At 38.8% G+C, this 288,358-nt stretch overlaps 9 protein-coding genes and 3 non-coding genes across 31 annotated transcripts; 7 read left to right on the top strand and 5 right to left on the bottom strand.

Moving 5' to 3' along the window:
- The first annotated feature begins 59,700 nt into the window (after positions 1–59,700).
- anapc4 (anaphase promoting complex subunit 4) lies at positions 59,701–80,347 on the top strand. Of its 2 annotated transcripts, none has more exons than XM_066676946.1 (29): positions 59,701–59,827; positions 62,192–62,321; positions 63,183–63,288; positions 63,398–63,530; positions 63,625–63,696; positions 64,557–64,583; positions 64,694–64,738; positions 64,824–64,908; positions 65,474–65,581; positions 66,012–66,095; positions 66,444–66,530; positions 66,761–66,825; positions 70,025–70,067; positions 70,215–70,291; positions 70,582–70,682; positions 70,780–70,831; positions 70,944–70,999; positions 71,099–71,145; positions 72,548–72,604; positions 72,690–72,746; positions 73,443–73,536; positions 74,403–74,500; positions 75,332–75,393; positions 75,499–75,537; positions 75,811–75,912; positions 77,098–77,184; positions 77,372–77,539; positions 78,812–78,935; positions 79,966–80,347. In XM_066676946.1, exons 2-29 carry the CDS (start codon positions 62,214–62,216, stop codon positions 80,200–80,202), a joined length of 2,421 nt encoding a protein of 806 aa, XP_066533043.1. In that variant the 5' UTR covers positions 59,701–59,827; positions 62,192–62,213; the 3' UTR covers positions 80,203–80,347. The 2 variants fall into 2 exon arrangements, with proteins under 2 accessions (XP_066533043.1, XP_066533041.1); XM_066676944.1 differs by lacking the exon at positions 59,701–59,827 and adding an exon at positions 59,930–60,104.
- A 1,358-nt stretch (positions 80,348–81,705) lies between these two features.
- On the top strand, positions 81,706–107,748 carry slain2 (SLAIN motif family, member 2). Of its 4 annotated transcripts, none has more exons than XM_066677982.1 (9): positions 81,706–82,435; positions 86,413–86,555; positions 95,878–96,048; positions 96,206–96,376; positions 97,677–98,027; positions 98,704–98,841; positions 103,936–103,974; positions 104,645–104,852; positions 105,787–107,748. In XM_066677982.1, exons 1-9 carry the CDS (start codon positions 81,966–81,968, stop codon positions 105,851–105,853), a joined length of 1,758 nt encoding a protein of 585 aa, XP_066534079.1. In that variant the 5' UTR covers positions 81,706–81,965; the 3' UTR covers positions 105,854–107,748. The 4 variants fall into 4 exon arrangements, with proteins under 4 accessions (XP_066534079.1, XP_066534078.1, XP_066534077.1 ...); XM_066677981.1 differs by lacking the exon at positions 103,936–103,974 and adding an exon at positions 100,685–100,765; XM_066677980.1 differs by lacking the exon at positions 103,936–103,974 and adding an exon at positions 100,682–100,765.
- Positions 107,749–111,073: 3,325 nt separating this feature from the next.
- si:dkey-90m5.4 (leucine-rich alpha-2-glycoprotein) lies at positions 111,074–116,699 on the bottom strand. Of its 2 annotated transcripts, none has more exons than XM_066677597.1 (3): positions 116,442–116,699; positions 112,283–112,626; positions 111,074–111,959 (listed from the first exon to the last, which is right to left on the bottom strand). In XM_066677597.1, the coding sequence occupies exons 2-3, from the start codon at positions 112,614–112,616 to the stop codon at positions 111,310–111,312; spliced, it is 984 nt and encodes a 327-aa protein (XP_066533694.1). In that variant the 5' UTR covers positions 112,617–112,626; positions 116,442–116,699; the 3' UTR covers positions 111,074–111,309. The 2 variants fall into 2 exon arrangements, with proteins under 2 accessions (XP_066533694.1, XP_066533693.1); XM_066677596.1 differs by having other exon boundaries at positions 111,075–111,959; positions 112,283–112,629; positions 116,442–116,698.
- Positions 116,700–120,159: 3,460 nt separating this feature from the next.
- Positions 120,160–129,233, top strand: slc10a4 (solute carrier family 10 member 4). Its single transcript, XM_066677537.1, has 3 exons — positions 120,160–120,559; positions 122,675–122,885; positions 126,229–129,233. The coding sequence occupies exons 1-3, from the start codon at positions 120,318–120,320 to the stop codon at positions 126,766–126,768; spliced, it is 993 nt and encodes a 330-aa protein (XP_066533634.1). The 5' UTR covers positions 120,160–120,317; the 3' UTR covers positions 126,769–129,233.
- A 974-nt stretch (positions 129,234–130,207) lies between these two features.
- zar1 (zygote arrest 1) lies at positions 130,208–132,018 on the top strand. Its single transcript, XM_066677415.1, has 4 exons — positions 130,208–130,993; positions 131,358–131,450; positions 131,514–131,588; positions 131,670–132,018. The coding sequence occupies exons 1-4, from the start codon at positions 130,247–130,249 to the stop codon at positions 131,811–131,813; spliced, it is 1,059 nt and encodes a 352-aa protein (XP_066533512.1). The 5' UTR covers positions 130,208–130,246; the 3' UTR covers positions 131,814–132,018.
- A 779-nt stretch (positions 132,019–132,797) lies between these two features.
- Positions 132,798–241,707, bottom strand: fryl (furry homolog, like). 8 transcript variants are annotated; one of them, XM_066677605.1, is made up of 63 exons: positions 241,689–241,707; positions 226,546–226,616; positions 192,570–192,784; positions 191,820–191,873; positions 187,556–187,695; positions 187,373–187,469; positions 187,002–187,081; positions 185,470–185,550; positions 182,717–182,885; positions 181,262–181,354; positions 179,069–179,167; positions 178,777–178,878; positions 176,010–176,054; positions 174,047–174,150; positions 173,708–173,816; positions 173,472–173,558; positions 173,033–173,204; positions 172,220–172,352; positions 171,718–171,825; positions 170,975–171,212; positions 169,462–169,638; positions 169,274–169,360; positions 168,837–169,105; positions 168,131–168,335; positions 167,655–167,779; positions 167,395–167,452; positions 167,139–167,230; positions 166,642–166,814; positions 166,311–166,471; positions 166,108–166,218; positions 165,385–165,539; positions 165,195–165,294; positions 164,453–164,621; positions 163,916–164,169; positions 163,234–163,374; positions 162,921–163,086; positions 162,735–162,819; positions 162,467–162,579; positions 162,085–162,235; positions 161,876–161,979; positions 161,453–161,635; positions 160,199–160,394; positions 159,467–159,588; positions 159,125–159,312; positions 158,826–158,920; positions 158,072–158,721; positions 157,294–157,562; positions 156,817–156,957; positions 156,167–156,367; positions 155,189–155,350; positions 153,714–153,788; positions 153,443–153,619; positions 151,083–151,283; positions 149,870–150,052; positions 146,282–146,610; positions 142,242–142,449; positions 141,819–141,968; positions 141,308–141,406; positions 139,128–139,190; positions 138,419–138,436; positions 136,838–136,948; positions 135,281–135,474; positions 132,798–134,872 (listed from the first exon to the last, which is right to left on the bottom strand). In XM_066677605.1, exons 3-63 carry the CDS (start codon positions 192,687–192,689, stop codon positions 134,587–134,589), a joined length of 9,228 nt encoding a protein of 3,075 aa, XP_066533702.1. In that variant the 5' UTR covers positions 192,690–192,784; positions 226,546–226,616; positions 241,689–241,707; the 3' UTR covers positions 132,798–134,586. The 8 variants fall into 8 exon arrangements, with proteins under 8 accessions (XP_066533702.1, XP_066533701.1, XP_066533695.1 ...); XM_066677604.1 differs by having other exon boundaries at positions 241,450–241,704; XM_066677598.1 differs by lacking the exons at positions 226,546–226,616; positions 241,689–241,707 and adding an exon at positions 218,802–218,938.
- Positions 241,708–242,633: 926 nt separating this feature from the next.
- On the top strand, positions 242,634–248,767 carry ociad1 (OCIA domain containing 1). Of its 4 annotated transcripts, none has more exons than XM_066676839.1 (9): positions 242,634–242,694; positions 242,800–242,896; positions 243,658–243,742; positions 243,862–243,915; positions 244,057–244,104; positions 244,621–244,753; positions 245,243–245,457; positions 245,832–245,987; positions 248,003–248,765. In XM_066676839.1, exons 2-9 carry the CDS (start codon positions 242,849–242,851, stop codon positions 248,038–248,040), a joined length of 777 nt encoding a protein of 258 aa, XP_066532936.1. In that variant the 5' UTR covers positions 242,634–242,694; positions 242,800–242,848; the 3' UTR covers positions 248,041–248,765. The 4 variants fall into 4 exon arrangements, with proteins under 4 accessions (XP_066532936.1, XP_066532937.1, XP_066532938.1 ...); XM_066676840.1 differs by having other exon boundaries at positions 242,692–242,710; positions 248,003–248,766; XM_066676841.1 differs by having other exon boundaries at positions 242,694–242,896; positions 245,243–245,352; positions 248,003–248,767.
- Positions 248,768–250,700: 1,933 nt separating this feature from the next.
- Positions 250,701–250,816, bottom strand: LOC136702864 (U5 spliceosomal RNA). Its single transcript, XR_010803969.1, has one exon. It is a non-coding gene; the product is annotated as a U5 spliceosomal RNA (small nuclear RNA).
- Positions 250,817–251,191: 375 nt separating this feature from the next.
- On the bottom strand, positions 251,192–251,307 carry LOC136702862 (U5 spliceosomal RNA). Its single transcript, XR_010803967.1, has one exon. It is a non-coding gene; the product is annotated as a U5 spliceosomal RNA (small nuclear RNA).
- Positions 251,308–254,852: 3,545 nt separating this feature from the next.
- Positions 254,853–254,968, bottom strand: LOC136702863 (U5 spliceosomal RNA). Its single transcript, XR_010803968.1, has one exon. It is a non-coding gene; the product is annotated as a U5 spliceosomal RNA (small nuclear RNA).
- A 2,236-nt stretch (positions 254,969–257,204) lies between these two features.
- On the top strand, positions 257,205–261,519 carry ociad2 (OCIA domain containing 2). Its single transcript, XM_066677744.1, has 6 exons — positions 257,205–257,342; positions 258,479–258,563; positions 259,157–259,210; positions 259,972–260,019; positions 260,683–260,824; positions 261,150–261,519. Exons 1-6 carry the CDS (start codon positions 257,277–257,279, stop codon positions 261,229–261,231), a joined length of 477 nt encoding a protein of 158 aa, XP_066533841.1. The 5' UTR covers positions 257,205–257,276; the 3' UTR covers positions 261,232–261,519.
- A 3,066-nt stretch (positions 261,520–264,585) lies between these two features.
- On the top strand, positions 264,586–286,586 carry dcun1d4 (DCN1, defective in cullin neddylation 1, domain containing 4 (S. cerevisiae)). Of its 5 annotated transcripts, none has more exons than XM_066677019.1 (11): positions 264,586–264,634; positions 267,589–267,659; positions 269,993–270,032; positions 270,149–270,236; positions 271,675–271,763; positions 277,755–277,825; positions 278,346–278,437; positions 279,350–279,458; positions 280,873–280,977; positions 281,908–282,010; positions 282,169–286,586. In XM_066677019.1, the coding sequence occupies exons 1-11, from the start codon at positions 264,616–264,618 to the stop codon at positions 282,222–282,224; spliced, it is 843 nt and encodes a 280-aa protein (XP_066533116.1). In that variant the 5' UTR covers positions 264,586–264,615; the 3' UTR covers positions 282,225–286,586. The 5 variants fall into 5 exon arrangements, with proteins under 5 accessions (XP_066533116.1, XP_066533119.1, XP_066533118.1 ...); XM_066677022.1 differs by lacking the exon at positions 264,586–264,634 and adding an exon at positions 264,837–264,879; XM_066677021.1 differs by lacking the exon at positions 264,586–264,634 and adding an exon at positions 265,009–265,086.
- The last annotated feature ends 1,772 nt before the right edge of the window (positions 286,587–288,358 follow it).

Below are 288,358 nucleotides of genomic sequence, written 5' to 3'. Positions count from 1 at the left end.
CTCACTAATGTTCTCATGGCTGAAATCCATCAATCCATATTGTTCCAACATCTAGTCAAAAGTCTTCCCAGAAGAGAAGATGTTATTGCAGCGAAAGGAAACAAACAACCCTTAATGCTTAGCATTTCAGATGTTTCAACTTTTGGCAGTGTCGTGTAAGCATTTGAAATCATATATATAAGGGTTATGATGAGTTATGTCATCAGGGTATTAAATAAAGTAACAAAACTTCTGTGTTTAAATTTGCAAGACAAAATGTGTATTGTAAATCAAAGAACAAGGTAAATCGCAAACCCTCCTGAGAAATGCAGACAACAGTAAACATTATTCCGTATTCAGTTTAATAACAGAAAAGTTATAGAAAGCGTGGAAAATAGGCTGCTGTGATTATGGTACTGGGTGCAGTTCAAGTCCATCATGCATAATAGAATACAGTCTCGGTTAATATGAAACAGGACTTGCTGTGGAGTTAACATGGACCCTTGGAAGTAGTCAAATCAGAAACACATCTATCACCTATGATATTTGTTTGTGAGCGTTAATGCTGTATAGTCTGCAGGTCAGCGATTGTTAGAGATCCAGTTTTGTCTGGACAATATTCCGGGCCTTTCTCTATTCAGCCTCAGTTTATTGAACACAGAGCCAACCCAGCGAATCCAGTCCCTCTCTGACGCTGCTGTTCTATGTCTCTCGACAGTGTGCCAACCCAGGTCATAGTCCACTGAACTCCTTACAAAGACTTAGCCAGACTCAACCCGCACACAAACACACATTTGTTTTGATACAATATCTGGACAGGAGCCATACATACCGGACATATGGGATTAGTACAAAACCATAGTCAAATATGTTCAAAAGTGTTGTGACCTTGAGGCTGAAGGTCTAAGACAGTACATTATTTATATCTTTTTATACTCATTAAACTTTTCAATATCAATCAATCATGAAAATATTCTGCCATGTATTGTATGTGAGTTTTTGCATATGCTAGGGAAGCACCGAAATGAAAATGTTTGGCCAAATCCAAAATCGTACAAAAATTAAATATTTGACCACAGGCAGATTACCGAACATGGTTTTTCACAGTATTTCATTCACTTTTGCCACTTATTCACCACTGCATGAATAAAACATACTAAATGTATTTTTGTCTTTGTTTTCAAAGAAAACTAAAATGACATCTTCTTCTTTTCCACTTCTCCATTTCAGGGTCGTGGTGACTAAACTGCTAGTTAAAAATATTTATTGAAAACTGAACTCCAAAGGTTGAAAAGCATGAATCAAAATGATGATATTGCACCTATTCTGGCTCCATATGTGAGTAATATTGACTTATTTTTGCTGTTTCTGATCACTTCAGGTGGAAATATCTCCAAACTTGGGAGATGCCTAACTGCATTACTGAAAGTGCCTCAAAACTAAACAACTCAAGTTACAAATGAATCTCTGTGGTTATTAAACTTTAGCCACATGCAAACAACACTCATTTTCTCAACAAACACACCATTCCACTTTAAAACAAATGGAGCTTCTGAATATAAACAATCAGAGAGAACTGCATTTCGCCACATTCCCCTTAAATAAATTAGTAAAACCAAAAATATATTATGACTATATTACTTAACATAAATAAATGAGGAAAAAGGAAAGTAACATACATCTGTGTATACCAAAAACAAAAAAGCCACATGTGTGCTGAGAAACTGTGTTTCTTGTCGTAATGCTTGTAAATACAACAGCTCTGTTCTATTCTTTGCTTTTTCTGGAGTTAGATTTGCCTCAATTGCTTGAAACTTACCCTGGAGCAGTTGCAACTAGCCCTGAAGCTAAGGAGTAAAGCTCCACTCCCATCTATGGTCAGGAACTAGAAAAATGTAACAGTGTTATTAAAATTATCATTATTCTGTAAAGATTATTCTGTCTTTTATAAGGAGTGTGTACAAACATGTGTATATATAAAGGATATGCTAGGGATGCACTGAATATTTCATTCATTCATTATCTGTAACCACTTATCCAGTTCAGGGTTGCGGTGGGTCCAGAGCCTACCTGGAATCATTGGGCACAAGGTGGGAATACACCCTGGAGGGGGTGCCAGTCCTTCGCAAGGCAACACAGACAAACATTCACTCACACCTACGGACACTTTTTGAGTCACCAATCCACCTACCAACATGTGTTTTTGGACTGTGGGAGGAAACCGGAGCACCCGGAGGAAACCCACGCGGACACAGGAAGAACACACCAACTCCTCACAGACAGTCACCCGGAGCGTGAATCGAACCCACAACCTCCAGGTCCCTGGAGCTGTGTGACTGCGACACTACCTATTATAATGTGTCCAAAAAAAAAAAAAAAAAAACAGCAGCTGTCGAGGTAACCCATGCAGACACTGAGAGAACACACCAGACAGGATTAAACACAGGAAACCAGGAACCTGGAATTGTGTAAGGCAGTGACACTAAATGTCGTGCCACCATGAAGCTTATATTGTATTATCACAATACAAAATCTTGAGAAGAAAAGGGATGCACTGGAGCAGCTGCACATGAACTGGATGTCATCATGCCCAGTGTCAAAGTTAGGATAAGTGTATAAGTGAGTATAAATCCCCCAGAGCAGTGAAACTACTTTCTACAGAGTAAGACCATCCAATACCTTTTGTTTGGATAGTTTAGTAATATTTAGTCTATAGCATTTCCACAATATTGAAAGTTTTTACTAATTCTCTTTGTTTAAGAAGAAATGTTGAATAAGTTGCTGTCCACAAAACTTTGGCTGTTGAAGTATGTTTTACAAAAGCTCTCCACAAACACACACCATCTGTAAATTGTGGCCGGAATTAGCTCCTCTGCAGTGGGTTAAAATATCCTTTGGGATGGAGGCTAAAAGAGGAGCAGAAGCACCTGGTCATTTTCAGACAGATGGCCAACACCATGCTTAATTATTGCCACAACTAGCAGAGTGTATCCCATTTAGTTTACAAACTGCATTAACACTAGTGTTCATATCTAGGTCTGTCAAAAGTTACATTATAGACATGCCATATAATAAATGGACCTTACCTCAATGATTTGCCCAGTTTGTTTATTGACGTGTTTGTATATAACAAAGAACATCACCAATATTTTAGCCGCTTTTGGGGCCGTTTTATTTTATTTATTTAGGTTGTGGGTTTGAGTCCCGCTCCGGGTGACTGTCTATGAGGAGTTTAGTGTGTTCTCCCCGTGTCTGTGTGGGTTTCCTCCAGGTGCTCCGTTTTCCTCCCACAGTCCAAAAACACACTTTGGTAGGTGGATTGGTGACTCAAAATTGTGTGTGTGTGTGTGTGTGTGTGTGCGTGTGTTGCCCTGTGAAGGACTAGCGCCCCCTCCAGGGTGTGTTCCAGCCTTGCGCCCAATGATTCTGGGTAAGCTCTGGACCCACTGCGACCCTGAACTGGATAAGTGGTTACAGACAATGATTGAATGTATATTTAGGATATTTGAACAATTCTAATGTCTAATGTATATTCTAATGAATATTCTTAATAACTAAGCTTAATATTATAGTATCATGTATTCAGTTATTTCTGTGACTGTGTCTACCATGTAAAAGCGCTATTGTAACAGGCCTTTTCATTAACCTGCATGAACAGCCTTACCTAAACATACAGTAGTAATCACCCTGACAGCGAGCAGAGATCAAGGGAGAGCTAGTTAATGTGAAGAACTGGATCGTCAATGACTAATGATTAGCTTTGGATTTTAAACTTCACTCCAACTAATGTAATAAATAATGCACCATCACTCCAGAGAACACAGTTCCCCAGCACAGGTTTGGGGGGGGATTTAATATCCTCTAGCTAATGCTTGGCAGGGCGGCACGGTGGCGCAGCAGGTAGTGTCACAGTCAGTGGGTTCGATTCCCGCTCCGGGTGTGTTCTCCCTGTGTCTGTGTAGGTTTCCTCCGGGTGCTCCGGTTTCCTCCCACAGTCCAGAAACACACGTTGGTAGGTGGATTGGCGACTCAAAAGTGTCCGTAGGTGTGAGTGAGTGTTGCCCTGTGAAGGACTGGCGCCCCCTCCAGGGTGTATTCCCACCTTCGCCCAATGATTCCAGGTAGGCTCTGGACCCACCGCGACCCTGAATTGGTTACAGATAATGAATGAATAATGCTTGGCATTGGCATGGTGACTTTAAGCTCATGTGCATCCAATTCGTTTCAGTCTTTTCTGTAAAGATTATACAAACTGAACATCTGCCCAAATAAGTAGCTGAATTTATTCCTCATGTATTGTATTTGTTCATGTGAAATTGTTTTCACATTCAAATGATGTAAATGCAAAGCATTTCTTATGCTGCATCTGTGTACTCTCACCTTCATACCAAAGGTAGGGGCTATGGGCAGGGCACATACACAAACACACACAAGCTCTCAATCAAGCTCAGTGTTCTCACAAACTACTGCCTATTAATGACCACTGTTTCTGAACTGCTTTATGCATGCATGCATGCCCATGAAACCCCATCACACACACACACACCCTCACACACCTCAACAGTGCTCTTACTGTGTTTATTTATGTGACCAATTATGTGCTCCTGTTCCACAGCCATTCCATCAGAGCATGGCAATAAAGACAGCTGCCTCACAAACACACACAGTGTCTGAATCTCGCTGTGTCCTTTAGGAAGTCTCACTAGGGCTTCCACAAGCTTGTGTTTCGACTTTTAATGTGCAATTGCATAATAAATTATAATATATACACCAGAAAATGAATTAGGCGCACTTACCTTGTTGATACCAATGACTGTATACATTCACTGGTTTCTACACTCATTGTCCATTTTACCAGCTCCACTGACCATACAGGAGTACTTTGTATTTCTACAATTACACCCTGTGGTCCAGCTGTTCCTCTGCAAACTCTGTTTTCCCTCTTTCACCCTGCACTGCAAATCTGAATATGTTAGCAGGACCCAGAAAATGAAGGCAATCTGACAATCACAGGGCACCATACACTCACACCAATGGAGTCTTTTCCATAGCCAGTCCGCCTACCAGTTTTTGGACTCCTAACAAACTCCTCAAGCCAGTAACCCGATGTGAGTCTCGATCCCAAAAACCCAGGAGTCTGGAGCTGTGCAACAGTGATGCGACACCACCCCTCCCACATGAAATTCACTAAAAGCAGTGAACACTAGACCATCCACCATCTTGGCTGAAATCACTGCGTACTGGTTCTACGTTGGTGACTTCAGATGTCTTGCAGAAGTCATAACATTTAATACTTATAACAAACTAATTTAAGTTTAAGTTCAACTTTTCAAAATGTTTTAGATTAGAATCACTCAGTCCAGTTAATTACTTTGAACTTTAGGGTTTACAGTGTGTACTTCAATGGTCAGAACCACTGCAGGGACACTACAAAGCTCAAGCAGCACTGATGTTTCTGATTCATTCATACAGTGCATCACACACCAACACACTTCCATTACCACATTACCAGCTGTGTGGTGGGTCTGTGAGGGCTTTGACCATTGAAGAGTAGCTCCATTTTCCCTGTAAGTAAACTTTTGTAGTCTACAATCACAGAATACAGTGCATTTGTTGCTCTGAATACTTTATCAATCTAGTTTCACCTTGTCCTTCCATGGTCAAGATCCCCACAGGACAATGACAGCACAGATATGATTTGGGTGGTGGATGATTTTCAGTGCTGCAATGACACTGACCTGGTGGTGGTGTGTTAGTGTTTCTTAAGATGGTACAAGTGGATCAGACACAGCAGTGCTGTTTGAGTTTTAAAACCCTTGGTGTCACTGCTGGATTGAGAACGGTCCAACCAGAAAGATCCAGACATCCTGTTGGCAGCGTCCTGTGTCCACTGATGAAGGATTAGAGGATGAGCAACACAAACAGCGTAGCAACAGATGAGCTACTGTCTCTGACTTTACATCTACAAGGTGGACCAATGAGGTTGGTGTATCTAACAGAGTGGACTGTGAGTGGACACAGTGTTCCAAACTCCACTCCATATTTTGAACAACAGATGGGCTACAGTTTGTAAATGTAGAACTACAACATGTACATATATGATCAGTGGAGCAGTACAAACAAGAAGGTTACCAGGTTCAAATGCATTTTCACAATTTTTTTTTCATGTGGTAGAAAGTGCTGTGAAACAAAACAAACAACAATAATTTTTGTCAAATTTTAATAAAATCTTCCCTTTCAACTTGCAAACAAAAATGTGGTGTTAATTAAAACGAGCATGTGGAAGCACAGACAGAAAAAAAAACACCAAGAAGAAGAAAGACTGAATAAAATATGTTTAAAAACACACACACACACACACACACACACACACACAGAGAGAGAGAGAGAGCTCCCAGTCATGGACAGATGTTGGGTGTACTCAACCACATCCTTTCTTATCCTCAATTACATCCTTGCCAGTAGCGTAATCATACACACACACACAAACACATACACGCACCCACATGTCTCTTTGGTTATTTCCCTCTCCTGTGCACCATCGTCATATTTCATTCACTCCTAGCCCTAAAGTGTCCATCCTCCACTCCAAAGTTCATCTCCTCAGCCTTCCCCAATGCTTTTGCCATCGTCATGGCAACCACTGTACCTCCCAAGGAAACCAACCCACACAAACAAAACAAGCAACGACAGGCAACTCCAGATATGTCCAATACAGCCCTAAAAAGCATCAATTACATAAACAAATCCCAAGCGGTACACTCATTCCTTCAGTACAATACATACCAGCAGTAAGTTCAACATTAAATACGCTGTTCATCACAGAGAGAGACTATGATGAAACTCCAATGAAAGAGTATGAGTATGAAAGGCTATTTGTGTGTTGACATGCTGTAGTTTTGGTTTTGTGTGTTTTCTAGCATTGACCTCAATTCTCCTTTCAACACAAAAATTAACCCTTAATTTATCTTCTGTACATGTGTGTGTTTGTGTGTTTGTGTGTGTGTGTTGAAACATTGTGAACAAATCAAATCGAACAAAAGCTACAGGATTCATTCTTTAAAACAAGAACAGGGAAAAGCTCTTTTTGGTTGCTAAGTGAAAACTATGTATCAAATCTCATACATTATAGCATCATGTCTGGGTGAGGAGTAAAATATTCTTATTGCATTCTGGTAGATGCAATCTTCTGTTTATTAGAATATTCAATGCTTTTGTCTGACAGCAACCACTTGTATCTAATCACACACACATTTACAATGCCAATCTACATGCCAACACTGTATCTGGGAATTAACCAGAGCACCCGGAGGAAACCCACACAGACACGGGGCGAACACACCAAACTCCTGATTGTGGATTGAACCCACAACCCCAGAACCCTCTAGATACGTGACAGCAACACTTGCAAACTGTGCAACACTCTGTAAACTGTAAGTACATTTTAAAACTTTGTGTATTAACATTATTATCCATTTTTAATGGGCTTTTATAAATATAAAATTAGGTGTCAAAGTTAATGCATAAAGTTCATTCATTCATTCATTATCTATAACTGCTTATCCAGTTCAGGGATGTTGTGGGTCCAGAGCCTACCCAGAATCATTGGGCGCAAGTCAGGAACACACCCTGGAGGGGGCTAATGCATAAAGTTAATGCATAAAAATGAATGCATAAAGTTTTAAAGGCCAGTAATGTTTTTAACAGCATTAACACAATTACATAATTTGAACCTGTTACATTGATAGATGCGAACTGATACCTTTGACTGCTTTCTGAAGCCCAGCTGCTACTAGTCACTACCAGAAACCTCAGACGAGGAGAGAGAGCAGTCCTTTGTGATTAACAACAAACCAGAGTGTATGTAAACAAACACGTATTCAACAATTTTTATTTTTACAGAACTTTGTTCTGCCAGAATGTAATAAGCTTTTGTAATAAAGAAACGAGCGACAACAGTGACAACATCCTTATAGCATATCTTAACACAAAAATAACGTGTAACAATAAAGTAAACTTTACTGGCACACTCCTATATACTGTTGTGTAAAATAACTGGTAATGATTATGTCAGTCTTTTTACACACAGACTTTAACTTTAGTCCATATTAGTGGACTGTGACCACCTTATGACCACTTCCTTGTTTCTACACACACTGTCCATTCTCAGCTCCACTGAGCACTGTGTAGTAGACTGTAGCCCAACTCTTGCTATGCATACTTTGTTTTCCCCCTTTCGCCTTGTTAGTCAATATTCAGAACCCCCACAGAGCAGATTTGGTGGTGGATCATTCTCAGCGCTGCAGTAACATTGACATTGTGGTTGTCATGTGTTAGTGTGTGTTGTGTTCGTATGAGCGGACCAGACACAGCAGTGCTGCTAGAGTTTTTAAACACTGTGTCCACACTCTGTCCGGTCTGTTAGACACACCTCCCTTTTTGATCAGTCTAGTTGGTGTAAAGTCTGCACAAAGAAGCTGCAGTTTCTGTTGGTCGTCCTTTAGTCCTTCATCGGTGGTCACTGGGCGCTGGCAACAGGACTTCAGCAGCACTGATGTGTCTAAGATTAGTACTAAGATTGATAAAATCTGAATTAGGGCATCTTTTAATTGCTCTAAATGGATCTGATCCAATCAAAATTGGAATAACAGTAATATATAACAATTTTCTGAACTAAAAATGTCACCGTTTCAGAGACATGAGTCAGAACTGAGGCAGCTACAATATACAGTGCATATAATACATATGGGCTCAATCTCAGACCACTTGTCTTGAAATGGTATATAAACAAATGTGTGTGCTTGTGTTTATCTTATTGCGTGTATGTATACTGTGTGTATGTGTGAGTTCTTTCCTCTTCTTGGCTCTGTTCACTACATGTGAGTGTGTCCTCTTTATGGCTCCACATATTGTCTATATCTTGTTTGCAGAGGCTTGAAAATATTTGTAAACTAAATGCTCCAGAGAAGCAATGCAACAAAATCTATAGCAGTGACCATGTCATAAGCAGAAACATCTGCCTACCACACAAGCACACACACATAAAAAAGGATCATTAATTAATACTTTAACTTTAACTTAAGCTTTAAATTATGTGTGTGGAGTATACAAACCCCATGTTAATGAAACACCATGCTTCTCCTGGGGAATAGTGTTGAAGGTGATGGACAAATCAACAATTGCAAAAGAAGTAAAATGTTATTTTAATCTGACCAGAGGAACTTCTTCAAAGTGTTTGAAGTGTATTTAGTTAAAGTCGTCCTCGGGTCAGATTCTCCCATCTCTGCTGTGGATCAGTGAATCTCCTTTATTGTTATCTTTGGTGTCTTTGTTGAATCTCTGATTTATGCCTTCTGTGACAGGTCTGTTTATTCTGGTCATGTCTGTGGTGCTGCATTCTTTCCATTTTGTTCAAATGAATCCAATGGTGCTGTGTGGTATGTTCAAAGTTTGGGATATTTGTAGAACTCTGATATTTCTCCACAACTTTGGCTCTGACCTGTTTGAGGAGCTCCTTGGTTTTCGTGTTGCTTGTGTAGTTCTGCTGCAGGGGCGTTTTTCCAAACAGCAATATTTATACAGACATGTCACAGATCATGGGACACTGACTGCATAGAGGCGGACCTTAATCAACTGATTATGTGATTGGAACAAAGCTTATTTAGGGGTTTCATAGCAAGGAAGGTTAATACATATACACTCATTTCAGCAGTAAACTTTGTTTCAGCATGAATATATTCATTTAAAAATTTTGACTAGGGATACACCGATATGGGAATTCTGGGCAGATCTCTGATATTATGCAAGTACATATCTGCCAGTGCTAATACAGATGGCAATATACAACGTTTTACAATAGAGAAATGTAAGATACTGTTGATTAACATTTTAGACAAATGTAATATTTATTTGTACTACATTTAAGATTTCAAAAACCTGTGTGCCAACAATAAAACAAAGTTGTTAGTCATTTACCTTTGGTTAACTGGTCTTTACATAGACAGATCACAGGCTTTATGAAATGAATAACATAATTTTATGAAATTATAAAGTCGCCCAGTCTTCTTCTGACATAAAATTTAGGTTTGAAACATCTGCAGAATTAAAGCATTGGAGCCATGCCGATAATCTTTAGAAACAATGATCTCAATTATAATTACGATATCACTGTGTATCACTAATTTTGTATGTTTTCTTTAGTCCATTATGTAAAATCCTAATAGAAATTACTTTACAGGAACCAGGAAACACAGAAATAAGTGAACACTTCCCCATCTATCATTTATTCTAAAATGAAGGTCACTAAGAGTGTTTGCCTTAACTCTACTGGTTCGCAAACGTTTTCTTCTTAGATGAGATTACTTTGACACACATGTACAGGTCTTTTTCTGGTGGTGAGGGATTTATACCCCTCTAGCTGATGCTTGGCATTGAGCATGGTTACCTCATTTGAAGTGAACCCTAAACCTAAACATAATTCTTAATCTTAATGACTTAGAAAAGTTTATGCCTTTTCAACTTGATACAACCCCTTAAACAAAACAATCACAATCTGTCTCTCTCAGTGTAAGATGGTTTGCAGACATATGGGCCATATGAGGTCTTCTCCCCACACACAGAGATCCACATGTCGCCAGACTCTTCACTTTAACAGCATTCTACCAAAGCACAGAACATAGTCAAGCCGACCAGAGATCCACCAGCTGCTGTTAAACTAATCCATAAAACATCCCCCACTACATACACATACACATACACACACACACACACCTCTGACATCATCCCCCAGGGTCTAAAGATGATTTCTGCCTGAGCAGAGAGTCTCTTTTGGCTGCCAGTCTCAACTATCTGTTAAACATAATTCACAATTGTGTGCTCTACAGAAAGTTCATGCTGGCCTCTTACAGAGGTGCTATGTTTGCAATAAGAAGGTTCTTAGGATGAGTCTATAAATATGTTTGAAAAATCTCTCAGGCTCTACTATTGCACAGTATTATACTCTCACATTGTTAAGAACTTGACCTGGAAGCCTGGGTTCACTCTGTGCTGAACTGGAGTCTAAATCTTTTACTAGAGAGTAAAACGATCATAATTGCAGCCTGCTGCTCCAACACATCCCTCAGAAACTTCTGACCACATCTCTTGGTAAATCCTGCTCTCATAAACTCCATATTTTCAAGAAGAGAGCTACAAACAGATATTCTAATGACAGTTACAAAATAAGGGGTTGGTGAAGCATAGGGCAGTAGTTTTCAACCTGTGGCGTGTGTCTCTCTGCTGGCACAAGTACTGGTGTGGTGGGAGGGGAATGGTATTATGTGATTTTATACATGTCCCTGTCCTGATGGACCTTAGTAAGGCATTTTTCACCCACTGTCAACTGGTGCAATAGAATCGACAATTAAAATCTAGTGTCTGTTTAGAATTAGAATCACTTTATTGGCCACTGTGCTTGCACACAGAGGAATATGTTCTCCACATTTAATCCAATCCATGCAGTAAAACACACATTTACCCACACATTAATGAACACTAGGGGGCAGAGAGTTCATATGCCCGGCGTGGTGGGCAGCCCTAGTCAAGGTGCCCGGGGAGCCGTTGGGGGTTAGGTGCCTTGCTCAAGGGCACTTCAGTCATGACCTGCCGGCTCTGGGGATCGAACCGACAACCTTCCAGTTACACGCCCAGTTCCCTAACCAGCAGGCCAAATGATTGACATGTACCTCACACACTGGCCCCTCCCACTGGTGCTCCAGCCTGCAGCATATATAACTATGCACATGGTTATCCAGCTCACAGTTTAAAAAATGAACCAGTGGCTCACAGAATTTAAAATAGAGCTAAAAGTGAAGATAAACTGGTTGAAGCGAATGGCAAAAATGACAGCAGAGGAATCCACAAGCACATTAAATTTGTTACTCAAACATAGGGCATGTTAAAGCAGACACAGTGAAGGTGGAGCATATCCAAAACGTACAGTTGGTACACCACTGACTTTAATGCAGGAGACCAAGATTCTATTACCTGCCAGGGTTAACACACCATGCCATAACAGTGAATCCGTTAGCAAAATAACTACAGTTTCTGAGCTCATTTGAGCTGAGTTTTGAGAATGGCCTTTAAATATTAATTGTGATGATTTGGTGGAATAATCCAAACACTTTAATACAATAGCAGGGGATAAGTCAAGACACATTTGGCATCTTTCCATTGGAACATGAAAGTTAATACAGTCAAGAGAAAGTTGATTAAGTTAAGTAAATGTATGTATACCTTTTGATTAAGTTAAGTAAATGTATATAAAGTTGACTAAGTTGATTGTAAAGTTGATTAAGTTAAGTAAATGTATGTATACCTTTTTAGCACTGAAAGTACAATCACCAATTGTATTGGCTATGCAGATATAAAGCCCCCAAGCACTGGGTTGTTGAGCACTGGAATGGCATTTGGGGTCAAGCCTGGGTTACTGAGCTCCATCCAATCATCCAGTACCAGTACCTGACCCCATTACTGTCGTCAAATCCTTACAGCCTTTCAAAGAATTTCACAAAGCACAGAAGCTGATATTGCAGCAAAGCAAACAAACACAATGTCAGGGCACTGTTCCACTGCATAGTACCTACTCGACACGACTCGGCTCTACTAAGTGCAGATTGGCAGATAAAATACAGACATCCAGAACAAACCAGGCCTAAATTTCAGGGGGAACCATTGTGGAAAACCAATCACTTACCAAGGACCAAAATTGAGTAGAATCAAGTAAGTAAAATGCAGTGGAAAAGCACATTATTGTCCTTCATTTCAGAAAAAAAATATTTTTATGATCCAGTGTTCAGATTTTCACCAAAGTTCATTGTAGATATGCTGATACATACAGCATGTGTAAAATGTTCATGATACTGTATCTTTTATGAAAGCCTACATTTTAGTTCTAGTTGTAGCTCAAGCTGTTAGAACTACACTCATTCTAAATTGTTCTTCCTTGGCTTTGCTTTTCTAACACTAGTGTCCTCTGTTTGAATCGGCTGGATTTTTTTTTCTCCTGATGTTGCGAGAGAGAGCAGTACAGCAGTGAGTCACTGAGGATGTGACCACACTGACCCCTGCATGAGCCATACTCCCTCCACTCTGACATTTATTGGGATTAATGGGGGGAAGTGTTTGGAGGGGTCAGTGTAATGGGCGCCATTTGAGACCAAAAGTTGGTGCAGTCAGACACAATTCCCCACAGCTCAGTGAGAGGGGGCGGGGGGCAAGAGGTAGAACAGTGAGAAAACAAGAGTGCAGAAGAGTGAAGGAGAGAGAATAAAGAAGGGTAGGGGAGATGGGAAGACAAAGAACAGAGATGGAAAACAGAGATGGAAAAGACTGAGAAGTACTAAGAGAGTGGAACGGAGAGAACAAGAGTGTCAAGAAGAGAGGGCTTGTGAGAAGGGAAATAGTGAGGCTGACGGAAAAGGAAAGCAAGTTAGAGAGGGAGAGAGACAACAGGAGAGAGAGAGAGGGAGAGAGACAACAGGAGAGAGAGAGAGGGAGAGTGAGAAAGACAAATAGGCAGAAAGATGGAAAGCCCTTAAAGATGAATGAAAACGATAAAGAAGTATATCAGCAGAGCAATGAATGCAGATGTGATGGAAAGACGCATTAACAGATGTTGAATAAACGTGAACCAGAGAGAGAGAGAGAGAGAGAGAGAGAGAGTAATGTGCAGATGTTAGAGTAGATAGATGGAGTAATCAATCTAGATTGCATGTGTGACAGTTTAATGGTCAGACAGTGAGAGATTCTGACTGCTGTTAAAGTGAGAGAGACATACACACACAATCCACACCCTCATGTCTTCACACACCTTCTTGCACCCAATTGTGAGAGCCACGGCAGTAATTACAGAACAGCTCCATCTGACCGTGCTAGCAGTATCTGAGCTATGTGCGGTAACTAGAGAGCTTAATCTTCAAAGGCTGTCTGTTGGCACAGAAACAAGAATTTGACCGAGAGACAAATGCACCTAGCTGCCACATCAAACGCTGGATTAGGCCAACCTGAATCAATCATCTGTGCATGCCTCACCAACCGTATGTATGTGTGTGTGTGTGAGTGTGCATTATTCTGTGAGAAAACATTAGACATCTTTGCTCCATACATGGCCATGTAATTGCTGTTGTCATCTCCAATAAGAGAGGTGGCTGACACACAATACTATGCAACTTCAGAGACCACCCTTCATCTATTTATTTCCCAGTCAAACAACCATTACAGGAACACTAGGTAGTATTTCTACCTTAAAACTACAGCTTTAAAGTCATTGTGATACTTTACTGAACTGTAATAGGGAGAAAAGGGCCTTGGTTGTTGCTATGGGCTTAGCACTGTAGAAAATGCACTAGGTAACATTTGAAGGAATTTAAGAAAATAACCTCCCACCACCACCACCCTCTCCTGGATTTCAGTGCTGTAAACTGTAGGGGGAGCCCAGGAGCAAAAAAAAAAATAATAATAATAATAATAAAAATAACCTCAGTGGTTACTTTAAATTATTATTTTTTTACTGTCAGGAAAAAAGCACCCTTCACCAAAAATGAACCCTTCATAATCATTGACATAACCCCTTCATATCAACTGAAGGGTTTATGTCAGTGGTTATCTCAGTGGCAATGAAGGGGTTAATGTCTTAACCGTTTCTCTTCATTACAACCTCTGATTAAATCAAATCAAAATTATTTTTTATAGCACTTTTTAAAACTTTTTTTAAATTGTCGTTGCAAAGCAGCTTTACGGAATTAGTATCAGAAGAGATAAAAATACCTCATGTGAGCAGGTGACAGGGGCAAGGAAAAACTCCCTCGAGACTAGAGGAAGAAACCTTGGGAGCAACCAAGGGAGACCCATCCTCCTCTAATCAAACTACAGAGAAAAAATTGCATCAGTCTTTGAACTTTCATTTTTTCAATTTCCATCTTTCATTTTACTTTCATTTAAGGTTATTTTTCCACACCCCTAAAGTTCAGTCTTAGAAGTTTTATTTTCTCGAGATCCAACTTATCCCAGAAACATTAAGTCTGAGCATAGGGAGAGCCATCCTAGAGAACATAAAATTGGAAAAAAAAAAACATTTTGTTACACTTATTTCAGCCAAAACATTTCTGACTGTGCTACACTTCTATTCAAACCCCAAGTGCTATGACGTACTGAAGATTGGAACTGAACCAGTCTAAGCATTAGCCCTATCATCAGACGTCTGCAGGTTCAATCCCTGATCATCCCTCTACCGTGAAAAAGCCAGAAGCTCTAGAGAGCACAACTGGCCTCGTTCTCTGGATGGGTATGATTCACCCTTCTCTGTTCATGATGCTAGCTACAATGGGTGTTTGTCTGCTGAGTTTTTGTATCTGTTACTTTAGTGGATTACCGTCTGTCAAATACGCATTGAAATATCTCTTGTACTTATTGTGTTTTACTAAAAAGCATTAATAAATAAATGAAGGGTGATCTCTGAATTTTGCAGTTTGTGTGTGTATTACAGCTTTGTGTGTGTGTGTGCGTGCGCATGTATGTGAGGTGTCTGTTCACTAGAGTAACCACTTTTCCTGTTAGCTTGTCTGTTGTGTTCCGGATGAGTGTGTATCTACGTCAGAACGAGCAGTTAACATGAATATGTTCTATGTTTGTGTTTGTACTTGCCATAAGAAATTGAGTTTATAGCCTGCACACAATCTCTCTCTCTCTCTCTCTCTCTCTCTCTCTCACACACACACACACACACACCCCTTTTCAGCAGTATACCTGTCAAACAGACACACGTCACCACTGCTTCACACAGTTCTGTGATGTGCTCAACCCTCATGGTCATCATGACCTCTGGACTTCTCTCACCTTCCTCCGGAGACCGACCCTGCATTCTGTCATTTCACTTCTATTTCAAAAATTTCCACCAGTGTAGATCCTCAATGATTTACCTCCTTGTAACTTTAATCAAGAATTGAGAAAGAAAGTCCACTGCTGGTGATCATTCATATGGGCTGATACATACAACTTCTGAGGAGTAAATCTATAGTTTATTTTAGTTATATTTTAACAACTATTCAAGCATGCACTAACTTTCTTGAAGAACTTCACTACATTTCAATTCAAATATCTTACTTTTTTTTTAGTCGCATGCATGCATAAATTTCAAAAGGAAAGAAGATGCGTAGGCTCTTGACCTGAACTGGATAAGCGGTTACAGATAATGAATGAAGATGCGTAATCGCATCAGGTTACATGTCAGGAGTGAGGGGCGGATTGAGGGAGGCGGACGCATTCGCTAAAACACGGGAATTTAATATAAACAAAACAACGATACTAAAACAGGAAATAAACAAACAAGGAGCCAAACAAGCTAAATAAAACAAAGGAAACTGGACAGGGAAAACAGGACAGACGGACGAAAAACGACACGACGAAAAAGGAGAAGAAACGGGGAAACTCTAGAGACAGACGGACAGACTAAATACCGTGACCAACAAAACACAAGATAAAGGGGAAATGTACGACAAACGGATGAGAGACAAGAGGGCTTAAATACTCACACAAACGAGACGCACCTGAGACAGATAACGAGAAGGACGGGTTAACAGATGACACGGACGAGGAGGCGGAGACCAGGACATAAACAAAACAGAGCCATGTGCAAATAAAGCACATGGCGGGGACAACAGACTGACAGGACGAAGGCGTGACAGATGCCCCCCCCAAGAACGCGCAACTCCCGGGCGCGTACTCCTAAACCCCCCAGGAGCTGGCACTGGAGAGGGCACGGAAAACAAGACAGGACAACAAACCAACGGGTAACAGGACTCAGGACAGGACGGGAACAGACACAGGAGCTGGGGACACGACAGGACCGAATATACGAGACGGGACATGGGACATGACAGGAGACTGACAAAGGGGGGCAGCAAGAGACGAGAACGGACTGGACAGGACAGGAGTGGACACATGGGACTTGACAGGGTTTTTGACATTGGACATGACAGAAGACGGGACAGGTGACAGAACTTGGTGCTGGGACTGGACGGGAGCAGAGACTGGTGACAAGACACTGGACAGGATAGGAACGTTAGACTGGACAGGGGTACGTGACTGGACAGAAGACAGGACAGGTGACATGGCACTAGACTGGAACGGAGACGGGACTGGAGACTGGACAGGGGATTGGAAGGGAAACTGGACCTGAGACAAGACAGGTGACTGGACATTGGACGGATACGGGAACTGAACGTGAGACAAGACAGAGGGTTGAAACAGGGACTGGACAGGACTGACAGGGGACTGGACAGGAGACAAGACAGAGGGTTGAAACAGAGACAAGACGGGTGACTGGACATTGGACGGATACGAAGACTGGACATGACTAACAGAGGACTGAACCGGGGGTTGAAACATAGACTGAACAGGGCTGACAGGGGACTGGACAGGACTCACGGGAGACGGGACTTGAGACAAGACAGGGGGTTGAAACGGAGATTGGATTGGAGAGAAGACAGGGGACTGAACGCTGGACGGATATGGAGACTGGACGTGACTAACAGGGGACTGAACATGAGACAAGATAGGGGGTTGAAACATAGACTGGACAGGGCTGACAGGGGACTGGACAGGACTCACAGGAGACTGGACTGGACTTGGTAGGGGAACAGGGACCAAGACGTTTACGGGGACAGACATGAATACAGTAACAGGTACAGGGACAGAGACAAAGGCTGACACGGGTACTGGGACAAGGACAGAGACGGGAACCATGACAGGGACAGACAAGGGAACCAAAATAACAGGGGGGTGCCCAGGACTGGCTAATGTCTGTGGGGCAGTCTGAGGAACCAGCCTGGGCACAGTTCTGGGGATCGGCCCTGAAGTCCTTCGGGCCGACCTACGGACATGGACAGGAGAGGCCGTAGCCACAGTCACGGGGACAGGAGAGGCCGTAGCCACAGTCACGGGGACAGGAGAGGCCGTAGCCACAGTCACGGGGACAGGAGCGGCGGGTGCCGCCGCAGTCACGGGGACAGGAGCGGCGGGTGCCGCCGCAGTCACGGGGACAGGAGCGGCGGGTGCCGCCGCAGTCACGGGGACAGGAGCGGCGGGTGCCGCCGCAGTCACGGGGACAGGAGCGGCGGGTGCCGCCATCACGGGCACTGGAGCGGCGGGTGCCGCCATCACGGGCACTGGAGCGGCGGGTGCCGCCATCACGGGGACTGGAGCGGCGGGTGCCGCCATCACGGGGACTGGAGCGGCGGGTGCCGCCATCACGGGGACTGGAGCGGCGGGTGCCGCCATCACCGACACTGGAGCGGCGGGTGCCGCCATCACCGACACTGGAAGCCCCGCAGCAACGTCCACGGGGGCAGGGGAACCTGCGACGTCGTCCACGGGGGCAGGGGAACCTGCGACGTCGTCCACGGGGGCAGGGGAACCTGCGACGTCGTCCACGGGGGCAGGGGAACCTGCGACGTCGTCCACGGGGGCAGGGGAACCTGCGACGTCGTCCACGGGGGCAGGGGAACCTGCGACGTCGTCCACGGGGGCAGGGGAACCTGCGACGTCGTCCACGGGGGCAGGGGAACCTGCGACGTCGTCCACGGGGGCAGGGGAACCTGCGACGACGTCCACGGGGGCAGGGGAACCTGCGACGACGTCCAAGGGGGCAGGGGAACCTGCGACGACGTCCAAGGGGGCAGGGGGACCTGCGACGACGTCCAAGGGGGCAGGGGGACCTGCGACGACGTCCAAGGGGGCAGGGGGACCTGCGACGACGTCCAAGGGGGCAGGGGGACCTGCGACAACGTCCAAGGGGGCAGGGGGACCTGCGACGACGTCCATGAAGACAGGAGAGCCACGCGCCGCGCTCTCGAGGACAGGAGAGGCGCGTGCCGCGCTCTCGAGGACAGGGGTTTGTGCTGCTCGCCGGGCTCGCGCTGGAGCTGTAAAGGGTTTAGGGGGTTTCACAGGCGCACCCATTAGATCACCTCGAGGTGCGCCCCTGTTAGCCTCAGACCTCAGAGGTACGGAGGTGAGGCTAACAGCCCCTACCCTTAACGCCCCCCCAAAAATTTCCCCGGACCTGAGGGGGTAATCCTCCAGCGAGGGGGGAACTCCAGCACGGTTCTTCCGCCGACTCTTTCGACTCCCGCTGGCGCAACTACTTGATTCCCGAGTCGACTCCTCCGCTATAGGATCCGGAACAGCGCCAGGCAGGAGCTGGAGCCGGCGACTCCATTCCGAGGCCGCTTTCAAAGCCTCCCCCACAGGATCTTTGGGGCCTGTGCGGAATGGAGTCCGGCGAACGGCACACCCCTTGAGGTAGTAATCCGCGCTAGCTGCGTCCTTGTGGTCGTACATTCTGTCAGGAGTGAGGGGCGGATTGAGGGAGGCGGACGCATTCGCTAAAACACGGGAATTTAATATAAACAAAACAACGATACTAAAACAGGAAATAAACAAACAAGGAGCCAAACAAGCTAAATAAAACAAAGGAAACTGGACAGGGAAAACAGGACAGACGGACGAAAAACGACACGACGAAAAAGGAGAAGAAACGGGGAAACTCTAGAGACAGACGGACAGACTAAATACCGTGACCAACAAAACACAAGATAAAGGGGAAATGTACGACAAACGGATGAGAGACAAGAGGGCTTAAATACTCACACAAACGAGACGCACCTGAGACAGATAACGAGAAGGACGGGTTAACAGATGACACGGACGAGGAGGCAGAGACCAGGACATAAACAAAACAGAGCCATGTGCAAATAAAGCACATGGCGGGGACAACAGACTGACGGGACGAAGGCGTGACATTACAACACGCACTTTGTTAAAGTGGGTCCACCCAGACCGTGCTCTCCAGTTCAGTGTCAGTGCTTTTTTTTTTAATAAATAATTTAAAATAATGACATTGAATTGAAATACTGCTGAACCAATAGTGACTCTGAAACATTTTTGCCTAAAATTAATTGATTAATCGAGAGCCTTGTTAGACAAATGACAATAGGACGTTAAAGCTGTAATACATCATAACACTTTTACTTTTGATACTTAAGTATCAAGTTTTAAGTATTAACAGAGGACTTTTACTTTCACTGAAGCAATATTTTACTTTGGGTATATGTTCTTTAACTGAAGTACATCATTTGTGAACACTGCAAACATATGAACTCGAGTGACATTCATTCATTGGCTGTAACCAGTTTATCCAGTTCAGGGTTGCAGTGGGTCCGGAGCCTACCCAAAATCATTGGGCGCAAGGCAGGAAAACACCCTGGTGGGGGCACCACTCCTTCACAAGGCGACACATTCACTCACACCTATGGACACTATGAGTTGCCAATCCACCTACCAATGTGTGTTTTTGGACCGTGGGAGGAAACCGGAGCACCCGGAGGAAACCCACAAGTACACAGGGAGAACACACCTAACTCCTCACAGTCACCCAGAACGGGACTTGAACCCACAACCTCCAGGTCTCTGGAGCTGTGTGACTGCGACACTACCAGCTGCAACACCGTGTCGCCCCAGCCTGAGTTCAACTGGACTGAGGTCAGGACTCTATGCAGGGCAATCAAGGTCTTACTAACCAAACTCACTCATCATTTATGGACCTTGCTTTGTGCACTGGTGCGCAGTAATGTTAGAACAGGAAGGGGCATGAAATTGTCCAAAATCTCATGGTATGCTGAAGCAGTGTTTCAGTGAAAGGGACTTTCCAGTGTAGAGGACTTTAAGCCAGCTAGATAATTCTTTATAACCTTGCAGTTATAAGTTGTGAAAAGCAGGCTTGTTTGTTTTCTTACTTGTTTTAGATATAAGACACCTAATGGAACTGACCTGTAACTTACTCATTCAAACACATAATCAATCACACACATTTACAAACTGCACCACAACGTGAGCTGTTGCTCGTATACTCATGTTTAGGAGCTGCTCCAGCATCTTGCATACATCACAACTACACTGGATCCATTATTAGAAATAAATCTGAGACCGTTTTAAAAACAATTCTCAAAAGACAGCAGATATAGGGAAATTGGCAATTAACTGTAATTTACTTTTTGTATTTTGTCTGCCAGATAAACTGAAATAGACCAGTTACCAGCAAAAGCTGCATATGCTGGCCAGCAGCTAGAGAAGCTAGTATGCTAATCACCATCAAACACCAGAACTAGTTGTATTGCTGGTATGCTGGTCAATCAGCATGAGGTGCCCCATGTAAACTACAACAGACCAGAATTCAGCAGCATAAATCATGGTGGAATTTGTGCTGGTCTATGCTGGATTTTATTTTATTTTATTTATTTGTTTTCAAAAGGGATATTCACTTTCACTTTGTTATTCAGAAACAAATTATATATATATATATATATATATATATAATTTGTTTCTGAATCATCGCCATCATCATCATCATTATCATCACTGTAATCATTTTTCATTATCATCATCTTCTCTCCTGAGTTTTCTCAACCTTCTTGATGGCAACATCTCCACACTCTGACTAAGGCCTGTCAAAAGTATCTTCAACAAAAGTGATAGCCCTCTGACAGTCTGATCTTCTGACCATCATTGTTCTTGTAGATGGAAGTGTGTATGAGTGTGTGGGAGGTTGAATGAATGAGTTTCTTCTTAATTTGCTGCAATAGGTTTGAAATGTACATGATTGTCCACTTATCCCCAACACAGTTAGGACATGTTTAAAGTCTGAGGCTTGCTATCTTAATTTCGCAGTGGAGCTATGAGGTTACTATAGGTAACAGATAATGCAAGCCTATGCACAGCAATAATCGTTGTGCAAGTTGCATGCCTCCTATTGTGCTCTATTGCACCCTTTGTACCATATAACAATTACTTATATAGGTTTTATATTAGGTTTTATGCATTACATATGTTAAGTTACCTAAATTAGTTAAAGTATAGGTAAATATGTGTGTATGTTATATGCAATTCTACACATTTTTAAATAAGCACTGGGGGTCTTAGCTCCAATCTCTGATGGATACTAAAGGTAGACAATATAAACCATTGAACATATGCTGTACTTTGATATAATGCTTTCAAGTTGTGATTAGGGCATGGTTTAAAGGTAATCTGCAGTAGGAGATGCTAATGGAAAGAGTGTGTCCTCTGCCCTTGTGCAGATCAGCTGTGATCAGCCTAGAGGCTATAAAACAAACGGAGATGATAACGAGGATGAGCACAGAGCAACACCTGCACAAAGGTAAAACAGTGACAGCATACACGTATCAGCAGCTCTTGAAGTTCAAGAAGTACAGTGAATTCAATCTTTATGAAATTATTTCTCAAAATTCAAATTCACTCACTTTTCCCCACTTACCCCAGATACGGTGACTGAGCCAAAACATGCTCTATATCCAAATGTTTTCATTTTAACATTGGAGGTACAAAACTAATAAACCATTGAACTCAGTCACACTAATCTTTTTTGCAATGGCATTTTCAAACTTCCTTCAACTTGCTCAAAGCATATTCACATCTTCATTGAGGTTTTGCAGATGCGTCGCTGGGTTTAGTACACATTTTGTAATCATGTCCAAAGCTTACAGTTCTTTTACTTTAGAGTAGGTGTAGTTTATGCTTTCTGTCACTAGAGGAACTATTGAGTTTTATTAACCAGACATTGATTTAAAGAAGCAGAAACCCCATGTGCGGGATTATCCCCGACAACTGTTTCTCACTATGAAGTCTTTTTTCTCACTCCTAGTTGTTCCGTTCCCAGTAACATCTGCTGAGGCTGAAACAGAGACTTTCAACTTTTGGACAATTTAATTGTTTGTTTGTTGTTATTGTTTAATGTGTATAAACATTTTTTGCACTCCAATAAATGGTGGATACCTCTCTGTAAAGTCTAGACTGCAAAGCCCCAAACCTATTTAAAAAATACAGATCTGGGAGGCTGTTGACTTTCGGTTAGTAACATTAAGATTGTTGGTCATGTCTTGGCTAAAGGCTATATCTAGTGTAACTGCAAAAGTGTGAAGATTGACCTTGATTTTTTTTTTTTTTTCATCTCCAAATTTCCTTTCATCTTCCAAATCTTTTTCTTGTTTAAGTGACAAATAGAAAAAATAAAACAATGCAGTGTTCCAAAATCTTAAACTGGTGAATTAAGATAGCCAGGGTGTCTGATATCATAAACCTAAGGAAACAATCCCATCAACTTGCAAGATGGGGCTTTCGAGATGAAAACTAGCAGTAAATAGAGACAGTGGTGGTGCATACTCAGAGATCTGCACAAACTGAATGAAAGTGAAAGTGTGGTGTTACATTGAGTCAATTTCCAGGCAATCTTAAGGGGATTTCATTCATTCATTCATTCATGGTCTGTATCTGTTTATCCAGTTCAGGGTTGCTATGGGTCAGGAGTCCACCCTGAATCACTGGGCGCAAGGCGGAAACACACCCTGGAGGGGGCTTAAGGGGATTTGATCATTGGAAATAATATATTTCTAAATATATCATTCTGATGAACAGAGATGAGTTATTTAGTCAGTGACAGGGGAGGAATTAAACTTTACAGGCTTAAGGCTTAAAAACTTTGTGCTCATATCTGTTAATATTGCTGATGTGCTTAATCTCATGAGCTGAGTTTAACAGTAAACTGCGTGGCTAATATGTCTCAGCATGTTTATGGCATTGCTTTGCTTACTGTACTGACTGCTATTTTTGACTCTACTGTCAGACAGTTTTATGAGGAAAGAAGGAGAAACTACTAATGTACCATTTTACTGGCACAATATTTTGTTTTAACTGTATTTATTGGTTCTGTTTCATTAATGTGATGGAGGGAATACTGTGGCTCTTAATGTGTTGTCAGTCATTCATCAGCACCACAGATCCACTAACAGAGGACATGGTACTGGCCAAAGTCTGCCAAGGAGATAAAGCAAACAAACCACACATACACACTTATGAACAGCCAAAGCCACAACTGTTATTAAACTGCTGCTTATGACATGACATCATCATTACAAGCCACTGCTAACCAAACAAGAGCAGGTATGAAAACAGAGGCAGCTCTCTTTTCCCAGAAACTTCAGAAACACGGCCATTAGCGATGCTTCCAAAACCATCCTCTACGGGAAGCTTTGAGTTATGCTGTGTTCAGTATGACATCATAGCTTTGCAAGAAAGAAGGAAAGTGTGTGTGTGTTTGTGTGCGTGAGAGAGAAATGCATGCATGTGTAAGCTTACTTGACTAAATAACAGTTAAGAAAGTAGTGCAGGGAACATCATTAACTAAGAAATTCATTTAATTACTTAACTGAAGTACACTAAGGCCAAATGTTTTTAAGTCACATGCTCTACATTACATATTGGAAAACTGCTGTGAGGTTTTGACTGCATTCAGCCAGGAGGACATTAATGAGGTCCAGTACCAATGTTGGAAAACTAGTTTCAAATCACAAATTCCTCTCCACACTCATCACAAGGTATTGAATGGTGCTCCATCACTCCAGAGAAGACAGTTCCATTGTTCCACTGCCCAAACTTTGGGGGCATATACTTATCTGGCCAGCATTTGACATTGGATATGGTGACCTTAGGCTTTTGTATTGCAGCTCCAGAGTGTGCCATTGTAATGGTCCATGCATTTTTATAGAGATTAAATTATACAAGCTGCAATGGAACCCCAGTGGCAGCATTAGGTGCACCTTAAAGTGGACTATCACTAATTAGAAATAGTGTTTTATTTTTACACTGGCTACTGGTGCTTGCCATGTCTGGGTGTGTAATTTTTAGTCTCGTTATTCCCTGTGCAAATCACCACACCCCCTTACCCATACACACATATAGAAGGAAGCATCCTCGCATAAACTTACCTCTTCAGCTCTCTCCCTCCCTCATTCTGTCCCTCTCTTAAATTCCAGTGCCTGTTGGAAAAAGCTTTATTTGCATGACAAGCACTCGTGTGGTTGGCTCAAGGAATGTTGGCACGGAAAAAAAACATTCCCCATTCACCCTCATTTCAGGCTTGTAGTTTTTCACTTCGCCCTTACCCCACCACCCAGTGAATAGCCGCCTCTCTATCTCTCTTTCTCTCTCTCTCTCTCTCTCCCATTCCTTCACTCAAGTCCACTTCATTTCAGGTATTTGCTGTGAAGGAAAAGCAGCAATGCTGCCTTTTGAGGGAACATTCCAACTGCTGCTGCTTTACACACATGTACACACATACACAATAAAACAAAGAAGCATCCCTGTTCTGTCGTCTTTCCACTTTGAAGGAGCTATAAGCAAAAACAAAAAAGATGGAATACCAGGTTTTTGTGGCTGAAGACCAACAATTTGACCTGGCCCAAGTCAAATATTAACCATTTTTACAACTTAAGTTTAGCAGAGACAGGGAGGCTAAGTGCCTGTCATAAAGGGAAGATACCATATGTTGACTAACTTAGCAATTATTAGGACATGGTTGTGTGATAACAGATTCCTGAGCATCTGACTATCATTGTACATCACCATTCACCATTTGAAACCTTCAGAAGCTACGTCAACTGTTTTACACCACAGGAATGACACAAGTGTGCATAGAAAATAAAGCATAATAAGTATAATAAAACACCTCTATATTCAACATAATCACCATCAGCTTCAACAAATTTATAAGAGATAAATGTGTGGATTAAGCCACGCAGAGAAAAGCTGCTATTTGTTTGTGTGTGTGTGTGTGTGTGTGTGGGCGCGTACGGAACGGAGGGGGGGGGGTGATTTAATCCATATTTCAGCATAAAAATATATGTAATTTACATTCTGAACTCAACAGTAACGACGCTGTGTCGTCTAATAGAACCACTAACACCGCTACTGGCCAGCTCTGTAAAATTACGGGAGCAAGCGATGGACAAATTTTGAGAAATTATTCATTTGCCTTAGAAAAATAACGCATCAAAGCTTCCAGATTACCAGATTAATAACATACATTAACACTGACAGCACAAAAAAGCCTCTTCACTGCAGGGACGACATACAAATGACTATATTTAGCGTATTCAGACGCCTATAGCGACTAGCAACTTTTTCTGGTGTTAATGGAGGCTTTCGGGGACTCGGGACTAGTTTGTGAACGAAACGCTTCTCGAGGTTCTATGTAAGCTCTAGAAAAACAAAATCCCGGACGTTTGTGAAATTCCGCCCGGACATTACTTTAAGTCTAAAAAGAGGACATGTACGGGTAAAAGAGGACGTCTGGTCACGCTATTCACTGCGCGTCCAAACTGCAGATGGATCACGCATGTCCAAAGCCGCCAATGATCCCGCTCTGTAAACCAGGGCCCCCCCAATGTAAACGTAAACGTTTCTTCAGCGTACTATCACTGCATGTCACTCACAGTCTCAGAAAGATTACCTACGCTTTCTGTGAGTCAGCACAGCGTATTTATCGCTACATTAGGTTTGGACCAAATTTAGGGGGGAAAAATAAATTTAAATATATTTGAAAATAAATAAGTAATAATAAATGTAAAGTAATTCAGCCAAATTGTTCCTTTTAATGTCATTTTAAGGTCCCAAGCTAGCAATTCCACCCCACATAACTCTTTTGATTAAATCTGATATTCTAACATAGCAATACAGGACAAAACTGATTTATGTAATGTGGGTCTATACAAAGCATTAAAGTCATTAAGTTATTTTGAGGAGTGATGGCCCATTTCAATGACAGATATATATATATATATATATATATATATATATATATATATATATATATCACAGCTCCAGGGACCTGGAGGTTGTGGGTTCGATTCCTGCTCCGGGTGACTGTCTGTGAGGAGTTGGTGTGTTCTCCCCGTGTCCGCGTGGGTTTCCTCCGGGTGCTCCGGTTTCCTCCCACAGTCCAAAAACACACGTTGGTAGGTGAATTGGCGACTCAAAAGTGTCCGTAGGTGTGAGTGTGTGAGTGAATGTGTGCGTGTGTCTGTGTTGCCCTGTGAAGGACTGGCGCCCCCTCCAGGGTGTATTCCCGCCTTGCGCCCAATGATTCCAGGTAGGCTCTGGACCCACCGCGACCCTGAACTGGATAAATGGTTACAGATAATGAATGAATGAATGAATATATATATATATATATATATATAAACAAGAATCAACAGAAGAAAGTTAATTTGTAGTTCTAAACATATTTAGTGTGGTTTATTTTTGTTGTTGTTTCTTTACTCATTTTTTGTCTCTCCCATGACATTCTATTCTACAGCATCAATTACAACTGGACAATTATGCTAATTATGAGATGATTGATGACTATACTTGACTTTTACTACAGCCAATGGTAACCATTCCAGTGTCTTTTTCATTCGGCACAGAAAGCTTACAACCCATGCTAAGCCCGGTTACTCAGGGGATCCCTCAGGGGACACTCAGGGATACTTCTTTATACTATATTCTTGTTTTCGCTCAGTACTTTTATTTCTCCATCTCCATTGTTTGTTTTGCTCAATTTAACCTTCTCTCTGTCAGTAATTTACATAAGTGCCTTTGTTATGGAGTAAGATAATCATCACTTACCACATGAAAATGAAATAAAACATGGGTCTCTAATATCTAAAGACACTTCAACCCAGGTAAAGACCATACAATCATAAAATAACTTATATCGGCCATAAGGGGACACCATAAGCTTTCATTTTATACCTCTGCCACCAGTTCAAAACAAGGCGCAGCAGACCACGCATGCGCACTATATCGAATCTATTGGTCGTCTGCTCTATGCATTTTGCCTGAGTCCTGTGATGTATTTTTGACAGTGTTTTCTCACTTTTCAACTTGTGTTCATAATCTAGAAGTCGTACCCGTAATAATTCAATTTGTATACGTGAATCTTTATAATTGTCACGCCTTCGTCCTGTCAAGTCTGTTGTCCCCGGTCATGTGCTCCTTTTAGCACACGGCTATGTTTTGTTTATGTCCTTGTCTCCGCCCTCGTCCCGCGTTTGTTCCGCCTCCTCGTCCGTGTCATGTGTTAACCCGTCCTCCTCGTTATCTGTCCAGGTGTGTCTCGTTTGTGTCAGCATTTAAGCCCTCTTGTCTCACGTCCTGTTTGTCGTTCATTTCACTTCACTTTGTATTGTTAGTTTCATAGTCAAGTCGTGTTTCTACTATGTTCCGTGTCCTGTCGTGGTGTCTCTTTCCCTCTCCTAGTCTAGTCCTAGTCTAGTCGTGTTGTTTCCTTCCTTCCCTGTCTCAAGTTGTTTATAATCCCCGTCTTTTTGTTTTCGTTATAGCTTGTCTTTGTTTTGTTATATCTGTTGTTATATTAAAAACTCTCCGTGTTCTAGCAAGTGCGTCCGCCTCTGTCAGTCCGCCCCGTGATCCGTGACAGAATGAACGACCCCAAGGACGCAGCTAACTCGGACACTCTCCCAGAAAGGAACATAAGGATGGCAGAGGATATATTGGCTGTAAGGGTTGGTGATCAACCTCTCGTTCTACAGTCTTTTCTGGGAATTCCAGCGGAATATGAAGGAGGTCCAAACTGGAAAGGATTCATATTCCAATGTCGAAACTATTTCGAATATTTAACTTGTCCTCTTCCTCCAGCGTTAGTCCAAGTCATGTTCATGAAATCTCTCCTTAGAGGAGAGGCGTTACGGTGGGCTGAAGCCGTAATCAAGGAGAGATCTCATGATATAGATGTAGAGACATTTTTTTAACTTTTTACGGAGAGATTCTCCCGTTCACCAGTCTCTGTTCCGGTCTTCGTGAGCGCGGCGCGCGCCTCTCCTGTCTTCGTGAGCGCGGCGCCTCCTGCCGCGCCTGTCTTCGTGAGCGCGGCGCGCACCTCTCCTGTCTTCGTGAGCGCGACGCCCGCCTCTCATGTCTCCGTGAACGACGTCGCAGATTCCTCTGCCTCCGTGGACGTCGTCGCAGTTTCTCCTGCCTCCGTGGACGACGGCGCAGATTCCTCTGCCTCCCTGGACGTCGTCGCAGTTTCTCCTGTCTCCGTGGACGACGTCGCAGATTCCTCTGCCTCCGTGGACGACGTCGCAGATTCCTCTGCCTCCGTGGACGACGTCGCAGATTCCTCTGCCTCCGTGGACGTCGTCGCAGTTTCTCCTGTCTCCGTGGACGACGTCGCAGATTCGTCTGCCTCCGTGGACGTCGTCGCAGTTTCTCATGTCTCCGTGGACGACGTCGCAGATTCCTCTGCTTCCGTGGACGTCGTCGCAGTTTCTCCTGTCTCCATGGACGACGTCGCAGATTCATCTGCCTCCGTGGACGTCGTTGCAGTTTCTCATGTCTCCGTGGACGTCGTCCCAGGTCCCCCTGTCTCCGTGGACGTCGTCGCAGGTCCCCCTGTCTCCGTGGACGTCGTCGCAGGTCCCCCTGTCTCCGTGGACGTCGTCGCAGGTCCCCCTGTCTCCGTGGACGTCGTCGCAGGTCCCCCTGTCTCCGTGGACGTCGTCGCAGGTCCCCCTGTCTCCGTGGACATCGTCGCAGGTTCTCCTGCCTCCGTGGACGTCGTCGCAGGTCCCCCTGCTTCCGAGGACGTCATCGCAGTAAGGCTTACCGCTGTTGCTCCAATGGGCGCAGCGCCTCCCATCACTCCTGTCTTCATGAAAGCGGTGCCAACGGCCGCTCCTGTCTTCGTGAACACGGCGCCTACGGCCGCTACTGTCTCCGTTAGCACGGCGCCCGCCTCTCCAGTCTCCGTGAGTGCGGCGCCCGCCTCTCCAGTCTCCGTGAGCGCGGCGCCCGCCTCTCCAGTCCTCGTGAGCGCGGCTCCCTCAGCCGCTCCAGTCTTCGTGAGCGCGACGCCCGCCTCTCATGTCTCCGTGGACGACGTCGCAGATTCCTCTGCCTCCGTGGACGTCGTCGCAGTTTCTCCTGTCTCCGTGGACGACGTCGCAGATTCCTCTGCCTCCGTGGACGTCGTCGCAGTTTCTCCTGCCTCCATGGACGACGGCGCAGATTCCTCTGCCTCCCTGGACGTCGTCGCAGTTTCTCCTGTCTCCGTGGACGACGTCGCAGATTCCTCTGCCTCCGTGGACGTCGTCGCAGTTTCTCCTGTCTCCGTGGACGACGTCGCAGATTCGTCTGCCTCCGTGGACGTCGTCGCAGTTTCTCCTGTCTCCATGGACGACGTCGCAGATTCATCTGCCTCCGTGGACGTCGTCCCAGGTCCCCCTGTCTCCGTGGACGTCGTCCCAGGTCCCCCTGTCTCCGTGGACGTCGTCCCAGGTCCCCCTGTCTCCGTGGACGTCGTCCCAGGTCCCCCTGTCTCCGTGGACGTCGTCCCAGGTCCCCCTGTCTCCGTGGACGTCGTCCCAGGTCCCCCTGTCTCCGTGGACGTCGTCCCAGGTCCCCCTGTCTCCGTGGACGTCGTCGCAGGTCCCCCTGTCTCCGTGGACGTCGTCGCAGGTCCCCCTGTCTCCGTGGACGTCGTCGCAGGTCCCCCTGTCTCCGTGGACGTCGTCGCAGGTCCCCCTGTCTCCGTGGACGTCGTCGCAGGTCCCCCTGTCTCCGTGGACGTCGTCGCAGGTTCTCCTGCCTCCGTGGACGTCGTCGCAGGTCCCCCTGCTTCCGAGGACGTCATCGCAGTAAGGCTTACCGCTGTTGCTCCAATGGGCGCAGCGCCTCCCATCACTCCTGTCTTCATGAAAGCGGTGCCAACGGCCGCTCCTGTCTTCGTGAACACGGCGCCTACTGCCGCTACTGTCTCCGTTAGCACGGCGCCCGCCTCTCCAGTCTCCGTGAGCGCGGCGCCCGCCTCTCCAGTCTCCGTGAGCGCGGCGCCCGCCTCTCCAGTCTCCGTGAGCGCGGCGCCCGCCTCTCCAGTCTCCGTGAGCGCGGCGCCCGCCTCTCCAGTCCTCGTGAGCGCGGCTCCCTCAGCCGCTCCTGTCTTCGTGAGCGCGACGCCCGCCTCTCATGTCTCCGTGAACGACGTCGCAGATTCCTCTGCCTCCGTGGACGTCGTCGCAGTTTCTCCTGCCTCCGTGGACGACGGCGCAGATTCCTCTGCCTCCCTGGACGTCGTCGCAGTTTCTCCTGTCTCCATGGACGACGTCACAGATTCCTCTGCCTCCGTGGACGTCGTCGCAGTTTCTCCTGTCTCCGTGGACGACGTCGCAGATTCCTCTGCTTCCGTGGACGTCGTCGCAGTTTCTCCTGTCTCCGTGGACGACGTCGCAGATTCATCTGCCTCCGTGGACGTCGTCGCAGTTTCTCATGTCTCCGTGGACGTCGTCCCAGGTCCCCCTGTCTCCGTGGACGTCGTCCCAGGTCCCCCTGTCTCCGTGGACGTCGTCCCAGGTCCCCCTGTCTCCGTGGACGTCGTCCCAGGTCCCCCTGTCTCCGTGGACGTCGTCGCAGGTCCCCCTGTCTCCGTGGACGTCGTCGCAGGTCCCCCTGTCTCCGTGGACGTTGTCGCAGGTCCCCCTGTCTCCGTGGACGTTGTCGCAGGTCCCCCTGTCTCCGTGGACGTTGTCGCAGGTCCCCCTGTCTCCGTGGACGTCGTCGCAGGTCCCCCTGTCTCCGTGGACGTCGTCGCAGGTCCCCCTGTCTCCGTGGACGTCGTCGCAGGTCCCCCTGTCTCCGTGGACGTCGTCGCAGGTTCTCCTGCCTCCGTGGACGTCGTCGCAGGTCCCCCTGCCTCCGTGGACGTCGTCGCAGGTCCCCCTGCTTCCGAGGACGTCATCGCAGTAAGGCTTACCGCTGTTGCTCCAATGGGCGCAGCGCCTCCCATCACTCCTGTCTTCATGAAAGCGGTGCCAACGGCCGCTCCTGTCTTCGTGAACACGGCGCCTACGGCCGCTACTGTCTCCGTTAGCACGGCGCCCGCCTCTCCAGACTCCGTGAGCGCGGCGCCCGCCTCTCCAGTCTCCGTGAGCGCGGCGCCCGCCTCTCCAGTCTCCGTGAGCGCGGCGCCCGCCTCTCCAGTCTCCGTGAGCGCGGCGCCCGCCTCTCCAGTCCTCGTGAGCGTGGCTCCCTCAGCCGCTCCTGTCTCCGTGAATGCAGCACCTACGGCCGCTACTGTCTCCGTTAGCGCGGCGCCCGCTTCTCCTGTCTCTGTGGACAACGTCGCAGGTTCCCCTGCCTCTGTGGACGACGTCACAGGTTCCCCTGCCTCCGTGGACGACGTCGCAGATTCCCCTGCCTCCGTGGACGACGTCGCAGGTTCCCCTGTCTCCATGATGGCGGCACCCGCCGCTCCTGTCTCCGTGAGCGCGGCTCCCTCGGCCGCTCCTGTCTCCGTGAGCGCGGCTCCCTCGGCCGCTCCTGTCTCCGTGAGCGCGGCTCCCTCGGCCGCTCCTGTCTCCGTGAGCGCGGCTCCCTCGGCCGCTCCTGTCTCCGTGAGCGCGGCTCCCTCGGCCGCTCCTGTCTCCGTGAGCGCGGCCGTCCTGTCCAGTCTCTGTTTCAAACCCCTGTCCAGTCTCCAGTCCAGTCCCTGTTTCAACCCTCTGTCCCGTCTCCAGTCCAGTCCCCGTTGCAGTCTAGTGTCATGTCACCTGTCCTGTCTTCTGTCCAGTCACAGACCCCTTTCCAGTCTAACGTTTCTGTCCGGTCCAGTGTCTTGTCCCCTGTCTCGTCACCAGTCTCTGCTCCCGTCCATTCCCAGCACCCAGTCCTGTCCCTGTATCAGTCCCATGTCCTGTCACCTGTCCATGTCCAGTCTTCTGTCCCCAAACCTGTTCAGTCCCCTGTCTTGTCACAGTTCATGTCTAATGTGCAACCCCAGTCTACCGTCAAGTTTCATGTATCCACTCCCGTCCTGTCCAGTCCGTTCTCGTCTCTTTATCAGTCTCTTGTTGCCCCCCTTTGTTAGTCTCCTGTCATGTCCCATGTCCCATCTCATTTATCCGGTCCTGTCGTGTCCCCAGTTCCTGTGTCTGTTCCTGTCTAGTTTTGAGTCTTGTTTTCCGTGCCCTCTCCTGTGCCAACTCCTGGGAGGTTTAGGAGTACGCGCCCCGGGAGTTGCGCGTTCATGGGGGGGGCATCTGTCACGCCTTCGTCCTGTCAAGTCTGTTGTCCCCGGTCATGTGCTCCTTTTAGCACATGGCTATGTTTTGTTTATGTCCTTGTCTCCGCCCTCGTCCCGCCTCCTCGTCCGTGTCATGTGTTAACCCGTCCTCCTCGTTATCTGTCCAGGTGTGTCTCGTTTGTGTCAGCATTTAAGCCCTCTTGTCTCACGTCATGTTTGTCGTTCATTTCACTTTACTTTGTATTGTTAGTTTCATAGGCAATGTCATAGTCATGTGTTTCTACTATGTTCCGTGTCCTGTCGTGGTGTCTCTTTCCCTCTCCTAATCTAGTCATTTCATTTCCCAGTCATGTCGTGTTGTTTCCTTCCTTCCCTGTCTCAAGTTGTTTATAATTCCCGTCTTTTTGTTTTCGTTATAGCTTGTCTTTGTTTTGTTATATCTGTTGTTATATTAAAAACTCTCCATGTTTTAGCAAGTGTGTCTGCCTCTGTCAGTCCGCCCCGTGATCCGTGACAATAATCATGTTTTAAAGTTGTACAAAACACAAATACAGCAGACTTTTGTGTACAACTTAAATATTTGTGTACGAATGTATGCACACGTCAATTTTTCGGCAGTAATCTTACTCCATACTTTGTCCTGTTTTTTCTTTTGTATGCAGCAGGGAGAATAAGAAGAGGCTGCAAATTGGTTGGGAAAACGGGCAAATAGTACTGAAGAATGAATATTTGAGTCCTGTAGTTCTGCCACAGGGCTCACAATGCTAAAAAGCTGCCATAAGCTGATCCTCTAAGGGAGTCTGTTATTATTCTACCACATCATTTACTGTAACTCCCCATGCACAACCAAAAACCAACAAGAGGACAATCATGCTGTAGTGGACACAAGAATTATTTCCTGCTGTTCAGCCCCATAGCGACAAATCTGACCCACACTTACCAATATTGATGTGACCATATCCCATACTCTCTTCACAGACTCCAAAACCTTCATAACTTATAATTAGAAGTTATTCAAATGACACAAATTATAGATAACAGATATTTAACTTTAAAACATGATTGGCCTACCCATGTTTGAAGTCACTGTAAAGTTCATTATACACACATCAGTGACATTCTGCTTAATGCCCCAGGTTAATAAAACTGCTGTGGCAGTTAAATGTTGCTGGGCAACCACAGCATAACACTGAGGAACACTGACAAATGGTTTTACAAGTGAATAAGTATATTTTGTGTAGTATTTCTAGTATTCTTTCAAATGTATTAATTACCAGCCCTGAGTGCAAGTCTCTGATATATAGCACTAAAAACTTTCTTTTAAAGGGCATATATTATGAAAGAAGTCACTTTTTGAATGCATTAGCTCCTACCAAACCACAAACTGTGAAACTGAACTGACTGCCTGACACCTAATGTTAAAACGTGCGTGTAAGAGTAGGAACTGTTAATTCAGTCGTATTCCACAGAGAAAACTTAATGTGGCGCCACTACAGCTTCTGTTCTTAGTTCAGCCATATTTCACATTCCAGTTTGCGAACTTCGAAAACTAGGCTTGCCACTTCTCTTTGCTTTCGTTTTTATATAAGTATGGAAACTATGGGATAAACCTAGTCATTCTGATATTGTGCTGCATTTTACATAGATAGCAGTCTCGTCTGAGTCTCTCTGATCACAGTGTATTTATATGAGAGCACAAAGACTAGGTTAAACTAAGCAAATATAGTGCAGATAAATTTGTACTGATTGAATATGGCAAAAAATAGGAACAGAGTATTGAACTAAAAGAAAATTGCCAAACAACAAAACAAGGAGTTTCTGCTCCTTGCTCCTCAGTCCTGTGCATCTCGTGTTGAATCCAGCTGTGGTCCAACAGTTGCTGAAACAAGTTACTCTAAACAGGGATGTTTAGATGAGGACAAAGGTGCTGTATAGTTTGATCCTTGTGATATTTTGCCCAAAGCATGTCTTTTCAGACTGGTTTTATAATAAACAGGACAGTTTAACATGTTTGAAGGACTTATCATCAACATGTGCCACTGTTAAATGCACATAGTGACACAACTACCAGTATTTAACTGGGCTTGCCTGATGAACATCAGCATCATTGCAGGGTGCATGATGTACTGCTGAGCTGGTTTGCATTACTATGAAAGGCTTTAACAGAAACAGCAATGCCCTGTGTGTGTGTGTGTGTGTGTTTGTGTTGGGATGAAAGAATGTTGGCACAGCAACCCCAGCTTGTTACTGTGAGCAACTGCGAGGAACATTTTTAGAAGCGAGAGGGGGATCTCCCGCTAAGACCTGGCAACCCCATCAAAGGGTTTGCCCAAGGGAAATGAGCGATAAAATGGGGAGGAACTATTAAGAGGAAAGTAATGAAGACATATCATATACACAGACACACTCACACAAACACGCACAAACATGGGCATACACACACACACAAAGGAAATTCAGAGGATTCTTCAAAGGCGAATACGTAACTTCCTCCTCACTTTCTTTCCAATTAGTTTTATAATAATGGGAAACTTTCCCTCCTGTTGTGAGTGTGCCTTTATGCATCTGAAGGTGTTACTTGCTTTTGTGTGAGCGTGTGAGCCCATGTGAGTGTGTGAGCCCATGTTGACATCAAGTAAAACTCGTTAAAAGATATAAACACCACCAGCTCCTTATTTATAGCTTGCCATTACAGATTAGCTCGCAACAATAAAAAACAGGACTAAATTACTGTACCAAAGTATGTGTATTCAAACATTTATGTAATTTCTATATGTAAAACATATTACATATCATCAGCTGCTGTCCTTCACATTGTGTGAAAATTTCTTGTTGAATTGACCAAGATAAATGCCCCAAACTTACTTGGAATAAAATGTTTTTACAATGTCGTCTATTAAAAGTAATTCAGTTTTTTTGCTTCTCCTGTAAAGTTACTATTTTAGAGATACACATTTTTCATTGGACAGTGACGAATGTTGTTTTTACATGTCTGAAGTTTAAATTGTATATTTTAATTCACTGAATTACCACAAAAACTCTCATTTGTAACTCGAGTTGTTTAATTTTGTATCATTTTCTATCTGTGTTTACTTTCATGCAGTTAGCTCTCTCTTGAATTTAGAGTCAGTTCCATACAGCAAACATAAGTATGTAAAAATATTACCCACATATGGTTCATGCATTTCAATGCTTGGAGGTCTCTTTGTTGTTTAAAAGACTCCAGATCCTGTTTCAGTGCATTGAGCAGAGAGAGAGATATAGCCTAGTATAATGGAGTGAGACCCTTTGTTTTTTAACCCATTTACAGACACTTGGGATTCATAAACACATTTGACCAGTTTCCAGCCCAAACACACTGAAGAGCAGCAAATGGCGAGGAAACATCAGAACTCAAAATTTATATATATATATAAAGTGATTTTTTTTATTATCCTGCCATATTTTCAGTAAAACCAAAGCAGCAGTCCTTCAGAATGACATTGTTCCACTTACCACACTTCATGATTGTCTCAACCACAGACAATCAAAAAGTATATAGCCATGCTGTGATTAATGCAAATTCCTCTGTGTTCAACTTAAAATTCAGCTGGTTCCAGATGCCCTGCAGAACTAGTACCACAGTTCTCAAAGCAATGGAATGTGTTGTTGCATGTTAACCTCAAGCCATTAGAGGTAAATCATTCTCAGTGGGTTCATATGTTCATTTGCAATTTCTTTTCAGTTAAATAAATTAGCGGCTGAGTTTGCAGTGCCCTTCACAATGGCATTTTTTCCTGTGTGTTTGGTCGAGTGTGTGCGTGTTTGTGCAGTTGTTGCCCAGATGCCTGGGTCAGTTTCCAGCCCACTAGATGAGATGAATGGCTTTAGTGTATAACAGTAATAAATTACTATAGTGATTAGGTTTCATTAAAGGGGAATTCTCTTATGACTGTATAACTCAACTGCACTGCCTGAGGGACCACAATGCTGAGGAACAGATGTGAAGTACAGTAGATATAATGCAGGCACACACACACACACACACACGAAGAAAATACAGACATTTGCAAAAGCAAGAATGGGTATGGCAGTACTACTATTTACCATCATCTTATACTGACTGATTGTATTCACTAGAAATGTTCACAAGTCATGTCTCAAGTTATAAGGAATGCAACTGCAAGTCCAATATTGTGTTGTGTCACTAGGGTGTGTCAGAGTCAGCGTAGAGTCACTATGGCTTTGTTTTGTAGGACATTCGCCCTGTGTTTCCTTTCATGCAGTTAACAGTCTCATGAGTTTAGAATGGGTTCCTAGGTAATTAGTCTGAAACCACAAAAATAACATTATTACCCACCTATGGAGCAGGAATAAAGAATATCCTCATCTCTTTGATGATTTTCAAAGATTGGAAGTCTCTTTGCCATGTCTTTTCCATGAGCAGGGAGTGTTACAGGAAGCTTAGCATGTCTGACTGAACCATTTACTGACATTAGGGTTTGTAAACCTATTAAACCAGTTTCCAGCATGCAAACAGATTGGAAACCTAGCAAATAGTGAGGAAATTTCTCCTGAATTTTATAAAAGTTTTTTTTATTACAATCATGAATGTCGGGCGTCATGGGGGCGCAGCAGGTAGTGTCGCTGTCACACAGCTCGATGGTCCTGGGGTTGTGGGTTCACTCCGGGTCTGTAAGGAGCTGGTGTGTTCTACTCATGTTCGCATGGGTTTCCTCCCACGGTCCAAAAACACATGTTGGTAGGTGAATTTGTGACTCAAAATTGTTTATTGTAGTGAGTGAGTGTGGAAACCCATGCAGACAAGGGGAGAACACATCAAACTCCTCACAGACAGTCACCCGGAGCCAGACTTGAACCCACAACCTCCAGGTCCCTGGAGCTGTGTGACTGCGACACTACTGTACCACTCAAATGTCACCTTTATATGTTTTATTTATCATGGATGAAATTTCATATATATGGTAAGTCTCAAGTATGGGTCAAGTCACACATCTACGCCCAAAGAAACATAGTTTATCATATAATATTTCTAGGAATCAGCTCCTGACATCCAAAAATATATTAGTGACACAAGCCTTCACACACACTCAGGCTGAAACCTCCCCAGACTCCAGTGTGCATACCACACTACTATTAATCTATAGCAGCACCTCCATAAGCCCACAAATCCACAATGCAATTTAGCCCTCCACCCCTATGCAAAGCCAAAAGCTTACATAACCCCACATCTCTCCACACCTGCAAATGACTGGGCCCAGTGCAGTGCTTCAAACGGTGCTACAAGTTCATCTATCCTAATACTCTTCTTTTATATGGGCCCATATATGCAACAGCTCAACCTAACAGCTTCTAATGAAATAACTGTAGAGTTACAGTTTCTCTCTCTCTCTCTCACACACACACACACACGCACATACACAATTACAGCACTAGCCCCCTTATGTTACCCCAATGGATTAGGCTTTTCAGGTATGCTGCTGGTTGATTGAGGAAAGACATTAAAGTAAAACAGGACCCTAGCTCCAAATTATATTTCTTGGACTTATCCAAAGAATATGAACAACATGGGCCATTAAAAACTTCATTAAAAATCTCATTCATGTCTATTCAAAGCTCCCAAAGAAAGCTCCTATTCACTGGAAACAGGAAAACAGAAATGCAGGGAACGTTCTCTCATAGTTAATAATGACACTAAGGGTCTGTGGTGGGTGACTTTATGTTTTTGGACGTGTTGCACTGCAGGATGCACTGGTGGCTTTTTAATGTTTACCAGTTGTACTGGAGGACTGAGGCTGAGAACACTAACTTCCAGAAATCAGCAAAATATTATGGAGTCGGATGTAGAATATGGAGTAAGGCTTAATTAAGTCCAAGTGTCTTGTCAATGCATCTGTTATTATCATAACAGTCTAAAAACCTCTCTCAATCATGTAATTATGCAGAAATTATGGTATGCTGGTAACACTGGGGCTGTGTTTGGCGCGACACCACATGCGTGAGCCAGAGCCTCGGCTCTGCGATGGTTAGTTCACAAGTTCCGCAGGATGGCTTGTAACACGGCAACATTTACACACGTATTATATGTCACAGAGAAAGGAGGACTGCTGTTTTTGTCTTATTTTGTGCGAGTGTGTGACTTTGCCTGAAATATTGTAAAGGGAAATGGTGGGGAGACATTTTATGGTGTTAGTGTGTTTATAAAACTCTATATAGCTCCTCCGTGCCGCCGTATGTTAATCAGATTTAGAATAAAACTACTATAAAAAAATACTATATATAAAAATCAATACCTGAGCTTTGTTTGTTCATCACCAAAGTCCCAGTCAAAAATCACATGCAATTATTAGGAACCTTTAACTGGTGCAGATACAAAAGTGACCATAATGGGATTTCCTGACCAAATCAAAATTTTCTGTTAGGCTGTTCACACTATTTTTGTGATCTGACCTATATCTGATATTTGTGTGAACAGATTACACTACTGAACTAACCCACATGCTCAAAATAGCAATGCTTCTGGCTTTGGCCAGAGAGATATATCTGTACATTCCATCCAAAGCACTTGTTTTGAACAGAAGGAAAAAGAAACAGACTGGTGATTTACTGTGCAGCACTGTTTGTTTTAAATAATAAAGTTGTTGTTAATGATTATTACCAATAGGACATGTTCCCCATGTTCTCCCGGTATTTTTCCTCCGGGCCCACCCGTTTTACTCCAATCCAAAAACACACATTGGTGTGAATGTTTGATGCACTATGATGGAATGGTGCTTCATCCAGAGTGTGTTCCTGCCTTGCACCCAGTGATCCTGGGTAAGCTCTGGACCCAATGCCCATGCTGAACTGGATAAGTGGTTACAGACAATGAATGAATCAATTAATGATTTGGATGGACATAGATGGAGCATTTCTGATTGTCGTTGTCCATCTTTCCCTCCCAGCAGCATGAAATTATACAGAGCATACAGACAGACTGACATAAATGAGGTCTGAATTCTGACCTGACCATTCAGACAGAGTCGCACTGCTACAAATCGAATATGGATTGGATTTCAGTAACACATATTAAAGTGGCCCAAATGAAAACAGAGAATTTCAGATTCAATGTGTTATTTGCTTTTCACACTGCCACACAGTGTCATATATGAAAAAAACTCACACTGGATGGACCACTTTGCCTGCTGTGTGAACATAAAATATGTGTGGACTTCTGCAACTCAGCAATGGAAGCATGAAAATTCTGAAAGTTCTTTGTCATAATTCAATTACCCCGCAAGACTTTGGTGAGGTTTTTGGCTTTGTATTATGCAGCAAAAGGCCTGCTTGCTAAAGTTGTCTTAGCATGGTTTGGAGGTCAGGTTTGTGTTCATTATGGGTCAGCAGAGTGCCAATACACAACATGCCCACCAATAAAGCAATCAATTGGTGATACCAGTTGTGACACCAGCACACTGGTAATAGAGATTTTAATGGAAAGTCTACGATTGTGGAGAAATGCAGCACTAAGCTCCATGTATTTTAAGGTAGTTTTTTCATTCATTTACAGACACTAGTGCTTCATAAACACATTAGACTGGTTTTGAGCACATAAGCAAACTTGAGAGCGAGCAAATGTTGAAGAACCATATTTTGAATTTTATAAAAAGTATTTTTTTTAATTATCATCAAGAACTATGTCTTTAAGGGCCTTTCCTTCTCAGAGAAAGATTATTATTATAATCATACACAGGATAAGATGTAAAATATCCTATGCCAATCCATTAGAGCTTCACATATGGCCCACCACACTCTCTTCCTACCTGCAGCCACAAAATGTCTGTTGAATCCCACACCTCAAGACTAAGGTTGCTGTGGACGTTTATCTAACAACATCTAACAACACTTACCCACTTAAATTTAATTAAACTTAATATCTAAAAAAATCTTATAAAGCCAGTGGGAGCTTCTGTACTGAATATCCTTTAGTCTGGCTTAAGCCTTTAATTAAATATAAATTTCAACTACAGTCAGTATGTTGTTCTCCGAGCCTCATATTATGAGGCAATTAAAAGCCTGTATAATATCTGCTGTCACTTTTTACTCATTTGATCTTCACTGTACCCCTGTACTTTTGCACGTACTGTAGGTTGACACTTCTTAAGGACTTCAGAATAATTGGAGGAGAGAGAGAGAAAGAGAGAGATGTTAAGTGAAGGGAAAGAACACTATGTTCATCAGCATGTTTATCTGAGCCACCTCATGCTGTTTAAAATGGAGAGTAGGAGGCATGCTGTGTTTACTCCATCACTTTCCATTTTTACTCATTGTCTTCACAGCCCTGAGATCAGAGTTGCACCTTTGCTTAGATCATGCAGAGCTCTAAAATGGTCTCAAGATCTTAGCTTTCTATGGTCCAGTAAACATAGCAGAAAAGTATAATCAGGTGCCAAATAATATCAATCAGTTCTAATCCTAGGACACACAATGGGAAATTCTGTCAATACACAAAATTGAACGTCAAATGACTACTATATCTCTAGTTGTCTATACCCCAACACATAATATGGATTATTATGTATATGAATAATATCTGAATTACTCTGATTAAACTGGTAACTGGTTTCACTTTATTACCTGTAGGGCCCTCAAATGGAAATGTAGCTTTAAATCAATAGAAACCTTTTCAAAAGGATAGATTTTTCTCATTATTTCACTGCAAGGTTAAGCTGAAAAACAAATGTGGTAACACTTTAGAATAAGACATGAACAATAAGACACTTATAAACGTTTATAAATAGTTTAAAATCTGTTTATTAATGGTTATTATATATGTTGTTAATGCATTAAAACTCTTAACTAACCAGTTATAAAACATTGACAGAAAGGACAACGGTGACCTCTTGTTTGCCAAATAGTGAACCCACATCCATCTACACAGTTAAACCTCAGATATTGCCAGATACTGACTTTACTTTGTCTTCTCCATCAATCAACATTAAGCCAGTCAGCTTTATCTCATTATTGTTAATATGTTTAACCACCAACAGAGTGTCTTTTTTATACATTAATGATAATGTGGTTTACATTAAAATGTGAAATGACTAAACTCACATTCTTAGTTTATTCTTTACTTTGACATTTTCTGTAAGTTATCTGACACTTTCAGTATTAGAACAAGAAAGAGGTCACTGTTGCACTTCCTGTCTCTATTATTAATCATGTTTAAGGTTTACACAACCTAATTAATAAACATGGAATAAACAGGTTTTATGCCAGTCTTAGTCTTATTTTAAGGTGGTACTACAATGCATTTTTTCTATGCCATTTTTACTTTATATTCATCTTTACTAAGAGTGCAAATCATTTTTAAGCAACAAAACTTAAAAAAAAAACATATGATGTGATACAAGTCATGCTACAGATGGCAAACAGGCACAGGTCTCGTTTTCTATGACTAATCTACAAGGGAAGTCTGTCTGGTACGACAATTTAGGGGTTATTTGGCAAGTTTTGTTGCTAATGCAAAGCACCAATCACAAACATGTAATTGTAATGGTGTTATGGTGAGTGGACGGGTATATTAAAGTACTCAATTTCCTCCTCCAAAATCACATCATAAGAGCAGTCGCAGCACTCACCTAGTTGTAAGTTTGGTGCACTGAATCCACTTGTACAGTATTAGTATCCAAGAAAGGATGGTTCGCAGTCTTCAGAGTAAACAGTCAATCTTTAATTATTATTATTATTATTAGTTACACTCCCAACCAATCACGCCAATCTTTATACAGTCATTCTGTCCATTTAACTCCAGGAAAAAATAATTTGGCAATATCGATTTTCCAAAAATGTACACCCCAGGGCAAAAATACAGTTCAAACTTTACATTAAAAGAGCTCTTTTAATGTGCAGTTTGTCTGATTGTTTGTACGTATCTCTGAACTAAACTCGGGTTAGAACCTGAGCTGCTGGAAAAATAGTTAGGGCTTAATATTTACATTTGGAATGCAACAGTGCCCTCTAGAGTCTGATGACTGTATACTGAGGAACTGCGTCTGTAGGAATCCTGGGCTGTTAGTGGCCTGCTTCATTTAAATATGTCCTTTCCAACAATAGCAATGACTTTATTTTTAGGTAAAGCAGCTCCCTGCAAAACCAAGCTACTTCTGCACTGAGATCAGAAAGTTTACAAACTGAAACTCCATTGCTTAGGTCTGTAAAATTTATTCAAAAACAGAACTTCTGCAATGTTTCTACAATCACAATACAGTTAAATGTTTTTTTTTTCAGGAAAATAGGAACCTTCCTTTTTTCTTTCCTCTCCTGTCTGTTTTCACCACTCACTACTGCACAAGGAGTTACAGAAAGGTGGAGATGACAGGACCGTATGGAAAAAGCCAAGTCATGGCATGGCAGACATTCCAGTGGATGGCTCCTCTTAGCTGGTCAGAGTCTATTTATACTGACAGAAAGACACTTGGTTGCAGAGGTGTGGAGAAATATATCTTACCTCTAATCTACCATGATATTCAGTCATGCCTTCCTCACCTATCATTACACAACTATCAATATTATCATAAGTTCATCATCAGGCCCCTTGTTTTCACGAGCGATATGTTGCTATAGTGACCACATTTCCAGTGGAGTCAAATTAGATATGTTTAATTAATATACAACCCCATCACCAAAACTTTGGGATGTTGCGCAAATGTACATTAAAATTGCTTATATCTTTACAAATCCTATATATATATATATTATCGAGAAACATACATGAGCAATATATCCAATTTAAAAATAAAAACATACTGATATTGAATTTAATGCCAGATAAATATTTATTAAGAAATCTGGGGAAAAAATCATGATTACCACTTTTACATCACAACAACTCTCTGTAATTATTTGGGAACTGAGGAGACCAGTTGCTGTAGTTCTGAAAGTGAAATGTTTTCCCAGTTATGCCTGCATAGGATTTCAGCTCCGTTCAGCTCAGTTCAGGGTCTCCTTTGTTGTATTTCCCATTTCATATTGCACACGAATTTTCACTGTGTGATAGGTCTGGACTGTCGACAGGCCAGTTTAGTACCCATACTCTTTTAGGACAGCCATGCTGCTGTAATACATGCAGAATGTTGTTTGGCTTGAATATTTTTTAGATTTCTGAAACACAAACATGTCTGTTTTTAATCCAATGCGGTGGTGCCAAGATCATTGTTTCCAGCCAATTTTATATTATGTGCTGTAGATGATGAAATGTTATTTACAATGCTATGTTGAAGAAAATTCAGAAGATTATTCAAAGATTATTCTTAAATTGTTATCTTTCAGATGGTGAAGAAGTCTCCATCTTTACATGTGAAGAGCGTAAAAAGGCCATCGTGGGATGACCTTCTTAATAAGCAGTCGTTACTCACCTGTCAGTTAACATAATTAGTTGTTAGCAATGATCCACCCCAGGTTTATTTTATTAATTTATTTATTTTAGCTTTACACAGCTGTACCCATCTTTTGTCATTGTTGTCCCACATTTTTAAAAATTCAATATATTTTTTGAAAATCAATATATTTTTCAACATCTGATATGCTGTCTTTGTTTTATTTTAAATTAAATAGAGGGTTTAAATGATTTGCACATCCTTGCATTCTGTTATTATTTTACATTTTGCACAATGTCCCAAATATTTTTAGAAATTTATTTCCCTGTAACTGTCAGATAAATAAAGACACTTGTAGCTTTATGTTAGTGGTATTATTGACTCTTTTAATATATTAAAATTACTCTAACGTAGTAATGCACAAATATGAACATGTATGGCCAAATCTGACATGAAGGTATCAATTGATAAAAGTATAAATAAATAAATAAATTTGGACAAACGGACACAAATTTTCCGGCACGTTAGCTTCATAGTAGAACTGTCCATTCCAGCAGCGTTCATTCTCATACCTTGGCTTATTTTTCCAGTTTTCCATTTCAGCCTACATGGTGCAATAATAACATTTCAAATATTTGAAGCATGATCTACTGAATCGTTTATGGCAGCAAAAGGCACAGATGCTTTTTGCATTTTTTTCACAGCTCCCTATCCACTGAGACATCAGGTACTTGGAAAAACATCAAGCCACTCACTGGAACTGTAGCACTCATGATTACTACTGATGATAACTGTTCTACTAACCTTGCTATAATGGCCATAAAGTACTGCATGCATTCCACACCCCTGCCATGGACCCCCTGTCCTCTGCATATTTGTACTTTTCCTGCTGGGATACATCACAGTTTATGAAGGGCAAAAATAATGAGACACACTGAGTCAAGTATTATGTTTGGGAAACCAGAAAAGTGTTGAGCATGTTCTCCCCTTGACAGACAAATGGAATCACTGCTGAATTCTTAGTAGATTGATGAATTGATACCAACAAGTCATCACAGATAGTCCACTACCATTTTTTCTGTGTTGTAATATGCCCAAAGCCAACAATTTGCAGAGAAAGAAATTACACAGGTAATAGATACATTGCTCATTTAAAAGTGTGCACAATCAATGTGAGGCCGAAAACTTGACCTACAATGCTTTTCTTTAAGCTCACACACACACACACACATTTGAAACACTCATCCCTGACCAAAGAGGAGGCAGTATTTATAGTGGGCTCTACCACTGAACTCTAAACGGGGGGCATGTCCACACTACAGGAACTCAGTGACCAGCATCTGAAATGTCACCACACAATCCTCATTGAGATCTAATTGGTTTCCATGATCACAGTGCGTGGAGCATTCCTTCACAAGTAGCAGCTGTATCAAACCTTTTTTTGGCACTCACAGATACACATAAATATCTGCAGCCATTCCACCCATAGTAGATTAGCCTTATCTCCAACTCATAGGGCTGCGTAATGTCACTGACACATCTGAGGGTTTCCAGGAGGCACGTGGGCCTGATTAATAGAAGTAGGTTAACAGTTCAGCAAGAAAGTTAATGCCCTGCAGCAAAAAATAAAGGAAGTCGAAAGTGTCATTACTTGTGGCATGGTAGTGCAGCAGGTAGTGATGAAGCTTCATAGCTCCAGGGACCTGGAGGTTGTGGGTTCATGTCCTGCTCCAGGTGACTGTCAATGAGGAGTTTAGTGTGTTCTCCCTGTGTCCACGTGGGTTTCCTCCGGGTGCTCCGGTTTCCTCCCACGGTCCAAAAACACACGTTGGTAGATGGATTGGCGACTCAAAATTGTCCATAGATGTGAGTGTGTGAGTGTGTGTCACCCTGTGAAGGACTGGTGCCCCCTCCAGGGAGTGTTCCCAACTTGTGGATTCCGGATGGGCTCCAGAACCACCGCGACCCTGAACTGCATAAGTGGTTTCAGACAATGAATGAATGAAGTGTCATTATTATGTTGTTATTACTCAAAATATTTCGAAATCTATTTCCTCTGACAAGAGTAAACTCAGATAGAGCACATTCTTGTCCTCACCTTTCCAGTGTTGGTGGCAAAACATGCAGTTTTTATATATTTCAAAATAATAAATTTACAGGAGAAAGAAAAAAAAACATTTTAACTTTCAATGAAAGTCAAGGTGAAAAAAAGTTATTTGGGATCATTTCTATTGGTCCATTCCTCATTATTTTCATAGCTGTGTTCATGATGTAGTAAACAAATAAAATCGACAAAAATTGAGAATCATGTTTTTACTTTGGACAACGACTACCCACACAGTGTCACTGACTCAAAGCATCAACCCTATTCCCTGTGGTGATTCCCAGAGCTTGAATTTATCATCAGTCTAGTCAAACCCATGAAGTGCTTCCTATTTAAATATCAGATCTATGGAAGGTTTAATGTTCACTAATTTGGTTCCTTGTACCCAGATAAGTAAACAAATCCTGTAACACTCTGAAAAACCCATAAAGGAATGCCTTGAAAATACAAATATTGCATACAAACATTAAATATGACATGTAATATAATAACTGAAATGAGCAAACTCCACAATTAATGCGAGCCACACTGACAGGTTTGAGCAAATGTTTTTAATCATACCACGTTACAACCATAATGAAATTCTTTATCACTCAGGAGTCCCTTCCTTCAAGGGGAACGCTTTTGGCGCAGCACCAACAGAAGGTTCAACTGCCTTACAACGATCCCTCTATAAATAGCTGACTGACGCCAAACCTTCCAGTGTTACCAGAAGAAAACGCCAAAGTTCTGCTCTCAAACCACTGAGCTACAGTAATTTTGTCACATCTTCTAGCCAAAAAGGACATCACTGGCACAGTCAATGACATATCAGTGTGCTGCTGAATAGCAAGCAAGGTTTTTATGGATTGGATGTTTACTAGTTACACCAGTAATACTTTCCATTAGATGGACAGACCACGCTGTCCATAATAATCAAGAACTAATACACACACAAAAAATAGCATGCTGCTGGCAATCGCTACAGTGATGACAGCCATATTTGAACACATAAGCATCTGAGTTTCATGTGCCTCATATAGGTTTCTTTTCAGCAACCATCAGCAACATGGTAAGCTAGATTTTGAACAGCAAGATAGGTTGACAACTGACTTACCTTACTAGAGGCTGGGGGTTACCAGTCACCCTGCATTCCAGGCGAATAGGGCTCCCCTCTGCCACTTCCTGGCTCTTCAGCTTCTGGGTGAACCTTGGAGGAGCCATTGGCCCATCCACACTAACCCCACCAGCTTGAATCTCGCTTCCATTTATTCCAGCTTCCATTCCTTCCCTGCTTCTGAGATTTGTCTCCTGCTGGAGCCCTGATGATAAGGATGAGGATGAGGGTGTGGAAGAAGATTGAGCTTGCTGTGCTGCCAAACGATGGCTCCTTGGGGACAGGTAGCCACTGTCAGGTGAAGAGGAATCCTCTTCCCCTTGGCGTTCCAAACGAGCAGAGCCTTTGAAAATGGAGGAGAGCTCTTCAATAAAGGTGGCAGCCCGGCTACAGAACTCTGTGGTGGAAGCCGCCCTCTCGTTGTGCTCCAGACCTCCATGGACAAGTCGGGGGCGCTCTTGCTTATACATTGGGGTTATGGACTTGTGGCAGACAAACTTATCAGGCGAGGCTGGAGATCCAGGGACAGCAAAAGCCTGAGTGGGCCTGCTAAGCTGGACACTCTGGCTAGATGTGACTTTAATGGATGCCATGTCCGATGAACCTGATGTCTGCATGGAGACTGAATCTGAAAGGACTGTACCTTTGGTCTCTGGGTGGGCAGGCTGATGATCTATTGTGGTTGGAGGCTGAGGAGCTTCATTATGGGAAGACGAAGGGAAACATGGACCTTGCTCATTAGCTCTGGGGAGGGTGGGAGGGACTGGGGGTTCAGAGGGGTCACAGGGGTCACTTGTATCACTCATAGCCTCTCGAGCCAGGTCCAAACTGCGGTTAATCTCATCCTGACTTAAAAAGGCAGAGAGTTCCGGAAAGTCCCCATCCCCTACCTCACACTCCACCAGGGAGTCCAGGTAAATGTCGCCATCTGAAGAGGCCTCCGAAAACACTCTTCCATCTCCCTCCAGAGACACAGCCCCTGGGGGGTGGCCCTCTTTTAGTAGCACAGAGAGGGGGAGTGCGTCATTCCAGCTCCCGTCTTGCATCCTGCAACAGACAGCCACAGTTACACAAACAACTGTTATGAGAAGCATTTTTTGCTTGATAAGTGTTGAATGTAAATTTAAATATTTAAATAAATGCGCATTATACACTTTTAGTTCATATGTAAGAACAGTTAATATTTCTGAAAATGAAAAATTCTAACCATAACGTTCATAACGTTAACAATCAAAATTGAATTCATACAAAGCAATATGAGTAAACCTACAAAGACGGACGATGCAATTGTTGTAGGATGACTCAGAGATTCTTTGGGCACAGCTGATGGGCATTAACCAGAGAGCTGTATCAACCTAAGAGGGCATGACTGGCATTCAAAACAATCCCTCACCTTTCTCTGCAGTCATTGCCCTCAGCCACCCACACATTGACTATTTTGTTTCTTTACTCTCTACTTTTGCAGGCAATGCCCCCACTGGACAAACTCCCCAGTGTGTGTCATGGAAAGTAGCTTGCTTACACCAACATTTACCATTTGGAATCACTGATCATATTGAAAACTTATTATTATATTCTTTCTGGAAAATGTTCAATGTTTTGTAAAATGCAATAAAAACAACAATCAGTGATTTGTTCACCCTTTATTTAATTGACAAATGAAAAAAGAAATGACTTTTAAAGTTTTGGCTGATAAACTAGTGTGTTTTTTTATATATATAGAAATGTAGACTTTGCAACAAACTCCACAAAATGTTGTGAGAGGTGAAAAATAAGAGTGAAAAGCCTATAGAGTGTTTAAGTCACGGTTCTGAAACATTGCAGTATGGGTAGGAAATATGGATTTTTTTTTTAATTGAAGAACCATCTTAAGTTCCTAAAAACAATATATTAAGTGTCAGATAAAGTAAGTATTTATGATTACTTAAGTAATCATGCATAATTTCTGTTTTGCACATTATCTGAAACATACATTAGTGTATGATAATGTAACAAAACAAAATTGTAAGTAAATGTGGACCGTCAAATTGTCATCATATATTTTCAAAATCCGTAATAAATAAAACAAATAAATCAAAAATAAATGTATTGTTCTACAGCAAAACTGTCTTTACATTTCTGTTAGTTTACATTTCTTATCAATATCTCCGCATAACTGCATCAGTAATTGTACATAATTTGTATATGGATAACTATATACAAATACATTTCAATAATATATTTATTTCTACTATTTATTATACTATTTTTGTTCTACAAAGCACAAGATCCCAATAACATTCCATTTTGTTCATTCATTCATTGTCTGTAACCGCTTATCCAGTTCAGGATTGGGTCTGGTTGGGTGGGTCCGGAGCCTACTTGGTATCACAGGGTGCAAGTCAGGAACACACCCTGGATGGAGCGCTAGTCATTTGCAGGGTGACACACACTCACCCATTTGCTCACACACTCACACCTATGGATACATTGGTGTAGCCAATCCACCTACCAACATGTGTTTTTGGATGCTGGGAGGAAACTGAAGCACCAAGGAGGGAGAACACACCAAACTCATCACAGACAGTCACCCAGAGCAGACTCTCTTGACATTTCATGCTTTTTATCCATGTCTTTTATCTAATCTCAATAATATCTCTGGAAAAACTGAGAACATGTACTTTATGGCAGATTTTAAAAGGAAATTTTGAAGTGTGTCTGACTTTTGCATGGACGTTTCTACCATGTCACACCTGTAAAGCAAATCCAGGCAAACATAATGAAAAACTTCAACACATTTCAAATCTTCTCCAGGTCAGGGTTTATTCAAATTTCTCTCAGTTTACGAGAGTGCATAACCAAGCATTAAATACACAGACAGTGATAGATTTTCTCACATTCCTAATCAATCATGCATGGGGAAGTACCTTCATCTTGGCCAGGTTAGCGTGTTTGGTTGGACATACCACATGCTGGTGAAACTTTAGTATGACACTGAAACAGCGCTTGAAAGGTAACTGTCTCTCTCCCAAACATATCATGTCTCTGAGAGAATACATATTAGGTGTAGACGCAATCTCTCTAGAAGGAGGTGTGGGTGGTGCCACTTTAGTGAGTTATGTGTTTGAGTTTACTTGCAGCTGAAATATGTTCCTTGCTCTATTTGATCTATATGATGCCAAAGATGTCAGACTTTTAAGTCATTCTCCAGTGTACACATTTATGAATCATAATGTTTATTCGGTCAGACAAGGAAACCTTTCATCTGGAAGTAACCCTAACATTAGGAGGAGCATTTGTATTTTGAAAAGTCACATATATTTGAAAACTGTTAGTTCCTCCCTAGTTTTGAAAGAAAGATGTAGTGCACAATCCGTACACTCCATACATGGAAGTAAGCTGCAAAACAATGTGCTTTTTCAAATGAGCTGTTTTTTTTTTTTTTGATGTATACATTTACATCTGTTAGTTTATCCAGTCAAAAATAGTTTAATCCTGTCCATTTGCGCAGATGTTATACGGTGTATTTCAGCCTGGGCTGCTTTTTAATACAGGACAGCCATTCAGAGAATAGCTTCAGTTTCTAAGGGGTAAAGAGAAGCTGGAAAATTACTGTCTGGAACTCAAAACTGCATACACATGGACCTCAGTGAAAGAATTAAAACATGGAGACTTTAGAAGAAAGAAAATATTGGCCTTTTTTCATTTGCACTCCTTAATTACTTAAACAACAATGGTTCTTTAAAAATAAAATACTTAAAAAATATTCTATTAGAAACTAGAGAAACCAGCATTTTTGACAACTTTCTTTATTGTGCTAAGATAGTTCTACTGTTCTTTAAGACAGATACGTTACTTCAAGACAGGTCTGAATTTATGCTTTGACTTTATGTATTCAGTTACTTGCTCACTTTAAATATACACAGTACTGTGAAAGTGTTATTTCCTGAAAAAAGCAGAAAACACATATTTAACAAACAAATACAAAGAAGAGTTAAGACTAAATGTAATGCTTAATATAAAGAGAATCATGTCCACCCTGTATTGCAGTTTTTTTTTTTCTTGCTTTTAAATATTTTTCCACAAATTCAGTCATAAATTCTGTGTTTTTTTGTTTGTTTTTGTTTTGCTTTTTGAAGGCCCACGGTATTGAGTTGTTTTCTCAAACCAGGGACAGAAACATTTGACAATATTTTTTAAAGCAAGAATGGTGCTTGATTTTCTCCTGTTTGTCAAAGTTTAAATGCTTCAAGTACCCTTTATCTGAAAGGACGAATTCTGGAGGTATATGAGGTTTTGCATGTGTGTTAGGAGTCCCATTTTCTCCAAATGTTTTAATAAAAGCTTGAACTTCAGTGTAAGAAATGTCTTACTTTTCCATTAATCAGACAAATGGGTTATCTTAAGTCAAATCAAAAAAATAATTCAAATTCAAATTTATTTTTTAGAATATGGATACTATTGATCAGTAACCATAATATATGCAGCATTTGTCTGCCAGAAAACCTGATTGCTAAATTTTATATCCTCTCTATTTACTGAAGCTGTAAATAAATGTAAGGAAGATAAAAACTAGACCAGCATAAATATTTGATACAATCCCAGGTATTAAAAGTAACGGTAAAGTATGTGGAGAGAGATGCGATGGTGTGACATTCTCTCTGTCATGGCGACCTGAAGGCCAGCTGTTATTTTTAATCCCTAAGGGCTACGTCTAATATCTTCACAGTCCTCCCCACACAAGAGAAAAACACATACATCTACACACATTTTAAACTCTAGCTACATTATTCATGTGGAAATAAACACATCTGTCCTGTAGTACTGAATAATATATAGTGGAGTGGTGGAAAATTTGATTGACAGCTCAACAGTTGCAAAACTAAATTAAAAAATCCTCATTAATGCTCAGCATATTTTAGAATAAACTGCATTTTAAATATCTACCACATTCCCAGAAAAATATTATATACTTTACTGCAAAACTATAAACCATCGACCAAATGAATTAAACATTATAAACTCCTAATAACTTTCAGGCATTTCACATTTTCAACTATAATCATAAAGCTGATTATAATTACCTTACACAATAAAAAGAGAAAACTTTTTTAACTTATTAAAAATATATCTTTGTAGGACCTTTAAACTGCTGACCTAAAAACAGAAAATAGCCTGGTCATACCTCTACTAGTTTTTCCACAAACTTCTGTCCCAGTTTAAAGAGTCCAGCTTTTCTGAAGTTGTGTGTCTGGGAGGCAAAACTGAGGCGTCTCCTTCCAATACAAAAGTGTAGCTCTCTCCTTTCCTTCTTTCTTTCACTTTGTCTGTATTTCTTCCGCAGTTTGGCTGGAGTGCTCTACAGAGAGCTGGTCAGGGTGCTGTGCAGTAGCTGCAGAGTGGCCTGCTGTCCCATCTGTCCTGCGCCCTGACTACTCATCCGGCGCCGCTAAATTTGGACCCTTGGCTCAAGTTTCACACAGAAAAAGAGAGAGAGAGTGAGAGAGGCCTCCAGGGTGTGCTGCATCTCACTCACAAACATCACAAAAACATGCATGCATCACTCTACTGGCCACAGAGGAAAGTAATGTGTTTTGCAGGCATGCACATAAAATATGCCAACAATAACACATGGAAACCCTGTTGCTTTTACATATGTGTGGCATTCATCATAGTATTGGAAATGCCACAATCTATATCGCAAATGTATATGCATTTCCATCAAAAATTCATGTATGTACATGGCAAATACATAACCATGAGCTGCATGCAATCAAATAAACTATTGCAAGGGGGCGTGCAATAGGGCTAATGAATAAATATATTATGACTTGTAATAGTTCGACTGTAAAAATGTTATGTCACTTTATTGAACTGTTCCATAAGTTGAAGTTTTGTATGAAATACAGTTTTTAAAATATATTTCAGTGAGGTTTGGGGAAAAAAAATACCTGTACGTAGTTATATGTTGGATTGTGTGTGTGTGTGTGTGTGTGTGTGTGTGCGTGTGTGTGTGTTGGGGGGGAGCTCAAAGACATTTATCTACAAAAGTAGAGAAAAAGCAGAGAGAAAAAGCAGTTTGGGAACCACTGCATTAACGCATGAAAAATTGGGTTGTATGTCGTCTACACTCTTTTGAGATGAAAGCATGAAAAGTGAAGCACTTTAGACCTTTGTTTTAATTGGTTAATTAAATGAATGTATGTGAGGAAACCTCAAAATGAAACAAAATGTGTTCCAGTACCCTTACATGAGAGCTTAAGTTTAAATAACTCAGTTATTTTGTTTGATTACTTTAACACTCCTGAAAAGGCTGTGACAGGGGTAAGTTTACCACTAGGTGGACACTTTTTCGTTTATTAGTATAAGGTGGACAAATAAATTTAAAGGGTCTTTGAGTAATGTATATTTTGAATTTAAAAGTTAAGGATTCTCCTGCTCATTTTGAGGTAACTGTTTCCTAGAATTAAAAATGATAATTGTCATTTATTCAACAAAAATAATCTAAAAATTAAGTCATTTGAAAATGGCAAGCATAGAGTATTTATTCTTCGTTGCACAAGAATGTGTATTAGTGTTTTCTGTTCTTGGAAATAATAATGTATCCAAAAATACATTAAAAAAAGTGTTGGCTTAAAGATTTCAGTGTTATTGATACTATGCAACCATTACTATAAAATGACAAAAGAATGATAGATTATTTGAATTTTGAAAAAAAATTATTTAAACATTAATTAAAACATTTAAAATTTAACACCTAATATTTTTAATAATTTGGGAATTAATATTCTAATGTTTGCAGTTTTACAATTGGTATTTTTGCAAATATTTGCTGTATACAAGACTAGAGTTCCTCAAAAGTCTGTTGTCAATGCTGATTCATACTCCATGTCATGATGTGCCATACATTTTCAACAGGAGACAGATCTGAACTGCAGGAAGGCCAGTCTGGCTGCTATAATTTGTGAGGAATGAGGCCTGACATTGTCCTACTGAAAGTTCCTGGGGAAAAGACATCATCTTGACAACAGTAAATGTCTCTCCTAAATACTAGTATATGTCTCTGCACGAATGGTACAGTTACATATATGCATATCACACATGCTGTGAACAATGATGCAACCCAGTTCTATCGCAGATGCTTTTTTGCTCCTTTTATTAGAAACAGTCTGGAGGGGGTTTTTTTTCGTCTATTTTTGGCATATATAATTAGATGTCTGTTTTCCCCAAAAAATAAGGTTAAACAGAACATATTTCCACAGTTTTTTTTGTCCATCTCAGATGACTTGGGGCTTAAGAACTTTTCTGCAAAAATTATTAATATATAGTTCCTCTTTGTATTATAGTTTTAGGTTAGGGATGGGCTGTGATGTACTATTTTACAGTCATATGTCTCTAAATATTAACACAGTATGGTATTACGGGGAGGGGAGGGGGTGTTGTTACATTTAAATCCATCGTTCAATAAATGTCAGTCTGACAACAGCTCAGTGCAGCTTCTATTCTGACCGAATGCTGAGATACAGACATGTGCTGATGATAAAATCTGTGAGTGAGTCTAAGAGAGCAACTTGTGCTGGATTAACAGAAACAAAGATATGAAACGGGTTCTGCAGTGTTTGGAACTGTAGGCAGCCAGCTAGGTTTAGATATGTGAGCTAACAAACACCAAAGCACAGACCATGTTCCAGCAAACTAAGCCTCTGAACACATAAGTTTTTGTGGAAAGAAAGAAGTATATGTTTCTGTGAACATTGGCTTTAATACCAGAAATATGTTTTTTTTTTATTATTATTATTATTCAAATTCTTCAGAAATCACAAAAAAGACACACTGTTAAAACACATTCCTTGTTTGAAGCTACTGTGCTAAATTCAGCAAGCTTTACTAGCGAACACTGTATTTAACCTAGTAAATACTAGGCCACTGATGTTAAATTTATCTTGTGGTTTGATACTCATCTCACACAGAGGACGGTTTCAAAACCGTGTCATTTCCAATCCTATATAACAACGTAAGGCAAATAAGAAAAGAGATGACTCAGTCAAACTTTGTGTGGCAGAAAGTGTAACAAAATAGGAAGGGATTACACTACCCAAAAGTTTGTGAGACAGCAGCCCATCCAGTGATTTTCTGAAATGAAAGACATATAAACCCCATTTCCATAAATGTTGGGAAATTTTCTAAGAATAAAAAAAATTAGTAATTTGTTCAGTTAAGAGTAAGAATTAAATTAAGAGTTAAATTAAGAATAAAAATAAGAATATATTTCTTTTACCATGTACAGTTCATAATATCATTAAAAGATTCAGGAACTCAGTGGAAAGCTGTGTGTAAAGGCCAAGGTCAGAAACTGCTGCTGAATGTGCACAACTATCAGGCAGTGACCATCAGCCACCATGATGTATATCTCACATAGGCTCAGGAAAACTTTGGAAAATTCATTGTAACTTAACACAGTGCATCAAGAAATGTGACCTGTAATAGGGACAATAGAGCCGCTGTTGTTGCTACTCCAGGCTCAGCGCTGCAGAAACTGCACTTTGTAACTTTTGGAGAAGTGTAATTATCTTTCAGTGTTATTCTGTATATGTCAGATCTGACTTTTGTTGGAATGACCTTAAGCATTTGTTAAACTTAGAAAGGGAAACGGGAGCCTGTCTGCTGGTTTATGATGACTGACTGCAGAGGTGTTTGAAAGTGAGTGGAGCCAGGACCCTGGGTGTGCTGGGTGCTGCAAGGCTCTATTTAAGGCCCTTATCACATTCACTACCAGGGATCTGACAGCACTGAGCTATTCCCGTTTCTGAACAATCCACTGATTACGGCTAAGCCAGGGTGACTGAATCCACAGGAACATCCACTGAGACAGGCCCACCGCTGCAAAAGAACACAGTCTAACATTGTGCATTAGAGTCATTGTGCAGTACATATGTGACATAGTAACTGTAGAAAATACAGTAATGATAAAATTTAGAAAGAAAATTCTTAATGTTAAATATACTGCCAAAACTGTAATAACCGGAAAAGGATAAGAAAGTGACAAGGAGGAGGAATTAGCCAAAAACTGACAAATAAATTGAACGATCTTGTAACTCAGATAATTCTTGATAGACATTCTAGCAAGAGGCCAATTTTGTGTTTCTGATAAATTAATAGTTAAATTCTGCAGATTGTAAACAGACTGGGTGTTTCACACTACACGACCATGTTTTGTGGTGATTTTTATGGAGACTGGAAACATGTTAAGCACACACTACACTGACCTCAAACTCCCGAACTAAACATGCGACTTGCGTTTCCTAGGAAACATATAATCATGGCGTACAACTCAAAGAGTGGCTCTGGTTCACGCTGCTATTTGTGTAGATCCACAAAGAAAAAACACGTTAAAATGTTTTTGGGTTGTGGATGTGAAGACTTGGTCAGTGCGTATGGAAGCAAATCTGTCTCATCAGACTTTGAACGAAATTCAGATACCAAAATACAAGTTACAAAAAATTCAGAGATTGAATGAACATCTGCTCCGGTTTCCTCCCACAGTCCAAAAACACATGTTGGTAGGTTGATTGGCGACTCAAAAGTGTCCGTAGGTGTGAGTGAATGTGTGAGTGTGTGTGTGTGTTGCCCTGTGAAGGACTGGCGTCCCCTCCAGGGTGTATTCCTGCCTTGCACACAATGATTCCAGGTCCCAAAATAAATGACTTGTATAAAACGATTGTATTATCGATTGGTCACCACTTAACTAACTTATTAAGATGGAATTTGGATGTTCAATGACGTTTAAAATATGTCCTTGACCCACGTGGACAACACACCAACTCCTCACAGACAGTCACCTGGAGCGGGAATCGAACCCACAACCTCCAGGCCCCTGGAGCTGTGTGACTGCGACACTACCTGCTGCGCCACCGTGCCACCCCATTACAAAACATTTCCACTGTAAAATTTCTTCATCTTCAGCATGTCAATGGTCTTTTGTGTCTTTAGTGAGCCTTTCAGATTTTTGAGACACTTTGAAAATAAAGAGATAATATCCGCGGAATGAAGCTAAACGTGTAGTTTATCCACGGTATGGAAGTTGTGTTCGTATTTCGAACCCTCTAGCGGCGACAGAATGCAACTACTGCAGCATTTAAGGTGAAAGTGAAAATCCAAATGAATTGATTGCTCATCCTTGGTGTCCCGGATGTGTATCTGAATTTTTTGTAACTTGTATTTTGGTATCTGAATTTCGTCTACCGAATTTGAGCAACTTCGAAATATATTGTTTGAATTTTTTTGAGCTTCAATTTTTTTTATCTGAATTTATTAACCTTGAATAATAACAGTGAAAACGTGTTCTTGAAAATTCAGAAGTTCTATTCAAAAGCAATTATATTCAGATGCATAATTTCAGTGCAAAAAAAAAAAATTCAGTTCTACAAATTCAAAGGTAGTAATATTTCAAAGTCTAATGAGACTTGCTTCCAAGTTCTACACACAGTGCTGCGTAATTTTAGGTGGAATGGAAAATTAGTACGGAATAAAGGTTGTAACGGTGTGGCTCACTGTGTTCTCCTACAGGTAATACTCATTATCTGGGGACATAGCATATAGCATGTGCATTTTGTCGTAGTTTTACCGTTTATTCCGCCCTACAGTGCTCCAAGCTCCACTGCACGCGCCTGTGTTTACTTTCTGTGCTCTGTTTTCATTGGCTGTTGAAGGGACAGCATTGAGTTGGTGAAAAGTTTACACGCGACTAAAAAGTGGGGTGGAAGGCTGCTGCACTAGAGTCTGCAGACTAGAGCCAACCAGCACAGACTAGAAATCTGGGTTAAAATCGGGCTAAAAGTCGTGTAGTGTAACCCCATCTTAAGGTTTCTGAACAGAGTTTCTATGTGTTGAACTATTTTCAGGACAAAATGTTTCAGATCACTCTGCACATGCCAACACATGATGTTTAAGATATTTAATCTTCCCTGGTAAAAATACAATTTGTAAATAACTGAATTATTAAAAGTGCCGTTTCTTGGTTTTGTTTATTTTCATGTAAAGAATACAATTTTGAGCTACTGGTGGTTCTAAGGAGGTTAATTATTTCTAAGAGTAAATGTAATATTTTTGTACAATTCTATGTAAATTGTTATGAAGGAGTATTGATTGGCAATATTTCAAGCGCCACACACTCACACATTCTCTCACACCTATGTACACTTTTGAGTAGCCAATCCACCTACCAACATGTGTTTTTGGACCGTGAGAGGATACCAGTGCTGGATGTAGAAATTGGCCGTTTGAAATATCCTTAGATACTGTTATCAATTACTCATTTTTAAATTGATAAGATCAGAAACTGTCTGTTATTGTTATTCTATCTGTAAAATAAAAAGTACCTATTGGTTAATTAAACTTAAATTAATTTGTGGACACCTGCTTGTTCAATATTTCTTCTTTAATTAAGGGTTTTTTGGGTAATGATAGTTTCTACTCTTGTGGGACGTCTATAGAATACATGTGTGAACATATCTGTTCCACAAGAACATCCAAAACATATGGAGCTGAGATTCAGAGCACCAATTTGTACTTTTCTATGGAGATAGTGTGTGCACAGTGAATGCAGAATTAAGATGCAGTAGTTGGTTTTATTTTATATTCTAATGAGTACAAATGGACTGGGATTTAAAACAAAGTATTTTAGCAGGCCTATCTGCATGCCAGTGCAATTGTCTAGTGCAGCTTAAATGTGTTTTTGATTACCCTTAGTCAAAGGTTCTTAACCTGGGGTTGCGACCCCCAAGGGGGTCCTGACAAAATCCAGAGGGGGTCGAGTGCCATTTTCACATATGCACTTCCAGAACTACTTTTAAACAAAGCACTTTTTAGAAGGTGGCAGTGGAAGCAGGGAGGCAAGAGGTAGCTAATGTATAAAAACGATCTCCAGAAACTACAGAAAAGTCTCAAAAGAAAACAAAAATGAAATAAATGAGAAAATATGATGAAAAGTACTTGAAGTATGGTTTTATGCAGATGAGTGATGATGCAGGCCCAGCCATCACATTAAGTGAGTAAACTTAATTATATAATTATTATTGTATTATCTGAAAGCAGTACCTTTTTATCATATGTGTGTTGAGGGCGGGGGTTGAATAGGGGTGGGGGTCGTGAAATATCGCACTGTGAAAAAAGTTAAGAACATTTGGACAGCATCTCAACTGGCTTCCTCTGTATAATACTCCAGTCAAAATAAATCATGGATCTATGGATTTAACGGTCAAAATGAGCACCGTTTACCTTAGTCCTGCAACCCATGGCTAAAAAAAACTGAAAAAAAAAACTCGTGGGGCACTACAAACGGAAGAGTATGTTGTTTGAGAGTTATTACTGTGCGTTGCCTGACAGTTCGGACAGTTCAGCGTTTTCGTATTTGTAGTTTGTCTCTCTTGGCCTTCCGTTGCCGAAATTTCAATGGCGGGATAGAGAGGAGGAATGTCTCTAGTAGCAACTGGTTTTACATCATTTTTAAAAAATAAATCCAATTTTTGAACATGAGACAAAGTTCATTTAAAGCTGTTAATCGTTAATCAGCAAAGTGAGTCAAGAGTTCACTGAAATACGGGTCCAACGCTGCTGAAAACCGTAAGCTGTGTCTTTTTTAACATTAGACTATTGACTATTCGGATTTAGCCTCTACTATCTGTATGGTTAACGGTACAACAGCGAGCTCGTTTCTGTTGTGGTATTGTAACTATCCTGCTTTTTTAAAATCTAGATGTTTTTACCTTTTTCTGAGGCGAGAGCAGTACTATGTACACAGCACAAAATTTGTAACAGACTCGCTGTCCATTTCATTAACTCCACTGACCAAACAGGAGCAAAGTTACACGACGCTGAAGTTGGCTTCTTATTCGCCAGGTTTTTATTAGGATTTTCTGTTCCACATTCTGTCTGAAAAGCACTGTTTTTTTTTCTTAAAGGCCCTGTGAACAGCATGTGACATAATAGTGTGTAAGTGGAAATTGCAATTTGGCGTTATTCCTAGGAAATAAAAAATATGGACATTTCCTAATGAAAACCAAATTTTCTTATAAATGCGTAATTCTAACCAAAATAATAAATATAATACAGTTATTACATGTGGCTGTATTTGGATTTGTTTAAATTGATCTGAAAACCCAAAGTAAAACTTCTTCATTTACTGGATTTTGATAGTCTTATTTTTTTTCTTCAATGAGCCTTTCAGATTTTTGAGACATGTTGAAAATATGGAGATCGTGTCATATGCTATATTTTAGGGCCATTAAAAAACCCTAAAATTTCTCCATCTTCAGGATTTTTGGTAGTCTGTTATATTGTATCTTTAATTAGATTTTCAGATTTATGTCACAGTTTGACAATGAGTAGATAGTATCAAATATGCAATTCCCCCAAACATTCTCCTATGTCACATACTGTGTTTATGGGGCCATTTTAAAAATGTCCACTGTAAAATACTTTAATCGTCAGGATTTTGTTGAGACATGTTGACAATGAAGAGATAAAGACGTAGGGATTAAGCCAAATGTATAAAATGTTTTTTTTTCCACGGTATGGAAGTTATGTACATATGTTACCCTCTGGTGGCGACAGCATGCAATTATTGCACCATTTGGTGCAATACAAGATAGCAAGGTGGAACAGAATAATAATAAAAATACCACTGGCCATTACGTTGGCAGTGTTTTATACAACTTACAACACCTGAAAACAAGTCCTTCTCTGTGGGGGCTTTGAGGGGGATTCTTGCCACTGAAGAATGGAGTGAAAGTAGACAAAAATATGCAGAGCAACAGATGGACTACAGTCTTTACAGACTACAGACTGCTTATAATGACAGAGTACTGCGCCCTTGAAATGGAATAAGTGGAGATTATGATAATTACAGAGTGTTCCTCTTTGGTCAGTGGACAGTAGCTGATAAAATGAATATAAAACATTAGTATGTGACTCCTTTTTTTGGCCAAGCTGTGTGTGTTCAAAAGTTTGGGTGATAAAGCCCACAAGCACTAGTCTGTGGAGCAGTGGAACTGTTTCCTTTGGAGTCACTGAGTAGCATTCAATAACGATGGGCTGAATTAATGCTGCATGTGTGCTAAATGTAATAAAGAAATATTTCAGTTTATACAAAAAGACAACAAATACATTTTAAACTTAGGTGTTAAAGGGTCTATATTCTGTATTTTTCTTCAATATTATCTTTCCCTCCAGGGTCTGCTTTGTACCCTTTGTTTTGTTGTGTATAACAAAAATAGATGTCAACTGTATTAACACTACTGATATCCATCACTTTATCTCTCAGTAAAAATATGGAAGTTGCAAATACATACATTTTAATGACAATAATTTTAAAACAACACAGTTGTACATGTGTATTATCGGTGAAAAGTAAGTCTAACCTCTAACAATGTTTAAATTCTATGTCACTTTTATCTGAAAAAGACGATAACATAAAAAGAGCATAATTTCCATTGATTCGGGCCATTTAAATCTACATTAGATCTCACATTTAGGGCAAAGGTAGTCATTACATCTATTTGTCAGCGGGGATGAAGTGTGAGATGTAATTTATTATGACAAGTTGTCAGAACTGTGTGATCTTGTCTAGTAAGTTGTAGACAACATTCCATGTAGTCAAGCATTGGTTAATGTGCACTGTTTCAGTCTAATCATTGTCTCTTTTCTCAAAGGTAATCCAGCCAAACCTTCACAATGCCTGCTTTCCGACAAGTAGGAGAGAAACAGCTGCCAAACCCAATCCTGTTCATGGCTTGGTCTCCAAAGAGAGACCTCATTGCTCTAGCCAACACTGCTGGTGAGGTAAGGAAACTAAAAATGTAGACCTTTTTTTGCATTTACATTCAGGTAAAATTTCTTTTCTTTAACTTTAATATCAATGTTTCTGAACCTGGACGTTTTTAGTTGCTCACACTTACATTCAAAATAGTCAAGTTAAAAAATCAGATTATAATCTTACGGCAGTTATTTAGCTCAATACAAAAAGAAAGAAAAAAGAATATTTTTGCACCAGCCCCACAAAGAATTGGAGTTAAGGAGTGTTTGCAAACAACTGCTATAAAGCATTTTTGCTCTTTTATTTAAACTGATCAGCCACATAATTAAAATTACATGCCAACATTCTCAGCGCTGCAGTGACACTGATGTGGTGTTGATGTGTTAGTGTGTGTTGTGCTGTTACAAATGGATCAGACATGGCAGTGCTGCTGGAGTTTTTAAACACAGAGTCCACGCTGCACAATGTCTGTGCAATGTTACAATGTTGGTCCACCTCAGAGACAGTAGCTCACCAGTTGCTGCACATCAGTGGTATTTGACGAAGCGCACTTTTCTTTGTGCAGCTGTGACAGTTTAAGAACTCCAGCCACAAAGCTGTGTCTGATCCACTTGTACCAACTCACCACCACCACATCAGTGTTACTGCAGTACTGAATCATTCACTAGCCAAATCATACCTGCTCTATGCTCTTGGCAACAGTCTGAATTGTGAAACCACTGATTGCTTCTTTATGGTCAGTGTACCTGACAACATGGACAGTGAGTGTAAAAACAGGGAGGTCATTTTCATATTATGGCTGATTAGTAAATAAAGCAATATTAGCTTAAAAATATATTGTAACTGAGTTTAATTTTTAATGTTTTGCATTAAATCTGAAATTTTAGCTCCTGCTGCACCGCCTTGCCAACTTCCAGCGTGTATGGAGTTTATCACCAAATGAAAACACAGGGAAACAGATCACTTCTTTGGCCTGGAGGCCTGATGGCAAAAGTAAATCATGTCATCCCATTTTCTTGAATGTCTACTGTCAGCGTCATATTTACTACATTTATTTCAGGCACTAATAAAATAAGTAATAAACAGATGTTTGTTGTTACAGTCTTAGCATTCAGTGTGGGGGACACCAAGCAGGTTGTCCTGTGTGATGCTGAGAAGGCAGAGATCCTCCACCTGTTTCCTGTAGATTATCCCGTGTCTTGCATGCACTGGATGGAAGTACAGAGTGACAGCAGGTTTGTGTGTGTTGTCTCATTACAATTTAAGGAAGATTGGCTTTTGTTTTATTAGTTTTTTTTTCTTTGATTAATTTTTTATCTTCTTTCAAAGCTTATCATCATTTAGTGACTCTGAGGACGAGTCTAATCGTTTCCTTCCCAAGCTGCCAACATTACCAAAGAGGTCAGTTTCTGTCTATTTCCTGCCTTCTATACAGATGTGCCATAGGCTGTGTGTGTTGTTTTGTTTTCTATATAAACAGTATATGTCCATAATCACTAACATACGTTTTATTGACTCATTTACACACAAATTATATAGTCCAAAGAAAGGGACTGCCAATAGAATGAGACGTTCTTGAGTGGTCCCACATTGGCATAATATAACCTTGTTTAATGCCAAGGCTTGGCCATAGAATAGGCCCTATACAGTCATAAACATTTAGCTGATTATTTGTCATAAGATTAATTGATATTTTAATATATTTTTTATTGGGTGCAGTGAGAAATGCACAAGCCTTACAAAAGTAAGTCTTGTTTGTTAACTACAGTGCAATCTCAAAGCTTCTTCTGGAAAATGTTACATTACGAGTCAGGATTTCGGGTGTTTGGTGATATTGTAAGACCCATGATGTGTCTCAAAAATACTTTTATCCTTTCTTTTATTTACATATTTTCATCTCAGCCCAGTTGATGAAAATTCACTATAATCATTTTCTGTATTGTAATTAAAACATATCAATTTGAAACCTAATAACAGTATTAAATAATTGTGGTATATTCAAAAAACCTGCTTTAGCGGTATAAAGTCTACCAGCACTAGGCTTTAGAGCAGTGGAATAGTTGGGGCAGAAAGCGGTCAAATCCTCACAGCAAAACGTTTGTGGCAAAATAAGTAAACCTCTCTATACTCCTGATGTCAGTGCAGTAAATAACAAATGACTACACGTTGTGGAATTATGGTGTGTATTAAAGAGTTGTGTTTCAGACCATATGCAAAGTGTTTGGGTGGACATATAATTGTTGAGTGTTGTTTGTTTTCAGCTACAGCTCCACATCGAAGATATTCAGGTAAGTGTGTCTTATGTTGATGCATTGTATTTGTGTGTGTTGTTTTATAATTTCCTTTAAGCCTGTAACCTATCCAGCGTGTCTGTTTGAATTGTGTGTTTGTGTTGCAGTGAGGAAAAATCAGATGAAGTCACCAGCCTCTTGGGGGAAGTGAGGTAAGTGCCATGAGAATGATCTGTATCTAATAAACCTGAATCTTATCCTTAGCATGTTTTGACCAGTGTGTCATATTCACCACAGACTGAATATCCTGGTTGTAGGCGGGCCATCTGGCTTTGTGGAGCTCTATGCGTATGGCCTGTACAAGATAGCAACATTAAACGAGGTAGGACTTTATCTCTCTTTTAAGGGAAAGCAAACATTTAACATCTTAAACCAATCCAGGATGTTTCAAAAATAATATTCATATTTTTATATAAATTGCAGCTTGTTATCAAACCACAAAACTGAATATTAAAATATTAAAAATGTTACAGTATTTTGAAAAGACTTTAACAAATGATCACATGTATCACAGTTATTATTATTATTATTAAATTATTTAATTTACATTGATAATTTATTATTATACTTGGAAATATTTTAACACTGACCTGAAAACAGAACAATCTGTAAACATCATTTTTTGTGTCTGTACAGCTTCCATGCAGTTGCTATACACTGGTTGCTTTGTTGTTGATGGCCTCACAATAATTGTCTAAATATTGTATATACCATTGTCCAGTGAAGAAGTAGTGACTGTACCCACTATACACCCAGAAAACATTCTGTGACCATATATTACATATCGTCGGCTCATTTATTCATTTCTTTGTGTCTTTGATTCTCAAAGCTTTATTTGCTCATATCACTTGTCTGTCAAAAATATGACGTGTCTTTTTCTTTTATAGATTACAGGGACTTGTCGTAGTCTCTGTCTTTCCAGTGACCTCAAGTCACTCTCTGTTGTCACAGAAGTAAAATCCTCACACGATAACGCAGAGATCCACTACATTCAGGTATTTATTATTGATTTGAAAACTACCAGTGCAAGACAAAGTCCCTTTCTTACTAATTCAAAAATCTGATTGGACTGTTTCATGATGCTGTCAAAGCTCTTCTCGAGTTGAAGGAAGATCTCTTTACAACATCTCTGTCAGCATCTTGCTCTGCTCCCTAGCTTAACCATTTGTATTCTGATTACTGATTTCAATGCATTCAGAATTTATTTGGCTGCAGTTTTGGGGTGATAACATTTTTCAAACTGAAGCTTTGTCTGTGTATCACCAGACCAAAATGTATTTTATATAGGAATTTATGCTAAATATTTTAAGTGCTTTTCTTTTTCTGTATCTTGAAGCGAACGATGATGGAGTCAATCTGATTAATATTATGATGTATTATGAAAGTTGCATTAAGGCTGTCTAATGCACACTCTTTCTCTCCAAGCTGGACACAGGACTGCTCTCTTCTTGTCTCCCAGAGTTAACGAGGATGGCTCGAAAATTTACACACATCTCCACCCTTATTCAGGTTATTATGACAAGAGTTCCTGCTCATAAGTTTAATAACCTAAAAACAGATTAATACTAATTTTAACTCAAAAATATAAATCTGTTTCTATATATACTTTCAGAGACCTATTTATCTGTCTATATTTATTTATTTGTGTCTGTCTATATATATTTATTTGTGTTTGCAAGATCAAAAGATAGTTTGGCTTTCTCTAAAATAAACCCTTTCATATTATAACAATGAAACTGAACCTTGAGAACACAAATACAAATAACTTATCACACTGAACTGCTACGAGTAAATAAAATATGCAAATCAATGGCTCTTCAGGGCTTCTGTAGTTGCTGAAGTGTGTATGTTTTGTAGTACCTGCGCCTCTCTCTCACCTGTATGTGTGAAGCCTGGGAGGATATCCTCATGCAGATGGATCTCCGCCTCACCAAATTTGTCCAGGTCAGCAGTCATTTTAACCAGCCATGCACCATCAAAAATACACTGTATCTCATGTAATATATTTTTAAATCATATTTGATAACTAATTAGATGGTCAGATGTAAAGGCTTTGTCTACTAAGTAGCCGTTATTTTGGCTTGTGCTCTTTTCATTTATTGATTGCATTTTCATGAATGTGCATACATACTGTATTCTGCATTTGTGCATGTATGTTGTATTGAATATTTTAGGAGAAGAATACCAGCACTCAGGTTCAGGATGAGTTCTTGGAGTTGCTGCTATGGGGACATGCCAGGTACTCACTATAAAGGTCCCTCACTTATTTAAAGCCATAAGTTTCCAATTTCCGTTTTTATCTTGCATTGACTTCATGTTTCCAATAGGGGGCTCTATACAACAAGTAATTTTCTATGGATTTGCCACGTCTATCTTCTCTCGCCAATTGTTACTGTTGTTAAGATTGATTTGTTGATTTTTTCCCTTTAAATGTTAATGATGTGATAGTAATACTTATTTAATGTGAACTTTGGTTTAAGAAACAATTAATTAATTAAATATTTTCTGGTAAACAAATTGACTTAGATTTATTTATGAATATTTGTGTTTTATGTTGGCTGATAAACTTTTAAATTGCATGTTGAACATATGGTAAAGAAGTTAAATATAACATTGGGATTTTACTTGAGGAATAGTTCTTGTTTTACACAACAGGCAAGGAAAAATAGTCAAAGCTATTTATAGCGCAAAAAATAAGGAAATTTGTGTTTGGTAGATTATTTCTTTGTTATAACAATGCTTCTTGGCAATAAATCTTATACTGTTTGAAAGCCTGTTAATTTCCCTCTCTGCCAATGCCAAACAGCTTATTCTGTCATTGACTTGTGTGGTGTTTGATGGACTGGATTATTGAAGTTTGAAGAAACAAGACATATTGGCAGTTTAACAATTTATTCATTTAACAAACAGGAGCCTCAGTAGCGCGTGAAAGAACAATACACAGCCACAACAGCCTGGAACCTCCTCCTCATGCTGGTCACCAGCCTGGTCTCACTTTGCTGTGGGATGGCATACCATTCTTCAACCAGAATTGGTCATAAGTCAACGTGGTTGTGTTGGTCACTCTGGCATGAACAGCACACTTAAGCTGATCCCACAAGTGTTCAGGTCCTAAGGTCAGGAGCTTGCAGGCCATTCCATCCTCTCCACTCCCAAATTCTGGAGGTAATCTCTGATAAACCCCGCTCTGTGGGGGCGAGCGTTGTCATATTGGAGGATAGAGTTCGGTCACAGACTGTGAAGATATGGGATTGCCACTGGTTGCAGAATTTCATCTCGATGTCTCTGCATTGAGATTGCCTCCAATGGTGACAAGCTTTGTTTTTCCATTGATGGAGATGCCACCCCACACCATCACACTTCCTCCACCAAAAGATGTTACTCTCTTGGTGCAGCAATTACCATAGCATGTTACCAACACCAGCAAACGGGCCTGACGATGAAGGGCAGTCATGGCAGGCCTCCTGGCAGCCTGATGAGCCTGGAGATTGGCTGTGTGCAGTCTGTTTTTTTGGCCATATCGTCCTGCAAACCTTGACTGCAAATCAAGTGCTGACAAGGTGAGGAAACAATCTTCTTGGGGTGTCACAGCCTGTCTCTGACATCACCTGTTATATGGAACTTGGCCTTCAATTTGGAGATGGTACTAAGGCTCACTCCAAATAATGCCGCAACTTGGTTTTGTGGAACACCAGCTTGAAGTTGCCCTATCACATGGGGCCTATCCAGATCAGACAAATGTGGCATGCCGATTTTTGGAGCAGACACATACTGACCTCTGTAGCAGGGCCTGTGCTCACAGGTGCTGCCAATCAGGTGCCTAATCAGGAGTCCACCTGGGGGTACCAGACGCTCAAAACAAGTGTCAATAGCAACAGCAAAATAAGATGTTTGAGAATGGCAGAGAAAATTTGGCAAATTGTTCATGAATATTTGTGGCGCAACCCACATATCCAGCTCTACTTCTTATCTACATTCTTTCCAATGGTATAAGATTAATTGCCAATAAGCATTGTTATAACATAGAAATAATTTCCTTATTTTTTGTGCTAAGTTTAGATATGTTCCAAAGACAATACTTTATTTACTGGATTTACTGTTTTTTGAATCTGTATTGAGCTTTACACCGATCAACCATAACATTATGACCATCTGCTTGACTCATTCATGGTTCACTTTCTCAGCTCCACTGATCAGACAGGTGAATTTTGTAGTTATACAATTACAGTCTATCTGTTGCTCTGTATACTTCACTCTATTTCACTCTGTTCTTCAATGACCAGGACCCCCACAGAGCAGCTATGATTTGGGTGGTTGATCACTGCAGTGACACTGACATGGTGATGGTGGTGTGTTAGTGTGTGTTGCACTGATATGATGGGATAAGACACAGCAGGGCTGCTTGAGTTTTAAACTCCTTAGTGTCACTGCTAAACTGAGAATAGTACACCAACCAAAAATATCTAGCCATCAGCGTCCTGTGTCCACTGAAGAAGGACTAGAGGACAACCAACACAAACAACAAACGTGCAGCAGAAATGAGCTACTGTCTCTTGACTTAACATCTAGGAGGTGGACCAGTGAAGTATGTGTCTCTAACGGAATGGACACAGTGTTTACAAAGTACAGTATCACTGCAGTGTCTGATCCACTCGTACTAGCACAACCCACACAAGCACACCACCACTTAAGTGTCACTGCAGCACTGAGAATGATCCACCACCCAAATCATACCTGCTCTGTGGTGGTCCTGACCATTAAAAAAAAGGGTGAAAGGGAGCAAGCAAAGTATGGAGAGCAATTAGAGATGGACTACATTTTAATTGTAGAACTACAAAATTCCCTTATATGGTCAGTGAAGCTGAGAGAATGGACCGTGAGTGTAGAAACGAGGTGGTCATAATGTTATGTTTGGTCAGTGTGTAACTCATGCCAGTTATTTAACTCATCACTATAAACTTTATAAAATGCCTGGTTGGGTCCCACTTTCAATACAATGTTAAATACATTTGGTTGTTTTTGTGCACAAAGCAGTTACTGGTCAGTGTCTTTCATATTGTCTTACTTTTTAGCAGTAAACAGGTGTCTGTATAAATTACATTCAGTTAGTTGTATATCATTGGACATTTCAACAGTTCAGATGAAATTTGGAAAGTCAGTTTTTAGTTACAGTGCGTCTTTGACATGGAATGATGTTCAGAAACTTTTGAATTGTATCAGAGTATTTCTTTGAATTTTTATATATGTTTGTTCTTGTTAATGTGTACCTGTATGAATGTTTATCTTATTTGCTGTTGTTTTGGGTGCAATATTAGTGTTTATGAGCTGCTCTCTTAATTGAGATTTGTGATCTCAGTGAGACTACTGGTGAAATAAAGGTTAAAAAAAAACAACAAACAAAAGAAGGAATAACTCATTATTGCTATTGTGTTTTTCAGCCCTGAACTGCAAGCTCTGCTTATGAATCAGCTGACAGTAAAAGTAAGTCAGGAGCATTCTCACTTCCTCTAGACTAAGACAAACACTAGGAAATGCTATATTAAGCTGGCTCAGAGTTGCCAAAGACCATATTCAAAATATTAGTTACACAATTTATTTTTGTTTACTTGTTTGTTTTTGTACATAAAGGGTTTAAAGATGTTGGGACAATCCATTGAGTCATCCTACTCAAGCATCCAGAAACTAGTAATAAGTCACTTGCAGAGGTAAGATGAGATTGCCTTATAGGAGGAGCACTTAAAGTGCAAAGCAAAAAATATGTTAAGGCTTAAGTGAATATAAAAGCATAGCACTCCAGGATACTTGATGGCTGGAAAAATATTTCAAGTACTTCAAGTGTGTGTGTTTGTGTGTGTCCTAATTTGCAATTAAAGTGCTTCCACTTTTTCCATTTTTTAATAATAAACTATTTATTTGTTATCTTGTATGCTTGCACTTAACATGATTTTTTTTTTGTCTCTCTCTTTGTTTCACACACTCGTACACACACACTCAGCGGTTCAGAAGCTCTGCTGTACCATTTGAGTGAGGTGAAAGGAATGGCTTTGTGGAAGCAGAAATTTCAGCCCCTGGGTCTGGACCCTTCAGCCATAGAAGGTAAATGAGCCTAACTTGGTCATTAAAGGGAAAATGGAATAAATGGAAATGCTTTTGTGGAAAAAAAAAATGCTTAAATTATGGGTTTCTTTTGTAGATGCCATCACAGCAGTTGGCTCCTTCACACTAAAAGCTAGTGAACTCTTACAGTGAGTCTAAATATATGACCACCACATTATCATCTGTTAAACATGACGTCCTATAAAATGTAGCTTCTAAACTTGAATGTTGATCTCTGTATTATGTTCATCTCCTCTTCAGAGTAATTGATAAAAGTATGAAGAATTTTAAGGCCTTTTTCCGATGGCTCTATGTTGGTAAGACTGGATTTCTTGTTTGAGTAGAGCTTAAAAGAAGTTTAATGACATCACTGTGCATTTTTATTTATTTATTTATTTATTTTTGTCTTTTCTAAGCCATGCTTCGCATGTCTGATGACCATGTTCCACCAGAGTTGAACAAGGTGAGAAAAGTTACAGAGTAAACTGTGCAGAAAGAAAATGAGCTTGTCTAAACTTACTTTTTGGTGCGCAGATGTGTAATTTTAAAAGGCACTGTTAATGCTCTTACCTGATGAGTACTAATGGACTTTAATTTTAAACCATCCATCCATCCATCCATTATCTGTAACCGCTTATCCAACTTAGGGTCGCGGGGGGTCCAGAGCCTACCTGGAATCATCGGGCGCAAGGCGGGAATACACCCTGGAGGGGACGCCAGTCCTTCACAGGGCAACACAGACACACACACACACATTCACACCTACGGACACTTTCGAGTCGCCAATCCACCTGCAACGTGTGTTTTTGGACTGTGGGAGGAAACCGGAGCACCCGGAGGAAACCCACGCGGACACGGGGAGAACACACCAACTCCTCACAGACAGTCACCCGGAGCTGGAATCGAACCCACAACCTCCAGGCCCCTGGAGCTGTGTGACTGCGACACTACCTGCTGCGCCACCGTGCCGCCCAATTTTAAACCAACTGAAGATATTTTTTATTATAAAAATAATTCACTGTTTTGGATTTTTTCACCCTATCGAAGCTTACACATCTCAACATTCAGTGATTTCTATGGTGAATTATATTAGTAAACATAATCAATGATTAATGGCTCAGTCATAGGTGAATAATAATAGGAATTTGGGGTGGGCAATATGGCCTTATATTGCGATATATTGGGATATTGTTGTGAAAACAATATACATTCACAATATATTTATATACAAAAAACCTCTTAAAATATAACTTAATTTTTTTTTTTAAAGTTTTTCCAACAGACAGTCCTGAAATCGGTGATACAAATTAGGGCTGGGTCATATGACCAAAAAACAAATCTTGATATGCCTAAAATGAATGGCCAGATACAATACGCTATTATGAAAACCATAGCAAAATATAATGTTGAAGTATTAGTGTTTATTTTTAACACCAAAAAGAATGCAGCATAATCTAACTGTAATCATCAACTGTACGTCTAAGAAATAGTGACGTTCTGATCTGAGCAGTGATTTGAGCAGTGTTTTAAATGTAATCAGATGGAAACCTGCGTGTCCTCTGCATACTCGATGTAACGAATATGGTCATTTTCTAAATCATGTAGAAAATAATATGGAATGTATGCATATTTGCGATATATCCCCCAGCTGTAGCTTGTCATGTTAACGCATCTGCGTTAGAAGCTCGCACTTACGTTACAATATTGCGATATGGCAAACCTCTTATCGAATATAAAAAACATACCAGTATTATCGTGAATGATATTATATCGCCCACACCTAATAGGAAGCTGAACTTTTGTCTTGATGTGTATTTGTTTTTAAGTTTATTTTACCTTAAGACAATGGTGATTTATATCCCCAGATGACGCAGAAGGACCTGGCCTTTGTTGCTGATTTCCTATCAGAGCATTTCAGTGCTGTGAGTGATTATAATGTTATCGAACGTTAAACAATATTGCAAAAATAATTTTAACATATGTGGACATTCTCGCTGGTCTTGACAGAATGAGGAGCTGTTTGACCGGAAAGGGAAGTACTTCAATGTGGAACGAGTGGGACAGGTGAGGAGTGTGTGCATGTTTGTTTGGGTTTAGGTCTGTTGTAGAAACTAAAGCACATTTTGGAATGGATTCGTTTAACATGAGGGTTTTGGGTAATGTATTGATTTTCAGTGTATTTATAGTTCCATCCTAATCAGTTATGTTTTTTGTTGTTGTTGTTTTTTATTATTATTATTATTGTTGTTGTTGTTGTTGTTGTTATATTAACTGAATGCACACTCCCATGTTAGTAGACCCCAGATTATATTAATCCTATCATGAAAGTAAGAGATCCACCATATCCAGGAGAAAGTGTTTTTTTTTGTTAGATTTTTGCAGAATGGAGACATTCAAATATACTTTTTTCTTGCATTCTCTGCTAAACAAATTGATCTAGTATAGTTTATTATATGGCCCATTAAATCTCAGTAAAATATTGTGCATATATGTACATATCTGTGACATTGCTGAAACCACATTGCCCTTAATAAGACTGCTTTAGTGTTCATAAAAATACAATTAACTAAACATTTGTGCATGTTTTTTTACACGTCAGCAGCTGAATGTATTAGGTATGGAAATGTGGTTCTGGTATGGAAGTTACACCCTTCTGAGTAATTTCTTATCTAATGTGACTCAGTCATAGCCATTAACTTATATTAAATTAGCCTCACAACGTGTACCTAGTGTGTGAAGCTTCTGCTTTGTTCCCTGCAGTATCTGAAAGATGAGGATGAAGATCTGGTGTCTCCACCTAACATGGAGGGCAATCACTGGGTGACGTTTGTCCAGCAGAATACACACATTAAAGGCAAAGTGCACTTTCATCCACAGTTACCATTTATATATGTAATGAGAATCATAATTGTTATTATGAAATTTGTGGTATTATAATTTGACACAGACATGTTGTCACTACCTAGCGATAGAAAGGAATCACCATGCAAAATCTGCTGAGCAGATGTTTGGGTAGTAAATTGACTCTCAAAATAGAGATGACATTTGATATGGTAGAGTTTTTGGCACTGTATTACTGTATTATTATATGGCACTGTATTACTGCTGTGGTGAGAACAATCTGCCAGGTAAATGGAAAAAGGGCTCCATCACTAACTGTAGATGTGTCTTGGTGCTGGGCGATATGAGCGCAAATCAATGATTTATTGTACAATTTACCACGATTACGATAGTTTTTGTATTTTTGACAATCATAGTTCAGTGACAAGGCTTGTACTGTTAATATGCTCCAGTATTAAAGCTGGCAGATAGGGGCAGAGTCACATGACCACAGCTTGTCAGTGTCATTTTAAAAGGGACAGTACATGAACACACAGTGGGGATATAAAATAAAACAGAATACAAATAATTGATATAAATAAAATTATGTCGATTAGAAGTTCTGAATGTCGATTTTGATTAATTGCCCAGCCCTAACATGTCTAATAGATTTGTCACAAACTAACAGTGCTTAAAAACATGAGCAGCCCTGCTGTGCTTAAAAATAATCGCAATCTGATGAGGGAGTTGAGGGGAGGCTCTTTCATTGTTGGATAGTTGGAGGGTTTGTGCATTTCCCTCAAGGCTACAGCTATTAATTGTAGTTAAACTTATGATAAAATTGCAAGTAAATGTAGACTGCAAAGATCGATTTATATTTCCTTGTGTTTTGTGATGTAGAGAGCTCACTTCTATTCCCCACCTTCCCGCAAAAGTCTCTGCACTTCGTTAAGAGGATGATGGAAGGCACCATCGACCTCTGTCTGCAGAAACCAGCTGTGAGTTTGTGGTACATATATACAAGAATGCTTTCTAACTTACGTTATGTCTCTCTCCCTCTCCCTTCCTCACTCTCTTTGGCTCTCTTTCATGTATAACTTTTGGGATGGTTAAAACCACATTTAATGACGAGTTCATCATTCTAAACATTACACGTTTTTAGATGTAAATTCCAGACAGACTCTGTCTCCAGTTTCGGTATTAAAGTTTGGCTTGGTCTTTTTTTGCTGAGTCAGGTGTGTGTGTGTGTTTGTGTGTGTGGGCGTGTATGTGTTTGCATGTCTTGGATTCCAGTGAAAGGAACGGCTGTAAATCTGGGTCGATGTGGTGTAGGATCTTGACAGTACTTATTATTACCCCCTCCCCCTTAAAAACACACTGACTAACATATACATCCTTCTCTCTCATTCATTTTGAAACGTTAGTTTTTCCTCTGCCTTAGATGGGTGCATGTGCCCATATCCATACATTCATGTGTTTAAGCAACAGAACAAGATGAGATATCGTTAGCGTTATCGTGAATAATGTCAGGGCTGTGATTCAGGTTCTGGTACAGACAGGATGTCATTCTTGTCAAATGTGACAAAATTGTGCCATTTATGTGCAGCTCCTTTTGTCAAAAAGTAGTGCAATGGGTGTCTCACCATCTCTCAAAATACCCAAGCAATTTAAAATGATAGAGGACACTTGCATCTGTAGCACTTAGTTTCTGCCTGTAGTTGTTCCTGTGGTCAGTAATGAGGCTGAATATTGATTTTGTAACTTTATGTAAGTGTATCTGTGCGTTCATGTATGTTTTTGTGAATCTGTATTCTGTTGACATTTTCCAGGAGGTAATTGGGTGTTCAGTGAAGCAGGCTGTGTGTTTGCCCCTATATTCCCCGACTGAGAGGTAACCTGCACCACTCAAGATGATAGACATTATAGTGCTGAATAAATGTTTATGCTGTATTGCTCAGTTGTTGAGTTGAGTTGTTGATGCGTTTGGTTTTGGCAGATTGGAGGACACGCCTCAGCTTTTTGAGCTCCCATCACTGTAAGTTAACCTCTAAACCAAACTCTGTAGAAACATTTTCAGTCAGTATTAATCAACATTGTTTTTTAAGTGAAACTGTAAGACTTGGAAGAAACAAATTCAGTTCAGTTTCAGTTAAGATCAGAATTAATTTAACAAAATGTATACATTATTTAATAGATATTATGTATATATGTATGTAGGTGTTAATTGAATTAATGACCTCAATAAATGAGAAGTGAGTAAAAACTAATAAAACAATAACATTGGTAGTATTTTTTTTTCTTCCTGCAGTTGGAATGATAAAAATGCTGGTATGCTCTATGTAGTGTTCTGTATGCCAGAGATTTCACCTTCCAAAATCTATATCCTGAGAAGAGCAACAGATCCAAACAGGTGCTTTTCATATTTTGTATTTAATAGAATCAAAGATGGGGGATGAAGTGTGAAGAAATTTTGCTATGCTGGAAAATGTTGTATTTTTTTCATATATGAAACTGTACTTGGTTTAATAATTGAAAATGTATATAAAGTACGTTTAAAAAAAGAAGGCTATATTGGTTTACAGATTTAATTACTGAAGTAAAGAGCTACATCAAATGTTTAATACAAAATACTAAAATAATTAGATAAATAATGAAAGTAATAACCATGTAGTTATTAATTAAAGCAAGTAAAAGAAGAGAAATCATTAAAAAAAAAACAAAAAAAAAAAAAAAAAACAAGGAATTTAAAATATCTTTCGCTGTTGTTTAGAATTTTGTACCATTACTTTCTTTGTGTGTGCATAAAACCAAAATGGTTCTTCCCCTGTTCTCCTCTTAATAAATTCATGTACCTTAAGCAAACTTGCAGTGCTGAACATCAAAGAACAATTTAGACACACAGAAAGACATTCCATAATGTGTGATGGTGCCAATCCATTTAATGCATTAAAAAAAGATTAGCTGTACATTAAAATCTATCCTGCAAAACACAATATGAGGAATAATAATATTGGGAAGTGCAGTCATCTATAGTGGCAGTATATTTCATGCCTGTTAAATAAGAATAAAACCATTTGGAAAATTTTCCCGATAATCCAACACATTTGTCAAACTTTTCCAACAGCATGGTTCACATCATTTTATCATTAACTACATTCAATAATGATGTTTCTGTGGCATGATTTAATTAGTGAAATTATTCAGAAGCATTGTGGATGAGAAAAACATTTTAGCTACTCAAGTATTTTTTTTTTTTTTTTTTTGCCTAGGAAACGTATCTTGGAGATTTGTTCAAAAATGACCCAAAACAGAAGGATTGGTTAGAAGATCTAATGTTGAATATAAAATAATAAATAAATAAATAAATAAAAAGTGTTTTTCACAATCTTGTTTCTACAGTAGAACATGTTGAGAAATCAAATAAATGCAACACTTGAAAACATTCCAGAGCCTTAGAATAATTATGATTATCAATATGAAAATTTAAATCTCCAATTATTAGAATAGTCAACACAGATTGATGAAAAAAAAATTAAATACATTTAATATTGTTTTATATAATATCTTACGTATTTGTATGTGCATATCTATTTAGATCCATATTTAATAGTTTGGTGGCCATACACCTGACCACTCCGTTGAACACCAATATTGATGATGAAGCAGCTTTAGCAGAGTCTGTGTAAGTTTCTGTAATATTTCTTAGTTATAACATTATCAATTAACCAACTAGTAATTAATTATTAATTATATGTTATTTTGTAGTATTTAGAATAATGTAATGAAACTGAATTAATTTTTTTTTTAAAAATTAACTGAATTAATTAACTGAATTAATTAATTAATTCATCTATATAATTTTATCATAGTGATCGTGTCTACAGTTGTCTTGATGCCCGTCTCTATGACGATGAGACTCTGACAGTAGTGTTACAGGGCCAGGACGAGGATGAGAACAGAAGCCGTCTACTTGCCCAGCTTCCCCTCTGCTCTGCCCTCAGATATGAGGACGTGTTTACATGGGACCCCACTCTAAGGTACAATCCATCTAGTGTAGCAACTACTAGCTACTTATGGCTCAAGCAGTGTCATTAGAATTGTTGGACTTAACTTGGTGCTGTGCAGACTGATTGCCGCGTGCCTGTTACTTTATTTTTTTTTTTCTGTATGAGAAAAAAATTTATTTTATGACTAGCATGTGTTCAAAACAAAAACATTTATTTCATTATAATAAAAATAACATTTTATTTATGGAGCACTTTTTAAAATAAAGGTTAAATCAATAAATAATTATTAAACAGGTTTTAGTTAAACACTGCTGTTGGTAAAGGCTATATTTCTAAGTAAAAGCATTTAGTGTTTAACAAAATATTTAAATCCATAAATCATGTGCCTTTACACTGTTAAATGCTTACTCTATAATTGAACACTTGTTGGAAAGGGCTTTTAGAAGTGGTAAAACCAAAAAGAGTTTAAATTATTTTATTGTTACTTAGGAAACAACCTTTTCTGTACAATAACCTTTTTTGCTAAATTTGTTGAAATAGACCGTTAAGTTGAGGTCCATTTAACAAGTCAACAATAAAGCTTAATACATGAATCTTTAACTGTTATGATAGAAGGAACATTAACAAGGATATACTATTGACATGAAAGGTGTGGTTAGTTTTGTTTGTTTGTTTTTGAAAATGCCCTTGATATATACTGTCTGTTAAATATTAGGGTATTAGGGTATATTAGGAATAATTTGAAGTACAAAATACTCAAACAAACCATTTTAAATCCTTGTTTTAATCTCAGCACTCATCAGAGAGAGAGTGAGTGTTTCACTGCACGGATTGGGTTAAATGCAGAAAACAAATTCTTCTGTGTGCAAAGCACAGTGGACAATAAAGTAATTCTTATTCTGTGTATTTCTAATTCTAATTCTCTTTCATTGTCTAATTCTAATTCTTCATGTCATTATTTACTCTTTATATGAAGCAGAGATGGGATTTTCAAGGGTGAGTGCTGCAAAACACAATTATTACTAGATTTGTAACATCCACAAGTCCTTTATAAAGTCTTAATTAAAAGTGAAAACTAAACATGCATTTATTTGTAAAATGAAATGTGTCTTCTGCATTTAACCCTTCTGTGGCAGTGAACACACACTAGTGTACTTTGGGCAAAGAGCTAGAAATGAACAGCTGTCAATGTGTCTCCAAATTTAAAACAGTGTAACACACTGTTTCATTTATTTTTCCTCAGGAGTAAAAATGCATTTTTATGACAGGCTCACTAAATGTTAGTTGTGTTTTGTGGGCTAGGCTAGACCAGCAGACTGGAGGGATTCCTGTGCAAGAGCTGACCTGGGGGAACCAGAGCCGAGATCTTGAGAACATGAAGGCTCAGTATGTGGCTGTGAATGGAATTCGTAAAGTATCCTGTGTGGTAAGAACTTCTGTTTTTCTTTTCTTTTTTTTATTATTTTATTTTGCAATTAATTTTAGCATAGTTTACTTATTGTATTTAATTAAATTATTTAATTTAGCTTTTGCTTAAATGGCCAAATCATCCAACAGTGATTATAATGAAATGAGATCAAACTGCTTTGAGTCATTTCAAGAAAAGCGTAAACATTGACAAAATTATTTCCATTAAGATAAAATCAAATAATTTATGAAATACACCTGAAAATTACATACAGCTCAAAGAGATACCCAAAAATAAAAACTGATATTAATTTAAAAACAAAAAATTTATACACATTCATATGCAACCAGTTTGTTCTTTGGCCAAAATCGGCTACATCTACCATCTGGCTTTCACTCATTCGCCTATTTGGGACAGTCTTTTGAACATTGTTGTTGTTTCAAAGCTGAAAGGCTCTGCCATGGCATTAATTGCTTAGTTCCCTCATGATATGATTTTTAACAAATAAAGAAAACACAGCTCATACATTTTAAAAAGTTAAACACTTGATTTTTATGCTGCGCCCTTAAGACACCTGCCTATGTGTGGAGAATAGAGATTACTGATTGATTTGGTATAAATTTCTGTTGGGATGAAACAAAGAAAGAAACATTGGCCTTTTTTGTTTGGATCCTTATATTTATTTGACATGAAATGGAATTAGAGATTAAGATCATTGAAACATTGCTGCTAGTTGTTATGCCTGTTCAAGCCTATTAACATAATCTCTTTGTTAATCATATTGAAAAGATTAGTTGAGAACAAAGAAATTCAGTAAATCTTATCACAAATAGTACTAGAATGAGCTTAGAAAGAAATCGCTTCTCATTTGGTTTGTTTCATGATTTTCTGAAGCTCTTTCATTAACATTTTCACTTTGCAAATGCATTTCATTTATGTGTGTTTGTGTGTGTGGGCATAAAGTGAGCATATTTATGTAAATACAGTTTCTGCTACTGTATAATTAATATATTCAACAAGTCCTTTGCATTTGCACTTTTTCACACAGTTGAGCTCTAACCTGCGTCACATACGTGTGTTTGAGATGGACGTGGAAGATGAGGAGGATGAAGAGCGGGCAGATGAGTCGCAGGACATCAGCACTGACCAGGAGAGACTGGAGAGTTCAGCCAATCTGGGAACAACAGGAGCAGATGGAGATGAGGCAGAAGCAGAGACTTGTGAGGAAATGGGGGAGGCATCTGGAGACACCCTGGAACAGACGTCAGAGTCTGATACGCTGTGATCTTTGGCCCTCATGTCAAGGCCAATTTCTTCCTGCACTGGACTTAAAACATCTTATAAAACAATGACCAGTTTAAATTATTGTTTTTGTATTAATTGTACAGCTGATTTAACTATAGTATTCTCCTTTGAGAATAAAGTGTTTTGAAGACATTTGGTTTGGTTTCATGTGGTTTTTGCTTTTAGTAAATTAATTGAATGTTTTATTTCTTCAGCAGAATCAAGCTGAAGGGTTGTTACAGTTGACTAGCTCCTGCTCAAACACTGTTTCTTTCAACAAAGTTATTAAGCCCTTTAAGATTAATTTCACACCTGACTTACACTTAGTTAAGTGAGATTCGTTTAACCTCAAAGACAACAGAAAAATAACAAATTATATCTAAGAGTCATATACATATTAGTGGAAGGATTAAACTGATTCTACCATCTACATAGTACTAGTGCCAGGTCTGTTGAAGTGGTTAAAACTAAACTGGACAATAAAAGGACCTGTTACACCTCTGCAGGTGCTAAAAATGACATTGCCCAATGTAGCCAGAAGCCTAAACTGGTTATTGTCCAATACAAATGTCCCAAACCCCTTTTTGCTATTGGGCAGGCCTGTGTTTGGGCTTAGGTTATCTGAATAAACTGAAAAGACCTGCTTTTTGGAACAGCCCCTAGATTCAGGTTGACCTGTTCTAAAGGTACTCCAATCAACCTACCCCCCAATGCCCCTCCACCCTGTGGAAGAACAATTGTTTAAATTGTGTTTTCTTTTTAATTTACTAAATCATTTTATTAGTAGTGTAGTGGAATTTACCAAAACTCATTTAAAACCACAGCCCCCCTAACTTTAGGCACCCCTAGTGTAGACTGGAATATGACTGAACATAACTTTTTAGGTTTCCCCAGATCAGGATTAAGTCTGAAACTTGAATCCACTTTCAATGCAGAATCCCAGTTCCAAGTACTATGTAGTCCGAATCCTTACACTAGTTTGTTTTCGAAATAGCACAGAGAACAAGGTGGCAGTGCCACAAAACGATTTTTCCCAGAGAGCCCAGTGTTGGTGGCTACTCAATAGGAATGTCCCTCAGCTCTTGTGCTATTAGACGGATTTGACAAATTTATCTGACTACTCTGAGGACCCCTGCTTTGCTGAAGAGCGCGGATTAAAGTTTATGTTAGGAAATGTATATAAACAACTCTAATTCAACGTATCACGTAACACAGTAGTTTACATTCGAAGCCTGTCGTTAAGAACTGTTTAAATGTTTACATAAAGAAATTTCTGAAGCTCGTTTATTCAACGGCATTGGCGAAGTTTCAACAGTTAACTCTATCTCATTTGTGCTGACTTTCGTAAAATCAGAAACCGAAATCTGTCGATATTTACAGAATTCGCGTTCCCGACAACAGTCGCTCCCAAAGACGCGCTCGTGCCCGGCGCGATGACGTGATGACGTAGAACCACTTGCCTTGCTCAGTGGTGTTCGGTTAAACATGGCGCCGGAGCCGCCCGTGTGTGCGCGAGCTCGGCAGAGATGACGAAGACGAGCCGAACCAAAGAAGAAGAGAAAGAGAAAGACAGTCAGAAAGAGAGTGGAGAGAGGGCGAAGACAGAAGGGAGGAAAGATTATAATGAAAAAGGGACACCGTCGCTGAGATCCTGAACCCGGAGAAAGAAGTTCAAGGAGCCCGTGCGCTCGGAGGAGTCGGTGAGAACCGGCGGACTGTGTTTATCACCCCGTTTTCCCGAGAACGAGCGGCTGTGTTTCGGAAATGGAGGACATCAACTCGAATATCAACGCGGACTTGGAGGTCCGGAAGCTGCAGGACCTTGTAAAGCGGCTCGAGCAGCAGAACGAGCAGCTCCGGAGCCGCTCGGCGCTACTATCTTGCTCCGGGGCTCCTGCTCCGCCCGCTACCGGGAGACCCCTCAGCGCCGCCTGCGACTCTCAGACCGCGGGCTCCGCGGGGTTCTGCGGGCCGCGGAGCTTCGGCTACGGCTACGGGTCCCTGATCGAGAATTCGCGCTGCTTCAGTCCGCGGCGCTCCTACCACGGCTCGTATGGAGCTTTCGAAACTGAGCCCACCGCCGTTCACGTCTCCTTGGGCGGAGGAATGACTGCGAGACACCGCGACTCCGTGACGGAGCTCATGAGCGAGGACGGGGAGAGCTCGGTTCTGGACGAGGTAGAGCTCCTGGAGCTGGAGGATATGGACTGTTTGAACGAGGACGAGGACAGCTGGTGAGTGGAGAGAGACAGAAACTACTAGAGGAGGAAGGCGAGGCCGAGTGGGACAAACCGGGGATCTGAAGTTTGACAGTTCTGAGACAGGGCGGAAATGTGGCCTGAGCAATGAGGGGGATCAGTGTCAGGGGCTTTCAGAATAGTTCCCAGCGCGAGTGAATGGAACCAGACATCGGGGGAGTTAGTAGTCGCAAAACCTTTTTCGCAGACAGTTATTAAATTACATATTCATTCATGTATTGATTTAAAAATTAGTGATAAACTTTTGGCCGTAAACATTAGTTATTAATGTATGGCGGGGAGGTACAAGCAGGACGTTGTGAGACAAAATAGTCCCAAAATCAAGCATTATATCAGATTTTCCAGTTTTATCAGTATCATCAATGTAAAACTTGGAGAACGGACGTTGGGTTGCAGTGAATTTATTACCCCTAAGTGTAAAGTTGTCAAGTGTCTGTACAAAGAACAAATGCACAATGTTAAGAGAGAACCACTGTGTTTAGCTCTTAACAACTGAATAATACAGAATACAGGGGAAGTTATCCTCAAGCTGACTGCACCGCATTTAACAACACCACATTATCTGTTTTCAGACGTGTGCTTGTTGGACAGCCTGTGTCTCTTGGCTTGTTCCCAATTGTGTGTACATGTTCCCTAGAAGTTTTTGTGTTAGAGTTGACAGTAGCACCTGTTTATATGGAGCAGGCGAAACTGCTTTGGACAGCCTTCCTAAACATTTGTTGTGTTGACAGCACCTGTGACAGTCCTGTCCTGAAGGAGGCCATGACTCAGAGTGTCCTGCCACAAAGGGCAGGGACAGGTTATGAGCACAGCGGGTGGGGGCTCTTTGTTGTCACCAGGTCCACCATGTGATATTTCAGAGATGACTCTGCAGTTTGGGGTTGGCTGTTGTGTGAGTAGTTTACAGTCCCTGTTGCAGGCAACATGTTTATAGCAAGTCTGTTTTACTGACCTTTCATGGGTGGGTTCAGTTCAGAGTGGTGGACTGGAGTCTCATGATATAGACTCTAGAGAGCCACCTATTTCGAAACAGCAGAAATTCAGTCTGGGCATGTGTGCTGAGAATGGCCTTCTGACCCATTTCAGACATCCCATATTTGTGTTTTTGATGAACAGCAAAAGGAAATTAGTTTGAAATCAATATGCTGCAACACCCCATTTTTATCAGTACTATACCGTGCTTTTATATTTATACCCTACAGCCCTAGTCTGCATTAGTTGGTGTTTTCCATTGGCTGTATTTGTAGGGCTATGAGGTTTAACGCAGTTTACTCAGATTTTCCCCTAGAATTCAGTAATCCTGAAACTTGAGCTTGTCTGGGTGAATTTGGACAGTATATGCGTGACACATTGAGGAGCTCTGGGGAATCCCTGCAGCAGCTGCACAGCTGTGGTCAGGGCCAATGGTGAGGACTCGGCGATGAGATCAGTGAAGAAATTTAAAACCTTAGATCTACTATCCATGTGTTGATTTCACTAACAGGACTGCTGGACAATTGGTGATCTTATCAAACATGTCAGTCCAAAATCAGTTATCACTGGGTTATCTGATGTAATCAGCTTCTTGCAGTTGACAGCAATAGTGTTTACACTGATTACATGTGATGTGATGTCGTCTTCTATGGATTTAAGTGGGTTAAGCCCACAGTCTTTCAGTAATCAGTCCTTCAGATCACCTTTTTTGACCTAATGGGTGGCTAACATAATTTAGCCTAGTAGCTGACTTGGGTCTTGGGTGATGTGATCATAAGGGGTGTAAAAACACATAACCATTTACACATGGCTTTTTGAATAGGTGTCAAGGGGACATTTGTGATCATATTTCTTACGCAGTTCCTGCTGAAGGAAGTGCTGCTCACATACTTCACGTTTTGATTGCTGGTTTGCTAGGCCAACTTATGAATGAACGGGAGAGGAGACACCAAAAGGTCCCAGGCTTATATGTGCAGTAATTTGTTACTACTGATGTCATGTAGACTGATGCGTGCTTAGCTAGATCTAAATCTGGTTTAAATGTCTGGATTATAAGGCCTCTCCATCCATTTTATCGTGTTTATATCACAAAACCCCTTCTCTAAAGGGAACTGTAGGCTTTGGAAACACCAACAAAGACAGTGGTAATGTTAAGCATTGTTTTATCCTTGTGTTTTTGGTGCTGTTGTTGTTGTATGGTACTGAGCACAGCTCCACACCTTAGTTCAGATATATGAGTGGAGTTTTTCCTCTTCCTTGTTGTTTCGTCCAGCTCTTGCCACCAATCCAAGGAGCATTTGAAACTCTTCAAAAGACCACAGTGTACTTTTATGAGCTGCTGTTGTGAGTTGGGTAAAAACAATGTGATAAGTGGAAGAACACAAAAACTTAATTGGAAACAGATAATCATTAACGTTAATTTAGGATAACAATTCTACAACTTCCTTCGGGATCAGTAGAGTCTTATAAATAAAACAAAATACAAATGCTATGTGGCAAGACATGCTAGCTTTAGTATTTGCCCCAAGTGTGTCCAATTGGGGAGGAAAAAAATAAATCTGGTTTGTTGTGAAATTGAGTATAATTGAGTGATTGTGTTAGCCCTGCATGTTAACATGTTTTCTCTCTCTCTCTCTGGATTCTCTCACACATGGCTTCTCAGAGTAGGGGGATTACACTAAGTGCCCATCTCTGTCACTCTGAGTCCCGGCGTAATCCTGAATTACCACCAGGCCGGATTAACAGGCAGTTGGCCGCTGTCCTGAAGCCAAAAAAGCTCCTGTAATCAAAAGTGTTTCAGTTGGCCTGTTTCACCCTCATTCCTAAATACCTCTTTAGACCCTTAATTCATGTTGTCAGATGGCACTGCAGTGAGCTTTGTCGCGCTGCTCTTTGGCTAATGAGACGTTGCGGTGATGATATCAAGCAGGCTTTTGTAGATAAATGCACCACTTAACAGTAGAACTGGGTTTTTATTTGAAGCAAATTTTGAGGAAGTGTCATTGGTAAAGAGACTTGAAATATCCAAGAGGGCTTCCCTTTTTGTTTTTTGTTTTGATTTTTTTTCCCCTTTAAACGGTCATACTACTTGTTTGATTTTCTGGACCTGTTCTAGCAGCTGTGTATATCAAGTGTCATTGTAGCTTCTTATTTTACACATAAAGTCAGACCCTGGTATTGTTTTTTGCCGAAGATGGAAACTTGTCTGTCTCTGGTTCTCTCTCACAAACCATATTTTTTTCTGTTTTATTTCACCCCTGCTTCATTGTTCCTGACTCAGGTTTTTGTTCTTAACTGTTGTTGTTCTCAATACTCTCTTCCCCAGGCATTTGTAGACTTCACTTTGTCATACTTATTGATATACTCTTTGTGTAACATTTAGCTTCTTATACCTGAAAAGTGAGTTTAGACCTGAAGTGTTGAACTGGATTGCAGTAGGTAGCATCTCTGCAGGTTTTAGTCATCATTCAACAATTCCTAAACTGAACTCATGAAGGTCATCTTAATTAGCTAATGAGTTGAATTATATGTTTAACAGGTCCAAACACTGTACCACTTTAATTAGGCAGAATGCTATTGGCCAGAAAGGGTCTAGTCTGACACTGCTGTGTCAAAGCCAGCAACTTCTCTCTTCTCCCTGCAGCAAATTGGCCTAATATTCTCTACCTGGGAAAGCACACCATGCTACAACAAGTAGTTCTTTGGTAAAGAATTTGGTAAATTCACCATATTCACCGTTTTTTTTCCTGTGAAGTGGATGTTCTGCATACAATTTGCTTTTTTCAATGAAGGGGGTATGTTTAGCAGAGCTTAATTCTGGATACACTTATATAATGAATGGCCCCCATATTACTTTTGTCCAGAAAAGGGATATCTGATGGCTGCTTAGTAATAAAAAGCTGTGGCAATGTCCTAAATCTACATCCTGTGACATCTGTATAAGTTGACTTTTTAAATATTGTGCCTGTGTATGTTTACAGGTTATATGAAGCAAAGCTGAACAGTCCTCTGCAGAAAGCCCTCAGCCCCATTGTGTGGTGCAGGCAGGCCCTGGATAACCCCAGCCCTGACATGGAGTCGGCCAAACGCTCCCTCCTCCACAGACTCGACCTCACCATGTCCGGTATCACAGATTTGTGCATATATATACACACACACACACACACACACACAAAGCCTTCTTTCATAATCTTACATGCTTTTGTAGTACCTTTAGTTGTCCTTTTTCTGTAACTTATTTTTTCTTTTGTTTTCTCCTTAGCTTCCTTCCCACATTCCTCCATTGAATATAGTTCTTTTTCTCTATATTCTCTCCAGTCTGGCTTTATTCTACTCCATCCACCTTTTTTTTTCTCACTGTTATCTGGCTGTCACTGGGCTTGTGTATGTATTCAGCATGTGGGCTGGCAGCTCCATGGTCCCTGTCTTTGACTTTAAGAGCTTCAACATCCTGGGGTGGGTGTGTGTGTGCGCGCACATGCACAATTTCACACTAATTATAGGGAAAGCTTTCTGGGAGGGCTCATATCAGTCGGGTTCTTACAGAGAGGGGTCAGTGCCATTTTTGCTCAGGTATGCTCATATGACTTTTGCTTCAGATTGAGCAACACTGTGAAAGGGTACTGATGGTGTACAGTTACCATTGAGCCACATGCTTCCGTGCATCTGAGCCTTTAAATGCATGTCTGTCAAACACAATAAGAGTATGTATGAGCAAATGCAGGCTTTGACGTTCACTCACCGCCAGTTTACATACTTTAATAAATCAGTAACTGCATGAGCCCAATAAATCTCCTGACCCAACCACCCCCTCCACAAACTCATTCACCCCAAAAAAAAAGTCTGATTGAAGGTTTGCATCTTTTCCAAGTTCCTGTTAAATCATTGTAACAGTGTCTGATTATAAAATTGGTGAAACCATACTTTCTTCTTGACCACACCTACAGAAAATATGAGCTCATTCATAAAATCATAACAATGAGCAGTTGTTTCATTCGTATTTACAGTAACTGTATCTGACTTGCATTACTGTGTAATTTGGGTACTAATGGTAGAGGGTATTGTTAAAAAGTTAGAAGATTTTCATGTACTTATTCATCCCACATTATTTCTTTTTTTTCCCCCTCAATCCAGCAATTATTTATCTATGCTGTCTACTAGTAGACTGAAGGAGAGTTGTTTAAAAAGATGGATGTGGCTGGTTGAACTGTTTTCTTTCTGCTGTCCACAAAGCCTAGTGCAGGCATTGTGCCTGTTCTCTGGTCTGAGGATTCCTAGACCGATTCATCACCTTGACCGACATTGGAACAGTTCCAAATGACTCACACTGTGGCACAGGCACCTTTTTTGTGTGCTATGTGGATTTGAGATATAATATCTAATCAGAAGTATTCCATTTTTGGGAATCATCCATATACAAATCAAGAATCTGGAGAGACTTGTCTGTAATGAAAGTGATGAAATCATATTTTAGGTGTGTCTAGTACATTTGTCAATAGGCTTGAAATATTTCCACTTTCGTATCGTCAAGAGATGAGGTGATGTAAAGATGACTTGTGTTTGTTTCCATGCATTTGCACCACTTTCATTTATTTCTAAATGTATGTGCGAGGTAAAAGGATTTTAGGGCACGATGATGATGTACTGTAATCTCCATTACTTGATGCTGAAGCACTTAACCAGGCCCCTTATTGATTTAGCAATGAGGAACATATCACAAACTGACTGTGTACCAGTAAAGTCAGCTTAATACTGGACTGCTGTCTAGTCTTGTTGTGATGGGTCTTTTGGGAGTCCTGCTTAATTGCAGGTTACTTGACTCACACTGAGTCTCTGGAGGGAGTCAAGTGTGTGCTCAACGTGTGGGCATTGTGTTCTATCTTGTGTCCTTTGGGACACACCATTTTAAGGGAGGCCTTTTGATTTTTTGCCTCTTCTCTATTCCTTGATTCATGCTTTTGAAATGTGAATAGAGCAGGATTTCATTGGAGACGATGTGCATGCGTGAGAGGAATAGAAGAGCGTGTTTGCACAGATGAAGGAAAACTGGATGATGTGTCCTTCTGCTGCCCTTTGCAGAAATCACCCATATGCTCTTTATTCTGACTTAGCTTATCTTGTGCATTTCATTTCACAACACAATTGTAGTGTTTTGACAGCAAGGGCCCAAAGTGTTATCATAGATATCATAACTGAACAATAAGAACCTAACAGGAACAGATCCACTGAGCCGAACTGAATGGATGTGCTGTAAACCTTCCTGCACCCTTGAGTCTTACAGAGGAGTATTTGCTCTCCTTGTAAACTGTCAAAAGAGAAGGAGCCGAGTTTGTATGGTGCTGTCTGCCCATGGTAACCGATCCCTTCTCTTTACACTTCTGTCTGAAATGTAAACAATAGCTCAGTGCTGTTAAAAGCTCCATGGTTGCATAACACACTGGAGAGGGACAGGAAGAAAAAAAGAGAAAAGATGAAGAAACCCTGTGCTCAAGCTTAATATCAAGGTTTTTAATTAATGTGTGGTTTTAACTTTGAGCTTAATATGAATAATTCATTATTTGTTTACACTAATCATTACATGAAATTTGCTCCAAATGCTTTCTTTAGTGAGGACTGTTGCAGAAAAACAGAACAGCTTTGCTTACCTCACCTCATCCAATGACTTCATCGTCATCATCTTTGTCATCCAATGACTTGATTTATGTACACATTTTTTAATTTAATTTAATTTGATTGGTCTTGAATCAGTATCCAAGAGGTAGAACAGATGGAATCAGTGTGGCCTTTGTAGACTGACTCGGTTCAGTAAGGAGGAGTCTTCATAGGACACCTCATCCTATCTCTTATCTAATGTTTGAGAGTGGCTTAGCTGTGATTTTGTGTGACCTAGTGGGTGGAATTTGCAATAAATAAACTAGTATTAATTAACTTTAAAAATGCAAAGAAATGCATCCTTTCAATTTTCAATGTTATATTTTCTGATTTATGGTATGCTATGATAAATTACCAAACTCACCTGCTCCTATAGATCAGTCAAACTTAATCGGTCCATAAACTGTAAATCTTACCCCACTCAGATAGACAGAGTTCTCCCTTGTGAGACTCTAAATTTACATATATTTAATTTTACATAGTGATGCTGTTGCAATTATATTCTCTATTATCAGATATTAGCTTTAACTTGTATAAAAGATACATTGTTGTATTTCACATTTTAATTATTGGACTCCAGATTATTTAGATGTTTCTCTTTTAAATGATCTGAATTATAATTAATTGAGCTGCATTAGTAATTCTGTCTAAATAATTATACATCTGTGTAATGATAGGCCTGGTGTATCTATTGAGTACGAAAATTGTGAATAATATGAAAACCTTTGCCTCTTAAAATTACATTTAATTTGGAAGGGAAGAATCAAATAAACATGAAGCTGGTAAATGTAGGATAAACAATGGTAGTTGGTTCACCTTTTGCCTTTTGTTATCGTAGGTATATGTTTTAGTGAAGTGGTGTAAATTTTTCGGAGAAAATGGGTTGGAAATTCTTTCCATTTCTGAAAGTGAAGTGCAGTACTCATTTTAAACACTTGCTTTGAGTATTATAGACTGGTCATTTAAGAACAAATAACTTGAACTAGCCTAGTAAACAGAAACATGTTAAAGCAGACATCAAATATACTTTGTGTCTGAGGAACGATGTTTTGAGATCTGTAGGGTGGTCAAAGACTCTTCAGTGTAAGGGCTTTAGAAACTCTCTCTCTCTCTCTCTCTCTCTCTCTCTCTCTCTGACTCTGTCTCCTCGATCACTCCATGCACATATATGTTTTCCTGCTTTCCTGTCCCTATTTTCTATCTACAATGAGCTACACCCCAACTTCCCAATATTTTCTACTCCTCAACTGCTTTGTTTAATGTCCTCTTTATTTCTGCTCTCTCTTTTTTTCCCCTCACAATCTGCCCCCTCTCTCCTCATGTGAACTGCTCTCAGCTTTGTTTTTTGCTTGTGGGTCTTTTTGCTCTTTGCAGTCACTGTCAGATTTCCCCCAAATAAACTCATTGTACTTCCACAGCACAACCTATTATAGAGCCCCAATGACTTCTGTGTTTCTGCAGCAGCCTTAATTGTGAGTCTAAATCTAAAAGGAATATAATGCCAGGCTTGTTGGATTTTTAGTCTGCCATAAGTTATTAGGTAGTGGTTTATTGGTGGGACAGACTGACGGTTAGTCGAGGAAGGCCAGGCTCTTTATCCTCCTAATGGGCTCTGCAGACTTATTAGCCTACTTTTTTTGCAGTATTCAAGCTAACCAGGGAGAAGTTTCTGTTTGTTGACATAGGTGATTCTATTCATGTGTGTATGTATGAAATACATACATGCAAACACAAATGTAATCACCCACATATGTAACCAACCTTTTATATATGTACCTCCTTGTTTCTAGACTCAGTGATCATATGAAGCCCTGTATAATTCTACAATTACAGATTGTGGTCCATTTATTGCTATGCATACTTTGTTAGAATGGAACCAACATCAATTATGCCCCTCCACATATCTGAGGCAGGGCTTGGAATGGACAGTATCCTCTTGCTCTAGTGTACATCCAGCCAGACTCACAATATATAATACACAGAATGTTACTTTTCCTTCTCTGATTGTGATGAGTGTTATATTTTAAGGTATTTATATGAGGATCCATAGTAATGTTGTTCAGTACAAACGTTGGCCAATAATTGTCTTATTTTTTCATTATGTTTCATATTTTAACCTGAAAGTTATGTCATCTGCATTTCTTGCAGAAATGTACATGTAAAATATTTGGTTAGGAACATTAGTTCTTAAATTGATGTAGCCCTTTTTGAAACAAACTGCACATATGCTAGATGAGTGATTTTCAGTCAGAATTTGCATTTCTGCACAAGAAGGGCATTTGAAAGTAGAAAAGATATATGCATGCACAAAAGCATTATATTTGCAGTGGCATGTAATTTATTTTTTAACCCGTTTAGGTAAATTTAACATGCTATTTTTTCAACCTCCATAATATTAGCATGTGCTATTAGAAAATGTTGAGCTCTAGTGTTGTTTTTCTGTAAAAACAACTAACTAAGAAGCTAAAACTTCCCAAGTGATGTATGCCATCACGTATTGCTGATACTTGCTATTAAAACAGATAACGTTAATGAATATTTTAGTTTACTAGCCTGTCAGATAATGCTCCCACCAAAACCATGACAGATCAGGACTTCTCTTATTTGGAGGTGACAGTGTGTAAGATTTTGGGAGCTATTTTAGTCCACATTTAGTACACTATACAACACCTTGTTTTTGTTAATGTGCAATCACTGTGTACCTTACGTGAAGCCTTCTTATCTATATAGTGAGCATGATGTCTTCCAGCAGAGGCCGCCATGTTCCTACTAGGCCCAGAGCAAATCAACCAAATCCCCTGCCACAAAAGTGTAGCTATGGATGATAGAGGGGTATTGAGTTAGTTACATTCTGTTGCATTTGGTGTATTGAATGTAAACAAAATCCCACAGAATGTAACTCACCATCATTCATTCGGATCCTACTAAATCCTTCAGGTTTTTATAGGGAAGGATTTATAGACAAATAATTCGTCATCTGTACATTTCTTTGAAATACAACTAATCAGTTTAGTTCCCATCTGCCTGGATCAGAAAATGAATGCGAGCTCTGTCTTTGATACACATACACCTGTGTGTGTGTGTGCACGCCAAAGGGATTTTCCTGTTATATATCTATAGATTTCAGCTAATATCTTTTGACCTGTTCTCTTATGTAACACATTGCTGCTCTTTTGTCAGTCCTAATTTCTGTCAGTGTCTGACTGAATCAGGACAGACGTTCCTTCTGGCTTTTCTAAAAACGCACACACTCCCACTTGTCAATCTGATGGTTAGCGGTCATGTCCCAAAATGCTTTAAAATAAATCATTTTAGACTGACATGTGGCACTCCTGTAGTATCAAGGAAATGGCACCTGGCTTATTATAATGTACAAGCTAAGGAACAGTTAAAGGGGACATCTATGATTGTAGGGAAATGCTTAAGTTGAAATTGTAAGTTTTTATTGACTGATTGAATTACCTCAGAAACTCATTTGTAACTTGAGTTTTGTGGCACTTTCTGTAATGCAGTTAACTGTTTCCTGAACTTGGAGACATTTCCAACTTAAGAAATCCAAAACAGGAAAATAAATCAATATTACTGACCTTTACAGCTGGAATAGAGCAATATCTTCATCTTAGTTTGTGCTTTTCAATGTTTGGAGTTCTCTCCATTGTTTAAAATACCCCAGATGCCAGACAGAGAGAGACTAGCTTACTGGACTGAGACAATATTTGTTTTTTTAAATGTTTTTTTTTTTTTGTTTTTTTTTTTTTTGTTTTTTTTTTTTACACACAGATTGCATGCTTGAAACTAATCTAATTTGTTAATGAAGCCCCAGACTGGAGAACAGCAAATATCCTCAGGATTTTATATCAGTATCAATTCAGTATTCACAAATTCAGCTGCTGGTGCTAACCAACAAGATACAGTGCAAATGAACAGAGGACATGGCTTTTTAAATATCAACTACAAAATTAAAGATAATTTTTCAGTATTTTTTGACAGTAAATAGAGGGTGAGTAATGATGTTAGAGTGGTTAAAATCTGCATAATACAAAGTCACATGTTCATCCACATGGGCTTTAACATCTACTACACTCTGATTTTTCTGTAGCTTTGTACAGCCCTGTCTACTTTATGTCTTGATACCACAGCTAGCGTGCAATCCAGTGTTAAACCTATTAATATCACGCCTGAAGTGCAAGAGTCTTAAAAATTGTGTCAAATTCTCTGGTGAGGCACACCAAAAAGTAAAAAATGTACTTTTCTTTCTTATATTTAAAAAAAAATTCAGAATTATCAAACTGATTCACGTATCTGGATTCTGTCAGTCAATGCTGACCTAGAATCAGCTGCTTTCTCCCATATATTTATTTATTTTTAAATTTGACACAAAATTATCTTAGGATCTTGATCACCTCTGTGAACGTGTCAGCCTTGACTCTATTGCTGGACATTAATAACTGTAATTCTTACAGTTAATCCGAAGTGCTGACCACTATAAATAACTCTATTATGTGGACAAGCCATTCCTGTCATTCAACCGAGCTGGTCATGCAGGGGATTTGAGGAAGTGTGCTTCTCCGTGTGAACATGGGTTAATGTGTTGTTGACATTGCACTTTTATGAGTTTCTAAAGAAGCCAGTGGGGAAGCCATTTTTTGCTAAATAATGCAGACAGAGAATGAGAGGGTTAATAGCAGTCCAGAAGAAGTATGAGTGTGAAGGATTGAGAGGAAAGGAGAGTAAATGTCAGGGCCAGTGGACTCTAATGGCCTCTTGAAAGTCCAGCTGTGAGTGAATGTAAGCATGTGTACACACACACACACACACACACACACGCTCCCTCCCTCCCTCACACGCACATAAACAGGATGATCATGTGAGTGTCTGTCTGCAGGGAGCTTGTTCCATTATCCTCTCAGTGCTCTTGTAAGATAGAATGCTGCTCTGGTTATCAGCCTGGTTCCCATGAACAGATATTCATCTTTAGAGAGGTCAGGTTTTCCAAATCTGCTATATGCCCAATAGCCAAAATACCATACATATTCAGGAAATACACATTTCCTAATCCAACAAAACTCACAGCTCCCAGTAATGATTCCAAACCTGACAGCCATCAAGCAAAGACTGAACTCCACATTCTTTTTTGCAGAACGTTAGCTTATAGCAATGCTCATCATTCATTCACTCATTTTATGTATTGCTTTATCCTGTGCAAGGGAAGAACACACCCAGGACAGGGCACCAGTCCATCACAAGGATCACTCAATGACATATTCACTCACACCTATGGACACTTTTGCACAGCCAATGCACCTACCAGCATGTATTTGTGGACTGCATAAGGAAATCAGAGCACCTGGAGAAAACCCACGCAGTCACACGAGGAACACACCAAACTTCTCACAAACAGTGCCCTGAGGTGGATTTTGAACATACATCCCCAGGATTCTGGAGCTGTGTGACAGTTACACTACCTGTTGTGCAACTGTGTTGCCCGTAACTGTCGTCAGTTTATCTAAAATATACCAAGATAGAATTTCTGAGCTGAAACAGCACCTAAAATAAAAAGTTAATTGTAGTAAATAGTAGTTATACATTAATTAATTGTCTGTAAACCTTATCAAGTTCAGGGTCGGGGTGGGTCCAGAGCCTACCCGGAATCACTGGGCACAAGGCAGGATCACACCCTGGAGGGGGCACCAGTATTTCACACGACGACATAGATACTCGCACCTAAGGACACTTATGAGTCACCAATCCACCTACCAGTATGTGTTTTTGGACCGCGGGAGGAAACCGGACACCTGGAGGAAACCCACATGGATACAGGGAGAACACACCAACTCCTCACAGACAGTCACCCGGAGCGGGTCTTAAACCCACAATCTCCAGGTCCCTGGAGCTGTGTGACTGTGACACTACCTGCTGCACCACTGTGCCACCCAGTAGTTAAACACACATCTGTTGGTCAGTTTTAATTTATGCATTTTACATTTTTTCCTCCCCATTTCATTCATTGCTAATTCTATTCCATAGCTAATGCTCCTTCAGTCACACTGCATATCAGATATATCTTGGGGTTGCACTTAGTAATACAGCTAAATTAATTAAGCGGAGATTTGTAGTTTAACAGAAATGTAAAAACATTAATGTGTTCTATGTATAAAGTGTTGTTTTCATCCTGGCCTTGTTTGATCAACAAGAATTAGTCCCACATGCTAGATTAAAAATGAGCTTAACAAATAGTTTGAGAGAAAAAATCATAAATATTCACAAAATATCCTATCCATTCAGATCGCAGAGTGATTATTAGGTTAAATCAAGTTCAGACCAATATTGCAAATGAGCTGCGACATCCCAACATTAAAGGCCACCAGTGGCCTTTCACAACAAGAGCTGCACTACTGGACTGCAGCGTAAATAACCAAGTCTTCATGGTGCATTATTTCTTACTGAATGGCTGTATTGAGGTAGACACTGGACTCTGTGTATGTACTACTGAGTTACTGGTAAACAAGAAATGTGTTTGTGTGACAGAGAGAGAGAGAGGATGTATTGTGCTCATAGGAACTAGAATAGATTGTACAATAGATTGTATTGTTAACACTGTGCAGACCAAGAAATGCTTTCTGTATGTGATTTGCTGCTGCCATATGCTGTAATGGACTTGGTAAAATGATTGGCATTCCAAATTGCCTTTATATTTGCATGTCCTTAGAAAGATTGTGTGGTATAATTTCACATCTCTTTCATTGCATATTCCTTATAAATGCTAACCTCTTGTTCATTTTATCTGTCTACAGCAAATAAGAGGCGCAGTCTGTACGGCAATACTTACAGCCCTCAGGTGAGCTATGGAAGCCAGTACAGTCCAAATGCAGTCAACAGTCCCTACAGCAGTGGCTTCAACTCCCCCTCCTCCACTCCATCCAGAGTGCCTATTGTCAAGCAGCTAGTACTGCCTGGCAGCACAGGTATATACTTACCTCAACAATAAGTTAATGGTAGCAATAAATCATTTGCAGAACGTTAGAAGAGTCCTTTTAGACTTGTAAAGTAGTGTGATTAATGTATGTATCTATATTTCCATCATCATTTAGAAATCTTATTATAGAAATATTTTGTTTTCAGGCCATCAGCGGGGATCAACAGACAGAAATCCCCCAGCAGTAAGCCCCCAGTCGTCTGTAGACAGTGAGCTAAGCACATCAGAAATGGATGAAGACTCTGTGGGTTCCTCCACCACTTACAAGCTCAATGACGTCACAGACGTGCAGATCCTCGCTCGCATGCAGGAAGAGAGTGAGTAGCTCTGTTGGCCAATTTTTAACATGAGTGTATTTAGCTTTCTGCCCTTGGATTAAAGAGGTCTGGCTTTAGTGCTACATCATGTCATGCGGTATTAACCTGGTACCTCCTGATTTGTTTATTCCTTATTCCAGTTTGTATTTAAATAGGTATTGAAGGTAGGTCCGTCTTTTGAGCTGCCAGTAATTTCAAAATGCTGCAGTAAAATTACCTGAAATAAAGTCACATTTAATTATAGAGCATATTTATAAAAACAGATGTTAACCAATGTGCTGTACAGTCCAGTAAAAGAGAAACTAAATTAAAAAAAAAAATACAAAAAGTATATTTTAAACAATTCTGTCATGCTGTGAATGCAATATTAAATAGCTCAAAATATTAAAGGTGGAACGTGTATTCATATTAATTATGTGGTGCAACAAAGTGCTTACCAGATGTATTTGATGGTATTAACAACTATGTTGTAACTGTGAATGAATGAATGAATATTACAGTGTAATTAGTATGATTTTAATTTTGTTTTGCTGTACATGAAATTAACGACCAATTATTATGGTACTGTGTTTTGTCTAGTTTTTATGCAAGCAAAGGCATTTACATAACTTTAATCAGTAATATTTGCATTTCAGTTTGCCATGTGTTGTATTCCTGTGCTCGACAGCTTTATGTCACTTTTACAGTAATGAGCTTACCCATAAAGAAAGGTTTGAAATTAGTGAATAGATAACAGTGAAGTTATTTATCTATACACTAAAGTACGCCTTGATCTGTTTTAGGGCAGTCTTATAGTTAACTTGGTTTTCTGTAGTACCTTGTCTTACAGATTTCTTCTATATTAATATGCAAATATCCATTGTCTCACTCGTTTGTTTCTGTTTCTTAATGTCTGCTGTGCTTGTGGCTTTGCAGGTCTCTCTCTTGTGGACAGCTCAAATGGACCATTTGATTTATTCCTCTGTGGTCTTTTAAGGTCTTACAAAGGTTTTATGTAAAATATCTCTATCTCTAGGAGAATTCAGGGTTTGAAAACAGTATCACAAAGAAATTATAGTGTTTGCATTTAAACAAAAACTTTGGCAGGTCGGACAGAACTAATTAAGTCAAAACCAAGGGTATTTTTTTTTTATTCAATTAATTAATTAATTAATTTTATTTATTTATTTTTTTCTCCCACTTCTCTTTCTCTCTCTTTCCAGTCTTTGGGACTTGCAGATAAAAAGTTGCTTTGTTACAAGTCACTCTACCTATATATTATACAGTGGTTTATAGTAACCCTAGTCTTGTCCATCTCCAGGCCTGCGACAGGATTATGCTGCCACTGCATCGCGACGTAGCTCAGGATCCTCCTGTCAATCCCTGCGGCGTGGAACACTCAGTGACCAGGAACTGGATGCACAAAGCCTGGAAGATGAGGAGGAAGCGCTTCACCCAGCACTGCACCATCCTCCAGTGGCCCGTTTCAGTCCGTCTCCTCGGCCTTCACCCCGAGTCTCACCACGCCACTCGCCACGCTCGCGCTCTCCTGCACGCTCGCTCGAGTACACCCGGGCCTCGCCTCAGCCTATGATCAGCCGCCTTCAGCAGCCCCGCCTTTCCCTGCAGGGCCATGCCCCTGAGCCCCACACCAACGCCATTAAAAACGAAGGTAGGATTGATCTTGGAATATGTGCAGTTGTAATCCAAGCAGAATGGGAATTGGTCTTGTCTTACTGAATAAACTTGGCCTTCCCTGAAAAAGACATTATTTGGATGGCAGCATGTTTCTCCAAAATTTTTATGTATTGTTCATCATTAACAGTGCTGTCACAGATGTGCCAGTCTCTGAGGCCATGTGCACTAATCAATCCAGTCAAACGTTCTGCCTTCACAGGTGCTGTTGAGCCGTTTTATCACTTGCAATGTGCACCCGTTTACACACACACACCCGGGATTCGCATTTTTTGCTTTTTTATATATGTGTCTTTCAACACTTCACCTGCTGCTCAAAATTTAAAGATTGTGATTGAGGATTATTTTGCAATTGGGAATTGATAATTTGTTTATATTGAAATTGTTCCAGCGTGAATCAGCCACTAACCGATAGCCTGTAATTTTCTTTTCAAGAGATTGTTGTAATTCTTACCAGACTTTATTGAACGTATCATAGAGGCAATTGGAGGCTTAATCAAGTAATTAATTTGGAATGATGACTACAAGTAATGTTTGTTCATAAACATAATAGCATTGATTTTACTTGTGTTAAAATGATTGTTGGACAAGTATAATTTAGGAGCTCTGTTTTAATGTTTCTAAATTGTCTGCATACCTATGTGCATGTGTAGAGAAAATGCGGCGCAGTCTTCCCAACCTGACTCGCTCTAGCTCTGGCCCTACTGCTGAACCTGTGAAAAACAGCCGCAGCTGCGAGTCCAACCTGCAAGTGCCAAATGGATCCCCCCGACACCAGAACCAGTCAACTAGTGAGTAGACAGACACACGTATACATACATACACACACACACACACACACACATTGTGTAGACAGGCCAGTTTTACTTTATTTTGTTACTGGACAGAAGCATTTACTTCAGAAAGCTAGCGGATGTGGACATCTGCAATATTTTTGTGACTATAACTGAATGTTCTCACTCCTACAGATATGTGCATTTATATACATAGAAAACTTACATAATATCTGTAGTATATGTTGTCTTATATAAATATCTAATGGAAATGTCTAATTTCAAGAAAAGTGTTTAAGTATTCTTCTATCTTTACACATGTACTTACTGCATTCTCAGTGCATTGGCTGTGGTGGAATGGGATCTTATCTTTTGTCTGGATTACTCATTCTTAGCATTCACTTTAATTTCATGCAAAGTATCTTTCTGGTGAGAATTTTGGAAGTTATTTGAACAATTAGCAAAAATATGGCATTCATTTTTACTTGTTTTGAGCATTTTAATAATGAACCATAATCTATTAAGAATAACAATATGATACTATGTAAAAAGAATTTTGTTCTACAGGGTGTGCCATTTATATGGATACACCTTAATAAAATGGGAATGGTTGGTGATATTAACTTCCTGTTTGTGGCACATTAGTATATGCGAAACTTTTCAAGATGGGGGGGGGGGGGTTGTTGGGGGGATGGACCATGGCTGCCATTTTGAAGTCGGACATTTTGGATCCAACTTTTGTTTTTTCAATGGGAAGAGGGTCATGTGACACATCAAACTTATTGGGAATTTCACAAGAAAAACAATGGTGTGCTTTTAACGTAACTTTATTCCTTCATGAGTTATTTACAAGTTTATGACCACTTATAAAATGTGTTCAAAGTGCTGCCCGTTGTGTTGGATTGTCAATGCAATTCACACACTGATAGCAACACCGCAGGAGAAATGCTAGCACAGGCTTTCAGTATCTGTAGTTTCAGGTGCTGCACATCTTGATGGTATGGTGTGATATATGGGGTCAGAAACTTGTAAATAACTCATGAAAGAATAAAGTTATGTTAAAACCATAACTTTGGTTTTAACAAGAATGTTTTTCTTGTGAAATTCCCAATATGTTTGATGTGTCACATGACCCTCTTCCCATTGAAAAAACAAAAGTTGGATCCAAAATGGCCACCATGGTCACCACCCATCTTGAAAAGTTTCCCCCCCCTCCCATACAATAATGTGCCACAAACAGGAAGTTAATATCACCAACAATTCCCATTTTATTAAGGTGTATCCATATAAATGGCCCACACTGTACAATGTAAGTATTCAGAGACTGAATCTGTTGACTGAAAGTTATAAATAGATGTGAATGAGCATGCCTGATATATTCTGCAATGTCAGTACATAGCGTGTTGCCTCACTGGCACTGGGAAGTAACTTCATGTTTCTGTCACTATTGCATCTCATTTTACTTCTGTTCTATTGCATGCCGATGCTTTCTCTATCCAAACCCCTTCCACTCTCTTGGCTGAAGTGATGATAGTTTGGCTTTAAGATTGGTGATGATGGTCTTGGCTTGGTGCTGTCTTTCTAGGTCAAATCATTCCCTTTTCTGTGGCCCCCTCTAGTGGCTGGTTGTCCCTTGGCTGGGTAACAGTGCCCTCCCTCTCTATTTGAGGCATGGCTGGCTTCCACATCGAGCTTTACTTTATCGGAAAGGCCCACCCTGGTTGTCCATCTTTTGGCTGTCCTTTTTTTTAACATTACTGATCCTTGATCAGTGTTTTATAGATGATTGCTAAAGGCCTGTGTAGACACTGTCCTCAGGCCAGTCTTAATCAGACAGTATCGTCTGCTTACTTCTCAGCAGCGCAGCACCAAAGGCTCTCCGGGCCAGCTCGCGCCTCTCCCAAACCCAAAGAGCGGCTTCAGAGCCCCACATCTCTACGAGGTAAAGTACACCAGACAGCCCCAACCTGACCTAACTGCTGTACACGAAAACTTTAATTTTCAGAACCATGCCCACCATTTACCCCTAAAAGCTGCCCTTGTTTATTGCCATCACTCTGCTGTACAAAACGAAGTAATTATATATTAAACTAGATAGACAATTTTAATGATTTAATTTTCAGTTCCATTCTATATACATTCTGCATTGCTATTTCTTTCTTCTGTATAAATTTTTTTTAATATTTGGGAAAGTATGCAAAATTCTAATTAAATAACAAAGAAGAGATTACTTCATCGCCTTTAATTATTACATTTTTTTTATAAGCGCTCATTCCAAATCTGGAACGTGCAATACATTGCAAAAAATGTTAAATATAGGACATTTTCTGACTACAATTAGGGCATGTTCTCTTAAGTAGATAATGCTTACGCATAAATGGGCCACCCAAGAAAGGAATTTATGACCAGATAAATTAGTACTTTATTAAGAATATTCCTTAATGACTGGTTTTATGGACTGTAGGGTTTTCAGACTGCAATATCATGAAACAATTCAACAAATATGAAAAAAGTCCCAAAGCTAAGAAGCAAAACTATGATCTTTGACCCACCAAAAGCCATAGTATTAAAAAGGATCATGTCGACGAATGCTTTGATAAAATGTTTCCAGTAAACACTATTGTTCCTGTCTACAAACACTGTTAAGCCCTGCAGAAGCCATGTTAACAGTCTCCAGGAAAGCTGCCAACTTCCCTGTGCTCAAGGGAAACTAAATAGATGTACAGTGGAAATGTGTGTGTCAAGTCAGCTTTTCAGATTGTCTATGAAAATTATGAACAAAGGAAAAAAAGAACCATGCAATTGGTTACTTGGTTGAAGTTGAAAAAAAAAATGTTTTGAATGAACATTCAGACATAATATTTTGGCCAGCTCTTTGTTTTTGAACTCACTGTTCATTCTTACAGCTCTACTGACCATAGAGATGCACTTTGTGCTTCAGGTTCAGACTGCCCTTTCAGCCTGTTCTTCTAAGGTCAGGACCATCATAGGGAAGGTATGATTTGAGCGATGGAACATTTTCAGTGCTGCAGTGACACTGACGTTGTGGTAGTGTGTTGTCACCTTTTCACACTAGCAGCCTCCAGGTGACTGTATTTTGTGGTTGTGTTTGAGGCCTCTCAAGTTGTCGCGTTTGGACAAATACAAGGTACCATTGTCCATGTATGTGCAAAGATGTAACATGGGAAAATAAGAAACAGGAGTTATGAGTCTCTCTTGCACATTTACAACCTCTGTCGATAATAGGAATGAAAAGGTAGGAAAAGAAAGTCCAGAGAGCATAAGCTGGGGAATTTAGACGGATGCAACTTTGATTGGGCCTAGGGATTTGTTGCAGCCAGTCTTTGGAAAATGTTGCTTCACCATGTCATAACTCGTTTGCATAAAGTTGAGAAAAACTCAACATTATATGTTGCTTTGTGTCCATGAATGAATGCTGCAGCTTTTGGCTGAGAAGATGTATGGGGTTATGATCCTGTTCCCACCACCACTGAGATGACTCGTGTTTGTTTGCTCGACAGTGTGAAACACATTAGTTGTTTTCAGTCCATGTATTCAAAAAGCCAGCAGTGTTTCCAGGTGTGGCACTGTCGTCTATTTTTACTCCTATCACATCCGTTAAACTTTTCATCCTGCTTTGTAACATGCTGTTACCAATGACTGTAAACATGACCAGAAAATCTTCTCTCAAACATAAAAATCAGTACAGGTCTAATGCCTCTACTGGCTGGTGGCAGAATGATGTGTCTCTGCCCTCCACCATATGTTTTCTGTGACAAAGTAGCCCAATTTGAATCTAATTTTTCCAGTCCACTCTCTAGTTCCATCAGTTAGTTTGCCCCATGCTAATATGGCACACTTTATATACCCCCCCCCCCCCCCCACCCCACAAAGCAATGTTTAAAACGTTATTTTCTATATGATAAGAGACTGGAGTTACACATGGGGATGCTGCCTTTTCATAGACCTGTCCATTAAACAGAGTGGATTAGTTGTAGTGGAGCTGTCAAACATCTCATATGTAGATGTTTTGACATTCATGTTGTGTTTTGCTCTTGGCTGCACCATGCTCATGCACATCTCTGCTTCAGACAATGTAAGTGAAGTTAACAGTTAGCAGTTACTGGCGTTTATCAACTTTTCATTCCAAATTAAAAAGGGTAGCAATGAGTTTCTGGTGTCTACAGAAGTTTCCTCCCCACTTCAAATGGAGCAGAAAGTGGCCCCGGCAGAGTTAGCCATTCCAACATAAAGGCCACCTAAGTTCTGTTACCTACAAAATTTTCATTCCACCTTAAAAGGGGCAGTGGTTATGTCCCTGGTAGAATTTTCCATTTCACCTTGCTGCACCTTTTCTTTTTTGGAATGTAAAATTCTCACACAGAGCATATGAAAAAGGATTGAGCAATGAGAATTTTAGGTTGTTGGCAGCTTGTAAAAATTCTCTCTGTTCCTGTGCGTCTGAGATGGCGGTCTGTGAGAAGGTGGCAGATCTACCCAAATTAGGCCGTGTGTCTCTCAGCCACTGCTGTCTATTGCCCAGACTCTGGTAACAAATTTGACAACTTCCATGTTTTATGCAGTTGTTGGCGGTTACACACTGTGGTATTTTTAGTGGCTCAACACATTTGCGTAATACGTACTGAAGATCACGCTGACTTTACTGGTATAATATATTTCCACCATTTTCCAGTATTTGTTGTTATAATTGTCATAAATGACAGGTAAGTGCACTCACACTTTGAAGAAATGCTGCTACACCCATAGCAAAAACTGTAGCAAATGTGAAAAGCACTTTATAATTTTCTTGGTGAATAGAGTTATTTACATGGACGTTTTATTTGTTCACTGAACCCAGGCAATGTGATTTTGGTTTAAAAAAGCTGCAACAAAATTGGTAAAAAAAAAAAAATGCCATCACCCAGTTTAGTTGTAGAGGAATTTGAATCAGCTGTAAAAGCATATGATTGCATCTCTAGAAATATATATATGGTGCAGTCTGTTCCATTTGGTAAACATTGTAGGAATGCACACTACTGCCTCAAAATGAGGGCTTATAAAGATTGTCTATGAATGAATGTGAACCCAAGAATCTCCTGTTTCTATCTGTAGTTCATCTCTCGTGTTGCTTTGGAGAGGAGGGAGATTTCAGTGAGTATTCACTGAGGATCCAGCTCATACTGTGATATTATGTGTTTATATTTGTGAGTGTGTGTGTTGATGTGTGATTATGCTTGTGTTGTGCTATGAATATTACTTTCCATTTTGCCACTAGAGGGAGTAGGAGATTCATGCTCCACTGTGTGAAGATATTGGGAATCGTATGCTAGCATATTCCTCAGAATGAGATAATTTTGTCCCATCTAGTCACATTATCATTTATTTTTATTGCTTTTTAGAATAATATGCTTGAGAAAATTGATGTGGTGCGTGTAAGTCTGTGAAAGTGAACTGTTCATGCACATGGAGTTATGTTCCACTGTGGTGATGGAGAACGTGATTCCTGTGGTTTGTGTGATTTCAGTATTCATGTCCATCAAGTGTCCATCATTTTGGCCTAAGGTCATACATGATAAATCTTTGTTATTTATTTTTAATCCATTTGCTGATTGATTGGTTTCATACAGTGCTTGAGTGCTGGGTGACTGATTTTTATTTATTTATATTTTTTATTCTATTCAGAATCAGCGTTGCTGTTTATCCCTTTCTGTTTTTGGACTTGTTTCCTCTTTTTTCTTTTTGCATGAATTATTTTGATGAATTCTTATTATTAATTTTCAGTTCCACATCTTAATCTGTTTTGTTTGTGTCTTCTCTACAGTCCCCTCCAGTAGTAAAATGCGGACCCCTGCAGCACCCTCGCCTCTGGCCCTTCGGCAGCCTGTAAAGGTTGTGTCTAATCCTGGTTCAGGCACGGCCACACCCACACGCTCTCTAGCCCCGCCCCGCAGTGCTCTGCCCCGCCCAAGCGTCTCTGCTGCTGGGGCTTTACCTGTGCCTCGCAGCAAACTGGTCCAACCTGTGCGCAGGTACACACACACACACACACACACACACACAATGTCAGATTATCTTTTTTTTACTAGATCTTTTTATATGAAAAACAGTCTGTAATAGACAAAAATCTCTATTTCCTTTAAATTGTGGAACAGCTGGCGTACATGCACTGGCTTTGAGTGGCGATGTTAATCAGTTGCTGACTGTAGGAGGAGATTTCATGCCACTCCACATTTTCTCACTTTTTAATCTTAGTTTTCATTGTGATGGCATGGCACTTCTTAGTAGTAGTAGTAGTACTTAGCTCCTTTACCACTGCTCTTGTGCTTTACACTCAGCTACACTCAACTCAACTAGAGTAATGAAGTTCAAATTAATCATACTATCCTTGAACAAATAGTAGCTACAGTACCTTGATTGAAAAGCCCTTACATATGGCATAGCATTGGGGCCAAAACCAAACAGAACCATGTTGTATTGTCCTTATAAGAATATATTGTGTCTTATAAACTGTGTAGATGACAAAAGTTAATGCGTATGTACTTACAAAATAAGACATTTCATTACGTGTCCAGGTGAACGATTCTGGGTGCTTTCACACACAACTTGTTTGGTCCCAGCTCTTCTGACTTTTCTGTTTGTTCTGAACCAAAATAGCATGTGTGAAAGGTATCATGGACTGGTCTCAACGACCAATTTTTTTGTCTGACCAAAAGGAGTGACCTCACTTAGGATCAGGCTGAACTATGGTTTGGTTTGTGTGTAGTGTGAAAACATATCTTGGACCAAATACAGGAAATTGAGGCAGTATAAATGTCAGATGAATTTGACCAGACGAATTACTCAATACCTCAATTCCAAAAAGAGTAAAAAAAAAAAAAAAAAAACATGTGTAAAAACATTTGTTCCTATAACCATGCCATTAAGTTGCCTTATGATCAATGTGTGTATGTTTCTGTCTTACAGGTCTCTACAAGCTCCCCGCACATACAGTGGCATGAGAGACGAGAGCTGGAGAGAAGGCTGTTACTGAGCATGCTCATAAGCCTGCAGCACAAAGGTGGACCACCAAACCTGGCACTTTACCAACCATCATTTTCAGATGAAAGAGAAAAGCGCAAGAGACACACAGCATCCCCATACAATCAGCATTGTGAGGAGGTTCTCATATCTGGGAATGGATGGAGATCAGAGAATGCCAAAGAAAACAGCTGCCACCAGGGGGCACTCTCAACTAAACAGAGCCTACACAGAATATACGTCAAACCCAGTGCTCTTTGCCTCAATGCCTACTCTCTCTTTTTACACTCTCTCTCTCTCGACACACTCTCTCTCCACTTCACTATTTCTCTCTGCTTCTGCACCTGAAAAGGAGACCCTTGACTATCGTTACTTGCATTTTCTCTGTAACGGGCCTGTTGCAATCCTGTGAGCGTGGAATAGTCTTTTAAAATTATGTAATGGATGTCCTTGATGCTTGCAGGACACCTTTAAAAAAGTGGCTATTTGAACTGAACCCATAATAGTGTCCTTCTCCCAGAATGTCTTGTCATATCTATGTGACAATTATTTATTTAGAAATCATTATTTAAAAAGATTTTTTTTTCCAAAGTATATTCATACTCAGTATTTGTTTTCTTTTTTAAGTTCCGAATGTTTAAACCTCAAATCTAAAGCTAAGTTTCCAAAGCATTTTTTAGTGGTTTCACAACAAAGCGGCTGGATATGTTCAGAGCCTGAGAGAACATTTCATTTTATCACCATGTTTCAGTCTGGAACAGTGAGATACAAACCCAGATGGATTTTTTTTTAATAAATATAAGTTTCAGGTGTTAAATTGTTGTAGAATCATGAAATATTCTACTGATTCCAGGAGGATAATGGGTAGTGCTTGGTGAAATCAACCATATTTCAGATGATGTGTCTTGTATCCCTGTTTGGCAGTGGAATTATGGTAAATCATTAAATGTTGAACATTCGTTGTTAAATTTGGTGAAACAAAATGTTTTTTGTGCATATTATAAACATGATGGATGGTCAGTCCATCAGTCTGTTTCTGGCTCAGGGGAAGGGGTCATAAGATGACATTGTTTTGTGTAGCGTGGTCGTAACTAAAGAACCTGAAAATATCTCAAGAAAAGCTGATCATGGACTTTTCTCTTTTTTTGGTTGCTCCCATCATCAGGTTTTTTATGATGTATTTGAATTAAAACCTAATCTTTTGCCAGTTTAAAATAACCTATGTAAAACTAGATGACCCTTTTGATGCTGAAATACATGGCAAAAGCACAGGAATCAATGCCTTAAAGGCAAAGCTTCCACTATCTTTCCTTAGGTTGAAGGAGCTACACCATTTTCCAGTGAGAATCACAGATGAGGTGTTAAACAGAACAGTGCCGGTGTGGACTGGCTGTGCCACTTCAGATGCACGGTGGGGTCCTCACCGTCAACGTGTGATATTAAGACTGCAAGTGCTTTTTTTTTTTTTTTTTTTTTTTTTTTTCAAAACATGAGTGCCTATAATTTATCAAACCTTATTGCTTTCATGACACATCTTTTTTTTTTCTTTTTCAGAACTTTATTTGGTGCCAATTGCATTATTTTGCCAATATCATTTGCTTCAGGGGTCTCTGCATTTCTTGCTTGATATTTTTTTTGGCTAATGTATTTGGTTTTGTAATTGCTTTGATAACATTTATATTTGCTTTTTGGAACAAAACGTTATAATCGCCTTGATATTTATGACTAAATACTCTGATAAGAGGCTTATTTATTAAACAGAGATGCCTCTGCACGGTGTGAGGCAGCATAAGTGGGACTCCTGAGGACAACCATACCACACTATTTTGTGGACTGTTTTGTTAAAGATTTTATATCTCCACAGACATGATGCTCAGTTTCCCCTGTGTTATTTCACATTTCAAATAAAAAGTCAAAAAATGCCATCTGTTCCTGTCTGATGAATCCAGAAGCCTTCACATGTTTAATATTCCATTCGGTGATCCATTACATCAGGGGTTCTCAAACCAGCCCTCAGGGACTCTCAGACGCTTTGTGTTTACTCTCCCCACATATCTGAACTAAGCAATAAAGAATGCTGAATCACTGGTAAAACTCAAGTGTTCATAGGTGTGAGTGTGTGTTGCCCTGTGAAGGACTGGCACCCCCTCCAGGGTGTGTTCCTGCCTTGCGCCCTGTGATACCAGGTAGGCTCCGGACCCACCGTGCCCCTGAACTGGATAAGTGGTTACAGACAATGAATGATTGTGTACTGGCTGGGGTGCTTAATCCTTATCCTTATGTCTCCAGGACCAGGATTTATCAGCAGCACATTTTATAGTTTGTCTAGTATCATTCAAACAGGCAAGTTACATTTCTGTTGGGAGTTTAAGAACACATTCATTTTAAATAAAATATTATTCTTGGTATTGTATTTAAGGGAACATCTACAAGTGTGAGTAAACCCAGTTCTCTCTGGTTGTTTACATTCAGAAGCTAAGCATCTTTTAAGGTGGAACAGCGTGTTTAAGGGGACTGTTGTTTGAATAAAAACTTACAGAAAAGATAAACTTCATCCACGTACACTGTTTGAATTACCACAGAAACGTATTGTAACTCTGGTTGTTTAGTTTTGTAGCACTTTAGTACCTTAAGTGATACGAAACAGAACAAACAAGTCAATATTACCCACCTATTGAGTAGAAATAAAGCAATCATTTTTCAATGTTTGGAGTTCTCGCCGTTGTCAAAAAATACTCCATTTGCCTCTGCCTTCAGTAGAGAGAGAAAACCTTGCAGACTGGACTGCGAGAGTTTGTTATTTTACTCATTTATAGACACAGAGGCTTCGTAAAAAGAGAGGAGAGCTAGTAAATGGTGGGGAATCTTATGAATTTTATAAAAAGTGTTTTTTAATTACAAGCGTAACTAAGCTCAAGAGTTCAACAAGGCTTTTGAGCGGCATATTTGTATGTTGAACATACTCCATTACAGGAATTAAACTGTATACATTTTGCAATGTGACCCCAACTGCATTCTACAACATAGAAATATGAAACAGGGAACTTCTGAATAGGAATATTCTGAATAGGTGGATTGTACTTGACTAAGTGTTCTGATATTGGATTGGATCTTTCAGCACAGACATAACTTTGTGTGTTAACACTGGTGTCTGTGTGAGACTACAACCCCAACCAAACCATGACCTCAATCAATGAGAGTCCCAACAACAAACTTGAAGCCAGATTAGGACAAAGAGCAACTTCCACAAGCAAAACTAGACAAATATTTGCAGAACCATGTCAAATATAACTGAGCAGCCAGTGATTAGCTGGTGCAGTCCACATTGCATTAGCCTTCCATTTACCAAATCATCCATATGAATTAAAAAACTGACATTCAGAAATATTATAGGGCCAAAGGTTCATAGACACCTGCTCATCCAGCATTTCTTCTGAAATCAATAGTATAATGCCAAAAATGATAATAAGGAACCCATATTATATATTAAAGAGCAATTACAAACTAAGGCCAGTTTGATTTAAAGCACGATTTAAGGTGGAATGGAACATCAGACTAAGAACCTGGGAAATAAGGAGCTTATTCAGATTCGTTACCGGCTCGCTGCAGCTTGTCCTGATAGAGCTAATCCCAAAGTGCTGGGAAACTAAAGTGTGGCTGTGGAACTACACAATCGAACAGAGTTTATAGCTCTTTTACTGCTATTGGTGCTGAATGTTGTCTAACAAAGCTCACTATAAAGAACTTAGTCACTAAAGTCAATGTTTTACACTGAATATTGCATATAACATGAGTGTTCAGTGATATTTTTCAGAGTTAACAGTGAGGAAGGTCCTACGCCTTCATTGCTATGCTGTCAGTCATTATACCACGCCCCTCTCCACTAATGTCCAGCCTCCCACGCGAGAAAAGGGTCAGAAGTCTGAAACTGAAAAACTAGGATCCGAAAGTGGAAAAAAAGGATCTGAAATGAACAAATGAACAAAACTTTTGACCCTACTATAGCTTCATACTCTCTCCCTCGCTCACTCGACAGGCTCTCGCACACACACTACTTATCTCTCTCTCACAAACACACACCTCCCTCCTCGCTCTCTCTCTCTCACACACACACACACACACAAAGTACACAAATAGCGGACGGCTCTCGGGGCTCCGGCTGATGTTGAGTCAGGGGAATGTGTGTAATCGAATAAAATAATGTTGACTACATGATAAAAATCCATATATCGCTCATAACACACACTGGACGATGTTATTACAACTATAAAGTGTATTTGTGGTGGTAAAGCACCAGAATAAATGTCCAATGCTATAAACTGAGCTAATCCGGCTAAAGTAAGCAGGTGCTAGCACTCGCCCTTGTTCTTCAGTAACTCCCAAAACGCTACAGTGCGCTAATTTATGTCCAGCTTAGGGGTCACAGTTTCTTACAGCTGCCGTCAGAATTTGTAAATAAATGTACTTAAACCTAAACGTTTATAAGGTTTATATGCAGACTCAGTGGGGTCACAAATTCTGACGGCAGCCATCAGACATGGTGACCCCCTATGCCAAAGCTATGAAGTAGCTAGATTCTTCTTGTAGCTAGGCAACCATCCACCTGTGGTCTATGTGCCGATAAGTGTTACCCATTTTTTGTGAGAGTCCTCCTCTCAGTGATTAAGAAGTTTCTTAATGCAGTAAACCAGAAGAGGACCCGGTGAAGCCGCAACAGAGGCTCTATTCTCCCTTTCACAGCTCCGTGGAACATTACAATCATTTAGAAGCTGTAACTTTAAGGTAGAAATACTACATAGTGTTCCTTTAAAATCACTTTGCAAATCAGTCAAACAAATTTAACACCTGTGCTATGTTCATAAAATAAATATTATTCAATATTTTATTAAAAAATATTATTTTATTATTTTTATTAATATAAAATATTTTAGATATATGCTATTTCTTGGTATTGTATTTATCTCCCGTTGTCTACACATGAGCAGAAGAGATCTACAAGGCTGCTTTTGAGCATCATACTTGTAATTTTATCATATTCATATTAAATACTTTTATTAATATAAAATATTATCTCTGCTAAAGACATATAGAGTCCAGTAGTAAGATGACCTGTCACATTCTGCAAATCAGGAAAACTATTTTAACACCTGACCCACGCTCATAAATATGAGAAGCATATAATTCTATATTATTGCGGTAGTTAATGTTTATATACTTCAGATCAAGAAACAGCAGTTTATAGTTATGTATTTTATTGAATCAATGAATCCCATTTATTTGATATTACAAGAAATGTAATATGTGGTCTGCTCTGTCTTGCTTGATTTGCTTTTCTCCTTTCTCTGGCTGTTATGATTTTTCTTCATTAGAAAGCTGTCCTTTTTCCTCTTCTGCATTTTCTTCTTTATCTCTTCCATGCTGCCAACTCCTCTCCTTTCCCTTTATCCCCCTTCTCCATCCTTCCTTCCTTCAGTCTGCTAGGCCCAGCTCTTTGCGTGTGAGTGTGGAGATGGCTCTGTCCTTCAGTCCTTCAGGTGAAGCACATGTTGGCTCCGATTGCACTGACTGTTTATTCAGTCTTATCCAGAGGCCCTCCATCTTAGCGTCGCAGTGCCAGGGGTTCTGGTTCAGCTCTACCCAGCTGATCCCAAAGCCGAGGGTGCCTGGAGTCAAGAACTGCAGTCTGTTTTCACTCAGGTCTACGTACTGCAGATGCTTGAGCCCTTGGAAAACCGTAGCGGGGAGACTCTCCAGCTTGTTCTTTGTCAGGAACAAGTGGGAAAGTTTAGTGTTGTGGATGAAAGCCTTAGCATCAAGCGACTGGAGTTTATTCTCGTCCAGGTAGAGCCTCTCGAGGGCAGGGAGAGACTGAAAGCTGTCAGCTGGGATCTCCTCCAGGAGGTTCTCAGAGAGATGCAGAGTTTCCAGGCGACCCAGTTTCTGAAGGAGGGCAAAGGGGACTTTCCTGAGCTGGTTTCCTGACAGGTCAAGCCAAGTAAGGTTGCTGTTGTCTGGCAGCCAGTCTGCACTGACATTGCTGAGCCGGTTGTCTTTGAGCACGAGGTTGAGCAGAGGGGAATGATAGAACACCTGAGGAGGCAGATCATGTAGACTGTTTCCTGGAAAAAAGAGGAGAAAAATAATTCACATGTGTTTGTGTTTGTGTGTGTGTGTGAATCAGTTTGAGTGATCTTACCACCTACTCACCCAATAATTCTTCTGAAATGAATGCAGTTCATAAGGAATTTTTTTTAAGATTTTATGGCATTCAGCCACTCAAGCATTAACATGGTTAGGCAGTGTTGGGAAGGTTTGTCTTTCCAATTTTAATTCCCATTTAAACCAATCAATGGATACCACTGAACATCTGATGTTCAGTATTGTATGCTCACAGTAAAGGTTAGACCGTGGTCTATGGTTACACACATGCACTTACACACACCTGTGAGATCTACAGTGTGGAGGTGAGGAAGGGCTCTAAGTATTTCAGAGGGTAAACTACTCAGTCTGTTTCCCGGTAGGTGTAGCTCCTGCAGGAGGGGTGTGGCTCTCAGCTCCTGGGTGGTGAGGTTGCCTAAGTTGGTGTACTGGATGGTCAGGGAGGTGGTGTTACTTGGAAGACTCTCACCAGGGAAATGAGTTAGAGAGGCATCAGGACACACCACCTCAGTGGTCTTACTGCCAAAGTGGCAGGTGCACCGTTGTGGACATGAGAAGGCACCATGACAGATGGAGGAGACTATTATAGAGATCACAAGCTGGAACCAGGAATCCATCTTCACAAGACTGCTGTAAATAAGAAGACAGATTTCTCAAGAATTATCTGGAAAGAGTACTGCATTCTGCAAAACATGGCAATCAGTGCCTCATTTAATAGAAAGATCTACTTTGTATTTTCAGACACTGACTACTCTCATTAGGTCCATTGTATACAGTGCTGTGAAGTATTTCACATCTAACTAATTTAAATGTAACATAAAGACACAAGAAAACACCAAACGCAGCCTTTAAATGATCACTCCATTAATTGAAGATAAAGATGTATTCAAAACCTGTATCACTCATGTGAAAAAGTGAAAAAGGTTGCCTCAACCTAGGCAATAACTGCAGTCAAACGCTTCAGATAACTTCCAAGGGGTCTTTTACATCATTGTGGAGGAATTTTGACCCACTCTTCTTATCAGAATTATTTTAATTTGGCTCCATTTGAAGGTTTTTGAGCATGAACTGCCTATTTAAGGTCTTGCCACAGCATTGGTATTCAAGTCAGGACTTGGCAACTCCAAAACCATTATTTCATTTCTTCAGAGTCATTCAGAGGTGGACTTGCTTGTGCGCTTTTGCTGCACAATCCAACTATGCTCAAACTTTAGAGCACAAACTGAAGAGTTATTGTCCTTCAGAGGTTTTTGATAAAGAGAAGAATTCATGGTTCCATCAACTATAGCAAGTCCTGCAGATCTTGCAGAAACAAAGCAGCTCCAGACTATCCTTCTATCACAAACATGTCTGACTGTTGATATGATATGCTTGTTCTGGGATGTGGTTTTAGCATTATGCCAAACATAACAGGACCCATGTCTTCCAAATATTTCCACTTTTGATGCAATAGTTCACTAAAATGTTCCCCAAAGTCTTGTATGTCTTGTAATTTTTTTTTATTTTGTGTTCTTTTTGGTTTGTGCCTTTTAGCTTGCTTTATGTTGCCAGACAGGTTCTATTTAAGTAATGTTTAGATTCAATGGGTCTGACAGTAATGCCTGTGTGTGATTACTGAAATTGAACCAATTTATCAAGTGCATGAACTGAATTGAGGTTCACTTAAAACCTAACTGGGCAATTAATATTTTAATATTAATATTAATATGTGCTGAGGACACAAACACAACTCAAACTCTGAGAGTACAAGGACCGTACGGCTCGCCAGAGCGACCCTGTCACCCCGTACTCACAAAGCACCTCCTAGAGAATCTCTCGGGGAACACAGTCATATACCTTCTCCAAATCCACAAAGCATGTGTAGAGTGGAGTAGCAAATTCCCACTTCCCCTCAATCACCTATGAAAAAGTAAAAAGTTGGTCTATTGTTCCACGGCCAGAACGAAATCCACATTGTTCCTCCAAAATCCTAGGTTCGACTTTCAGACGAATTCTCCTTTCCAGCACCTTGGCATAGACTTTCCCAGGGAGGCTGAGAAGTGTGATGCCATGATATTTATATTAACATTCCTTTGACATGGCCACTGCAAAGCTTTTTTACCACCTCAGTGACTTCAGCCCAGGAAATGGAATACGACACCCCAGACACGTCTGGTCCTAACTCCTGCTAAGGAGGCATGTCTCTTGGGTTAAGGATTTCCTCAAAGTGCTCCTTCCAATGCCTAAAAATATGCTCAGTCAAGTTCAGAGTTTCATCATTTTTACTGAGCACAGCTTGGACAGTGTCCCCCCAGAACCTCTTTGAGGCTGCCCCAAAGTTATTTTTCATGGCCTCTCCAAACTGCTCCCATGCTCTGGATTTTGCTTCAGCAACTGCCACAGCTGCAGCCTTTTTTCGCTTGCCGGTACCCATCTGCAGAATCAGAAGTTCCCAGAGCCAGCCAAGCCTTAAAAGCCCCCTTCTTCTGCTGGACAGCTTCCCTCACCCCCGGTGTCCACCAACGGGTTCTTGGGTTGCCACTGTAACAGGCACCGACAAGCTTTTGACCATAGCTATATGCAGCCACTTCCACAATGGAAGTCTGGAACAGGGTCCATTCCCCCTACCTCCTCCAGAACATGTGAGAAGTCCTCTCTGAGGTGAAGTTGAAATCCATCCGGACAGTTATCTGCCAGCTTTTCCCAGCACACCCTCACTATACGTTTGGGCTTACCAGGTCTGTCCAGCAGCTTTCCCCGGCTGATCGGTTGACAGCTCAGCCCCTCTCTTTACCTGAGTGTCCAAAACATACGGCGTCAGATCAAAAGATGCGAGCACATCAAAAGTCGATCATTGACCTTTGGCCCAGAGTGCTGTGGTACTAAATACACTTATGAGCAACCTTATGTTCAAACATGGTGTTCGTTATGGACAAACCATGACTAGCACAGAAGTCCAATAATATCACACCACTCAGGTTCAGATCAGGCAGTCCGTTCCTCCCAATCACTCCTCTCCAGGTTTCCCAGTCATTGCCAACGTGAGCACTGAAGTCCCCCAGCAAATCAATAGAGTCAGTATGTGGAATCCTCTCTAGCACTCCACTCACTACCTCCAAGAAGTTCCATGATGCCAGGAGCACCTTCGCCCACGCTCTGTGCCCAATGGGCATCGCACCGCACCCCTACTCTGGATCTTGCAGGTGGTGAGCCCACATGAGCCTCCCACACTGCCATTTCGGGCTGAGCCTGGCCGGGGTTACGTGGGCTGCCCAGCTACCAGGTGCTCGCCGTCGGACACTACCCCGAGGCCTGACTCCAGGGCAGACCTCTCCCAGGCAGGGTACACTTTAATCCTTTTAAGATGTTCATAGAGGTGTTTCTTGGGTTGTGTTTGTCTGGATCTTCACTCCAAACCCCTTCGCCATGGGAAAACCTACTGGGAGCTAACAGCTCCAGACGACATAGCCCTGGAGGTCATGAGATCACACCAGCCCTTCTGCCACGAACAGGCCCTGAACCAGGAAGGGCAGACCCAGACCTGCCCAACTTTACTGTTCTAGTGTTTGGATGCTATGAAGAAAGAGGAAGTGGGGCCAGCCCCAGAGAAAGCCAGGCCTTCTGTGTTCTCTTGGTCTCCTGGCCACAGATGAATAAAGCATCTCCGGGGTTTGAAGTGCATATCCCCCAATGGTTGCTGCAAAACTTGGGAGAACCACCATCAATTTTTTAAAGTTCAGTTTAGATATATATATATCAAGACATATTCTTCATTGTCCTCAAACAGGACATTAGAAAATTACATACATACAATTAATTGGAAATAGACACAAGCACAAACAGACATGAAAAAAAAAAAACTCAGAGGCTAACATATCTGTTATTCCATTGAGAATGGGCTATAGAGCATCTTTTTAAAAGTTGGTTTCTGCTTCTTAGAATCCTAAACACATACATTGCTCTGAGAATAACAGCAGGTACTGTTTGATTTGCAAATTTTCTATATATTGCTTTTTCTGAGTCTTGGTGTGTACACATCCTTTCAGACCCATAGTGTTGTCTAAAGTACTGTTTATCTGGTAATGACAGTTTATCTACCTGTTTGCACGGCTGTTAAGAGTCCTTGTTTTATTATTTATTTATTTATTTTTTTTTTTTACTCCAGTACTATGGACTTTTGTTTTCTGGCTGTTATAACAGGAGATTAAATAAAGATTGGTGGTCTCTGATTTGTAAAAAGAGATTTGTTTTACTGAATTACCTAAACTGAACTTTCCTTACCTTTCTCTAAGAATAATTGTAATGCTTAACAAAAACTGAACTGGACATAACACTATACAACTACTATCCCATAGAACACATATTTTACATAATAATCTTTTAAAAAATGTTTTCAACACAATATTATCTTGATTATACTCAATGACATTACAATGAAATGGAGCAGGGAAATCTGAACTTACCTCTCAGATATTTTAAGCTCTCTCAAATTCAGCCACTCCAGTCCCTGATTCTCTCCACTTTTGAGTTTTTCAGCAGGCTTTGCTGGAATAACGGTTAGGGGAAAATCTGTCACTGAGTAAATAATGCAGCTCTTCAAGTCCTTTAGTCACCACTGAGGGGAAAGCTAAATCAAGTAAATAACAATTAATCTACTGACACATTACACATAACTGACCCAAACTAACCAAAAAAAAGAAAGAAAAAAAATTTTATGCACTATAAACAGGTAACTTCTGATCTTTAATGGTTATGTGAAATCTGACCAGATCAATAACAGTGAATCATTCACACAGATGTTTGTGTCATCACATATTACACAATGCTGCACCTTCCAGGTCTTTATCTTCATATTTGTGTCCCACAACACACTAAACATTCCCACATTATACTTTACAAAGGAAAGAGAGCTAACTAAGAGCATAATCCCAAATTACATTCAGTCCCTCTTCCATGAGAACTTGGTGTGTGTGTGTGTTAAATTACTATAATTACAATACACACAGTCTACACATAAGGTCATCTTCACTTTGTAATTCACAATCACAGTCATTTTTAAGCAAAAGCCTGTGAAAATGTTATGGCACGTTTTGTGTTTCGATAATCTATTGCAAATTGAAATATGGGTCTGATTCCATTTTATTACACAATGGGACCTTCATTTTGCTTTCAGGAGGAAAGTCTCCCGCTCATTTCATTAAATAAAATTCCAACAAACCTCTGTTCATGAGAATGACAGGTTTAAAAGTCACTTCCAAGAAACAAATCCCCTAATTCTTTTAAAGGGTCTGGGATGTAACTCTAAACCTGCACCTTCATTCAGTGCAGATCTGTAAATATGCAATTAGTCTGCACCACTGGCCTGCAGCACAAAAGCCCTGCCCTGCAAGTTCATGGGACTGGCTACTTAAGTTTATGACCTAAGAAATGACATAAGGCTAACATTACCTGCTAAATCTAATAATGATTGAAAGAGAGCATGTCTTATCTAATGTTCAAAGACGATTTCAAGGGTGTTTATCATTTTTTTTAAATGTTGTTCCCATAAATGTAAATTATAACTAATATATTAAGAATTATTAAAATGTATTCATATTCTACAATTTTTAAATCTGTACACATCTTTCTTTTCTTAGTACTCATGGCTGTGGAGAATGCAGCTACCCTATTCATTCATTCATTCATTCAATGTCTGTAACCGCTTATCCAGTTCAGGGTGGTGATGGGTCCGGAGCCTACCTGAAATCATGAGGTGCCTAGAGGCGGGGCCAGTTCTTCACAGGGTGACTCACACACTCACTCAGATATTCACGCCTATGGACAATTTTGAGTCGCCAATCCATCTACCACCATGTATTTTTGGACTGTGGAAGGAAACCGAAACACCCGGAGGAAACCCACGTGTACACAGGGAGAACACACCAAACTCATCACAGACAGTCACCCGGAGTGGAACTCAAACTCACAACCTCCAGGTCCCTGAAGCTGTGTGATTGTGACACTACCTGCTGCACCACAGTGCCGCCCATTTATTCTCTTTTTCCTGTATATTTTTTACCACCTTATGTGAACTTTAACTGTGCTATGTTTGTATTTTTGCTATCGACTGCTACATTTCCTTCAGGATTAATCTATCAGATCGATCAATACAGACAGACAGACCAACCAGCAGAATCAGTCAGGCAGTCTGTCTATCTTTCTATCTATCATTATCTGTGATATTCAGTGGCTGTTTTGAGGATGTCATCACTGACACATTACATGAGAACAAATGAAGAACATTTAGGAAGAACATTCTGGAATCCACACTAACTCTTCCCGCTAAAAACAATAACAGAGCGTGTGCAGAGATGATCTCTGAACATTTGGGAGGGAGCCAAGTGACTTCAGCAAATACACAGAAATGTTGTGCCAGAAAATCTCACCCCAGTTCCTCACTGACTCCATGTGTATTCTAAGACATTTTCTCACCCTTAAAGAGGCATCTTATTTAAAAAAAAAAAAAAACTTTTTTGAGTGCATTAGCACATTAATTTGGAGGTCTCATCTGCCTATCCACCCATGTACTGTGGAATAAGATAACCATGTCAGTTTTCTTTGATTTGCCACAGTCTGAAAACATGAGACGAAACTATGTAGAGGGGGGGCTGCCCCACCATCACAGTGCTGGACCTGCATTTAGGAGCACGTGGTGAGACAAAATTCAACGGCACAAAAAAAACAAAATTAAACAAACAAAATATATGTCTGTCTCAAAAGTTAAAATCTAGTTAGCTGTCCACATAGAGAGCATTTTACGTCACAGTGTGCGCACTCCTGACACGTAGGCTGTCCCACTTCCTAGACACCTCATTATACGGCCTCTGCCTAATGAGATAACTTAATCTGGCTGAATTCTAAGGCAGCACCGAACCCTTCCCCAGCCACAAAGACAATTCCATGATGCAACGCAAGAACAACTCTGGTCTATTTCACTCTTCTCCCAGAGCAAAATTTATGGCGTCAAAATAGACTCTAAAGTAAACCAAAAAAACTGCATCCATAACCAATAAAAGTCATTTTATAATTGAGAAAACTGTCATTAATATTGAGAGTTATAAAAACAGGTTTGTAAACAGAACATTTCCTTGAAGAATCCGATTTTGCTTTCATTCCACCTTTTCTCTGCGCTTCTCTCAGTCTCGCTTTCGCCTCCAGAAGTTTCTCTCTTTTGACGGTGTTGGGATCTAGACAGTCATTGGCTGCTAAAGTTAAGCCCAGCACATTCTACACACCCTAACCCTGATTGCAAAATAACTCTAAGCCTCTATGACGAACTGTGCATTACTAAAAGACATAATCATTAAAAATATTGGATATGGCTTACCTGTGTTTGCCGGTCAGTCTTTTTCCAATCAGGGTAAGATTGCCACTCTCTTGCTGATGTAGCGGGGTGTGCAGAATCTGCTGGGTGGGCAGGGCTTGTCAATTACATTAATGACAGTTTTTTCAATTACAAAATAACATTTATGATTCTGTGTTTTGGTTCTCAGGACTTTAGAACCTATTTTGATTCCATACATTGGAGTCAGCTGTGGTCTTGGGGTTAGAAAAGAGGCAAGAAAAAAATTATCCATGGCTGAAGTGGCCTTGAGTAAGACACTTAACCCCCACACTGATCCCCGGGCACCAAGGTGGTTGGAAGCATGTTGCTTCATGTGTATTCACTATAGTGAGTGTCCATAATTGTGTGTTCAAAACCAGGGATGGGGTCAACTTCTTCTCAGTCCTGTGCTCTTGCTTTATGTTAAACAATCATTTAAAGGAGCATGTGCTGAAGCCAGTTCTGGACAGGCCATAGAGAGGAGAATGGTGCTGCGTTGTTTGGTATTTGTGGTATTTTGATCAAAGTATGTAACGTGTTTCATTAAGACCCCAGAAATGTGTTAATTTGTGAAGAAGGGGTGAAATATGTCTCCTTTAAAATCAACAGGACAGACTGTGTGCTCCGATTACTTTGAACTCCTAATGCTACTGTCCTTACTGAAGTCAAAGACGTTGCGTTGCTCAGTGATTCCTTTTTTGCCACTAACCCCACGCCAGAGGAGGAGGAGGACGTGGAGGAGGGGGATGTGGAGGAGGGGCAGAAGGCGCGGAGAGTGCGAGACCCTCCTGAATGCGCATCAGTCGCGATGGAGAGCTCGAGTGCCTCGCTGTTGAGCACCGCGCTGCTGAACTCCAGCGCGCTCGCACGGGCGCAGGGGCGCGTGCAGGATCCCCTGCAGGACCCTGCGCTGCTGCAGGACTCTGCGCTCAGCCGTGGGATCAGCGCGTTTGTGGTGCTCACGCTGGGATTCACCATGCTGGGGCTGGGCTGCACGGCGGAGCTGCGCGAGCTGCGCGAACACGCGCGGCGCCCCGTGAGCGTGCTGCTGGCCGCGCTGTGCCAATTTGCGCTCATGCCGCTGCTTGCCTTCGCGCTCGCGCTCTGCTTCTCTCTGGACGACGGGGCCGCGGTGGCCGTGCTGCTGTGCGGCTGCTGCCCCGGGGGCAACCTCTCCAACTTCATGACCCTGCTGGTCAACGGGGACATGAACCTCAGGTACCACACACACACACAGCTGTAACTTTGGAAGAGTACACACGCGCAAACAGATATAATACTGGGGCTATACGTTGTTTAAAAGGTACTTTTCTCATGCAATATTTTCGGCATCGTTCCAGGGGACGCTCTGTCCTGCCCAGTGCAGAAGACCTGAAACTGGGGTCTTGACGCCCGGGGAGATAAACCCCACTCAATAATGCCATAACACTATACATCAAGTCAAATTTATTTGTATATCGTTTTTCTAACAACATGATGGCGTCACAAAGTTAAATTAACCACCATTCCCAGGTGAGCAAGCCGTACGTGACAGTGGTAAAGAAAAATTCCCCTCAAACCTGGAGGAAGAAACATTGGAAGGAACCAAGACCCACAAGGGACCCTCCTCTCAAATGATAAACAATAGTTTTAATTTACTGAGTGTAGCAGATACTGGGAATGGAGGGCAGAATATCTCCCTCTCTCTACTTGACTAAACATAAAAAAATGGAGAGAGAGATAGAGAGACTGAAGCCCAGGAGTATATAAAATATTATATTAATTTAAAGTTTAATTCACTAATGTTAGTTAACGGCACTTATTATTTCACTATAATAATAATAATAATAATAGTAAAATGCTACTAACCTGTAATATATTTAATGGTTTATTATTATTATTATTATTATTATTATTAATAATAATAACAATAATAATAATAATAATCAAGCTCATTAATCCCCATCAGAATTCTAAAAATCAGAGTGAAGGGTTTTTAAATAATGAAATGTATTTTAAATCCAGGATAATAAACATCCATTCATTCATGGTCTGTAACCGCTTACCCAGTGGAGGGTCGCGATGGGTCCAGAGCCTACCCGGAATTACTCGGCAGAAGGCGGGAACACACTCTGGAGGGGGCAGGATAAGAAATAGATTGATATTAATGCAGCTGGAGTTAAACCATGTTTTTCAGTTTACATAAAACTTGAAAACGTCAGCTGCCCTTTACACTGCATCAAATTGAACGGACCAATCAAAATGCTTTAAAAATGTTTGAAAAAAAAAAAAGTTCTGTTCAGAGTTAGGATTTTCTTCTCTGTCATGAAAAGTCACATTTTTGGAAATATTATATTATTAATAATATTGCTTAAAAAAAACAGACAAAAACCAACATTTATACATTTATTCTTGTTTGAAAATGCTGAAGATGGTGAAAGTGCATAGTGAAATTTAATGTATGCCATCAATATTATTAAATATGTTATTGAATGACTGTACTCTGCCTGTAGTCTTTACTTCACCTACTCCTTACTATATTTGTAGTCTGTACTGTCTTTACATTGTACTCTGTCTATGCACTGTACACTGTGAAAGTTCATTTTTTCTCTGTAGTCTGCCCTCTACTTGTGCCCTGTACTCCAGCAGTGTGCTGTGCTCTCTCTGTACTTTTAATGTGTCTGTCCTTCATCTATAATCTGTCTGTTCTCTGTCTGTACTTGGTTCTCTGTCCAGTCTTGACTCTGTATTTACTCAGTCCATACTGCAGTCTGTATTCCTGTCTATACTCAGTACTTTCTTATATCTGTATTTCATCCACTCATTACCCTGACTTTATACCTTGTGTCTGTGTTTGTACACCATCCGTACTCTGTACCGTCTGTACTCTGTTCATTTTTAATGAAGTCCATTGGTATTTTGTCTGTACTGTCTGTAATCAGTTCATAAACTGTCTGTATTCTGTCTGCTTGGTCACTCAGACCACACTGCACTTGCCTCAAGTAAATGTAATATAATGTATGTAATATATGTCCGTTTGAAAGCTGTAAGTGGTGATTGATTGTAGGAAAATATTCCACATTCCAGAAATGCAAAGAACATCAGCAAACCCCTCCACGTTTAGACTTCATAAAGTCTTTATTTATGTAGGTCCACATAGTTCAGTTAGAAGGAATAGCTTAGCCTTTATTTACCAAACCTCCCATAACAACTCAGTACAGACACTATTTTCCCTGTAATCTACATCTGCCTCTTTCTGGACTTCCACTTCAACTTGTTAATGGGCTGATAATTGAATAAAGTGTGAACATTTGCAACACATAGTGTCTAACCTGCGCATGTTCTTCTCCACAGTGTGATCATGACCATCTCCTCTACGCTGCTCGCCCTGCTCTTCACGCCACTCTGTCTTTGGCTCTACAGTCGCGCATGGATCAGCACACCTGTTGTGCAGCTGCTGCCTATGGGTGCAATCATGCTCACACTCTGTAGCACGCTTGTGCCCATTGGCCTCGGGATCGCAATCCGACACAAATATCCACACATTGCTGACAAAGTGCTCAAGGTAAGATAAAATGGAACAAGAGAGGTGTTTTTTTAATATAACTCCATAAATCTATCATAGAAAAGCTTTATCAATGGAATGGGGAAAGCTGCATATGAATCGCATATAATGCCAAGTGTCAGCTAGAGGGGTATACAGCCCCACCAGCACTGGGCTATGGAGCAGTGGAACTGTGTACTTTGGAGTAATGGAGCTCTGTACAATGCTGTTTGAATGAGATAAAGTGGTATTTGTAGAGTTTTACCTGCATGTACTGGCATATCCAACATTTTTATGAAATGAAGGGTTTTTAATTGGAGTTTGTCTGTCTGCAATCTTCTGAGAAGTCACCTCCTATGTGTTAGAACATTTCTGTGAAGATCTGTTGCCATTTATCCATAAGAGCAGTAGTGGGATCTGGTAGATAGACTCAGATCTGAAGTAAATTGTAATTTGTGTTCGAGAAATCAAAAAATGAAAGAAAAGAAAAGGAAAAAAATGTAAACAAAGGTACTGTTTAGCAGGTGATAAAAAACACATTTGTACAATTTAAAAAAGCTTTTCATTAATTTATGGGATAAAATTTCTTTCTTTTTTTCTTACTTTGCTGTTTTAAACACTGTGGCTTTTCTTTAAAATGATTATTCTAAAGACAGTGATGAATCATTCTGAAGAAGTAATACATAGTGTAATAGACCTTCTCGCTTGGAGCAACAAGAAGTAACTAAACCCTGTCTGGTGTCACACCCTAAGCCTTCCATCTCTAAAAGCTAATCAGAAATACTGCGTGTGCCACTATTTGTGTAACGGTAATGTCCACAATCTGCCTGTTATAGAGAGACAGAAGCCTTAGGGCCTAAATGATGTCACATGTGCACTTAAAAGTCCTCCTTTCAGTTAGGCTTATCTAAGACCAGCCTGAGACAGGCTGGATGGTGAATGAGATAGAGAGATCGAGAGGGGGAAAGGAGGGAGGGGGAGAGTGATAAAGAAATGGAGGGAATGAAGATGTGTGTGTGTGTCATTGTGAGTGTGTTTTACAGAGTGATGTGATGGGGGAGGAGAGTGGTACACATTAAGGCAAGTGGATAAAAGCAGGCTGCACTGTCACTTTGGTGGCTTTGCTCTTTTCTCCTTTGATAAATGGTGCACAGTCTAGGCTTCTCTATTACAGCCCTTGTTAATTTTCAAGTGTCAGTTTGCAAATAAATCTGTCATGCAAGTTCTTTGGAACAGGTCTATTCTTCTGATCCAAATCTGCATTTCAGCCCTGCCTTGAATACAAGACAATACCCGACTGCAGTTTGCAGTCATCTCCACACAGTAAAACCCATGTGTTCAAAAGCTACAGTGTTGAATGAACCCCTGCAATACTGAAAACTCTTCATGCTGTTTCTTAGATTTACTCTTATTTTGCTGGATACACTGAGTGTCACACTTAGCTTTATAAGGGATTGAATAACTTAGTATTGAATTAACTTCTACAGAACTGTAATTACTCCAGAGATGGATTACTGACCAGGGGTTTCATTTATTAATCATAGTCTATTGTAAAAGTGTGAGTTTTCACACACACACAAAATGTGTTTATTACACATGCTGTTTCATCTTCATATATCACAATCTTATTATAAATGTGCACAGCTGAACAAACCTCATGTTCCCTCTTCTTACCATCCACACTTACCTACAAATGGTACATTCAAATCACCTTAAACAACGCAAATATGTGTTGCCTCATCCAGTGGTGAATGGGATAGTAGTGACAAATCAAAACAAAATGAAAACAAAACAAAAAAAACAGACATTTTGGAGAATGCGAGACTCTGGTTTTGGAGGTGGAGGCATATGTCTTAGTGACCTAAAATTATGCCTTAGAGGCAGTTGCCAAACATTGGAACAAGGTGTTTGGAGCATTAAATATTCATTCATTCATTCATTTATTATCTGTAACCACTTATCCAGTTCAGGGTCGCGGTGGGTCCAGAGCCTACCTGGAATCATTGGGCGCAAGGCAGCATTAAATATCAATAAATAAAATCAGACTAATGGACTGCCATACACCAATAAATAAATAAAGTAAAAAACAAAAAAACATAGGCTTAGATATGAATAATTTTCATGACTTAGTGAGTGATTATGGAATTGATTTTGCATGTACTAGTAAGCGTAAAATTGTTTGTGCATTTAGTTGCAATTCTCTGTTTTACCACAGGGTGCCTATCCCTTCTCTCTCTAAAATATATTTTTAAAGCTCTGTGCATAGGTCAAACCTTCTGCCAATTTACTCCATTTTTACCTACAAGCTGTAAATATATTAATCCCGTCTGAACTGAAATGTAGGGGTATATCCCAGGGCAAGAGAGTTTTGGGAATGGAGGAGGTGTTTAGTGATGTTATATATGGTTCAAACACAAGGATAATCTCAGCTGCTGAACGACTCGCCACATTTAAACAACCTAAAGGATCACTCAGTGGATTCTCTGGTAGCTGCAGGTAGGTTTTGTGCCCAATTGTGCCCTTCATATGTGTTATGAATGTGTGTCCTACTCATTATGTTACTAAACAATCTACAATGTCAGTTAACTGTGTGAAGGATTAGGCCACACCAGCCCTTTGTGTATATGATTGGTGACCCATGGTCCAAATACTCTAGTAGCCCTTCTCTGTATGAGCCACTCTATGTGACGACAATGCATAAATCAAGTAGCCACACCCATCTCTGTTATTTTCACCAAGATTTCTTACTTATCCAGTGCGAATCCACCATAAACATTACTGACGTCTTGTGGAAAAATGACATTAAAAAACTAATCCCATCAAAATAGGGAATTTAGAATCTGACAGTACTAAAGTTCTGTGCCGTATTGCAGTGTTTATTGTGAAACTTATGACAGCTCTGGGAGTTTAACTGTGTGCTGATATTACGCCACTACATAAGTTTTCATGTCAAAAAAACATGGGGTTCATGAGTTCACAAATTATATCAATTCTGGAATTGGAAGTGTTGAAATATAGTCTACGTATGTCCTTAAACACAAACATATAAAGCAAAGAACAATTTCCACAAATGGCATTAATTCAGCTAAGGTCACTGTCTTGTTTCTCCCTGTGAATTGTCATGGTAGACCAGCAGCTGGATGGGCCTCTTGCAGAGTTAGCTTGCTCATATAAATATATTTTTGCTACATTATCATGTTTGAATTCCAATCAAACAACAATTGAAAATGCCTGGCAGGAAACTGTGTGAAATAGTCAAGAAAGCATGGAAAAATAAACATATAAATGAATGCTGTGCATGCTTTTGGGAAAACAGGCCAATCAGCCACCACTAACCTGCTTGACTCTGCTATCTGTCTTCCAGGTGTCACTGTGCCTACTGTTCATCACACTTGTGATGCTCTTCATCATGACTGGCATCATGCTGGGTCCTGAGCTGCTGGCTACAATCCCCCCCTCTGTGTACGTTGTGGCTGTGCTGATGCCCCTGACCGGTTATGCGGCTGGTTATGGCCTGGCCATGCTCTTTGCCCTGCCTCCCAACAGCTGCCGAACCGTTTCCCTAGAGACGGGCTGCCAGAACGTACAGCTGTGCACGGCCATCCTCAAGCTGACCTTTCCTCCCGAGCTGATGGGCGGCATGTACATGTTCCCGCTGTTCTATGCTCTTTTCCAGTCAGCTGAGGCTGGTGTCTTCATCCTGGGCTACAGAGTTTACCGCAGGGAAGTGCTGCGTAAACAGGACCTGGAGCAGGAGGGTGATGACGACACCAACATCAGCTACAAGACGCTGAAAGAGGAGGATGGTCCGTTCGATTCAGCGTACGGCTCAGTGACTGTGAGCGACCCGAACACCATTGCACTGGAGTCTCGGGAAGGGCTGGGGAGCCCCACACCTGTATAGGGCCTCACTGAAGTTAAAAAAACACTACAGGGGGAAAAAAAAGAGAAAGAATTATACAGCAAGGGTCTAAAGACTGAGACAAGTCTCTATAAAAAGCCATTCCAACCATTGCCTCATGTTGATCAATGTTTTTGTATTGATACTGTGTTTGTAAAGATTGGGAGCCAAAGATGGAACCAAGTAAAGATTTGGTTACTGGGGATTTCCCAGAAATGGTGGAATGTATAGAAGGTCAGCAAGCATACAGACAGAATCCATATCGTAGCTTTGGGTTTTTACTGCATGGAAGCGGCAAAACGCTTCAGAAATATCATGAAAACATTACATGTAATTGTGCATGGAGGTTGCCATTTGTCTTTTTTGTATGAGCTTCTGCTCTGGCCTAATGCATCACAAGCAACTTAAATGCCTCAGAGAGGGGTGGGACGCCCCATGCAATATATTTTATTGTGAGCTCTTAGGGAGTTTTTCGAGCTACAATGACTGCCCTACACTTTCGGGCTAACTCCTTTGACATGTTGTGGAAAAAGGAAAGCTAGCCAAACCCCACTTGTTTCCAATTTTTTATTTTTTTTTGTCAGGCCACTCTCAGCACTTTCTCTCTCTCGCTGATGAGCGTAGAAATTTGATCAGCATTGGCCTGGGGGGCTATTCGTCAGCTGGTTGCGGTGGTTGTCTCTCCATTTCAAACTCTGAAATCCATTTTGAACTCCAAACTAATGCCCAAGCTCTCAGGCAGGCCACTTAATCATTCCACCAATTTCAAGGTGTTCTTTCAACATGCATGTTATTTCACTGACTCCTGATCCTCACCGCGATTCCACAGGGTTTTTATATGTTTGTTGTATTGTTCACCGTCACTCGTCTGCTGTGCAGTAACACCCTCTGTATTAGATAAACAGCCCTCAGTTTCTTCCTGTCTTTCTTGCTCTGTTTTTTTTTTTTAATTTGGACATGGTTTCTTGTATTATTGATACATCATCAGCCAAGCCACAATTTCAAGCAGACGGCCCATGTTTGAATCTTGACTCGCTTATTTTTGTGATGAGGTGTCATTTCCAGACACACTTTGCCTCTTGACTATACGATTAGCTGAGGCTGCCTTAAAATATGTTGACGATGAATTAGACATTGTGTAAACTCATTGAACTGCATTGAATAATTGAAATATGCTCACAATTTGTTATTTCACCAGGGACATACATTTGTTGTGAAGTTGTGAATAGATCGGCTTGAATGAGCAAAATTTATTGGTGGGTCTTCAGAGCTGCACTGCCATCTTCCTCTTTTAGAATTCACTCCAGACAGAACATGAGACACACTGAAACACTGAACAAAGCCTTATTTACCATGACCTTAATAACAAGAAGCCTAGATCAGAACTCTACCTTCATGTATATGGACCCTGACCGTGTTATGGGGTTTAAAATTGATGTGTTTTAATCTGAATTTCATATATTTTAATTAAGTTCACGTCATGATTAATATATTTTTTTAGTATGTTTTTTCATTAATTCAGATTGTAACAATACTTTTGTGCTGGAGATGATATCAAATGTTTCAGTTAAAAGTTACCATCATCAGATTTTGAAAAAATTCAGGGCCATGAATACAAACCTCTCAAATTCAAATTCAAATTCAGATTTCATGCCAGTGGCCAAACGTGTTGCGCCTGGACTACTCAGAAACTTTAATTGCTGCTAGAGAAGCCAAACTCAGCAGTCACACTGAGGACAGTGCAGTTCTTTAGATAAGTTATATAAGCTTATCATTTTGATTCATTTGTTAATTTTCTCTCACAAATGCCATTGAACTCCACAGCCCAATGGCTGTCATTCAACACGAGAACATTGACAGGTTTGACCAACAATGGCAAACATTCAGTGAACCACTCCCTTTCAATCCTAGCTTTGATTTTCCTGGAGAATTTTGAGAAATACATTATATTGCCAAAATAATTCACCCACCGATCCAAATAATTAAATCATTGTTCCCCTCACTTCCATGGCCACAAGGGTTACATCCAAGCACCTAGGCATGGAGACTGCTTCTACAAACACGGGTGAACGAATGGCTCACTCTCAGGAGCTCAATGAATTCAAGGGTGGTGCCTCCTGTGCAACAAGTCCAGTCGTGAAATATCCTCACTACTAAATATTTCACAGTCAACTGTCAGTGGTATTATAACAAAGTGGAAGCTATTGGGAACGACAGCAACTCAGCCATAAAGAGGTAGGTCACGTAAAATGACAGCATGGAGTGAGCATATATAGTGTATGAGGGATATATATAGTGTATGAGGGAAAGATGAAATGAATGCAACCCCTTGTCCTCCTACTTGAACCAGCACTTTACAAAGCAGTGTTACACCTGGCCACTGCCAATGATGACCCATTAACCACTATCAAAAGAAAGACAACTTCATTGAGAAAAAGCTTAATAATGAAGATGTAATGCAATCTCAAAACATGACTATATTTTATTTATATATAAATATATATAATCTGATGGGAGTTGTATGAATAAACAAAGTTCAAAATATGTTTTGTATTTTTGTTTTCCTTTCAAGTAATGGCTCTAGGGTGTCTATGGTCTTAAGTTCTGTAGTCCACCTGAATTGCAAAAAGTTGTTTTTTCCTACAAAGCTTGTTTGATTCAGCTCAGGATGTTGGGAAAGTCTTCTTTGCACAATTCGAGTGAAAGATTTAAGATTCATGTGCATGTTCCATTTAATTCTAACTAATGAATATGCAATTTGTTTGCACCTATATATACAGTACATTCATTCATCAACCAGGGGTTGTGGGTTTGATTCCTGCTCCGGGTGACTGTCTGTGAGGAGTGTGGTGTGTTCTCCCCGTGTCTGCATGGGGTTCCTCCGGGTGCTCCGGTTTCCTCCCACAGTCCAAAAACACACGTTGGTAGGTGGATTGGCGACTCAAAAGTGTCCGTAGGTGTGAATGTGTCTGTGTTGCCCTGTGAAGGACTGGCGCCCCCTCCAGGGTGTATTCCCTCCTTGCGCCCATTGATTCCAGGTAGGCTCTGGACCCACCGCGACCCTGAACTGGATAAGCGCTTACAGATAATGAATGAATGAATGAACTAAGCTCACTTTGGCTGGAAACCGCTGTGTTTCACGTTGAAGCAGTCAGGTAAACACCTGAAGGGCGTGAGTGTCCCATTCTGTTCTTAGCGCTCCGACCATTTCATCAAAGTGCACACGTTGACGAAAGCCTTAGGGTAAGAATTGGGACAGAGTTACTGATCATGGTGACTTAAAACAGTGTGGGTCTGGGGATTTCTAATTGTCCACTAGAAATTCAGGCAACGCTGCAAGGTTTGTGCCAGTGAGGAGGGCCCCGAATCGAGAGGCAGCCTCGGTCTTAATTGAGCGCCTCGTGCTCACACCTGTGTCCAATCAGCGCTCACATTTAACGGCCTGCGCTCGCGCCCTCCCTCGGCTAAGCGAAAAGACAGAATGGCTACGTACGGAGACGAGTTCGTGGACAGTTATGTGTACTCCTATAACCCCTACTCCTACAGGTGTCCTAAGCCCAAGAGCTGGAGGCAGAAAGGATACCTGAGCACGTGCGGCGACGGGGAGAGTTACTTGGAGAATTTCCACCGCGCCCAGCTCCGATCCATCCTCTCCCAGATCAACCCCAACCTGACACCGCGCCTCCGGAAACCCAACACACGCGACGCCGCTGTGCAGGTGAACCCGCGCGCGGACGCCGCGATCCAGTGCTCGCTGGGGCCGCGCACGCTGCTTCAGGCGCGCAGGCGCACTCGTAAAGCTGACGGACCGGCACCAGGCAGTCCCAACAGCAGCCTTAGCACAGCGGTGGTCAGGTTCCCGCGCACTCATGCCGTGTACTCCCCCATCGCCAACAGGGGATTGGCAGCCTTCCTCCACGAGAACCCCGAGGAGGAGAGGAAGAGTGGAGGGACAGGAGAAGAGGGGAAAGAGAATGGAGTGACTGAGGAGAGCAATAAATGTGGGGTGACAGGAGAGGAGAGAAGAGAGTGTGAGGGGACGGAAGAGGAGAGCGAGGAGTGTGGAGAAAGCAAGGAAAACTCAATCAACAAACAAGCAGAAGATAAGCTTAGTCCTGAGAAAAGTTTGGAAGGGAGTGAACAGACTGGAGTAGTGGAAGGAATTTTGAGCGAGTCTGAGAAGAGTGGACTGGAGGAGAGCAAGGCCAAGGGTAGAGTGAGGTTTCAGGTGAGATGTCCCCTCTTCAGCCTTTAGTTGAAGCATGCTTGTGTGTTGCTGGGATGAATTCTGCACCTGTTAGAGCCTCTGTTGCTACTTTGGAGAATAGGAAGCCTCTCATGTCTTCAGGAATGTGTTGTAAGTTAATTACTCCAACTGTAGGTGGAGCACAGGAACAAAAATCTCACTGTTGCTTTAAACAGTGACAATGGTGACTCTTTTGAAAAGTCCAAACCCTGGTCCTGAATTAACCCTGTATTGTAGATTTCATTGTTTTCCTTGCTCTACATTGGACCTCAATTTTAAGGCTTTCCTAGTTTGGAACACAATTCCTTGCATAGTTTTAACTACTCCCTTGGTGTTGTCCCACTAGTTTCTAGAACAGAAGTATGGATACTACCACTGCAGAGAATGCAACCTGCGCTGGGAGAGTGCATACGTGTGGTGTGTTCAGGGCACAAACAAGGTAAGTATTAGTTTCACTTAATCTCCTACTGTGATGCATTGCCTCAATGTCCTCTCCCCATAGGTCTACTTCAAGCAGTTTTGCAGAACATGTCAGAAGGCGTTCAATCCATACCGTGTTGAAGACATAACCTGCCAGGTAAGATGGTTGCTCCTTGGTCAATGTTGTTTTTCCACTTATGTACTATAGTAAGTTATGTACTATTCTCCTTGTTTTCAGAGTTGTAAGAAGGCACGCTGCATTTGCCCAGGAACAGTACGTCATGTTGACCCCAAACGACCTCACAGACAAGACCTGTGCGGCCGCTGCAAAGGCAAACGGCTCTCCTGTGACAGCACTTTCAGTTTCAAGTACATTATATAATCCCCAAATGGTGGAGGTTCCTGTGCTGCTGTTTTGCCCCACAGCTTAGAGAGGGACCTGGGCAATCTACAACAATCTCATATTTAGGCTGTTCAGGTAGAATGACCTAGGACGAGTACCTGAGTTCTGGGATCTGTTTACCTTGATCAGTAGCGTCAGGAACAACCTCAGAAAAGTGGAATAAAATGCATTTACAGCAAAGCTGCATGTTGTGCTTTTTTTTAAAGATGCAAACAAACCATTGTGTTAAACACTGAATGACATCAAATGTGGAATCCTCTCAGTGAAGACTAGCTCAGTGGTCACCAGTCCTTTCCACAAGGAAGCTTGATGCACACATGAACTTAAAGATGGCAGCCTCAACATACCTAAAACTGCATTAGTAAATATCATACTACCTTTACCATCATGGTCAGACATTGTGTTAAATACAAACCTAACCTCCCCCCAGCCACCATTTTAAATATGTTTTTCTGTAACTAGTCAGTGATTTAATTTAAATAACTCCAGTTGTAAAGCAAATTCCTACTTGAAAATCCCTGGCCTTGGTGATTCATTGCTATTGGGCTAGGTCATAACCAAACTAATTTGTAAACTATCAACTAGATGCGTAGGATTGATGAATTAAAGTTGGAAATAAAAGGGAGAATTGGTGCTCGAGTACCAGGCCATAGTTATGGTTAAATAAAACAGATTACCTGTTGGAAGGATCTCTAAATGTAGAGCAGTGAATCATAATACAGTAAGTTGTCCACAGGACACCATTTAATTCTATAGCATCAGATCTTGGGATCCAATTTTTCACCCTACTCCCATGCATTGGTTCAAGTGAATTCTAGGAATGCAGAATACTTAAACCATTCATTACATCTAAATGAGCTGTTGGGGAGATTTCCCTTCACCCTATAGCCGTGTCTTTAGGACTGGAATGAGGTATTTTTAAATCAGCACTAAAGCATATAATGTTATGGGAGCCCATATTTAGGATTTGCAAAGAGAACTGTTGCTTCTTATTAGGTTTTTATTTAATCAGGACAAGGAAAGGCAAGTAAGTGAAGACAAGGGGAAAGAAAAAAAAGGTGAAGGGGGAAAAAGAAAAGGGATAATGCACCTCTAAATAAAAAAGTTTTCTCCAGGTAAATAATATCCATATATCAATTAAATAAGAACAGCATTCAAAATGTACCAGACAAGCAACAGAAGAGTTCTGTGAGGAATGGATACAGTGATCATCCTTTTTTTTTTTTTCTCTTTTCTTTTTAAATGTGCCATGACATTGCGATGTCCCTCCAAAGCTGGCCAGGCACTTTGTGTCCTGCAGCTGAGCGAAGCACAGTGGCTTTGAGAAATGCAGCGCAGAGACACTGCTCCATCAGTGCTGCCTGAGTCCAAGAGCGACCGCAGAGCCAATGTAGACGAACAAGGGTTCCCCAGGTTCTCCCCTTGCTGGGGCTTTCAGAGCACGGCCTTGTACAGAAGACTGCGGGCCAATGAGATCACAGTGGAGATTAAGGAATGCATATGGTCAAGCAAAGCCGGCCAAAGGCAAGAGAGAACATCAGACCGATGATCCCTACCCTCTGTTTCACCAAGCCTGCTTGTTAAAAGGTTAAATTTGAAGATAAGGGATTTAGGTTACTATGGTGGACAGGGTTAGTGACTGGAATTATTATTATTATTTTTTTTGCATTAGCTTTATACTCTATTCTGGTTGAACAGTGCATTACACAAATGTACAAGGGGGAAAAATACTGCTTTTACACTATACATTTTCTCTAAAATATATACAGAGTACAATAAGTTATTGATATTTCCATAATGAGTTGCAGCCAGTTTTTTTGCCCTGTGGGTGCATTTAATGTGCTAATGTGCATGTGGGAGAGGGAGAGAGAATGTGTGTGCAAATATTAGCATATGTAAAAACACTCGCTCACGCACACGCTCCCCGTGCCTCGTCACACACTAACACATTAATCTATAATTGTTGTCTACAGGCAGCTACGTATTTGGTTATAGAGTAAGAGTTTTGTTAAAGCAACCCAGTGAAAGTTAAAATTTCTCCCCAACACAGGTCAATAAAGTTAACCAGATAAACCTCTCTTTATACAGAGTCCAAGGGCCAAGCCCTCACTTTTCAATAATACATTAAATATCCTAACATTTACAACCTAGTTTGTTAGCTCTAATAAAAATACTTTTCTCAAAAAAATATTTCTTGCAGTGCTTTTCACTTTCAAGCATGCTTTTTTTTAATATGTACTTATGTTTTGAGTAAAATGTGACAGGAAGTCTACTTTGCGACTTACCAATTCTCACACATTCCATGGATACGCTGTTAATGTTGCGACATGCCATCTGATCCAACAACCTTCGCTATCCTAGTGCTCCAGGACAGCAGGCAGCAACCTTTTTTTTTTTTTTCTTTTTAAATGTACACCTCAGAGATCCTATATCATACCATCAAAATCATTCGTCAGTGTCCCTCCTACAAACGGTTCCTGATCAATCAGGCCCTCCATCCGTTACCTTTACAGCTGAAATTCAGCAATGCTGTGATGTTCAGAGAAAGATGTCAAGAGCAAAATCAGTGGGAAAAGTGGATTTTTTTTTTAAAGTCAGTATGATCCTTACACACATCCTTTAGCCCTTTAAAGTGAAGTCTGCAGAAATGCCTTAACCCACCACCCCCATTTCCCCAGCCCAGATCAGACACCTCACTGCTGCCCCTTCTGGAACTGGTAGGAGTGTCCAGCCCCATGTCCTCTGATGACTTTCACAGTCCAGTGCTGAGGACCGTGCTTTGAGTATCGATCTGGGTCTGGGGAGTGGGTGTTTGGTTGTGGATGAGGCTCTGGGATGTCTGGGCTCGGCGTAAGGCCTCACGGATCTGCAGGTTGAGTTCCATGAGGCGAGCGCTGGCCTGAGACAGATCTCTGCTTGGCCCCACCACAGCCAGGCAGCCTGTCTGACCCAGAGTCTGGTGGCGAAAGTAGATATGCAGCAAAGTCTGCACCGCATCATCTTTCTCACTGCCGAAGATGTCGTTAGGCCACAAACACCTGGGAAAGAAGAGGGAAAGAGGCAAGCAGGGGGTGGAAGTAGAGAGAAATAAGAAATACTTCAAATCTAAACTGATCACTCAGCAGATCTTAGTAATCAATGCAGTGAAAGAGATGCTCTAAGGTTTAGTGTCATGAATAACAGCTAATTCAATAAATTGATTGGGAAGCCATATGCCCTATCCAGCGAGAGCTGAACCTCTTAAGTGATCTCAGTCAACATCACTCTATCATTTAAAATAAGAAAAATAATGATTTATTCAAGATATTTGGATACTGCAACCCACTTGTCCTCCTTGTTAAATATTCTGGATATTTCATAGAAGCGAAAAGAATCTAAAATAAATGAATGACTTTTGAAATAGGATGTTTCAGGAATTAAGTGTGTGTGTGTGTGTTTTTTTTTACCTGAAAGCTTTAACCTGTGCAAGAGCAGAGTTAAAGTCTCGTGCTCGTAGACTCTCGATCAGCGAGTGAATGGCCGTCTCTGTACTGGATTGAACAGCCTCGGACACGCTCACTCCTTCCTGCCCATCACTTACTGCCTCCGCATCTTTCAAACAGCTCTCAAGGATAGCAAGCTCCTCTGACATGTTTGTTACCTACAAAACAACACCCATTACTTACAAAATCTGTTTGTCCTCCACAACAGTCAATTCTCTTTAAACAGGACAAACTTTCAGAAGCACAGTGACACGTGCACAGAAAAATACAACTCAATGCACACATTTTGTGTTATAGTCTGTAGAGGCTGCTAAATATGTTAGTATTGATCTGTGATTAGTTGAATAGCTTGGCTCTGGGCCGTATATGGAAGATCAGTCTCATTCAGAGACCTAATTCAGTTATGGCTACAGTGTAAGAGCTCTGAGCCCAAATAAATCTTAAAGTACAATCCCAATGCCCCCCTCAAACATGAGTCATGTCATATAATACATTACTTAAGCGGCTGAGCATTTGGTTCACTAATTAAATGTGTGCAGAAGAGAAATTGATTAATTTAGCCTTTCTGTTATAATGCAATGAATAAAATGCAAGTCTGTCCAAAAATGACACAATATTGTTTTACAGTTTTTTTTCTTCATTATGTCATAAATACATTATTTAATTTTAGAGCAGCTGTTAACAATTCTCATCAATAATTTATTCATTTCAAGATTTTGAAGTGTAATATAAAAAGGTAACAGCTGTAAGACCAAACAATTAATTAAAATTCACCTGAAATTAATTTATTAAAATAAACTGGATCTTGAAGAAGATCAGCTGCTAAAGAGATTAAGCAGTGCAGCAACCTTCCATGAGCTTGAGTTTTTAAGCTGTGGTTAAAAAGTCGTCAAAAATATAGAAATAAAAATAACAAGCATAGCAATACGTTTTTTGTAAGAAAATGACTGTTGGAGGACTGTTTTGTAAATACCACTTTAGAGCTCCTGTGTAGAGTTAAGAAGCAACGTGTCTTTCAATATTTGCTATGACCATCCAAATTCAGATATTTACACTGTTCTATTTACATTGACAATGTACTCTATGACACTCACGAAAGAAAGCACCCTAATTAGTTTCATTTCAGTTATTGGGTTTACACGGAAAAACACTAAAAATAATCTGGATCATAGAGCACACCTAAATAAAACATGATTCTTCATAAATATAGTATGTATTTTGTGGTGATCTACACCTTCATTTGATGTTCCTGATAAAAAGAGCTCTGGGAAAAATGGAACACATTTTGAAAATTGACAAATATTTTTGTTACATATTGCAGTAAATTCAAATATAACATATAATGCCTATTGTAATTTGTTGTTAAGACTGAGACTTGTCTCCACTCAAATAGACGAAGCCCTGTTACACATAACATACACAAATAAATCAAATAAATATAATTTTTAACTGTACCAGAAAACCTTATCCTATACAAAGATCAGGTGTAGGACCAGTAGTTTAGTAAGCTGGTATACACACCTCAGCCTCTCTCTTTATGGTGTCCACCCTGCTGATGAGCTTACAATAGGCCTGGAAGAGCAGCAGCAGCTGAAAATGGAGCTTATATAACCTCCGACACAGCTCAAGCTCCTACAAAGTTGAGAGAGAGAGAGAACCAAGAATCAATGATCTAGTTGTCTTTTTAGTGGCATAAGCAGCATAATCATATGATGAAATGAAAGGTTATATATGTATGGAAGAATGGTTGAAAGTCCAGGGTTAGAGAGGGGGGGATGAAAACGTTAAACCCTTATGCAGCATTCTGAGCATGCTTACTAATTTATTACTGACAATGATAAGGGAAATCTATAAACACATGCTATCTTTATCATTCCCCCCCTCTGCTTGCAACAGCTTAAGTTCATTTTGTAAATGTCTGTATGAACGGATGTTCTGTACTGGGAGCAAGAAGAGGGAAAATGAAATAGAAATGATGAACATGCAGAACAAGAAGAAAATGGAATTATGTCTTCTATTCTATTGACATCCTCCTTTCCGTAACCCATGGACACATCACATTCACTAAAATTAAAACTTTAAAAACAGTGTCACGAACTTGATTTGTGCCAGTTATATTATATTCTAGTATATTAGCAAGTTAGCACAGAAGTAGCAAAGTTAAAATCTTACAAGTAAGGTAACCATTCAGGACAAGGCATTAATAAAGCATGTAAATATGTAAAATACTGGGCAAAAGTCCATACATTTATTTACACTCCTGTAAAACAGCCATAAATTATATATATATTTTTTTATTTCTAAGACATAGTTCTGAGAGGTTTAAATACAAGATCATCCACTTTCCTAAAGAAGGGGAAAGTAAATGCAAGGAAACTAAGTGGAATAAACAGGATATTCAAGAATTTCCAAAGAATTCTGAAAAATAAGGCTTAAAAACATAGCAAAAAAGACAGAGAAAAGCCAATAACCAGGAAGTCCTGAAAGACGAAAAAAAAAAGATTTTGTCTATCTTTCATCTCTAATAAAATAGCTTTATTCTGCTATTGGTCTGAAAGCATGTGGAGTAGCCATTCCTGAAAAGAAAGTAATAAGAATTCATTAGAAATAAACTAATTAAAGAGGAAATACATCCCACTGATACACTCCTAGTTCAACTTGTACGGGCCCAAAATACTCTAGCTTCTGATACTTATGAGCGCAGCAAGGGGCAGTAAAATTGATTAGCTGACGTCATACATGACTGTGGCAGAGGTAAATCAGAGGGGCGCTGCATTATATTACAGTTAGCAGTTAAGATATCTCCGTGGTTTTTTTTTTTGGTTTTTTTTTGAAAAAAAAAAAAAAAAAACTGGTTTCTGTACTTGACACTTTTGACTGAGTATGAAAAAATTAAAGGAGGCCTTTAACTTTTGCTCAGTATGTTACAGGACATGGAACAGTCTGTAGCAGTGTTAAGAGATAAAGGATGGAGACAGACTGATGAGAGCTCTAACTGGTTTAGCACGAACGGTCATGTTCATGATGAATGGATGGAATGGTCAGTGTGTGTTGCCACGGCGACATGATTACGGAAAGGTCAAGAATACGAGAACCACTTACTGCTAGAATTTCCATGTGCTAAGCAAGAGGGAGAGCAGGTCACCAAAACAACAAAAACACACAGGAAACGGAGAGAAAGATACATTAGTCAGTGCATAACACCCCCAAATGACCACAAGAACAGAGAAACAGGTAGGAGGAGGAGGGTCCAGATGGAGAGAAAGCTAGAGAAACACTGCAGTAGATTTATTACAGGTAAACACATGCAAGAGGGAGAGGTCTGACATGGGACTACAATCATTGGCTTGGGCTTAATTACAGATGTAATGTAATTACTCGTTATCAGTTATCAACTGGTATGTGCCATTTATAAAGATAGATAAAGTGGACTGCTTGGTCTTCAGAGGACGGTTTAGGCATAAGATATACAGTACAACAGAGCTGACGAAGAACATGGAATGGGTGAGAGCAACGGATAAAGACATTGGGTGTATATATAAAAACAGCAATCTACAGAAAAAGCCTTATATAACCCATTCTGACCACAGAGGACCAGGAAAAGTAAAGCAGGTGGTAAGCAGAGAGGATAAACTAAGCAGGAATATCTTTAGGTGTGTGGGCGCACATGTGAGCTTGGGTTTAATACAGAAAATTTTGACATCTGCACTAATACTTTTGCTAAAGTACTCAGGTGTGAATAGAAAATATTCACTGAGTAAATGAAAAAGAAGCTCATGTTTTTAGTGAGAGTGGGTGTGGCATATAATACCTGAGCTGGGGTCGTAGGCCTCCTGTCTTTATCACCAAAGGTCTTCCTGCAGTTCTCTAGCCACTGTGGCGTGGAAGGAGATGGAGAAGGTGGGATGGAAAGCAGGGAGGAAGACAGTCAGGTGAAGTGATTTTTAGTATCATTCTTCAGCATAACTTGTAAACACCAGGTCAGGAATTAATAGGACAGGAGCAGACACAGCCAATCCAATATGCAGACATTAGGAGAACAGCTGGCTGCATTTAAAAAGATAAGTCTTTTTGCAAGTTTGAAAAGTCCTCTGCAACTAACAACCTGGTGTTCTATATGTATAAGTTTATGGTAAATATGATCACAGCAATGTATCAGGCAAATTAAAGTGGGTCTGTTTCTGTACAGTGTCAGGCAGGGTTCAATACTTTAGACAGCGCCTATGTCTTATTCAATTAATGTCTCCTAATTCTCCACTATCTCATCAGCGCCTCTTCCCTCCTCTTTTCTCCCTTCTCCTCTTCCCTGTGGCGTGTCCGCCCAGCTAACTGATTTAGTGGCTTTGTGGGGCTATTCTTAGTGCCTGTACACGAGCACTGGGAGGGCCCTAACGGAAACCAGCATTCGCTAAAATCTACTCACGTACTGATATGATTTAATGGCTGCCCTCGTCTATGACTGTAACAGATGCCAGGGTGCCATTTATCTGCCTGCATGATCAGCTTTATTCTGGCATGCACTTCCTTGTCTTTTTTTCATACACTCTTTAGGTTGTTGATGCCATATAGAGATGAAAGACAGGCCAAACCATTTGTCTTTTACTTTCTACATTACATCTATCTTTGAAAATCATACCAATTGATTGTATGTTGAAAAATGTCAGAATTCTAGTGATAGGAATCATGAGATGTAATGACTACAATGCAAATACAAAAATTGTATTTACTATCCAAAATGAACAGTGAAACAGTGCATGTTGTCCAGAACTTATATGTAGAACTGATAATAATCACAGCACTAAAGCTGAGAAATAATGTACATTTGGATATATTATATAGTAGTATAGTATAAATATGGATATAGTATTTTGCTAAACAAAAAAATAATAATTAAAATTGCATTAACAATTTAGAAATTATTAATGTATTCTCGCCCTGTGAAAGACTGGCACCAGTTACATGGTGTGTTCCTGCCTTGCGCCCAATGATTCTGGGTAGGCGCCGGACCCACTGCGACCCTGAACTGGATAAGCGGTTACAGACAATGAATGAGTGAATGAATTTAGGAATTACAGACGCCTTCTTGGGCTCAAAAGTAATTGGAAGCCTTACAATTATAAATATGAACCATACTTTGTGCCACCTTCAGTTGCAGCTTGTTTATGTGTTTTTTGGCTATCAGTTTGGTCCTCTATAAGTGAAAAACATGTTAATTGTGTCAGGTGTCAGATGAAGGCACTCCTTGACTTGATTTGTATTGATTCTTGCACCTGCTTTAACACTAACTGAACGTTTGTTTCATCATTTTATATTGTATACATTTATGCATGTATATGTATGTATGTGTTTTTATGTACACACACACACACACACACACACACACACACACAAGTAGCTCCTACTGCTTGCTAGGCAGCCATTGTAAATAAGAACTGGTTCTTAATTAACTGTCTGGTTAAACTAAAGGTTGGATTAAAAAAATAAACTATAGACTTGAAAAAGGTATGCAAACTTTGCTTTTCTAGATGTTGTGAAGGGATATTTTTTGACCAAAGAAAGAATTCTGTGATCAACAGCTTTAGCTGATGTTTGTGTTCCTCCTTGCATTTATGTGAGCTCACCAGTGCATTCTTTTATTTTCAAAATCGAACCAGACTGATTGCAATAACTTTAGGAGCTGCCAATTTTGCTGGTCCTATCCACCACCACAGAGAAGGCTTTGTAGAAAACTGTATTTTAGATTCAATGAAACACTCTGAATGAATGTGTCTATATTTTAACCAAACATTTATTAAAATATATATATATTTAAATATTCTTACATTTTCCTCTGACAACAAAATGGTAAAGTTTTAGCAAATGTGAACTATATGAGAGTGCTCAGCTTGTAGCAGGTGGATTATAGCACACTGGTGAAAAATGTAGTGCTGGATAAAAGTTATACATTTTGAAAAGAGGTTTGTGGTAGGAAGCAAGACACCCAGAACTCACCTGCTCTGCTGCCTCTCTTTTGCCATTGTATGTGTCCAGATGCTCTTGTAGTTCCAATACACTGAACTTCAATGTCTCTAACAACCCACAGGAAACCAACTGCAGAACACACACAAAGCAATGACACAAGTCATTGATCAGTACATGATCAGTTATGGTCACTAACTACAAGTCACTAACTCTCAAAACATCACACCGAAGAAATTTCACATTAATCTTAATAGAGACGCAGAATTTTAAATGTATTTTTTATGTATGGCACACATTTGACACTGCATACTGCTTTCATAAACAAGTTTCATAAGCTTACCAATTTAAACAACAGTTTGAAATACATCTAAAAGACACGCACATGCACAATATAAAACAAGTATAGTCAAATTAATAATTCAGGAACAAGGGCCAGATTTATGACAAGCCCTACACTGCAATACTAATCACTAAGAGAAACAGAAATTCATTAACAAATGAATAAGCGCAACAAAATTCAAATGCACAGAGATAAACTCACAGTCTCTGCATCCAGTAGAACCGTAGGGCACTGAGAGCAGTTGGTCATGACCTCCAGAGAGCTGAGGAATTGGTTTCCCATTCGCTGGAGTCCTTCACCAAGAAACCGCACTGAGGCATGCGTTATTGAATCAAATTTCCTCTGAATGTGCTGTACAGGAAAATTTATATTGTGCATTAGTATTGAGATACTGCTATCAATGATCACTGAGCTACCCCTGCTACCCCCACCCACCCTAAAAAATACTTTAGTGATAAAGGAAGTAATTCCTAAATTTCTAGTTTAGCCACAAATTAAGAAAATGTGTCCATTTGCTTAATGTGTTTTAGCTAAACACTTTTGAGAGTCTCAGTGTAAATTATATACAAGTGGTATCAGTTAACACTGGCCTTTAAATAGGCCCGAACATGCATGCTGCTTCACCTGGAAGAGGCGGGAGAACACGTGGAAAGTGTACACAGCACAGGACCCATCCGTGTCGGACAGCATCTGGTTGACATGGTAACGCCAGGCATCTTCCTCGTCGTCATAGACGATGGGCTGGAATGCTGCCAGGATGGCAGAGAGAAAAGGCGAAGGAGGCGGAGAGCCCTGCAGCTCAGGGAAACCATCAGCATCACCTTCGTCTTGACTGCAAAATCAAAACACAGGTAAGATCTCACCACTTGCTCGCACACAATCGTACTGTAAGAAAAAAAGCATGTTCTGTCAGCAAGGATTAAATATTTAATCAGTGTTTCTTTTCAGATTCTGACCTTCCAGTCCCCTAAAAACATTCTCCCTTCTTACTGGCCTTACTATGCCTGCCTCTGCAGTTGTTTTACACTGCAGTGTAGAGTCACTTCAGACATACTGCAGAGGTAAAGCAAAATTACACTCTCTCCCCCTCACTCTCGCACTCACACACACGCACACACACACTTACAGGCCGGAGGGGCCGAAGAGCCTAACGAAACAGACGGAGTAGAAGTATCTAAAGCCTGTGCTGCTAAGCGTCGTGAAGGGCACGGTCTTCATCTTCATCCTCATCCTTTCAAGCAGTCTCCTCTCCTCCTTACATTAAATCTTTTCCTGCTCTACTCTCAATGTCTCTAGCACTCTCCCCCTCTCTCTGCACCCTGACTCTCTGAGCTCAAATTCTCAGTCTCTCCTTTCCACTCACATGGTTTGACCACCTCTCCTATTATTTTTCTCACCCTCTCTCTCTCTCTGTCTCTCTACCCCTCTCCCTCTCTCCCACTCACTGAGAGCAGATATTGCACTGCATTAGCAAAGTGAGTTCATTATTTCCCCACCCCCACTTGGTACACACAAACGCACACGGATGCAGTTCTGGATGTGTCCGTTGAATCCCCACCAAGAAGCGCACCACAGGGAGAGCTGAATCCAGGCCTTCACTTCCTGAGCAGTACACGTGAACATCCGAACACATGCACAAACACGTGTCTGTGATTTAACCCGGAATTTTAGTTGGACTGCTGCCATGTGTTCTGCTAATCAATGACAAAGGGCTCTGCAGCATTCGTGTGTTTGTTCCTTGGGAGAGAAGTTAATTGGCAGTATCTGGCTCAGCAACTTGCTTCAGCATCTTTACTGCAGTCTGGGGACTAATGTCCTCTGGCCCCGATTGGCCCACCTTCAAATGGACTTACAAGCACACAGCTAAAGAGCTAATGCTGGCCAACCCTCAAGGAGACGTCCTGGTCCCAGGACACGAGCCAAACATGAGCTCAGTTATCATTGTAGGAATCTAACTTCTCTAATTAGTCTCACAATAGGGGGTATGCAAGACACATGGAGATGTATAATGGATCTCAGTTTCTCCAACAGTTCAGACAGTGGCTCTTCCTCATTTAAAGGAACAGGTGCTGAAACCAGTTGTTCTGAACAGGGCTGTTTAAAAAGCTTTGTTCAAGAAATACCACAAGAATCACACAAAAAGCATCATTCTTACCCTGATTACAGACATTTAATCAAGACCCCAGGGGGATGGCAATATGTATAGGACATGGGTGCTGTCTGAACAGCTCACAAATGTGTCCATAAACATGTAACTATGTTACTGGACTGTAAAAACAGATACTCTTTAACATGATAACATGCCATTATAGACAGATAATCTTAATCCTTTTTCATTCTACATATGTCACTAAACATTAACAAAAAAATTATATTTTAGCTCGTCAGTTCCTGGCAGTTTATGGGAAGCATATTATTGTCTGTTCATACCTGAACAAAACTGAATAACTGAAGACAGTCAAGTGACTCGTTTATACCAGAAAACTGATCATGAACGGAACGTACAAAATCACATCAATATTATGTTGCACTAGGATCTCATAAATCATCTATGGCCGCTGTTGATCAGGGTGTATCCCAAGGATCTGTTCTTGGGCCTCTCCTCCTCCTCCATTATTTATATTATCATACTTGGTCAGATTATCAGTAATCATGGTCTTAATATTCACTGCCATGTTGAAGATATTCAAATCTACATCAAAACTGCTTTTGTCCAGGCAGTGAGTTGTTGTATTATTGACTTAAAACTCTGGCTGCACACTAACTATCTAAGACTCAATGCTGATAAAACAGAAGTTTTACTAGTTGGAGCCAAATCACCACTTTGTTTCTCATTTCTCTGTTGACATTGATGGTGCAGCTATCAAGCCAGTCCAGGATGTTAAAACCTTGCTGTCTTGTTGATCCCACACTCTCCTTTGAGTCTCAAGTCTGTCACTAAAACTGCCCCCCACCTCCCAATGTGCATTACATTGAACATGCTTAGTGATGCTGACTCTAAAATGTTGATCAATACCTTCATCTTCTCTTGAATCAATTACTGTAACTCCTTTTTTTATGGCCTTCCATAAATTAACTGTCTCCAGTACATCCAAAACTCTGCGGCTAGAGTTCTTAAGTCTACCAAGCTCACTTCACATATTACACATGTCCTCCAGCAACTGAACTGGCTCCCTGTCATTTCTCAGATAAAATATAAAATTCTCCTTTAACCTAAAACTTTACATGGCCTAACCTAAGCTTTACATGGCTTGGCTCCTGTTCATCTTTCTGATCTTATTCTTCTTTACCATCCCTATTGCATACTTAGATCTACCAACACTGGACTTCTTACTGTCCTTCATATCAGACATTCAACCATGGGTGGCAGATCCTTTAGTGCAGCTGCTCCCAGTCTTTGGAACACTTTGCCTCAATCTCTTCGTCTCTGTTCGTCACTGCCTTCCTTTAAATCTCTGCTTAAAACTTTCCCCTCCTCTTAATCCTTGATTATTTATTAGTTTTTTTTTTTTAACACTCTGTAAAGTGTCCTTGAGTTTGTGAAAGGCGCAATATAAATTTAACTTTTTACTATTTTATTATTATTAACTCTACTAAAAGCAAAACCCCTTCATATTTTATTGACTATAATAATATATGTGATAAAGGAACAGAGCATTGCTAAAAACCAGACATTTAAATACTTGTATTCCTATATAAAAGATCTGATTTAAACAGCAATGCTCTATGTAATGCAGATAACAAAGATATAAGTGAAATATTGAGAACCCCCTTGCTCTCTGGTGTTCTGGTTTACAAATCCAGAGATTTTGCCCGTTTTCTGTAACCTTCCAGTAAAGTTAAACACAAAGTTGTGCAAATTAACTCATAAAAACATCAACGGTCAGATGTCTCCAGTGTGTTGGTGTATATGGACAGACAAGACTTTCAGTTTTGTAAAACAAAGAGTTGAAAATGAAAGGCTGATAAGTCACGAATAAGTTTCCACACATGAAAAATAGATTATGATAAATTACCTTAACTTTCAACACATTCTTGGTGCATCCAGTAAAACACTAATATTAAGCCGCTGTAATGAACACAACTGAAAGGGCACAAGGCAAAGTATGTCACAATTCTGTTCTCAATCCACAGGCTTACTGTCGAACACCTAAGCCTTTCTGGTCACCCGTCAACAACCTCATCAAACTTCATTTAAGTGCACACTTCAAGAAAGGCCTTTGGGCAAAATCTGGGATAGGTGAAAAACAGCAGACAGAAAAACCTGAATCCGAGATTTTGGCCGGATGCATTTCTTTTGGTCCTGAAAAAAGGACATACAATCACCCTAGGAAAGGGGTATAATACATACCCTTTTAAACCATAAAAGCAATTTTTAAACCCTAATTGTGTGTAATGTGTCAAGAGAAAATGGGGCAAATGTGATATTTTTTGTATGGTTTCTAATACACCTGCTTGGATTAAGAATCTTGGTCATCTGGATTCAGTGTTATAATGGTTATAATGTTATGGTTATATATTAAATGCAACACCTCACATAACATAAGTTGAATGCTTTACGAGTGACATTTCATCTTGCTATATAGGTCCCATCGTGATCTGTGAAATGTGTTTTTATTTATAGTTTTATATATTGCAAAACAAGCCCCGTGTCTTTGACCCACCTTGACATGCCAGAGAAGTCTGCCTCTTCTTCCTCACACCTTTCATCAAGCTCCTTCAGTGCCAGAGTCACATCCTCTTCACACACAGAGTCAGGGGCACTGTCAGGTGCAGTCGGGGGAAGCACAGTCTCTTCTTCACAAAGTGACCCCGGTGGGCTGTCCACAGCTGGTGGTGGAGGGGGTGCCGGGTCCAGGTCGTCAGGAGGGTCTGGGCAGTCCGGCAGGTCACAAAGATCATGGCGGTCTGAGGGCAGAGGAGGGGCACTACAGAAACCAGTGTCTTCACTCACACTGCTGCTAAGCTCGTCTGCCGCTGTCACACTTGTGTCCTGTAGAGAAGAGTGCATGACAAACTGAAGTAGCACAAACTGGCAGTTGGACTGGTTTTGTCAAAGCAGGCTTTTTTTCATTGGATTTTCTAAAACCAAATTCTTTGGTTCTGCCTGTCAAATTATGTCTTCTTTAATTACGCAATGAAAATTATTTTACCTAATTCTATTTAGAATATATTACAGTCAAAATGGCTGCACGAGCATGTGTGTGTGTATGTGTGTGTGTGTGTGAGGATTATAGAGCTGTGTTTTTTAATCAAAAAAGTGTTTTCCATAAACATTCATACTAGTATTGTTTCTATAACTGACTATATTTCATTTGTTGACAAATGAAAAAAAAATTTTGTCTGTCAAAAAAATTACATTACATTGACGTATCATACAGGTGTAAGAACATTTCCTCAATCATTTTTGCTGACCTGAAAATTTACAGATTATTATGCTGATTATGCAGTACCACTGTAAAACTTGTGCGTGTGTGATTATATAAAAATGGCTGTCACTTAGCATGTAGAGATATGGCTCAAGAAAGCTGTTCTTTAGTGAACAAATTTTCACTCTGCTTATGGCAATTCTAATGCTGTATCAGTACTCTCCAGAGAGCTGTTTCAGTCTACGGCTAGAGAAATTCCATTGTGAGACAAATTTAGGCCAATTAGCTAGAGGTCAGATAGTGAACGCCACCAAGACACATTTAAAATGGCAATTCACAAAATGGGCTTTCCATTCCAGAAACACTATGGCTACCAAGCATAAGAAATCTATAAATGGAGATGCACAGTTGATTTACCACTATGTATTAATGATGCAAATGTGACCTCAAGACCACTGTCACCACAAAAATGGTACATGTTGCCAGTGACACATGATGGACAAGAAATTAATTATATTAATACAAACATCTGAAATGCAAAGGGTTCTATGAGCCCAAAAACAAGAACAATTTTTACTTTTAAACAACTACCGTGTTTCCCCGAAAGTAAGACAGTGTCATACATTCTTTTTACCCCCAAAAGTCCCACTATGTCTTACTTTCGGGGTATGTCTTATATTGGTAAAAAAATGTCGATTTTTGTTTTAACCATAAAATTAACATTTATTAACAACCTGAACAGTATGGTATTCACCATAAAACAGTTTTATAAAAGCAAGTGCCAAGAATGTCTTGTTACAACCATATCATGACGGTATTTCCATGTATAACATGTAAAACAATGAAAAACGGTAAGAACGAACAGTTTGAATATGTTATACTGGAAGATAAAACAGATTTATTCCATGACAACCATGGCCATGCCAATCAGAGCGGCCACCAGCGGCTGCACATGAGGGCACTGAGGACCACGGACAACATTACTGCTGCTCCCGCGGCCTCCACATCCCTCCGCTCATTCCGCTCCAGATCCGTCCGCATCCCGCTCTAACCGTCCGCATCCCGCAGTTAATGCAGCAAAAGGTACCGGTACTATGGCTTATATTTTTCCAACGTACAGTTTACTATGTCTTACTTTCGGGGTACGTCTTACATTAGCCGACCCCCCTAAAACCCACACTGCGTCTTACTATCGGGGGTGTCTTACTATCGGGGAAACACGGTATTAATAAATGTATTCAGAAGTTGGAATAATTTGAAAACCCTTAATTTAAATTAAAGAATATGATTTAAACTCAAAAATGAGTTATATAGCCATATCAGTAGAGCCAATATTCATTTCTAAAACTAAAACAGAGTGAAGAAATGACTAATCGGCTTTCTGTCTAGTTACACAAAGTGAATAATAACATTAATTTTCCTTAGGTAACATTTTCTCTTAGACTTTAATGATTTATTTAAAGTATCTTTCAAAGATTGCAGGGGATGACCTGAAAGTAGAGGGAAGAAAAAAAAACGTTTATACGTGTAAATGAAAGGGGGCAGAATTCTGACATTTTCCTATGTCTTTCCCTACTTAAGAGTCTAGTGCGTCAACATAGAGGATGGTGGCAAGCAGCCAAATCAGGGGCAGAATTACAGAAAGCTTTTAGGGGGAATAGCTATGGAGGAGGAGGAGTTGATGAGTAGGAGTACTGATGGTTTTATCTGGACTCATTACACTAAGAGCTGGGGGAATGACAAGAGAAGATGCCCTTGGATTGACATTGAGGTCGGACTACACTGAGCTGGACTTGGCTGGACCGTATATTTAGAGAAGAGAATCATTCATATTTATTACAATGAGCAAGGAAGTGGAGGGTCATTTTACAGCAAAAAGTACAAAGTAACATCCGTGCTTCCACTTTCAATGAGACACAAAGATGCAGTTTGTTAAGATATAGATTAACTTTAAGCTGTAAATGAAACATGTTCAACTTTACAGAAATATTCCCAGAATACCCAAGTATAATCACCACACTGATATTCTCAGACCGAAAAGCAGATCCCAGTTGTTGAATATGTTAAAGTTTTAAATCTATTTATTTTGCTAGCTTGGTTCAACATTGTTCCTTGTTAAATTTCCTTCCCTGTAGTCATTCGTGCAAACCTGCTGAAAAAGGATGGTCAATAGGTTCCACACTGAACGCAAAAATTGATAGACGGAAGCCCTTTAACCAGTTTAAGTTAAATATACACTATGTTAGTAACCTGAAATACATAGCAATGCAAAGCTTGTTAGTATTACTAGTGTGACCTCAGGCTCTACCTGACTTTGTACAGTGTAAAGCTTTACCAAATACTTACTCTGTGTTTGCTGATCCATGATAAGCTATGAAGTGTCTTCAAGGGGAATTTTAGAGAGGCAACATCTGTTTTTTTGTTTTCTTTTTCCTCTTTTTTTTTCACTCCTCCCTCAGTTCCAATCTGATGTTTTTAGCACAGCAGGCCTGAGGTGTATGCCATCACAGACAGCAATCTTTCACCAAATCACCCAACAACCTTATAAGCAAGCCCCGGACATGCAGCAATTAATTTTTGACTAATTGCAATGATAAGAAAACAAAAATTTTCAAAAGCATGATTATGAAAACATATGACTCCTTAAGCCAGCTGACAGGGAATGGTGCGCCACAGGGTTCAATATTAAGACCACTGCTTTCCTAACACCATGATAGTCCCTGACAGCAAGTTTTAGGAGAGTCAAAGATGCTAAACAGCATTTGACCAGAACTGTAAGATTAAGCAAAATCAGCTACACACCAGCAAAAGAGTGCAGAATAAAAGAAACAGCTAGACAGCACCCGTACACCAGAATTTATTCAGACTCCCAATTGATCCCACCTCAGGCAGCTGGCTGATATTGCTGTCAGAATGCGTAGTCTCATGGACAGGGCTCTCTGGTCGAGGCAGTGGTAGGGTGGGTGTGGTCTCTTCAGTTAATACACTACTGGAAGACTCCTGGGATTGCTGTAGAGAATCCATGTGATTGGATGTAGCGTCATCGGTGGCAGAGTCACTGTTGAGCTGTGCGAATTCAGAAATAAACAAAAAGGCAGCTTTTAAAAACCAGTCCTGATAAAAAGTGGGGAAAAAAACAAAACAAAAACTCTATTCTTTGTTGAACTGCTAAACTCCACTAGTAATTATACATAAAGTTAGACTGAATGCAAACTTATTGTCAGACATTATAAGCTTGATTCTTAAAATCTTTACGTAGCTTTCATTGCAAATGTTACTTGAGAACAAGCATTTAAAACATAGTCTCTTGTTTTTCCACCTAAAATATTGAATTCACTATTCAACATGCTGCATGCTAGCAAAGTAAATGTCCAGCCTGTCTTGGTCAGAAACAATTAATTACCAGAAGAGATAATACAATCTCACTCATACAGAGCGAAACAAAGGAGTAGGAAAAAGGAGAGAAAATAAGCTTCTATATCAAAGCACTGAGCTGGATTTTTAGTGATTCAGCATGCTTTCTTAACTCCACTGATATAAGCCCTGCTAGTTTATCATAGCAAGCAGATGTGGGTTAGCGCATTTCTATCATAGGCTTGGATATTAAATGTAACTATATAAACATGCAGTTAAAATTGCTGTACATTTTTATGGAACAGGAATCATGCTGTTAAGTGCTTATATTTTTCGCAAATCTATTTAGTTAGGAAACATGTTAAAGCATGTATTCAAATGTTTCCAGCTAAATAAGCCACCAACAAAAAAGGGGGAAACAAGTACTGGGTCCCAGAGCACTACTTACCAGCAAACAGCAAAGAACAAATGTAGGTAATTAAAATAAAAAGGAGCAGCAGGTATGTGAGAACAGACTGAAAAAAAAAAAAAATTACTGGGAAGGCTGAAGGTGGGCGGAAAGATTGGCTGGGCAGCAGGGTACTGGTCTGAAGATGATTGGGGTTGCAGGTTACAGGTAAAAGCAAGCGTCTAACCACCCCTAGGTGGGACGTGGCAGCATCTAAGCCCAGCTTGGCGCACAGACACACCATGCTGGTGCCCCATGTGGGGAGGGGGCCTGAGACAGATGGGGGGGACTTACGAGGTTGGAGCGGGTGAGAATCTGGCTAGCGCTCAATACCTCCTCCTCAGACGACTCATCCGTGTCCTCTTGGTTGGTAAGGTTGAGACTTGGCGTGCTGCCTGTATACTGGCACTCCTGCAAAGACGGTGTGTCTCCTTTGTCCATGCTGTCCAGGGAACGTCGACGTACACCCCAGTTGAAGTTGTCCATGCTCTCCCCCTGAAGGTTGTTAGAGGAACATCAGCCAGAGAAACACATCATTTTAAGTACCAAACAAACATATGTAAGGCAAAGATTTGTAAAAAATAAAAATAAAAAAAAAAATATATATATATAAAAAAAATATATATATATATATATAAAAAAAAAAAAACCTTCCAATGACAAAAAGACAAACCCCAGACAAAAAACATTTTTTCAAATAAAATCAACAGAGCACAGAAAACCTAATCCATGGGTGTCACATAACTTCACTGTGAATAGCAGCAGCCATTTTGAGATCTTACCAATTACTCAAACACAAATAAAAACTGTTAAATGTAAAAATGTTAAACTGATTGTTTCTTTTATCAGCTATAGTTTTCATCTAGATGTTAAAAGGAACCCTGACCCATTTATCATTTTCAGTTTTAAAAACAGAATCATGATTTGTCCATGTTATTCACTAGAGTGTTTGAGTGTTTCCTTAATAGCACCACACTCCTTATATAGTGCACTTTACAGATATTAGACTACAATTGACAAGGACGTTTGGAGCTTATAGCTGCATAAAAATTGGTTTACAATCCAACACACAACATGAGTGCAGAAACTGCTATTTTATGATGCAGGGTTAGCATGATTCAATTATTTATGCAGTAAACAAGGTGAAAAGAATGATAAAGTAACACAAGATCTTTTTTTTTTTTTTGTCTCTTACACCCCGAAACACAAGTTTTTTTAATGCTGTAAGTGACCCTCCAGCATAGTGGGAGGAGCTGGGTATGAGTCAATTATATTAATATATTGTTTTTTTCATCTGTTTAAATTAAATAAATAAATAAATAAAATCATGTGACTATAACCCATAGAAAGGTAGAGGACACATGCAACTATCAAGAGACACTGCACAGAATACTGACAAAAAGGAAACACAATATGTTTCGCAATATTCACACAAAATTTTCACAAAATATACACAACAGTCTGATTTTATTAAAATGTAAAATAATTAGATACACTCATGGTAAATGTTTTCTGGCCAGTTTGTTATTCCCACTGGCATCTGTCTTATGCCATCTATTTCTAACATATTTCACTCAGTCAGTCCAATATGTCTTGTTGCATAAAGGCAGTTACATGCTTTTGCTATTCAAGAAAGGTTGAGAAAACCCTTACATCAGAGCTGGTGAAAATAGTGAAGTATTTAGATATCATTTATCAATCATCTCTAGGTAGAAAATCTAGGTTTAATACAGTAATGCTGTTTACATGACCATATCATGACTAGTCATCTAAGACTAATACCAAACCATGTGTACATGTTCAAGTGCCTCTTTCTTCCTGACTGACACCTTTGATGACAAGCCATTTGATTGGTTAGCTTATGTGAATGGAGGACTGACAATGAGCTTTAAAAGAGGTGAAAAACTGAAATGCTTACAAATCACTAAGGATCTTAACATGCTATATATGTGCCACATAGGTAGGACATTTATTTCTGTCTGTTAATTACATGTTGGATACCCTAGAAACAGCAGTGGTGTTTTTGTAGCCTTGTTTTTTGGGTGAAAAATGTCTCAGATCAATACAGGGATCAAACACTATAACCCAGGGCTCAACACAGTTACTTACCTGCAACTCCTGAACGCAAGAAAAGAGTAAAGATAACAGTAGGGTTAGAGAGTTCAGACAGATGAACATGATGCCCATGACTATATACAGCTAACAAGGAATTCAATGTTAGTACACAAATACTTCTCTCGATCTCCAATGCAAATCGTCGCTGTCCAATAAAAAACATACCTCCCAAAACAGTAACTTTACAAGTGAAGGAAAAAACCTTCCTGAGATTTTATGCCAAGTAAATTTAGAGCATTTCTATTGGTCCATTCATCATGTAGTAAAATAAAAATGGAGATACATGCTTTTAATTGGACAGCGACAAAATACATTCCGACCAGGAAGAGAATTTAAGTCTATAAAAACCCTAATATGAGTCAATTTGTTGTATGGGGAAAAATAAGTAAATAAAAATAGGTACAGCATACTGAGTGTCGAATGATGCTAAATATAACTAAACCACAGATATGACAACCAATTTACATTAATATTTTAAAAGGACTATTATGTTAACAAATGATGTATCCCCAGAGCATCACTAGCAGATTAGTCCTCACCTCTGCATCCTCCAGTTCAACGTCCAAGAAGTCAAAATCTTTGAACACGCCAAACTGCTGCTCACTTCCTGCATCCTCTGCCTGCGCCTCCTCCTCACGGGTCACTTCCTCTACAGTAGGGATCAAGCTGTTCTGTTGGTCACCTGAGTCCAGGTCCTCATTTGAGGAGAACACCACCTACAGGAAATCAAAAAAATTAGTAGTAACAAAACACCCTTGTGAAAAAATGGCCACAAATGTAGACAAATTTAGACATAATGTTACCACTTACTGAAGGGTTTTTAGGCAGGCCAGTTTCTGGACCACACAGAGAAAGGACATTCATCAACTTTTCTCGTGTTCTCCTCTGGAATCAAAGCAACAACTAAGTAATTGTGAAACACAAGAGAAATTTGGCAATGTCCTACTGAAAACAAGGCTTTTAACCAAGTAAAACAAAAACAAATGCACAGATTCCAATAGCAAGTTACTAAAACAATACTACTGTCCAGAGAATTGAGCTGCATGGTGCAATTACTGCAATTTGAAATGAGGCACTTTATGAAGTAATCAATATTTTATCATTTCCGGACTGCCTACCTGGTCGGCCTCGAAGAAGCATTTGCGCTTACTGGCTGACTGACTGACACCTAATGTTGAAATGCACATGCGTGAGTTGGAACTGTTAATTCTGTCGTATTTCACAGACAGAACAGAGTAAATTACATCTGCACAGCTTTGTGTTTAACTTTACATGAAAAACTGAAAAAATCTTGGGATTATTAAAGCCATTAACACCAAAGCAAGAGTGATTATTAACACCAGAGCAAGGTGTTATTCAAAATAAATGGGGATGTGAATTAGTTGCAGCGTCATTTTATCAGTTGGAACCCAGTAGAAATGTAAGTCAGTAATAAATATCTAGTTCCCAGTGTTGCTCTGTTTCTTTATCAAGTATAGATTACTTGGTTGATAAAATGTTAAGGTGCTTGGTTTTAGGAATGTTCAAAAATTTAAAAATGCTATCTTGTTGCTTTCTGGGAAACAATCTGCTTTAATGTCATCTCAACGAAGTGCTTCAGTTTTGTAGCTTTGTATGAACAGAAAATAACAGGCTTCCCATGATCATACACACACTGTCAGTAACTGACCCAATAAACTATTTTTATAGTTTGTTATTACTGTAAATAAAGACATTGATATGAAGCACCAATGCTTCTCCAGACCTTCCAATGACAAGGGTATGGCATTTTGGGCTTTCCTGTTTTTGAAATGCCAGAAACACCTCTGGGACAATGGCTAGATTGCTAATGGCGATCTGGCTAAACTAGGCTTGTCTAGTTTCTCTATTTTTCTTGTTTTACTTAAAAGGGAAATTGTTTAAATGTGACAATGTTCCATTTATAACATTGGTTTAGAATCTATGAATGTTTAAATGTTTAAAATCCAGACCAATTTAAGAAAACAAAAATATCAGTTGTTTATATAATTGTATGAAATAACAATAAAACAATTTCTATTGAAGAGAAAACAAACAAATACCAATTTAACTGCAATAACAGTATTTTTGTTTTAATACCGAAGTACATTTAAAATTATTTTTAAAATGAAATTGACAGAAAACATTCTTTATTCATGTAATATTTTACTTTTTAATAAGTCTCTGTATATTTATCCTTCAAATATTGTGCCATCTACGTTACATGCTTTTTAATTTGTATATAAAATTATTGTTTGCATTCACATAATCAATAAGCTGGACTGTACCTGAGAGAGCTGAGGTCTCTTCCAGCTGACTGGTACCAGACCATTTGAATTTGACCCAGATGATGTTGAAGATGTACTCCTTGTCACAGCAATGACCTGTGGTTTTCCATTACGACCTGCTGCATTGCTCTGGTCTCCATACTTATGCCCTATGATAGGTGTCTGAGAAGTCATAAGTCAAAGACAAGCTAATTAGTCAGAAGAACGGCACCTGTGACAGGAACTGGTCAACAATACCACAAATATCAAACAACACAGAACCTTTCTAACCCTGACTAAACAGCGCTGTTCAGAATAACTGGTATGAACACTTGTTACCTGAAATGAGCCACAACTGATTTCAGGGTGACTACCCAGGAGCAAGGAGCGAGTGAATAAATATATTGCTATACAAATAAATTCAACTTGACTTTGACAAACAGTTATACATACAACAGAAATACATACATTTACAAAAATCAATATAGAAAAAAAACACATGTAAGTTCTTCTAAGGCCATTAGCACATGTGGCATTGAACAAATAACCAAGCAAATCTGAATTTGAAAACACAAACAATCCTAATTAAAAAACATTCCTCACTCCGGAGGCAAAATTGTTCCACTGCGCAACTTATGATCACTTTATTCAAAGTGCTCCACTTGTCCAAATGACACTGCTGCGCAACATCAAGAGATTAATCAGGGGGCAAAACATTTAATTTCAATGGTTAATAACCCAGCTTTACATTTCTCAAAGACCCTGTTAACATTTCTAATATTTATATAAACAAATAAATAAATAACCCCCCCCCCTTCTCTCATTTTCCAGTTGTTCCATTGCTGGAGAACTCTAAATTTCCAGATTTTCCAGGATTGTTAATTAAACATTTTAATTATTGTAAGAGTAAACCAATATTTTCTTGTGCCCCTGAACACCCATAGCCCTCTCAAAGAAAGAAAGAAACAAACAAAAAGCAAGTAGAAGAAAAGCATGTACCTCTGAGATGTCAAAGTGGAAGTCCAGGGTTTTTCCTGGCAGCTCTTTGGAGGAATTGTTAAAGATGCGAGTGAAGGCGATTTCGGGGGAGCCTGATGATTCGGCACTGTAGGAACGCTGCATTTCGTCAGGCACCACCAAACTTGCTGAGCGAGACACCACCAGCTTCAGAATGTTCTGGGCCTCCTTCCAGTATGGGCTCTGGATTAAGACATGGATACACAGGCAGACACTGAAGTTCTAAAAACTGTTTATAGAAAGGCTGAACCAGAATGTAAACATAGTGAAAGGAGGGATATACGGGGATCCCACTCAAACACATGTTCAAGCCATATGCGGGTCAAGGGCAAGTCTATCCAATGGGAATGTGGTCATGTAGTATATCAAAAAAATAAAAGGGTGTCCTGCGACTTCTGACTCACCCTGACACACAAAAGTCCTTGCTAGCTAACACTTAGAGCACTTCCTTTCAAAAAGCACAAGTGTAACCCCTCTGTACAACTTGAAACATATACATGGTAAGAAGGCTGGAAGGGGTGGGGGTGGGGTCTATGATTACTGCAAAAGCTATGATGACTTAAAACAAAAAGCCTTTATAAAGAAAAGACACCCACTGAGAAAAATTCCAAGGGATGTTTCTGAGCACCTACCTGTACATATTTGCCTATGATCTTCATAATCTCTAGGTTGAACTGCTTGACAGGTGCAGCTGACAGGTCTATGTGACTCAGAAGGCTGTAGATGATCTGCAGCAGAGACTGTTGCATGCTGGGAAGCCCCTTTTCCAGTAACTAAAGGTGAATGTTGAAAGGAGAAAAAGTATTGTACACTATTAAAGAGAGATGCATATCTGGCCTGTGACAAATCATTAATTCTTCCCTTCCCTTGATGTTCGCAATTGCAACATGAACAATAAGATAAACAATGTTGTTCTCGTCACGTCTGTGGTTTTATTCTGCTGATTGGTATCTTTCATTTTTTACCCAACATTTTATTTGCATTAACAGGAGTATAGAAATGATTTTTCTATTTGATTTAAAAAAAATAAATAAATAAAAAATTCTGTTTCAAATACAGTTAAGAATTAATTAAAAAAATAATAATTCTTCATTAGTTCTTTAACTCACCTCAGCCAGGTAAGTGACGAGGTTAAAGGTGATTTCCGCAAAAGCATCATGCAAGTAACGGCAAACAACATTGATCCAATTTGTGCTGTCTCTTGAGTAGCTGTGTGTGGAATATAGGCTCATCATGTGGGCAAGGTTTGCCAGTTTGGCAGACTTCTCCTCAGCACACACCTTAGCAATGCGGTCTGCAGTTTCTTTGCAGAAAACTGTGGGGCTGTCAAAGTGCAGAATCAAATGAGGCAACAGGCATAGGATGTTCAAAGGAAAACCTGGAAGGAAGAAGAGGAGAAAACTGTCATTAGTATATTGCAGTGGTACTCAATAAGTGGAAAGTGATATAGGTCAAGACCTGTGGACTAGATGTAATTTATTATGGACCAGTTACAACAAAACACTGGAGAGGGGAAAAGAGAAGAAAAAAATACATTGTGCCTTCAAAATTGTCTCTGTTGGAAAATAAAAACAGTAAAATCTGCTTATTAAAGGATAAAAGAACTCACTATATGGTTTCTTTGGACATTTATGTGAAAATTTGGTGAGAGGAACTCTAAGATTAATATTGGAATAACCCTGACATTTAGAAAATGTACAGAAAAGGAAACATTTTCACTTTACCCTTAACTTATTAATATATACATTTTTAAGCAAGTGCTTAAGGTGTTTGGTGCTAAACTGGCACCTTTAAGCTTCCATTACCTGCCAGCAACAGCAAACAAAAAAAAGAAACAAACATCAGACACCAAAAACCAATGCAATGCATCTTAAATTGTGCACTGACCTGCCACCTGGGAAGGGTCTACAAGTGTGTGTCTGGAAACACTGATAAGCTTGCTGAGAAGGTGGATGGTGAGTTCCTGTGTGGCAGCTGAGGTAAAGCCCTTTAGGAAGAGCTGCAGCAGTCCAGGGAAGTTGTACCAGCGAAGCTTGGCCTGCACCTTCTCCAGTCGCTCTCTGCTGTCGGCCTTCTCCAGAGGCAGATGAGCCAGCAGCCGGTTCAGTAGCCGCAGTGCCAGCAGGTATTCAAACTCATAGTCCGATTCCAGCAGTGAAGCTGCGATCCAGAACACTGTGGCCATCAGGTTGGTGGGGTCTGCTGGTGGTCCCACATCTCCAAAACCAGGTCCAACTCCAATCATACTTCCTCCGCCTCCTCCTCCCCCTCCTGGCACTGCGCCCTCCCGCAGGGATGATAAGCTTCGTGTTCGAGCCAGGTTACCATGGCTACCACCCAGGCGGTCAGCCACATCAAGGGTGTTGCTGCGGCGGCGGTCACCCTTGCACTCGCCCATAAGGCTGGCACGGAGGGAATTGCTGCGTGCATGGCTGTAGTGTATGTGAAACAGGCCGCAGCTGTTCAGGTTCAACTGTCCTGTGCTCTTCCTGTTATTGGCAAACTTTGTTCCCAGCAGTGGATCATGAGAGGAGGCCCTGAAAGAAATTTTTATTTTGCTGTTTTGGTCTGGACAGATCATATTACATTTAAAATAAATAACATAGGTCTATGTGTATGTCACTGAAAAATTCTTACTTACTGTGACAGAGCAGTGAGCAGGTCATAGTTCTTCATGTTATCTGCCAAAGTATCAATACCAGCCTCCAGAGTCAACAGCAACTCTATCACAAATCCCTGGAAAAAAAGGACAGTGAGTGAACAATTAGTTGCCTAGAGAACATGTAACACCTTGACTAATCCTAACAAATTAACTAACACTAATGCACATGCATCGCAGTGATAGAAAACTCACGTCATACACCACCTTTGCCACCACACAGTCTCCTTTAATTTAACAGACAGGTCTGTTATCTGTGTCATTTTCAGTGCTGGTCTCACCTGTGCCTCCTCTCCTGGGTCTCCCACAGTCTCCACAAGCCGAGAAAGCAGATCTGACAGGGTGGATGCTGTGAGTGGCTGTTTCAAAGCCCGGAAAATCTGGAAAGAACGGCCAGCATAGTGCCTCGAGGAGCAAGACAGAGCTGTCTGCAGGGCTACCTCACTCAACAATTGCTCCAGTTGGAATCCTGTGGAAAAAGACAGAATATTGATGAGCTATAATGATTAATCCACAAGCATTGTTGCTCTCTAAACAGTGCACATTTTATTCTCCAAACTTTTACTGTTAATAGAAGAAACTGCAAAAAAAGAATAAGATTAAAATAATAAAAGGGAACAAACCTGACGGGGTCTGTTTGAAGACCGTGACCACATGTCTGAGGAAGACACTGAGCTGCTCTGCACTCTTGATGTTGGGATTCTTGGGAGACATGTCCTCATGGTTCCACAGTGGACCTCGTTTTCTGTGAGGCAGACAATAAGAAAATAGGTGAAAACCAGGAAGGGAATCACTATGACAAATGCAAGGCAACACACAAAACGAGGAGGAAAAAAAGCATGTAATAGATGACCATCATCTTTGAAGGCACTCTTAACTACACACAATAAACCTGGCACACACATGCAATTCAACAATACCCTCTCCGGTTAGACAGAGCTGCGGACACAAGACAACATACAAAGCCTCAGCACAGACAAACTGTTGTGACATAGCAATTCTACCATAATTCTACTATAATCTTAAGGGAATAATACTCAGTCAACAGACTGACATCTGTTGTGGAAATTTTTACTAATGTAGGAAAAAACTATTCTGATGCTTTTTTTTTTTTTTTTTTTTAAGAAATTGGGTTCTGATTTAGAAGAGTCTAATAATCATTGTGAATGCTTACATTCAACATAAAAAAAAGAGGAAAATGTAACCATAATAGTGGCATAGTGATCGTATTTGCTCTTGTCTTAGGAAATAATCTCTTGTTTTAGGAAATTATCATATTAGCCTTAAAAATAAATAAATAAATAAATAAAAAAACTGTGTCACATGTAAAGAGTGACATATCTGCAGAAACTAACCTTGAGCTTATAAACTCAATTAGGTTTTTAACTTTTTCATCCTGTTCAGCAGAAAGGTCCACTTCATTGAGTAGTGTCGGGGGCAGGTGGGGCAGGGCTGTGCCTCCCAGGCTGATACTGGAGGAGGTGGAGCTTGAACTCAAACCAGAGTCTGTCATTGGGGATGGTTGGTAATCTGGAACCAGCTCTGTTACACCTGAAGAGGAGCAAGAAAGGGAAGATGAAAACAGAAATTAAATAACACAGACACATTAAAAAGTTATTTAAATACATTTTCCTGGTTCTCTGGTTACATATTTTAATACTTTAAAGCCTGACACATTAAATAATAATAGAATAAAACAGATTTTTTGGAAAAATCACACATTTTGTGGCCCTTTAACTAAAAATGCTGTTCATTTATCAATATTGGATCATATCATTTCTGAATGCATCATATTTAGGCATTTAACAATATTTTGATTAAACAATCAATATCAAATGTCTTTGTTCTTCAGAACTTTTCAGGAAAACATAACATTGAGCCGATGAGAAACACTGCTCCAGAGGTCCTTGACCTCTGTTCTTCATTCTGACCTTTTTACATTTCATATACTAGTGGTAATAAAAACACCCAAACCACAAAGGCTCTTTTTTTGTAGATCTGCACAACCATGTTTCCAGATTTAGAAGAACTACAGTTGTTTCTGTTACTGTCTGAACCCTGGCTTGAAGTATGAGGTCATTCAACAGACCTCCCACACTCACCTGTATCATCATCTTCCATTGAATCTGTCTCACAAAATCTATGTCGACAATTGAGCCAACACTTTTTGCACACAAAGACTTTAGGAAAACTAAAAATACATTTTTCTTTCATAATAGTACTTTGCAAAATTGTCTAAATGTGTTCTGCTGCTGTATTGAGCATTTGACAGGAAGAATACACTACATCTAGGAAACAGAACAAAAATGCTTAGTTGTACTATAAGTAACATCATACAAATCATAACTGGAATTGCTCCAGTTTGGCAAAAAATTAGCCTTTAAAATTTCTCCTGTGTTTTCATGATGATAGCAACAATTCTGTAATGGGTTGGTAAATGCATGTAAATGCTTCCACTTCATTCACAGTTCAGTAGAGAACTCAGAACACTTGCCTCAAAAGGATGGACGTTTTTTCCGGTATTTCTCTTAATTAGATGATGAAAGAGCCACCTCTAAAGATCATGTATCATATTTGATACATTTGGCTTTATAGGGTTAAGGACAAACCTGTGAGATTGAACTCCTGTGGAATGGGTTTAACCGTCAAAACTCTAGGTTCGTGGAACTCCCGGTTCCGCAGCAAGACAGATGCCAGTGATTGGATGCTGCTGTTTGTTCCCTGAACAACCAATAGGTGGAGCAGCAGGCGCTTGCAATGCTCATAGACCTCTGGGTGCTGGTGGTCAAATCCTGCAGAGCAAAGCAAACTTATTAACATCCAAGCATAGAGGTACAGAAACAAGATAAATAATTTTTGTACATATATGTATGTTTTTGGACTTTGAAGTACTTTGTCATGACATCACTAAAGGATTTCAGTAGAAAAAAGGTCAGATTACCATTCTAGAACTGCAATCAATAAACTGCATTTAAAGCAGGGGTTGTGAGTCCTTTCTAACAGCATGAATCTGCAGCAACAAAAGTTTTTACCAATGAAGATGGCATGCAAAAGTAGATGCAGGTAGGAGCTCCATTCAACTTTGACTCCATGGTCCACTATAAGGTCAGTCAGTAGGATGACAGCAATATTACACCTATAGAGAGGGTTAGTAAGGAAGATAAATACAGACTGAAGGGAGTAACTTCTTAACATGGCATATAGCAAATTATACTGTATTTATGTGCATGAAATTAAGTACCTATGAAGGGAAACTCCAGGTGTGGTGGTCTCTGGCAAATAATCTACTAGTGGAGAAAAGCAGCCTCCTGTTGGAGGGAAGGGGAGAGGCTCTGGCCTGTTATGATCCATGACTTTTAAACGCCAGTTAGCATAGACTGGCATAGAATCACCTGAGGAAATAGCAGACAAACAAGAGATTTTAAAGAAAGAATTATACAAAACAACACCACAGTGGTGAGCATTTTGTCTTGTAATCTCAACACTACAAAATCCTAAAGAAGAACTATTTAAAATCACATAATTAGATAACGAGAGTGAAGAAATATTTTATATATATAAATTTCCATGGAAGGCCTGTGCCAGTATCGAAAAACCGCGGAATATTGCATGTGAGGACTCACTTTTCTCCTCCTCATAGGAACCTCCAGAGCTGCTGCTGTAACGGGATTCTAGGCGGTGGTGTTGTCTGTTCAGATTGCTGTTTAGTCCACTGTAGATGTCTAAATGAGCATAACTGGACATATAGGAACAGTCATTAATAACACTGCATGCAGGGCTTCTATTAGTATGCGTGTTAACATACATAACTTCAAAATATATTTCGGCATGACAAATAGCTGGAAAATATGGGATTACTAAAATGTTGTGTGTAGAGTGCTGTGTCCTTACTTGTCATCCATGTTGGGATCTTTGAGCTTATTATCATGATGCCCATCAGGTCCAGGAACCATAGTGTTGCTGCTGGATGCAGTTCCTTTTAGAAGAAGCAGACAAAGAGAGAGGGAAAAAAAATTAATACAAGACCATACATTCATGAACATGTACTCAAATCACAGGTTGAAATGTGACGCATACCTGTGACAGAGGGGATTTTGTAGGAGGAAGTGATGCGGTAATAAGGTGGGTTATCCATGTGAGTGACAGCTGAGCTCACAGGGTCTGTCAGCTCCAGCTCGCAGACGAGCTCCTCAAGAAGCTGCATGGTCTTATCTCTACCCAGATAGACCACCACACGCTTCACCTGTACAACCAAAAAGTTACGTGACTATGTAAGTGTGACCCATGACATTGTGATACAACTGTATGATTAACATGTCACCACGTTTTACCAAGGGGAAAAAAAGCCAAATCTCTTGCTATGATGATGATGAGAAAAAAGGTCACTTACATAAGGCAGGAGACTTGGCTCACTGTTGACACCAGACATGCTAATGAGGAAGTGTAGGATGATCTTTAGATTTTTGGGCCAGCTGTCTGCTAAAGTGGTCCATACGTTCTCAATCTCTGACCAGGCAAACTCATCCCCATACTAGAGAATCAAACACATGTACAAACACAAAGAACTGTTATAATACTAGATTTGCAACAATTGATTAGTCTTGTGAAAAAAGTTTTAATTCTTGTTTAAATTCTTACTTTATATACTGAAAATAATACTAGCAGTATTGATCATAGTATTTGGCTAAATCCATTAGGAGTTATTTCACATTAAAAGTTCAGGAAGTTACAGGCTGTGTTGGAGAGGCAATAAGGAATGGAAACAGCATATTTTATAAAGGATTAAAGATTTAATAATCCCTTAAATAAGGATAAATAATAAGATAAAAATAATTAAATAAATAAAATCAGGTTTATTTTTTCAATTTTTGTGAATTTTGACTGTGAATTGATCAAATATCATTAAATATTTGTTAGTGTTCTGAATAATACAAGGACAGCTTGTATGCCTAAACTGAACTGATTTTATAAACTTAGACATTTAAATGCTTTAGATTTTTAACTAACAATATTAACCACAAGTTTTAAAGGATCTTGTAGAAAATTCATTGCAGTGATTTGCATGTGTTTACCTTTGCAGTCATGAACATAAGATTGTTGAGGATCATGGTTGTTGCCTGTGGAGATCCCCAGCCCTCTCCTCTGAGCCAGCGGCGGCTGTTCACCATCATCATCTCCCGAGCATCCTCCTCTTCTTCAGGCTCCTCCTGTCGCCGTGCAGATGGCTTGAAATCCACCAGCTCCACATTATTCATCCAGGGCAGCAAGTAGTGCAACATCACCTGCCTACCACCAGGGTGCGCAGTTTGGATCCTCTGACTTAACTCTGCATAAGATTACACAGACAGTTAAAAGAGAGCTCATAATGCTTTTATTAAAAAATCTAGCACATACAGTTTGTGCCACTGGTGAAATGTTCATATCCTGTTGCTTTTCTATATCAAAGTATGTTCATATACTACAGGGTTCATGCACACTTTATTTACTAATATTAAAATGAGGCCTGTGCAACAGTTATAGCATATCTTCTTCTTTGTTTTTCCCATGGGTGTCAATATGACTTGCATGTTTTTGTAAGATATGGTATGTTGAGAAAATATGAAACATACCTGAGAAGATAGGAAGTGTGAGCTCTGGGTATGTGCGTGCTAGCTCTTCACTGAGTTGGTAGTAAGACACAGAGTAGAGATGAGGCAGCGGAGAAGGTGGAGTCAAAATACCATCTGCACGCTGGATTTCCAATTTATGGGCATAGCGGAACAGCTTCGGCTCCAGGATCTAACAAACACGGTACAAAAGAATTTAATAAATACAAAAGTTAACTACTGCCACAAACAAAGTCTTGTAAATTACTTAGGTATATTATATAATATATAGTATATAATAACTTTGGTGGTAATAGTTATGTAGGAAACATGTTTTTTCTTTTTTTTTTTTAAAAAAAACACGCCAAGAATCTTGTACCTGCATATTGTTTTTTAGTATGTGGCACAATGCTGTGTTGTTGTGCACTGAAATGAAGGTGATTTAACCATATCACTCTTAATATATTAAAATAAGTTATGATTATTCAATGATAGTTTTCATTATGAATCATACCAAATAGAAAATGTAGTGAAATGTCATTTTTAAAACCATATGCTCATGTTAAAAGCTTTAATGTTTTTGTTGTGCTTATATTAGGCTCTCTCAAAATAACAACCACCAAAAAATTCTGAATGTGAGACGTGTCTGTGTTTCTGTTGAATTATAATATAAATAATCAGTTGATAATAGTGCATGGCAGACTTCCAGTCAATTGGTATTCAGAAATACTACAAGGCTAAATTAAAGTGTGTGTCTATGTCTTACCTGGAGCAGCTGCATAGCTGCTTCATAGATATCTCTGGAAGAATCTGCAGCTTTAAACAGGATCAGGTTCAGCAGCACAACCGTGTCAAACTGATAATCCCTGCCACAGATGGGTCAACATACAGTAAACACACTCCATTCTCAAGGAACGAACATACATGTAAACCTGCAAAGGCAGACAGAATAGTACCTGTTGTGAAAGACATTGGCGATGGCTCGGAAGCAGCCAGTGGCAACCCTTCGTGAGCCTGTGTAGCAGCGATCCACTGCCCAGAGCATCAGATTACTCTGATCTGGGTTCAGTTCTAACAGCAGCATCACTGCTTCGCAGCCAAGCTGGTGCACCTGTAAATGCACAAATACTGTAGCTTAAAAAAGTTCTTTCAAATGTATAATATTTCTTAACGCAATAACAGGTAATTATAAAATATTATCTTTGGCATTATTATTAGTATTAGTATTATATTACAGCAAAAAAGGGGATTTTAAGAAAAATTGTATAGATTGTTTTAGATACTTAAAAAAAAATCTTTGCATCGTGCTTCTAGAAAACCTACTGGTTCTGTTGTCCAGTGGTAGTGATAGAAACCAGTTGGTTTATATATTTAATGCCGCCCTCATAGAAAATAACTATGTAAAAGGTCACATCTACACATTAAATTACACTCCACAAATTTGTAGGTTCACTCTGGGTTTTGGATAAATAAAATGGCTTTATTTGTGTTGCAGACATCACAACACCTGCGATAACACAATCAAGATTTGGTCATTTTCTCCACAATGTTCCATATAATCCTACAAATAACTTCTAATGGACTGAATTAGTTAAAAATCTTCTTTAAATTCATTTTGATCCATTTTTTCTCTAATGCAGTCTGCAGATGGAAAGATTTAATGGAAAAAGTGTGGTTACCTTGCGGTCCTGGGAGTCCAGGATGTTGTCTAACCATTTGTAGAGGTATCCGTCAGATGAAAGACCAACATTATCAGCAACTGGACCACAACACAACACAGCAGACATGGCCTGAGGAAATGAGGATGAAGGATTCAGTACTTGTTCATGTTAATACATTTTTAAGGGGTGTGAGGATTTGATGGGGTGTGCATTATTCTTACTTTGAGAGCACAGTACTGATGTCTGTTGATTTGCATGTTCCTGTCACTGTAGCGGTCTAAAGGAGTGAACATGATGCTAAAGGGTCCGGCCCAATGACTGAACAGCATGAATAGACTATGTCTCAAAGACTGCTGGGGGAAAATACTCCTCCTCTGGTGAACTGGAGAACACACAGGTGAAGACACATCATTTACATCAATGATTTTATAAAAATTAGATTATAATGAGTTTATATTAAATATAGAATAAACATACTATTGTATTTTTTACTTTTATAATTACACTTTCATAAAGTAAACTTAACCAGCAGATTTCTGTGCGTGGTCATACCTGGTACATTCTGGATGATGTTGGCCACCAGGGCGCTGAAATGGGAGCGTATATCTCTGAGTGTGTCTGAGTCTTTGTCATTTTCAGTCTCCAGCAGCTGCCGTGTCAAATCCACATACTCCAATAAGGTGCTGTTAAGAGAGTGGCTCTCCCCATCCAGCCCCCCACTCCCACTGTACACATACATACATATACACACACACAAAAATGTCATATTTGAGTGTATACCATTCATGAATAAAGTGAATATAATGATTACAGCATTATAAAGTAGACCAATCAGTAATCAACAGTAAGGTCCTTAAATGAGAACAGTGGGGAAAAAAAAGTATGAAAAAAAAAAAATCAATGAAAAAAAATAAAAGCTTACATTTAAGTATGCTTCAAAAAAAGTCTGTGTCAATATTAACAGACTTTCTCAATTAATAATTATACTGATCTACTCAAGACAAAAGGATTATAGGAAGAGTAACAAAAACAAAAAAAGGAAGACCCACATCTGGCTAATGACTCCTGAATCAGCCAGCAGCTCAAAGATCCGGACCAGCTGGACTCTGAGGATGTCACGACGCCGGCGCCGCTTCATATTCTATACAAAGACAATAACGGGAGGGAGAGAAATGGGAGAAATGATGAATGACAACTTCAGTTTCTGAGATACAGCTGTTTTTTTGTGGCAATGGCTTGGTAAAAGCACACATTGGCTTTGCAATAAGAGTGAGAATTAAAGAGAGCTAACAAAGGTTAACTCACCTCTGGCCTCCTCTCCAGAGCCTCTTTAATGATGGGATTCAGCTCTTCTAAGAGCTCTCTAATGAAAACAAAATAATGATAATTATTATTAAAAATAACAGCATTAAATATAAGGGACACAGACCATACACACATAGAGCACATGGCAAGAGCTAAACCAGACATGCAAAGAAATGCACAAAACCAAAACATTCAGCTATTAAGATTTAAATGTATAAACATTACATTAAATGTAAAAATATTAACACAGACAAACCTACCTGAAGGCAATAGGGTTGGTCCGGCCAAGCCCCAGGACGAGAGACTCAGTGATGTCCATGCTCTCAGAGCGCATCATTGGAACAACGTGCTTAAACAAGGAGGAGGGGGACGGAATGCCAATAATCTGCATAAACAACAGTTTATTAATGACCTGAATAAATTGCATAGTTTAAAAATCAAATGAATACACCATATAACGTGTGTATATATATATATATATATATATATATATATATATATATATATATATACACACACACACACACACATACATATATATATATACATACATACATAGATAAATATATAGATGGATAAATAAGAGAAAGAAAGAAAGATGGTGGAACACACAGGTCAATTGCAGAACAATGCATATACATTACCCATGAGGAAGTTTACAGGAAAACAATGAGATTTCTACATTTCAAGAAAATGCTGAGGTAATTTGTTCTATGGAGTCTGATGAACCTCTGACCTTTGAGTCATAGCTGTATCCGCTGTCCGGCGTGGACGCCAGCGTCTCTGGAGGGGAGCAGCGGACAGAGCCAGGAGCAGAAGAGGACGAGGATGATGATGATGTTGCAGAGCTGCAGCAGAGGATCAGGTAGTTCCTCCAGAGGCCAACGTAAGAGTCAGTGCTGCTGCTCATACTGTTCATCTTCTTAGCATTGATTGGGCTACTACAGGAAATGAGTAAGAAATAAATTTAATTAATTAAAAACAAGCTTTATTTATTTATTGTTTGTGTTTTTTTTAAAGTAGTAACCCTGTCTCTTCGTATCCATTTACCCCATCTATACATGTGGTGCGACAACAAATATGCAATACTGGTCTTAGACTGCAAATAATGCAAGTTCATATTTGAGCTGATATAGGATCAACTGGCAAGATGATTTTCATTTTTAAAAAGTATAGAAAATGTTTATGGCATTTTGGATCATGAATTCTAACAAGACCTTTAGGGTCTAAACAAAATTTAATAAACTGTAGCCCATAGGGACTATTCTCTTGGAAATGTATTTGAGAAGTAAAATCACTAGTTCATTTTAGTGCCAACTGATCATAGTAAAACTTTCTAAAAAACACTTTCCTCCATCTTCAAAATTTCAGCAATACAAAGTTTTGAATTTTACAACGTCAAAATATGTTTCCACAAAACAGTGGCTCTTTAATTTCCATACTTGATGTCGACTTGTGGAGAGAGCAGCTGTAGGCGTGAGGACGCAAAGAGCCATGCATAGCTCATTGTAGTAGGACAGTGCTTGGGCAGGTTCTCTTGCCGCATGTAACTGGACAAGCTGATCACCCATGGGTCCTGACCCTGTGTTACGTGGGCAAACACCCAGATGTGTGAGGGACTGACTACATCAAACTGGTGACTGATGGGAGAGGAGCTCCACTCAGCTAGCGTTGGCAGGTCTATTCCACTGGGGCAGTACAGCAGATTAGTCTAGAGAGAGAGCAAAAGCACAACAGAGAGAGCAAGAGTGTGCAACAAAAAAAAAGAGAGCAAAGAGAGATAAAGAGGCATTTGATTCATTAGATATATTTGCCTTTAATGTTGCCTCTTTAAACAGAAGTTATGCACAAAAAACTTAGTAGACTGTTTTTTTCCTACCTGGTCAGCCCCAGTGAGATGGATGAAACTTTCCAAGACTGAAGCGCTCACCCTGTCCATTACATCAATAGCCAACTCCTCATCACCCTGACCAACATGAAAGAAAAGATCATGAATCTCATTCCATTACTGTATATTTTAACATTCACAGGAAGATAAGGATGAGGTGCGAATTTTGTTATAGCTACCTTAGCGATTCCGAGGGCATTGTGCAGTGCCCGGACCTCTTTCAGCACATTGACAGCAAGGCGGCGTGTGGCTGGCCTGCAGCTACACAAGACCACCAGAGCCAGCCCCTCAACCACATGCAGCACCCCCCACAGAGGAGAACGTTCCAGAGGCAGACATGCACTGCCATTAGCGCTCTACCAAAGAAACATACAGTTATCTGTCTTTTCACATACCCACACCTATCAACTATACCATGATGACCACCTTTTTTCTATACTTACTGTCCATTTTCTCAGCTCCACTGAACATATATGTGCACTTTGCCGTTTTATAATTACAGATTTAAATCTGTTGCACTGCATACTTTGTTTGGCTTCCTTTCACTTCTTCAGTGGTCAGGAAACACACATAGGACCACCACAGAGCAGGTATGATTTGGGTGGTTGATCATTCCCGGTGCTACAGTGACACTGACATGATGGCGGTGTTTTTTCTGTGTTGTGCTGGTATGAGTGGATCAGACACAGCAGTGCTGCTGGAGTTTTTAAAACCCCCACTGTTACTGCTGTACTAAGAGTAATTCACCAACCCAAATTGTCCAGCCAACAGTGTCTTGTGGGCAACATTCAGTGTCCACTGATGACTACAGGAATACAAACACAAAATATGCAGCAACAGATGAGCTATTGTCTCTGAATTTACATCCACAAGGTGGCCCAACAAGATAGGTGTGTCGAACAGAATGGACAGTGAGTGAACACAGTGTTTAAAAAACTCCAGCAGTACTGCTGTGTCTGATCCACGTGTACCAGCGTAACACACATTAACATGTCACAACCATTTCAGTGTCACTGCAGCTCTCAATGATCCTCAACCTTAATCGCACCTGCTATGTGACGGGCTTGTGAGGTCCTGAACAGGGTGAAAGTGAGAAAACAAAGTATGTACAGTAATAGATGGACTACACTTTGTAACCGTAGAAATACAAAAAGCTCCAGTACATTAACAGAGTGTAGAAACAAGGAGGTGATCATAATGTTATGGTTGGTTAGTGTTTATGAGAGGATTCCAAACTTATTAATGATGCCAAAAAGAAAAAAAATATATAAAAAATTGAATTAATAGTTTTGATATACCATATAGTTTCTTTTAAAAATGTTATGCTCTCATATTTATAAACCACAGAACGCCTTCAATGTAACCTCCACAAGAGGGCAGTGCAGAATGTGGAAAGTATATATCTTTCATATTGGCGTTTCATTCCTGTTTACTCAAAGACTGGACAAAATTGTAAAACTACAACACAACAGCAGGGTTAAAGTTGTATGTTTCAAAATGTACTACATGTAAAAATGTAGTTTGTGAAGTATGGAGTTTTATATGAACTCATGAAAATTTGTACATTTTTAAGTCTAGTGCTACAGCTATAGATTTGTTATAGGAAATATGGTATAATACTAAAAAGGAAAAGTTCTGAGTGGTCTAAGAGTTTATGTGGGAGGAGCATTGCAATGCAAAATCTCAACACACCTGTGAGTCATGGCTGCGGTTGCTGCTCTGCACTGCCTGTCTCCACTGGATGATAAGCTGCAGCAGCATTTTGACGGCATTGTCCAGCAGAGTGGGGTGCACATCGGTCACCTCCCGTACTATGAAGTAAACAAAGCCTGAGAGAACGTCCTCCCTCCAGTCTGGAAAATCTACCATCAGAGCCTGTAGAGTGGTGAAGGCCAGGCCACGCAACTCTTCATCCATGTGGATGGTCAACCTAGAAAGAGAGAAAGAGAAACACAGTCAGATATGCAGTAAGATACTTGAGGAGCAATGCAAATATACAGAATTTATTTGAAATGCATGAAATGTCACAGAAGACAGAAGGATCCCTTTTTATTCCTCATAACTACTTCTCCCTCAAAGTGACTGATTAGTCATTGAGGAACTCAACACTATGTAAGAAAGATACTTTGTTTTGCATAACCTTTGACAGGGTACAAATTGTAAAACCCATAAAACCCCGTTAAACTCTTTATTTTTGGCTTGGTTTCAGCTGGCTAATACTCAACATAAAAATGATAATGATCAGATCAATACATGCTTAAAACGTAATGAAAAACAAATGTAAATTAATTCCAAATGTGCATGCTTGATGGGCCCCCAGTGTATTTCAGCTACCATTTCCAAAAATATGAACTGCAATGACAATGTTGACTTTCATTTTAAGGAGTGTTTTTATGTAGATTCCAGCTTTAGAGTATGAGGTGAAAGGTCAATACTTGGCCAGAAGCTCAATAAGGTCCTGTCTGCTCATGCCGTCTGGGATCAGTCTGGGAATGGCAGCTACACATGTCCGGAACAGATCAATCTTTGGCTTCCGCTCCCCGCTAAAATAAGAATAATATAAAGATTACAATGCATAATGCATTTGCATTCCAAAAGCAATGCAATTGAAACAAATCCTGCAGATGTTAAGGTCACATGGAGATGGAAATGCTAATACTGCTTTTAAAGAGCTTAAAAATCTATGGTCAAAGATGAAACCAAGACCAATAGCATTAGTTTTACAGTGCTTAAATGACTGATGTGATTACCAAAGTCAAATGAATTGTTAGCTATACATCTTAAATTTATAGTAAAATTTTCACACTTGTAGCTTTTCTTCTAACAGCAAAATTCATAAAACAGTACATCATATAAGGTTGGTTAGCTGTTATATTTCTACAATCAATAGGTTATATCAGTTGACTCTTAGCAGACATTAAGAAAGAAAATCCTCACGTGATCATATCCTCTGGCTCTTTATTGGACATCTGTACACTGGTCATGCTCATAGAGCGGCCCACCTCTTTGTCCAGGTGCCTGAGAATGTTATCCAGAGCCTTTCTCACCTGAGGATAGTACAGAGACATCCCTACAAACACGCGCATGCACACAGGCGCACACACACACACACACACCAAATAATAAAATAAGCACAGACAGAACAAAGCAAATTCATGTCTCCTAATTTTTCACCAAAAAAAAGGAAAATTTAGACCTACATCAAGTAGTCATACAACACACACTGAGTTAAACAAACATCCTTTACAGCCTACGCCTTGGACAATATAGAGAACAAACTGCAGACTCAAATAAATCATTTCAAGAACAGACAAAACAATCAGAATCCACCCCTGCAAAACTGTGATCCCCACCCACAGAAATTATTTATGTTCAGTGGCAAAAGTAGCCAACTAATACAAAGTAGCTAAAAATGGGTCAGTCACATGCATGAGAACACAATCAAGTACCAAAAAAAAAAAAACCACACACATCTGGCAGATTATACTTACTTTAAATGTGGTAATCTATCATGCACCTATTGAATTTGTTGTTCACAAGTATTTTTATGTACGTGTAATTTACCTAGTGAAACGAAAGTCATTATGATTCTGAGCACAGATCTGCATGTTATTTCTGGAACCTGCCATCTAACCACAGATCTATCACCTCATATAAAACAATACACAGTTTATAAATATGTTTTGAGAAACTCTAGAAGGCCTGCTAAACCACTGAATGTATATTTTTCCCCCCACAGGGGTTACATACCGATGACTTTGGCCTCTTCATCAGTGAGGGTGGTGTTGAGGAAGATCTTTTTGACCCGTAAAGTGTTGCCGGAGGGCAAGATGACACCAGTGGTAGGCATAGGCGGCTCACCATCTTTCTGCTGAAGGCTGTCTGCTATCACCAAGAAAGCCCGCAAACCAATATTCATTCTCTGCAAAAGAAGGGTGAGAGAGAGAGAGATGAAGACTAAATATCTTCTAGCTGTGTGTGCGCGCATGTATATTTTGGGGTCTAACCAACATACAAGTTGCCTGATAGTATCTGACATGACAATTTTAAGTTTAAGACATGTCAACTGAGAACAGACCACCAAGTCACTCAATAAAGCACTATATAACTAAAATTACTTTGCTATAAAATAATGTATCATTGGCCGATTAAATAATAATGGATAAGCCATACATACAACTCTTCATACCTCTGGGTTTATGGTGAAGGTCTTATGAGACTTGCCCACACACAGTAGGTCATAGATGATTTCTTTCATAGCAAAGTCTAGCCTTTCCTGCACAAGAGAAACAAATACACTTCATAACACACAAATCACTAATCTGATACACAATGAAACAACATTTAAGATGCAAATAATGGCAGTATCAATGTAACAAATACGTGGCCTCACAATCATGTGAAGGCTAGCTTGGCTCACTTTACCTGAGCAATGAACTGAATGATCTTGACAAAGATGTTGAGTGGTGTGTCCCTGGGCACCACACTGCGGGAGCCCTTGGGGAAAAGTGCTGAAACAATACTGAGGAGACGACTAGGATAGAAAAGCAAACAGAGTTTAGAATATGATGTAACATATACAGCAATCACTCTGCAAATTATGTGTTCTAATTAAAACAAAATTCTTCCCAAAACATGTATTTATGATAAGCGGTTTTATATTTATATGTTTTACATCTGCTTTACTCAGAACAAAAACACAAAGAGAACATTAGTTTATATTTTTTCATTAGTTTTTATATATATATATATATTTTTTTTTACCTCTGTGTGGTGGTGTTGCTCTCACACTTAATTCTGATGATGTAGACCCATAATAGCCTATAGAGTGACTCCAGTGCTACACGAGACATTTTAGGATCTTTGTTCTAAAAAGAAATGGAGATAAACCAGTCTTTATCATTGGAATCAACAGGGAAAAACATGGTAGTAGATTAGATTTATAATTAAGTATATTTCTGCAATGTAAAAACTACTAGGGGTGTAACAAAATTCATAACCCAATTTTAAATAGTACAGTGGGACACGATTCATTACATTTAAACTAAAATCTGCTTTAAATTGCTAATACTTAATACTTTTTTCATGGGAACATTTAGCATTGTCAATCTTTGATACTTTACAATATTGTATGAACTAGGAGATAAAAGGCTATAAAAGGCAATAAAAGGATATTTTATTGAATCTAGAATTCAAACAGTATCAGTTATAGAAAAGTGCTTTTATGTGCTCCATCCAGTCTGTTGAATGATGTGTGATTACTGAATTGAGGGGACTGTCTTAAATGCCACAATGATCTGTTGTACTGTTACACTCCTAGTAAAAAAAAAAACAAAAAAAAAAAACAATCAAACAAGAATCTTGTTTCATGCAAGTGAGCTTCTGATTCGGATGTCTTATACCCTATTTACACACTTTTGTGAATCAGTGAACTAATTGGTTGTGTTAATCGTCACTGTATATGATTCACAAACACTGAAATCTGAGCCAGTAAGGGTGAGGATATCTGCATTAATCCATACTTGAATGAATCCATAGGACAATATGAATCATTACTCGTCTGTCCAGGGAGCGAAAGATATGTAAAAATCTAATGAGCCTGTGATTAACACACCACATTTGTACCCAACACTGAATTAGCAGCTAAATATTGTTTCCAATTTCTCCATTTCATTAGCAAACAGACACACACACTTCACAAGCGGGTTTTCAGTAAATGTTTCTTCATTGCACCAAAGGCCTGTCTGCAGTGTAGTTGTAATGACATGTGACAGCCCCAGGGGGCAACATGAGAGCACAACTGAATATAAAACAAAACCAAAATATCTGTATATAACTTGCAAAAGAGCAATTAAGCAATCTTCATTTTTATTAATGTAACAAAGTTATTCATATTTTTGTGTCATTAACTACAAACAAATAACATTTAGCAGAATAATACACGCATGCCTCAAACAGTGTAAACGTGATATTAACCAGGAACATTTTCAGTGCATTTATTTTTTGCCTTAATTACAGCTTCTATCCTTTTCTGAAAATTAATTTCAGTTTTACAAAGAAATCTGCGAGCATTATAAAAGACATTAAGTATAGTTTATCTAATGGGGCAGTGGGTGGTCTACAAGATCTTGCTTGGTTCTTAAAAGTCTGATGTTCTGTACATCAATTACATTTTGGAAACTCCTGTTTTCTCCACATATTTTTCTACTTTGACAAAAACACCTCCTTCCCCTTCTGTATTCAAGCACGTTATGGTATATAATCTTTCTAGAACTATCTCCAGTAATTCAATAGTTTTGACTGGAAACTTAAATTGCAGATAACTGTTGCAAAGGCTATCAAGCAGAAAATGTTGTGCCATTTACTGTACCAAGTATATAAGTCCATACCTCTCTCCTTTATGACAAAAACACAGAGACCAAAACAAAGCTAAACTTCATAAAGAGAAACTTCATGAAGTATCATCAAGTCAGTAAAATGGGCCTCGCCCTCAATTAATGACAAAATAAACAATCTACAACTTTTCAGCTGAAGTTCATGTCATAAAATGCCAGGATGTGAAGTCCACTATACTCAGTGCACATTGAGTGCCTGTAGAGAAGATTAAAGAGCAGTGAACCATAAAGAGAGGCACAGTCGGACAAGCTCATGTAGAAGACAAGGTCACTCAGATGACCTCATAAAAGCATCAAGGCCAGCTCCCCTGACGGTTACTACAGTAACTCACCTGGAGGGTCTCAATCTGCTTACGGATGCTGTTGTTTGACGGCATCTGGAGCAGGTGAATGTGTGAGAGAAAGATTTAAAAATAAAATATAAAAATAAATATATAAAAAAATAAATAAAAAGACACAAGACAGGAAGTGTGATGGGAATTGAAGGAAATCATGCAGGTTAAAAAAGCTAGAACTTAAAAAGGACAAGTGAGAACCCCCAAAAACACAAACATATGTTTGGAAATTTTGTACAGAATGATAATTCTCTGCATAAGCAAATGAACTGTATGCTTTCACTAACTAAAGAAGTAAAACTCAGGAATGGAAGGCCCACAAGAAAAGAAGTATGTGTATCAGGTGTGTGGACAGGTGACCAGAAGCAGAGTGTTCTTTTAAAGGGAAATTCTACTGATGAGCAATGGTTCTTCATAACCAGATGTCTTAAATCCCCCTTTGGTCATACATAAAACCCCTAAAAACTCTTCTCTATTAATCAGAATTACCTATTAGTAAGTCACTTGCAATAGCAAGTTATTAATTACATATTCATATAGTTTATGATGTAATAAACACTATCTGGTTGAATTTGCCTGTTGGAGTCTTTAATACAATGTACTTTCAGTGAGGAAAGGCTCAACCATATCACAATACCTATTTTATCATAAAAACATTGCAAGAAAATTATAATTTAACACACTTGATTTACACTTAATGCTAAAGATTTCATGCTATTACATGACTAGCTTATTAATACATTGATGATGCTGGAGATATGGCTTTGTTTTAGCTTTTGAGAGTACTAATTCTGGACAGTGAATAAATTGGCTGAATATTGTTGAAGACATTGTGAAACTTGGTTCCTGAAAAAGTGTCTGCAACATACTATTTCTTCAAAAAAACAAAATAATAATAATAATAAATAAATGCATATCTTAAATGGAAGAATTCCCCTTTAAAGGACAAGAGAAGAGGAAATGGCAGCAACATGTTTGGAAGCAGGGTAAGAACATGGAACAGAAGAAGGAGAGCGTGGATCAATTAGGAGAGGAATTATCCCCATACTGAGACTACAAATCCTTTAAGCCACTGATCTACACAAGTACCTAACAATGATTGATGCGAACTCTGCTTTAGCCCCTCAACTGATAAACTGATTTCATCCTCAAACTAAGTAGTAGCATGGGTAAACCAGGTCAAACCTTAAGGTAGATGAGACAGGGAAGGCCTCATACTGGCAAAGCAGGAAAGCTGATGAGCCTTGATTAATCACTCATTGAACAAAGTCACCACAAGGGAATCATACAGAATCAAAAGGCAACAAAAATCACACCAAATCACAGCACTTGCACGATCAACTTCGACACCCTGAAATCAATGACAGGATGGAGCAATTTCTCCAAGATGTCAAAAAAGGAAGAACGAAATAGAAAAGGAATCAGCTCTTTGCAGCAAATCCAACATCTATTAAGCAGTTCAACCATTTTAAGCCTCGAGTCAAAGCAAAAACTTTCACTCAGGAGATGAATATACAAATATTTAGACATATTCCACACACGCACACACCGTTAGAGACTGATTACATACACATGTTGATGTATTGTTCATTTATAAAACAAATATAGTTTGTATTTCTAAGCACATATTTTAGATTGCACAGAGGTGTTGCATTGCATTATTAATCTTGTGTGTAGTAACACTATATTACGCTGACATGAAAGGGTTCCAGATACTATAATCTGCCCGGATGGGCTGTGTTATTTTATCTAATGCTCCTGGTGGATGCTTTTGCATTTATTTTTCAATTTAAGAGCCTACAAAAATATGTGAATTCATCTCTATATTAACAAGGTAACTTTTGTTGTATCAATTCCAAACCTTTTTATAGAGAACTGCGATGCATCTAAAAATTATATTATGCATCTAATAATTATAATTATTTTTCCTCACTCCCAGTTTATCTGTTGAAAAGCTGATTAATGTGGCAGGAAAACCTAGCAGGGTCCCCACTATGCCCTTAGATCATTTTCATTAAAGTACTTGTCCTGTATCACTTGAAGGGCAAAACCCTTCAGACAATTTACCCATGGGTTGCAGGGGACGTCACAGTGTCCAGTACTATACAGTCCACAATATTAGGGACCTACTCTTTACTCAAACGCACAACTCAAAAACTGTGATAAAAAGGTTTTACTGTCAACACTTTTAGTCCTCATATAGACATTAAAAAAATAAGAAATACAGGTATGGATCCCTGACCCATTTATCCAAGTCAGGTTTGTAAGCAGAGCTCTTCGTCTGTTTCAGCCAGCAGAGGAGCTCAGGCTGTGCCAATTATTTTAGACATGCGTGACTGCAACCCATGCATAGAGAGACAAATAACATCAGTTATTTCTTTTCTCTTGGTTAAATGAGGAACTAAATCAAAGGTATAAAATTGACTGCAGGGATATGACCCTTCAGCACTGGGAAAAGGTCTCCATTCAAATCATGAAATATTTATTCACCTCTATTCACATCACATTTTAGGTCATTATTAACTTTAATCTGCCTGAGACTGACCTTGCGTTATACACCTGAATTAGCTATTTTATTTGATCATGTAATTATTACTTTATTTACAACAGGACACAAACTAGCCAATTTAGTCCCATTATTATCTGCATGAAAGAAGGCAGCCGTACATTTTAATATTCACATGACTAACTGTGGTTTTAAATTCACTGGGGGCAATCTAGCTGAGATGGTCATGCAATGGTGAACTGACAGGATTTGCTGTACCTTTAGGTGCGAAAGGCAGTTCTGAAGGAAGATGTGCCAGTTATTGAGGAAGAACTGCTTCTGGCTGACACACAGCAAGCATGTGACCAGAGGATACAGTGCCTGGAGAGAAGGAGAGAAAAAAATAAAGTGGGGGGAGGCATTTGTGTTACAATACATGGCTTTACTGTCATCATTCTCAAGTTTTAAAATAGACAGAATAAGAGTACTATCTGAAAGAAGACCCATGAGCAATGATTTGTGTAACTAAGTAAGGAGGGTCTTCGTCAAAGAAATCCTTTGAGGGTTTTACCAATGAGTGCTTCTTTCTGGAGCTGAGGTCGAAGGTAGTCTGGTAGAGCATCTCCACAAAGTTCTTCAGACAGGGCACGTTCACTTCATTCTTCACCGCCTTCAACAGGTACACACACATGCACATAGAATTATTTTTTCACACCATACTAGCAATCACCAATAGAAAGATACTTAGACCTTTAAACATAAGCACTGTTACATCTCTCATAAAAGTAGTAGGGTAGTTCAACTGCTGTTTTGAACTGCTTGTATCTCTTCTTATATTTTTAATAGCACTTCAGCTAATTTCTGTACTGTAGTGTTTAATGTTTAAATGTTTAGCTATATTAAAGTCTAGTTTCACTGGAAATGTTTTGATAATCTTCTATTACTAAATGTTCTAATCACATGACCCACAGAAGCTGAGCGTCTCTTCACTTCAATGAGACTGCATGGAACATTTTTTTATCATTGCTTTGAAACTCGCCAGTCATTGGATAAATGCCATGATTTTGTCCCGCCCCTGGATGCTGAGCATCTCTGGGGTGAATGAAGCTGTGGGCGCATCTGGATGCTGAGCTTCTGCAAGATGATTGGAGGACCATTGCGGTTTTTACGAGTCGAAAGACAAACTGCAACCCATTTCTTGGTATTTGCTTGGTGAAATTATTTGACCATTTTCGTTGTTCATTGTTTAAATTTTATGATGTAAGCTTCCCCTCTTTGAAAGAACAGCAGCCCCCACTGATGTACATGACTCTTTCCCAGCTATAAACACACAGAGCTGAGAATACTACAACACAATGCATGTGGCTTCATTCTCTGCTCGAGGCGCCTTTATTTCACTATATGTTTATACTGAAATTAGTTGTCTGCTGTATCAATGTTTAAAATGTTGATTATTGCAGCTTTAAATTGTACCTCCATATATACATAAGGACAATAAACATGCACTGAAATCAATCGCTCTAGCAGGGGGTTCCATTACTTTGCATGTTCCCCTGCATCTTTTCATTCTATTGATTTTACATGTTGAAGCACTTTCACAGTATTGCTATTTGAAAAATCAACTTGTTTACTTTTTAATATATTAGTACATGCCTAGCAGGATCACTATATTTCAGGGAACGTTTTTTATACTGTGGCTGACATTACATGTGAAATATTCATTGCTAGGCTGCAGATAAAGCAATCTGGACTAACAGAACTCAGGAGTGAGGATGTGGCAATCTGTGCTAAGATAAGACTGCATATTTGCATCTGGCATTAATAAGTACAATTTTGTGGTACCACTGTGGAATGTGACTCCCACTCTCTTAAGCATTTAATTTCAGCCACACAGAATCTAGTCAAAGCACTTCAATTTTATAACATGTGCACTGGTGCATTTCTAGACCACTTGTTGTAACGGGCACACAGAGGATTTAGAGGGGCACAGTGATACCCCTCCATTTGCCCATCAGTCTTAGGGGCATACTTTTGCATCTAATAAAAAGCCCGTTGAACAGTAAATCTGTTGAGTAATTTAACAATGAGTGTTAACTCTACCATGGAAGTGAAATGAGGAACAAATCAATAATAAAGTTATCTATATTAATTGCATTCATTTGGTTCAAGTGTTGCTTCTTGAACAAACAAATATATATGTCCTTTTGCTCCACCAATTGTCAAAACTTCATCCGCATTTTTTTCATCTGACATGCATGTGATAGTCATTATATTCTGCAATTGCTATTTTAATATGACACAGAACAATTGGCTTTATATGTCATTTGGTATGTTTTTTGGTTATAAATGGCTATAACCAATACCAATACCTATTGCTATGAGCTATAATACCTTATCTGTGGAATGGCTGATTTTCTTTTAATTATTTGTCCATTATAATGTCTATTACTTCATTATTCAAGCTCAAAAACTCGAAATAAACTGGCTCTGACTAAAAGTGCTAGCTCCTCAAGCATTTGGAAAGACAACTGGGTGTTATGGGGTAGTGCCTATAGTGAATTCGCACTCTTGTGTCCAGAAGTTCTACTCAGCAATAAAATGGAATTTTTACCATCATAATATTTGTGTGGCACAGCAACATTTTACATAGCCCAGTAAATTGGGTCTAATGATGCTTCTGATGTGCAAAAATAAAAAAAAGGGAGACTGAACCAGGTATGTCACAGTACATAATATATTAAAGAGGCACTAAGGTACTACTTACAGCAGCTACAGGGATGAGGATCTCCACAAATAGACCAGCTAATGCATGCTTTATATCCTTGTCTTTCACCTCCAGAAAATACTGAGCACATTCCTGCACAGAAGAGGAAATCATTTATTAAATTCAACAGTGCAATGAAAACTTTATAGGTGTGCATGGAACTTCACTATTTTTTTTTAATATTTACTATAAAAACCAGCTCAACAAACTGCACAAAATGGCAATCATTATTTTATTCATTAATTTTCTGTAACAGCTTCATCCTGATCAGGTTTGCAGGATCCAGAGGGCAAAAGGCCACAGGCACCAATCCAATGCAGCAAGGGAAACACACACAGAAATGGGGAGAACACACCAAAATTCTCACAGACAGTGACCTGAGGTGGGCATTGATCATAAACCCAGGAGCCTGGAGCTGTGTGAATCCACCCTGAATTACATGATTTACAGAATTGCAGGGCTTGGTAAATTCAGCACATACTGAGCGTGCTATTTTTCACCGCCTGTATCAGCCTTAATGAAAAAGAATTACTCTGCACTGTGCTATTGGCACAGAGTTGACGGTGTTGCAAACACTGCTGTGTGTCCACACAGGGCAAATTAAACAGTTAAATTACTGCAGATTAAAAGACTGCAAACTAAGAGTCTGGGTGAAAATAAACAGAGACCTGAAAATACACAAATAAGTAAAAAACAAATACGACAAAGTACACACATTAATGAAAGGTTACAATACTTCAAGACTATTTTATGATATGCATCACAAATAGGGGTGATAAAAAAATGGATTTGATTGTTAGCTCTGTCGTGATTCACTTAGAAGATGAAGCAATTTCCAAAACAGCAAAATCAGGCTGCCTTTCCCTGAATTTGTGACTTGTTTGCCAAACAGTGAGGCCACATTAATCTACATTGTTAAAACTAAGATCCTGCCAAATGCTTAGCTTACCTTTGTTTTATGCATCAGTCAACATTAAACCTGTTAACTTCATCACATACTTGTTAATAATTTAACCAAATAACTACCAAGTACTAATACTAATCAATTAACCCACAACAGAATGTCTTGCTAGACATTAACCATAATGTGGCATACCTTAACATATGAAATTATTGTATTCCCATTAAGGTCGTATCATATTCTTTACCTTGAGATTTTATGAAAGTGATGACATTCACTATTTGGCACACCACAAGTGAATGCTGCCCTTTCTATCAAAGTGTAATAAATGATTGTTAATAAGCTTCAAGGTTCATTAAGTTTCACAACCTAATTAATAATCATTAATAAACAGATTTTAAACCTTTTAGAAACCATATATAAAGGGCAGTCTTATTCTAAAGTGGTACATAATAAATAATAATTATCAAAACTGAAAGGCAAAAGAAAGCGATGTGAAATAAACTAAAATAAGCATGCGCAGTGTGGGCTTTTGTGTGCATGTATGCTCCAACCTGCATGAACTGAAAAGAAGCCTCAAAGTCCTCCACAGGATACATTTTGACTCTGAAGAACTTCATGCCCATGATGAGGCTGATGACGCTCTGCACAACATGAGGACTCTGCTCCTTCTGTCGCAGCTCCTTCAGTTCTGTGATAAACTTTTTACGAACTGCCTGGAACCTGCACAAACACAAACACAGTTTAACTGTGGATAGATCAACTGAAAAATTTTGTGCATTTGCATTAATCACAGCTATTGCACCCTGATATAAGAAAAATAACTTTCCAGGATAGACACATTTTGTCATATGTCGAATGTTCTTGGAAGATATTGGAATATTTTGAGATAAAGTTTTTCTATGCATGTTTCAAGCTAGTTTAAACTTAATAATTAATAAAAATTGGTTCGCTTAAACATCCCACAAATATCTAAACATTTATGTAGCTGTTTTGTTTTAAAAGTATAACAAAAGTTTAACAATTAACTTAGGTTCATGTGAAAGCATTTATTTGTGCTAAAGTAATATATTTTTTTTTTATTATTGCTTATAAAAAAAAACACCTTAATTTGATGATTTCATAATACCTTTCTATTAGAGGAAAGGGGGAGAGAAAAAATGACAAATGAAAGAAGAAAGAAAGACAATGTATTGGCTTTAGAATATAGTGTTTTATCACAGGAAGTGAAAGCAGCTAATTTCAAAAACTGAAAAAAAAAAATTGAAATGCAGAAACCATTTCCCAATATGAGCACAACGCCAGAAGTAGAATGCAATGCTACTTCACTATCAGCACTCAACGTTTTTTTTATTAAAGAATGAATGCCCATCAGATGAAACTCCAGATTTCAGCATTTCTATTGAAAATATCACTATGCCAGCTGTACTGATACTTCTAACAAAAGTAAAGATATGAGACCACAAAGAGAGTTAAATCACACATTATTCAGCCTCAGGATCATTCAAACACAAAACCTCTGTTAAACATCACAGACCTAAAACAATTGCATTATCGTTATTACACAATGGGCTGTACTCATTCTTAGCTAAAGTACTTTCAACACAGGAAATGGCTGAAGGAAAATGCAGAGTGAACTCACATGGTAAATCAGTATCTATCAATGACTATTACACTGCTATGTTAAATTAGATTACGATTTGAACAGGCTGTGTTGTGTATCTGTGCGTTGGAACGTTAGTATGCGTTCAGACTGAGTTATGGGAACTGTAAATGTGTCTGGAGCTGCTCTAAATCACTAAAAGGCCATGAGATTAGCTAAGAGTCCACCGGTGTGATGGATTCACCAGTGTGAAAGGCTGACTGCTTTGTTTGTACTGCATAAACTGTAAATCCTCCTAAACAATGTTTTTAGGCATAAAAGGAGCAACTCCCACCAGCATTTGTATTTCAATTCAGACTGGCATTTCAAATTCAGAACACTGGGTTCAAGTCCCATCTGGGTGGAGTTCCCATGTTCTAACTGTGTCTGCGTGGGTTTTCTTACACAGTCCAAAAGTCTCCAGTTTTCTTACACAGTCCAAAAATATGCAGGTTAGTTGAACTGGCTACTCAAAGTCTTGATGTGTGTAAATGGGTGTGCATGTAAATGAACTTCTGTATGTGTGCATGCTCAGATCTGGATTGGCCCTCTATCCTGAGTGAACCCCCTAGTGCCTGACGTAGTCCTCCAGTAGGACAATCAGAGTACGCTGTTCATGGAACTAAAGATGGCTCAAACGCCATGATGTTCCACCCTTGGGTTTCAGTCTTTTTTGTTGCTGAGGCAGGCATTTTAGAGACAGTGTGTCTGGCTTCATAGCACACCATGAATATGAAAGAATCTTTCTCTCTCACACCCATAGCCCCTCTGCCTGCAATTGGGAGGGTCTCACAGCACTTCTATTTGTGTTGAGGAGTAAAAGGGACATCATTGTGTTTCATAATTAGAAGGAAAAACTCTGTTAGCCATATTAGCATTTTCGTCGTAGGGGGTTGTCTGGGATTTGCCTTTTGCTTACTTTAGTTTTTCCCACCACAATTCTTGCCTTAAGCCCCAAGGCCTTCCTTGAAGTGTCCATTTTGATAACATTCTTGAAGGGTGAGCAAAAGGGTTCAAGAGGGCAGAAAGTTGAGAGCAGGACTGGGACACATTACATCTTGCATCGCTTCTACTGGGTACATCACTATGGCTTAAACAACAGTCACTCTGGTTTGCATCATTTAGCATAATCTCTTATTCATGTGGGGAGACATTTCTTTGACCCACAAGCTTTTCAATTTTTGCTCAACATTTTACAAAAGTGAAAGTCAGCTCATCTGTTCATACAGCACAAAGCAAAACTTGACCCATCTGACTGCCTTTCTAATGACTAGCTGCCATTACACAAAAACAGGTGAAGCCACCAGAACACTAGACCAAATGATTGTGCAATAAATAAATTGAGGCAGTGAATGGACCTAGATTACATATAGAAAAAAAACAGGCTTTCCATGATCATAAATGGTCAGAAATTATATATAGTTAAAATAATAATGTTAAGTGCTAAAGGTGAACGGAAAGAAATACAATTATATGGCCATAAGGGAATATGTTAGTTGTCTTGTTAAATACTATTTTGTTATCTTTTTTTAATTACATTTTTTTTGTTGTGTTTATTTGTAATGTATAAGCCCTTAAACTGGCGGCTTCTATCACATGAAACCCAAGCATAAACAAATAAAACAAAGAAAAAAATGTGGTGTTGGGACAGAAATCCTGACTCACTTGGACTGGGTGAGAACTCCGATGACCTCAGCATACAGATCAGCAATGATGTGCACGTTGCCAGTGTTGGGACCAGAGAACCTGTCAAACAAAACCAACAAGGTCAGCAATTAAGATACGGCAACGAGCCCAGTGTTTAATATTTTTGTGCGGCAGTTCATATACTATCACTGACCTTTTATTTAAGTATTTGGCCATTTATAATGTAGTCTAGTCTAAGCACTGTCTAAACACTATCTAAATTTTACCATTTACAAGTTATTTTTATGGGGTTTTCTTTTGAGACAAAAAAAATCAGTTTCTATTAAATAACTCAAAGGTTTAGGCAAAACAAACCATTTTGTTGACATTTGAAAGATTTTAATTCCAGCCTGCATTTTTAAGAACAATGTCTTAATCATAAATGGGGACAAAATTCAAGCCAGATGACCTTAATCATCTTGGTTTTAAAAGAATGTCTATTACATAATTTATAGAAATGAACTGCAATTAAAATCACAAGAAATCAGAAAATTTACAATTTGTTATTTTTCCCCAAATCATTAAAACCTAATCTGTTGCACAGATCTGTTTACTTTCTGTTCCAGTAAAATATGCCTTTTCTCAAAATGTAAGTGAGACCTGTGTCCTTTATAAAGGACATACTTATGCACAAAAACAGGATTGAAATGTGCGTGCACATCACAGAAACTGTTATTTGTAAAGAAATACTTTAAATAAATAGAAGAGCATATTTAAGCAAGGTTTTACTCATCAAGCATTGCAAGATGTGATTTAAAAGAAAGTAAAAGTAAATGCACAAAATATCCTCACACGCATCAGTCCATAAAGCACAGATCAAGATTAAATAACAGATTAAAGAGGAATGAAAAAGAGTAAATCATTATGGGCTGGTAATAATTGTAAATAATTACAAGTCTAAACAACTTGTAAGGCTTGTAAGTAACAAAAAAAAAAAAAAAAACCAAAAAAAAAAAAAAAAAAACCCACACAGACGTGTTTTACTATTTGTTGCCGAATTGTGATGACTGGTTAATGTGCTGATTTCACTGCTGCAGCCATATGTTGGCATACAACCAACTTGTTTGTGATGCTACTACTGAGACCACCAAAAAACAAATTTTTTTCCTGCCTCAACCTCAGAAACAAGAGCTTCTACCTCACATGCTACAAAAAGATTTATTTTATTCTTCCATCTTCCATTGTATCCCACTCAAATATGAATGGGGAAGTCCATATTTAAATATTCATAAGCTGAATTGACTATTCATGGGTAAATGTTGGCGTTACAGAGGTGGGTCATGAGGCTGGTTCACCTGTGTACATTAATAAGAAGATTGTGATTTAAAAAAGGGAAAGTGTTTTTATTCATTTGCAGGATTCTTCTACATGTTTATGTTGTCCTGCTTCCACAATCACTGCATTGGTTAACAACCTGCTTCCATGCAGCAAGATATTGTGATGGGTCCTGCGAGTCCCGCAGGAACGCAGACCTCTAAATGTATGGTATAAATATATGTGGCCACACTTACCCCTCTTTGTGTTTAAAGTGCTTAAATGCCAGGTTAAGGACTTCTTGGACTAATGCATCTGGCACAGGATGAAGAGGAATCTAAAGAAACATAAATATGTATATATATAAATAAATAATAAAAAATAAATATTATACATCATCAATATCCCCATTAGTCACAGAAATCTAGGTTATATTCTATGAGACCAGGTTCATTCATTCATTCATTCATATATATATATATATATATATATATATATATATATATATATATATATATATATATATATATATATATATATATATATATATATATATAAAATAAAATCTCAAACCTTGTGACAAACCCCTATTAAAACCCACAGTTGTTTACCCACACACACACCTTACCTGTTTCAAAACTTCGACTGAAACTAAACAAAAAATGAAATCTATGGCTAAGTCCCTCCTCTCCAGTAGGTAGTCTTTATCCCGATGCTGTTCATCCCTGGAGAAGAGGAAAAAGTCAAAAATTCCCCTCATACTGTTCTGGTTAACTTGGAAGATTGGAAAACTGCGTTAGTATTTACTCACCCTTTGGACTTGGTGCTGGATCTGGGTCTGTACTCATAAGACTCATCCTCTGTGCCACTCTGTCTCCGGTACCAATCAAACAGCGTCCGCAACAGTGAGGGCAAGCAATGTTCTGCTATTGAGCTCATAGAGCTTATTAACTGTAACACACATACATTACTATTTGAGTATTTCTTCCTTTTCGGCTTTTATCAAACAGGATATTAAAAGTAGTTTTGTTTCTTTGGTATAAGAAAAGCATTTTAAAATTAACTGGCTTCTAAAGAAATCAAGTAAATAAGCTATTAGAAATACGATGCAAGTAATATGGATTGAATTGTGAACCAACAATGGCAAAAAACTCTTAGAAAAGGGAAGGGTGATAAAGAGTTAAAAATGTGGAACAATGAGAATGAGAGAGAGAGAGAGAGAGCGAGAGATGAGCGACGAGCGACACAGTGAGCAGTTAAGTGCAGGCACTATTGATTCATCCTATTGGGAATGAAGATATCTGCAGTAACCTGGCACCTGACACAAACACACAGAAGCAGGCTACGTGCTGAGAGCAAACTAAAAGTGGCATAGTAGCTCATGAGAAATTTGACTACAGCATAATGAATTATCTGAAAATGTTTGGCTGTAAGATCACAGAAATTATGTCGTGGGAGACAGACAGAACCTCATACAGCAGTGTTGGATCTGCTGTGACAACATGTCACATGCACTGACTGGGGGGGGAAACAAAGCTCCTCCGCTACAGCAGACAAATTCCTAATCTTCATAAACACCCTTATATATGTAGATCAGATACATTTGTTTTCTCCACTCATTCTGATTTATTAGCTCAGCATGCTGTCTGATACTGAGTATTTATTACAGAGTATTTACATGATGCCACTGTAGTGTTTAAGCATTCACATTTCATAGTATGTTAACATTAATGTTAGAGCAACAAAATTGTGTTTTTATTGTACCAACAAAATGAATGCAGAAAAAAAATCAATCTAAAACTTGAAATAAGTGTGAAAATAATGGAGGAAATGATGAAAAACTCTGCGTGTCTGTGTATGTGTATATTCCTCAGTGACTGTGGGCAGCACTGCTTATGATTTATAAAAAAATCTTGAATAAATATAATACATGTATCTGTTCTGTTAAATATCACTGGTGTTTGTGTGTGTAGAAAGAGAGCGTAGTCAGAGTGTTGGTTTGAGCCCTTGTGAGTATGTGGCAGAGTGAGGAATGCTGCTGAGGAGAGTTATGTAACTGCTCTCTCTGTCCTCTTCGCGCCGGGCCGACACACTCCAACACCCTGCGCTGATATACTGCTGAGTATGACGCAGCGATTCCAGCCCCCAACACACACACATCGACAAACCTCAAATCCTATGGTACATGTCTACACACCTGACATAAATAACTCATACATCAGTTCTCTCTCTTCTTTGCAAATAACTGCTTAGCAGCACTCTCTCTCCCTCTCTCACTGACTCACTTGCAAACAGACAGTGGATGGAACAAACAGTTCATAAACTACTTAAACCATTTCAAATACATATATGGCACACATGACAGTATTAGTCGCAAAACGATCTTTGCCTTGGTGCTGAAAAAAAGCTGCTAGCTGTAGAATCTTTATGAAGTGTTTCAACAGCAATGACACCTGACAGAGGATGCTTTCACATATACCTTATTTTGTCTGGATATTCAGACTTACAGTTTGGTCTGAACAAAAACAACATATGAAATAAGTGCCTTCAGACCACTGACTGGACCAGAAGTGCTCTCGGTCAGGATCACACTAAACCTTGGGCCGGTTTGTGAGTAGTGTAAAAACTTTATTTTTGATAGTTCAGACATTTAGACCAATTACAGGTTGGGGCAGGCAACCATCACCAGGTAAACCATCAGGAGCAAAGAGAAACTAGACAAGCCTAGTTTTACCGGACCACCATTAGCCATAGTCACAGAGGTGTTTCTGGCATTTCAAAAACAGGAAAGCCCAAAATACATATCTATGTCATTGGAAGGTCTGGAGAAGCTTTAGTGCTTCATATCAATGTCTTTGTTTACATGTGGCTTTAATTAGGTGATTGTGTTGTACAGAAAATAATAAACTAATAAATGCAGAAATGTACAAAAGTTTTGTTCATAATATATAACACTGTCATCAGTGTTTTTCTTGTACATGTTATTTAAAAATAAATACTAGATGATCTACCACCAAAGGACTAAGACAACCAAGAAAATTTTGTTGATTTTAAAAATTACAATTACCTATTTAGTCAATGTAACAAGCTAAAGCATGTGAAGTTTAAGGAGGCCGTACGCAGCTATATGATTTATAAACACACTACCACCACAAAATGTCTCCCCACCACAAAGACACACTTACGCAAAATAAAATAAAATCAGCAGTCATCATTTCTGTGAGGTACAATACGTGTCTAAGTGTTCCCAAGTTCTGAGCCGTCCTGCTGAGCTTGTGAACTAACCAGTGCACAGCCAAGGCTCTGGCTAATGTGCACAGTATCGTGCCAAACACAGCCCCAGAAACACACACAAACTTTCCTGTCTTATTTCCTATTATTCAGCCACGGTTCGCACTGAAGATCCTACTGTTCTTTGGTTCCAGCTGATTTTTCTAGTTCGCGAACCAGTTTATTTTGGTGGAAACGCACCAAACGTCTCCAAATTTAGTTCATGAACTGGAATGTGAAACGTGCCTGAACTAACAGATGGTGTAGTAGCGCCACCTTACGTTCCCTCTGTGAAACATGGCCGAACTAACAATTCCTACTCAAATTAGGAGTCAATCAGTCAGACAGCGAAAAAGTCTCTTTTAGGCCGGCCTGGTAGGCGGGCTGGCAAAAATAAAAATAACTGGAAAAGAATTATAATGAGCTGTGGTTATGCATGTTTTAACATTTAGATTGGTATATGGTGACATATATATCACAAACCCTTTAAAAGGTCTGAAAAGTTCCCTACACCACTTTAAATCACCTGTCCTGAAGTGACATTCACTGAAAATCTAATTTACAGAATAATGGTGTGTTTGGTGACTACATAGAGATCACAGAAATGCTTATTCAACATTTTTTTTTAAAACGTGTCAATTCTGTTGAAATGTTGAAAAATGGTTGTGGTGATTTATGATTAAATGGGATTGTAAGCCAAAAATAATTACGGAATACAGCAAATAATGTGAAAAAAGGTGTTAGATTTTCTTTCTTTGGTCTGTTTTATATTTCTTATAATTTGGCTTAATGGCAAACTGTGTCTGGGCTCTTACTGGTTAAACAACTGGTATCCCGCAGCATTACTTCTGATTTATTGCTAACAGCACAGTAGTACACTTCAAAGGTTTTTAAAAAAAAACATTATTAGAAACAGACTCGGTAGCATACAAAGTAAAGTGCACTCAAGCATGGTTTGTGATACAGCAGTAACCAGTCATGCAGTGCAGAGTTTAATCATTTAAGGTGGAACTGAAAATGCAAATTAGGGATTGGTAAATAATAAACAATTAGAAATGTTTGTGTTCATTGTTTCTTACATAAGATACAAGATTGATGTGAGCCCTAAATATGTAGCAATAGTAAATAGTGGAAATAAATGTGTTCTTTCATCATTACAGCCAACTTCTGAACTGACAACACACCGTCAGATGCACTCCCCTCTTACAAACCCATCAGAGTCAAGCATAGAGAGACACAATACTGTCAATATCAAACTTGCCAGATCAAATACTATATTCAATATAACAAAAGACAAACCATGGTTGGGACATTGGTCCAGACTTTCTTGTGTGAAAAATGCCCTTAGACATGAACAGAATGAGTAAAGGAAAAAAAGAACTTTAACTAAATGGTAAAACTTATGCCAACGCCTGGGAATGTTGAGCAAACAAAGCCTGTTATCATTGCGACCTATCTGCCATCCTTGCTTCTATTGGCTGGCGCTGTTGAGCAAAGGAGCCTGCTGATGTCAACTGAAGGAGCCTTTTATTATCGCAGCTGCCGCTAAAGTCGGCCGATGGAACCCGTGTGATTATTTCAGTTACCACTGTTTTAACCTAATTTTTTCTGTGCTTTTCACTGACTGGCTAACTACTCTCTCCACTGCTATCTATGCTGTTTATAATTCTATGTATTGTTGTGTCTATGTTTGTTTTTTGGTGTTCTTTATTGAATGGTAAAGCAACGCTGTGTATGAGAAAGTATAAATTAAACATATCATTATTACTGGGAAAGTGCGAGACAGAAAACGCATACCAGCTCACCTGATCAAACTGTGGATCTTCCCCTCTCTGCAGGGATCTTGACAAAGGCTTTTCCTAGACAAGAAATGTAGAGATAATGGCGGTCATGACACTGGATATCTTAAAAGACCTGAAGAAACCTCTCACCCATTAATCAGTTTTCAGCTTGGTGTGGTCAAATGAAACAGTCCATTATTACTGACTGTTTCAAAGGAAAATTATAAAATCTTACTGTAATATGAACGGCATGCACAAGCACAGAACAACGTATGCTTAAACTTACATTTAAAACATGTTCTCTCTGGATGTTAGAATAATATTACCCTCCCTGCATTTCTAGTGTTGATTGTAATTACTGAGCCGAGATATATTCATATTTAATGATGTATAAACACATTACTATCCAAAAAAGCTATCTGAGCTATATACTGGATGCTATATTTGTTGGAAAAAACATGACATTAGAATTAATTAATACAAATAAACAAAAAGACAATATATTGACACTGTGTGCATCAGTATTTTATTTTAACCATTATTTAAGCTCTCCTCAAAAGAGTCTAATATTACATTTAATACCTCTCAATAGCACAGAAATCTAAGATAAACTATGAAAATATATATTGTGCCACAATCAATGATGCATTACTATTTTTGCTAAGTTAAGCAGACAAGCCAGCTTACTGCAGTCACTGAAATGCATTTTACTTTTATGAGAAAATATGCAAACATTTATCCAGACACTAAAACATTCTTCAGAGACATACTGACCAGCGGCTCAGCCATGACCACCTCAATCTTCTTCTCGGCGAGCACAGCGAACTCTGCAAAGAGGCTCTTGATGACAAACTCGCCTGGCTTGGCCTCGGGGTCGATGGTAATGCTGGACATGGCTGCGGCCTGCACGCTGCGCTTGTCCCAGCTGAGTGGTGCTGATGGAGCAGCACGCCGTCTACTCAAACTGCTGCTGCTCACTGGGACAGAGGCTTAAAAAAAAAATAAATAAAGTGTCACTTTCTGGCCAAAAAAAGACTACATACACATATACACACACACACCTGGGTGATATGAGCGCAAACCAATATCATGATTAACTCTACATTTTAACACGATTACGATTAATGAACAATTATACTGTTTTTGTATTTTTGACCCTCATTGTTCAGTGAAATAATCGATATAGACAATATTATGTCTATTAGAAGTTCTGAATAACAGTTTTGATTATTTTGCGATTAATTGTCCAGGCCTACACATAAACATACATCTCTCAGAGGTGAAAAACACATTAGTTCAAACACAAAACCTTGTAGCTGCAAAAATTGCTTAGGTCTAAGACATGAATTTACACAAATTAACACAAATTCACAACACCTTGCACACACTGCCTGTCAGCCCTGTAGATTTGCTCCTGACATTTCCTGGAAGACACCTCTGCAGTGCATTCCTCCACATGCCAATATTGAACATCTGTTCGTGAATGAACATTGATTTGAGTGTCGTTCTGTTGTGTTTGCTTCAATAGGTTAATAAAAAAAACTATTCTTTCATTCTAAAAAAAATAGAGATATTTAGATAATTTTTTTTGATTGGCTTACTGCAAACAGATGTAAATTGAGTAAATTTTGCTAAAAAGCAGTTTGTAAAAGCAGTTGAATAATTGTACCTGCAGCTGTATAAGAGGCCCAAATCCCACTCAAAGAAAAATAGCCCTTTAAACATGATGTTTCTTCACACAATTTGGGTTCAGACACTGTATGCTGAGAAAGAACCTTGCCCATTTAGCACTGAACTGACAAGTAATTCCAGCTGCAGTGGTGAACTAGATCCTCCTCAAGAGTCACTGTTTCTTTCTGTTCTCTCTTCCATTTATCTTTTTGTGGACAACCAGCGTTTTTGTTCCCCCCCCCCACATTTGAATAAATGAATGTCATTCTAATTAAAGAAATCAACACGGGGGCCTCATTTTGATCAGAGCTTGTTATCAAATTTCACATTTAATCTTTTTGTTTTTATATTGTGATACAGGATATTTTTAAACTGCTAAATATTCTCTCTCTCTCTCTCGCTCTCTCTCTCTCTCTCTCTACCACAGAAGTGAATTTCAGAAGGACTGAGAATCTGATCAGTTCATGGAAGCAAAACCTTTTATTCAGACTCTGAAAGCTGAGGGAATAGATATGTTGTGCATGTGTATGTTTGAGAGTCCCATATAATGCCCAAGGAGCAACACAATGAGAATCACATGCCTAACACTCCCCATAATTCCGGAAATCCTTGTCCTCATCTTCCCTTGGTTGCTGGGGATATCATGAAAAGTTCAGAAAAGTACAAACAATGAGAGGAGGCTCCTGAGAAAAGGCTGTTAAGGTTAGCGTTTTTTCAGAAGAGGAAAGCAGAAGGGATCACACCCAGCAACTCGCACATAACATTAAGCATATAAACTTAAGAACAAAAACACACCCGCGGCTCTAGAGCTGTGCCACTTTTAACTATGAATGTTCTGATGTGAATTCAAAGAGTACAGACATTTGCACTTAGCACTCCACAGAGGGCAAAATCATAATGATTAATAGAATAATAAATGTATAGCCTTTGTGTGTGTGTGTGTGTGTGTGTGTGCGTGTGTGTGTGTTCATCAGCTGGTAAGAAGAATACTCATTCTTTGTATACCAAGTACCAACAGCACCCCCCCACCTATTTGATGTCACATAGCCAACCCACAGTGGCCAATCAAACCAGAGTTCCTACTTGCCCTCCGTCGTCTGTCTGCTGGCACAGCTGACTGGCGCACTCCAAAGAAAAACTCACATTGTACTTTTCCACTCAACAAGATGGAGAGAAAATGTAAAAAAGTTAGACACGATCTCTGCCTTGAGCCTTCGACTTTGTTGCCAGTTTGTGATGTTTGCTTGAATTGCACTGCTGACCCCACAGCACACATCAGATAGAGGATGAGAGTCAGAAAGTGTGTGAGAGCAGAGAGAGTGTGAGATAGATTTCCCAAAAAGATTTGGATGTGCTTCTTTATCTAGGAAGTGATTCAATGCATGATGGAATCTTCTTTCACTATTCTAAAAATAAAAACAAGCTTTTTACATATAAATATAGTTTATATAAAAGAGCTTTACTTTGAGTAAAATGCATCATAACATTTAAGTTCACAAGCATTTATTGTTAAATATTCTAATTAAAGTATTCAATAAAATATTTTGGTCAAAGAGCGTGTGTGTGTGTGTTTCTTTCAAGTTTGTTTGGTTTTTTTGTGCTGCTACACATGCAGCATAACAAAGAGATTTGTTGTGATACTCCAGCTTTAAAAAAAAAAACCTCTTATCTTGTTAGGATAAACTTTATCCCTATAAACTTTACAGAGCATTTCAGGTAGTAAAGGGGGAGGAGTAAAGCTGCGGATTCGCGCCACACCATTTTCCTACACACCTCACTCTGATGTTGTTGACAGATATCATTGTGTTGTTTTGACTGGAGGCATAAATGTGTATAAACTATTTTTTTCCCCTTCTTAACATATTGCAACCTCACTCCAAAATAAACTTGCACAACCGGACAAGGGATTTATTGTGCTGCTGTACTGGGCATTTGGGCAATTGTTGTTGTTAAACCCTGCTTAAAGTGTGTATCCTTATGTTTAAGAGTGTTTTACTCATGATCAAAATCATAGTGGTTTGCACTTTTGCCAAAAAGCAGATAAAAACAAAATGATGGAAAGGTGTCACTGTTTGCTAAATACATTACATCAGCTAATGTGCCTGCACATAGGACCAAACAGCATTAATACTGTTTAATACTGTTCAAATGACCTCTCACTGCCAGCACCAGTGAACAAAAATAACCAATGTGAGTTTTACAGCCAGTCCAAATATTTTTTTTAAAGTGCAAAAAAAAAGGGCATAGTCTGTAACAATTTAACCAACTGCCATAGTTAAAGTAATACTACAATATGATAGTTTTAAAAAAAATGACAAGGGTTATTTTTAAACTTGGATACAAATGCTCTACAGTCAACGACAGTTTAAAGCCTGCAAACCATAGACATCATCAAATGCCGAGTTACCTCCCTTGAGTAGCTTTGCCAAGCCTATTGTGCAACTTCAGATGCTTCTTGTTTGTGGGTCTTTCTGCCCTCAGTTTTGTCTTCAGTAATGGGAAAGAATGATAATTTGTATTTTGATCACCAGACTGATTCTACAATTAAGAGATATTCCTTATTTGACCATATTAACCTTTGGTCATGGTATATTTTATGTCATCATTCATCAGGACAGTGAAGCACTTCCCTTTTGCAGCATTTGTCTGAATCTGACAAAAAGCAAAGCTCTACAAAATTCAGAACTCATTCTGCCATTTCTGTCAACAGTCATGTCATCACTTAACACCAATGACAAAGTTTCACTGACAGCCAAACATTCCCATGCTTTAACAAGGTCTCTATTAGAGGTTTATCAGACAATGTGGTATGCGTTGGATCATGAGCCTATCCCTTTCTTCTCCATACTGTTCTCTACCCATTGTTCTGGTACAAGTTAATGTTGGTGCCCGTGTGTCCAAAAAACCTGGTTTCAGAAGTAATTTCAGAAGAACTCAGAATCAACCAAACTCTCTGCTGTGCACATGACAACAACTAAATTACAGTTTGGCACACTATATTCAGTGTTCTTGGATATACTAAACAGACCTTAAGTTTTTTTTAAATAATTGCAATTTCAATCTCAATCATAAATTGGACCAGAATTGGACCTAATCTGTTGTCCATGGTCCAAGGGCCAATGGCTGTTGGATTCCCTAAAATCCTTACTGGTGTTCTTACCAAATATACCACACCTTCAACCTGAATGCTGAAAAAAAAAATGTCACTGAACCTGCTCCTGTGTATCCGTAGTGAAGCAAATGCTGCACTCCTATATGGAGAAGTGAAAAGGCCCTCCTAAGGGTCTCTTTGGTTGTGTGAAAGGGTTTCAATGCAGCTAGTAACAAAGCACAGATACTTGTGAGCAAGCTGAAAAACAACATGCAGTTCCAAGGCCCACCACCTTCAAAGAAGGGAAACAAGAGATTCAATGAGTTACAGGGTGCATAGAATTACTATGTTCCACAATTTTACTGAGCCAATGACCCTATGTAGAAAAATTTCATACACAAATAAGTTTTCATGCACAAGGAAAACTGGAAAAATGGAGGGGGGGGGGTGTAAAGATAAACAACCTCAGCACATGAGTTTTGCAATTCTAGGATGATTATGCAAAAGCCAAAGCACAGCTAGAGAAGTTAGTTATTTTTAAAAAAAATTGTGTGGAGTATACTCAGTGTAAGGTGTTACACATTTGTTGTACATGGTAGGCTTGCAGATTAGTTGCTCAGCAAATACTGTCACTAAGCAATGGCATTCAAACGTATGCTAACTTGACATTTTAAATAATATATTTTGCTTTCATGAGGCTACAGTAAGAATCCATTACAAATGGCATCATTATTGGTGCAGTATCTTTCACATTGTGTGGCATGTTATTTACCCTACATATCTGATATAAGTTGAGATATATAAACCCATGTAGCAAAGCAAAAATCTGTGGTGGATAAAGTCTGCTGGACTCCACTGTCCTCTCTAAACAACTGGAAGCACTGACTGATTAGTTTGACTGTGGTCAAGGACCCAGAGGTCAGCTGCTACCTCCATAGTAATCAAATCAAGGTTTTGCTCTACTTTCATCTGATACTAATGGGGCTAGGCTGATACTGGTCAATCTAGGACTTGATTTGACCAACTGACAGTATTTCAACTTGAGGTCTGAAACCAGGGAGCTACTAAATGAGTGGTTGCTTTCATAGCCAATGAAATACAGAATATGGTCCTGAAGCTCTAATAAGGTATCCAAGCTGAGGCAAGTTAAACAGAGTCACTTATATAAAGGCCTGCATACTAAGAGACATACTTTTCATTCTTCTTTTTATTTGTATAATTGCCTACTAGCTTGGTCACTACAAATTTAATCTGAATTGTCACTTGGTAATCCATTTTCACATATTTCCCGAAACCTCAGAACAAACCTCAGCCCTCTCTCTCAGAATGAAAGTTTTCCTTTGAGACAATGACTAATAAACAATTTGGTAGATTTATTAAATACATTCTACTGGTTGTCCTTTTTTGAAAACTTAATACTTAAAGGACACACCCCACTTCTGGACATAAAAATTAACTGTTTTTCATGCCTCCTATTTTAGCAGCTTTATAAAGTCAGCTTTAACAAATAGGGTCAGGGTTAGTCACTAGCAGCTGTGTTGTGAAGGTAGCATTATAAAAATGGTCAGATGATTTATGGAGTGGTGTATTTTATATGTACAAAAACAATTTGGGGTATCATTAAGACCCAGTAAACAAACAAACAAACAAACAAAAACAAACAAACAAATAAATAACTTATTGAAGTCTGCCTTAACTACAACCTGCTTCAGACATGACAGGTCTGGGGCTGTGTGTGTGTACGAGAGATTATTAGACATAAGAGATAAAACTGTCTACACTATTATTTAGTGTCTCAACATGCCACATGCCCATTCTGTACATGCTATGACAGTAACAAGGATTTTAAAATCCCTCTGGATAATGTAAGTTTAGACTTTGCCAGAACTTCACCAAAATTATTATTCATTATTATTATGATTTTTATAATGAATTAAAGAGTACTAGGCCTATATTACCTGGCAACTATATATATTTTCAGCCATTGAGCAGTGAAGCCTAAAGAAAAGTGCTGGCAACAACAAACAGCAGGAGAGGGTGGAAGGGAGGGAGGAAGAGCTGCAGTTATGTGTGTGAGACAGTGTTGGCATGCCAGCCTGATTTGTCCGTTGGCCCAACTGTACTGGCTGCTCTTGCGGCTGTTTACTGTTGACTAACTCAACACAACTTACTCTAAGCGGAGACTGGAGCTCACATTCTTAACTCTTTAAATTGGGTCAAAACAGTTTTTATATATATATATATATATTTATATATATATTAAGATTTAATCTCCTACCCTGAACAATGCATGGTTTTAATTCAAGTATTTATTTATTTTTAAGTACTAAAAGTAAAAAAAAAAAATGTAAAAAAAAATAATAATAATAATTAATAATTATATATATATATATATATATATATATATATATTAGCCCATTATATGATTAATAATTGTGCTTATAGTAGAGGAACTGTTAATCGAGGTAACAAGGGTACACTTATTAATGTGAAGCATAGTGTCACTGATACAGTCCCTTGTGGAATGCTTTATTAAATGTGAATGGGTGTGTGTAAGTGAATAAATTATAAACCAGTTCCATGCTCTTCATTTCAAAAATGCCCCGATGACAAAGTGAGAAGGATTTTTAATAATAACCTTTATAATGTTTCATGCTAAATATACTGTGAAGGCAATTCCCTCAGAGTATGAGAACAGAACACCGTTTTTTCTGCCAAGACACTGCAGTCTTTAGTTGATGTGTTTTCGAGTTCACATCTTATGCACCATGTATTTTGCTTTGTGTGGTTCACTGCAGTGTCTCCAGTGTCTATTTTTCACTACCTTTAAAACATCATGTTGTCCTTCTGAGAACAGACAGCACAATAGCTGGTGGGTTAAGGGGTGAACACCTAGGTTACAGCAAAAATCCCTTCAAGTGGCATCACTGAACGGCAGCCACACATCAGCATTATATGACTTGCATTTGCAAAAAAATTGCGGTAATACACAACAAAACTGAAAAAATTGAAATATTGCAAAATTACTATAACATATACTAGTAATAATTACAAAAAAAAGCTTCATAAAAATGTAATGTTTGAAAGCAATACAGTAGTGTCCAAATTATTCTGGAAATTTTTGTGACTTGTATTCTGCAAAAACTCTGCTAAAGCCTGGAATATCCTTAGGTTTAGAGCATGTTAGCCCAGAGGTTCAAATCTGAACAGTGATACAAAATCTGACCTACAAGGTGGCAAGTTCTCTTTTGACCTCAAAGCCCACAAAACCCTTTACTTCCACTCAGCACTCCAGCAACGGATGTGAGAGGATGTGTGGCCGAAAGAGTATTTCTGAAAGATCCACTGGGATTACTAATGTTTCCCTTCATTGATCTGTTCCCCATTATAACACAATGACGTCTGAATCTACTGCAATCAAGGATCAGAACGAGGTAGAATCTGTTCTGAGCAGCGCTTCACTCCTCTGTTCAGCCATCCAAGTCATGTCTGTTTGGTGATGTGACTTTCTAAATGAATAAATCACCAACTGGGGCAATTTCCCTAAAAATGAGTAAAATAAAAAAAAAATATGATAGATAAATAAATACTTAAATAATCATAGATTTAACCAATTATATATATATATAAATCAGATATAACCTACAAGCTGGATTCCCTACAGTGACCAATATTAATAAGAAGTTGTGTCTGAGATAATATGCCTTTACTCAAAAGTAGCTGTATTCCCACCAAAGAAAAAAGAAAAAAAATCCTAAATATATGTTTCAGGTCCAAAGAATACAATACTAGAAATGAAAGAACTCAAACAACAACCACCACAACAAAACATTCCACCGCTCATCTTAGTTTAACTGAGTGATTTTCTTGTCTTTAATAACTTTATACCATTTCTGCCAACTAATCAATCACAAAATGTCCACAATGTAATGAAAAGAATGTCGTGATAATAACGAGCAAGGAAGTAAGGACTACTGATAACAGTCTGGAGTATTCAGATGTATAGGTTTTATATGTCATATTTATCACACAAGCACCATGTTATCTTGTAACTGTGCAGGCCATGGAATTGACAGAGCAATGCAATTGCGGAAATGTGTTTTAATTTATAATTGGCTGGCCCTTTTGTATTCTAGGTAGTAAAAGGACTGTATGCTGTAAGTTTAGCTAGATAAGAACCCTGGACAGAGAAGACCAGCGTGTAAGTGTGCCTTTTTTATATAAACAAGCAATAGTACAGTTCAGCAGCAACTGCTGCACTACTGTTAATGCCATCATACAAGTGCAGAAACAGAAAACACTGTGCTGTGTTTATATATTAATTTATCGTTATGCCTATACAGGTGAAAGGGGCAGGAAAGGTGAAAATGTTACTTCATATAGAGAAATCAAAATCTTGATTCATGTAAACTGTGAGCATTGAGTGTACTACAGGGCAACTGCTTCACTGATCATTCAGTGAAGATAGACACCGTAAAAATAAAGTGTGGCAAATAGTTTTTACTGAAAAATATTTCTCAGGGTATTTTTTATTTTTTAAAAACTGTGGCACACACTATAGTGTATTTTGTTCATGATATCAAGGGTGGCCATAATAATAAGATACATAGATCATACTCATTTTTAACATGTATTGACTAACGTCAGTATGAATGAAGAGGGAATTCAGATTTTAGCAGTTTGGGCACACTGTGTACAGGTATGTGTGTGTGTGTGCGCGCGCGTGTATGCAGACATCTCTTCTCTACAGTACTCACAGTTCCCGCTCCATGACTTGAGCAGAGACTTGATGCTGATCTCAAAGAAGACAGAATCCTGCAGACTCAGCATGACGCAACCACAGAATTGGGGTTCAGAAAAAAGGCACAAAATTCACTGGCCAGTCCTGCTGGCACTAGGTTCCAGCCGTTTCTCCTTCCTCTCACACACACACACTTGTACTCTCTCCTGCACCAGGGTAAAATTTCAGCCTCCACTGGGACCCATGAGGGAGTGCATACTTCTAAACACACATGCACAGATCAGCTGCAGGGCCTAGAGAGGCCCATGATGCGAGTAAGTTCAATGAAGAGTGAAAACCAAGGGAAGGCTGAAAGCAAACCCTGAGGAACGACAAAACCAAAGAAATAAGAGCAAGTCATAGAGGTCCTTAGAGAAGTAATCCAAATCCAGGCTGATGTGTTGTTCGACCCTCGGTGGCAAGCATGCTTGATAGGGAAAGAGTGGCGTGGTGAAAGTTTGTTCCGGGAGGGTGGGAGGGAGAAAAAGCAAATTAGAGAGAAAGACAGAATGTGTATGAGAGAGAGAGAGAGAGAGAGAGAAACAGAGAGACAGAGAGAGAAAGAGAGAGAGACAGAGAAAGAGAGAGAGACAAACAGAGAGGGGAAATGGTAAGAATATTCTTAGCAAAGAACAGCGATGTTCCCCCTTTCCTCTCCTCCTCTTCCTGTATGCGCACACTGGAAGCACTCGCACACACTGTGCTTTCCCTCCCTCTCCGATCGTTCAAAGCTAACCCCTCCCCATAATAATGCTTGCTAGCACTTGCTCTCTGGGCCTGTAAAGAGAAGTGTTTGTTTCAATGGCACAGCGGAGGGGAGGGGTGGGAGGGTGATGTCATCAGCGTGCTGCGAACACTCACTGGCTCTCTTCCAGCCTTTCAAACAACTGCTACTGCCCTTCTCCTCTACTCGCTATTCTCTCTCTCTATACTAGCTCTAGCAAAAGCACACATCCTGAATTAACCACGACCATGCTGATGTGTCATCCCTGACTGCAGTGCAATGGGGTGGGAGAGAAAGGGAAAAGCAGCATGATGAAGAGAGTGATGACGCAAGACAATTATACTTTAGAATTATATTCTCTCTCTCTCTCTCTCTCTCTCTCTCTCTCTCTCTGGGTGTTATTCATAAAATTCAATACAGGGATATTTTCTGAGAGTCTCAGGATATCTACTGGATTAAAACATTAACTGCTTCATCAACCATTTTGAAATGTTTCTTCACATTAATTATCGAGAGCAAATTCACACTATTTATATAATATTATATTATATAATTAATTATATAAATTCACTATCTGGGGTTGGGTTCACATTTGACTAATGATTAAGATTTTTGATATAATTATAAACCATGGATTTGGTTCTATCATCAGAGAACGCTCTGAAATGCCTCAGATGCAGCCTGTTCCTTTCTGGTGGGTCTTTGTGTTGGCTAATAAACTATATCTTCCTAAATCTAAGTGAAGTCCATATCTACTGCAAGCATCCCTAACTTAACAATTAGCCTATTTTACATAAAGATTATTATTACATTATACTACATTTGCAATCTCACATAAGTCAATGTTTCTCAGTAATGTTAATCTACATGAATTTAGCCCCAATTCCTTCATTTTATAAATGTTTAGATATCAACATCAGCATCAGAAAATATCAAATATTAGCCTGAATTTGTTTATCTACAGCTGACTAATGTATAGGAGTAGTACAGAGAAATAATATATTGGAGTGTACGGTATATCTCACAGGCCTGAGTCTATCCTGAAGCTTATAAATGCTCATTTAATAAACTGTCAGTGTGTTTAGTGTCTTTAAATCATATTATTTAAATCTAGGGGTCATCTTTGAGATTGGATCAGGGGGCCAATCACAGCATTATTTTACTGATCTTTATCTGCTTTATTGAGCTCAATCTTAAGTCCGATCCTCCGTTTCCACTAAGCGGCAAGCTCACACTCCCTGCTCCTCCTGTAGCACACTTCGTAAATGTTGTCGTGATCTGACTCTGCTGGACACCATAGCGCAGACACTTCTTTCTGACTGTTCCGCACAGAAGACCATTCCCATGAGTCTGATTCAGAGCTGGAGTGCAAGGGGGTGTGATTAGATTTGCCAGTCGTCCTGTATTTGGACAATAAATGCCACGTTGTGTTTTGGACCCTTGCTGACCACATTTTATTCTGTATTTTTGAGACGAGACTGTTCCAGAACATTAAACATATTTGTCTGTAAATTCATAATTATATAAAAAAAAAAATCTCCTGGGAATCAATTGACATTGATACTACGATTCCAGTACAAACAGTAAATCAACCAGAATTAACATACACAAAGTACAAAATGAATGTGCACACACACACACTAACATGTATTTGCTCTGCACAATCAAAACTGCAGAACCAAAAATGCTCTGCCCCAACCATACTCATTTCATTTCCTCTCCAAAAAGGTTAGATGTCTGCCATCTAAATATACCCATTTTCTCACACCATAAAACCCATGAATCACACAAACTAGCTCTATACTTATGGAATCTTGGACATGCACACACTGACATACACAAAGGTAACACAGTTATGCCAACACCGAGTGTGACTGTGCTCAAACCTGCTTAACCTATGAGCTTATCAGCCGCTTGTGCAAGGCAGTAGGTGCGGCACAAATGATCAGTTGAACAATGAGAGAGTGTATAAAGTGTGTGATCAGACAATTGGAGTTAGGAGGTTTATGACCACTCCATTTTATGACCTCTGAGACTATATAGCATAAATTATCAGTGCAAAAATGAATAAAAACATTTTCAAATGGATTTTTAGAAACAAATCTTTGAGAAAGAGAGAGAGAAACAAACACCAGGCAAAATATTAAAATATCGTCCTTGTTTGGTGGCTGCCAGGAGAATTGTACTGTCTGTCTGCATTGTGCCAAGTGTAGTTTGGTGAAGGGGGGGGGGGGGGGGGTTATGGTGTGGGGATGTTTTTCAGAAGTTGGGCTCTGCCTCTTAGATCCAGTGAAAGGAACTCTTAATGCATCAGCACACCAAGAGACTTTGGAAAATTTCATGCTCCAAACATTGTGGGAAAAGTTTGGGGATGGCCTCTTCAAGCAAGGTCCATAAAGATATGGACAAGCGAGTTTCTGCTTGCCAATCAAGTTCTTCCACACCAGACTCCTGACCTCAGTCCAACAGAACATAATTGAGATGAATTAGAGTGGAGACTGCGAACCTGGCTTTCATGTCCAACATCAGTGTCTGAACTCACAAATGCGCTTCTGAAAGAACGGTCAAAAATTCACATAAAGCACACTCCTACACCTTGTGGAAAGCCTTCCCAGAAGAGTTGAAGCTGTTATAGCTGAAAAGGGTGTGCTGACACCTATTGTTGGGTAGTATAACAATAATACAGCATACCGCTGTATGTAAAAACCTGGACCGTAGCTCAAAATGAGGGTGGTATTTTTGACGTGTGGTCTGTCAAATTTCTGTTTTGTGTCTTTAAAAGTCGACTAAAATGTTCATGTGCATTCAAGAGAGCCACAGGGAGGGGGCGCTGTGGGAGCTCAATGACTGCTAATATCACAGTCTGAAAAAACGTGGAGAAAAACACATGCCCAGTAACCCACCGCAGTTGTAAGTTTAGTGCTGAGTTTCGGTTAAAAGAAAGAGTAAGAAAGCTATAAACAAACAAAATTCTCTATGGCTTTATCCTCTAAACATGTGTGTGTTGAGCCTCAGTTCGCTGAAAAATCTTCTGTGCTGTGCTAAACCACAAGAGCCTGTAGGCACCAGCTGTGCTTCTAAACAGTGTAGAACTGTCTTATTTAGCTTGTTTTTGAATTTTTCTGTTCCTTTAGCACAAGTTGCTGAAATTTGCTCTCTCTCGGAAACAGGTTTTTATCGTCAACATGTGTCGTGTTGGGCTGTTTAGCTAAATTCACTTGACTTGGTGCTCACATATATAAGGCTCAGTGCAGCCTGACGGAGCATCCCCTCCCCACGGTAATACCGTATACCGTGATAATATTTTGAGACGGTATGAAAAGTGTGGATACCACCCATCCCTACTGACATCATATTAAGCCCTTTGGATAAAAAATGGGAAGTTACTCAATGTGTTATGCGTGCAAAGGCAGATGAGTGAATACTTTTAGCAATACACAGTAATCCCTCGCTACTTCGCGGTTCATCTTTCGCGGATTCGCTACTTTGCGGGTTTTTTCAAGGGGGCTTATGGCCACTATATCGCGGATATTGAGGGAAAACCTAGGAAAACCGTGAAAGAGGAATAGCCAAAATATTTCATTAACATTTACATGTATTAGACTAGGCCTGTAGGTGCCAAAATATATCATTTACAAGTATTTCTTACGTACAGTACAGTACATGTATTGTTCATGTCCACAGCCGAGTGAAATTTACACTAAATCACGGCTTAGGAATTACTCTATTAAAGAAACTGGTACTATATCACATGTAGTTCCAGCTGAAAAACATAAATGTTTAATGCAAAGGGTGGGTTGTTAACAGTACAGGGAGGGTTTTAAAAGTCCAAATACTCGTTAACTACACAATAAAAAAAAATATATCTTTCCTCTACTTCGCAGGGGGTCTTGGAACGCATCCCCCACAAAAAATGAGGGATCACTGTAGTGTAGATACAAAGTCAAAGACTGTAGCTCATTTGATGGTTCACACTGTGTAAGTCATTCTCTTGTCCTTCATCCAGGGTTGCAGGATACTTCTACTGACGATGATCTACCCCCCAAACAATACTTGCTTTGTTAAGCTGCTGACCACAGTAGAACACAGTGAAATATGGCTTAAACTGTATGCACGGGAACAGGTGAGCAATTCTAACCTGTTTAGTAATCATACAGTGTAATGCAGTGTATTATTTTAAACTTAACATTTTAAGTGTTGTTGAAACTAATTTCCCTAAGGTTTGTCTAACCAAGCTGCCAATGCTTAAACTAATGTGTTCGTGGGTGAGGCACAGGCAGGTCGATTGCAATCCATTATTCAACAAAGTGTCTGTCAAGGATATCAAACAGTCATGGCCGTTTGTCTAGCTGAGTATATTCTAAATGTCCAGTGCAAGCTAAGACAATACTAAAATAACCTCTGAGTGTCTCTGGTGCCCTTCTGGCTGTAATGCCAAAGACATTAGCACATGACATCATCTGACTTGAGGCCTGGGACAAGATAAAATGGTCCCAACACAGATCGCACTGATAGCCCACGAGCACATTAAATAACGTGGCTTTCTTTCTCTCTTCTCTGTCTGCTTACATTCTCTCCATCACATGATCGTCCCTCCCTGTTGGAGTTATGCAAAGCAGGAGGGCAGCATTGTAAACAAACATGCAGCACAAAGGCCTGTATTGTGGCCGGGTTCAGCAGCACAGCAACACAGGAACTGGGCCTTCACAGAACACTCATACACACCCACCACACTGAAGTGGGTCAAGACAAGATCTTGCTTAAATATGGTTATTTGGGCTCGCCTGGAATGGTAAGAGGTTATTGAGTGAAGTAAGGCTTTCCTGAAGAAAACTAATTTCAGTTATTAGTTTCGGAGGTGAGTGTACCAAATAATTTAAAAAGGAGTCACTGCTACTTATCACAATTTATGTCTTCATGATTTAGCTTTGGTCAAATTTCAGTTAACTCTCAGCGTTGCTTGCTTTAATAAAAAAAAATAAAAAAATAAAAAAATAAAAATAAAAATAAAATAAATAAATAAATAAAAAGGGCTGGCTCAAGATATTGCAGCTGCCTGAGGAAATCCTTAACCATGAAGTGTTTGGGTATGATGTGGTGATTTTTACAGCCTGGAAAAAAATAGGTTTCATTTCTAAGAAAAGACAATGAACATTTCATTGATTTAATTTCTAGACATTATTATTTCCATTATAAATATATATTTTTTATTTTAATAATTGTAATATATATTACCAATACCATTTTCCCTTCTGTCCTGCACTCAAAGCCATCAGGGATCAAAGAAATGGAATAAAGGGTTAAAAATAAGTCCAAAACATTACTTCATCAATCGCCAAATTGATATTTAGATCCATTATCAATCCAAATTTTATAAAATGCCATGGTCATCTGGATCTGCTAAGGCAGGGGTCAGGAACCTATGACTCGCAAACCAGATGTGGCTCTTTTGATGGCTGCAACTGACTCACAGACAAATCTTTAATAAATAAATAAATAAATAAAAATAACGTTAATAATATAAAACATTCTCATGTATTTCAATCTATTCATTTCCTACCACTCATGTTCATGTTTGCGGGTGGCTGGAGCCAATCACAGCTGTCCTCCAGGACAAGACCAAATTTTTATTGGATAATGCGTAAAGTACACGGGCCGCTGTGAGGTCATGAGGTAAACATCCCTCTTTTTAATCAAGTAATCAGCTAGCTAAATGCAGACACCCTTTTATCGAAGATGGCTAAAAGAAAAAAAAAAAGATGAGTATAATACTTTTCAGCAGGAATGGACAGAGTTCGCCTTTGTGGAGAGAGCAGGTTCTGCGGTGTGCCTAATATGCAATGATAAAATTGCATTGATGAAACGTTCAAATATAAAGCGGTACTTCTTTATTAAATGCACATTAAAAATTTGTGTTTCAGAGCCATGAAAAAATACATATTTCAAAAATGCAGTAACAAGTACAAAAAAGAAGACTAGCCTGACTGAACAGCTTTTTACACTGTCATGAGGATATATGTCACAACTGTGAAACGCACTTTCTAAGGACTGCTGCTGACCTGTGCTTCTTTTTGGTTGCTTGAATGATGTCAGTGTTCTTTGGCATGCCTTAAGCAGGGGTTACACTACATGACTTTTAGCCCGAGTTCAAATATTTTTACCTTGAAATCATGGATGTAGTAGGATGTAGTTGCATATTGTAAACTCTCCACCGACTGAACGAGTCCCTTCAACAGCCAATGAGAACTGAGCACAAAAAGTAAACACAGGCACATGCAGTGGAGCGCTACAATGGAGGACGGATTAAACGGTAAAACTACAGTATATTTCATAGTGCGCACATGTCCCCATATAGATAGTATTATCGCCCCTGGCTTGCTCACTTGAGGGTTTTACATTTGTCTTTACATTTCATGTCAAATCTTGTCTTACTGGAATTCTGTGAAGCTGCTTTGTGACAACATCAGTTGTGAAAAGCGCTATATAAATAAATTTGATTTGATTTGATTTGATCTGTATGAGAACATAGTGCACCACATGACACACTGTTACAGCCTTTATTCTAATTTTCCATTCCAACTTAAATGACAACACTGTGGCGCACGCTACAGCCGTTTCTGAACCATTTAAGGTGGAATGAAACAGCAACTATGTGCTATTCAACTGTGCTATTCCAGTGTGACCATGTTTTCTCATCCACGACCCAAAGACATTTTTACGTGTTCTTTTTTCCTTTGTGGATCTACACAAATAGCAGCGCAAACAATAACCGCAGCAAGATGTACATCCGTATTTACCTGTGTCTCCAAGGAAAAGTGTATAGGCTCTCTGTAGCCTATACCGATATTGTGTTTAAGTGCCACTTAAACTACTGACTACTGATTAACATTCGTGGGCATGCGGCTCAAGGGCTGAAAAGCTAGTGAAAGGAAGGAAAGGAGTTTTGTTGAATATTGTGTCATTGCAATAGCAAACTCACTCAGCTTTTGCAGCTTTATTCATGACCAAAGCAAAGAAACAGAGAAGTCAATAGGGAAGTGACAGAGTTTAAAGTAGTAAGTAAAACAAATTATTAAAAATAAATTAATATTGACCTGGATTTTAGATAGCACCTTGACCTGAAGCCATAGATGCTATAAACCTGAATGCTATACCCAAGGACCCGCTTGTATAAAACAAAGGGATCAATCGAGGCTACTGCTGTGCCATGTTTGCTGGAAAATTTTTGATAAAATATGCAACACCACCATGCTGCATATTAAAAACATGTACACAACATAACAAAATGACTACAAAGAAGACACAAAATACATATTAGCTTGTCCCTTTAATAAGAATCATAATAAAATAATAATAATAAAAATGCCTTTCTCCATTGTATAAATCTCACTTCATAGCACGATTGAAAGCTGCACATTGTTGTGGCTTTTTCAAATTATTCTTGAACATTAAGTTGACCAATGTAAAGTGTGCACATCATTGTTGTGCCTGGCTGAAACTAATGGGGAAAATATACTTAACATTTTTAAATGTGAAGCAATCATAAGACAAATGTGCTTAAGGAAATCGAACACAGCCCAACCCACATTAAAAAAAAAGTGTTCACCCTCAAGTTTCATGCAATTCTATATTTCCACCAGAGAGGTTGCCAATTCCTCAAACTAGCCAAAATTACACAGCACTGTTTTAAGAAAGGTAGAGCTCATGGCAGAGCTCCATGAGAAATGGTCAACAGCCCTCAGCAGGTAAAGATGGCCTCGCCCTTTTATGCAATCTAGGTAAAATGACTAAACTCACACCAGGTGTCCATCATCCACATCTCTTCCATACACATAATCCAACCCTCTACAGTGCCTCTCAGTGTTTGGAGTAAACAGAAAGATCCTGGTCTTGGATCCTGAAAAGGAGATCTTGTGTAAATAGGCCGAGATCATTAGGCGTTCAAAGAAAATGCGTGATTTCTCAAACTGCGTCATAAAGACATGAGCATGATTTCTCATCAACTTACACACACACAAAACTTTCCTTTTCCCCATATTGTAACAGAATCAAAATCTGACATAATTAATTGACATAAAATCTGACATAAGATTTCAGAAAATAAATCCAGGTAAAATAAGCAAAGGAAAACTATTTTTTGTTTTTATAAACACAATTTCAAACTGCAACCAGACTTGAACTAAACTAAGACCATGATCCTAACAAGCCCTTACACTACAAGGCATTGCCAATTAAAAACTATTTCTCGTCCAAAGACAAATGAAGATGAACTCCCCATGTACAGATTAACCCTTTCGGGTTGAAGAACGCGCCGACGCGTCAAATACGACCATTCAAGATGTTTCTATTAATATCTTAGCGATAACGCTGTAATATAGTTCAAACACTCTCTGAATGTGCAGAAACTGCTCTTTTCGATTGCATATTATCGCGAATGTACGCAATACTGTACATCCCGAATTACGAGTCTATGTATAAGCTTGAGACACGCCTCCTCTGCCTTTTGCCGTGTCTAACTTGTGCATTCACTCATTTTTAAGACTCTGATTTCAATCACCAAAAAAATTCATTCACATGAGTAAAGGGATGTTTTCACAAGAAATATAAAGATTTTCTAAAATCAGATTTTAGTTTTTCAGGGTTAGATACAGATTATCTCTTCATAAAATGCTCTAGTTCACATGGGCCTCTCTTAACGAGAGAGCTGAGATCGTTCTGAACATTTTGATATAAAACATATGGGCAATATATTATAATACAAGTACTTTAAAGGCGAATTTCAGAAAATTGAGAAAATGTCCTTAGAACCCAAAGGGTTAATAAGCACTGCAAAACACATTCCACCTCGTAAGTTCCACGAAATCTATCCCTACAAAATATGTTTCAATACATTCAGGAAGACTGAGGTTAAGAGTGTATCCAGCACTATATCCAAAACAAACTGCTAGTTTAAAATAAATTATATATATATATATATATATATACATACACACACAAGTTAAAACAGTTAGCATCTCCAAATAGTAATTCTATACTAAAAGAGACAACTCTCTTAACTTTCAGTGAATGTCATTGTAAAATTTTTGGACAATTTATATAGTTCCAATCATCATGAAATGTTCAGACAATGTGAAGGACAGCTGCTGGGTTCCAATAATATAGTAAACTAAGAATCCATTAAAAAAATTATTTCTTTGGACAGTGATGATAGGTAACACATTCCACAAATTCAGCATTCAGCAAGATATGAGGTTTACTATTATACATGGGTATGGGATCACTATTTGGCAAACTACAGTTTACTGTTGTCCTTTCTATCTGGGTTATATATGGTGATTAATGACTTGTAAGCTGTTTACAAAATAATTAATAACTATTAATAAACAATATGTAAACCACTTATAAATCTTTATAAGGGTAGATGTACTCTCAAGTGGTATGTTGTATTTATTACTGACCATGTGTTTCCATGTAAATAAAGGCTTACTGCTCAGAAATGAAAATTTCTTGTGCAAAAAATTTTACACAGCAAATGTTAAACGTAAGTTTGTAAAATCACAATAGAAAAGTAAGCTATAGACATGGTATTGTTTGAATAATGATAAAATGTCACTTAGATTTGTTGCTTGTGAGAGCAACAATAACCTTTCCTGGTACATTTTCTGGAAAAGATGATTTTACAGATTTCTGTGAAAGTACAAGTCAACAGCTGAGTCTCCCCAAACTGTCTGTGAAAGGATTTTTTTCCCCTCCCCATGAGGGCACAGTGAGAGTGCATTTCCTGGAAAGAGCATTTTGCACTCAGAGACAGAAAGAGAGAGATGAGAGGAAGAGGAAAATCAAAGCACAATAATCAATATGGTAATTCAAACCCTAAATCCATCTTTAGGTTTACAGGACAAAAAAAAACATCTAAACTACGATGCCAGCTGATGATACTACTGCCCCACAACAGCCAGAAAGTATTTTACAAACAGCCCTTTACTGTCTAGGGAGCATTAAGACTGCTAAAGAATAGGCTGTAGTGGACACTTAGGTCCAATCTAAAAATCAAACACTCTGTGTACCTTTGCCTACTTTTTAGCCTTTCAGTTACTGTATCATATTTTGTAGTCTGGAACTGGTTGGCAACACTCTCAAAAACAGCTCCATTAGATAGCAGATATTGAGGAGTCAGTCAGAGCCGATGCACCACTGCAGGGCTTGCGGAGCTAAGCAGCACTGGAGCCATGATGACATCAGCAGCCTGAGCACAGGCTGTGAGACTCAGCACACCTTGCAGGAAACAAGCGCACCCGTCAGCAGCGCAGGAACAAACACACAGATGTACACGCACAAAGCGTCCTATAACTTAGTCATAGAAAGAAGGACAGATAAGAATAAAGATAGAAGAATCAATCCCCTTTAATAGACAAGTTATTTTGGTTACGTTTCTCACCTAAAACTCAATAATGTAATTATTCAGTCTGTTAACTTATATGATGTTTTAGTATTTCCAAAATCCCTTAAGTAGTCTTAAAATTTGAAGTTCAAAGAAAAAAGCTTCTCAACATTGTAAAAAGAATGGATAAAAAATGGAATCTGATGTTAAACTGGTGACTTCTAAAAGTCACTTTCAGAAAAACAAATAACTAACTACCATCAAATGCTGAAATCATCCTTTGAAAATGGTACAGATCTGTAACAAGTCAGAAATCCAAAATCTAAAATTTTGCCCTCACTTGTTATTGCAATCTGAACGGATGCTGTGTGCAACTTTTATACTGCAAGCTCTATTGTATTTACAATAACTGAAAGCACATTAAGGGAGAACTACTTACTTCTTGCACCACTTGGATCATAAGTGGTTTTGGCAAAACTTAAGTCACATCTAGTAATGCTGCTCTTTACTTTTTTGACTCATGTTGCAGGCAAAGCTGGAAAAAAAAATGCCCTGATACAGTTTAAAGTACGATTTTAAAAATTCACACTTGCACATGCATCTGGGACTACTGCTCTAGACAAAACTGAAGGAGAGAGAGAGAAGGGAAACAGAGTGTAATGAATAAGTTTGTTTCTCACAGAGGAAGCACGAGTAGCATTGAGTGAAGACACACCCATTACTACATACCACTTCCTACACTGCCTGACTTCACTTTCTGATTCTGTTTCTCTATTTTTCCACTTGAAAGAAGACAAAACTGTCAGAATTTTAAAAAATATATAGCCAATTTATTCTAAGGGAAGAGTAAGGAATTGTTACTAAGGAAGAAAAGTGAGAAAAAGAAAGGAGATTTAAATCTAATGAACTAGAGAAAAAAAAGATACAAAGAATAATTAATTAATTAAATGAATATTATTAATAATATTAATTGGCATTATTTGTTTCATTGGCTTACATCAACTGAAGCTGCATCAACTGAACATAACTGACAGTATGTCCAAAATCATTTCCAATGTGCTTAGTCATATCACTATTAATAACAGGCTCAAGCAGAAAATTAAGTACAGTTTTTACATGAAGCAAACAATAAAGATAAACATTTTAAAAAAAAACCTGTGGTACATTAGATTCTCTATCAGGGAGGGGCTGTTATGTTAACTCATGAAGGCTAGGCAAAGGCTCACCTGCAACCATTACATCTACGTCTCCACAGACTGGCACACAAACTTATGCAAAAAGATTTCCAGAGTGCTTGGAGAGATGCAAATCAGCAGGTTCTTGTATACATGTCCCTTAATACAAGAGACTCCACCAATGCCCTATAAGCAAATGAGGCTTTATAGTTACTGCATGACACTATTTACACACACATTGGTCCCCACAATTTCCATTTGTTATGAAACAGAGTGAAAGTGTAAGTCAGAGAGAGAGAGAGAGAGAGAGAGAGAGACAGAGACAGACAAACAGGGCAGAGTGTGAGAGGGAAAGGGTGTGAGAGAATGTGAAGAGGACAAGTGAGGGGGAAAAAGAACAACAACTTTAGCTTACCAGGCAATACTAGGTGGGGTGAGGAATTATTTGGAATAGGGTGTGAGCTGTCGATCGGCAGCCAAAGAAAAAAATAAAAAAAGTAGTTACTGGGAAATTTTATGTTAGTAGTCCTATCTTGTCATTAACCAAGAACGGAATGACCCCTAACAGAAAGTTGTGCTCTCTTCCAAAAATGGTTTAAATGAAACCCAACATTCTGAAGAGTGATGATCTCTTCTGTGACAATACTTTATCCCTGATTTGTTTATTTGAATGCAAAGAATATAAAATACTAATCCATTGTGTTTTCCTCTTATGTCATCATTCACTTCATGGCTTATTTGTGTTTGTATTGTGTTGTTTTACTGCCAAATGTAGAAAGCATGTTTTTAAATTTAAGAGCATAATTTATTAAGCCCTTAGGGACCTTTGTTGTTCATGTGGAGAGGGGAAGAAGGAAGAGAGAAGGGGGGGAAAAATAAATAAATAAAAAATAAAATAAAGCGTGTGCTGCTCATGTTCTGATTTTCTATGCTTTTACCTAATGTGATAAAAACACATTAAATTAAAAAGAGAATGAGTACAAATGTCTGTGAACTGAAAAGTTTATAGCCAAAATTGCGCTAAAGAATCATCATGAAAGATTGTTGTAAATATTAAATTTTATTCAAAAACAACATAAGCGTAATATTTTTCTTCATTTAACTTAAGTCATTATTCTTACATTATTCTTTATTTTTGCCGGACCGCCTACAGGGTTGGCCTAGAAGAGGCATTTGCGCTTACAGAAAACAACAGGCTTTCCATGATCATACAGCAACTGACCTGATAAACTATTTTTATAATTTACTTCTTATTATTGTAAACAAAGACATTAATATGAAGCACCAAAGCTTCTCCAGACTTCTCCAGATGTATTTTGGGCTTTCCTGTCTCTGAAATGCCAGAAACACCTCTGTGACAATGGCTATATGGCTAATGGTGGTCCGGCTAAACTAGGCTTGTCTAGTTTCTCTTTGCTCTTATTTTTAACTGGCTATTATTATTGTTGACGTCATTAGGTCATATTTAAGTTTCATAAGAGCATGAAAACCAATAAATGCTTCATGAATAGTCCACCAATTTTAGAAATATACTTGATATTAAAAATGATCTGGCCAAAACAGATGTTATCAAAGCTCATAGCTGTGTGTTTCAGGAGTTACTGGTTTCATGGCAGTGATTATCAATAATTTGACAAGTTGTCACAGCCCCAGGCTTTGCAGTGCTGCTTTGTATTACATTTAGAGAACAGACTATTTTTGTGCTGTTGCCTTTGTATTTACAAATAGAAAAATTTACTTCTCTGTTTCCCTGTTCAGACAAGCACTCCAGAACGAACCACACCTATAACAGAGTCTTTAAAGCCTACAAAAATATTTATTCATTCAATATTAAGGAAACCAGTGATTCAAATCTTTACCATTTTCACATGGTACTTATTTGTGTATTTATATGGAACAGAATGTCTGTCATAATATAGATGTAACACAGTTCCTTATTGTTAAACCATATATTTTTACTTCATCTACAGCAGTCCGTAGCTTTAAATTTAAACACAAGCACTTATGTAACAGATTAAACATGGCAGGCCTTGCAGGCCTGCAGAAGACTGGTAGCTTAAGAAGCCTGCAGATCAGGATGTGTCGTCTTCTTTATGTCACACTAAGGTAAGGTGGGGTACAGCCACAGTGCTAGGAGTGGAGAGGGAGTGGAATCATGCTTTAGGGATGAGCACACAGACACAGCCAGAGCCATGTGCATGTCCTGGCAGGCATATGAGCATACAGAGATGATCAAACAATGGCAACTCATCAATTCTCCAGGGTTGTGGTAAAGTCATACACTCTGGCACACACTCTTATGCACACAGATCATAGCAGGTCTGAACACTGCTCATTCTAAAGGCTTGCAGTTTTGGTTTGAGGATTGTAATGTCATTTTTAACAAACAAGGAGGTTGAATTTTTACATGACCTTTTACCTGCTCATTTGATTGATAAAAATCAGTCAACAGTATGTGTTTAAAAAACACAGGTGTGTGCGTCCTGTGTGCTATTAATCATCTTTTACCTTCTTATAGGTTGAGACTTGCTTTCACAATAATATTTTTATGGTCAGGGACCAAACGCAGAACTTAATTTCAAGTTGTTCTTAATGGTATTGTGGGACTTCTCTTTCAACTGGCCAGTCTTGCAAAAAAAAAACAAAAAAAAAACAAAAAAAAAAAACACTACTTTAAATATACATTTACATCTTGAATATTTACACCCCAAATCACATAGACCATCCATATTCCTGGACCTCAAGCCTCAGGTTCAGCTTAAATAATTTTGGTACAGATTTTTAAACATGGCAAACATTATTTACTATCTTTGATTTACAAATATTTTTATTATCCAATTTTTCAAATAATGACAAAAAAATAATAATAATAACTTGCATTTTTAGTTGGAAAGCTCACAGAATACTCTCTGGCAAACATCTACATTCAGATCATGATTCACAATACAGAGTTCATCATTAGGTGTTCTAATCAATATTTAAAACAAAATTCAAGTGAGGAAAAGTTAGAACTATAATAATGTTGAACAACTTACAACAATAAGACTAGAAGGACACAAAAGCGTGCTGTATCAGTTATTGAAATTCAAAAAACTTTTAGTTCAAACAATACAAGGGTGTAGAATTAGCATGGACAGAAGTGATGTGTCCCCACCAATAATATTTTCCCAAAAACAGTGTCTCCTTAACCTAGAGGTGCAGAAAGGGTTAAATAACGTTCTCTACTCATACGGCCACATATGGCCAGTGTGACTGGCTGTGCCTTTCCCTGCTGTCATGTGAGAATCTGGTTGTTAGCAGCACCAAAACTTGAAGGAAAACTTTCCAGTCATATGCGAGACTTGCTCTGCAACACTCAGATGCAACATGGATGACACATGGGAGTCAAAAGTGAGTGAGGAAGGCAGCAAAAAAAGGTGGACCGAAGGAGCTATTTTTCAAAGAATTGTGAAAGTCATTTAAAGTCAAGTTCGCTAATAAAACGAGTTCATCATAATAACGTTAATGGCACTGCATATTGGTTGGAAAGTGGCAAAACTATCTGGATGAAAATATGTCCTGTAATTTCATTGACACATTGAGAGAGTATTTTTTGCTGTGATTGTTACCGTGTTGGTGTTTTGGAGATTATGCAGAGCTCTATCTGCTTTTATTATTGCTGATAATATGAGACCTGTTTCACTATGGCTGAAGTAAACTACTTTGTCAGTCACTGTGCTGCTTCGCTGATGGTGAACAGACCCAATTTAGTTATTACTCTGGGCTCATCACTGCAGAAAATGCACTACATACCACCTGAAGGCAGGCAGGAAACCAGCAACTTGTACCAAAATAAAAAATAAATATATAAAAACAATTCTTGCCTTGCTTAACTACCTGATGAATAGAGAAGCTCTCCTTAAGACAAATATTTTCTCTGCCAATACCCAACTAGCACAAACATTTTACCAAAGTGAGCATTCATCAAATGCTACAATACTAACGTGACAATCGTGACAATTTTTTTCTTTTCTTTTTTTTTTTTAAAAACACTCGTGCAAGACGCAGACAGGGTGTGAAGTTTATGATTAGATGCACACCTTTTGTAAACTGTGACACAGAATTGTACACTGAAGTATGTAGAATTGGTTTTCAGGTTAGACCTAACAAACCAGAACACTGTCTACACCATATACATTTCAGATACTATTTGCTAGGGTTAGAATAAGGGTAACCTCAGTTTAATCATTACCTAAACGTATATGAATGGTCAAGAGGTCACACCAATTATTTTCACAGCTTGTTTTTTCTCTACAATTCAAACTATGGTCATAAAGCTGTCCCTTCCTCTCCACTACACACTGATTGCATTCTACCTGTCTTGTTTTTAGTCATGGGTAGACATGAGGAGGTTGGGTTCCCTTTTCAGTCTAGGTTCCTCTTTATGTTCCTTCCTAATGCTCTGAGGTAAGTGAACTGATCAGAAAAGCTTTAACAATCAAGTGGGTCCAGTGTGTTGGTGTGGATTAAAGGGACAGATGAGATAACATTCAGTTTTACTAAGTATAAAGCAGGAAATGGCTCATATCAATATCTCCAAACATGACTAAAAGATTATGATAAATTATCTCAAAACTTTCAACATATTCCAATAAAACACTGTAACACTTTAATGCAGTATGCATCTGAGCAGTGCTTAAATTTAGAGCAGTGTAGATATACACAGCTGAAGGGGTGAAAGGTAAAATGTGTTCCAATTCTACCCTCAGCTCTCAGAACCCTTGAACAATTGAACTTTAGTGCTGCTTCTGCTCACACTTATACAAAGTCATCAAATTGCAGACTTTAAGAAAGGCCATAGAGCTTAGGGTGGGAATTGGGAAGGGGGTGTGAGAGCTCTGTAGAAGACTGTGGAAGTTTACTTTTCGTGGGAAGCCCGGATGATTCAGCTCTGGTGTAGATTTTGGTCTATTAATTTTGAGATCTGAATTTGAAAGATATGAACTTATGAATTTGAAGCTTTTAAATCAGAATATTTCTATAAGTTCAGTACTCACACCAAAAAGCATTATTTAAATTAGAAAATTTGTATGATAGTATGATAAATTACACAATTAAATACTTCAAGTTTATCAAATATTTGTGACAGCTCTTTAGCATCATAAAGCACTCTATAAATAATATTGAATTAGCTTGAATCTGTACCTTTGGTGTAATACCGAGTCAGTCGTGGTGGACGGGTTGCTTGGGCTGACCCCTCAGGGTCTTCCTCAATAGTTTGTCCCATTGAAAGCAGGCTCAGACGCTTCATCCTCAGCAAGCGAGGGCCCGTCTCCCGTGACAACAGCCCCCCAGGCTCCCCCAGTCCTCCACTGTCCCCGGAGATGACTGTGGGGACGAGGCTCCTGAGAAACTCCATGTGTGTACAATTTCACTCCAGACACACAGTAAATGTGCCAAGACACACCATCTTCTCACAGAAAATAAACGTCTGTAACTAGACAGACAACTGCTGCACTAACACATAACTTGATCAGGCCCAAACTTTCAGAGTGAGAGAGTTCACTCTCCGCTCAGAGACTGCTAAAGTGTTTTTTTTTTGTTGTGTTTTTTTTTAGCAGACATAAAAATTTATATAATCTAAGAAGTTCACACCTCTCCCTTCAGCATCAATGCTCTGTGCCATTTCAGGAGCATCCATGAAGGCAAAGTGCATAAAAGTAGAATCCATCGCTCATATCCATATTGGCAACTGCAGCACAAGCAGGCACTTAACTGTAGTTGTGAACCAGAGCACACGACAAGTTACATATCCTGCTGTCCAGCTGTGTTTACTGCCCCTATAGAATCACCTGTGCAGTCCCTCCCTCTCTCTCTCTCTAGAGCCTAGCCTTACCACCTAAGGACAGACAGAGCAAAAAAACAAGTGAGAAAACATCGCAGGTCTTTCTCTTTCTTTACAATGATGTAACTTGATGGGCGGAGTGGCACAGGTTGGGTGCCAGGCACTATCTAGGTGGAGTCAGGACATGTTCAACAGAAGATAACACGTCTGGGCGAGTAGCCAATACAAGCACAGAATCTACTAGTCCCGCCCAGTTATGCCTCTTCTCGGGGGATGAAAAGAAAGGGAGGGAGTGAAAGAGCACACTTGCCCCAGTGAAAAGGAGGAGGGAGTGACATCTTTAGTGTGCCTGTTAACACTGATAACACAGCAATAACCCAGAAGGTCAGAGCTATATACTACATAGCACACACTTGCATACAAACTGACCCATCCTGTTTGACCTCCTTTCCAAAAACTGTACCAAAGACATCTAGTTTTATTTACAAAGCACATGTTAAGTTTTGGTTTTACTTTACCTTTGAAAAGATGTTTTTTTAACAGAGGTAACTGCTGCCAACAGTGTGACCATACCTTGGTTTATTATAGCATTTAATACTAGGGATAAACTGATACAGAATATTTTGGGCCAATATGATAATCAATAATTAGGACCTAGGTGCAGTTGATCCTGGTATTAATAACTAATCATTTTATCTACTTTTATTTAAAGCAATTCAAATTGGATAGAAGCAAAACACATTCTTTTTATCATAGAGAACACATGTGTTAGTTTAAGTGTAGCTAATTCATACTTTTTAAAAAATTACTAATGGTTCCTCATGAATTTGGAGTTTGGGGTGGGGTGGGGGGTGAGATTGAAAGAGTGTGTGCAAAGTTGTTCATTATGTTTCAGTAAATATTCCAGCTGCTGAATGACTATTTATTTTCACATGTTTTATACAAGAAGGGCTCCTGCACTGTGATGGTTAGGAGTATTTTTCTACCGTTTTTACCTCAAAACAGAAAATCTGTCAAAGCGACGGAGATTCATTTTTACAACTCTGTACTGAAATCAATTGGGGCAGGGGGTACATATCCTAATTTTCTAAATATATCCTAATTTTAAGGTAAAAATATTACATAGTGTTCCTTTCACTGGACCTAAGAGGCAGCGCACCTGAAAAACAACCCCACACCATAATTGGCCCTCCACAAAACACTTGGCACAATACAGTCAGACAAGTATCATTCATCTGGCAACTATCAAACCTAGACTCGTCCATCGGATTGCCAGATGGGGAAGGGTCTGCGCTGCTCTAAAGTCCAGTGGTTTTACACTGCATCCAACACTTCCCATCTAAGCCTTACATCACCAAGCACAATGCAGTGTCTCAGCCATGGAAACCCATTCCATGAAGCTCTCTAAGCACTAATCTGAAGGCCATATTAAGTGTGAAGTTTTGTAGCAATTGACTCTGCAGTAAGTTGGCGACTAGGCCTGGGAAATAAAAAAATATATACATATTGCTATCATGATAGACAAGTCAGCACAATAATTATGTTACAGTTTTTCAGTGTGTACGTATTTAGTTATCTCAGTACAATAATCAAAATATCACACAGGTCCAGTAAAATATTTCCTTGTAGATTTAAGCATTTCCATACTGTGCATGTGTATTATACTTGAATAAATATTTTAAATGAGAGTCAAGTCAATAACATTCAAAATATTTGTTATATTTTCTTTTCAAATTGTGAAAAATTGAGAAATTAATATAAACAATTAATTGCAATAACATTTTGTCCATAATGCCCAGATATACACAGGGTTATTTTAAGCTATATGTTTTTCATTTCTGAATATTTCCTTGTTTACATTTTGGCAGACAGATCATATCACACAAGGAAAAAAGTGAATGTTATTTTCCTTGTTTTAAAAAACATTTTCAAACTTAAACCTACCCACTTATTCTAGTGTCAGCGGTCAACTATCAAGTTTCTTGATAAAATGACAACATTTTTCACCCTAGAATATTCAGATATAAACTTTTTAATATGTACATTATTCAGTTTTACTGGAGTATCTGTTTGTGGTATTATATTGTGGTAGTTCACCTACCTAGGTGCCAGAGGTTGCACATCCCAAATCCTGAACTATGCACTAGCACATTACTCAAGGCAACTTCCAGAAACCAAGCAGTCGAAATCACAGCAATAAATCATAGCCACTAAGGCCTTGAGTGTAATTTTCCAAACAGTTTTTCAGGCACAGAAATCACTGTGATGATGCTACTGCTAAAATTACAATGTTTAATCATGTACTTCAAATTGTACAATATTTATACTCATTAGAAAATTAAATGAAATTGCTCAGTGCACCTTAAATTGTGACTGTGAACTTTAAGCATGTTTACCAATATTATGGCAGTTTGGGCAATATTATGGCATTATCATAAATACAAAAGATTACTCCATTATACATTTATATATTTAAGACAATTCTAAAATAACAGACAGCAAAAAAATAAAATAAATATAAAATAATATAAATTATTATTAATAACAACAACATGCAGCAATACTTTGGGTCATGAGGTATTCAAGTACTCAGTCATAAATATATGAGTATTATATTAGGTTGTTGGAAATATTTATGATCAACAATCAGACAATTTGTTCAGTGTTATGGTTTACGTGCCATAATCACTTTTTGCAAGCAAGGTAGACCTCTGTAACAAAACCAACATTCTGACATCTTAAGTATATCACTGTACAAGAGGTTTTCAAAGATCTACAGGCCAAAACAGAAGCCGCTGAGCTAAGGAGTTACTGGAAAGTGTTTGGGTAATGCAGGAAAAGTTCCTTTTTAGTTAAATCAATGACAAGGTCCATCCTGGGAGCCATTTTACATAAAGGCAGGACTGATTGTGCTGACTCACTGCTCCACATTCAAATGAGTCTCTGCTTTTGCTGACAATGTACATCGCTATAATGCCACCAAACTCTGTCTGCCCAGCCCCCATACAAAACAATACAGAACTGGCAGCTGCACAATGCCACATGCAATGCCAAACTCTCCTGAATAGTTCGGGATTAAAAGCCATGCAGGCTTTAAACACTGACAGGTGTGATGCTATTGAAAAGCACTGAAAATATATAGACTAAAAAGTGAAACATTAAGCAGATTTAAGCCTTCATCAACACCGAGAGACATTATTAATATCTATGTGAAGAAAGTGAATATTCATTTATTAGGGCCTGCTGTCTGTAAAATCAGAAGAATGTGCTTGGTGACTACAGGAGTGCAGCTGCAGTATTGAGGTGGGAATACTTGACACACAAAACCACATCGCCACCTAGAGTACAAGGTGGAACACCACGTGACCATGAGAGCATTTATAAATAGCCTTTCTGAGTAACATTAAGCAAAAAGACTCACTCTGGAACAGAAGCAATGCATAGATCAACGGAAAAGATATATGTCGCAAAGAGTAGCTGAGTGACAGAGAGAGAGAGAGAGAGAGAGAGAGAGAGAGAAAGAGAGAGAGAGTCCGTATGTGAATAAGACTCACACAGGAAATGCTCACACCCTCTGTAGCGTGTGAAAATGTCAGTCCGATGATGTAACAGCTTCAGTTCTATCCTTCAATGTGTGAACACTGCTCACACACTCTTCCCGTGGTATGTGACAACTACATTGATGCTGGATTCTTACTCACCAGCTAATACTCTAATTTTATGTCCCATCTTAAAATGGTCCAGCAATCTCAATATAATTAGTTTTTAATATGGAATGTGAAATTGGACTAAGGAGCTTGTGAGTAACCAACCAAGTTTAACCTTATTTTAAAAATAATAATAATAATAAAATTCAACATTAACATTCAACGTTATTTAAGCCTTAAAAATCACCAGAATAAGAATAACACCCAGGCAGGCAGTGTGCATGTAACTGATCTCTGAACAAGTCTGCCCTCTAGCAACAGCTAAGAGCACTACTCTAAATGGGCTTTGGGCCAAAATCTATAATTTTCTCTTTTCCTTTCTTGCTCTTAAATGGTATTTTAACAAGGGGTGAAAGAAGGGAGTGAAAGTGTGTGAGAGAGAGGGAGGCACAGAAATATTGTGACACTATGAACACCATCAAAAGGATTACCGTTTCTATTTACGGACGCTTATGTTCTTTCACTGACATACAATTAGGCTTGGTATATGAGTGTGAATTGATGTGGTGCATGTGAGTTACAGATTTAATCTTCTCATCAAGATCAACAGCAACACACAAATCAACAGTGTTAACACCGGCAAAGTAAGTGAATCGGCTAAACCCACGAGAGGGAGAAAAACACCCAGGCAGAAATTATATCTGATAAGGCAAGCAGGTAGCAACGTGTTTAAGAAAAATGAGGAACAACTTTGCTTCCTGCTTTTTTTTTTTTTGTCCTTGAGCTTGAAAAAAAAAAAAAAAAAAAACCTCTCTCTGTATCAGTAACAGTGTATCTGTATTCTCAAGAACTCATGTGATTCACATAATAAACAGCAATTGTTCAATAAGCAGACTACATGTGATCTAAAAAGTTATTCATTAATGAGTAATCAAATCAAATCAAATTTATTTATATAGCGCTTTTCACAACTGATGTTGTCACAAAGCAGCTTCACAGAATCTTCATTTAGGAGAAGGTGTCCAGTAAAGATGAAGGAATTAAAGGAGTTTGAAAACTTTTTACAACCAATATTATGTTCTACAACAACATCATTTATACTCACTGAGGCCCTTAGCTATTGGTCACATTACTTAGGATCAAACAAATCACAAAACTCAGAATCTGCAGATTCTCAATACATATTGTCACAGTGTTGAGGGTCTGTAGATTCTGGGAGTTTTATCTTTTGTTTGATGAATCTTTCATTATTTTATGCACAAGTTGGTACAGAGTTGCATATATTTATCTGTAGCAAGTCAGAAGTGCAAAGTACCAAACTGGTAGTGATTAAGACTAAGGTTGGCCAATTTTTTGAATAACAGATCCTGATCTATGGCTAAGCGCCATCAAATCAAGATCAATGTGCAAAGTGTGAGCTATTTCAAAAGTGCAATAAAAGCAACGTGATCGAAATTTATTTACACGTTTTCCGATTTTGATACATTTACACAATTTATTTTGTACTTATCTTCTAAAGGGCAAAATATCAGATAGAGGGTTTTTTTAGACCCAGATATTTGAAATTAAGGTGCAGAATAGAGTGCTACGTGTACAGTGCCATCTGCACAAATGTCAGCATGTTTGGGTTCTTTTTCGTGCATGTGGTTTGGCCTGGCCAAGTGTCCCGAGAGAGGGGAACAATAGTACAGTGAAGGCAAGACGGACGCCTGTCTCCCCTAAAGTCCAATCAGCCCAGGAATGTCAGAAAGGAAGCAGCAAGAACAATACTCAGCAGGGCACTCTCCCAAAACACCAAAAAAAATCCACACACACACACCAAAAAACACCTCTCTGCATGGGAAAAACAGGAAAACTACCAAGCACCCAGACAATAAAGTGAACTTGGCTGATAACGGGGCTGTCCAAAGTGAATCTAAGAGACAAATGACTCCATTTAGCCCAGAGAAATGGACATGGAAAAATTTCCTGTGTGCTGATAAAAATGTCCATGCTAGAAGTGTCATCCTGAAAGCACCTAACCATGACCCTTAGAGGTCAAATGCTCTGTGCAATGTCAAGCACAAGGTTTCCACTGGGGAAATCCAGAAAACATTCAGTTGTAAATGTAATGCTTACAGTCCCCTGAACTGAATATGAATTCTGACCAATACATAGGAGGAACTTCCAATCACAGTCAACCAATAATGTCTATAATTATATATTTTAAAAAAATAATAACATACACACAATTGTATGTATGACTTGTCAAATGACACATGCAGTCTTTATTAAACAGTTAAATAAATAATCTTGCCTAATCATTTGTCCTATTAAGGCTGTGCTGTATCGTGTGCAATAATATCGCAAAAAATCATATCGCCAAAAAAAAAAAATAAAAAATCAAAATCATGATTAATATGATATTCTGACTTGTTTACTTAATGCATTGTAGTTACTTGTAATATGGCATATATTCATTATGCAAGTCATTTAGGCACAGCGACAGGTGCGGTGGAAATTTGCCGTGTTCAAAAATTTGCTCCAAAAGAGGAGTGACTTCAGTCGTGTGGAGATAGTTTGGATATGAAATGTCTATATTCTAAATAAGTTTTATACAATGTCAGAATTTTGGTAAGTTACGGATGTTTACAAAATAAGCAAAAGTTTACACTTTTTTTTTTTGTTTCTTCTGAATGTTTCAAATTGTTAGATTTGTACTAAAATGCAATGTATTTAAATATCATTTTAAAAAAGAAAACAATATTTTATTAAATTAACATTAATCTTAATATAAAATTTATTTTGTTGTAATAGTGTGTTCTTAAAATTAGTTTTCATATTGCCAATAATATCATTATGGCCAAAAAACCCTGATATATCGTGATATTATTTTAGGGTCATATCGCCCACCCCTACCGCCTATCACAGATTTTTTTTTTTTGATCTTGAGTTTTTTCTGCTTGATTGACCTCCTTTCACCCCTCAATCAAAGCCAAAAGTTAATCTGAGAATTGTGTGTTCCATTCTAATTTAAATATCTGAGTGTCCCCCTTTACATTTTCACACACAAATAGTCTTTCACCTGACAGCTGCAGCTTGAGAAACGTGAGTGAATGAGACAGAGGTACCTTAGAGCACCTCCAAAGCCTCTAAAACTTCAGAGTCACACTAGTTGTCATTAACCAACTAAGTGTGGTGTTGATATGTGCAATTAAGAGTCAACCGACTGAGAGCAATAAAAATGGTTCAGCAGGACGCCGCACAGAGACGCAGAGCCAGTAACTCCCTTCACTCCCATATATTAATTATTCTGTATTCTGATGTGTGGTAAAACTTGTGTTTTCCCCGCTGCTTCTAACACTAGATGCAGCTAAAAGGTCAATATTCATGTGAGAATCAATCTCATTGAGCTTATCAAGCAGAACTTTACTTTCAGTCTCATGCAAAGTAACTCAGAAGCACTGAAAGCATATACCTGTGGGCCATAGAGCAGCAGTGGAGAAGGTGGGTCAGGCAAGCCGTCCGGCAGTCTTGAATCTTGTTAACCTGGGCAAAAAGAAAATAAAGGATATTAAATATATATATATATATATATAAATAAATAAAATTTCTTCTGAGCGAGGTAAAAACAATTTTGTCAGACTTAATACTGTGGGAAATGTGGGGACTCAAAAGTGAATAGCCACCTAATGAACCGTGTTCAGGTGGAGGCAATGTGCAGATTATGATGTTCCGAGGTTGTCCTAAGGCATCGCTCGAGCTGGAGGGCAGTGATCCACCTATTCTGTATCAGACTGCTTCTAGTCAAAGAGCAACTAGGATTAGAGTGCTCTTCCTGAGCATTAATCTGGAGATTACACCCTCCCTCTCGCCCTCCACACAGACAAACAGCCAGTTATGCAAGTCTACTCACATCCACATATAATAGGCATCGGCCACCCAAGACCAAAACCAATCAGCACCTAAGTGTTATTTATAGGAGCAGCAAGCATTAAGCAGTATCTTTAACTCTCATTAGCTATAATTTCTTCTTCCCACACTCACAGTGCTTTGCAACATTGCAGTGCTGTTCCAGGGTCATCTAATGGTGCATGTTTATCCTTGTAGCTTCCATACACAAAATTCATCAATGAAAAAATGGAGGCACAAAGCTAGTGGCATTAATGAGGTAATCAGAAGTCATCAGAGGTTATGGATAAAGACAGAAGCAGACAGACAGAGGCCAGCAATATTGCCAACATTTGTTTCCATTGTCCATCTGAACATATAATAATAATAATAATAATGTTGAAAAGCATGAACCAAGTGGGCATATTATCCTATTCCTTGTCCATAGGTAGATAACACAGACATATTTTTGCTCTTTCAAATTACATGATATTTACAGCATTTAGCAGACATAAGGTGGAAAACCTCTAAATTTTTTAGACAACTTACAACATGAAATTAATCACAGACTGAAAGTGCTATAAAACTCGACTAACAAACGACAGATTCTGTGGTAATTATATACAATAAAATAAAATAAAGACAAGTTAAACTTCAGTCACATAGTCTTTTTCCCCTCCTCAAACATACCATCCCACCTTAAAAGATGCAGAGCTAGTGAATATAAACAAACAAGAGATAACAGTGTTTCTCCACAAACAGAAAATATTTTAAATCTAATTATTTCCATGAGAAAAAAATAAGATTAGACCTAAACCCAACCCAAAACCCAATATATATCTTTTTGCCTGGTTGATCTTACTCTTGAATATTAATACTTTTTTGCTTTTATTATAATTTGGACAAATTATAGTGTTTGAAAAATAATATTTTGTCACACATGTCTGTACCTAAATCGAGTGGTAATTTCATGTCCTACTCCACTGTGGTCAACATTTGAATCCAGCTGTGGTACTTCCAGACAACATCATATGCTTTTGAAACCCAATATTTGGAGAAAAGAAAAGTCCCATTAGTGAAACAGCAACAGAGTACAAGATTACACAGGGTGATTTAACAGCCTTTGGGTAAGTCCCAACTAGACAAGGCTAGACAAGTGGGGAGAGATACACATAACCAAAGACCAACAGCCACCTTTACCACCCTAAAAATGGCCAAAACAAAACTTGAACCATGCCTTAAAAATATCAAAGTAGTTTAATATTATAAATAGCTACAAATATGTGCACAACCAGTCTTACCCAAACCATCTGCCACCCCAACACACACACACACACGACTTCCTGTTACACCTCATCAGCTCAGAGTGTCTGCAACTGGCATATAAAATGTGAAAAAAGGCTAAGAGTTATGGACAATTTACATGTTCTGTAGTTAAAAAAACAGTCGAGCATGCCAGTGTTTCAGTTTCTCACACCCGCAGTAACCACACACACACACGCAGACACACAAGAGAATAATTAAACACACCAGCATTAGATCACATTTTAGAACACAAGTAGTAAATGACAGGCTGTCTGCATTTAGAAAGATGCTCCAAATGTTTAAACACATGATACACAATGCATTTATAAAACTGACCTTCAAAAATACCAGAGATACCATATATATTATATATCTGTACAACAACTGCTGTGTAAGAGGCTTTCACACTTTCAGATGTCCCCAAACAAATAAAACTTACAACTTCCTATGAACAAATGCAAATTTAGATCAAAATGTGTTAAATGACAGAGGCAGATTGTTGTGTTAAACAGTCACATGCATAATTACCTAAGTAGCTACAATACATAAATGGGAGGAGGGGGAAAAAAAAAAAAACATCATAACACTGGATATCTGGGCTGAGTTTCCCTAAAGCATCTTAGAAGAAAGAACATTCCTAAAGGTGAAAATGAAGATTTTAATCAAAAAACACTTTTTTATAAAAATCTAAGGATGTTTAACCATTCGATCGATCGATCGATCGATCGATAGATAGTTTAAATAAGTGTCTCAGAATGGAATGCTAGGCACCCTAGGCACAGAGAAAACTCGAATTATTGAAAAGGTGATGGCTGACTGCATTACTTAAAATGCTACAAAACTAAACAACCCCAGTTACAAATTAATTTCTATGGTAATTCAGTGATTTAAAACTTTCAGATAATTTAAACTTTTGCCAAGTACAAAAAAAAACCCTCGTTTGTCCTCAAACCTACCATTCCACCTTAAAAGTCGTGGAGCTTCCAAATGTAAACAAACGAGAAAGAACAGCATTTCCCTATAATCGCAGACATCCCCTTTAAGTGGTAGGGTAAACATTACCCTGAAGACACTTGTTGTTAAAATGATTTTAAAACTAAGATATTTTTGGAAAACTTGGTCCTGGCTAGTATATATATATCATTAATTTTAGTTATTTTGAATTAAACTTCACACACACAATTAAACTGTACAGGTGTCAATCAGCCAAGATTGGAAGATAAGTAGACTAATATTTGGGAAGCAAACTGATCTAAACCCATCTAAAATTTTGTAGAAGATGGGAAGAGGAAGCTAATTAAAATAGCAATGTTTAAAAGTAGTTTTTAAAAACTCTGCTAAAAATAGTATCCGAAATGTATTTTTTCTATCTGGTCATTTCCCTCGAGTTCTACATGAAACTTTCTTTCAAATCCTTTATGTTTTCTACATGATGCAAAAACCTAGCTGTAGTCCGTTTTATCACAAGCTTAGGCCAATTTCCATTGATACAAATATGAATCAGAAATTGTGATTAAGGCATCCATTTGACATTATATTAGCACAATTGATCAAGAAAGTCTGTACACTAGCACATCACAACACCTTCCACAGAGAAGGGTGTTTTGTTGACAAAGTAACAGATGATTTTGCCTAGGTTAAGTGGAATTAGACTTAGCCTACCTCAGATGACTTGTGCAAATCTCAGATTTGGATGCTTTTGTATTTGCACTTGGGTACCTACTGCTCTTATAAACACGGTAAGCACACTGTTTAAAAAAAATATATATATAATTTTTTTTTTTTTTTAAACGGTGTGCTTACCGTTTATATATATATATATATAGGTGTCAGGAATCATGCTTCTACGAACAGTTTGGAGCCACAAGATTCATGAAGGTGTTTGTGAAATGTAAACATAAACACACATATATAAAAATATTTAAAAAATAAAATAAAATTGTTATATATATAATATTTTATTTAGTTATTTTTTATATTGTTTGTTTACACTGCTTCAGTTCTGTTCTGTATATGGCTGTTTGTTTATTCTCAAGCCAAAGGGGAGGGAGAGTACACGTGGAGAATCAGGTGAAACTGTCAAAAAATCATCACATTTTGGTTCAGAGTTCAAAATTATGCTTAAGGCCCAGGAAAGTCTGGACCGGCTCTGTGTGCAGGTGGCTCCTCTTCTTCTTGCTCTGGGTTGAACATATAGCGTGGGATAGCACCTCTGTTGTCTGTCATTCACATGTGGTAAATGCTCAGCATAAACATGGATTGGGTGGCCCATGACCAGCAACAATTTATTTGCATAAAAGTGACAGAGCCCTTAAATGGCTCATTCTGAAAGGGACAGAAACTGGCAAAAATAGAGCTGGTGATCTCTTTATGTGAGAGTGATTTTGTGCAAAGACCTTCATGAACATGTTTTATATAGCCAATGCTATAGTCTTATTCTGACTTGTTTAAAAAGAGGTATAATATGTCCCCTTTAAGGTCCTGAGTCAGTCAGTCAGTCTCTCTCTCTCTCCATTTATGGATGCCCTGAAATGGAACATCAATTCAAAAAAGCTGACTTTAGTGGTATATTTTGACTGATATTATTAACTGAGAATTGTACTATTTTGCACAAACTTTAGATTCAGAACTGTCAAAAAATATATATCAAATAGAATTATGTAAAGCAAATATGGTATGTACATTGTCAGTATGATAAACTGTTAAAGTCAAGGTCATTAAAAACTGAATGCTGACAAAGTAAAAAAACTGAAAAATTAACAGTAGCAAAAATATGTATTAATTATTTTTTTTTTTTAAACCCTATACCACTAGTGTTTTTGTAGGACAGATAAATAAGTGTTCAAAGAAAACTTCTAACTTCCAGTGGAATGACTGTAAATGACTTAAAAATATAACAGACTGAGAATTTGCTATATTATTGGATATAATCCACAGCAAATAACATTTCCAAAAAATGTGTTATAGTATGCACACCCTAAATATAAAAAGACTTTATTTTAACATAATGAAATATTATAAAATGTTAAAAGAAAACATTCAATATTTTGATCAAAAGCAGTTTATAAAAGTCTGAGGACGTTTCCTCACCACTTGCTAGCTCTCCAGTTTGTTAGTATGCTTGAAACCAGTGTAATGTGTTTATAAAACCCCAGTGTCAGCAAATGGGTTATAAAAAAATGGGTTTCAGTTCAGTATGCCAGTCTTTCTATTTCTCTCTACTCACTGCAGGTAAATGGCATCTAGAGGTGTTTAGACAGTGGAAGATCTCCAAATAGATCTCTATTCTTGCTCCATAGGTGGTTACTATTGACTTACTTTTGCTGTAAATGGAAAGGACATTATATTAAGAGGGAAGGCTAACTGCATGAATGTAAATACACACTGAAACTACTACAAAATAAAGAACTTGAGTAACAAATGAGTTCCTGTGGTAACTCAAACAGCAACATCAAATTCAGCAATGTACAGTAAACTATGCAAGAACAGTGCACAACCGCCTTTAAATACTGGGTAAACAACAAATATAAAATGTATATAAAGCTGACACTCAATATAAAAGTGCACAGACAAGGAAGGAAAACTGAATAAAGAAAGTCTTTAAATCTACAAATTATTCATAATTTTTTCAAACACTCAGCAGGTCAGGTCCGAATTATGAATTTTGCTTAGCAGGTAATTTTTCAATCTTAAAAGTGTTTTTCCCTCCATGTTTTAATGCTGTCCCTAGAAGGCCTTCTCTTATCAGCACCTGTCTTTCTCTAATCTTCTCCCATTCAAACAGAAACCTTCAGTATTTTGGTTTGATATTTAACCAGCACTAACTGACTCCATGCACATAAACTGGCAGAGGGGGGGAAAATGGTCAAAGATCAAACAAAAAGCACCAGCCATTTGAACGGACCTAAATGCAGCCAAGAGTAGAGCATACAATATATAGGAGAGGAAATAATAAAATCCTGATCTCAAGAATTACTTATTGATTAAAACACACCCCCCCAGTGGCCAGGATAAATTTGCAAATAATTAATCTATTTATTTATTCACTTACTTACTCACCTGTCCAATCCAACCCTCCTCTGCTGCATAGTGCAGTTTCTGCAGTGCTGAGCTTAGAGTAGCAATGCCAGAAGCTCAGCACTGCTTTAAAAAAAAAAAAAAAAACCTTTAACCTTTCTCACATTGGGCCTCATTCATAAAAACATCATGAAAAACAGGAGGAAACTGTACGTAACGTACGAAAAAAATGGACATTCCCAAAAATATTCCGCCAGATTCATGAACACCAGATTTTTTTTGTAGAACGTGTGTATGTTAGTGAATACCAAATGTTCGCAAATTGGGTGGGCATGCACTGTTCTTTGTAATTAACATGTAAATACCATACTCCCAGCCCATGGATTTCAAATGACAGCCTTATATGGAAGCACTCGGACTGGTGAGCCACAGCAAAAAGCCTTAAAATCTCTACAATAAAGCCAAAAAAAAAAAAAAGTTCTGAGTGGAAATCAATTTTACTGAAGTGAATTCAAATCTGCAAATTCGTTCTGCATATATTTTTTACTCACTTATGGGAAAGTATAGCGAGGCATTAAGGATTATGCCATGTAAAAGCTGAGTTACACAGTACCGTGCAAAGGTTTAGGCATCTGAAAAAAATTAGATTTATCTGAGCAATAAGAGATTATGTGCTCAGATAAAAAATTTAAAAATAACTTTATTGCTGTAAGTGTGATATTGTGTGTTAATATCCCTTCTTTTGGCTGTGCAGTTTTATTTGATGTTATTATACTTCATTATGCTAAATAAAGTGTGCAGTATATTTCAAAAATTCATACAACCAAGAAAATCTAAAAAAATTCTCTCTTCTCAATGGCTCAACACAATTTTAGAAAAGTATATCCTATTACGTATTCATAATTACATATAATTGTAAGCACCACTCTTATTTAGAAGATTCATTATTTTAAATAATGATCATTTTAGGGGAGTAAGATATTTGCACACTACTGCGCCTTCACTGACGTTAGCACTGCTCAATTCTGCTTAAGGTGGGGAAAGCAGAACGGAAGCTGAAGGCGTTTATTCTTGACACTGATTTGCAAGAGTTCTTTTAAAATACTGGCACGACAAAAGGTACAACATTACCCCTATTCTGGCATCATTACACTGGCCTCCTGTACACTATACGATCCAGGTAAAACGTTTGCTGTTTGTTTCTAACTCCTTAAATGGAGTGGTTCCCTCCTATATAGGAGATTTGCTTCAGCTCTTCACTGCCTCCAGGTCCTAGAGGTTATCAAATCAGCTGTTTCTCACTGTGCTACCGTCTCGGTTGAAACTCAAAAGTGACCAGGCCTTTCGCTGTTGCTGCACCGAGACTATGGAACAGTCTACCACTGAACATTAAGTCTGCACTCTCTGCTGATGCTTTTACATCTAGGGCTAAAACCCATTTTTAAACCAACAAGCTTTTGGCTCAGTAAACTGATCACTGATGTGTTTATATAATGTCCTTTTAAAGGTTTTTAGCTTGTACAGCACTTTGGTTTAAAATGTGATTTGTAAATAAATGCTTACTTACTAAATGTGTTAGTAAGGGCTTACAAATAAATGCTTTAAACCTTCCAGTGTACAAGAAGCCAAACCTGGACATCCCCTGCACAGGTTCGGGAGCAGTACGGGGTTCTAAAATGTTGCACAAATATAAAAGAATGGATCTTGATAGTGAACTGACCAGAGACATCACTCAGCCAACAAACCAGTATTGTCTCCAAAGATGTTAAAGTTCTCTGTGCCGAGCGTTCTGTTAAATCCATCAGTGCAGCATCAGCTATTTACACAGGTTACAGACTTAACTCTACTTAACTTACTAAACTCTAATATTGCAGTTATCCACATTAAGTAACTGACTAGACGAATAACAAAATCATTCAGTAAACAATTGCTTTTTAGCTACTGGAAGTTTCTCTAAATAACAGGCTGTATTAGGAAGAGGACTTATGTTAAATGTCATTTGATTATTCAATTATTTATTATTAATATATTTTGTGCATTTTTATTATTTTTATTAACTTTTCTTTAAGGATCAGTCAGGTCAGATGATACTTTCAGATGCACACTTTACACGTTTTCAGGAGCAGGTGTAAATTTTGTTCATAAAAAATTGACACCACGAACATTTTTGAGGAATCTGAATATTTACGATAAAAGGTGATTTTATGACCAATTTACACGCAAAATCGCTCTGCTTGCATTTCATGAATGAGACCCATTAAGTGTACAGAAATTTTCTGTGTCAGAAGTGTTCTTACAACACCACTTACTGCTGTGAATTCTCTGGAACATCATCTGCTTATTTCACACACAGGCTCATTCGGACATTAACCAAGATTTTGTAATAGTGGGCTGGTAGGAAAAATTTTGGTAATGTCCGTAAAACTGATGTGGACATTTGCGTTCACACATACAACAGAAATATTCTTGAGTTCCTCCTGCAAGTGTTGCACAGGTGCTGTTACAAGCCTAAAACATGTTTCATCTCCTGCTGTGAAAACGAGCCTGATGCAGAAAATTTCCCGCTATGAGCTGCACATGTGTAAGACCACTCCAAGACATGTCCTGACCTGATACTCCAAAGTTATTCTAGAAATTCTCCAGAGTTCACGTGTTAAAGAGGCATACGTTAAAGTAACCAAAATGCAAGTTACAGTATAAAAACCACTTTTTTTTTTGGTTGGTCATTCACATTCTCATTGTTATATATGGCTTTTGCTTCTGAGCAGACACACAATTACAACAATTACGATGCAAAATATCATTCACCCAGCATATTCCTCAAATAAACCAGCTATTATTTTAATTCCAAAAAGCATTAAAATAACCATGCATCAGACACTAAAAGTAGCATGATGAACAATGTTTACAGAAAAAAAGGAAAATTATAAATTTTGTGTTTTGTTTTTGTTTGTCTCTTCTTGTTTCACAATATCTTTGAAGTAAACTTAGAAACTGCTGTGCATACAAAAACACCCACCCTCATCTTTCTCTAACCAGTCTACTTTTACTTAGAGAAGTAATATTTTTACATTTCAAAACTTTAAATTCTAATACTGGTCAATGTGACCAGTCAACCACAAGATAAATGATTCTCTCTTTCGAACTCCCTAACAGCTTCTACGTTTCAATGGCTATTGTTAATAAGGGAGAAGAGACTGAAAGCAAAATTTTATATGGGGAGGGCAGGGGGAGAATGTGTGTTGTGCTGCTGTACAGAGCCATGACTGAGAATGATCCCTCACAGCATTAATTATGTACTATGTTCCAGTGCAGACTGATAGAATTTCCCTGCTGCAGGTCAGTTTAGAGCTGAGTGGACTTGCAGTCAACACTGCAGCAGTCCTCCTGCTCAGTAACTCCCCCAGGGACAACAAGTCAAGCATCAGGTATCATTACACACCTCGGCTGAGAAAGGACAACAATGGACATAACTGGAACACTACTAAAGAAAAGTTGTGCAAAGCTGTGTGACACTAAACTGGAAAAAAGGAATCATGGGTTTTGTTGCTTTAGGGAAAGCTAGGAAATTATTCTAAGGATGCAACAATGAGTTCACGAACGGATATCTGAGTAACCACAGATAAGGTTTGTGTACACACACACACACACACACACACACACTGCATTATGCAGAGGAATATTTAAAACATGTTTCATCTTTCAAAAACTGCCAAGAAACAAGTAAAGGATGTTTTCATATACATAACAATTTCAGATGGTATGCTACCGAGCTAAAACTACAATAAAATCAACAATGCTGAGTTTTTGATCAATGTAACATTTGTATGCCAGAAAATCAAATTCAAAATAGTGAAGTACCTGACTTTCTCTTCTTCCAATTTAGTACAAAATAAAAATGTGCTAAAGCTAATCACAGGTACAAAACTCAGTAAACCATTATGCTGTGTCAGCAGTCCACAGGTATTACAGGTGGGGGAGTTGTTTATTTTTTGGTGAGGGACAGTCTGGCCATTTTTTTTTCTTTTTTTTTCTCCATGTGGTCCCAAAGAAAGTTTTGTTGCATATGTTTAAGGAGCATGGGTGTCTCATGTAAGAGCAATGAGTCACTGAAAAGCTGAATTTACAAAAAGGGAGTAAATTCTATGTGGGAGAGTCTTTTTACTATAACAAGTGTCATAGTTCTAGTAACAAAATTAAGAAGCAGATTTTGGGCACCAAATGAGGTAAAGAAAATAAATGATGCATTTGTGATTTTTCTGTGAATGTTTACTTTAATTATGATATTGCAAATGGCCATTAATCTGCATGCAACAACAAACACTGAAAGGATTATTTGGTGTAGAGTAGTTATCCACATCCACACACACACATCCACACACCAGATGTAGTGCAAACATCTGTATGTCTGCATACACATTCCACAGTCACTGATACAGTTGATGCTGCAGCAAACTGTGTGTTAGCTTCAGAAGCTGGACCTCAGTAGTTTCTGGCTCAGAAGTCAACTCAACTTTCATTCAAGATGGTATATGAAAGTGTGATCATGTGAATATGTTACATTTACACTCTGAGCCTGCCAGTCACATTTCAGCTCTTACATCTCTAAACAAATTAGAAATTACACAACATGCAAAAGGGCAAAGGAGTCCGGAGGGTGAACGATGACCAATTATTCATGTTTGGCACCGAGCTGTGGGACAAAAACTGTGTTCACTGCACACAATAAAAAGCTGCTTTGTAAAAAAAAAATGCAAAGGTCCTTTGTGTGCATAAGTGAGACACCTACACTAGTCTAATCAGCCTCTCTGCTCCAAGTGCCTTTTGCCCAGCACCAGATGACACAAAAACAAAAAGCCTTCGTTGTGTCAGAATTTTTTTCTTCGTCCCTCACACCCAGGCCCAGAAAAAAAGTCTGTGTAGATTCAAGAGGAAGGAATGAAGAAATCCTTTCACAAGAAGCTGCAAAAAACAAACTTTAGGTCAGAGAGAGAGAGTGAGAAAGATGTACAGTGTAGTGTGCTGGGCTCAGCATTGGTCAGTTTAGCCATCTTGTGTGGCCAGTTTTGAAATATGATGAATGTGCATCGCCCCCTCCAGGGTGTATTCTCACCTTGCACCCAATGATTCCAGGTAGGCTCTGGACCCACCGCGACCCTGAACTGGATAAGCAGCTACAGATAATGAATTAATGAATGTGCATCACTGGACAATAAAACACACGCAACACATGTAGCGACTGTGGGAAATAAATAATTAAAAATGTAATGGCAAGATCAATAGAGCTGTCATAGTCAATTGAATACAACTGCTTGTAAATGCAGCAAAAGAGCAATAATTATCCAGCTATATTATGGTCATGTAGACTCAAGTTCTCCTACTGGTCTCTCTTATGATAAACAGTCAAATGAGCACCCATTTTTCAGTGTTCTTACCTCTTACCTAGTTTACCTTTCTGTGGTTTTTACTTTTTGGAAAACAGAATATTTTATTTTTTTTAAATAACAAGTACTTCATTCTGTTACCAATATAACCAACAGCCAAACCACAAACATCAGCTCACGGGAGTATATGATTGCTGTGAATAAGGAGGTGATCCAGTCAGTCAGATGATCAAGTAGTGAAGTAGTAAAATAAAAAAAAGGGCATAGAACATTCAGCAACCCCCCTCAAATACTACACAGGATCTCTAGTTCCAGTTAACCGTATAAAAGCCACAGAATAGAATGGCCAAAACTGATGTCTGTATCTTCAAAAAAATATATTTTAATAAAATATATTTTCCAAGTCTATGAAACCTCCTTCTATAAAACCATATGATACTTTATAAATTGTTGTCCAATAAAAAAAAACATTCATTCATTATCTGTAACTGCTTGTCCAGTTCGTGGCATGTCCAGAGCCTACCTGGAATCATTGGGTACAAGGCGGGAATACACCCTGGAGGGGGCGCCAGTCCTTCACACGACAACACACACTCACACCTACAGACACTTGAGTCGCCAGTCCACCTACCAAAGTGTGTTTTTGGACCGTGAGAGGAAACCAGAGCACCCGGAGGAAACCCACACAGACACGGGGAGAACACACCAAACTCCTCACAGACCATCACCTTGAGCAGGACTCAAACCCACAACCTCCAGGTCCCTGTAGCTGTGTGACTGTGACATTACCTGCTGCACCACCATACCGCACTCAATAAAAAACATGTGTCTGCTGAAATAGTAACTTTAGAGGAGAAGGCGAAAAAAAACTTTCAATGGAAGTGAATAAAAAGATTTGATTCCAAGTATTTTTGGAGCATTTCTATTGGTTCATTCATCATGAAATGTACACACAATGTGAAGGACAGCTGCTGTCTTCAAATGTTGTAGTAAATTAAAAATTTGCAAAAATTTAAATACATATTTTTATTGGACAGTGATGACAAAAACTGTTGCATTGGGTAGTTCTCGTTTATATTTATAGTTGATCTGCAATGTTTTCACTTATAGAATTCTTACAGCACAGTTTTCCTGCTGTACATTATTTCACATTTTATTTGACAAAGTAATCACCTGTTCAAATGCCAGGGGAAGTGGATTTGAATTTAACAGAGAGAAGTGGCGTGTGTATAGAAATACTGCCACTGCTGCTTCAGAATTTTATGAGATGTCAGGCTGAGAACATTTAACTTGAAACGACTGGCTTTTGGCTCCTCTAATGATAATCAATCAAACTCACACTACACTGGTGTGAGTGAACCTTTAATGCTGCGTTTTTTAAATGTTCTTTGCACACTGCTGCTGCTGAAAATACTTCTAGCGGAAACACTGCATGTGTCGCTATAAGTAAAGCAGAGGCAAATATTGAAAATGTGTTTAAAAATTATTCCAGCACTATTTAACCATTTACTACTGTGAGAAATAACAACTTATCCAATTCATGGGTCTCAGTGGGTCTGGAGCCGACCCGGAGTCACTGGGCGCAAGTCCACAACCTGGAGGGGTTTTTGTGTTTTTGGACCATAAGAGGAAACTGGAGCACATGGAGGAAACCTATGCAAACATGGGGAAAACACACCAAACTCCTCACAGACAGTCACCCGGAGCAGGACTTGAACCCACAACTTCCAGGTCTCTGGAGCTGTGTGAGTGTGACACTAAATGCTGCGCCACCATGGCACAGTAGATTAACCTTTATTTAATCTTGGGGTACATCAAAGGAGAGATTGATTTTCAGGGTAACTGAACATTTAAGCATATGCTAAGAACAAGAAAAAAATTCTTGACACAGGAGACTTCAAGACACTGTTCATGTGCATCAATATTTATGAAATCATTTTGATATGCACATTCCTTGGATTAATTTTATACTTATTAGCCACTTTGACAGATTTTACACACACAAAAAAAGTCCCACTTTCTTGATGTGGTCATGTATAAAAACTTCAGAGAACAGCCGTAAGTAAGGAAATCACCTAAACCATAGCTAGTGGTTATGGCCTAGATTGCACGTTTAGCCCGGGGCCTGTATAAACACGCTTATGCCAAATGCAAATATGTAAGTATACAAATACAGTCATTTAGCCAATGGACTATGTTTACATCGTTTCAGCTCATTCACCTGAATGAGTAATACTTGTACTTTAACAATAGTTAGAATTAAAGAGGTGTGTGGTTTTTCACAGTGCATTACTCTGCTTGTTCCTGTTGAACGGCCCCTAAATGTTGGCTGCTTATCACATTCCAAATGGTTGATTCTGCATTGTGTAAATACTAAAAATCACATTTTAATACCTAAATCAAATTTTAGAAGTGTCATTCAAAACAATGTATGCATGGATTTTAGATAGATTACATGCAACTGTACTAAAGAATCATTTTATTTAAAAATGTGTAGAGTTTAAATAAATTATTAAAATGTCAACCAACTATCAACATGGAAATATATCAACTATATTTTGTAGATATCCTCCATGTGCCCAAAAAATTGTTAGTCCGTTTAAGTTTATTGCCAGCTAAATAACCTGCTTTTTTTTTCTTTTCTGTACTTTTCTTTGTGTGTTGTCACATCGTGAGCAAACTATAGTTAAATCTAAGCCGTTTTTAAAACATTATAGGATTTTTCATGTAAATTGCTTCTAAAATATATGTCATGTTCATAAACAAGAGGTGAGTATTTAGGAGATCAATCGTTGGCCAGAGGGAGATTACAAGTTGTAACTTTTAAAATGCCCATTAATTAATTACAGGGACTAATGGCTTAATAATCTTATAATCACCCATGTAGAAAAAGAAAAGTGGAACAAGCAGCATATGAAGACGTTAAAATGTACAGCACGCTCTATAATCTCAGGTGCTGAGAACTAGGACTGGGTCAATTACCTCAATGACTCAATGACAACAGCGAGCCAAAGTACAAGTAGCTAAAAGTAAAATAACCCCTTATTAAATGAACTACGGATAACCAACACCCAAATGTGGAACACTGCTAAAATCTCCGATACCCTCTGTACTGTACACACTTTTCGACAGTACTGTGGAGAAAGCTAACGTTAGCTAACCACAGTTCACACGCCAAAAATATCTAGACTTCCGACTGCTTTTCAAAACAACTCATAATCAAACAGCCGGCCACACTGTCCAGTGAATAAACCCAGTTTCCCTTTATTCCCTGGGCAGCAGATGTTTATGCCAAATCAGACTATTTAGCAAACCTACAACTGTGTGTAAGAGTTACAACTAACGTCAACATTTAGTGGAAGAAAATAACCGAGAGCGCATTGCTGCGTGAGCTGGTACTGGCTGCTGGCAGGCCACCCAGCTAAAATGCTGAATTTATTTACTGTGAATTAGGTTGATTATCCCAGCTTTCGGTACCATCTAAAAATGCAGCAACAACTCTTACTGTAAGTGCTGCACAGTTTAAAGTGAAACAGTGGAACGAGGACACGAAACTCAGATTCAATTGGTTCAAAGCAGTTTGAGAGATAAGAGCTCAGTTCAGTCACCCTGATTTTAAACTGAAAGACGCTGCATGTCTTTGTTAACAGGCAGAAAGATTGTCAGTTAAAGACAAACGTGATTGTAATTTATTTTAAATGAGCCCAATGTCATTTTTATGCCGCATGCTGCAGTGTGTCGAGTAAACGGCGAGAAGCCTCTTCTCTAAAATCGGCCCTTCTTACCTCTTCGGTCGCTGTGCTCTTTTTCCAGCTTAGCTTAGCCTACTCGACTGCTTTGAAAAATCCGTTGACTTGTTCAATCCACAGATGCTTCCCGAGCGTCAACACTTCCTGCGACAACTAAAAATAGCTATCTTTATTTACTACTTTCTAATGCATGTTTATCCGTCTTCTTTTCATTATATTATGCTTTTTCTATCGTTTAAAACACATAAAACTCGACGGACGACGAGTGTACCCACCTCCTTGTCCGTCAGATTGGAGCAGCCCGAGTTAACGGCATCGTCAGTCCTCGGGTCCATCCCAAATATCTCACTACGCCCTACGAAGTGCAATAGGAAGCGATTAATGGTTTACACCCAAACAGTGCATAACGCGACTACAGATTACCCGTTTGGGAATTACCCACGAGTGTACGCTTCTGTTTTGGATGAATAGTGCACAGTTGGTTGTCTAGTGCAGTGTGTGATGACATACGTTGTGCACTATTTAGGAATAGAGGATCATTTGGGACATACCCTCCTCTCTGATAGGAGATGATCACCGTCAGGACCGCAATACTTAAAACCAGCCCTCCTCGGCCTAAGATTGGTCCATCACTGTTCACACGTCATTAGACCTAACGCTGCTATTGGTTGCGTACTCCGTAAATCAAAACTTACAGTTCAGGAGCTGACTCTATTGGCCGTGAGCGCACACATCGTCGCAACTATTTTTATATACTTTTTATTTCTTTGCAAATTACAAAAAACACAGAAATTGCACAGCACACCTAATACATAGAATGAAAAGCACAGTAAAACATTGCAAGAAAATATAGTCTTGCAATAAGTGTCAGTCTCTATTAATTTGTTACTATATTTTATACTGTAGTAAAATTATTATTATTATTATTATTATTATTATTATTATTATTATTATTATTATTATTATTACGTCTCTTCACATTTACTGAACTGTGAATGTGAAGAAAAAATAATTTGCACCAAATCGTCCTCAGGCTTAATTTCCTGCCTTTTAACAGGCACAACGATTTGCAAAAGGAATGTAACGCAGATTTATCGATTTTATACGTGTCCATATATGTGGGTGTATAGAAATGTTTAATTGTGGTTTCTGTGCGAGTCTTAAGGCCATTTGTGTCAGCGCTCTTGTAGATCTAGGCTGTAGGTGGCGATGTGTCCTGATATAACGTGGACTATTCGTGAGAAAAGCAATGAAGTAGCTGGGTTCACTTCCAGGTCGGAGGTAGAGTTGTGTGGAGGTCGTGTGTTTTACTGTCTCATTGAGTGTATGCCAGTCTAGAGAAGGTTTAACCGGTTTATTCTTTTTCCACATTATATTCTTGAACAGTTCTCGTGTTGTGGGGCACGTGGATCTTATGAATTAGAGAGAGGGAGCAATGTCGCAAACGTCTTCGGGATTTAACTCCCCACAGCGGACCACGCAGGTAAGTGGACAGTAGTAAAAGAATAAAAACTACTAGTAGTACTACTTTAAACAATAGTTGTGAGATTTACAAGCACCTAAATACAAAATGAAAAATGCAAAAAAAAAAAAAAAAAAAAACACATATTAGTCTCCCATTTAAGGCTTTATAACAATTTGACCAGATGTTATTGAATCCTTGCTGTAGTAATATGTATGTGTACTACATAGTACTAGGTGTGTAACTTCAGTATGGCCGTTATTTCATGTTTCCTGTGTTTATCATTTCATAAAATTGCTGCATGCATTACAGTAATGATTCAACCAACACTCAGGTTCAGGATTATCCGTTTAATCTGTAATCTTTCCTGTTTGAGTGTAGACCTAATCCAGACAGTTAATGCAGGTAATGAGCCTAGCTCAGAAATCCTCGTCCCCACTTTTCCTCCTAAAAATGTCATGGTTTTAAACTCATGTTCAGTGGTCTGTAAAGAAATACACCCTCTACTAAAGTATAACTAAAATAATAATATAAAAATATGCAAATTTGATGTTGTTGTTGTTCTAAGGGAACCATAATTCAATTTCTTTAACTTCCATTGAAAGAATAAATTAAGAATTTTAGTTCCTTCTCCTGTAAAATGTAATTTTTTTGAGGTAGAACATTTTTATTCTGGAAGTGACTTTATATTCTTTTATTGAGCAATAATAAATGTAGTGATCAGATTTTTAATTTCTAGTTTAATTTTCTTAAGTTTGTATTGTGTTCTGTTTTGTTTCTAGGGTCCTTTAGGGGCAGCATATATTCCCACTGAAGATGAGAAGCGTGTTTTCAGAGAGTGTAATCGTGAGAGCTTCTGGTACCGATGTGAGTGATTTGCAGTTCTAAAGATCATCTTTATATTACTGTGATTACTTGAAAATAGACAGGCATGGAAGATGTTTATCTGTCTAATTCCGCATAATCACACAGTTTTCCAATCTCAGCTTTGCCATTGTCGGCTATAGCCATTGCAGTCACTCAGGTGATGGTCTCCAGAGGTGAGTCTATGTCCTTTTCTCCTATTTTAATTATTTATTTTTTAAATTGTCTCCGTTGATGCATCATTTTTGTCTGTTTTACTGCAGCTGTTTTGAATTAATTCATTCTGAAATTTTTATTTTTTTCCCCTCCCATCTCAGGTGTTCTGTCCCCATCCCCAAGATTTGGGTCCCTACCAAAAGTTGCCTGTAAGTATTGGGCATATTTTACATCAGTCTCCTCACTGTGTTCCTGGAGAATCACTATGTTTCACATTTGTGTCTTGGCCCTGGTTATATTACACTATGTCATAATTACTATGGACAACTCACATAATTAGTTCATTTAAACTACTTAAGTTGCATGATACTAAGATCTCTATGTTCAATGCCAAGCATGGAATTGCAAACATGGAGTTGTATTCTTTGAAGTAAGTCTAGGTTGAGCTTGAATGGTATTTCTGAGCCGTAATAAAAGACTGGCTGTTCTGACCTGAAGGTTGGTGTGTGACAAAGCTGAGTTGTATTGTGCAGTGTGGGTTGGATGGAGGGTAGCTTGCTATAGTGGCTTGTGTGTCTTATCATATGTGAATTAAGGGTAATAGCAAAGAAACTTCTAAATTGTGCATGGCAAATGTCCTCCAGGGTCAGGTTTAGGAACAAATAATTTTTTCCAAGCATACTTTTGTATTGTATGTATTGCATAATGTATGTATTTGTGTGCAGTTGCTGGCTTGTTCGGGTATATGGGAGGAAAGCTATCTTACATGAAAACTTGTCAAGAAAAGTTTAAAAACCTGGAGAATTCTCCACTTGGAGAGGCGCTCCGGCAAGGAAACCTGCGCCATGTACGCCCCGAGTAAGAACTGGAATTATTCTCATTTAACTTCACTGTTCTTATGCCAACATTTTATATTTTATACAGTGCTGTGAAAAATGATTTGCCCCATTTAATGCTTTCAGATCATCTGCATAATGTATCAAACATGGAGTACCACAATGAAGTGTATTTAGCCTGAACTGCCTCTTTAAGGCCCAGCCACAATATTTCAATGATGTTCAAGTTAGGCCACTATTTAACTGTGGTTTAATTCACTCACGTTACATTTGCTTTATATTATTTTTTTAATATGTAAAAGAATATTTATATATTTAAGAATATATTTCTTATAATATATTTAAGTTATATTTAAGTATTGTGTGAAAGGAGAAGAAATGTCTCAGTTTATCTGTGAATATTTGAGGTCAATTAATTTAAGACAGCACAGTATTTAATTTGACCCAAATCATGATGAAATCTGACTCAATTTATGGTAACTCACTTGGGTTTATACTTCTGTTGAAATAGAATGAAGCAGTCCGAGTTTGAAGATCCTAATTCGGCAGCTCCTCAGCAGCCAGGGTTTGAGGCAGCAAGTCAGCCCACAGAGAAGCACAGCTCTCACCCAAATCCGTACAGTAATTACTCCAGTGATTATGCATATAGTAGCCCTTCTTCTTCATATGATCCAGCTCCTTTCAGCCCTGCACCATATAGTTCAAGGGAAGACATCATCCCTCAAGGTGAAACAGTGGAACAGCTTAGTTGTTACATGCAGTCATCATAAGTAGTCTTTAAATCAGTAATTTGATGAAAAATACGTTTACACTATATTCATTTTCAGGATAAGAGGAAAGCCATTTCCAATTATATTATTGGTCTAGTCTTCTAAGTAAGACGGCTCTCTGTGCCCATCCATGAACAATATTCTAGCCAAAGCAGGCATCTGGAAGCTGATATAACAGAATTGGAACTTGGAACTCTCCTCAAAACTTTTTGTCAAAAACACTCACTAACTATAAGATTAAACTTCACTTCACTCCACCATTCTTTAGAGAGTACTGAGCTTTTTGAGTTTCAGATGTTCAAACTAATGTTTACATTTACTGTTTTGTAGCTTCTCCTTACCAAGAAGAAGATGGTCCTAAGAAAAAGGCAGTACTGTATGAGGAGCTGCGCAGTAAAAACAGGGAGAACTATGAAGTTACTCTCACACAGAAGGCAGAAACACTTCTTAAACCACAAGCAGAAGTGACAGCACCAAAGAAAGAAGGTGAGCTGTACTTAAAGGAAATTATCACTGCTGCATTAAGATTGAATATTTTTCTCTCTGTTTTAGTCTGTAGTGACCAATGATCAAAACTCTACTTCATTAATGCACAATTTTTCTAGGGAAAGACACATTCAACAGCAGATGCTTTTTTAGATTGAAATCTGAGAGGTTTGGAAGCCAAGTCAGCTTGAGCATGTTCCTTAAGCCATTCCTGAACACTTTTTGCAGTGTGGTGGGGCACATTATCCTGCTAAAAAAGGCCACTGCCCTTAGGAAATACAGTTACCATTAAGGATTTTGCTCTGCAAACAATGTTTAGATAGGTGATTGGCCTCAAAGTAACATCCACATGAATGGCCAGGTTTTCCCACAGAGCTTTGCCCACACTGCATCCATCAGCTTACCTTTTTTACATGGTGCACCCTGGTGCAGTCTTTTCCCCAGATAAGGGACACAAATGTTCCTGGACATTTTTTTTTCTTCAAGGAAGGGGAATGCGATCACTCAGTGTTTTTTTTTTTTTTTTTTTTTTTTTTTTTTTTTTTTGAGAAATCTGTGTAAAGAAAGCTCAGTTTCAGTTCCTTACTGGACGTAATTAAAGGCTAGACACAGACATGAGCAATTTGGATTTTATTATAAAAAGGGCAAAGTGAAAATGAGAAAAACGAGCCAACACCAAGCCAGAGAAATACTGCAAAGCCCAGAAAGACTAAATCTAGAGGCAAAAATAGAGAAAAACTAAGCAAGAATTCTATACACATGAAGACAAAATAGAAGAAAACACTCGGTTGGAAGGAAAATGTGGCCGTTCTTCATACAATTACAACCCTAAAACAAGATTTAACACAGCGCCACCCCTCCATCACCTACTGCTACAAGCCCCCGCCGTGCTGTTTTCTGTCTTCTGTTAAAGCACATAACTGATATTAAATTGACCTCTTCTCATTTTTATTTCTTTCAAAAGGCTTATTGCCCATCAATTTTATGTTCTTGTAAATGTATAATTGTGTTGAAAACCTTCAGTTTAGACCTAGTTACATGTATACTCTCTATAAATTGTAGTTATTATTTTAGATTCTGCGTTAAGCCAATTCCAAGTAAATGAAAACAACAAAAACATGCATAAATTCAAGCAAGATTTTGTCAAATGCCTGCGGAACAGAGGAAGAACCAGTGGCACACGTTTCTGTGGTAAAACTCATAGGTGGTACTTGGAGGTTTTGGTTTGATAATGGATTTTACTTGGTCTAAAAGGTTTGAGAACCACTGGTTTAAAAGAAAACATGATTCATCTGACTAGGCTGCAGTATTCCATTGCTTTGTGATCAAGTTATGATGCCCATGTGTAATATAAGCACTACCTTTGTGGGATTTGACCCACGGGGCTTACATTCACTCACTCATGCACCAGTGAGCCTTGGGCACCCATGATCCTGTTCACTGATAGTCCTTTTTTTGATAACTACTATCCACTGCCTACCAAGAACACCACAAAACACCTGATATTTTCTGAAAAAAAAAACATTGACATCAATTTGTCCCCATTTGTTCTGCTTTTAACACATCTTCAAGATCTGATGACTTGCTGTCAAATATATCCCACCCCTTGACAGGTGCCACTGTAACAAGATGGGGTTATTTTCTTCAACTGTCAGTGGTTTTAATGTTGTGGCTCTTTACATTGTATTTTCTGAAACCCAACTAATAAAACTAAATTAATTTATTAATGCATTTGTGGTGTTTAAAACAGCACCTGTTCACTAGTTATTAATCGTGTTTTGGTTTTTTTCTATATAGAAGTAGGATAATTTAAACAGTACAGTATTGTACTGAATTAACTTTGAATTCAGTGCATTTGCATTGATTTTTTCAGACTGTTTAATGACAGACGCGGTGGTAGATGCAGGGTTCTTTACATTTGCTTTCATAGAGATGTGCAGGTTATTTATACATTTGTGTAATATGAAGAATAATGAGTTTTGCATTATAGCTTATGTCTTTTTATCTCCGTGCAGTTCAAACGAATAAGTATGGTGATACGTGGGAAGAGTAAGACCACCCCAGACCTACAGCTTCACTTTGGTTCCTGTGGGATGTGAACAAGGAAACCGTTAAGCCACTGTGGTGCAATGCACCATATTAGATATGTATTCTACTATAAATTTGCATTGGCCCAAAACAGAATTTCAATGAATAAATTCCTATTTCAAATATTAAAATATTTACAGTGATATTGGTGTAATCAATCATTTTAGCTATTATTTGGTTCTGGATATTAGCATAATTTCATAGTTTTAGAATGTGGTTTGTGCACCATAGAGAACAATGTCTTAGATAAAAGGGTGGTCTCTAAATTGCCTCTACTGCTAATAGAAAACATTCAGTGTCTCAAACACCATGCTTTGTTCTGTTTTTTTCTCTTGTTCGTTATTTTTTTTCAAGAAGAGCTAGCCATAAATGTGCTTCAATGGATTTATTTTTTTATTTTTTATTTTTTTTTTTTGACACAAAGGCATCATTTAAATGCATTCAGACACAAATGTGATGATTACAGCTTTAACCAGAATGGATGTTCCCTTGCCTAAAATGCAGTGTGAGTAATTTTGTCAGTGTAATATCAGTACTGTCATACACATTATGAATGTATCATTTGCTCCGTGATTACTGCTCCACCACCAGCAATGAATCTAAACTTCTGAGTGATTGTGTGGTATAAAATTGCAAAACTTGAAAAACATAATACTTGTTTAATAAACACATCACTACAAAATGTAATTGGTTTCTGGAATCAATTGATGATTTTTGTATCTTTGTCATTAAAATGATTGCAATACTTAAAAAAAAAAAAAAAAAAAAGTACTGAAACGTTAAGTTAGTGAAATCATGTGGTAATTATAGCCTGGGATTTCAGAAGGATATTATGTCCTTCTGACAACTAAGTTTCACTACAAATAAATTATCTTGTTGAAATTCTTACAGACACAGTAATGTGAGTGGCTGGGTTGTTACTGACGTCTGAGAATTTCATGTCAATAGGACCTTTAGAATATATTTATTTAGAAAAATGGTGATGGGTTCAATACTTTTCACCTGCTGTAGCATATGTGTATAAAGACAACATTGTTTGGTTAGGCTTACCTCACAAAGCCAGGGTGTCTAAATTCAGCACTGGAACTGATCTGTGTGTGTATTTCTCTCTCAGACTGAATAACATACCCATTGGCCAGAGCATTACTATTTTTCCTTTTACACTCAGTGTTGTGTGCTTTAAGGCAGTTGGTGCAGAAGTAGTTTTGCTCTTGTCCTGCAAATTACAAACCAACCTGTGGTCTTTTTTTAATAAATATTCAGGCTACAAAGAGGCAAAGAATTGAAAGCATCTTTAATGAGCAGCTTCTACACAGGGGCTCGTTTTTGACAGGGGGAATACGTAAAACTTGAGTCTCCTTCGTCTTTTCATCTGATCTCTTCATTGTGTGAATGAAACTACAGCGATATTAGGTTCTCTTTACTATTGTTTATTCCTGCCCCTGACCTACAAATATGTCTAACATAATGTGTGGGTTCCAGTCAACATTCATTCCCCAAACACTTTAGCCTGTCCCTCACACTACCCAGAGGAAACCCACACAGACCGAGACTCAACACACCTTCCCACAGATAGTGACTATAGGTAAACTAAACGTACAACCCAAGGATTGCAGTTATTTAACAGCAACGCTACCTGTACTGCCACTGTGCTGCACCCATTTACATTATTTAAGCAATTTTTAAAAATAGAGACACGTGGAAACGGTGTAGAAATAAAACGATCAATGTACATTAAACCGGTTTAATAATTGCTTATTGCGACCTGAACTTCATAAACTGGTGTTTGAGTAAGCCCAGTGAACTTGAGAGAAATAGATTGTAAATGGATGTGGTCCACAGCGCCCCCGAGCGGTGAGTAAATTGCTCCCATTGTTTTTCAGTCTTTATAAATGAGTTAAAATTGGGAGTTTGAAGTTTTTGTTTTTTTTTTTTTTCTGGCCAACGTTGAGTAACATTATAAGAATTAAAAGATTATTTTACATCTTTGTGTAAATGTAACAAGAAAAACATTATTTCTCCCCGTCGGGGAATCGAACCCCGGTCTTCCGCGTGACAGGCGGAGATACTGTCCACTATACTAACGAGGAGGAGGTGATAACAGTGGTTCCCAAACAGCTGAAGTAACTTTGAACACCGTGTACCTACCCTGAGAAGTCCATATTATACCTTTGTATAAGATTTTTGTTCATCCCTGACGTCCACACCATGTCTGAGGACATCTCTCGCCATGAATTTGCTGCTGTCTGCAGTTTCTGTGTGTGGCGGAGATGGGTTTATGTTTCCTTTATAGGTGGTATATGATTTATTCATGGTTTATTCTTTAAAAAAGTTACTGAAACACCACACATTATACTGATTTTACTTATTTACTTACGTATCTACTAGTTTACTATTCTCTAACAAAACGCAATTCTGACTGTACGCGTTCTATCACAGAAATATCGCTCTTATAAATCACTTCGTCAAGTTTTGGACATAGGTATAACGTTATGAACTTCACATCCACTTTCTCCACTTACCCCTCTGTCAAACACAAAGTTACGTACGTCCCATAAACTTACTTTATCAACTTAACGCAGCCACAACTTTCGAAACACATGTCTATTTTTAACCAGTAAAGGAAGCCCCGCCGTGAAGCAGAGCATCAAAAAATTAGTTGATACTCATAATGTTCCTCCCCACGGAAATCTTTAGTAAAAGGCGAAAGATTTATACGATCTGAAGAGAAACAAGAGTGTACTGAAAAATACCCGGTCTTGACTCTCCACCTCACTGAGAGGAACACACAACACAGTCGTGGGAGACAAAAAACACACACCAGGAAAACACGCCAAGCCACTACAAATATCACAGTCCATAGCAAACACATGTAATTTTATTATATTCAACTTCAGGAAAAAGTATTTAAAAAGATATAAGACACATGTCTTACGCGCATTGCATTATGGGACATCGATTCCAGCCTCCAGTTTTAACCACGTTGCTTTTCCAAGGCTGAAACTCAAATAGCTCCTTGCTTCCTACATAGTAAGATGAACCACTGACTCCTGAATCCAAACAGTGCGCACGTGTTTTTCTAATTTTTTTTATATCTATTTTTAACCAGTAAAGGAAGCCCCGCTGTGAAGCAGGGCATCAAAAAATTAGTTGATACTCATAATGTTCCTCCCCACGGAAATCTTTAGTAAAAGGCGAAAGATTTATACGATCTGAAGAGAAACAAGAGTGTACTGAAAAATACCCGGTCTAGACTCTCCACCTCACTTAGAGGAACACACAACACAGTCATGGGAGGCAAAAAACACACACCAGGAAAACACGCCAAGCCACTACAAATATCACAGTCCATAGCAAACACATGTAATTTTATTATATTCAACTTCAGGAAAAAAGTATTTAAAAAGATATAAGACACATTTTGTACGCGCATTGCATTATGGGAACTCGGCGGTTTTAGCCACGTGGTTTTTCCAAGGCTGAATCTCAAACATATGGCTCCTTGCTCCCTACATAGTGTACTACCTACCAACTAAGGAACCACTGGGTTCTGAACCAAAACAGTATCTGGGAAATGTCCAGTGTAGGATTCAGCCACATGAGCACAACTACACATTGGGATTAATGGGGTCTAGAAATCAGTAGTGCATTTACTCTTATACTGCACTACAGAGGGAGCACTACAACGTCTAAATAAAGTCACGCACCTGTTTAAACTTACGATCTACAAAATAGCTAATGTTTTTCTGCAGGTAAACCTTGTTTATCCTTTATAAATGGTTTATGATTGATGGTTTATGATGGCTTATTCTTAAACAGTTAAAGGAACTATGACTTTAGTGATTTACTGAAGTTTGTCTAATAAAACCACGTCCATCTGACATTTAGCTCATTAATTTATATTATTGTATTTTATTATTAACCACAGTAACCTAAATCCATACTGGAGTAAAGTATTAATACTTGAGTGAAATAATTAAGGGTATACAAAATTATAAAAATAGCAACTCAAAAAGTATGATGTAACTTACAAAACTCCAGTGGAACATCTTAGTACATCCATTTGTCTGAACAAGAACTGAAGTTTGTACATTCTTTTACTTTTGGTCTAAAATAAAATGTTAAATCTCAAAAATCACAGCTGTGATCAAAACTGAACTGACACTGATATTGCCATTGTAATGAAATTAAACACAAACATAACTAAATATTGATGCTTAGTGTGTTTGAGTAATAATAGAAAATACACTTAAGCGGAAGTAAAAATATTACTAAGTTAAAAATAAAATCAACTTGTTTCCAAAGTGTGATGTAACTTAAAATCCTCATATTTGTAAAAGCATGATTTAACAAAATGCTATTTACTTACTTATAAGCTGTAAGTTGTAAGCTGACTTAAAACAGTTAACTTTAACCGAAACAAACATGTAACACGTAACTCTTGTATTCATAGTCAACAACATAAAATCTGGAATCCATCTAGGCTGGAAAAAATATGCAATAACATTTTGTGCATTACAGTATATTTTTTGTGAGTATATGCTTATTAGTGTTTTAGACCATACACGACACAAAACTAGATGAAAATAAAACATCGAGCATGAAATAAAATATAAATTATTCACAGTGGCGCAGCAGGTAGTGCCGCAGTCACACAGCTCCAGGAGTCTCGCTCCGGGTGACTGTCTGTGAGGAGTTTGGTGTGTTCTCCCCGAGTCTACGTGGGTTTACTCCGGGTGCTCCGGTTTCCTCCCACAGTCCAACAACACATGTTGGTAGATGGATTGGTGACTCATAAGTATCTGTAGGTGTGAGTGTGTCACCCTGTGAAGGACTGGTGCCCCCTCCAGGGTGTATTGCTACCTTGTGTCCAATGATTCTGCTGTTATAGATAATGAATTAACGAATGAATAAACTCATGCACAAAATAACTAATTCAGTAGCATTGTGTAAGGAGTTATCAGTGTCACTGTGACACTGTGACATCTATACACAGAATATATATATATATATATATATATATATATATAAGCATATATAAGAAAACAGATTCCAATAAGGCACAAAATATGGAATTAGAAATTCTTAAATTATAAACAAATATAAGAATTTGGGTGTTCCGCTTTCCTCCCACATTTCATAAACACACTCTGGCTATTCAAAAGTGTGCTTAAAAGTGCTTACTTCAGAAACCTTCACAAACCTTCACAACCTTACAAATTATTGACAAAATTAAAAGGACCCTACAGATCACATAGGTCTGCTGTTATGCTCATGTGTACTGATACAATTATTTTATATAATGTAAGCAATTGACATTATTATTATTATTAGTAGTAGTAGTAGTAGTGGTAGTAGTAATAGTAAGGAGTCAATGAAAACTTCAGTGTAGGGTGGGCAGCTGGTCTGAAGCGGGTAGCAGGAGAGCTTGGCAGTCATCCAATCAGCTTCCAGCCAGGCAATGAATGATTATACATGCAAATTTCAAACAGTCAAAATGACCACCGTAGCCATTCTAGTACAGGTGCTGGTCATAAAATTAGAATATCATGAAAAAGTTTATTTATTTCAGTAATTCCATTCAAAAAGTGAAACTTGTATATTATGCTCATTCATTACACACAGACTGATTTAATTTTGTGCCTTATTTATTTCTCAATATATTTATTTCTGTATAATTTACTATTTTTTATTCATTTCTATATTCATTAATTTTAATAATTTATTTTCTTTATTTATATTTTTAACTTTTGTTTGATTTACTTATTTGTTTATTTATTCTTTTTTCATATATTTATTTCTGTATTTTCTCCTCAATATATGCTAATGAAAGGGGCGTGTTGGCTCAAGTCAAGAGCAGTTGATCCTAATAGAAGGTTTGTGTCGGATCAGTTTTCGGGCCACTGCAATGAAAAGAAAAAAAAAAGGTTCAGAGAATAAAGTCAGAATTCTAATAATTAATTTATTTTTCATTTTGGCAGGTTTGGTCCTCCATAATTAACCCTCTACTTTCTAATCTCCAAATACAACAATAATCTAATGTTAAACAGTGATGAGTTTGAAATTATCCACGCTTTCGTAGATGCCCAGATCATGCAACACTCGTTTATCAGGCATTAGCGCCTCATTATTACTGTAAAAACTGCACATAGTTCAAACTGTTGCTGCTCGCCTCGCTCATACCCTCACACATCGCCACGTTACACCTCTTCCCTAAAATCTTTACTGGTTTCCTATAAAAGGCTTAATATTTTCTGTCTCGTGTCCACTATCATTTTTCAGTGAGCAAATAACATGCGGTATATTAATAGATTTACTAAATGCTTTAGTCCCCTGTCGGGGAGCTTTCCGCGGAGATACTGTCCACTGCACTAACGAGGAAGGGGTGAAAAAGTAAAATGGCCATACAGGCCAAGACAGCCTTTCTTTTAAGGTGTGCATTTTGATGACGCTGTCAGTGTGGGCAAAAGAGGTAGAACATTTTGAAGGGTTGAAAGCCTACACAGACAACTGTTAAAGTCTTTCTAACGTTACATCCGCAAAGATTCTCTATTAACTTCATTAAAAAAACAAACAGGTGAATCAATTATTTATCTTTAATATTTTGCTTTAGTTACTGAGCATTATTCATTTAATTAAAATCTACATATCCTGGAGTCATAAGTACCGTTCCCATACTATAGCCCTCCGTACTGTTACATCGTCACTAACCGCTACTCGGACAATAATGAAACCCCGTCCACGTGTTTTATTTGTCTATTTTTAACCAGTAAAGGAAGCCCCGCCGTGAAGCAGGGCATCAAAAAATTAGTTGATACTCATAATGTTCCTCCCCACGGAAATCTTTAGTAAAAGGCGAAAGATTTATACGATCTGAAGAGAAACAAGAGTGTACTGAAAAAACCCCGGTCTTGACTCTCCACCTCACTGAGAGGAACACACAACACAGTCGTGGGAGACAAAAAACACACAACAGGAAAACACGCCAAGCCACTACAAATATCACAGTCCATAGCAAACACATGTAATTTTATTATATTCAACTTCAGGAAAAAGTATTTAAAAAGATATAAGACACATGTCTTACGCGCATTGCATTATGGGACATCGATTGCAGCCTCCAGTTTTAACCACGTTGCTTTTCCAAGGCTGAAACTCAAATAGCTCCTTGCTCCCTACATAGTGAATTGAACCACTGACTCCTGAATCCAAACAGTGCGCAATAAGTCTGAGAAATATCCAAGGTGGGATCCAGCTAAATGAGTATAACTCCAAACTGCAAATACAGTGCCTATTGTGGTCTAGAAGTCAGTAGGGCATTTAATCATATAGTGCACTACAGAAGGAGCAGGGGGCACAATTTAATGCTGGCCCAACAGTGGCAGAGAACAACAATTTAATAATCCAACTGTCCAGATTAAGTCACACAGCTGTTTAATTTTACTGTCTACAAAATGGCTAATAAATTCCTGCAGCAAAACCGTGTTTATCCTTTATACACGGTTTATGATTTAATCATGGCTAATCCTTAAACAGTTACTGGAACACCACATTACACCACATGACTTCACTGATTTAACTTTCAGAAGAATGTCTTATTCTCCAATAAAAATTCGCTTCAGCCTGACTTTAACCTCATTAATATAGTAGTGTATTTTAAGTCATTCAACAGGTAACTACAGCACATTTATTGTTTGCCCTGTATTTCTTTTTTAGTTATTTCTTTTTTATTTTAACTTTTTTAGCTAGTTCATTTGTTACCAACACCACATAATCAAAAGTGTTTTTAAAAAGCTAATACAGCTTTAAAAAGCCCAAACCCAATATAATGGTATGCCCTCATTTATCCCAAACTTTGTCCCACTATTTGTCTATGTAACCCATGATATTTAGTTATGCTGTTGGTGCAACGTAATTTTAACTTTTTTGTACACCTCCTACTAGGATATGCTACATCTGAATCACACAAAGTCAGTCACACCTTGTTCAACATTTCTACCTAAAATTTCACTAAGAGGAAGCATTGGCTTCTGATGAATTGAGGTAAAAAAAAAAAAAAAAATCTGAACTCAGAACACAACCATGATCTGACATTGAAAGGAGCCTTAACCTTGTCCTCGCTGCTCTACACCTCTGTATGGTGAATGAAGGGAATGGTCTCTCAGGAATTGGGGCAAAATTTGAGCAGATGTGACATGGCTGCTCTTCAGATTACAAGCACTGTGAACAAAGGAGTGGCACACAAAACAAAGAAAAGAGATTAAGGATTTATTTAATCCTTTTACTGCCAAAGATTTTATTGAAAATGTGATGTTTGTGATAACACATTTGTGGAAATCTGAAATAGAGTGACTTTCCCAAGCTTGCCTGGTATTGAAGTCTTGGGATTACAAGAGATACAGGAATAGCATTGAAAGGGCATGTGTAGAGTGAGTTTTGTGGACAATAGCATACAGAAATTTAATGCTGCCTCTCCTCAGCTAAGGCTATTGGTAAGAGCTAAAAAGCTAAAAAGTGTTAATTAGGATTAAACCCAGAGCCCTAGTAACTTGGAGCTGTGGGGCAGTGACCCTTTTGCCCCAACATTCCTGCTTCAGAGGTTTCATTTTCAAGAGAAAAAAATCAACAGAATCTTGAATTTTATTTTTTTTAGATGGTCAAAATAAAAAGGTGATGAGTGAATAATACTTTTTAAAATTTATTTTGGAATTGTGTCCGAAACAAATGTGCAAGCATTCAGATTCAATAATACTTGATTCAAGTACTTCCAAAAGAATACTTATCACTTATCACTTGAAATCACTAGGGACCTTCTGAATGTTGAGTAAAAAATAAGCAAGACATTGTCCTGTGACTCAGCACACATTTTCTGCAAAGTAGTGACTGTTTATATGGTACATATCCAGTTTACCATACGTTTGGCATAAATATGACTTACTTAAACTGTACTAGATAGGAAAGGTTACATACAGTAGACACCAGATTGAGTCAGTAGTACAGCATTACAAGTGGTTGCATTGCAGGTCTAGTGGGAAGGGCCTGTTCAATGTTTACTCAAGGAGGGAGGAGCCAGTAAGGTTTTTAAAGGCTGGCGTCAGAAAACAGAGCTCAGACAAGCACTGACAAAGACCACAGGAAGTAGCTTAGAGAGAGAGAGAGAAAAAAAAAAAAAAAAAAACAAAAGAAAAGAACAACAGAACCATGAGCACAGAAGCACCACAGAATGCAGAAGGGGAGCAGCAGGTCAAACCAAAAGCAGGCTGGACGGTAAGTGTGGAGTCATTGTTTAAGGAAGTTTAAGTTACTGCATGATGAGTGTTTGAACTTTATGTATTGCTATTAACTATTTATGTATTGCTAGCAGAGGTGGTAGAAGTTCACTTAGATCCCTGCAGAAAAAAAACAGCATGACCAGCTCAAGCTGGTCATACTGGTTTAGCTGGTTAACCAGATAAATCTTAACTAATTTAGGGTATGTTTTCATGTAAATTTGATGGTTTAGTTGGACTAAAAGCATGACTGTCCTGACCAAGCTAGACCAAGCTGGTTGACCAGCATACCAACAAGACCAAGCTTGTTGACCAGCATGACCAGCATAAACATTCTGGTTGACCAGCATAATCAAGCTGGCTGATCAGCAGCACCAAGCATGGCCAAATCAAATGCAACATGCTATGCTGGTCAAGAGCTGGTTAACCAGCTGGTTTACCAGCATAGGGTATGCTTTGCCTAATTTACCAACTTTCCAACCACCTTGACAATCAAAGACCAGCTCAAGACATCTAAAACCAGCTACGAGCTATTTTTCAGCAGATATTGTTTGTGTTTAGAATGTAGCTGGGCAGTTCTGACCAAATTCAGTTCAATAATAAGTATCTGCTGTAAAAGCTATTCAGATTTCTTCTGTAATCAAGGTATTTAAAAGAGTTTCTCATCTCTTTTCTACGCATAAATGGACAAGTGGAATTTTATCTCAGACAGACAGACAGAAAGAAAGAATGTGAGTTTGTGTGTTTGTTAGTGTAACTGAATCAAGTTTAAAGTAGCAGATAGCAGCAGGCAGCAGGGGTCTGGAAAAGTTTGGGCAAGGACCAGGACCAGATGATATTTATGTTTACAACAACAAGGTAAATGAATGGTTGAGTTAGGGCTTATAAATGTAAAAGTGATACAAGTGCAATATTTTCAAAATGCATAAGTCAATACATGTGTTTAAGTAAGTGATGTTAAATGTAATTTTAGAAATGGTTCTATCAAGGGTTGCAATGTCTATTGCAAATACAGCTATAATTTATGTAGTTACTTTTAACCAACATGCTTTTAATCAAACATTGGTTGTTTTGAGAGAAATATATCAGGACTTTGAAGAGCTCTTTTCTAACTTGTCGTTCCATTGCTCGCAGTGTCCCATTTCAGACAAACATATCCACAGAGAGGATGTGAAGAAGGTCTGGAAGGAATGTCAAGAAGAGAGCTTCTGGTACAGAGGTAAATTCATACACATTCAAAGTCTCTTGACACAGACACTGATCTTCAGAGATTTTTTTGATAAATTTAGTCCCCTGTTTTGGCCAAATGATGTCCCCAATTATTAGTCCAGTTCCACCAATCACCGAATATCCCCAAATGCACATAATGTCACCAGTTGCAAGAGAAATGTGTTGCCAGTTTCATTTGAAACCACGACTGAACTTTTTAACGCGTTGAAGTAGGAGGCAAACTCCTCATGCGTGTAACTTCGGTGGACGTACACTTGTGTTAGCTAGCACTGCAAACAGTGATGGGTGAGAAGGGGGAGAAGTCATCCTACCCATCTTACCTACCTAGAGAGTGAGGCCTATAGTAATTTCTAGGACTCAATGCTGGCTGAAGCATCACCTGGATGCACTATCCACTCTGAAAATATGTATGATACTACACTGTCAGAAAAATGGGCACAGTACATTCCTGTGCCTTCAGATCGGGAACATTATTGAACCAAATTACATATTAATGGTAGATTTTGAATTTAGAAGTTGTGTTGATTTCATGCACCCCATTTCATTTCAGGACAAATTTAACTGTAGTATTTCTTTCCTCAGCTCTCCCTCTCTCTGCTGGAAGCATGGCAGTAACTGGTGGCTTGATCTACAGTGGTAAATATTACAACTTAATACAAGTACTGCAGTTTCAGACTATGATGATGAGTTTTTTATGATTTGTCATATAAAGGTAGTGCAGTATCATGTTCTATGACTGCACTTTGTGGAGCTCAGATTTTAGTTTGAGTTTATTTACTGTTAATATAGGCTTTAGAGGTGTTGATTGGTTGACGATTACTTGATTTTACACAGTATGACTGAAACAGAACATGGAATTATCTTGAATATTTTTCCACTTTAAGAAACCAACCCTAATTATGTCCACTATATGGGTGTAAAATTGCAGTGTGGTCAATGTATGGATAAGCACATGATTTGTAAGCTCCTTTTACATTCATTATCAGACTCTGACAACAAAAGGACAATGACTGGCCTGATATTATTTGGTTGATGGATCATCTTCAGCACAGAGCTGACACTGACATGGACACACAGTCACTTCTATTTTATGGATAGTCTGTAACTCATAAACATCCAGCCAAGTGAAGCTTTGTGGTCAGAAACTGATCACCGATGAAGGTCTAGGACAATGCTAAAATGAACTGTTCCACAACAGATGTGCAACTGTCTATAGTGTATAGTCATTTTCTAAATAAGGTTAGTGAGTGGAAGTGCAAGACATGTCTAGTTAAGGAAGACTGTAAATTGTTACTAGCTGAAATTAATGGATTTAATGAGCCAGCAATAGTATGATCAGTCAGCTTCAGGAGTTGAAAACACATGAATCAAGCTTATATGTTTTTTCCCCCCAACAGGTGTTTGGAAACAATCAAAACGCTTTGGACCAGTTCCTAAACTAGTGTGTAAGTCCCTTAATAAACCATGATCATTCCTTTTATATTAACACCAACCTGGAGTTTAGTCATTTCATTCTCCTTATTAATTCATTTGTTGTGTAATGTAGGGACCTCACACACAGTGTTAGGATCCATTGGGCAGGTTTAATAAGGCACCAAAGGCCCACAAATACACAACAGGAAAACATGCAAAACCACAAACACAAAACTCCATAACCCCACAAAGCTCAGAAGATACACAAATCACCAAAAACTCAAAAAGCTCTGAGGAAGTAACACTGGTTAATGCTCTACAATACTAAAGTGGTAGGAAGGGCTTTTTAAAGGGAAGGTAATGGCAGGGGAAATTGGATGAAGGTGAGAGGGGCTGGAGTGGAAAGGTACTGGAGCCGGAACTAAAATTGTGGTGATGTCGACCTCTGGTGGCTAGTACATGAAGTGTTTTGGGGCAAACCTCTGAGAAACCCTGACATTTTTGTTCATTCAATCATTCCCTGAATTACTGGGCATTGGGGCTTCCCTCACTTAGCTTATATTTAAATTCTTTGTACAGTTATTGTGAATAGCATTCATAGATAAAGACACAATGGTGATATGAAAAAATGGTTACTTCATTTGACCAATAGTGAAGTAATGATGTGTAAAGTAATATGTGCTACTTCTGTACAGTGGCGGGAATTCTAGGTTATGCTATTGGGAAAGCATCCTACATCGGGGCATGTAGAGAAAAGTTTCAGAAACTGGGTCCAGAGTTCAGTAAAGGCTTTGGCCCAGGCTTTGGGCCACCTGGCTTCGGAGGTCATGGGCATAGGTGAGAATAACACTTTTTAAAATATACTTTCTTCTTCCCATTTTATTTTTCCTATTTCCTTAAAGATATTTTCCCCCAAATTCTAGCAGTTTCAGAAATACACAGACTATTACAGGATGATTTAGAAAGACTATTTACAAGTAAAAAAAAAAAAAAACTAAAATAACTCAGCTCTCTGCCTACAAAATGTACTACTAATTAGATAATGGTAGTAAACATAGAGTAAACATATACTTGTAAGCTTGAATACTGTATATTAAAATATGATCATGTCAAATACCTGTTTTCATTAACACTTACTTAACATCGTTTTTCTTTTTGGCAGACACTGCCATCATGTATGTCAGGAGTGCCAGAAACTAGAAAAACCAGAAGCTGGAGCAGTTGCAACACCCACTCAAACCTGAGGGAGTTTATAACATTTTACTACATTCTTCCTTATAAGACTTATATATTTATCGGTTGATGATAATCAACAGAATAATAAAACTTTGTTTCCATTACAGGACACCACATTACTTTACAAGTTTTTTGACAAAAAGCTTCACCCCAAGGGGGTGCCTTGATGCTATATATATGCAAATGATGCTATACACATTTTGTACACATTTTTAAAGATGTAGTTTTACCTTATAATAAAACAACAAAAAGAGTAAATATAGTTCACATATCTTTATTTTTTTTAATTATGTTTGGTAAGTTACAATAAAAAATTTACAAGTATTACAAATAAAAAAATTCATGCATGTCACCTATATCCTTTCACTGACCAAGTTATTACATTCATCAACCTTGATTCTCCAGCCATGGACAGTTTTATCAGGCCCATGTACCATCAACCTGCATTCTGTACATTCTCCGAAAAACGTACAGCAGAGGTACATTATTGGTCACTAAAGGTAGACGCAGTGTAAGTGTACCTTTAAAAGTACAACAGTGGTTCTACAAGGAAAGATGAATATTTCTAATCTTTCATTATAGAATTATGTGAAGTAATACAACATAATATAAGCCCTGGAGATGAAATGGGGTGTATGAAATCAACACAATTTTAAAACATACAATTATATTCACTAAATGAGGGTAAAGGAAATATACCCTTGAGGGACAGGTTTTTGTGATGGTGTGGATGCTATGTTAATTACTGTATTTGATCAGTTTTGCTGCAGTGTTCTCCCTCATATTCATCAGTGGTCTTACCCCAGAATATCTCAGCTCTGCAATAACACTGATATGTAGTGGTGTGTTAGTGTGTGTTCAGTGCTGTGCCTGAAAAACTCAAACCAGAGCAACATACACACTGACTTGACACAGAATCTGATCCTACCTTACCACTACAACACAACTGGATCTCCAGAGCAGGTAGGTCATGACTGAAGTGGCCTTGAGCAATGCACCTAACCCCCAACAGCTCCTAGGTGCTGAATAAATTGTTAGCCTGTTAGAACAGAATGAGAAATCACCAGATTGTGCTGATTGCTAGCTCTTCTTGACTAGAACTGATGACCCTAGCTTTATGTATAAGGAGTACAGATATAAAAGAGCAGTTTTTAAATTCATAATGTGAAAGGCAGCAACATGAGGAACTTGTTTTGATATACTATATATAACGCTCACACACACACACACACACACACACACACACACACAGAGAGAGAGAGAGACAGACAGAGACAGGAACAGGAACTGTATCCTCATAGTGGTTTTGTTAACTGGACTACATTTTATTGAATTACCCTTGGCCAATTTCAGATCTGATTCCTCAAAACTTTCTGCAACTGCTGGTCTAAAATGAGTGCTGCTTAAGGGACATTCCACTAACTGCATTGAAAAACTGTGAAATACCATTCTAAATGGTCAGCCTTGCACACAAGTGGTGATAGGAACCAGATGTCTGAAATGTGTAATGCTCCTAAAAGCTAACTCACCCACAATGGAAAATGAAAAATCAAGGCAAATACATTGCCTGAGGGTTGAGATGTTGTAAATATATGAAAGAAAATACATGTTTTAACAACTAATTCATAGAGTACTACCAATATTGTAAATTAATCACATATCAATATTTGAATTATGCAGACATTTTGACTAGTATGATGTATAACCTGTTAAAGTCCGTCTCTGGTCATCACAATAGGGGAAAAAAACTTTCTGGTGTCAACCAGAGGATGATGGGTTCCCCCTTATGAGCCTAATGCTTTAAAAGTGACTTATATGTAACTCTACAACTTACACTTTCACAAATGCATCTATTAATAAGTAATTGCTCTCCACCTCTGTCTCCACATTACTCCTCTAAAAATTGCTTGCAGCTTGAAAGCCCCCAAAGCAAAGTTGACTGGATTAGTTCCTTAGGTTCATGATGTAAGAAACCCTAGCTTTCTGAATTCACCAGTTTGATGGATTTCACACCATGTATTTCTTCTAGTATATCGTCGCCATCCAATTAAAAATATGTATCTCCATTCTTGTCCATTTTTAGTTTACTACGTCATTTTAAAACAACAGCTGTCCTTCACACTGTGTGATAATTTTCATGATGAATGAACCAATAGTAAAACACCAAAAATACTTGGAAAAAATAATTTTATACTGACATTCACTGAACGTTAAGGTGCTTTTCTTCTCCTGTGAAATTACTACTTTGGGAGATGCATATTTTTAAATGGTCAACGGTGACATATAAAAAGCAATTCATGGGCATTTTACAAAGATGAAAAACTTGATTTTTATGGTAAAGTGTCTAGTGTTTTTTTTTTTTTCTTTCTCCAAAAGATGAAGAAGATTTAGCAGTCAATGATAATGTGGTCCACAGTGCGCAAACTTGCTGAGAAAATCCTATGTTGTTGGCTGTTATGCTAATATGACCATACTAGAGCCATGTGAGGCTAGATATTGATAACAACATTTGCTTGAATGTATTAACTTCTTGCGTGGCATGTCCAGCAGTGCGAGGTCCCTCCCACTGCTGGAGAGGAAGAATATTTACAATATGAAGAATAACAACATACACTATTCCTTCCATATTTCAGCTCAGCACAGAGCAGCACGGCTTCGGGTCGTGAACTGCGAACGCGTCTGAACGGAGAGGAAAACTCAGAGAACACAATACATGTTACTGGTAAACAAAGGAAATGAATATTTATGTGAGGTGTCTTCGTGTCAGTTGTAGTGATTGGGAAAGATGAGCTATGCAGCAGCGTTAATATTTACTATTTTAAAATCAGGGTCATATATATTGTGAACCTAATTTATATTTAAAAAATAAATTATAGGGAATACTTCGCTCCACTGTAACTTTTACAAAAATATCAGAAGAAATGGATGCTCACACCCTACAGTAAACAAAACTACTCGGGCCGACCAATCAAAGTCCTCAAAAGGCTAACTGTAGTTTAATAGACGTGAGGTCTGACCAACAGGCTTGAGACTAAGGGCGGTAGAGGGGCGAACAGTAACCAATTAGGTGCAGCCGTGGGGCGGTTTTCTTCTCTGCACGAGGAAACGGTCTTAACTGATTTGTTTAGAGATGACCTTCCACCAATAGGATCGTCCTGTGGGCGGAGCTTTAGTGGATTTCTTACCTATTACCTTGATCCTGGGGAGGGCTTCACGCCTTTGTGTGTAAGAAGTGTGATTGGCATCTCTATTAGCCTATTACTATTGTCTATGGGTGTGGTCCAGAAATCCGTTGTCCACCTAAATCTCTTGCGGGCGTGGCTAAGTGTGACATGTCCCGCCCACTGGCCGGTCTGCAGCTTCACACAAATACAGTTGAGTGTTTGATAAAAATGCACTCAGATGCGACAAGTAAGTACAATAGTGTCTTAATATAGTCGTTTTCTAATTTTGTCGACCCGAGGCACCGAATGAAAACTTATTGAGCGACAAAATGTTTGTCTTTTTTCGCGGAGCTCTTGTGGTGGCCTTTGGCGCATTTTGTGATGTTAAACTGACCGATAACGCCAATGAGGGAGAGGGAGAGAGAGGCACAGAGAGCTAGACGAGACCTTTGTATTTTTGCTCTCAGCCACAAAGGCACGAATCTCGTTAGGGTGCGTTCGTCCCATTTGCTCGATCCTTTACTCGGAAAAAGAAAGATAGCAAACCGAGCTAAATGTATCGGCTCTTGTTCAGACATTTAGACAATGCACTTGGAGTCTAATTAGGCTCTAATACCTCAGGGATCTCTGGGCTCGGCTCAGCTCTATCGGTTACGGAGAACGGGTCGCGCGGAATTGTGTAACATCGCCGTATTAACGGTAAATAGGTCACTTTTCCCGAGAAAAACTGCGGAAAATTACAGGGGGTGAAAATTGTGACGCAGTTGTGTAAAAAATTTGCAGCGCACGCGCGCGTCTCGTGCACGTCCGCGAGCACGGTCTCTGAAAACTGCTTGCAGAGCATTTAAACTAATTGATGTACACTTCACCGATTAGAGAGCGAGACGTGTTTTGTGGCGTTTGGATTGCATTCATCAGTTGGGGTGAGTGTCAGGAGAAGGGGACCGAATAAAATTATTTGACTCGGGATCTCTGGGAAATGTAGTCTGTGTACCCGCTCGACAACCTTTTGAATATGAGTCGGGCTACGTCATTGGGACTACATATCCCAGCAGTACTGTCGCTCTGAAGATACTTTGTAAACTCGTTGCAAGTTGTGTGCGTGTGTGTATCAGTGCGTATGTGTGTGTGGTGTTATGTTAGGTATGTGGTCAGTTCGGTGGCAATGAGCCCGAGTGTTTGCAGGGCTTAATTCGTGCAGTGTTTAAAGCTTCGTAGAGATGTGAATGATTTGCAGTGTTGCCCATGGTGGAGATACGTGTTGTGTGTGCAGCATTTTACATTTCCACAGCTTCTGTTGCTTGCGACTGCGTCACAGACTCGCGAGCGAAATATGTTCAGTTTTCACCTCGGTGTAAACCACTGTGTGTGTATTTAGATGCTCCTCTTTATTGTCCGGTGGCTATCTGTTCTGTTCGTTCAGTGTTGAATCCTGTCCCGTGTTATTAATCCAGCAGTGTCTCCATTCTTGTGTTCGGATGAGTCCTTATTTTAGTGTGGGCCGCCATCATTGTCTCAATGTTTCCCAAAGCAAGATCACCCACTTCAGCTAGGTAACCTAAGCCAAAGTTCAAGTCTCTCCCACAGGAGAGTTGAGGACCACTTGCCAGCAACCATAGCACCCGAACAAGCAAATCAACTAGAGCCAAACTAGTGTGGTTCCTGGCCAGTACTTGTATTGGAGACCTAGGCAAATTTGTGTGCCTGCTGAAGTGGTGGTGTTGGGGTGTTATCTCTATTGAACAAATGACACCCTCCTTTAGAGATGTAAAGCTAGGGACATGACTCTGAAATCATACAAGATAGCCGGGCACTTCCACAAATATATAGGGGTAGTAAATCTGCCACAGGGGAAATTGTAGCCTCCTAGTAATTCTCAACTTCAAAAACCCACACACTTGTTCACTTTTACCTCCTCTCTCTGCCTTATAGCTTATATATGCTGATGATACATGTGCCGGTTGGGTGTCCTCGCATTATCCAGGTGGATGCTGTACATTGCTGATGGTTGAGGCAACAACCTAATATCTAACAGTGTAAAACAGTTTATAAGTTTAATTATTGGTCATTAAGGACACTCCTCAATCCTTTTGACTTAAATTACCTCTTTGCTGCCCAAACTAGCTTTGAAACAAACACTCATGGTCTGAATTTTCCTGAATCCCAATAATGTCTTCTCTCTGTGTTCTGACACAGACCTGTTCGTTATCATGTGGCTGGGAATACATGTATGTAGACTACTTGAAGGGATACGCCAGCCAAAATGTAAAGTGGACTCATTACAACATTTATTGTTAAACATGCCTAATCACCTCCTGCAGAGAAAAGAGTCACAGCAGTGAGGCATCCTGGTTTAATGATGAGGAAGATGATGCAGCTTGAAGCTGGAAATATATTTTGAAAGGCTAGTGAGTGCTTAGGGTTGAAACCTCAGGGTGGGTAGTATAATTGCCTTAATTACAAAAAGGAAATTTAAAGTTATCAGTATAGTTTAGCTATCAGATCTATCGCTAGCAGTCAAAGTTTATTGATTGCCAAAGAGATTTTCAAAATCTTTTTAAAACTTGCTGATTCCATGCTTTGCACAAGAAGAAAGGGTGTGGATTCACAAAGACCACTGGAGTCATGCATTTTAGATATTGTCTTGGAAGAACATTGATGGATGACAAGATGAAAACTATACAGAATCATAAGGCCAAGTAGTACAATACTGCAGTGCCAAATACTATATAACATGAGTAACATCAAATGAGTTTTGGGCTTCTTTAGGGAAGTCACTTTAATTTTAGCCTGTTTTCTACTCATCCAGTGCACAGACCTTCAGCTAACTGTATGTGATGTAGTATCATGCATGCCCATGAAATGCTTCATAAATGCATAGGCATAAATGAGTGTTTATATGTGGCAGTCAGTAGCCCAGTTTCTGACTCATGGATAATTCCTGCATTCTATTGGCTGCCAGAGTAGCTTTGACCCAGAGGGCAATGCAAACGCACTGGAGCAGATGGCTGGCTTCCACACTATGTAAGATGTGTTAACGTTCGAAGACTTGCATGCACAGGGCAGTGAATGCACCCAAGCCATGACCCACATAAGTTGTCCTCCGTATAGATTAGTTAGATGTGTTTGTGTTAGTGCAGGTGAGTGAGAGGAGACTTACATTTTTGCTATGACTAATGTTGCTTCCCCACCTTGTTGCAGACTTTCAGCTGAACTCCCATTTGTCCACACTGGCCAGCATCCACAAGATCTACCACACACTGCACAGGCTGGTAAATATACATCCTTTTAATTTCACTACTCTAACTCAAAAGATAATCACAGTGAGCTACAGGTCTCCAAGTCAGTAGCATTTTCTTTTCTGTGAACATTGCCATATGCTGTGTTATACTTTGTCAGATTGACTGTTCTCTCTCTGCTTAGAGGACACACCAATGTAGGCCTAAATTGAACTTGGTTTGTTTTTATAAGAAGTCATTTTTTGACAGCTCTATCATCATGATCATCATCTTATCCACTTATCCATTTCAGGGTCATGTGGACACTTCTAGTTTTTCCCTTTTTCTTTTGATAGTTATTTATTTGGAATATTGTTTAGCATCAAATTCTATTTAAATAGAAACATATAACATTATTTGCTGTAGATATTGGTGTGTTTTTGTAATTATAAATGTCTTTGAGTTTCAAGTCAGGTGTCTTTTCCATATGAGGTACAGCATAATATGTGATTTATTCTGTGAAAAATGATTATTATTTTTGAAAATATTTTTTCCTGTCCCCTGGTTGTGGTTGATTTCTTTTGAAAAATTAATAATGCTGTGGTGAACAAATCTACCAGTCTTATAGAAATGAGATCACATGAAAGTCAGTCAATTATTAAACTCCAGCATTTTTGTTTATCAACATCAGTAACTCAGACTACCTTATATTATCAGAAATACTGTGGTGGTATCTTTTGCTGTCGCTGTGTTGGTAAGCTCAAGGTACTTATTCTGTACTTATTTAGGGATCTTAATTGTACAATATTCTATATTGTAGGGTTTTAGGTTGCACTGATTTTATACACTCAATTTAATCTCCAGGATTTATATTGTGCTTTTTTGTTTTTCACAGTTCTATAATGAAATCTGACAAAGGTTCACTTCTCCTTCTTGAGAAGGGAATGTAATGTACCTTCTGAAGGTCTATTTACATTTTTACATTTAGTAAATTAATGTTTCTGTATAGTGCCTTTTCTGTCAGTGTACTACTGCCAAAGCAATGTAAACACATTTCATGAAGTATTGTTTTTGTTTTAGTTGGATGTTTTGTGTTAGCTTGCTTAGTCATGAAATGGTCATCCAGACCTCATAATACAGTGGCTCTTGTGATATTTGGAGTAAAATATTCCTTATGGTAAAAAATCTTTGCTTTGGAACATTTTTGCTTTCAGGGTGTGATAGCAGCAAGCTAAGAAGAGGCATTCATTTTTTAGTACAGAATAACAGCTTAGACTCCTAGTATGAGCAGGAGGCAGACTACAGAATGGTGACAATACTTTAGAGCTCTCTTTCTCCTAGTGCAGAGAGAACCAGTGATAAAGCTGAATGTAAAGGAACAAATGGCTAGTCACTATTGGGTTATTAGTTTTTCAGCATATTTGCTGCATAATGTGACAGGCTGTAAAATTCAACTGAAATTACAGAAGAAGGTTCAGTTTTGTCTTAGGGCGTTTTCACACATACACTGTTTGGTCCGGACTTTCTTACTTTTTAGTTTGAATCAATCTGAACTCTGTTTCAATTCGTATGCAGTGAGAAAACACTTTTTGGGTGGTTCAGACTTTCGGACTGATTACAGGAAGTTGAGACACACAGTAAACAATAGAAGAAGAAAAACAAATGGAAAAGAAATATACTTTAGCCACAGTAGCACATGGGGAGACGAGGAGATAAAAATGCAGAAATGTATGCCTCATTTTCTGAGAGTATGAGAGAGTGAGGATATAATAGGACAGGGGAACAATGCCACTTGAAGATAAAGAAATTGCGGCAACAATATTCAAAGGCATGTGATGCCATCCGAAATTTCAGACGGACGCCGTCTACAAACCACTCAAATCAAGCATGGGAAGATTCTGTCCACGTATGTGATGACGACAGGACTTGTGTATGTCCTGCGAAGTTCTTTAGTTCGCTCGTTAAACTGCAGTTTGAAACCAAAGCTTAAAGGATCAAATATATACAGTGTAACAAAAACAGAAACCTTGGATGGGACCTTGGTACGGACTTTCAGGTGTGAAAACGCCCTTTAGATTTACTTGTCAGTTCTTTAGGTCAGTATTTGTTGCATGATTGGCACCAGACTCATGGGCTATTGCATTTCCTCTCCTTGAAATTTTGTTTGCTGGAAGGAATCAAGAAGCATCTGTTAAGTTTAGAGATTTGAGGAAAAAGAAGAGGCAGCCTCCTACTTTTATTGACAGACACACAAAACTCACTCTTCCCTGCATAACAGTATGTTAATGCAGTTGACTGTTTATTCTGCACTATATTTTTGCTATGTGTGTGGTGTGAGAGAGAGTGAGAGTGAGTGAGATTTTATAATGGTTTCTTTCTTCTCTTAGAACCTGACAGAGGACGTTGGGCCAGAGACTCACGCCACAGGTAATGACCTCTTTACTTGCCAGTTTTCTCCAACTTTCTCCCTACCTACTGCAGAGAGTTTGTGGAGCAGCCACTGACCTAACCTTTTTTCCTTTCTTTCTGATACTCTGTGTTAGCCTGCTGCTCCCGAGCCATGCCCCCCAGGAAAAAGAGGAGGCCTACTGCAGGAGATGACTTGACTGCCAAGAAGAGTCGCCAAGACAAGTACACCTCACAGACCCCATCTCTTACAGTTATCAACTCTTGCAGTTGTTCATTCATTGTTTTCATTCTCTTTGCATTCATTCATTCACTAAACCCTTTAATGCACTATACAGTTTATCCATACATTTTGCCTATTTTTGCTGTTGTACAAAATCCTAGTATTTCCACAATCATAATTTTATAGTAGAAGAAAATGTCATTCTTATCTTTTAGTGTAAGTTAAAGTAAAAGTAATCTTGAAATTTACAAGCAGTAAACATGGTATCTGTAGTTTTCAGTGGCTAAAAATGATAAGCATCAAAATGGAGATTCAAGTTGGTTTTGACAGCAATATTAAACCTATTCATTCATCAGTTGGACATAAAAAAGGTTTTACCACAATATTGTATTATATTCAGGTTTATTAAACTTCAGTTAATAGATTGGCCTACATAATGCATTTTAAATTAAGTCTCATCTGGTGGCTATTTTTGAGGACCAGCAATGTAATAAATATTAAATGGTTTCAGCATATGAGCCAGACTTAGACAGTTTTCAACAATTGTGTAGGATTTTAATTTTAGACTGTCTATAGACAAATTAGAAAAATGATAAAAACCTTCTGGAGTTTAGGAAGGTCCTGAAAACGTAAAACTTAATTACATCATTACATTACCTGCTATTTCTAAATCCTATCAACCCTATTGTAATTTGAAATTCTGCAGTGTCCCATGTGGACAGATGCATGGGTGCTAGTTCAGAACTGATAAATTAAGGCTGGAAAAAATGTGTCAGAATATCAGTCTGTAAGATGTCATTAGGGCTTATACTATTATCATGCAATCATGTAAGTTTTCCTAAAATTTAATCTGACATGTTGTTTTGACACAAAAAAACAAAAAATTCACAGTTTAGTAATAAAATGTAAAAGTCAGTAAGCTCATTTTGGTATATTATACATGTATATGACCCGATATTATTGATATTCATATTGGCCCTGGGTGGCACGGTGGCTTCAGGGACCTGGAGGTTGTGGGTTCGATTCCCGCTCCGGGTGACTGTCTGTGAGGAGTTGGTGTGTTCTCCCCGTGTCCGCGTAGGTTTCCTCCGGGTGCTCCGGTTTCCTCCCACAGTCCAAAAACACACGTTGGTAGGTGAATTGGCGACTCAAAAGTGAATACGTCTGTGTTGCCCTCCAGGGTGTATTTCCGCCTTGTGCCCAATGATTCCAGGTAGCCTCTGGACCCACCGCGACCCTGAATTGGATAAGCGGTTACAGATAATGAATGAATGAATATTGGCCCTTAAGTCATATTACAAACAAAATCATTTTATGTAAAATGTGAATGTGTACCAATAAACCCCGAACCTCACTGTTGGGGGAGAGCATATGTTTATATGTATTTATGTAGGTCAGTGTCTGCTGTGACATCTCATTGGACCTGTCTGTTGGTTTCAGTGTCTACAGAAAACAGGAGCCCTCACATATTCAAGAGGCTGAGGCTTTCTCCAATAAGAGATGTCTAGAGTGGTTTTATGAGTATGCAGGTAAGTTCTTCTCATATTAAGCACTTCGTATTTTGGTTTCCATTTATTGCTGAATTATGTCAGCATTTTACAAAATGTTAAATAGGTGCAGCTCTGTTAAAAGTCTCTTTATTAACCTAATGCATTAAAGAAATACTATGTAATAAGTGGCATTTTTATCTCATGAGCTTCCCCTACCTGTTGCTGAGTATTTAGTTTACACTACTGTTTACAATAAAGTGGAATTGAATAAAATGATGTTGACTACATTATAAAACCCATATAACACTCATAATATAAACTGGACTGTACACACAGCAACTGACAGAAACAAACAGAAAACATATTACCAGAATTGATGTCTAACTAAAAAGTGGGCTAATCCGGCTGGCGCTACCGCTTGCCCTCATTCGTTAGTAACTCTCAAAAATCTGATTATAACATTGTCATCAACAAAGCTTGGGTTCCACTGACTCAAGCTATTACTCTGGTCGTTATAACCACTCAACACCTGTAGAACAGCACTTATTACCAGAATTGACTAATGCTAAAAAGTTAAATAATCTAAGTTAATCTAATAATAAAGGTTACCAGCCCCAAACCCTGCTCTATAATGCTCAAAAACATGATTATACTACTTTTGCCAACATGATTTCTCACTAACACCGCATGGAGAAACTAACAGTAACACATGAAGAAAGTGCACCAACATGTTACTTACTATTCTAAGAAGAAAATTTCTGTCTTGTGTCTTCATGTTTGTTTCAGCTCACTCCACTGAGCAAAGTCATTCCAATATTTACTTTTGAACAGCTGCACTTGCTCTATAGTCCTAGTTCTTGCTCTCTCTGCCATAATGTCTGTACCAGGAAAACTGAGCTAGATTCTTCTTGTAGTGAGGTAAACACCTGTGAGATATTTAAAGTTTTACACAGTTCTCACAAGAGATCTATGACCTGTTATTCTGACGTTACATGACCAAGTATATTAGGGGAGCAGTGAGATTACAGGTCACAGGAGCCTGTCATTGCAGCTGTCATTTTAAAGTAATAATAATACATGTAAAATGATAAAGCCTACATGGCCTCTAAGGGTGAGGTCCAAAAAAAAGTTGTCAAGGAACACCGGGAACTCATTGACATAAGGCAAAATCTTGTTTAAATTTTTGCATGATTTTATTGCATTTTTTTTTTTTTTACAAGAATTTACTAATATAATTCCTAACAATTACAGACAGAATAAAGAAATATACCAACATTGATTAATTTAAATACAGTTATAATTTTTTTGAGGAATTTCCAAAATATTTTGGATTGGAATGGGTAATTATAATAATCATACACTAGATAAGATGTAAAATATCCTATGCCAATCCATTAGAGCTTTAAATAGGGCCCACCCCACTCTCTTCCTACCAGCAGCCACATAATTTATTTTGTTCCAATCCTACAGCTACACCATAAGGTTGCTCTGGCCGTTTATGAACAGATCAGCAACCAGCTACCCTTAACGTCTATGGTTACTCATTGAGCCCATCACATGAGTACCCAAACCACCCATTGCATCACTAGCCCAAGACCTCCTACCTTACCCTTTAGTATCAACAACTGTAAATCCACACTGGCCTCCCTGCTGACTAAGGTTGTACCTAGCCCCACTGGCACTGTTAATGCAAGTTCAGTGCCACCAGTTTCATGTGATCTTTACGTGCTACATCACCAACCACCACAACCTCATACCTCTACAGTGTATTTCCCCATCTGATCAGTGTTGTTCTTATCCACAACCACTGACTAGACCTTTCAGCTGTTTCTGATGACTCCTTCAAAGCTGCCCTTAGTTTCTGGCCCCTGATGCTGAACTGCACAGGCAGGGATGTGGCAGACTTGGCTTCAAATCCCCTAACACCTATCTTCACCGGTGTAACATGTGACTGCCACCCACGTTCCCTCACCTCGTCCACCATGTCCATGTACTTCAGCTTCATCCTTTCGAATGCTTCATCTACTGCATCCTCAAATGGAACTGTTAACTCTTTGATAAAAACTACCCATTTACTTTCAAAGTAGAGTACCTTATCTGGCCTCAGTGTAGTTGATGCAATGCACTCTTGGACCTGCACATTTTACCTACACCCACCAGCAATTTCCAATCTTGTGCTTTGCCCCATCTACCAATATTTATAGCCAGTGCACATTCTCAAATACGTTCACCCTTGTGCACAAACCACTTTATCACTTTATTACTACGACCACTCTTTAATGCGTTTACTTCTAAATGTTTGCTGTCCAACAAACATTCTACAACCCTTAGCACCTGGTTTTGTCTCTATGTATACCTCCTCTGCGACAAACTAACCTTACAAGCTGATAGAATATGCTTCAGCACGTCAACCCCTGTACATAATCTACAACTAGGGTCTTCACCTACCCACTGTCCAAGATTTTGTGTAGTTAGAAAGACATCATAAATTGCTCCAAGCAAAAATTGTATACGCTTTGCCTCCTTCGCCCACAACTCTTGCCAAGTGATTTTCGGCTTCTATAGATTTACCCAGCGAAGCCACTGGCCTTGTTTAGCCTGTGACGGTTCTGTTGCGCATGGTGCCTCATCTTCCTGATCGTGAATAAATCTAGTCATCATTTGCTTTCTCTCTGGTGATGTGGCCTTACTAAATGCTTTCCATGAATCACCTGACCCTAGGCCTGCTCTTCTGCAAATGCTAATGGTGAAATCGTATATCCAGCCATTATACATATTTGTAACCACTACCATGATGTAACGAATTCCCTTGTACAAAAGCAAAACTGAATGTCTTCAAAATATGCTTTAAATAGCCTAGCAACCTTATCAGGCGCCTGGAAAAATTCAAAGGCTTTCCACATAAGTCTATGTTGCACTGATCGAAATGCATTCACTAAATCTAAGAAAATGATGCATAGATCTCTACCCTGTTTCTTTGCTGTCTGAATCTAATGCCAGATCATGCTGCTATGCTTCAAATATCCTGCAAAGCCAGAAACCCCTGCCTTTTGTACTGACGTATCAATTAATTTGTTTGCTTTCAAATAAGCAGCAAGTCTCAGCACTATCAAACTAAAGAAAATCTTACCCTCCACAGTTCTATACCCACACATCTTTCTTCTTAGGGATAAGTATACTGCCTGCTCTTCTCCACTCTTTTGGAATGAACCCTTTCTTCCAAACTATGACCATCAACATCAACAAAAACATCAAGACCTCAGGTGCATACTTGTAAACCCGATACAGCACACAATTAGGCCCTGGAGCGGAACCTGCCTTTACATGTTGCACCACATCTTGAACCTCACTCCATTTTTGTGGGCTAACCTCCATTTGCCACTCTTATTTCACCTAGTGTTGGAGTATCTTGTGACAATTCTAGCTCTTTATCAGTGTACACGTCAAATGTTCCTGTAATTCCCTCTTTCCAACTTTTAAACTCCCAGATTTCTCCTTACCAAATAAGGTCTTCACAAATTTAAAAGTATTGCTAAATAACGCTGCCCTAGTATGTTTCTTCTTTTTCCTTCTTTTCCTCAAGTTCTCTGCTCTTCTGCACACTGCCAGCCTACCCTTAAGCTCTTTCTGAAGTACCTTAATGCCTTTCCTGTTCCCCTACTCGCCGCCACTGCTTTCTAACTCCTGTATTAGTTTATGTATTTCTACTTGCCATCTTGACTTCACTAAATCTTGTCCCATTTGCTTTTTTTTTGCAACATACCAAACCTTGCCATTCCATATTCATAAATAACTTTACCTAACTTATTCAAAAGGGTGGCATGTTGGCGCAGCAGGTAGTGTCGCAGTCACACAGCTCCAGGGACTTGGAGATTGTGGGATCAAGCCCTGCTCCAGGTGGCTATCTGTATGCGTGGGTTTCCTCCGGGTGCTCCGGTTTTCTCCCACGGTCCAAAAATGAATGAATTAATTAACTATTCAGTTTCTTTTCTGCTTATTCCTTCAAACCAACCAATATACTTTTCCAATCATCATTTATACACTGCCACCCTTCTTTATGTACTACATCTGGCCATTTTACAGTTATTCTCTGCCCAATTCCTTTCTCTTTCACCCCTTGTTTCATCCTCTTCTGTTCTCCACCATTCCTCTGGTTAACATCAGATTCACCCTCCTATACACTTGTGCTGGTGTTCTCCTCAGTAATAACAAAGTTGTTGATATCCTGTGAACTGTGCTGAGTAACCTGTTGCTGTACTTCAACCAACTGATTTGAACCACCCCGTAACAAGTATTGTTCAGTGGTGGGCCCCCTGTACTTCAAAATGTTTTGGATTGGTATTGGTATTAAGATATTTTAGTGTTTTGAACGAGAGGTCTGTGTGATGTCGGTTAAGTAGGTGAAAACAGTGCAGGGCTCTCAGTGCTTTTAGGTATAAATTGGTCAAATAGGCATGACACTTTAAACAGTGTTGTTGGATTCTAATAATGTGGATTATTGCCATATTTCTTTCTTTCAGCATGCAGATCTTTTTTCCCCTTTTCTTAGACCACACATGTACCCACTTCTCACTTTGTCTCTCTTTTTGCCTCTGGATTTTGCCTTTCTCTGTTCATAGAGTATTTCTGTGTATATTCCTGTGTATTCTCATGTATGGCTTTTACTTGTTTTTTTCGCATTTTGGTTTCTGCTCTGCCCTTTATGTAATATCCAAATTACTCATGTCTGTATATAGCCTCTGCTTACATACAATAAAAAAGCAGCTGAAACTGTGGGATTGCTTTTATACGGATTTCACAAAATGCTGGGGAATTGCATTCCCTTTCTGGAAAAAGTCTCGCACTACACTAATGATGGCTTCCATCAATGAGAGTTGCACTTTCTACAACTTTAGATGTCAGAGCCAAACTTCTGCTTCAGTTATTCTGCAACAGATGTTTGCAATCAATGAGATAAATTATCCCACAAACATTGGAATAAGTATAAATATTATACACACTTCCAATACCAGCTTAAACAAATCAGTACAATAAATCAGATGCTCACATAAAAGTAGGGACTGGAGAACACAGAAACCATACCTGTACTATTATACAGGTTGCTCTATGTTTAAATACAGAAGTATGTTTTGCAATGCTTTGCTTTATATTGTTTTGTTTATTTATATATTGCATTAAGTATCATGTATTGAAATATTTGCCAAAAACAACAACACAATTAGTGTTGCTTCAAAGTTTGTGAACCATTTAGAATTGTTGATATATATTAGCAAATTTGACACAGGTCCTAAATGTACAACACGATTTACCACAAAGTTGAGACACGGAGCAAATTGTAAATAAAAAGAGAACTCAAAGAAAAGTGCAAATCATTTAACGACCCTAAGCACACAAGTCGCTGTACCAAAGAATGGTTAAAGAATAGTAAATTTAATGTTTTGGAATGGCCAAGTCAAAGCCATGATCTTAATCTAACAGAAATGTTTTGGAATGACCTGAAGCAAGCAGTTAATGTGAGGAAACCACCAATATGACAAAGTTGAAGTGATTTTGTACGGAGGAAAACATTATAATTCCTCCAAGCTGATGTGTGGGAGTAATGAACAATTACCAAAAACTGTTAATTGCAGTTATTGCAAAACTAGGGGGTGACACAATGTACTGAAAACAAAGGTTCAAATATGTGTGCCACTCACAGCTATGTAAAACTGGATCATTTTCCTTAATAAATAAATGGTCGTGTCTAATATTTTTTTTTTATCCTATTTGTTGATTTGGTTCTTTATATACTTTTAGTACTTGCGTGAACATTTGATGAAGCTTTAGGTCAGCCTTATGCAGAAATAGTTAAAAATTTTAAGGTATCACAAATTTAATGTACCACTGTATATCTAATAGGTATTATCCCTAGTGTTATAGTTATTTTAGGTTTTTTAAGTCTAACATATTTTTTTTTAATAGGTAGTAATGTACTGTACATTTTAAGAAATATAGTGTGTTAAGTGTATGTTTTTTTTATTTTTGTGGCAGGCTGTGATGATGTGGTTGGACCAGAAGGCATGGAGAAATTCTGTGAAGATATCGGAGTGGAACCAGAGAATGTAGGATAGCAATCGTACAAAACATTATGTGTAATATGATGTACACTTAGGACTTGGTTACAGGTTTTTTTGCCCTGTACAATTAGTTGCCTCTGCTTATTTGAGTAATTCACAGGCTCTGTGTAATTAGGTTACATTTCCCAATATAATCTTAAAACATCAGTATTGATGATAAAGCTTATAATTACATTTGCAGTCCTTGCCTTTCTTTAATTTTTTTAAAATTTAAAATCTACTCATTGTTCACCCCTAAATTGAAGTATAACTATAGTTAATGCTCATATTTTACAACAATGTGATTGAACATGGTTGGTGAACAAGTTTTTCACTATGTGTTAGTCAGGTCATATGAGTGATATTGCCATACTCTAACATTGAGCCACAGAGCCTAACCAATGTTAATCTTATCAACATCAATGTTGTCCGTATCAACATCAGTAAAACTTTTGTTTAATATTTGTGTGGGCTATAAATAAACCAGGGTGTAAAGATGACACTTTGTGTGTGTGGTAATGTACAGGTGGTGATGCTGGTGTTGGCCTGGAAATTAAATGCCCAGAGTATGGGCTACTTCACCCTGCAGGAATGGCTCAAAGGCATGGGCTCATTGCAGTAAGACAAGCTTATTCTTTGCTTATCTTCACACACAGTATTCCAAGGACACATAATCTCCCTAATCAAGTCTCTTTAAATTCTTATTTTCCTAGAAGAAAAGTTTGAAGTCACTGTTCACAAGTTGAGAATCAGCGTTTTAAAAATCCAATCTAGATTTGTTGTAGACAAATTAATAAAATGAATCAGATATTTTTGCCTGGTGCATCTTGGCAGAATTTAGGTAATAGTAATAGTATGTGTGTAGTAATAATATGGTGTTCTTAATTAACATTGAGAATTTAGTACATATACAGCACAGTGGCTTGGTGGTTAGCACATTCGCCTCCCAGCACTGGGATCTTGGGTTCAAGTCCTAAAAGGGTGGGGTTTCCATGTTCACCCCATGTCTGTGTGGGTTTCTGGTTTCCTCCGACAGTTTAGAAACATGGAGGTTAGGTGAATTGGCTCCTCTAATAACTTTCCTGTGTGACTGAATGAGTGTGTATCTATGGGGGTGAATGTGTAATGGATCCAGATATGGATTGGTGCTCTGTCCTGGGTGAAACTCTAGTGCCCAATTCAGTCCTCCAGGTGGCTGGTCGTTCCTGGTTGAGAGTACGCTGTGCACGTGTGGCTGCCGCTATAGATCCACACACACACTGTTGAATGGAATGGTATTCTGAGCAGTGTTGATTGTAAAGCATCCTTGGGTATCTAGAAAGGTGCCATGTAAATGTAACAATAAATAAAAAATAAATACATATACCTAGTTGGTCATGTTTCAAAAGAAGAGATTATTTTTAATAACATTATAAATACTGCATTGCAACTGAGCATGCTCCATGATTGCCAGATTTATGCAAACATTGCAAATACTGAGAAACAACACAAAGAATACTTAACTTATTTTCTCTAACTCCCAATCTTCAGATGTGACTCCACTGAAAAACTCAGGAACTCTCTAGACTACCTGAGGTCTATCCTCAATGATGCCACCAGTTTCAAGCTCATTTACAGATACGCCTTTGACTTTGCCCGGGTGAGTATGCGCAGATGCATTCTAGTCCTCTTCATTTTTTACTCACATCTACTTGCCAAGTAAATAGACTAAATAGATAAAGAAGTGAGATACATTGCATGTCTAAAGGCTTTTGGACAAATGCTCATCCAAAATTTATTTTCTAATAAAGGGTAATATTAGGTGGTTTGTCACTTTTTTACTGTTGTAACCGCTTTTGCTTATCTCAGAATGTCGTACACCCTGATACTGAAATTTTTTTCTATGGGGCGCTGATGACATTTCACCATAGGAGCATTAATGAAGGCAGATAGTGCTTTTAGATAAGTTTTGAATCACAAATGTCAGCTCATCCTAAAAGTATTGAAAAGAACTTTGTAACTCCAAAGAATTCAGAACCCATTTGTTCCAAATTGTCCCATTTTACTTGATGGTTTTTATGGAACTTGTAGAAATTATGCATGCAGAATTTAATGTAGCAATAAGTGCCCCTTCAATTACTGATAATATTAAATAGAAGGGGGTGTGCTCTTAACATGTACAGTGTATGTATATTTTGGCATGATATACACATGCTGGAGTTAATTTCCAGTTTTGTTTGTTTGTTTCTCTCGAGTAGGTCAGTCAATGTGACTTTTGCTTTTTAACAGACAGTCTACAAAATAACATTGAGCAAATCTGTGGCACTTTATTTTGGGTTAGTTTCTTTGTCTGCTTTTCGCTTTTCTCATACAGGTAAAAAAAGACCAGATATGAGAGCGGTGAAACAAAGAAGTGCAAATGGATAGTTTATAATACCGAAACATTTAACACTGTATTCCATTGCCTGGAAAAGAGGCCCCTGTAAATTAGGCTTACCTTTCATGTTTCAGTAGCTCTAAAAGATAAAAACAACGATAGAGTTGGCTTTCTAATATGATTACTTTAAAAATTAATCTCAAGTAATCAGTACAACTTCTGATTGATTAAGCACGCACTATAACCTTTTCAATGGGAGTAATGGGAACAGATGTGTGGCTTTGTGATCTAGAGCTAAAAATGCAGTCTTTAAATTTACATAAAATTTTGTGGTCTTTTCCAGTGAAACTTACAAATTCATGTTGTTCATGTATACATCTTCACCACCAGAATTGAGTACAATACAAATCCCCAATCAGCATTAATGCCTGGGATTTTTGTATAAGAATTTTTTTAATTTGCTGAGGAAGAGCTTTAGCACCAGGCACAGAAACTTTAATAGAGGAAATTAATGCTACAACACTTGTGGCTCAAACATAGAAACAGTCCAAAAAAAATATAAAATAAAATAAAATAAAATTTTCTCCCAGCGATATGGTGCTGTTTAAACTGACTACATTAGTTTAAACATTATGTTCATTATGCATTGGGGAACATAGTCTCTAACTTCTGACTTCATTAGCTGTGTTATTTTCAGGAGAAGGATCAGAGGAGTTTAGATTTAAATACCGCCAAGTGCATGCTGGGACTTCTACTGGGGAAGACCTGGCCACTGTTTCCTGTGTTTAACCAATTTCTAGAGGTACAGATTCACATTTTTAATTGATATAGGTTTTTCATAAATCTTTAATTACCAATTTAATCTCACATGAATATAAAAATTTTAAGGGTCTGAATTTTGTCATGCTGATGTAATATTTTTCACTGAGATTGCACTGTATGGGTTTATTGGACATATCAAACCCTCTATTAATACTACATTTTCTTAGCCAGAGTTGTAGAATAAATAATATCAAACTGTTATTTTTGTGAAAAAGTCACATGTTTAAATAACATAAAATCAAGCACTACTACATTCATTCATTACCTGTAACCGCTTATCCAATTCAGGGTCGCAGTGGGTCGAGAGCCTACCTGGAATCATTGGGCGCAAGGCAGGAATACACCCTGGAGGGGGCGCCAGTCCTTCACAGGGCAACACAGACACACACACATTCACTCACACCTACGGACACTTTTGAGTCGCCAATCCACCTGCAACGTGTGTTTTTGGACTGTGGGAGGAAACCCACGCGGATACGGGGAGAACACACCAACTCCTCACAGACAGTCACCCGGAGCGGGAATCGAACCCACAACCTCCAGGCCCCTGGAGCTGTGTGACTGCGACACTACCTGCTGCGCCACTCCATAAAACCTGCTTATGGAGCTAATGGAACAGGGTTTAATTGCCCACAGTAGCTCTAAGAAGAAGCCTTTTCCAATAAATTAGAGGAGAGAGTTTCTTCGGGTTGTTCTTTTCTCACTTCCGTTCAGCTCTACTTGTTTTTTAGATGTTTACAAGATAGGTAGGAAACCAAAATTTGTCCCATGATAATTTTTAAACACAGGCATTTATATATTTTTAATACAATAGCTGGGTATAATTTGTTACCGTCATTGTCCAACTCTAATTCAAATATGTATCCTGAAAATGTTTTTTTTGTGTCTCTTTCTTTTCTTTCTTTTTCAGCAATCTAAGTACAAAGTAGTAAATAAAGACCAGTGGTGCAATGTTCTAGAATTCAGTAGGACCATCAACTTAGATCTCAGTAACTATGATGAGGATGGCGCCTGTAAGTAGACACGCACATATACACAAAAACACACACACACCCATGTGTGTGTGTTGCTGTGTAAATATATGTATATATAATAATAAGTTTGCCTTTTTATTTATTTATTTATTTATTTAACTTCTCTACCTGCTTCTCTTTTTTATGTATTTCCTTAGGGCCAGTGTTGTTGGATGAATTTGTGGAATGGTACAAAGACAGAGAGATGTCTTAGCGATAGCTTGATCAACTACCACCACCGACACCTAGAAATTAATCGACAACAAGCACCATGGCGGCAATGACTGAAAAGGCTTAGAAACAAAGGTCCACATAGAAACAAAGCATAACAAACCTGAACCGGCTGGGGCCAACCGTGGGTGTCCTGCCAGTGAAGAATGAAATGTGTATGTGCGTGTTTCTGAAAAAGAGTGTGCGAGTGAGCGAGTCAATGTTCTCTAATGCACCAGTTCACATGTTGCCCTTCTCACCAATTTTATGTGAAGGTCACCACTGGTGATTTGTAGAAGAAACAGCACCTCGGTCCTAAGTCCCCACCTGATGTCCTCCCCTACATGCAGTGCATCATGGGAAAGCACACAGCCAACTTCAGTGCCGCTCCCTCCTACCCAACTGTGATGTGTCATCTTACTGTGAATGTTTTAATTGGTGTTAAAGAGGATTCAGACACTCCAGATGAATGCACAGGGCCTCATTTATCAAATCGAGTAAAATTAGAAAAGACCTATTATTTAAATAGTTATTTTTTGTTTATGTATTGGACCTGAAAATATATGCTGACACTATTTAAAATAATTGCTTCTTGCATATTGATATCTGCAGGAGAATTTCTTTAGTCAGAATAATTCCTTGCATTTTATAATAAGAAAAACAATCAGACATATTGATAACTAAATTGTGCCCAAACACAATTTTCATTAAACACCTTAATCTAGCCCCATAGAGCATAAATATTTTATAGGTTTATTATTATGAATGATATCATCCCTTGTCTTTCCATCAGTTTTGCCCATGGGAAAAAGACATACAGGATTTGTTTGTGATGTTTGGGCATCATACTCTTTATTATTAAATCATGTGCACATTTGATAAATGAGGCACTATTCTAGACAGATTATACAATACGTTGCAAATGTCAGAAACCATACTTTAATTAATCCTATTTTCAGTCAGAATGGCCATTAAGTACAAGTTATTCATGATCAAATTCATCCAATACATATTCAGTGATGACAAGGTCTGTGCTGTGGTGTGCCCAATATTTTGTTCTGTGAAAGTCAGCACTTTCTTGGCTTAATAAATTTTTTTTTGTTTCCTTAACATATTAAGGGCTTCTTCACAGCAACATATTCTTTCAGACCCACAGCGGTGAGTTGTTGTCTCACAGTGTACAGAATTATAAACATCTGGATTTCTTTAGGTCTGCATCACTTTATTAGCTTCATTTTCTTTCTTAATATACTTAGATGAAAATTGTAAGTTCTGTTTATGACACTCATGCATTTTGGTTGTCCATCAGTTTGTTACAAATCTTTATTTATTTTAACTTGGTAATATTAAAAAGTTTCCTGGTTTCATCCTTTAGGTTTCCTTGTCGTTATGCAAGTACACTATCTTATATCTCCTTAGAAATATACCTTGTACTTAATGGCTGTTTTGGTTAGAAATGGGGAAAAAAGTAATGGTGCTGTCTGCCTTTTGTAAAATACTGATGTATCTGTGCATTCAGCTGTTTTTTATTTTAATTTTTTTGTTTTATTATTATTATTATTATTATTATTTTTATTTAAAAATACATTCCTCCTAATCATTTCAGAATGGCACATAGTTAACCTATGTGTGTTATTGCTGGCTGTCATGCTTCCAACATTGCTTATGGTGGTCTCCATACTGGAGGAAGGATGCCAGAGCAAGCTACCATAACTACATTGTGTATAGTGTCTCACTTTGTTTGGGACACGCCACATGCAAGTGTGAGTCTTAGATCTATCTCTCTCGGTTTCTGTAACTATTTAGCACCTGGCAATAGGCATTACATCATGCCTGTGCTTACAATGAATAGACACTAGATGTACTGCATTTTCCTTGTATATTTGATGAATGCAGTTCATCATACCCAAACCTGTAGTGAAATGACTCGCGAAGATAATTTGGTTGGATGCAAAATAAATATCAGATTATTAGTGTGATTGAGATTGATGAAGTGCCAATGATGAGAGAATGATTGTTGTTAAATATTAATTAAGCTAAATATCCCACCCCCATTTCTACTGCTTGGCCAACTCCATGCTTTAGTAATTGTGTTTTATCTCCAGTGTGGCTGGGGACAGTATGCTGGAAGAGAACAAAATTGCTGATGTTAGATATGTGAAATTAAAAATGAAAAGTAAGAAGGGCTTGTCCACAGTAAGTCTTGGATCCTGCCCACAGCATGCCCTTCTCTCGCCACTCTGGGACTCGCCAGCCACAGATCACAAGTTGTTTTTTTAAATTTTTCTCGTACTCTTCAAGCTGCTCTCAATCTGGGGAGTCTTCTTTGAGACCCAGATGTGTTATTGTCCCTGTTTGAAGGACAGGCTGATTGAATTTTGTATTATTATTGATTTTAGATCAGAAACCCTGCTGATAGACTTGATTTAAAGTCCTCCAGTGGGGTCTTTATGCGTGCAGACTCCCGCTGACTTACTTCAGAAGATCTCCCTTTAAATTTACAGTCACAAATGTATTAGGCCATTCCACTTTGTTCCAAACAAGTGTTCCTTGAACAGTTATCCATGTATTACACAGGTAGAAACACTTTATGGGGACTTTTGAAATGACAAAAAGCTTCCACAGCCGTGAAATTAAACCCATAGTGACTGTTGCATAGCAACCACTTAACCTTCTAGACACATTTGTAAAATGTTCAGTTTTGTCTCTGGCTGTGGTGTGAAGCTTAACTTGTCATTGGAGTGAAATAAAGTGTGCATGCATGCTCCCATCAGAGCTGTCTGTGAATGAATGAACAATCTTATTTTGTTTTGTAAATTTTATGGTTCTTTTGTTTTTTTTTTGTTTTTTTTCCTCTCCTACAGGTATTTGTGAACTTGTGCTTATTTTTCCCAAAGTCATGCAGTCTTAACGCTTTATGAAAATCATGGTTGTGTGATGGTATTTAGAGCTTAAACACACTTGTAACCTCATCCGCTGAGATGTTCCTCTTTGCATTGCTTTACTCTCCCACCATTTTCACCAAGTGCTGAACTCAGACATCATTTTGGCATTTGAGTTCATCCATGACTAATGTCGCTTTCAAGTGCTGCTCGTAACATTTCACTTATATAATGACAAACCTAAACGCCCAGTGTCTGCTTTCTTACTGATACACAATTTGAAAACGTTTTGATCACGTTTGAATGACGTTAGGTCATTTATAGCCCCTTCACATCAGTGGCTACATTATTACTTCTGTTATCATTTATTAATTTATTTTTGTCTGTGTCATTTAGTTTAAAACTAAACTGCACAAAGTCTGATAAGACCAAAATCTCATTCTCTCTGGTGGCCGGGTCAGTCTGAAATACATTAAGGCAATAAAAGCGAAAAAGAAATATACAGTGCAAATATATAGACAACCACAATTAAAATGCTAGTTAGAAAGGAGTTTTTATTTACTGATCATTCTGAGCCTTCCTTGCAGTGAACTGAATGTGTTATACATAATCATTTTTTAATAATAATAATAATTATAATAATAATAACAATTATTATTATTATTATGACTACATAAATACAATTGGGAACTCGCTCTAGAGGACAATGTGATGTGACGATCAGAAGAACTATAATAATGCTCACATACCTGGAATAATTTCACTTTTGATTGATTTATTTTTCTTTCATGTATTAAATTGTACATGTATTAAAGTGCTGAACAACAAGTATAACCTTTGCACACCTCTAGAGGTATAACATATTTTGGTTTATTTTATTGGTAGTTGATGCTTACATTTATTCCTTTTACAGAGTTTACAAGGACTTTGATTAACTGAGTGATATCAGGTGGTGACCCCAAATTTGTGAACGGTTAAGAAAGGGTTAAATGTTTAAGCTAGATTTAGGTACACTTATATTACCAAATTTTATGTGATATGGCAACAAACTCACTGTGATGTGCATGCTAGTTAGAGACCATACAGTCTAACATTGCCATAGACACTTTTTGTAGGTTCTTTCATATAGCTGTCTGTGCCTCTGAACGAAGACGTTTCTGCTTGGAAGCATGGGGATTTGAAATAGAAAAGCAGATCTCTTTCTTATGACTGTTGTTTTTGGTGGGAAGGTTGGCTAATGCAGGGGGCTGAACAATCTCATCTGACTGTATATATGTATGGATGTGTGTAAATGTGTTTGTTTTCACTGTAACCTATCTCTACATTCATTATATAAAGGGGTTTATTAACGAGTTGGTGTACTATCTGGATTTGTGTTATGTTTTGTTAGTATTTTGGGATATTCTTAAAATTCTTCTAACGGCACGTTTTATATTCTAAACTTGCTTGTAACTAAAACTGGAACAATCTTTCCTACTGTATTTGTGAAGTAAATTGCAGTTTTAATTGTTTCTAAATGCTGAAAAACAACAATTAAGGCATATGTAGGTTTTAATATGCATGGCTTGTCAGATAAGTTGATTTGTTTATTTCAGCTTTATATTATTAATTTGTTTTCAATCAATTTGAAGTTTGTGTAACAAAGACAAAAATGTAAATATTGGTTACATAAATACTAAAATTAATTCAGCTCATTTAAAACTGTTGCATATACAGACATTTGTGAATTATAAATATGAATATGAAAAACTGCTTTTTTTAGATTTTCAAATTAATAAGATTTGGTATGCGACAAAATTAAGGTTCTTAAGTATTTTGTTGGGAATATATATATATATATATATATATATATATATATATATATATATATATATATATATATGCAGATTTTAAAAAGCATAATCAAATTTTAAACATCACTATGATACTTGTAAGTGCCATGTTGCATTGCTGATTTGTATTTTAGAGATGAAATACGACTGGAAATCAGTCCCTCGGATCCTGAGATATTCACATTCATATGTCTTTTGGTGATTACAGGTCTGGTAGAAACACTATGGAAAGTGTGGCCTGAATAGATTGGTGTTTTTTCTTCGTAATGATCTGACAGGCTTTCTTGCTTATCCCTATCTTGTAATGTGGAAGAGGTCAAACCAAACTCATTCATGGCTCTCTTTTTCTCCTGGAATAATAATCTTCTTCGTTCCTGTCTTTGACGAGCTTCAGAGCTGTTTCTAAGGTATTCTCTGGCATTGTCCTTTCCTGAGGAAATTGGAGTTGTTTCTTTGATGGGTTGTTGTTCATACTGAGGTGGAGTTTCAGTAGCTGGACTCAGTAGTGATTTGGGGACTTGATCTAAGTCAGCAGTTGTCTCAGAATGTCTTTCTAAGGTTGAGAATCTGAGTGATCTTGTAGGCCTCTGCATTTTGTCAAGAGAGAAATCACTGTTTTCAGAGCCTAATGTTGACAACATTGGTCCTAATGTAGTCCCAGGCTCTGTTATACATAATCCTGTTTGTAATGAAGAGAATGCTTGGTCAGACTGCCTATAAGGGTCTGAGTTTGAACAAAAGAGAGTACTTTTAGGCCTAGAAAGTTGTTCTAATGTACTTGTTCCTATTGCCACATTCATGCCAAGCGATGAGTTTTTTATTGATGAAAGAGCCTGTATCTGATTTTGATCCTGTTGAGTAGAAGTTGTAAAAACGAGTGACCTTTTTGGCCTCTGTAGTGTATCACAGGATACTTCTATTTGCCCAAAGATATCTTTGATATCCACTGAAACACTTTCATCAGAATCTTCTGATTCTGCTCTTCCATCTGATTGGTAAGACACTGAAGCTTGAGTATGAGGTTTAGATTGTCCAAACTGAATGTACCTTGATACTTTTGGTACCTCATCCAGACACAGAGATGCACCTATTTGTCCAAAAAAATTATCTTCTTTGGTGGAACATTTGAGCTCGTCTCCATATGTAAAACTATGTCTTCTGTCTACTCTTGTTGTAAATGCATGTGTTGATGGTAAAGAACTTGAAAGGTGAGGGTCAGACTGTGTGAAGTGAACATACCTTTTCACTTTTGGTAGCTGATCAAGTGATGCATTTATTTGTCTGAAGAAGTTAACTCCAGCATTTTCTTTTTTAAATGCCAAATCAGATGGCTTTGATTCTGCCACCTGTGCATCTGTCCTGTATGAGGGATTGTGTGGTGACGGGCTTTGTGGTCCAGACTCTGTGAACTGAATGTATCTTTT

This window comes from Hoplias malabaricus, chromosome 7 (genome assembly GCF_029633855.1).
Source record: "Hoplias malabaricus isolate fHopMal1 chromosome 7, fHopMal1.hap1, whole genome shotgun sequence".
In the NCBI taxonomy this organism is placed as follows: domain Eukaryota; kingdom Metazoa; phylum Chordata; class Actinopteri; order Characiformes; family Erythrinidae; genus Hoplias; species Hoplias malabaricus.
This window is presented reverse-complemented; position numbering and strand designations above follow the sequence as displayed.

Coding starts and splice junctions, on each gene's coding strand:
- si:dkey-90m5.4 (XM_066677597.1), bottom strand. CDS start 112,616: ATGGATTCCTGGTTCCAGCTTGTGATCTCTATAATAGTCTCCTCCATC. Junction 111,960..112,282: donor CCACACTGTAGATCTCACAG/GTGTGTGTAAGT, acceptor TCTTTTTTCCAG/GAAACAGTCTACATGATCTG.
- ociad2 (XM_066677744.1), top strand. CDS start 257,277: ATGAGCACAGAAGCACCACAGAATGCAGAAGGGGAGCAGCAGGTCAAA. Junction 260,020..260,682: donor ACCAGTTCCTAAACTAGTGT/GTAAGTCCCTTA, acceptor ACTTCTGTACAG/TGGCGGGAATTCTAGGTTAT. Junction 260,825..261,149: donor TTCGGAGGTCATGGGCATAG/GTGAGAATAACA, acceptor TCTTTTTGGCAG/ACACTGCCATCATGTATGTC.
- slain2 (XM_066677980.1), top strand. CDS start 81,966: ATGGAGGACATCAACTCGAATATCAACGCGGACTTGGAGGTCCGGAAG. Junction 96,377..97,676: donor CGCTCGCATGCAGGAAGAGA/GTGAGTAGCTCT, acceptor GTCCATCTCCAG/GCCTGCGACAGGATTATGCT. Junction 104,853..105,786: donor CTGGTCCAACCTGTGCGCAG/GTACACACACAC, acceptor TCTGTCTTACAG/GTCTCTACAAGCTCCCCGCA.
- slc10a4 (XM_066677537.1), top strand. CDS start 120,318: ATGCTGGGGCTGGGCTGCACGGCGGAGCTGCGCGAGCTGCGCGAACAC. Junction 120,560..122,674: donor AACGGGGACATGAACCTCAG/GTACCACACACA, acceptor TCTTCTCCACAG/TGTGATCATGACCATCTCCT. Junction 122,886..126,228: donor TTGCTGACAAAGTGCTCAAG/GTAAGATAAAAT, acceptor TCTGTCTTCCAG/GTGTCACTGTGCCTACTGTT.
- ociad1 (XM_066676840.1), top strand. CDS start 242,849: ATGTCGCAAACGTCTTCGGGATTTAACTCCCCACAGCGGACCACGCAG. Junction 244,105..244,620: donor GTCCCTACCAAAAGTTGCCT/GTAAGTATTGGG, acceptor ATTTGTGTGCAG/TTGCTGGCTTGTTCGGGTAT. Junction 244,754..245,242: donor CTGCGCCATGTACGCCCCGA/GTAAGAACTGGA, acceptor CTGTTGAAATAG/AATGAAGCAGTCCGAGTTTG.
- dcun1d4 (XM_066677018.1), top strand. CDS start 265,244: ATGTACACTTCACCGATTAGAGAGCGAGACGTGTTTTGTGGCGTTTGG. Junction 265,311..267,588: donor GATTGCATTCATCAGTTGGG/GTGAGTGTCAGG, acceptor ACCTTGTTGCAG/ACTTTCAGCTGAACTCCCAT. Junction 282,011..282,168: donor CTATGATGAGGATGGCGCCT/GTAAGTAGACAC, acceptor GTATTTCCTTAG/GGCCAGTGTTGTTGGATGAA.
- fryl (XM_066677598.1), bottom strand. CDS start 218,907: ATGAAGCGTCTGAGCCTGCTTTCAATGGGACAAACTATTGAGGAAGAC. Junction 173,817..174,046: donor AGCAACACCACCACACAGAG/GTAAAAAAAAAT, acceptor TTTCTATCCTAG/TCGTCTCCTCAGTATTGTTT. Junction 169,106..169,273: donor ATCTCACTGGGGCTGACCAG/GTAGGAAAAAAA, acceptor CTCTCTCTCTAG/ACTAATCTGCTGTACTGCCC.
- anapc4 (XM_066676946.1), top strand. CDS start 62,214: ATGCCTGCTTTCCGACAAGTAGGAGAGAAACAGCTGCCAAACCCAATC. Junction 70,068..70,214: donor TGAATCAGCTGACAGTAAAA/GTAAGTCAGGAG, acceptor TTGTACATAAAG/GGTTTAAAGATGTTGGGACA. Junction 75,913..77,097: donor AGAGCAACAGATCCAAACAG/GTGCTTTTCATA, acceptor ATATCTATTTAG/ATCCATATTTAATAGTTTGG.
- zar1 (XM_066677415.1), top strand. CDS start 130,247: ATGGCTACGTACGGAGACGAGTTCGTGGACAGTTATGTGTACTCCTAT. Junction 130,994..131,357: donor AGGGTAGAGTGAGGTTTCAG/GTGAGATGTCCC, acceptor TTGTCCCACTAG/TTTCTAGAACAGAAGTATGG. Junction 131,451..131,513: donor GTGTTCAGGGCACAAACAAG/GTAAGTATTAGT, acceptor CTCTCCCCATAG/GTCTACTTCAAGCAGTTTTG.